This window comes from Heterocephalus glaber, unplaced genomic scaffold, assembly GCF_053883595.1.
Source record: "Heterocephalus glaber isolate CG9 unplaced genomic scaffold, H.glaber_assembly_v1.0 deba00001625, whole genome shotgun sequence".
Taxonomy (NCBI): domain Eukaryota; kingdom Metazoa; phylum Chordata; class Mammalia; order Rodentia; family Bathyergidae; genus Heterocephalus; species Heterocephalus glaber.
Window position 1 is genome coordinate 31,669 of NW_028258392.1, and position 288,358 is coordinate 320,026.

Below are 288,358 nucleotides of genomic sequence, written 5' to 3' on the forward strand. Positions count from 1 at the left end.
AGTGACCCACCGTTTCCACCCTTGAAGAACGCTGGTGTGCAATGCCAAGAAGGGGAGAGGCTGTCCAGGTCTTTCGTGGAAACACTCCTCCATCATCCAGGAGTGGAAGACGAGTCCTTGAGGAGACAGAGGAGGCAGCGAGAAAGGCCGGAGCACCTGCAGCTGCCCCACGGAGGTGGCGCCCAGCAAAGATGCAGACTCCTGGACCACAACTCTCAGGGCTCCTCTCCTGGACTCCCGCTCACACCCCCCGCGCGCCTGCTTGCGCCCTGACCGCGTTAGCGGGGAGCCTTCTGTCCGTGGGAGCACGGGACCTTTTGCCCAGAGTCTCCGAGCTGAGAGCCCTGCTGGCTGAGGGCAGCTGCTTCGTGGGAGGAAACGGATGGGGAGCTGATCCTGGCCGGTGATTAGGAGCCGCACGGGGCGCCAGCTTGTCTGCGAATCAGCGGTGTCGTCTCCTAGGTGGGGCGTGTGAGCGCGGGAGTCCTGGTGCGGGGAGGCGGGACACCCCTCTGGGAAGACGCGCTGTGGTCGCCCCCGCTATTGCCCAGCTGCTCCTTAGCGGCCCGGGTCCTGTCCCTGGTGGGCGGGAGAGCTATCCTGCCCCGCCTGGCCCGGCCTGCGAGCCAAGCAGTCTGTGCTGCAGGTGGCCTGGGCAGGCGGCCGCCCCCTCCTCTAGGGCCCCCGTGGGCGGGGTTGGCGCAGGAGCCCGAGACCGGGGGCCAGGCGTCTGCCTGGGGCTGTGGCCGGGTCTAGGTTGCTAGATTTTTTTTTTTTTCCTCTAAAATCCCGGGACACTTTCAAAGGCACTTTGGGTTAGTTTGATAGTTTCCGTGTGCTACCTGGTTGTTTAGAGCATTGGTATCTGTATTTTAAGTGAGGTAGTATGCGGCTGTGCTGGAAACTAAATGCATTTCCGTTGCACTGTTGGTCCTCTTGCTGTGTACTCCGAATTTACAAGTTTCTGAATGTTCCTATGTAAATGTTTGAGCCATTTTCTGAAACTATACTTTTGTTAATGATTTAGAATTGCTGGTTGTCATCGCAGTAATGAGTAAGAGTGACTAACAAATTCCCACATATCCAGTCTAAAGACAAATCACTAAGTGTCAAAAATTATTTGTAACATAATACAAGGAAAAGTCACTGCAGGAGTAATTAACTTTAATAACAACGACAATAATGAGAACATTTGTGGAGCATTTTCTTTGTGCTAGTTACTGCGCAACCGTTATTTAATTAATTTCCGCAGCAGTCAATGAAGTGGGTATAATAGGATACACTAAGGCAACCGATTATGAAGCCAGCCGGTGCTAGAACTGAAATCAAGCTATGTTGGAATCAAAGCTTATTCTGCAGGGCACCTTGTGAAGAGAATCTTTGTTTCATTTGAACAACAAACAAAGGTTCTATATCTGCTACAGAACCTGAAAATGCAGGAAGTTTTGGCAGATATTTGAAGTGATGTGAATTGAAAGACTAATGAATTTGAGTAGTAACGTCTATGTGAGAGAAGCAAATAGGTGAGAGATCCTAAGCATCTCCGGTTAGAAATGCAAGTTGGATTTTCAGAGACAGTGGTTAAAATCAGGAAATAGCATCTTTGTGGACAGAGGAAAAAAGCAAGTTACTAATTACAGAACCGCATGGAACATGAACCTAAGATGTAGGGGAAGGAAGAAGACCCTAGAGGAGAAAGAGGTGTCAGAAAAGACCAAGGAGAAAGTGTCTTTTTATCAGTTACCAGAAGAAGAAAGTTATCTGTGGGTTTCATGCTAAGATGGCCAACAAGTCCGAAGAGATTTCCAAGTGAACTAGTGAAAACAGCTTGTGGAGAGGGACTTTGAGGGATCTGGGGATGGTGAGCAAACATCTGAGAAAGACTAAAGGCCTCAGTAGCCTGTGGGGTGTGATGTTCAAGTGTGGTCCTCAGATCAGTTCCTGTCCAGTAAGTGTTTGCTGTTGGTATATGGTGGGATAAGATTAGAAACATTTGGAACAATTTGTCTTTGCCGTGATAGCCAAAGGTGTTATCTGTGGACTTGTATTCTCTGTGTGTGTTCTTTTTCTATTTCTTAGTCATCCAATTTATTGTATTTTATGAAAGTGTCACTCTGTACTGGATTAAGGCAAACAAAACAAACAAGCCCTTATCCTTCATGGCGTAAAGTTTTGAGAAGCAGTGTTCCTCGGCCATGAGAGCAAGGAAAGGAGAAACATTGGAGAAAATAGATTGAAGAGGAGTATTTTGGATTTGTTTTTGTTTTGTTGAAAAAAAATACAATGAAGAAAAATAAGGTATAAGAAGGAAATCTATCAAAATGCTGATGATGTGGAAGGTATAAATAAGGTCAGGGACCAGGAAGGATAAATGAGGTTTAAGAAAGGACTTAGAGGGCTGGGGATTTAGCTCAGTGGTTCCGCTGCCTGCCTCACAAGTGCAAGGTCCCAAGTTTGATCCCTGGTACCAAAAAAAAAAAAAGAAAGGACTTAGTGCTGGGCATACGTTTTTCAGCATTGTGATGAAATTTTCTTCTTAAAGAATTCAAAACAATATGGATGTCTACCACCAATTTAAAGATATTTTAACTATAAGGCCACTGGCGTCATGAAAGTGCATCCTTGAGTCTACTGGGTGGTGATGGTAGTGATGGATTGAAGGCCTCTGAAGAAACCAAGCCCTGCGGCCGGGTACCAGAGCGTCTTGGAGAAGCGGCAGACAGTGGCACCTGTGTTCTTTGTAAACTGCATCAATTTCATCAGAAAGCTATACTCTGTGCTCTTCAGGTTCCAGCAGCTAAATATCTGCAGGATTCAAAGAGAAAAAAGTATTTAGAATTAAAATAAGTGGTCTAAATGTGTTGTTTGTTTTTGTGAGTTTGGTACAGGAAAGCAAACACGGACTGGCTTTTATTGTTTGCGTCATGCTCCCTACATGTTTTACATTTTCCCAAGAAAAGTAAAGGGTAATCTCTATCTTTGAATTTCTTTTCATTTATTTCTAAACCTTTTCCTGGAGTGTAAATTAATTGTATATATTGAACCTCAAGAATTTAGTATTTTACATAGGTATTTTTTTATATTGCCCTGAAAATTGCCTAGAGAAATCTGTATCGAGAGGAGTTTACAAGGTGTTTAATGTAAACTAAAGAAAATTTGATTATTCTTCAATGATAACTGCTAACCAAATGGGGTAAAAAAAAATTGCTGTTGGCCTAGTGTTGGAAATTCATGTATGTGATTAGATTTGAAATGTGGATTTTGCTCAACTTCGGGCACAAGAATCCATTTCTGATTCAAGGAGAGAAATTGCCTTAGTGTTTAACAATGTATTGAATTCTGTAAAATCCTGTGTTTATATTTTTCCTAAAGCCCTTGGGGAGGTGCCAAGTGGTAAATATTACCTTTTATCAAATATAATGAACAGAATTTAGAACTGTGGGGCAGTGGATTTTACTGCAGTTGCAAACTGTGTATAAATGTGTTCTTTATAAATTTGTGTTGGCTATTTCACTCAGTCACACTGTTCCACAGCATCACGATCAACATGTCTTGTTCAATGGATTTAAATTTTTTTTCTTTTCTTAGGGACAGCATGAATCTTTTTAACCCAAAGATTTGAATAAGAAATGTAATTTGAAAACCTAGGTATATAGGACTGCTCTCTTAGAAAGTCAGTTTTGGCCGGGGATTTAGCTCAGTGGTTCCGGTGCCTGCCTCGCAAGCACAAGGACCCGAGTTCGATCCCCTGTACCAAAATAATAATAATAATCATCATAAAATAAAGTCGGTTTTTTCTTTCTCACTTTGACAGTCTGTGCTTGAAATTATTCATATTCCTGTACACTTTAGATGCATTTTCTTTTTCTTGTAGAAGCACTTAATTTGGATGACACTAGTACTGTATACCATGAATACATTTATTGATTAAAATATTTTGTGTATTTGGGGTTTCTATTATTTTTATATAATTGTAGTTGAGATTTATTTTATAAAAAGTTCTGGTATGGGGAAAAATCGATGAAATAGTGTTACTGAAATGCATTTTTTGTTCGTATTGTTTATTGGCATGGGACTTGGTCTGGACCGTATTTGATGGATTTTCCGCCTTAGGTTTAAAATGCGTCACCCACTTTAGGTGGGCCGAGTTGACTTCATGTGCAAATGATTTCCCATAGTGTGGTAATGTGTCAGACTCTGGTAGCTGAGCGTGCTCCTCAGGCTTTCATCCTTGGCAAAAAGACAAGAAAGCCATTTGGTGCCTGGTAAAATATTTATTTTTAGAGTGCATCCATGTTCCCTAGGACTTTCCTCCTGTCCTTTGGCTTAGATTTGGAAAACCAACCCCTTGTTTCTAAGTTTTTCTTTTTCCTATGCCTGTCACTTGACTCCTCTCCCTGGTTAAAGGTAGCTTTCTGGCATTTCCAGTTGTTTGTCCTGGAAAGAATTTTAAATGGATCTGGCATCTGGGAGCCTGCCTTACAGAGGAGAAATCAATTCTTCCCATTTGATGATTTCTTAGAGAAAATTCTCATGCTCTTCTTGTGGTTGGCATGATCAATTTGCAATAGGCCTGCAAGATTATGTGTCTTAAGAGAGTTGAATTAAGAAATACGTTTATGTATGTGTGTGTGTTGTGTGTATTTTATGCTTCAAATTGTGTTTCTTACAATATTTTCTTGGAAATTGTTTCTGTGATAACTTGTTAAATTTCCAGAAGTGATATTTACTAAGTAGTATAAAACTTTAAGGCTACTTGAACGTAGTAAATTGGTGGAAAGATTTTTTTCTCCCCTCAGCATTTCATTTTTATTTTCACCTCATAATGGTGCATTTATTTCTAAATATTTTCTACACCTTTACAACCACATTTTTAATCATTAGGATTCTAGGTTCTCCTTCAACATGGATCTTTAATGACCTTCATTTTGTTGTCTTGCCGCATGTGTTCTCTTTGTGCTTTTATTATGTGATCAAATATTGTAATCTTCATTTGAACTATTCTAAGGTTTTTGTGATTTTATTTTGTTTGTTTGTTTTGGTACCGGGGATCAAACTTGGGACCTTGCGCTTGCGAGGCAGGCGACAGAACCACAGAGCTAAATCCCCGGCCCATGTGATTTTAAAAAAATAGAAAACTCCGATGTTAGAAGCCTTTAGATTTGTGTCACCAGGCAACACTGTAGGTGAGACATTTTAGTAACTCCAAGGATCTGCCTGTGCTTTTCAGTAATAAGGACTTAGTTTTTGATACAAACTTGCTATATTTGAGTTCTAGATGTTGTAAAATAGAGAGAATCTAGAATTTAATAGTAGGGGCTGTATTTTATTTATATTAAACAAATATAAAAATGTAAATGGTCTACTGGCAATTATGGCTGTTTGTAGACTTTCTTCAGTTACACCTAAACAGTTGAAGAATTTGGTTCCTGTCATACACACTTAAAATAATCCAAGACATAGTCTACTAGCACATGGGTACTAGGTATTTTTCATATTGAAACACTTAAAAATATATTAAAATATTTCTGATGCTTTCATTTTCTTGTGTATTCAGCATCCTTCCAAAACAATTCATTGTACTAGAGCTCTGTATTTAAACTTAGCATTAGAAATGGACTTTGTTTTTTAGTATGTAATATAAAGATAGTCTCTAATCCATGATATTTTTGTTTGATAAACTCATATTATGTGTCTAGGTTTATTATCTTCAGAAATAAAAAATTATAGTAGTTTCAAAAATTATTAGAAAAAAGATTTATATTTTGTTTTATCTCTATTCCCTTTGTTTAAAAAGTATTGAAAGATTTTCCTTATCTACACAAAAATTATTTTGTAACTCCATGAAAATGACATTTTTAGTGAATATTCATGGATTTCAACTGTATGGCTATACTTACAATGAGAGTAAAGATGTGTTTCTACCAAAGTGTTTTAAACACTGTTCTATCTTTTCATAAGAATTTTAGTGAGACTGTTTGTTAATATAGCTTGTACTCCTCATCATATAAAACTAGTGAATGAGCGTATTTTCAGCAAGCCACAAAGTCCATCATAACTCCTAGCCGCTTTCTTCTCATGGTTTGCAATTTGAAAGAAATAGCTCTCATGATTTGTTTAGTTTTCTAAAATATTACATGAGGATAAAAGCCAGGAATAGAAAATGCCTAAAGTACTCAGTAATCTGAGAAGGGTAACTGTAACTTGGGTGAAGTTACAGATATTGATGTATAGATTTGACACCTTTCCTTTGGATTTCTTTTGATAAATCAAAACCATCGATGGTATATGTAAGTTACAATCTAAAGAAATGTGATTTTCAGGTATTTGCAAGCATTTTTATGCATGCATTGTGTAAAATCACATTGCATACCAGTGTAAGGAATTTGTTTCCTTTTGAGAAATGAAGGAATATTTACTTGTGCTCTTACTAGTTCTGACCAGGAGGACTTTATTGTTTTCTTTAACTTACAGAACATTCGTGTTCTGGTGCATGTTTTGGAGTGTATACAAGTTTGTGTTTCCCATTTTAGCATGTGCTTTTATAACTTTTATACCCTGAATTTCCAGAAGTTTTCCTAAATGGGGAAGTACTTAGAAATGAAATCCCTATGTTAATCAACAATAAGCATGTATAATGGTTCTAGAAAATTCAAGCCAGAATGGCCTAATACAGTAGTAATGCCATAATACAGTAGTTGCATGCTTGGGATTTGAGTTTTGTTGAGCTCAAATGTTTAGTTCATTTTCTATAAGCATTTATCCATTTATCCATTTTGATTTTAGGAGGAATTTTGCAGTTCCATGTGATAAGAACACCTCCTGGTCGAGGAAATGTTACTGTTGACTGGAACATTATTGGGCAAAATTGTGAACTCAATTTTTCTAACCTTACTGGACAACTCTTCTTTCATGAGGTAATACCACAAAGAAAAGCTTCATGACAAATTTCCAGAAAAGAAACCATTGTATTTTCAGGAAAAGGGAATAGAAAATCAACACCACTTGTAGTTATCATCATTCTCTCTTCTTCATACCTACTTGGTAGTAATTTGGATAAGATTTTCATTGATTAGCTAGCTCAGCATTCAAAATCTTTACAATTAGGGCCGGGGATTTAGCTCAGTGGTTCCGCCACCTGCCTCACAAGTGCAAGGTCCCGAGTTTGATTCCCGGTACCAAAAAAAAAAAAAAAAATTGGGTAACAAAATCTTCACAATTAGTTCCTCTCTACTTGCTTTAAATCTGGCTTCTCATGAGCCGGTGGTTCTTATTTAATTAATTTTTTAAGCCACAGAATTCTTGTTTAAATGAAAACATGTTTGGATGCAGTTTATAAGGGCGATAAAAGCAGTAGGTAATTTATGTTCAGTAGCAACACAGGTATGGATTTCCTTCTGTTTGACACAGGGAACAGTGAACACAACGATACTTGTACATCTATTGGATGACAACGTTCCGGAAGAGAAAGAAGTATACCAAGTCATTCTGTATGACGTCAGGACACAAGGTAGTTCAGAATTCAAGTTTGAGTTGTCTTTGTTATTGTCTTTTTAGAAAAAACAAAGAAGAAATAGTTGCTATCTCTGTATTTACCAATTGATACATACCAACTTAAAAATACAACTTTAAATATTGTCTGTCCCATAGAAATATTAGATCAAATTTTAGTATATGTGCTGCCAAAGAGAGCACAGGTCCAAAAAGCACTAGCAAAATATGGGAATGCTTATCTTTATGGACTAAGAGAAAAGTGCTAAAAATTTTCCTAGTTATTTATGGAATTAAAATATACTTTTGAAGGTAGAAATTTCTGAAAATAATTTTATGCTAACAAATCAGTTTGGATTCTGGACAATTATAATACAGTATATGGACAATTCAAAATTTAGTTATTTTCAGAAAATTATCTGGATACTCTCTTCAGTTTCTATTCAGTTTCTAGAATTCTGATAAGCCATGTAGCTAATAAGGGCAATAATCTATCAAGTGAAAGAAATCATGACTTTTAAAAATGCAATATAGATTGTCAGCCTGAAGATTTCTGTTAGGGATGTGAACAAAGTAAACCCTTTTTGGTTCCTTTAATATGCTTTGGAGACCAGGGTTCTATTTTAAGTATGTAGAACTTAGTGCCAAATCACGGTTAGATTTCCTAATGGAGTCCCTGCTATTTCTAGGGGTTCCACCAGCAGGAATTGCTCTGCTGGACACTCAAGGATATGCCGCTGTCCTGACGGTTGAAGCCAGTGGTGAACCGCGTGGAGTTTTAAATTTTGCTCTTTCATCAAGATTTGTTTTACTACAGGAGGCTAATGTGACAATTCAGCTTTTCATCAACCGAGAATTTGGATCTCTAGGTTTGTGTTATGCTAGAATAAATTGGGTTTCTGGGCAAAGGGATTTTTACTATCCTACTTGTATGGGTGAAAGGCATTATGAAAATAAGCAAAGAAAGGAAAAATTAATATTTATTAATTCAGAGCAGTACTTTATAATAGCTTCACTTCTGAAAAATTTGAAGGAGTTATTTATTTTCACAGAAATGCTGTGGAATGGACAATCATGAATTATCCGTACCATATGGTAGCGGACCGGCTGTGGATCCATTATGAGGCTGGCCTTGTATATTTTTCTCTGTATATTTTTAATTTTCTCTGAAGTAGAGGCCGGAGAAGGAAATGAAAACATGCAAGCCCTAGGAAGTCTAGGCTTAGAAGTAGCACATCCTCACTTTTACTTTGTACTATTGGCCAAAGCAAGCCACAGGGCCACCCACACTCAAAGTCCAGGCAGGGAAGCAGGCCTCACCCCCTTTGGGGTGTCACTGAGCCATGACATGGGCACAGGAGAAGGGATGAATTTGGGGCAATAATGAAAGGTACTGGAGGTGTTACAAGAAAGGCAGGGTTCACAGTGAAACATAATTTTCAAAATTTAAATAATTCCAAAATCTTTTTTGCATCCAATTCAGTTAGGGACTATCAATGTCACATACACCACGGTGCCTGGAATATTGAGTCTGAAGAATCAAATGGAAGGACACCTAGCTGAGCCAGAAGTTGATTTCATCCCTGTTGTTGGCTTTCTGATTCTAGAAGAAGGACAAACGGCAGCAGCCATCAACATTACTATACTTGAGGTAAAGCTCTGATGATGATTTTCTGTGTTAAACCTGAAGTCACCGCATGGGAAGTAGGAATCGATGGAATGTTCTGACATCAGCAGTCACATTTAGTAAGAGGCTTCCCATTTCAAGGTATAAAATTTCACGCGAGGCAAGATTGTATAACTTTCAGTTTTCTCTGTATTAAAAAAATGTTGCTCTGTTCTGTGGATATGGCTCAGCAGTTGAGCACTTGCCTCGCATTTGTGAAACCCTGGGTTTGATCCATCCCCAGCGCATGTACAAGTATATGTGTGTATATGTATGTATGTAATTTTTCCTTTAATATAAACTTTGTATATTTTATAACCATAATCTCTAGAAATTTAGTGAATTCAGTTCCGATAGGGTTCTTTAAGTCTGATTGGTTCCACTCTGCTGGTGCCTTTAAATCAGCTGATTTCTTTTCGTGACTTTTTTTTCAAACCACACAGGAGTTCCTATTCTTGATTAGATAGGCTGGCCTGGTGTTATATATTTGATTACAGAAACATCTCGTGATAAACAGAATTTCCTTAGTGCAGTTCCCTCTACAATGGCACTGGCCTGAGAGGTTCCAGAGGAGCCCTTTGATTCCTCCAAAAGACTCACTGGACCAGCAGATCTGGGGCGGTCGGAATCTTTGTGTGGAAGACCCGCTAAAACAGAGATAGCAGGAAACTCATTAGAGGCTGAGGGCAAAGAATATGATTACAGTCAAGCCTAAGGAAATCACAGGGGACTGAAATTGCATTTTAAATGATTTCTCATGGGAAATTTCGTGCTGTTTTTGGACTTAGTGTTTCAACTTCTTAAATACATTTAAATACATTCTTAAATACATTACTGTTTCAGCTTCTTAAATACATTTATAGGAGGTTTAGAAAAATAGTGCTATGGAAGGGGTAAGGGATGGATGTGAAGGGAAAGAGAAAATGAATATTACATTTGAAAAAAATGTTAGTTACTACAGTATGTATTTGGAGGGGTTTCATTTTTAAAGGGTTTTACTCTCTCAAAGTCTTTTACTTTTACTTAATTATAAATAGCATAAACCATGCACCATCTAAAGTCAGTCACTCTTATTTTGTTGATTACCCTGGCATTGGAACCTAATGTAACATCATGAAAACTCTAAATCCACAAAATAAAAGATAATGTCAGTAGGTAGCCGGTAACACAGGATTTGAAAAAAATTGTAGGGCAGTCATCTTTCAAATGTCTCGTGTATGTTACCGAATACAATTATATGGATTATTCCTTAGTTACATTAATTTTTAACCAGAAAATATTTAGCACTTTCTTTTACCTAGAGTTTACCTTTTTGAACCTAGGATTTCAGTTCCACTTTTCTTTCTCCTAGCTCTCTGCAACTTTTCTGCTCCCTGAGTAGCACTAGAGTAAAACACTGTAGCTCTGACATAAAAGTAAGCCGTGTCTTAGTCACTTTCCTTGTCTCTGGGACATGATCCCTGACACCTACAACTGAAAGGAGAAGTTTATTTTGCTCGATGGCTACAGGCCCTGGCTGGCTGGCTCCAGGGCAGGATAGCAGGGCAGAGGGGCATGGCAGAGGAAAGTTGCTCGCATCATGGCAGCCAGGAACTGTTGCTCAAAGGGAGGAGACAGGGAGGGGATGTGCTCTTCCAGATCGTGACTCAGTGGCACAGCTCTCTTGACTGGACCCCCTTCCTAACAGTAAGTCAGCCCTGTCACCCCCATAGTTCAGTCATCTTCCAAAAGCCCCTTGGGGGCCATTCTCCATCTCAGGCATAGCAGATGGCAAGCAGGGAGCTGTGGCATGGGCTGGGGCAATGGGAGTAGGTGGAAGACAGTCCTTTGATATCACTGATTCTCTAACTTATGTTTTTCCATATATTACAGGAGATAATCTAAAGACTAATTTTTCACTTTTTATGTTTTCACTTGAAATAAATCTTTATTAAAATGCAAAGCATATATTGGTGTGTGTGTGTGCTGATCTTTTATGTACACACATGCATGCACGTGCACACGCACACACACACACACACACGAGTTTTTACTGCTCCATTTCTACATTTTTTGTGTGTGTGTTGGGGGTCGAACTCGGGTCCTGGTGCTTGCGCAGCAGGCGGCAAAACCACTGAGCTAAATCCTCAGCCCTACTGTGAGTTTTTGTATCACTCCTGACATGGATTGTGCTAATGCTTATGTTCTAGGCATCTGCCTGATTTCATTACTATTATGTGGATTAGTGATTAATAATGATAGCTGTAGTTCTAAAGGCCAGTCACTGTACATACATTATTTTTCTTTATTATTACAACCCTACGCCAAAGTAGCCATTCTTTCCCCTAATAAAAAGATGAAAGAATTTAGGCCCTAAAATGTGAGTAAATTTGGTACTAAAATTACAGAATTTGGTACTAGATCTCCTTGATTGCAAAGCCTATATTTTTTTTTGTGGTACAATGGTATTCTTCATTTTAAATATTGGCTATTATAGACAGTTAAAATATTTTATTGTTATATTTAAAATAATTATGTTTGTATATTTGCATAATTGGTTTACCTATTATATGGATCTAGGTTAAAACTATTAAATTTAAATAGTTTCATATTATTCAATCTAACAACTTCCTCTAACCAAGTATAAGTTTAATACTTTTATGTTTGTTTTTCTAATTTAAATAATTTCTTCTATTTGCTTACAATTTAATATTTTCTGTATACTGTTTATGCAAATGTATATGTAAGAAAAAAATTTAAAACAGCTCACGGAGTTAATTCCTTTTGAGAACATCCTTAAGGCATGTAATGGGGTTAATTTTTCAGGATGACATACCAGAGCTGAAAGAGTACTTCCTGGTGAATCTAACTTCTGTCGAACTCATCATGGCTCCTGTAACTTCACTTCCTCCCAGACTAGGTAGGATGGACTTTTTGTTTGTTTCTTTTATTCACTTCAAATGACATAACTTCATTTTGTGTGTGTGTGTGTGTGTGTGTGTGTGTGTGTGTGCTGGGGATCAAACTCAGGTCCTTCCACTTTGGAGGCAGGCAGCGGAACCACTGAGCTAAATCCCTGGCCCATAACTTCATTTTTCAATCAGAAGTGACTCTTGTGATGTTTGTTAATTTCAGCTCTGTGTGAAGAGATGATGGGTTTTTATATTTATTTTAATAGAACATATTATTACAGTTCTGTACATTCAACACTACAAAGATATTAAATATTATTATGTCATACTCTTTACATTTTCCAACTATTTTATAACAATTCATTTAATCCTCAAAATAGTATTAGTGGTTTGGAAGGACTTTTCCTTTCATTTTATTTTAAAATTTAATTACCTATTTTATTAAATCTCCAAACTCTGAGGTGTTATTTTCTTTTAAGTTAAGCAGATCTTTTATTTGTTGTGTTTCCTGGTCCTTTTTTGACCTTTGATCTTTTCCTTTTCATGCTTTTAGAAAAGACTGAGTTAATTCATTCCAGACTGAAAGGTGAAACTTGGACCTTGTTACAAATTTACGTAAATTTCTTTAAAAGTAATGTATTCTTCGGACACAAACTCCTATTTGCAGTTTGGATTGTCTGTAGGTGCGATTGCCCAGTAGGGGGCGATAGTGAGCAGCACTGAGGGTCGCCGGTAGAAGGTGGGCTGGACATGGGGAAGATCAACATGGGTTAGAAGAGAAGCTGGACAAATGCAGTGACCTGAGGAACAGCATTCCTCATTCCCTTCCATCTCTCAGAGTGACAACTTTGCAAACGTTGAAATAATCGTTTTCCTAGATAGTAGTATTTGGCTGGTTTTGGTTCTTTTGTAAAAGAAACTAGAAAGCTCCAAGGACTAGATGGTTTACATCAAGGATTATTGCAAGATGATTATTGTTCACACTAAGAAACTAATGACAGCCTTCCTAATTCCCATGCTCACACTGAGTGTAGCTGGAGTTGCTGACTTCTGCCGAGCTCCTGTTGGTTTGCATCTTCTTCCCATTTTATAGATATGGGAGCAGAGGCTGAGAGAATCGGAGCAATATGCTCCAAATCATGCCACTAGGAAGTGGTAGAGCGATGCTCTTAACAGCGTGGTCTGGTTTTAGAATCTCTGTTTTTTAGCCTCTTGTTCGATGGGCGCAGGTCCCGATTTTCTGTTCTCTCCAGACACTTGCGGCTCGTGTTATCACTGAAAGGTCTGAAAGGTTTGCCAGCACTGGTCTAGAGAAAATTACACTCTCCCTCCTTCTTCCCCACGGTGGCAGAGTGGGGAGTACCCTGAACTAAGATAAAGGACAAACAGTTTTTTGAAAAAATTAACATGCACCAGCAACAAGATGAGTTACTATTTCAAGATTGAGTAATAGGTACTGTATGAATAACATACTACACTTAATTCACAGAATACAGGATAAAAAGGTTCAGAGAAGTTTGTGTCATTTGTCCCTTTTTACTCTCCCTTTCCCTTCTTTCCTCCTGTCTAGTTTGTATTCCTGTCCCTCTTGGTTCTGTCTCACACCTGTTCTTTCTGCATCACCCCCCACCTTCCTTTTCCCATTTCTCTTTCCTCTTTTCTTGCCCTTCTCCTTCCAACGGTGCCCATTTTCCCTCCCTCCCAAAGTGGTGATATTATAAAGGTGTCAATTTTTTAAAAAATTAAAATAATAGAAATAAAGCCATGTGCTCCACTGCTTATTATTTCTTGCTGTTTTTAGTTGGTTGAATTTTTATATCTCAGTGGCTCTTACAAGCAAGAGTGTCCTTTTATGGACACTATAAGCGTTTGTGCCTTTGCTTTCTAGAAACATCTTCTGAGTCACATCAACAATAGCTGTATATTAGGAATTATATAATCTCAAAGAGACTGTCTAAATTCTGTATCAAACCGTGCTTTTAAAGGGAATTTTAAGTAAGATTGATATTAATAAATTTATATTCATTTTAAAGTATGTGTCTGTGTTTTTTCAGATGCAGAAGGCTTGACTGCACAAATTATTATTGATGCCAATGATGGTGCCCAAGGTGTAATCGAGTGGCAGCGTAGCAGGTAAGCACCAGGCTGTGTGAAGGGCATTTCCTGGGCTTACTATCTCCCATGGAGAAGTTTGTAGGAGAAACAGGATGCGCATTCTCTTTGTTCTTTGATAGATATGAAGTAAGCGAATTGCATGGAAGTGTGACCTTGGCTGCCGAGAGGAGAAGAGAGGCTCTGGGCCAGGTGTCCTTGTTCATGTACGCCCAGAATTTGGAAGCCCAGCTGGGGCTGGATTACATCTTCTCCCCAGTGGTAGGTGCCAGTGGTGATCGGGGGTGACTTTTATGAATTACTTTATCATTGTTCTTTCTTCTGAATTATCATGACTTAGGTCTTGCATAAATAAATTAACCTTAATGAGCTGTTATATAAACTGTTCCACAGTAAGTCGGGAAAAAATATTTCCATAGGGTAGATTCACTTATTGCACTATTTTAGCAAATAATGTAATTTGAATTTTTAGTACTATTCGAAAGATTCATGAACTATTTTATCACAGTATTTGATACTGGAGGACACAGTATTTTGTATTAAAGAATTTATATCATAAAATGACCTCACAGTTTTTCTTATGCTTCTTGAACATTTTAACTTGTTTTTCTTTGAACTTACGAAACACCCTTAGTAGTTTTCAGTAGGTTTTACTTTGTCTCTTCCTCCATAATCTTTTTTCTTTTCCTCTCTAATCTTTGATTTTTAAAATAAAATATTGTCCATTTAAATTAAAAAGGTATCATGCAAAAACTTTTAAAAAGGATTTCATGTAAAGTAGCTTATTCTTTACATTTACAACTATATTGTATTTCTTTTCAAACATTTTATAAAGCCTCAGGGTATATTTAAATATAAAACTGTTTCCTTTTACCTTTTTGGCCAGATTCTTCATTTTGCTGATGAAGAAAGGTATAAGACATTGTGATTCTGGACGATGATGTTCCAGAAGGAGATGAAAACTTTCAGCTCATATTAACAAATCCTTCTCCTGGAGTGGAGCTGGGGAAAAATACAATAGGTAATCAATGGTCTCTTTATCTGTAACCCTCTCCATCATGCTGGCTTCCCCAGTACGGGGACAAGAGATTTCTGTACTCAAAATAGAAGATGTTTTAATAAGCATTTCAGAATGTGTGTGTGGCAGTGAAATGGTGCTTTATCCTGTGTGTGTTTATGCTAATAAACAAAAGTAGGTTGATACTAAAGGGAATATTAAAGTATTTCCTCAAATATCACAGTTGTATTTAATTTGCAGGCATCTCCCCTTCAGAATACAGTTCTGCTCTCGTTTCCTCCTTAGCTGCAGGAGAGACAAAGGTGTTTCTCTCAGTCTCCCCTGACACCACAGTATTCTGCGTAGAGCGGTGGGTGGGGTATTGATCTCTGGGACCACTGCAGCCCTCATTCTTCATTTGGAATGGGGTGACATTGTTACTAAAACCTACCCTATCCTATTTCACTGCTTATTAGGTGCTACTTAGAGAAGGTAAAGGAAGAATAAAGGAGGAACCCGTGTGAACATACAGAACATCGGGTTAGAAGGGCTCTTAAAAACTCGCTTCTTGGGGATTTTAAGTTAATTAACCTTTGAATTCCTAGCATTAATGCCCTTTCTGTGGAAAGAAGTTTGATTTTTATATTTGAAAAATATGAAAGAATTTTGAGTAACCAAAGATTGATCTTTACCTTTTTTACTGTATTCTATTTATTGGTGTATTGATAAAATAAATTGATTATTTCTAACTGCAGAAACCTGTTTTCAAGGGTGTGGCTGTTGTTTCATGTTCAGAGAGCATATGTTTGAGATGAAATGATTTTCTTGTAGAACATAGAGAGTTACAGGTACAGGATTTTGGGAAGGGACACCATGTGCTGGTTAAGAATTGTCTATGTGTGAGCAATTCAAAATTCAATTCAAATGGATTTAATCAGCGTTCAGAGATATATGGCCTTAGATGAGGTAGGACCAGGACTTAATCCTTCCAGACTCCGAGGTCTTCTCTCATCTCCTGGCCCTTTTGGAAATAGCTTCATCCCAAAGCCAAGATTACTCACTGTTACAAGACAGATGGTGTTCAGCATCTTTTTTCTGTGTTCCACATAACAGGAAAGAGAGGACACTTAAATTCAAGTATTCCTAAAGAAGTCTAGAGATAATTCTGATTGGGATCATATAGGTTACTGCCCACCACAGTGAGGGAGGTCATTGCACTCTGTTGAGCTTACATTAGGCTTGTAATTTTCTATTTTTAAAACTTTTATGGAAACAATAATTGCTTTGTGTGGTGTTTTGTTTTTTTTTTTTGTACCAGGGATCAAACTCGGGACCTTGCGCTTGCGAGGCAGGCACCGGAACCACTGAGCTAAATCCCCGGCCCTGCTTTGAAAGTAGATATGTCTTAAACCATGCCTGATTAATGGACCTTTTGGTCATTTCCAAAAGCTTTACTAAATGCGCCTGTGCCTGCGTCTTTGTAAGCGGGGACAGTCAGGACTCCGGGTCAAGTGCAGTGGGTGCTGAGTGAGGGACAGGGTCACCGCCTCTGTCGTGTCCGCGGTCCTGGGCACTGGGGCTATTGCCCCATGTCCTCACTAGCAACTGCTTTTGTCTTAAAATATTTATACTGATTCCAACAAATGAAAGATACGTGGTCATATTGTACATTTTTATGCATTTTTCTTCATTTTCCTTTCATTAGTGGGTTTGGCTCTGTTCTTTTTCCTTTGTGTGACCCTGGTTTTTAGGATCTTTGTGGACTTTCCCGTGGCTTGTGTTTGTATTGGTTTATAGGAAAATTGTTAGTATCTAAATTCAGTCTTTCACTGCATACATATATCACAGATATTTCTCCTGCACTGGCATACGTCTTTTAAGTTTATTATGAAGCCTTTTATTAAAAGGGTTTTTTTTAAAACGTAAAGTATCAAATATTTTCTAATAATTTGTTAAATGCTACTTATTTCTTTCCATCCACTCTAAAATATTTTACATTATAATATTAGAAAATACAATAGTTATGAAAAATATACTTTATCGTAGTTTTCCTTTACATTTACTATTTAACATGGAAAGAATTTATTCATTAGTAGCGTGTGAGACAAGGATACAACCTTATTTTTGTCCTAAATGGTATAAAGCAGTGCCCTGCCATCATGGAGAGAATGAAACACCATTAGGCATTGGGTTTCAGTGTGAAGTTCTTTTGCATCGATCCAAAGCTGATGAAAGATGAGGTAGAGCCCGGCAGCTCTCGGTCCTGCCGATGTCCTGTGACACAGCTGGACGAAGCTCGGGCATCCCCTTACCAAGGAGGAGGCCGCTGCCTCCTGCCCCTCGGAGTCTGAGGGCCACTCTTGGGAGTTCGGGGCCCAGCATCTGCAGCAGGGCTGGCCTCACTCTCACAGGTCAGCGTTGTCCTCGGGTGCAGAGAGCGAGCACTGGGCAGGTAGGGACTGCTGCGTGTGCCCGAGAAGGGGTCGGGACAGGGACATTGGAGTGTGCACCAGCATCCGCCACAGCTGCACATTGCAGTGCTGGGGTTTTCTCCTGTGGCTCTTAGCGTTTTCGTGATGCCATCCGGGTGTGTTCCTGCACGAACGAGGCCCCTTCTCTTCCTGTTTAGACCCTCATAGCCAGTGCGCAGATATGTAGTGAGTCTGTACCTGTGTTTTCCTCTACGTGTGCAATCCTGGCCTTGCACACTGGCTCTGCCGCTTCCTAGCTTTTGAACCTCAGACAGCTTTAGCTATAGGTTCTGTGAGATGGGAATAATCATACAATCTACCTTGTAGAGTTACTGTGAAAATTAAATATATGGATGAGAAAGTTAGTAAGTTGTTGATAGTATTGGTTGTTGCAGTTACTAATATTTTTATTAATGATTGTAAAAATAGAAAGCTCTTGATATTTGGGGATTTCTAAGCCTCTGTTTTTGACTCATAATAATTTTTTTCTTGTACATTTTCTTAGTAGACAAACATTTCATTTAGAAAATAGTGACAGTTTGGCCCTTCCTTTCCGTTCTTTGTGCCAGTTTCCTGGGCGATAGCCCTAGGACTCTGCTGCCTGAGCAGGGAGGAGAGATGCCGCTGCGTGTGTTGTTTCTGTTTCTAACGGCAATGGTTTTGCTCTTTGAGCATTAAATGGGGTATTGCTAGTGACTCCTGGGAGATGCCATTCCACTAGCTTGACAAACATGCCTTCTCTTCCAAGATTACAGACTGTTTTATATCACGAGGGAATATGGAATTTTATTAAATGCTTTAGACAATTTTGCTCTTTTGTTTTGTTTTGTTTTGTTTTGTTTTGTTTTGTTTTTTTGGCACCGGGGATCCAACTCGGGTCCTTGCGCCTGTGAGGCAGGCAGCAGAACCACTGAGCCCCCAATTTTCCTCTTTTTAAAGAGAAAAACTTACGTAAAATAATGGCTTTAGGTAACGAATAGGCCTCATTTCCAATGACACAACCACGTTCCTCTGGCATTCAGAGCTCGCTGTTTCCGCTCATCTCCGCTCCTCGCCCTCGCAGACCTGGTCACTGTACTCGCTAACGACGATGGCCCCGGAGTCCTGTCCTTCAACAACAGCGAGCGCCTCTTCCTGAGAGAGCCAGTGGCCGCCTCGGTCTCCCTCTCCACGCAGCAGAGCGAGGCAGTGCTGTCCGTGGTCTGGGAGCCCGCGCAGGGGCTGTTCGGGACCGTGACCGTGCAGTTCCCGGTGACCGAGGCCAACTCCTCTGCGGAGTCCCAGGACCTGACCCCTTCCCGAGGCTACATTGTTTTAGAGGAAGGAGTTCGATTCAAGGTGCGGTGTGGCTCTTTTATCTTTAATGTTGCAGAGGGCTTCTCTAAAGGTGCAACCTACCTATCCTCAAAGGGAAAGGAAGCATTCCCAACTGAGGATTTCCTACAGACCCGGAGAGGAGTGTGTGGTCCCAATGAGGTGCAGCTGGAGAAGTCGCTCTTCATGGAGCAAGGGAGGGAGAAATAATAAAACGTCATAGAGCTAGTTTGAATTTCAAGCCCATGTCAATGGCAAAATTCTCTTTATATTGTGTATTAAGCATAAACCAAAAAAAAAAAAATCCCAGCCTCACTCAGACACTTCTTTTTGCCACAGTTTAAATGTAACTGCTTATCTTAGATTGCTTGTTTGGGCGTAGGAATAGTATATTAGAGGAAAAATGCTGAGTTTGAGTTGAATTATGACTGTGATCTCATGGAAGTTTACCCTCTAAATTTTTTTATATTTTTTATTTTCTATACTTGTTACTAAACTTTATTTTTAAAAACAGTTTAATTTTAAGATAGTTATACTACCTTTAGACATTTTTCTCTAGCTGGCTATATAAAATATAACTCCAAACTAATATACATAATTCTTTCATCTAAAATAGTTCATCCCGTTAAATAATTTTCCTCATGATAATTTTGTGTAAACTTCAGCATACTTTTATGCTGGGCTGTTGTTATGTTCTTGGAAATGTAAACCTTTAATTGTTCAGAGACACTTAAATCCTGAAATGATATAAAAATTCAGATTTGAAGTTTATTATGATTTTGCCCTTCTTTTGCTGTGTTCACATTTTTTCATTTTTAAATTTTAAATTATTTGTATTGTTTTTTTCCTGTTACTTTTTCATAGGGTGAAGAAAAGCCCTTTCTGTTCATTAGGCAAATTAAATGTTAGGGCAAATTGGAATAAATTTTAATGCACATAACTGCTTTTTTCCCCACATTTTTAATCATGAAATATAATATACAACTCTTAAATGTGTGCATGAATGACTTAAAAGACATATGCACACGTGTAACCACTCAGATTAAGATACTTAACAAGTCTCTCACCCAGAAGCGTTCCCTTTGCCCTTTCCCTCTTCCAGAAGAAATTGCTTTCTAATGTTTATAATTACAGACTCATTTTGCTGGTTCTTGGGCTGTGTCAATCGACTCATGGGGTATCTACTCTTTTGTGTTTGACTCCTTTCACTCAACATAATTGTTGAAATCTGCATGATTGCACAAAGCAGTAATTTCTTCCTCTTGTGTTACGGAGTAGTGTTCCAGTAAAGAGATCCCACTTTGTTGATCCAGTCTCCTGCTGGTAGAGATTCAGATTGTTTCTGATTGGTGCCTGATCCCTCACTACACTTGAGCAGTGACTCCTAGTTTACAATGGGATCAATAAAGTTATAAAGTCAGGGCAGCATAAGAAGTTAGCAAAAATGAAGATGTGAATTTAATCTTTTAATGAGTGTTATTTTAAAATGCTTAAAATATTTATGTTTTAGATACTTTCTTTCAATATATGCCTGTTTTGAAAATCCACATACTAGTACCATGAAACAGTTCTAGCTATCACATTACGGGGATCATTATTATAAAGAAAAAAGGTGGTATTTCTCAAAACATATTATTTTCTTGTCAGAATGTGTAATAAAGTTCTGTGTGTGTGTGTGTGTGTGTTGCAAACTGTATTCTAGTAACTGTATCTTTTGATTTTGTTTTCAGGCCCTACACATATCTGCCATATTAGACACGGAACCAGAAATGGCTGAGCATTTTGTTTGCACCTTGTTTAACCCAACTGGAGGTGCCAGACTGGGGTCACGCGTTGAAACCTTGATAACGGTTTTGCAAAACCAGGCCCCTCTGGGGCTATTCAGTATCTCTGCCGTTGACAATAGGTATAATTTATAAGGAGATTATCACTTCAAAAACTAAGTAGGGAATGTTTTTTGACATAAAAAATGTTTGATTATTTGAGAAAGGGCCTTTTAGAATGACCTCTGGAAGATAGATTCCGAGAGGTTGTGCATTCTCTCCCGTAATAGGGAACATCCAAAGGCTAAACGTGTCTGATGTGGTGATGTTATTAGAATTTTTCTGTTCTCAGGTTTTCAAGTAAAGGCCTGCATTATTTTGTGTGTGTGTGTGTGTGTGTTTTGTTTTCTTTTGTTTTTTGTACCAGGGATCAAACTCGGGATCAAATCCCCGGCCTAGGCCAGGGATTTAGCTCAGTGGTTTTGCTGCCTGCTGCGCAAGCACAAGGACCTGAGTTCGATCCCAGGTACCAATAAATAAATAAATAAATAAATCCCCGGCCTATTTTGTGTTTTGAAAAATAATAAAATCAATATATATGGCATGTACTTAATTGCTCAGACCAAATGAATGACTCTTCAAACATATATTAACATGGCTGTAGTTCTAAAGTTTCCTCTGGGAGCTACAAATGTTTATATTTTATGTCTTAAAAATACTTTAAGTGATAAATGTTTATTAAAATACAAAGAATTTCCTGACTCAGGACTGGGAATTTAGCTTAGTGGTTCTGGCGCCTGCCTTGCAAATGCAAGGACCCGAGTTCGATCCCTGGTACCAAAAAAAAAAGAAAAAAAAAGAATTTCCTGACTCATTTTCCCCTAGTTAGAAGTTTTTGATTTCCATGTGAAGAAATTTAGAAATAGGGTTTTTTTTTTTAGAATGTATAATGTGAAGTTACTGATTCTTAATATTTTCTTAGGATTATAGTATAAGGGTACTGCATTGGGCTTTTTGGAAAAACTCCATAATTGAATGATTTTTTTAGTTCTAGAATCTAGTCTCCCTGGTATATAAAATTTGTGGATGTTACTTGAGTTGCATAAATGTAGTAACGTATCAAGTATGTGCTGGCAATGTGGTACATATTTTAAAATGTATAAATTATTCCTTTTTCTGCTTTCCACAATCCATTTTTTTCTCTTTTTAGGGCCACCTCTATTAACACAGAAGAAGCCAACAGGACTGTATACTTAAATGTATCGCGTACTAATGGCACTGAATTAGCTGTGAGTGTGCAGTGGGAAACGGTATCCGAAACAGCCTTTGGCATGAGTATGTTTCATTTCTTGTATGAGCAAAATATCCCTGCTGGGGCTTCTCCCAGGGCTGGGAGGTGGCTCCTGGGGCCCAGTGACTGAGAGCCCTGCAGAACCCAGGGCTGGGCCATGTTGCTGCAGGGCCAGAGCCACCCAGAGCCCACCCCTGTGGTGACACCCCCACTTGAGGAGAAAAGGAAGTCACTGAGGCCTGTGCTGGGGGCTGAGCACTGGAGGCCCTGCCAGTCCTCTTACAGACACGGGGTTTCCCTGAGGCCCCATCCTGCCTGCAGTGACCGGGACTGCTTCTTCCTGGAGTTGGGTGGAGGCAGGATCTGAGGGCCACTCACTTGTTCAGGATGAAGTAGATGTCGGAGACGCCTGGGCATGGCGGCTGATCTGCATTCCTCTTATGCCAGCTGTGCACTGAGACCTGGGGTTGGAAACTTCCGGAGCCCAGGCCGAGTCGCTGGACATTTCTCGAGCTGGCAACTACATCTGGGGGCTCCCTGTGCTAAACAGGGCTGAAAGGAGCAGCAGCAGAAGCAGGAGGAAGAGCACAGAACTAGGGCCATGACTCCCCATTTTCTTGGCTGTCTCTGTGACCGCTTTGCTTATGAACCCTGCCCCAGGGCCTCCTGGTTGACAACCTCCCCTGTGCCCAGGGGCCTTGGCTGGCCCCTGGAGCCCTGTCACCAATGCCCAATGTGCCCACACAAGTTCCCTCTCGGAGCACAGAGACTGGGAATCCTGCTGCCCCAGGTGTCCTGCTGCCAGCTGTGCCCAAGGCCCTTGCCTCCTCCTCTAGGCAAAACACTGGGATTATGATGGACAGAATGGTTGACATGGTGACTTTGTGAGCTACAGCTCCGCCCAAGGACCTGCATGTGGTCATGATGCTGACCATGATCCTGATGCTGTCAACAAGCAGGTCCCTGGGCAGAGCTGCGGGTCACAAAGTCACCATGCCAACCATTCCATCCATCATAACCACAGGGTATTCTGCCCTGGGGTGGGGGGAGGGCCTTGGGGACAGTCCGTGGCTGGACACTGAGGGAAGCAGTGTCCTCAGTCACTGTGCTCTCAGAGGGAACTGGTGTGGGCCCACTGCGCATTGGTGACAGGGCTCCAGGGGCCTTGGTCCCTGGGCACAGAGGAGGTGGCCACACAGGAGGCCCGAGGTGGCTGGTGTTCGGCCTCCCTGGGCTCTGGACAGGGTCCCATGAGCAAGGAGGTCACAGAGACGGGCAGCAAAATGGGGAGGCACAGCCCCTGTGTGCCCTGCTCTGTGCTCTTCCTCCTGCTCCTCCTGCTGCTACCTATGTGGCTTTCCAGAGCCCAGAGCTTCCAGGACCCTGGCTCAGGCTGGAGAGCTTCCCACTCCTATTACCCGAACTCTACCCATTTCTGCAGCTACGGAGACCCACAGGCCAGGCAGAGTGGGAACCAAGATGAGGACGTTCTGCAGTACTGTGATGGCGCTTTTGATGTCTACTACCTCCTTGACTCGTGAGTGCTCTTCTTACCTCGGCCTGGGTGGGCCCAGCTGTCTGTCCCCTAGGTCACTGTAGGAGGATGTGGTATGAGGGGTTATGAGCCTTTGCCAGAAGAGAAGCAGGGCCAGTGTGCTGTAAGAGAGGAGAATCCAGCCTCTGTGGCTTCCTGATTCCTGGAGGGGGACTAAGGACCCAGCAAGGTGGTAGTCTTTTGCATCCAGCTGAACATCCAAGCCTTTATTGGTCAGCTTCTCTTTGGAGTGAGTTAAAGAAAATAAGTGAGTCCCCTGTGTGCCAGAATTCTGTCCAGGTGATCTCTGAGAGCCATTACGGGAGCCATCGGTGCAATGCCCTATGATTCCAACCTGGGAGTCCAAGCAGGACCAGAGTATGAGGAGAGGGTCGGGCAAGAGGGGGAAGCCAAATAGGGGTCCCTGAGACAAAGGCTTCTGTCAGAGGAGGGATGGGTCACATCTGTGATTCCTAAAAGACTGGCAGCCTTGGGGAGGATCAGTTGGAAGGGGAAGGATGAGACTGGGTGGCAGTACAAAGAGGAAGGGTCCTAGGCGGCCTGGGGAAGGCAGGAGGGAGCCTGGGACAGGTGTGTGCAGAGCAGAGGTGGCACCCACAGGCTGGAGCTGGCAGAGGAAGGAGGGAGAGTGAGGGGGGAGCAGAGGAGCTGATGTCCATCCTCCTGACCCCAGCTCTGGGCAGTGTCACCTTGCTGCAGGGGACAGGGGCTGCAGCCCTCCCCGGGCATCAGGACTGTGGTAGCTGCTGGAACACACAAACCAGGGTCGCTGTACTCTGGAAACAGAGAAGCCTGCGTGCCTCTGCCCTGAAGGGGTGTCAGCAGAGTTTAGATGGGAAGCGGGCAAATCTGCCTCTGACTGTCTCCTGAAAAGCAAAGAAAGGGCTGGATTGAGAGGCTGCAGTTCGGATCTTTCCTGCATCCCCTCCCCTATCCTCTGCTGTCTACAAGGGTCTGTGGAAATAGTTGTTCACTGTATTTAGGGAATGACGATAAGAAAAATGTCTATACATGTACAGGGCCCATGCAATTTTAAAAATATTTTCAGTCCATCTTTAGGTGAATGGGTAGATGGAAAAGCTGGAGATATGGAAGGCAATGGTACTGTGTCCTGGGCACCAAGGTTTCCATGAGGACGGCTCACATCCACCAGGTCTACTCTCTTGGTTTGCAGACTTCCTCCTTGTCTCTACCTTTCAACTATTTCATTATGACGTGTCTTGGTGTAGGCTTCTTCGCGTTATCCTACGTGGATGGATTGGATTTGCAGATGAGTATCATTCGTGAAATTTGGGATGTGTTTGGCCAGTATTTCTTCAAGAAATGTCTCTACTCCTTTCTCTCTATTTCTGAGACTCTTACATTGTCTATAGTGGTCTGCCTGGTGGTACCCCACAGATCCCTTAAATATCCATCACTTTTCTTCTCTCTTTCTTTTTTTTTTTTGTATTAAATTCTTTTATTGGTACATTGTAGGTATCCAACACAATTACATTTCTCATTGGGAATTGTACCTTTATATAATGCATCTTGGTTCTTATTTTTTCCCCATTCCTAGCCCTCCACCCTTCCCTATTTACAAAGACTTTATTTCCATTTTTTCCATTTCTCATCAGTTTTTCCTTTCCCTTCTTTCCTTTCCCCTGTGCCTCCCACTACCCCTACCCCTTTGGACCTTTTCTTCCTATTTTACATTATCGATTATTCATTCTAATAATCGGTACATTTTAGGTATACAATATAATGGCATTCATCATTGGAAATTTGCACCTTTACATAGTCTCTCTTGGTTCTTGTTTTTCACCTTTGCCCAGCCCTCCCTTCAACCCCTCCAGCCCTCCCTATTTACAAAGATTTTGTTCCTATTTTTCCATTTTCTCATATTAATCCCATTCCCTTCTATCCTTTCCCTTAGCCCTCCCACTTCCTTCCCCTTTGGGACAACGGCTCAGAAGCCCCTACCTCTGGGCCGGGAACAGTGGGACTCAGTACCTTGGTCTGGTGGTCTGGTGTCCTCTGCGCCTTGGTAATGTGGAATCGGGTGGCTGCCTGTCTGCAGTGGGGTGATCCGGTGTCTTCCGCGTGACTCAGGACCTCGGTAGGGTGTGCACAGACCTGCCTGTCTGCAGCGGGCTGATTCGGCGTCTTCCGCATGACTCTTCTCTCTTTCATTTTCATTTCCTTGAAATACGTGCTTTAAATTATACTGTACTATAATTCAATTGGCTTATTCTTTCTTCTGCTGTTCAACTGTTCAGATTTAGAGCTGAACAGCTCCACAAAATAAATGAATATTTATACTGAAAAAAATTATATCATCCATCTATGAGGCACTTCATCACCAGCATTTCTGTTTGGTTCCTTCTTAATGTTCTCACTCTTTGTTGTTATCCTGACTTCCTTTAATTTTTTTGTCTTTGTTTTCCTTCAGTCTTTAAGCATAATTAAGACAGTTGTTTTGAATCAATATGTAGTAAATCTAAAGATTTGACATCCTTTGGAGTGGTTTTTGTTGATTAATATAGTTCCTTTGAGTGAGGTGTGCATTCCCATTACCTTGTATGCCTTGTGGAGTTTTTATTTATTTATCCCGGGTATGGACATTGTGACAAATAGCCTGAAAAGAGCTCATTTTCCTCAATCATGAACTGGGACTAAGCAGACATCACGGGGTGGATCTGGAGGGAAAATGACCTCTACGTGCCTGGGACACGTGTGCTCCCTGTCTGTTACCAGGAGATTGTTAGGATGATTTAGTTCTTCATTTCCTCCTGGTGTCTACACTGATTTAGACCCAGCCTAGCAGAGTAGATGGAACAGGAGGAGGTGGCTCTTGGAGTGTGACAGTCAGCACACATGTGTGTGACCTTCGGGGGTCCCACTTGTGGGCATGATCATCTCTGGAGGGGAGAAGGTGGCCTCCTGGTGGGTGCCTCTCACCCACTCACCATGGAGCCCCGAGTATCACACGTCCCTCCGCACCAGGCGCAGTTCTCTTCTGCCCCCTGATGCTTGACCGGAAGAGCTGTGGGGACCCAGAGACCTTTGCCAGGGACATAGGGCAGATGGGACTGGTTCCCACTGGACAGGAGTCACGAGGCCCCAGGCTCCTCCTGCTCCTCACTCTCCATCTGGGGACAGAGTGGGACACAATGGAGCAGGATGCTGGAGTGGGGATGGGAAGAGCCTGCAGCCATCCCTGCTGGTCCACAGTGTGGGCACCAGGGCAGCAGTGGCCAGCCTGTTCCCTTTCCCTGGCAGTGTCTGCTAGAAAAGGCCTCTTGGGCCTGCAGGGGCTGGACTACAGGCTGGTGACAAAACCAATGTCGCACAGTCTGGGGTGCTGGTCCCCCATGCTGAGGCCCAGGTTCCCATGGGAACATGTCCCCCAGCCTCCATGCTGCTGGGGAATGTGGAAAGGAAGAGGAATCTGGGGTGTGATGAGGAGATATGCAAGGCAGATACAGTCTACAAAAGGTTCCCGTTCCAAGGGCAGGTCTGACATCTGGAACCCAGGAGTCCAGCAGGGAAGCCACAGGCCACATCTGGTCACCTCTGGACCTGGTGATGGCTCTAAAAGGCTTCCAATGGCCATGGTGCCAAGGTCACTACCCACAGGGACCTGGGAAGGTCACATCATGGGCAAGTGATGGCAGAGAACCCACAAGTCAGAGGTGACCAGAGACTTCTTCCAGCATGTCCCCTTCTTCCAGTTGGTGTCACAGCCATCACCTAGTGTGACCAGCTGCACTGGTCGGCCACCAAGAGTCCCTTGTGCTGGGAGGCCCCTCAATCCCAGCAGATGGCCTGGTTGGCCAGCCTCTTCCCACTGGTGGCCCTGAGGACAGTCACCTCCAGGATCCCCTACTGTGGTCAGAGGCATTGGGGTGGGAGCCAGTGTTAAGGATCCTGAAGAGAAGGGGAAAAGACAGAGGCCAGGTGTTCCTTGAAAGGGCACCTCATCCCTTAACTCCTGTATCTTCATTGCAGATCCCAACCCATGTTGACCTGGGCTACCTTGTCCTCATGTTTGGAAGATTTGGCGGAGAAATATGTAAAGTATGCTTCTCTGTGATGCAGGCTGCTTGAACATCCATTAGACTTGGTGGGGTCCCTTGGGTGGGGGCACAGAGCCCAGCATGACCAGGCAGGAAAGGGGACAGGGTGCACTGGTCCTCTGGGTCTCAGCTGTGTGCCTGCCCTGCCTGGGAACCTGGGCACCTGCAGGGACACCGTCTGCCCTCCAGACCCCCAGGTTGGGAAGGAAGTCAGGAGAGCAACTCAGTAGCTGACACCTGGACACAGGGTGCTCAGGGCCAAAGGAAAGGGACAGAGAGTGTGCCAGGAAGGTTAGAGGGGAAAACAAGGATTCCTAGAGGGAAGTGGTCCTGGGCAGCTTCCCAGAGGAGATGGGAAGTAAACTTGACCTTGAAGGCTGGAGAAAAGTCAGGGTCACAGTAACCCTCAGGGTGCCCTCTAGTGGGTGGTCTGTTTAGGCTGAGGAGTGTGGGTAACTCAGGGGAGGGCTGGAGACAAATCCTCACAAGTTGCTTGGGGCCAATGTCACAAGGATTTATTGTTCCAGGCCAAGGAGGGCCTTGAATTCTTCCTCTGTGTCACAAGGAGCCATGGAAGATTCACAGGCAGGGGAGTGATATAGTGCTCCAGGAAAAAACCTGTCAACTGTAGGTGAACAGAGCCAGGAAGAAGAGCAGGAGCAGTGGTCAGCTCAGCCAAGAAGGCTGCAGCCACTTTGCCGAGGGTCAGAGGTCCTGGGCCAAGGGCAGTTGGTCAGTGGCAGGAAGGGGAGGCATTGTGAGGGAGTGGGATTTCCTGAGCTGGAAGGAGGGAGGAGGAAATGGAGGGAAAGAGGGATGGGGTTAGGATAGAAAGAAGGTGACTGTAGAAGACAGGCCAGGTGGGAGGGAGGCCCCATGAGGAATGAGGAGGCTCTGTCTCCTTTAGTGTGTGTGTGTGTGTGTATGTGGTTATAGCCTTGATATGAGTGTGCCTATGTACAACTGTATGTGTGCATGACGATATGTGTGACTATGTACATGTATGACGGTATGTGTGACTGTATGTGTGCTGTGAATGTATCAGTCTATGTGCATGTGAGTGTGAGTGGTAGCGTGAAAGTATGACTTTGAGTGTTGTACATATGTGTGTACTGTATCTGTGTGTGAGTGTTGAGTGTGTGTGAATTTGCATTATTGTGTTTTAGAATGTGTAGATCAGTGTGTGATTGAGTGAGTATAAGTGTGTGTTGGGGTGCTGGCCCAGAGGCTTGGTCATGAGGTCACCCTGACTCTCCCTGGGTCCCTGGGTCCCCACAGGGGACTGCAGCATTGCCTACTGAGGCTCTTTGCCCGTATCTGAAATGACCCTGGGCACAGAGCTGTGAGCAGCAGGGTCCGTGCTTCCCCTGGGGATGTGTCCTGGCGTCAAGTTCCCTGGCTTCTCACAGCCATGCTTCTCCCCAGCCCCAACCTGCGCATGTCCTTCATTGTGTTTAACACAAGGTCAAGAGTTGAAATGATGCTCACCTCAAATAGGTAGGTGTTGGTGGGACCCGGGAGGTGGGCCCCAGGGGAAGAGCTGGAGGTTTGTGCTGGGCAGCAAGGTCCTCTGGTGGGTCCCAGACAGGCAGCCCCAGGGGGCCCTGTGTCCTGGGCTCCTAAGGGTGCCACAGGGAGGGCTGTGGGGAAGGTGGCCTACATGTACACACAGGCTGAACACCAGAGGGGTGCTTGGGAGCTGCTGATGGGCTAGGCGGTGAGGGACCTAGCCCCTTAATGCAGTGAGGGACCTGACAGAGTGAAGAACGGAGGAGAGGAGGAGTGCTGTCTGGGGGCAGGGGAACTGCTGCCAAGAGCCTGGGATAAGGCAAGGGACAGAGAGGGGAGCGAGCGGGACAAGCCAGCAGCCAGAGAGGAGAGGGCGGGGGCTGGGCTGGGCAGGACCTGGCTGGGCCTCCCCTGGGCAGGGCTGGCTGTGTCTCCTCCTAGGCAGGGCCCAGGCAGAGACGCATCCAAGGCCCTCAGAGCTTGGCCCACAGCAGGTCTCTGCCCCAGGAGGAAGCCGCCCTCAGCGTCTTCACTCTAGGTGGCCTTGCTGTGCGGGCTCAGCCCTGTCACAGCCAATCAGCCTGAACACAGTCTTCCTTTTCTGTCCCAGTGCTGCCACCAGAGCTGGTGCTGCCTGCCCCGATCAATCCTGTCTCTAACAGCCCCTGACAGCTCTGTCCTGGCAGCCTGAGGACAGGGCTCGGCCGCCTCAGCAGCCTGCGGCCACGTCCCCACCTCAAGCCTTTAGGGTCAGGAACACTGAGGTTCTCAGCCCCGCTGCTCACGAAGCAGCCTGGCTCCTTCCTTTGGTGGCTAAGGGAGGGGCAGGTCAGGGTCTGTGCAGTGGAGACAGCACAGGACAGGCTGAGCTTGGGACCTGTGAACCAGCCTTCATTGCTGGAGGACAGAGCCTCAGCAGGGTGTCCTTGGCTTCCAGTCAGCATCAGGCATGGGGGTCTCCCTGAAACCTCAGACTCAAACTGCATGTCCCTGGGTCCCACTCCACCCTTGCTGTAGCACCCCTGGGGAGGGGTCCCTGAGGGTGGGGTGCTTGAGACAGGATGAGCTCAGAGAAAGTCAGGTTCCTGAGGGACCTGCTCTCAGCCTCCCCACCACCCAGAGGGCTCAGAGGTCAGGGACAGAAAAGGACACAAACCTGGCAATGATCCAGCACACAACTGGGTTGGGAGAGTTGCTCATGTTTCCCGTCCATGGCATTTCCACAGTTCACCCAGCCATAGGATGGCTTGAGGGCTGTTTCTTTCTGTCCACTTTCCTCACCTCCATCTTTTTGCCATGAATTTTTCAGAACGACAATCTTCCATCATCTTGTCCAGTTGGAGACCATTCCCACTGGTGGGAAAATCTACCTGCAGAAGGCACTCAGACAGGTGGGGAGCCCACTTCCTGGAGTCCATGCTGGCCCTCACCTTAGAGCACTATCCCAGTCTACTGCTCTCTCTATGGTGTTTCTCTTTCCTTGCAGGCGAATGATCAGATTGCAAGAGCCAATTCCAGAGGTGAGCCCCTGCCTTCCTCCTCAGGTGGCTGCACCGAGCTGGCCGCCCTCCAGGGAGCTCTATGTGCAGACCCCATGGTTCCCCAGCCTGGCTCTGGGAGCCCATTGCTCCCCTTCCCATCCCAGTACTTTTCAGTGGGCAGAGCACCTGCCCCAGCATGGCTCTCACAGGACAGGAGGTCCCATGGGTCCACACAGGGCACTTGGTCACTCTGAGCTCCTGGACTTTCACTGGGCCCTGTGTGCAGAAGGAGAAGGCCGAGATCCCAAGCTGCCTGAGAACCACCATAAGGAGCCCACTCTCTCCCCAGGGCCAGACCTTCCTCCCCTTCTCCGTTCCTGTCTTCCATGGCCCACTTGCACCTGGACCTGCATCTCCTACCACGAAAATGGCTGGCAGCTCTGGGCCAGAGTGGTGGGGCCCAGTGGGGACTGTGCTGGGGAAGAATGGGGTCCCCTGTCCAGGACCCCGCATGAGAGTGCTGAGCAGCTGGGCCGCTGTCCCAAGCAGAAACCTGCAGGTTGTAGCCAAAGCAGGCACTGGCACCACCCCTTCCTGGGCTGCTCTGCAGGACAGGCTGCTGCTTCCTGTGCCCAGAGATGGGCTGGGGCTGGTGGACACATGGCTGGGCTGTCCTCAGGGCAGAGGGTGTGCCTTCTGGGACCAGTAAGGGTTCAGGCTATCTGGTAGGGAGATGGCCCTGGGCAAGAGCCCCTTCTCATTCTGGGGTCTCTGGGTGGTGGGTGCTGGGGTAAGGGTTAAGGTGTGAGGAGCACCCACCTGCCTTCCGTGGGCAGTGCTGAGGCCTAGCAGTCTACGGTGGTCCTGGGTCCCCTGCTGGTCACTCTTGGACCTTACTCACCACCCCTCTTGTTTCTTGACAGGCAACAGGGTGTCTAGCATGATCATCGCTCTACTTACTGGACAACTGAAGCCAGATGTACTTAACAAATCTGTGGTGGAGGTGAGTGGGCTTGTCCTCAGCGTTCTCTGTTCCATTCTGTGCCAAAAGCTCACCCAGTTCTTTCCCTCAGGCTCACAAGGCTCGGACCATGGGAGCGTACATTTACTGCATTGGTGTCAGCGAATACAACGTAGAACAGGTATTTTGGATCGGGTGACTGGGGGCCCTCTGCAGTCCCGCTGGTGACAGATCTCCAAGACAGCTCCTCAGGGCACCAGGAAATGCGGGCAGCAGGTGTGCCAGGCAGAAGGACAAAAATGGGTTTCAGTACACCGCACCACACTGAGTGGTGCAGAGCTTCCTATGTCCTGAGCCTGGGGTGCGTGCAGGTGCCCCCACGGCCCAAGGGCATGACACTGTGCCCTGGCTCTGGGGCCCTGGTGCATCGAGGAGTCCCTGCCTTGGGGGCCAAGCCAGTTCCTCTCTCTTATAGTTGACAGCAATTGCAGACAGCCCAGAACACGTCTTTGGCATACATGGGGTACCCAGGAACCTGCATGGAAGAGTTAACTACGTGCGTGAGTGGGCAGGGTGCGAGCAGGGGGACAGCGGCATCTCTTCAGGGCCTGAGGCTCACATTCCTGTCCCTTCTCCTGCTCTCCATCTCAGATTGGAACAAGGGCCTGTCTTGAACTCAGATCAGTGGAGCCTTCCCCTCTGTGCACAGGTGAGAGCTGAGGGGTGACAGCTATGGGCAGGGCGGTGCAGGGAGGTGTGTGCACAAGTAATGTGTGGTGTGTGTGGTCTGTGGGATGTGTGGTATATGTGATGTGTAATATATGGTGTGAGTACTGGGGTATGTTGGTGCTGTGTGGCTATGTTCCGTGTGTCCTTGATTGATGTATGGGTATGCATGATGTATGTGTGATATTTGATTTATATGTGTGTTTTATGTTATGTGTATGTGTTTTATGGTATGTTTCTGATGAGTGTGATGGTGTTTTCATTTTGACATGTGTTGTTTGTTGTTCTTGGTGGATGAACTATGTGTAGTACATGTAAAAGATACATGTTGTGTGTGGTAGGGTATATGCTTTGTATATTTGTGAGTGTATGTGGTGTATATTAGGAGTATGGCAGATGGCTGTTATATATGATATATGTATTGGTGGTGCGGTGTGTATGTGTCCATTGTGTGTTTGGAAAGTGTGTACATTATGTGTTGTGTTGGTTTATGAGGGGTGTTTTTGTGTGTTTATATGGTGTGTGTTCGGGGTACAATTTGTGTATGTTTGGTAAGTTTGTGGTGTGTGTGTTTGTAGTGTGTCTTTGATGATTGTGGGGCAGGGTGTGTTGTGATGTTGTTGTATGATATGTGTGGTATGTGGATTTGTGGAAATACGTTAAGCTGGTATCTAGATGGTCCCCCAAAGCTTCATGCACTCATAAGTGGGGCTTTGAGGAGTGACTGGATCATGGGTATGTGGTACTGGATTAGTCCACCAATTGTTTTAGCATAGTTCTAGGTATGGATGATGGATTTATTGAAGAAGGAAGCCCCTCCCTGGATGTGGGTGGCACCAACCAATAGTCTTGCAACTTGGATGAAATAAAAAGGGAAAGAAGGAAGTGCTGCTGCTTCCTGCTTGCCATGCCATGAGTTCTTTCTCCTCTGCCATGCCCCTCTTCCGTGCCACCCTGCCTTGTAGCCAGCTAACTATGGACTGAAACCTCTACAAACTGTGAGCTAACATAAACCTTTCCTCCCATAAGTTACAGATGCCAGATATTTTGTTCCAGCAACAAGAACCTAACTAAGACAGGATATATAGTGTGTTTTTCAGTATGACATGTATAAGGAGTGGGTATATATGTCTGTGGTACAGGCTATGTGTATCTTTGAGAAATGTGGTGTGTGATGTGTTTACATTTGCCATGAGGGGACAGTGTCATGTGGAGTAGGCAAAGCAGGTTGTGCTCTGTGATTTGTGGTGTGTGTATTTGGAATATATAAGATGTTTTTGGTGGAGTGTGGGGGTGGGTATAGTCCACATGACTCTGCATTGTGTATACATATATAATGTATATTCAATGGGGATGAAAGTCAAGAGTGACTGTGAGTATCTGTGAAATTACTTATTCTATCTCATAACAAAAAAGGTTCATGTAAAATTATTAAAAACACATAGTATTTAAAAATTCTGAAGAAAACCCCAGAATTCCACAACAGATAAATAGGTCAAAACATGTTGAGTATTCCTTTCCTTAATGCTTAGTTTTAGAAGGTGTTTCACTTAATCTTGACTGAATGAAGAGACTCCTGGAGCGGTAATTGGATGGTGAGAGCACAACCTCACCAACAGGTTAACCCACTAATGAGCTCATAGACAAGCAGGTTTAGAGGAAGTGGGAATAGTTTAAAGAAGTGGGTTATGGGGCATGACCTTGGGCACTATTAACTGGTCTCCAGCTCCTTCCTCTGTGGCCTTTCCAATCTGCTCTGTTTCCTGGCTGCCATGAGTTGAGCTTTCTTCCACTACACCCTTCCTCTATGATGTCTCTGCTTTGGAAACAGCAAGCAGCGAACCTGAACCCTCTGAAACCATAAACCAAAAGAAACCTTTCCTTGTTTGAGTTGTGATGTGAGATATTTTGTCCCAGTGACAGTAAGCTGACTAATACAGGAAATTGGTACCAGAAATGAATTATTGCTGTGACTGAACCTGATCCAAATAGTTCAGAAGCCTTTAAAATTGGTTTGCAGAGGGAGTTTGGAAAATTTTAGTGATGTGGGCTACATAAGCCCTACAATGCTGTAAGCAGAGGTTGATGGATGAGTGATTCTGGTAGAAACTTAGAAGATTAGAATGGTGACAGGAAGAGATGGTAAAGACTGCTCATGAGGTTTTAGATGGGAATGGGAATTGCTCTGGAAATGTGCATTTTACAACTGGCAAAAAATATGCCTATATTAGGTCTGTGCACTAAAACTTTGTGATGCCAACTTTAAAGGCAATGATCTAATTGACTCGATGGAAGAAATTTAAAAGCGGCCCAAAGTTCAGGCTGTAGCATGGGTACTACTGGAAAATTTTAGCAAGACTTACGGTGAGGATCAGGAGGAAAAAGCAGAGAAGAAAGATTTCTAAAACTTTCATTTGGCCAGAAAAGAATAATGTGTAAAGTTGGAGCCAAAGGAGGGATGATTGCTGAAGAGATTAGCACCATTACAAAGAAACCAAATAGTTTTTATTGAAACATCTTAAAAGGAAGGTGCCTTGAAGATATCTCAGAAATCATCAAGATGCCAACCCTTACAAAGTATCACAGTGTAAATATTTCATTTGAGGAGAGAGCTCCAGGAACACCTGTTTGAGAAGGGTCCCAGTGGAATTTGTTCTTCAGCACTCATTTCATCATTCTCAGCCACTCAGACATGCAGACACCACTGCAGCCATGGTCCAGGTGGACACAACTCAAGTTAGCAGAAGATTTTAGCACCATCCACGTGATGCTGGTTTTGCAGGCATGCAAAATTCAAGAGTCATGGGATCATAGAGGTTTCCACTCAGATTTCAAAGAAGGTCTTGGAGAGCTTGGAATATGTCACAAGGCTCTAGTTTCTGGCTGTAGACCCTGAGAGTGTAGTGCACGAACCTGAAAGAGTGAAATCAAAGCTGCAGTGGAGATCCCAGGAAGTTGGAAATGCCAGGAGCATGGAATGCCCACAAAGCCAGCACAAGAGAGAGACCATGTGTACTGCAACCAGTAAGGCTATTGGGATGGGGCTATCAGTGCCTTTTGAAGTTCATATCATACCACCACATACCTCGATGTCAGACATGGAGATATAGCACTTAATTTGCATTGCTGTGGATTTTTCTTACTGTGGTCCAATTGGTTTCTATCCCCCCATTCTTTCCATTGTTTGCCTTGCATCACTGTACCTTGGGATTATGTGACTTGTTTTTGATTCTTACAGGGGTTCACAGCTAGCTAAGAATATTTCTGCTGAGCCTCAGGGGAGTCTTTAGACTTTTGAGTAATGCTGAAACTTTTGAGTCTTTGGGGGAGGAATTGGTGTACTTTCACTTGTATGCAACTAAAAATTTTTAGTATTGAGTAGTTAGTAGTTTTATTTGTATGCAGCATTGTTGCATCATGTCAGGCAGAATTATGGCCTGGTTATCGTATTGTGTAGAAATGAGGTTTTAAGAAGGTGTACTTAGGCATCAACTTGACAAGGTGGGTACTTGTGCAAGTTAATCTTGATTGTCAACCAGACTGGATCAAGAAACTCGTGAGAGGTCTTGGATTGTGAAGGTGCCAATGTCACAGTGGCTTAGCACACCAGTGAATTCATAGCTGAGAGGGCTATCAGTAGATGGTATCGCTAGATGATATTACTCCTGCTTGGAGTAAGTTGGACATGGGGGCATGACCTTGGGAACTATATCTGATCCCTGTCCCTTCTTCCCTGGCTCTTTCACACTTGTTCTGCTTTCCCTTTGCCATGACTATAGCAGCTTTCCTTCACCATACCCTCTGCCATGACCTTTCTGCCTTGGAACCAGGTGACCATAGTCTGAAACTTCTCTTTGGATCTGTATAGATGTCTTTGGCTTTGGATTTTTTGAGGATTTGGAATTTTGCCTAGACACACTAGGATATCCTGGAGATGAGATACAAGTCTCATCAGTTATGCTTCATGTACGCTCAGTTATGTTTCATGCACACTGTGCATATGTAGCCTGAAGGTGATTCTATATATGTTAGTGCATTTGTATTTTAATCATGATTTGTCACAAAAAGTAAATTGTGGGATTTTCCACATTTGCTCTCATATTTAAGCTTAAAAAGTTACGGATTTTGGAGCATTTCAGATTTCATTTGTACAGATAAGTGATCCTCAAAATGTTAAGAGGAATTTAGAGCTCACCCCAGAAAGGCCATGCTGATGTGGAATTTGAAATATCAAAGGAATTCTAAATCCAAATCATGGGGAAAACAAGGCAATCACATCGCTGAATAAAACAAAAGTGTTGCACAAATTCAGCACCGGTATTGTACAAGACAGAAAGTAAACCTCCATGCCTGACCCGGCACCACAGGAGCAGCCGTTTGTTCCACCCCACCCCTCTGTGGAAATGACAGCACTTATCCCAAGGCTGGAAGTGATAAGGATGCCCCCAGTCCATCCCAGGTCCCTGCCTTGGTGCACTGAGGATGCTCCTAAGTGGTCCAGAGGGAGGCCACCTGTCTTTGTCATGGGCACTATGTATGCAGCCATCATCCCCATGTGGCTGGCTTCTGACACCCAGGTGGAGGGGACAGGGAGGGTCAGGCTCTTCCTCCCACAAGTGACACCTTGGCTGCTACAGCTGCTGGGTCCTGGCTTCTGTGTCCCTTGTGGGAGGCGCCATGACTGCAGGCTGTGGGAAGACAGAACTGTGCCCACTTTGAGCTCTGCCACCCACGGCCCAGGGGAGGGATAAGGTGCCAACCACCTGGGCTGCAGTGTGGTCTTCGATGGATAGAAATAGCACTGTGGGGACATTGGGGGACAGACGGACAATGATGGCATAGCATCAGGACGTGGATAGGAGCTGAGGATGGCTGGACCTGACCTCTCCACCCTGGACCTCTGCTCTGCACCCGAGCCCCTCTGATGCTGGGCAGGGTGGGGGCTGCAGTGCTGGGTGGAGGTGGGTCAGGGACCTCACCCCAGGGTCTCTCCTCCTTCTGGTGTGAAGCACCTCAGCAGATCGGCTGCCCTGACACACAGGCCCTGACATCTGGGCAGCCAGAGAAACCCCAGATGAGGACAGGAGCTGCCACTGCTTCCTCCCAGCCACAGAGCTGAGGTGACAGGTGCCTCCAGACACCAGCTCCACTGCTGACCTGTTACACTCCTGGGTGTCCCGAGCAGAGCTGCCATACACATAGTGACTCGGGGAAGCTGAGGCAGGAGCCTGGGCCCCAGGTGACACAGAATGGGCTGGGTACTCAGGCCGGCATGGAGAGCCAGTCCATGTGCAGGGACTGGGGGGCAGGGCTGTTGCAGCCCAGGGTCCTGGGCTGGGTGACCTGGGGCCACACCAGGGCCATGGTGACAGGAAGGATACAGGCCTGGGCCAGGAGCTGCTGTCAGGCCAAGGAGCTGGGAAGTGCAACTGGAAGACCCACAGGAACCCAGCCTGGGTGCTGCAGAGCTGCCCAGCTGCCCTCTCTCGTCCCTTGTGGCTTGGCCTGAGGGGCATGGAGGCCCACGCTGGTGGAGTGAGGGACTTTTGGGTCCACGGGGAGATGGGCTGTGTTCCTTGTGGTTCAGGGAGAGGCTGGGTTTGGAAGGAGGTGTCAACCCCCATTAGTCCCCCTCCTGGTAGGACAGGGGCCTCTGGTGCCCCCATCCTGGCCCTGCTCCTGGGGTCTCCAGTGGGGACCATGGGAATTCAGGATGGGAGGCCTCAGCTGAGATGGCCCCTGGCAGTTGGGTGTCTGTCATGCTGCTGTAGTCGGGGATGGTGGGAGGAGGACTCCCATGTGTGTAAGGCTGGTTCTGCTGCATCCACATGGACCCTTGGTGACAGCAGATGTGAATTTGGCCTGGGGGACACAGATAGTCAGATGCAGCTGCTGCCTCTTGGGGCCCCTTTGGATTTGTCCTACAGGTGATCACAGTGAACAATGGTCTGAGAGAGGCCACAGAGTACAGCTCCCTCACTCATGCCTTTGAATGTGCCCTTACAGCAGCCAAGCAGGTGATTCTGAAAGGCTACGGCTTCCATAATGCAAGGAACAGAGACCAGGTCATTTGCAGATTCAAGTTCAGTAACAATGTTACCTTCGGTAAGGAGCCCCTTTGTTTTCTGAGCCACTACCATCCTACACAGTTGTACCCCCTCCTGTCTGTCACCTGAGTCCCTGGCCCTTTGCTGACCTTCTTGGAGACTGTCACGGGGTTCCGGGCACTGAATGTTGACAGGTGAAGAGGGGCCTGGCTGGGGTGCAGCCACCTCTCTGTTCATCTGGAAAGCAGGGAGGTAGGAAGTGTCCATCTCTCCACAAGCAGGCCAGAGCAGGCCTCCCCTCAGCAGGTTTGTGTGGTGGGCGCTGTCTCACAGCAGCATCTGGCCCATCCTATCCCCACCCTTTTCTGAGAGCCTAAGACTTGCACCAGACCCTGATGGCAGGACAGGCAACAGAACTTACAGTGCTTACAGTGTCAGGTTTGTGTAACTTTAGGTGAGGTTCTTTACTATGACAACCAAAGTATTCAGTGCAGTCCGTTCATGACTGGAAAACTATTCTCCCTTCAGCCAGGTTGTGCTGGGCTCTCTGCTTCCCCTGACTGGGGGACCAGGTCTCCGTGGGCCAGGTAACCTGCCCTGCAATACCTCTCTACCCTGGGTCAGTGGCAGCAAGGTAGGGATAGCTTTCCACAATGAAAACCAAGTATCCCACCCCCAGAAGCAAACCCTTTCCCTGGCCAAGTGTCCTCCAGCCATTCTCATGATCAGCAGCAGAGAAGGCATAAAATGCTTCAGCAGGTCACAGGTAATATGATCAATGACACAGGGCCAGACAGCACTAAACCATTTTGTGACCAAATGTAGAAAAGACCTAAAAATACTACTATGTACAAAATAATTGTTAATTTTCTATCTTAAGTTACAAATGTTTATGATTATTTTAACATTTATTATAAATTTTTCTAATAAAAATGATACATAATATAAAATAAAAAGTAGAAATAGAGAATGCAGACATTGCCCCTAAACCATAAAGTGAAGTTCTGTTAGCACTCTCAAATACACCACAAACATTTTACTTTCCCATGAGTGTGATTTTTAAAGACCCTTCAGTGGGATGTGCACACACTGAGCAGCACACAAATGCTGCTTTAGGACATTTCAGTGTCTGCAGGGGCCAGGTGTATGGAGGGACAGAGACCCTGAGCACTCAGGGACAGGACTGCAGTTTCCCGTGCTGGGTTTGATCCGTGTGCTCTACAGTGCAGTGTGCCGTGCCGACCCCACCCGCCGGCCCTGTAAAACCGCAGGCTATTTCTCCACAGACGACAAGCCTGTTTTTATAAAAGTTAAAACACAACTCTAAACCTGATCCCGCTACCCAGGAGCCCTCTCCTCTCAGTGTCCCTGGAACATGGCCCTGTGCTGGGCAGGGTGCTGTGGAGCTGGCAGAGCATCCTCCCTGCTGGCTGCTCCACCATCGGGCTGAGGTCAGGAGGGACCTTGTCTGTCCCCACCTGTGCCTGGGGAAGCCAGAGTCAGGAGAAGGGACAGGGCGGGACTAGCCTCCCAGAAGCACAGATGGCAGGACCTGAGAGTCCTTCTGACTCCATCATTCCAGCCAGCAGAAGGGACACTGGGGACCTGGCAAGCTGGAGCCTGAGGCAGAGGGCTGCATGCAGGGGCCCAAGGATGTGGCTCGGCACTCACCTGGACCAGGGCTCAGGAGGTATAGGGAAGGTTCTATTGCTGCATGATAAGGAACTCTTCTGAGTTTCCAAGCTCTTACAGAAACAGAGAAAGATAGATGAGGAGAAGACGGAAGGAAGGAAAAAGGAAGGAAGGAAGAGAAGGGGAGAAACAGAAATCACCAAACATCCCCGTTTCCTCCGCGGGCTGCCCCAGCTCAGTAATGAACCCACCTGGTCCCTATGGTCAAATCCCAGGGTCGCCCTTGGTCATCTCAGCCCACCCCACACCCAGTCCCCCAGCTAGTCCCACATGACTGCTGTCCACACGGTGCCCAGGATCTGCGCACCCACAAAGATCCACTGCACCAGGAGCAAAACCCTGTTCTCTGCTCAGTGTCCACCTCTGGGCTCCTGTCCTTCCCTCCTCAGTGATCTCTGAATTTCCTGCCTCAGGGCCTTGGCATGTGACAGCCCCACAGCTTAGAACACACTTTACTCCCAACATTCCCTGGCTGCTGCTTGCCTGGTTACTCTGAGCTCGAACATCAGATGCTCAGGAAGAAGTGATGTTAGTGGACGTGGCTCACAGCACAAGAATGTATCAGAACCATCAAATACCTGTCCCCTTCTATCAGTCTAAGCCAGCACCTCTGCTTTCCAGAAGACAGTGGTAGCAGGGTAGGTGACTTGTGTAGTGATGTCCGCTTGTGTCCTTTTCTTTTAGATGAACATCCAATCAGGATGAACATGACAACCATAATTTGTCCCAAACCACAGGCAGTGCAACCTGGACAGTAAGTCACCATGGTTCTGGGTCCTAGGGGCAAGGACAGTGTGGCCTCTGTTTGCCACTGTCTCCTGTCCTGAGGTCGGCCTGCTCTGCACTGAGGCGCCCTCCCCACCTGCCCTTGTGGGTGACCTTCAAGGTGCCCAGGGAAGCACAGAAGCCCAGGCACTGCAGAGGGCAGGTGCACGAGAGGCTGGGCCAGACATGGCTGCCTTTCCTCCGGGTCACCTTTCCCGGCCAGGACCACACAGCGCGTGATAGAAGTGTGACGGTGATGCTGTTCAGACCTCCCTGGTCCCTCAGCCACGGCCAGGATGGCACCATCTGCCGTGAGGGCCACTCACTGCCTGAGCTGCAGCCCTTGCTGAGGCTGACCTCACAGTGACTTGGGGAACCAGCTCTCATGACCCACGTGACTTCCCTCTGGTCACCCTGAATGTGTGACTTTCAGAGTCATTGTCCTGAGCAGAGCTATGAGGTCCTGGTCCCCATAGGTCGGGTCCCTTGTCTGTCCCTCCTGTGCATTAGGAACATCACAGTGGAAGTCAGCCTGAACAGTGGGAGGGACTTCCTTGCCCGCAGCATCAGGGTGAAGGCCACCGCCGACTGTGTGAGTATTGGAGGCTGTGTCCTGGGCTGTGCCGAGCACTGCCCTGGGCGCACATACACCTGGGGAGGCAGAGGCAGGGGGTCCCATGTAGGCCAGAGGGCAGCTGTGCAGACAGTGAGAACTGATTGCATGGACAGGGTAGGGTTCACAGCACACAGAACCACCAGTAACCTCAGCGGCCTCCTCTGAGCCAGCGCGTGACTCGGGAAGGCTGGGCAGACAGCCCGTGGGCCTCATTGTGAGTGACAATTAGGGCCAGCCCTGTCCCTTTTCTCACAGGCAGGAGGGAACACCCTAAGCCTTCTAAGCCAATTCCCCAGGCAGGAGGGGCTCCCACCCCTCTGCACAGGGGCCCACTGAGGCTCAGAGAGGGTGAGGTGAGCCCAGGATACAGAGCCAGGAGATGGGCGGCGCGGCCTGGGGTCTCCTGTCTTCCCCTGAGTCCCCAGCAGCCCGGCCTCCCCAACATGGCACCTGTAGCTCTCTGTGTCCTCAGGACGAGCTGTACTGGCCCCGAGGTGAGCAGGGAGGCTGGGGTCACGCAGGGTCTCCTAGGCCTCCTTGTCCGGGCTGAGTGCAAAGCCCTGAGCAAAGCAGAAGTGCATCCTGCAGCCTGGGGACCAGGGCCGGCCCCTCACCACTCTGGGGACGCGGAAATCTGTCCGAGCTGTGTCAGCAAAGATGAGTAGAGGGTAGCCATGAGCAGATGCTCCAGTTGCTCTCCTGCCACCTGCAATTCATGCTGTCTGTGTGCTGGCCATGGTCACATGACAATCTCCTCCTGCAGAATCGGCCCCCCACAACCACCACTAGGCGCCCCAGGCTGCGTCCACCATCACCAACGGTATCGACCACAAAAACAACGACTCCAGCCCCAGTCACTCCTCGACCCCTGGACATCGCTGTCTCCCAGACCAGCCCACCCCAGCTCACGAAACCACCCAAAAAAAGGCCAAGCAAAGCGCTTCTGCTGCTCACAGCAGTGCTGGGGCTGCTGCTGATCCCCATGGTGCTCTGGTGGGTCTGGTGGTTGTGCTGCAGGAAGGTGAGTCCCTCTGCAGCCAGGGACCAGGACATGGGACAGCCCCCTGCTCCAGCCTGTGGGCCATTTCCCATCTGCCCTGAGCCAGCAGAGCCTAGCATGTGCCATGAGAAACCCAGACCCCAACCCAGCCAGAATCCCATGGGTGAGGGTGCCCCAGGATCCTGGAACAGGGAAGACTACCTCCCAAAAATGCTTGTGTCGCTTTATGTTCTCCTTGGGATCCAGTGCTCAGGGCTTTGGGAAAGGAGAGCTGGCCCTGTGTCCACCCTGGCTGCGCTGGGCTCCTTTGCATTTGTCTTCATCTCTATGTCCTCCGGGGCCAGGGCTGGGCTGGGCTGGGCGCAGCCTTGGGGGTACAGGGCTGAGGATGGAGGGCATCTGGGGGCTGAGCTGGGAGGCTGTCCCCAAAGGAGCACAGGGATGGGGCAGGGGCAGTCTGGGGCTCAGCTGAATGGGACCAGAAGTGTTAAGTGGCTGGGCCAGGGGACTTGGCTAGGCGTGTCAGGAGACAGGGTGCTGCCTGGGACCTGTGCTTGCTGCACCGTGGTCTGGGGAGGTGGCAACTGCAAAGCCAGGCCCAGGGGGAGGGGACAGTCACCTGCCAGTGCCCTGATCCTTGCACAGCCCCCTGCCAGGCTTCTGCCAGCCAGGGTGACCTCAGGAGACCAAGGTTCCACCATGGGGCTGTGGGCAGGTGGGGCAGAGGCAGACTTTGGAACAAAGGAGTTTGGCTGTCACTCCACACAGGGCCCTCCCCAGTGAGTGATGCTCACTGTCATTTATATCATCCCAAATCCTTAGCTGACCCCACATGCGGATAGCCACTCCCCAAGGGCTGCAGATAGGGATGTGAACAGGTGAATTTCTCTTGTAGAAGCCGAGAGCTAAGAAACCTGCTCGTCCTCGTCCTCGTCCTCGTCCTCGTCCTCGTCCTCGTCCTCCTCCTCCTCTGGCTTCTCCTCCACCTCTGGCCCCAGCGCCAGACCCGCCACCTGACACCGCGTGCCTCACCATTGCCGTGTGCTGCTGTGCATGCGTTGGCGTGTGTGAGAACACGGGCCCGGAGGTGAGGGGCTGGGGACCACGACCCCAGCTGGGGCTCTGGGGAAGAGGAGCTCTGGAGCCCTCTGAGGGGACATGGCTGCGTGGACTTTGCAGGGATCCTGTGGTACCAGAGGACAGCTCAAGACCTCCCCCCCCAACCTTGGCCAGGCAGGGCAGCACCCAGGGGAGCTCGCCCTCTCACCCCACCCCAGCCTAGCCCAGCCCCAGGATCTGTGGCTTCCACCTGGGAGCTTCTTGCCTCTGTCTCCCCATAGCACTGCTAAGAAGCCAGCCCTTGCTAGAGACACTGAGAAGCCACTAACTGCCCTGTAAAGAGGGAGGACACCATGACCAGTGGCCGGTTCTAACTGTGGGGCCATCCTTGCCCACCCACAGGACCCAGAGGCCAGCACTTGGTCATGGAGCCAGTGTGCCCCCACCCTGGGCCAGGCTACTCCTGTCCCATCTCTGCCTTCCGCTCCTCTGCCTTGGTTTCAAGCACACACCCTTGAGCTCAACATGGGCCTCCTTACCCTCTCTGTGCCCACGTGCTACCCTACCCTATCCTGGGACTCTTGCCCAGCCACATGCCCACACCCATGCCCCTTGACACCCTCTATGTCCTGCTCACATGCCTCCAACCTCTGACCTCCAACACCTGCTGTTAGCTAACTTGTGGCCCAAACATTCTGACCTCCCAGACACCCAAGAGTGCCAGCCTCCCCAGGGCATCCAGAATAGGGCCTCAGCATGGCCCTGGGGACAGAGCTGTCAGGAGCTCTGGTCCTGACGCTACTGGAGGCCGAGTCCTGGCCCTGCCCTTCCTTTTTGCCCCTGTGTCTTAGTTACTTTTCTTGTTGCTGAGGCAAAACATCCCACACCCGAAGTTAAAGGAGGAAAGGTTTATTTAGCTCACACTTTGTAGAAGTTTCAGTCCATGGTCAGCTGGCTCCAAGGCAGGGTGGCATGGCCAAGAGGAATCACAGACAAGACACAGTTCATGGTGGGCAGATGTCAGCAGAAACAGCAAGCAGCAAGAGACAAGGAAGGACCCTCTTTCTGTCCCTTATAGTCCACCCAAGCTACACAGCCTTGGGGCAGGCAGCACTCACACCCAGAACTATGCCAAACCAATCAGTGGACTGACTTAGTAATCACACGCCCTTAATCCCAGTATCACACACTCTAGATCCAGCTACCTCTGAAAGAGACCCTCCTCTAGGACCACATGAGGCTTTGGGGGGACACCTAGACACAAGCCATAACTCCCAATCTGCTTTTTAGGGCACCATGACCTTGTGTAACTTCGGTCACCCCAGCTGCCACCAGGTGCCACTGATAAGGTCTCAGCCCAGTGACCAGATAAGGAGAACACAGGGACCCTCCTGGTGGACACAGTGGGCACTGCTCTTCCCTGACCCCTGTCCTGTGGGACTGTGGCTCAGGGTTGCGTTGGGGCAAGTGCTGGGGGGACACACTGGTTGGGGGACACACCAGGTTGTAAAGATCCATTTCAGTCCTTTCCTGGGACACGGGGAAATCCACATGGTTATGAGCGTCCTCCGTGGAGGTGTGACGCTCAGGGCTGGGGGTCGCCAAAGGTTCCTGTGGCTCAAATCTATGCCCGGGTGTTCTGGTGTCCCCAATGAATCATCCCAGCAACTGTGGGAAAGTTGTGTGCACTTTCCCAGTTCACACCAGAGACAGAAACCTGCAGAGTTTATGTGACCTGTCCCTGGTCACAAAGCCCAGGCCTGGCTCCCACCTCCCCTCCAAGGATGCAGACTGGCACCCCTTTCAGATCCACTGCTCAGCCCCCAGCCTGCCTGCTGTCAGATGCCTGGACTGAGCCTGGAGGCAGTGGAGGCTGGAGGGCAGCACCAGGGAAGGTGCCTCATCCAGGCCCACCCTCCAGCCAGGTGCTTGCATCCTCTGGCCCAGTTCCAGGGGCACTCAGCCATCTCCCCTCTCTCTGCTCTTCCCACCAGGGCAGCTGTACCAACTTCAACCTCCTGGAGGCGCTCTGTGCCCAGGGCCCCTTGGCTCCCCTGATCGGTCTTCAGCCCAGCCAGGACAGCCTCTCCGTGGAGTACTGCTCCCGGTGCCATCCACCCCGCAGCCCAAAGTGCGAGACCCCCTTCTAGAATACTCCCCCTGCTGCCTCCCCCTTCCCGGACAGCCTGTAGGCCTGCACTGTCACTCCCACCTCCATAGACCACCTCTCAGGCCCCGCTTACCCAGATGAGAGGTCTTCTTGCTGAATTGGACATGCCATGGAGTCTTGGATTCTAATAAACTAGAGTTGTAATTTGTTGCTGCACAGTGAGGGTTTGTCACTGGGGAGATGCTCCCCCGTCTGAGTGGTGCCCAAATATGCACTCTGTTATCCTTTGGATGCCAGGTATGCGTGACCCCACTGCTACCACTTTGTCTTCATCTGTCACCAAGGGACGGGAAACATGGATGTAATGTTAAGACCTCACTGAACAAACAATCCATAATTATTCAACAGTGAATGAAGCAGCTGAATTTATGCTTTTCACTTGACTTTTTCTAGGCACAAATAGGTTGAATATGCCCAGTATGGTTTGTGATCTTTATGGACTGAATGGGTGGATAGTGATGACCCTATTTTCCCCCTGTTGGCAAAAGAAATATTTTGGTGGAATGGCCCTAAGTAGATGTGTAGAGGTGGTTTTTTGCATTTCACTAGATCAGTAACTTTGAACTTGTTACTGTTTAGTAGTGTGACAGCCTTGGGAACCAGCTCTGTTCACCTGTGCCTCAGTTTCCTAACAGTGGATGAGGATACTATTTGTGTTACAGACTTGTGGGGCCCCGGGGAGATGTAGAGCGAGTAGAGCCTGGGTAGATGTCCCCACCCAGTTGGGTCTGTGTACTCCATTGTCATCCTGCAGTTTGAAGCCATCCCTACAAAGATGGTCCCTCGTTCCTGCCCCTCCAGGGCCACCTGCTCTCTGAGCTGGACTTTCCTTCGTGGGGTGCCCCTGTTATACGTGCAGAGCAGGGAAACAGGACTGGATTCAGGACCTCCAGGGCCACAGTGTCCCTGGTTGGAGAGTTGCACCCAAATATTGGGATTCCCTGGTCCCTTGAGGCTCAGAACCTGGGCTGCCGGGACTGTGGCTTGGATGTCTTGGACCCAGAATCTGTCTGTGGGGTCTGTTTCTTGGGCCAGAGTGACCAAGGCTTTAAGTCATCCTAATGATCTAGGGTTGACATAAGGACTTCTAGATTATATAAGGGAAATACTATAACTCCCAACCTGTTAGATGTCTGATATGCAGAGTTCCTATTCTCTAAAATGGAAGAATGAATTCTAGGAACAACAGAGGTTAAGAGTAGGAAATATTTATTGAGAAAAGGATACTTTCTGTCTGGGACAGAAGGGGACCCAGAAAGTGGGTTGTCTATGAGCCCACTTTTCAAAGAAGTTTTAGACACCAAAATCATGAGTTGGCATAAGGTGGGACAAAACTATGGTCAACCAATGCAATTGCAAGTAGAGTCACTTAGGTAATGTTGATCCAATAGGGAAGCAAGTCACCTACCAAGTGTGCATGGAAAGAACAAGGACCTTTGCTGGAAAGGATGGGTTAAGGTGTTGGTCCCCTGCCCAAGTGATATGCCTATTTAGAATATCAATCCTTGTTGTTTATCCCCGGGGAACTACATGTAGTCATTTCATCGTTGTCATGAGGCCTGGCTTTCAATGAATGAACCTCCACCCACAGTTGTAATGTGTTCTCATCCTCTGCACTGACTTCGAGGGCCTAGTCCTGTCTGACTGTCTAGAATATCTCTACTTAACTTAGCTGTCTGTAATAATAAGAGTCTCAGAGGATACAGGTGGGCAGTTCAGGTGTTCACATCTGCCCAAGCCATCCTGATATAGTGCACCAAGTAATAGGAGGAACACATGACATAGAGGGAACAGATGCTAACTCCCAACATGGTAGATGTCAGATAGTCTGAGTGTGTGTTCCCCAAAATCAAAGAATGAATTCTAAGGAACAACGGAGCTTAAGAATAGGAAAAATATACTGGGGTATAGGAATGCAGAATAAGAATAGCTTCTGAGAGATAGGAGGGATCTCAAATGGGTTGCCAATGAGCCCACTTCTCAAGGTAGTTTTATAGCGCAAAGTCATGACCCACCTTCCCAGTTTGTTGTTGTTGTTTGCTTGTTTGTTTTGGTACTGGCAATGGAACTCAGGACCTTCTGCTTGTGAGGTAAGCAGCCGAACCACTGAGGTAGATCCCTGGCCCCCTTCAGAGCTTTGAATACGGTCAAACCAAGTAGACCTAGAGGTGTAGCTCAGTGGTACAGTTCTGACCTAGCAAATGTGAGGTCCTGGGTTCCTTTCCCAGTGCCACCAAAAGAAAGAGACAACAAAGCAAAAACAAAATAGCCTTGGTAGGTAGGAGAACGTGCAGTTTTATCAAGTTCCTACGTGATGCTGAAGCTACTGGTCCCAGTACCTCACTTTGAAATAATTGTTTTTCAATATTTGGAATGGAACCCAGGGTCTCTGCACCGAGCTCCATCCCCAGCCTATGTGTATATGGAGAGAGAGAGAGAGAGAGAGAGAGAGAGAGAGAGAGAGAGAGAGAGAGAGAGAGAGAGAGACCTTGTGTCCAAATGTATATATGCATGTCCATATATATACATAGTATATATACATGCATATATATGCAGATGTATCGCAAGCCGGGGTGTTACGCAGTCACTGAGTTGCCCCAGCTGAGCTGAAGTGGAGATCCTCCTGCCTCAGCTTCCCCAAGCACTGAGATGACAGGAGTGACCCACCGTTTCCACCCTTGAAGAACGCTGGTGTGCAATGCCAAGAAGGGGAGAGGCTGTCCAGGTCTTTCGTGGAAACACTCCTCCATCATCCAGGAGTGGAAGACGAGTCCTTGAGGAGACAGAGGAGGCAGCGAGAGAGGCCGGAGCACCTGCAGCTGGCCCATGGAGGTGGCGCCCAGCAAAGATGCAGACTGCTGGACCACAACTCCCAGGGCTCCTCTCCTGGACTCCCGGGCCCCCCCCCCCGCGGATGCGTGCGCCCTGACCGCGTTAGCGGGGAGCCGTCTGTCCGTGGGAGCACGGGACCTTTTGCCCAGCGTCTCCGAGCTGAGAGCCGCGCTGGCTGCGGGCAGCTGCGACGTGGGCGGAAACGGAGGGGGAGCTGAGCCTGGCGGGTGAGTAGGAGCCACACGGGGCGCCAGCTTGCTTCTCTGTGCCTCAGCGGTGTCATCTCCTAGGTCGGTGGTGCGAGCGTGGGAGTCCCGGTGCGGGGAGGCGGGCCGCCCCTCTGGGAAGCCGCACTGCGGTCGCCCCCGCTGTTGCCCAGCTGCTCCATAGCGGCCCGGGTCCTGTCCCCGTTGGGCGGGAGAGATATCCTACCCGGCCTGGCCCGGCCTGCGAGCCCAGCGGTCTGTGCTGCAGGTGGCCCGGGCAGGCGGCCGCCCCCTCCTCTCGGGCCCCCGCGGGCGGGGGTGGCGCAGGAGCCCGAGACCCAGGGCCAGGCGCCTGCCGGGGCCTGTGGCCGGGGCCTGGGCCGGGGGTGACCGGGGCCGGGGGCGGGGTGGGGGGGTCACTCGGGCTTCCGCCGCCGCCGCGACTGCGTTGCTAGATTTTTTTTTTTCTCTGATATCCCGGGACACTTCCAAAGGCACTTTGGGTTAGTTTGATAGTTTCCGTGTGCTGCCTGATTGTTTAGAGCATTGGTGTCCATATTTGTAAATGAGATTGTACAGTTCTTTTTCCTCCCGTCTTTTTTGTGAGCTCCTAATTAGAATTATGCTCTCCTTGGTGATTACATCGGGAAACTTGTCATCATTTTCTGCGCTGTGGAACAGAAGAATAATGTGCTTCTGGAAGTTTGGCAGAACCTGAGTGCAGACTGCTGGTGTTTTGTCTCGTTTCTGTCTTGCAGTGCCGAGGATTGAGTCCAGAGCCTAGGCCAAGTTAGGCAAGTTTTCTAGCACTGAGTTGCACCTCCTGCCCTGCTGCTGTTTTTGGAAAGTTAAGTGCCGTGTAGCTTTTTTCTATGACCATTGATGATTTTCAGATTTTCTCTCTTCAAAGTCAGTTTGGTACTTTTGGTTGTCCTAGAAAGCCATTCGTGTCATTGAATTTTAACCTAGGGTAGCACAGTGCTCTGTATAGTTCGTTGGAGGAAAAGAAACTCATACATCTGTGATGTTACCTTTTTCAACACTAGTGTTTATTGGCCAGACGTGCTTAGTGATGGCTTATTTTATTAATGTTTTGGAAGAACCAGCTTTGGGAGTTGTTGGTGAGTGCTGCTGATTTTTATCCTTCTACATCAGTCATTTCTGTTCTTACTATTTATCTTTCTGCTTCATTTAAATGTACTTTGTTCAAGCTCTAGCCTCCCGAAAATCAAAAACTTGAATCATTTGTTTAACCAGCTGATCCTCCCCCTGAAACAGGCAAGGTGTTGGAATTCATTTTGTTGGCCTCACATGTTTTTTTGCCCTCCAGTAGCGGGGATTGAACTCAGGACCTTGTGCTTGCGAGGGAGGCAGCTGCACCACTGAGCTAATTCCCTGGCCCGAGTTGGTTTTGTTTCATCCTTGCTCCATCAAATCTGACTCAAGGTCCTGCCGTGGTATCTCTCCCTGGGGTCCATGTGTATAACTCCAGAGAATGTCCTTCAGAATCGTGACCGTAAAGCCCATTGGAGGAGAACCAGCTTGAGGGAAGTAGAGAGTCCTGGGGTGTTTTGTTGGTTGGTTGGTTGGTTTGTATTTGGTACCGGCGATCGAACTCGGGGCCTTGAGCTTGCAAGGCAAGCGACGGAGCCACTGAGCTAAATCCCCAGTCCTGGAGAATCTTTACACCAACTTAATATACTGAAATTCTAAAAAAAGTTAAGACTAAAAAATGTGCTCTTCATGGGGCTTCTGAACATCACCTCATTTACCACATAAAATTGAAAAGTAGTAGTCATGACTGGAAAAGTAGTAGTGTATGGAGCGACAGAGACCCTGAGCACTCAGGGACAGGACTGCAGTTTCCCGTGCTGGGTTTGATCTGTGTGCTCTACAGTGCAGTGTGCAGTGCTGACCCCACCCGCCGGCCCTGTAAAACCGCAGGCTATTTCTCCACAGACGACAAGCCTGTTTTTATAAAAGTTAAAACACAACTCTAAACCTGATCCCGCTACCCAGGAGCCCTCTCCTCTCAGTGTCCCTGGAACATGGCCCTGTGCTGGGCAGGGTGCTGTGGAGCTGGCAGTCATGAACGGACTGCACTGAATACTTTGGTTGTCATAGTAAAGAACCTCACCTAAAGTTACACTAACCTGACACTGTAAGCACTGTAAGTTCTGTTGCCTGTCCTGCCATCAGGGTCTGGTGCAAGTCTTAGGCTCTCAGAAAAGGGTGGGGATAGGATGGGCCAGATGCTGCTGTGAGACAGCGCCCACCACACAAACCTGCTGAGGGGAGGCCTGCTCTGGCCTGCTTGTGGAGAGATGGACACTTCCTACCTCCCTGCTTTCCAGATGAACAGAGAGGTGGCTGCACCCCAGCCAGGCCCCTCTTCACCTGTCAACATTCAGTGCCCGGAACCCCGTGACAGTCTCCAAGAAGGTCAGCAAAGGGCCAGGGACTCAGGTGACAGACAGGAGGGGGTACAACTGTGTAGGATGGTAGTGGCTCAGAAAACAAAGGGGCTCCTTACCGAAGGTAACATTGTTACTGAACTTGAATCTGCAAATGACCTGGTCTCTGTTCCTTGCATTATGGAAGCCGTAGCCTTTCAGAATCACCTGCTTGGCTGCTGTAAGGGCACATTCAAAGGCATGAGTGAGGGAGCTGTACTCTGTGGCCTCTCTCAGACCATTGTTCACTGTGATCACCTGTAGGACAAATCCAAAGGGGCCCCAAGAGGCAGCAGCTGCATCTGACTATCTGTGTCCCCCAGGCCAAATTCACATCTGCTGTCACCAAGGGTCCATGTGGATGCAGCAGAACCAGCCTTACACACATGGGAGTCCTCCTCCCACCATCCCCGACTACAGCAGCATGACAGACACCCAACTGCCAGGGGCCATCTCAGCTGAGGCCTCCCATCCTGAATTCCCATGGTCCCCACTGGAGACCCCAGGAGCAGGGCCAGGATGGGGGCACCAGAGGCCCCTGTCCTACCAGGAGGGGGACTAATGGGGGTTGACACCTCCTTCCAAACCCAGCCTCTCCCTGAACCACAAGGAACACAGCCCATCTCCCCGTGGACCCAAAAGTCCCTCACTCCACCAGCGTGGGCCTCCATGCCCCTCAGGCCAAGCCACAAGGGACGAGAGAGGGCAGCTGGGCAGCTCTGCAGCACCCAGGCTGGGTTCCTGTGGGTCTTCCAGTTGCACTTCCCAGCTCCTTGGCCTGACAGCAGCTCCTGGCCCAGGCCTGTATCCTTCCTGTCACCATGGCCCTGGTGTGGCCCCAGGTCACCCAGCCCAGGACCCTGGGCTGCAACAGCCCTGCCCCCCAGTCCCTGCACATGGACTGGCTCTCCATGCCGGCCTGAGTACCCAGCCCATTCTGTGTCACCTGGGGCCCAGGCTCCTGCCTCAGCTTCCCCGAGTCACTATGTGTATGGCAGCTCTGCTCGGGACACCCAGGAGTGTAACAGGTCAGCAGTGGAGCTGGTGTCTGGAGGCACCTGTCACCTCAGCTCTGTGGCTGGGAGGAAGCAGTGGCAGCTCCTGTCCTCATCTGGGGTTTCTCTGGCTGCCCAGATGTCAGGGCCTGTGTGTCAGGGCAGCCGATCTGCTGAGGTGCTTCACACCAGAAGGAGGAGAGACCCTGGGGTGAGGTCCCTGACCCACCTCCACCCAGCACTGCAGCCCCCACCCTGCCCAGCATCAGAGGGGCTCGGGTGCAGAGCAGAGGTCCAGGGTGGAGAGGTCAGGTCCAGCCATCCTCAGCTCCTATCCACGTCCTGATGCTATGCCATCATTGTCCGTCTGTCCCCCAATGTCCCCACAGTGCTATTTCTATCCATCGAAGACCACACTGCAGCCCAGGTGGTTGGCACCTTATCCCTCCCCTGGGCCGTGGGTGGCAGAGCTCAAAGTGGGCACAGTTCTGTCTTCCCACAGCCTGCAGTCATGGCGCCTCCCACAAGGGACACAGAAGCCAGGACCCAGCAGCTGTAGCAGCCAAGGTGTCACTTGTGGGAGGAAGAGCCTGACCCTCCCTGTCCCCTCCACCTGGGTGTCAGAAGCCAGCCACATGGGGATGATGGCTGCATACATAGTGCCCATGACAAAGACAGGTGGCCTCCCTCTGGACCACTTAGGAGCATCCTCAGTGCACCAAGGCAGGGACCTGGGATGGACTGGGGGCATCCTTATCACTTCCAGCCTTGGGATAAGTGCTGTCATTTCCACAGAGGGGTGGGGTGGAACAAACGGCTGCTCCTGTGGTGCCGGGTCAGGCATGGAGGTTTACTTTCTGTCTTGTACAATACCGGTGCTGAATTTGTGCAACACTTTTGTTTTATTCAGCGATGTGATTGCCTTGTTTTCCCCATGATTTGGATTTAGAATTCCTTTGATATTTCAAATTCCACATCAGCATGGCCTTTCTGGGGTGAGCTCTAAATTCCTCTTAACATTTTGAGGATCACTTATCTGTACAAATGAAATCTGAAATGCTCCAAAATCCGTAACTTTTTAAGCTTAAATATGAGAGCAAATGTGGAAAATCCCACAATTTACTTTTTGTGACAAATCATGATTAAAATACAAATGCACTAACATATATAGAATCACCTTCAGGCTACATATGCACAGTGTGCATGAAACATAACTGAGCGTACATGAAGCATAACTGATGAGACTTGTATCTCATCTCCAGGATATCCTAGTGTGTCTAGGCAAAATTCCAAATCCTCAAAAAATCCAAAGCCAAAGACATCTATACAGATCCAAAGAGAAGTTTCAGACTATGGTCACCTGGTTCCAAGGCAGAAAGGTCATGGCAGAGGGTATGGTGAAGGAAAGCTGCTATAGTCATGGCAAAGGGAAAGCAGAACAAGTGTGAAAGAGCCAGGGAAGAAGGGACAGGGATCAGATATAGTTCCCAAGGTCATGCCCCCATGTCCAACTTACTCCAAGCAGGAGTAATATCATCTAGCGATACCATCTACTGATAGCCCTCTCAGCTATGAATTCACTGGTGTGCTAAGCCACTGTGACATTGGCACCTTCACAATCCAAGACCTCTCACGAGTTTCTTGATCCAGTCTGGTTGACAATCAAGATTAACTTGCACAAGTACCCACCTTGTCAAGTTGATGCCTAAGTACACCTTCTTAAAACCTCATTTCTACACAATACGATAACCAGGCCATAATTCTGCCTGACATGATGCAACAATGCTGCATACAAATAAAACTACTAACTACTCAATACTAAAAATTTTTAGTTGCATACAAGTGAAAGTACACCAATTCCTCCCCCAAAGACTCAAAAGTTTCAGCATTACTCAAAAGTCTAAAGACTCCCCTGAGGCTCAGCAGAAATATTCTTAGCTAGCTGTGAACCCCTGTAAGAATCAAAAACAAGTCACATAATCCCAAGGTACAGTGATGCAAGGCAAACAATGGAAAGAATGGGGGGATAGAAACCAATTGGACCACAGTAAGAAAAATCCACAGCAATGCAAATTAAGTGCTATATCTCCATGTCTGACATCGAGGTATGTGGTGGTATGATATGAACTTCAAAAGGCACTGATAGCCCCATCCCAATAGCCTTACTGGTTGCAGTACACATGGTCTCTCTCTTGTGCTGGCTTTGTGGGCATTCCATGCTCCTGGCATTTCCAACTTCCTGGGATCTCCACTGCAGCTTTGATTTCACTCTTTCAGGTTCGTGCACTACACTCTCAGGGTCTACAGCCAGAAACTAGAGCCTTGTGACATATTCCAAGCTCTCCAAGACCTTCTTTGAAATCTGAGTGGAAACCTCTATGATCCCATGACTCTTGAATTTTGCATGCCTGCAAAACCAGCATCACGTGGATGGTGCTAAAATCTTCTGCTAACTTGAGTTGTGTCCACCTGGACCATGGCTGCAGTGGTGTCTGCATGTCTGAGTGGCTGAGAATGATGAAATGAGTGCTGAAGAACAAATTCCACTGGGACCCTTCTCAAACAGGTGTTCCTGGAGCTCTCTCCTCAAATGAAATATTTACACTGTGATACTTTGTAAGGGTTGGCATCTTGATGATTTCTGAGATATCTTCAAGGCACCTTCCTTTTAAGATGTTTCAATAAAAACTATTTGGTTTCTTTGTAATGGTGCTAATCTCTTCAGCAATCATCCCTCCTTTGGCTCCAACTTTACACATTATTCTTTTCTGGCCAAATGAAAGTTTTAGAAATCTTTCTTCTCTGCTTTTTCCTCCTGATCCTCACCGTAAGTCTTGCTAAAATTTTCCAGTAGTACCCATGCTACAGCCTGAACTTTGGGCCGCTTTTAAATTTCTTCCATCGAGTCAATTAGATCATTGCCTTTAAAGTTGGCATCACAAAGTTTTAGTGCACAGACCTAATATAGGCATATTTTTTGCCAGTTGTAAAATGCACATTTCCAGAGCAATTCCCATTCCCATCTAAAACCTCATGAGCAGTCTTTACCATCTCTTCCTGTCACCATTCTAATCTTCTAAGTTTCTACCAGAATCACTCATCCATCAACCTCTGCTTACAGCATTGTAGGGCTTATGTAGCCCACATCACTAAAATTTTCAAAACTCCCTCTGCAAACCAATTTTAAAGGCTTCTGAACTATTTGGATCAGGTTCAGTCACAGCAATAATTCATTTCTGGTACCAATTTCCTGTATTAGTCAGCTTACTGTCACTGGGACAAAATATCTCACATCACAACTCAAACAAGGAAAGGTTTCTTTTGGTTTATGGTTTCAGAGGGTTCAGGTTCGCTGCTTGCTGTTTCCAAAGCAGAGACATCATAGAGGAAGGGTGTAGTGGAAGAAAGCTCAACTCATGGCAGCCAGGAAACAGAGCAGATTGGAAAGGCCACAGAGGAAGGAGCTGGAGACCAGTTAATAGTGCCCAAGGTCATGCCCCATAACCCACTTCTTTAAACTATTCCCACTTCCTCTAAACCTGCTTGTCTATGAGCTCATTAGTGGGTTAACCTGTTGGTGAGGTTGTGCTCTCACCATCCAATTACCGCTCCAGGAGTCTCTTCATTCAGTCAAGATTAAGTGAAACACCTTCTAAAACTAAGCATTAAGGAAAGGAATACTCAACATGTTTTGACCTATTTATCTGTTGTGGAATTCTGGGGTTTTCTTCAGAATTTTTAAATACTATGTGTTTTTAATAATTTTACATGAACCTTTTTTGTTATGAGATAGAATAAGTAATTTCACAGATACTCACAGTCACTCTTGACTTTCATCCCCATTGAATATACATTATATATGTATACACAATGCAGAGTCATGTGGACTATACCCACCCCCACACTCCACCAAAAACATCTTATATATTCCAAATACACACACCACAAATCACAGAGCACAACCTGCTTTGCCTACTCCACATGACACTGTCCCCTCATGGCAAATGTAAACACATCACACACCACATTTCTCAAAGATACACATAGCCTGTACCACAGACATATATACCCACTCCTTATACATGTCATACTGAAAAACACACTATATATCCTGTCTTAGTTAGGTTCTTGTTGCTGGAACAAAATATCTGGCATCTGTAACTTATGGGAGGAAAGGTTTATGTTAGCTCACAGTTTGTAGAGGTTTCAGTCCATAGTTAGCTGGCTACAAGGCAGGGTGGCACGGAAGAGGGGCATGGCAGAGGAGAAAGAACTCATGGCATGGCAAGCAGGAAGCAGCAGCACTTCCTTCTTTCCCTTTTTATTTCATCCAAGTTGCAAGACTATTGGTTGGTGCCACCCACATCCAGGGAGGGGCTTCCTTCTTCAATAAATCCATCATCCATACCTAGAACTATGCTAAAACAATTGGTGGACTAATCCAGTACCACATACCCATGATCCAGTCACTCCTCAAAGCCCCACTTATGAGTGCATGAAGCTTTGGGGGACCATCTAGATACCAGCTTAACGTATTTCCACAAATCCACATACCACACATATCATACAACAACATCACAACACACCCTGCCCCACAATCATCAAAGACACACTACAAACACACACACCACAAACTTACCAAACATACACAAATTGTACCCCGAACACACACCATATAAACACACAAAAACACCCCTCATAAACCAACACAACACATAATGTACACACTTTCCAAACACACAATGGACACATACACACCGCACCACCAATACATATATCATATATAACAGCCATCTGCCATACTCCTAATATACACCACATACACTCACAAATATACAAAGCATATACCCTACCACACACAACATGTATCTTTTACATGTACTACACACAGTTCATCCACCAAGAACAACAAACAACACATGTCAAAATGAAAACACCATCACACTCATCAGAAACATACCATAAAACACATACACATAACATAAAACACACATATAAATCAAATATCACACATACATCATGCATACCCATACATCAATCAAGGACCCACGGAACATAGTCACACAGCACCAACATACCCCAGTACTCACAGCATATATTACACATCACATATACCACACATCCCACAGACCACACACACCACACATTACTTGTGCACACACCTCCCTGCACCGCCCTGCCCATAGCTGTCACCCCTCAGCTCTCACCTGTGCACAGAGGGGAAGGCTCCACTGATCTGAGTTCAAGACAGGCCCTTGTTCCAATCTGAGATGGAGAGCAGGAGAAGGGACAGGAATGTGAGCCTCAGGCCCTGAAGAGATGCCGCTGTCCCCCTGCTCGCACCCTGCCCACTCACGCACGTAGTTAACTCTTCCATGCAGGTTCCTGGGTACCCCATGTATGCCAAAGACGTGTTCTGGGCTGTCTGCAATTGCTGTCAACTATAAGAGAGAGGAACTGGCTTGGCCCCCAAGGCAGGGACTCCTCGATGCACCAGGGCCCCAGAGCCAGGGCACAGTGTCATGCCCTTGGGCCGTGGGGGCACCTGCACGCACTCCAGGCTCAGGACATAGGAAGCTCTGCACCACTCAGTGTGGTGCGGTGTACTGAAACCCATTTTTGTCCTTCTGCCTGGCACACCTGCTGCCCGCATTTCCTGGTGCCCTGAGGAGCTGTCTTGGAGATCTGTCACCAGCGGGACTGCAGAGGGCCCCCAGTCACCCGATCCAAAATACCTGTTCTACGTTGTATTCGCTGACACCAATGCAGTAAATGTACGCTCCCATGGTCCGAGCCTTGTGAGCCTGAGGGAAAGAACTGGGTGAGCTTTTGTCACAGAATGGAACAGAGAACGCTGAGGACAAGCCCACTCACCTCCACCACAGATTTGTTAAGTACATCTGGCTTCAGTTGTCCAGTAAGTAGAGCGATGATCATGCTAGACACCCTGTTGCCTGTCAAGAAACAAGAGGGGTGGTGAGTAAGGTCCAAGAGTGACCAGCAGGGGACCCAGGACCACCGTAGACTGCTAGGCCTCAGCACTGCCCACGGAAGGCAGGTGGGTGCTCCTCACACCTTAACCCTTACCCCAGCACCCACCACCCAGAGACCCCAGAATGAGAAGGGGCTCTTGCCCAGGGCCATCTCCCTACCAGATAGCCTGAACCCTTACTGGTCCCAGAAGGCACACCCTCTGCCCTGAGGACAGCCCAGCCATGTGTCCACCAGCCCCAGCCCATCTCTGGGCACAGGAAGCAGCAGCCTGTCCTGCAGAGCAGCCCAGGAAGGGGTGGTGCCAGTGCCTGCTTTGGCTACAACCTGCAGGTTTCTGCTTGGGACAGCGGCCCAGCTGCTCAGCACTCTCATGCGGGGTCCTGGACAGGGGACCCCATTCTTCCCCAGCACAGTCCCCACTGGGCCCCACCACTCTGGCCCAGAGCTGCCAGCCATTTTCGTGGTAGGAGATGCAGGTCCAGGTGCAAGTGGGCCATGGAAGACAGGAACGGAGAAGGGGAGGAAGGTCTGGCCCTGGGGAGAGAGTGGGCTCCTTATGGTGGTTCTCAGGCAGCTTGGGATCTCGGCCTTCTCCTTCTGCACACAGGGCCCAGTGAAAGTCCAGGAGCTCAGAGTGACCAAGTGCCCTGTGTGGACCCATGGGACCTCCTGTCCTGTGAGAGCCATGCTGGGGCAGGTGCTCTGCCCACTGAAAAGTACTGGGATGGGAAGGGGAGCAATGGGCTCCCAGAGCCAGGCTGGGGAACCATGGGGTCTGCACATAGAGCTCCCTGGAGGGCGGCCAGCTCGGTGCAGCCACCTGAGGAGGAAGGCAGGGGCTCACCTCTGGAATTGGCTCTTGCAATCTGATCATTCGCCTGCAAGGAAAGAGAAACACCATAGAGAGAGCAGTAGACTGGGATAGTGCTCTAAGGTGAGGGCCAGCATGGACTCCAGGAAGTGGGCTCCCCACCTGTCTGAGTGCCTTCTGCAGGTAGATTTTCCCACCAGTGGGAATGGTCTCCAACTGGACAAGATGATGGAAGATTGTCGTTCTGAAAAATTCATGGCAAAAAGATGGAGGTGAGGAAAGTGGACAGAAAGAAACAGCCCTCAAGCCATCCTATGGCTGGGTGAACTGTGGAAATGCCATGGACGGGAAACATGAGCAACTCTCCCAACCCAGTTGTGTGCTGGATCATTGCCAGGTTTGTGTCCTTTTCTGTCCCTGACCTCTGAGCCCTCTGGGTGGTGGGGAGGCTGAGAGCAGGTCCCTCAGGAACCTGACTTTCTCTGAGCTCATCCTGTCTCAAGCACCCCACCCTCAGGGACCCCTCCCCAGGGGTGCTACAGCAAGGGTGGAGTGGGACCCAGGGACATGCAGTTTGAGTCTGAGGTTTCAGGGAGACCCCCATGCCTGATGCTGAGTGGAAGCCAAGGACACCCTGCTGAGGCTCTGTCCTCCAGCAATGAAGGCTGGTTCACAGGTCCCAAGCTCAGCCTGTCCTGTGCTGTCTCCACTGCACAGACCCTGACCTGCCCCTCCCTTAGCCACCAAAGGAAGGAGCCAGGCTGCTTCGTGAGCAGCGGGGCTGAGAACCTCAGTGTTCCTGACCCTAAAGGCTTGAGGTGGGGACGTGGCCGCAGGCTGCTGAGGCGGCCGAGCCCTGTCCTCAGGCTGCCAGGACAGAGCTGTCAGGGGCTGTTAGAGACAGGATTGATCGGGGCAGGCAGCACCAGCTCTGGTGGCAGCACTGGGACAGAAAAGGAAGACTGTGTTCAGGCTGATTGGCTGTGACAGGGCTGAGCCCGCACAGCAAGGCCACCTAGAGTGAAGACGCTGAGGGCGGCTTCCTCCTGGGGCACAGACCTGCTGTGGGCCAAGCTCTGAGGGCCTTGGATGCGTCTCTGCCTGGGCCCTGCGTAGGAGGAGACACAGCCAGCCCTGCCCAGGGGAGGCCCAGCCAGGTCCTGCCCAGCCCCGCCCCCGCCCTCTCCTCTCTGGCTGCTGGCTTGTCCCGCTCGCTCCCCTCTCTGTCCCTTGCCTTATCCCAGGCTCTTGGCAGCAGTTCCCCTGCCCCCAGACAGCACTCCTCCTCTCCTCCGTTCTTCACTCTGTCAGGTCCCTCACTGCATTAAGGGGCTAGGTCCCTCACCGCCTAGCCCATCAGCAGCTCCCAAGCACCCCTCTGGTGTTCAGCCTGTGTGTACATGTAGGCCGCCTTCCCCACAGCCCTCCCTGTGGCACCCTTAGGAGCCCAGGACACAGGGCCCCCTGGGGCTGCCTGTCTGGGACCCACCAGAGGACCTTGCTGCCCAGCACAAACCTCCAGCTCTTCCCCTGGGGCCCACCTCCCGGGTCCCACCAACACCTACCTATTTGAGGTGAGCATCATTTCAACTCTTGACCTTGTGTTAAACACAATGAAGGACATGCGCAGGTTGGGGCTGGGGAGAAGCATGGCTGTGAGAAGCCAGGGAACTTGACGCCAGGACACATCCCCAGGGGAAGCACGGACCCTGCTGCTCACAGCTCTGTGCCCAGGGTCATTTCAGATACGGGCAAAGAGCCTCAGTAGGCAATGCTGCAGTCCCCTGTGGGGACCCAGGGACCCAGGGAGAGTCAGGGTGACCTCATGACCAAGCCTCTGGGCCAGCACCCCAACACACACTTATACTCACTCAATCACACACTGATCTACACATTCTAAAACACAATAATGCAAATTCACACACACTCAACACTCACACACAGATACAGTACACACATATGTACAACACTCAAAGTCATACTTTCACGCTACCACTCACACTCACATGCACATAGACTGATACATTCACAGCACACATACAGTCACACATACCGTCATACATGTACATAGTCACACATATCGTCATGCACACATACAGTTGTACATAGGCACACTCATATCAAGGCTATAACCACATACACACACACACACACACTAAAGGAGACAGAGCCTCCTCATTCCTCATGGGGCCTCCCTCCCACCTGGCCTGTCTTCTACAGTCACCTTCTTTCTATCCTAACCCCATCCCTCTTTCCCTCCATTTCCTCCTCCCTCCTTCCAGCTCAGGAAATCCCACTCCCTCACAATGCCTCCCCTTCCTGCCACTGACCAACTGCCCTTGGCCCAGGACCTCTGACCCTCGGCAAAGTGGCTGCAGCCTTCTTGGCTGAGCTGACCACTGCTCCTGCTCTTCTTCCTGGCTCTGTTCACCTACAGTTGACAGGTTTTTTCCTGGAGCACTATATCACTCCCCTGCCTGTGAATCTTCCATGGCTCCTTGTGACACAGAGGAAGAATTCAAGGCCCTCCTTGGCCTGGAACAATAAATCCTTGTGACATTGGCCCCAAGCAACTTGTGAGGATTTGTCTCCAGCCCTCCCCTGAGTTACCCACACTCCTCAGCCTAAACAGACCACCCACTAGAGGGCACCCTGAGGGTTACTGTGACCCTGACTTTTCTCCAGCCTTCAAGGTCAAGTTTACTTCCCATCTCCTCTGGGAAGCTGCCCAGGACCACTTCCCTCTAGGAATCCTTGTTTTCCCCTCTAACCTTCCTGGCACACTCTCTGTCCCTTTCCTTTGGCCCTGAGCACCCTGTGTCCAGGTGTCAGCTACTGAGTTGCTCTCCTGACTTCCTTCCCAACCTGGGGGTCTGGAGGGCAGACGGTGTCCCTGCAGGTGCCCAGGTTCCCAGGCAGGGCAGGCACACAGCTGAGACCCAGAGGACCAGTGCACCCTGTCCCCTTTCCTGCCTGGTCATGCTGGGCTCTGTGCCCCCACCCAAGGGACCCCACCAAGTCTAATGGATGTTCAAGCAGCCTGCATCACAGAGAAGCATACTTTACATATTTCTCCGCCAAATCTTCCAAACATGAGGACAAGGTAGCCCAGGTCAACATGGGTTGGGATCTGCAATGAAGATACAGGAGTTAAGGGATGAGGTGCCCTTTCAAGGAACACCTGGCCTCTGTCTTTTCCCCTTCTCTTCAGGATCCTTAACACTGGCTCCCACCCCAATGCCTCTGACCACAGTAGGGGATCCTGGAGGTGACTGTCCTCAGGGCCACCAGTGGGAAGAGGCTGGCCAACCAGGCCATCTGCTGGGATTGAGGGGCCTCCCAGCACAAGGGACTCTTGGTGGCCGACCAGTGCAGCTGGTCACACTAGGTGATGGCTGTGACACCAACTGGAAGAAGGGGACATGCTGGAAGAAGTCTCTGGTCACCTCTGACTTGTGGGTTCTCTGCCATCACTTGCCCATGATGTGACCTTCCCAGGTCCCTGTGGGTAGTGACCTTGGCACCATGGCCATTGGAAGCCTTTTAGAGCCATCACCAGGTCCAGAGGTGACCAGATGTGGCCTGTGGCTTCCCTGCTGGACTCCTGGGTTCCAGATGTCAGACCTGCCCTTGGAACGGGAACCTTTTGTAGACTGTATCTGCCTTGCATATCTCCTCATCACACCCCAGAGTCCTCTTCCTTTCCACATTCCCCAGCAGCATGGAGGCTGGGGGACATGTTCCCATGGGAACCTGGGCCTCAGCATGGGGGACCAGCACCCCAGACTGTGCGACATTGGTTTTGTCACCAGCCTGTAGTCCAGCCCCTGCAGGCCCAAGAGGCCTTTTCTAGCAGACACTGCCAGGGAAAGGGAACAGGCTGGCCACTGCTGCCCTGGTGCCCACACTGTGGACCAGCAGGGATGGCTGCAGGCTCTTCCCATCCCCACTCCAGCATCCTGCTCCATTGTGTCCCACTCTGTCCCCAGATGGAGAGTGAGGAGCAGGAGGAGCCTGGGGCCTCGTGACTCCTGTCCAGTGGGAACCAGTCCCATCTGCCCTATGTCCCTGGCAAAGGTCTCTGGGTCCCCACAGCTCTTCCGGTCAAGCATCAGGGGGCAGAAGAGAACTGCGCCTGGTGCGGAGGGACGTGTGATACTCGGGGCTCCATGGTGAGTGGGTGAGAGGCACCCACCAGGAGGCCACCTTCTCCCCTCCAGAGATGATCATGCCCACAAGTGGGACCCCCGAAGGTCACACACATGTGTGCTGACTGTCACACTCCAAGAGCCACCTCCTCCTGTTCCATCTACTCTGCTAGGCTGGGTCTAAATCAGTGTAGACACCAGGAGGAAATGAAGAACTAAATCATCCTAACAATCTCCTGGTAACAGACAGGGAGCACACGTGTCCCAGGCACGTAGAGGTCATTTTCCCTCCAGATCCACCCCGTGATGTCTGCTTAGTCCCAGTTCATGATTGAGGAAAATGAGCTCTTTTCAGGCTATTTGTCACAATGTCCATACCCGGGATAAATAAATAAAAACTCCACAAGGCATACAAGGTAATGGGAATGCACACCTCACTCAAAGGAACTATATTAATCAACAAAAACCACTCCAAAGGATGTCAAATCTTTAGATTTACTACATATTGATTCAAAACAACTGTCTTAATTATGCTTAAAGACTGAAGGAAAACAAAGACAAAAAAATTAAAGGAAGTCAGGATAACAACAAAGAGTGAGAACATTAAGAAGGAACCAAACAGAAATGCTGGTGATGAAGTGCCTCATAGATGGATGATATAATTTTTTTCAGTATAAATATTCATTTATTTTGTGGAGCTGTTCAGCTCTAAATCTGAACAGTTGAACAGCAGAAGAAAGAATAAGCCAATTGAATTATAGTACAGTATAATTTAAAGCACGTATTTCAAGGAAATGAAAATGAAAGAGAGAAGAGTCATGCGGAAGACGCCGAATCAGCCCGCTGCAGACAGGCAGGTCTGTGCACACCCTACCGAGGTCCTGAGTCACGCGGAAGACACCGGATCACCCCACTGCAGACAGGCAGCCACCCGATTCCACATTACCAAGGCGCAGAGGACACCAGACCACCAGACCAAGGTACTGAGTCCCACTGTTCCCGGCCCAGAGGTAGGGGCTTCTGAGCCGTTGTCCCAAAGGGGAAGGAAGTGGGAGGGCTAAGGGAAAGGATAGAAGGGAATGGGATTAATATGAGAAAATGGAAAAATAGGAACAAAATCTTTGTAAATAGGGAGGGCTGGAGGGGTTGAAGGGAGGGCTGGGCAAAGGTGAAAAACAAGAACCAAGAGAGACTATGTAAAGGTGCAAATTTCCAATGATGAATGCCATTATATTGTATACCTACAATGTACCGATTATTAGAATGAATAATCGATAATGTAAAATAGGAAGAAAAGGTCCAAAGGGGTAGGGGTAGTGGGAGGCACAGGGGAAAGGAAAGAAGGGAAAGGAAAAACTGATGAGAAATGGAAAAAATGGAAATAAAGTCTTTGTAAATAGGGAAGGGTGGAGGGCTAGGAATGGGGAAAAAATAAGAACCAAGATGCATTATATAAAGGTACAATTCCCAAAGAGAAATGTAATTGTGTTGGATACCTACAATGTACCAATAAAAGAATTTAATACAAAAAAAAAAGAAAGAGAGAAGAAAAGTGATGGATATTTAAGGGATCTGTGGGGTACCACCAGGCAGACCACTATAGACAATATAAGAGTCTCAGAAATAGAGAGAAAGGAGTAGAGACATTTCTTGAAGAAATACTGGCCAAACACATCCCAAATTTCACGAATGATACTCATCTGCAAATCCAATCCATCCACGTAGGATAACGCGAAGAAGCCTACACCAAGACACGTCATAATGAAATAGTTGAAAGGTAGAGACAAGGAGGAAGTCTGCAAACCAAGAGAGTAGACCTGGTGGATGTGAGCCGTCCTCATGGAAACCTTGGTGCCCAGGACACAGTACCATTGCCTTCCATATCTCCAGCTTTTCCATCTACCCATTCACCTAAAGATGGACTGAAAATATTTTTAAAATTGCATGGGCCCTGTACATGTATAGACATTTTTCTTATCGTCATTCCCTAAATACAGTGAACAACTATTTCCACAGACCCTTGTAGACAGCAGAGGATAGGGGAGGGGATGCAGGAAAGATCCGAACTGCAGCCTCTCAATCCAGCCCTTTCTTTGCTTTTCAGGAGACAGTCAGAGGCAGATTTGCCCGCTTCCCATCTAAACTCTGCTGACACCCCTTCAGGGCAGAGGCACGCAGGCTTCTCTGTTTCCAGAGTACAGCGACCCTGGTTTGTGTGTTCCAGCAGCTACCACAGTCCTGATGCCCGGGGAGGGCTGCAGCCCCTGTCCCCTGCAGCAAGGTGACACTGCCCAGAGCTGGGGTCAGGAGGATGGACATCAGCTCCTCTGCTCCCCCCTCACTCTCCCTCCTTCCTCTGCCAGCTCCAGCCTGTGGGTGCCACCTCTGCTCTGCACACACCTGTCCCAGGCTCCCTCCTGCCTTCCCCAGGCCGCCTAGGACCCTTCCTCTTTGTACTGCCACCCAGTCTCATCCTTCCCCTTCCAACTGATCCTCCCCAAGGCTGCCAGTCTTTTAGGAATCACAGATGTGACCCATCCCTCCTCTGACAGAAGCCTTTGTCTCAGGGACCCCTATTTGGCTTCCCCCTCTTGCCCGACCCTCTCCTCATACTCTGGTCCTGCTTGGACTCCCAGGTTGGAATCATAGGGCATTGCACCGATGGCTCCCGTAATGGCTCTCAGAGATCACCTGGACAGAATTCTGGCACACAGGGGACTCACTTATTTTCTTTAACTCACTCCAAAGAGAAGCTGACCAATAAAGGCTTGGATGTTCAGCTGGATGCAAAAGACTACCACCTTGCTGGGTCCTTAGTCCCCCTCCAGGAATCAGGAAGTCACAGAGGCTGGATTCTCCTCTCTTACAGCACACTGGCCCTGCTTCTCTTCTGGCAAAGGCTCATAACCCCTCATACCACATCCTCCTACAGTGACCTAGGGGACAGACAGCTGGGCCCACCCAGGCCGAGGTAAGAAGAGCACTCACGAGTCAAGGAGGTAGTAGACATCAAAAGCGCCATCACAGTACTGCAGAACGTCCTCATCTTGGTTCCCACTCTGCCTGGCCTGTGGGTCTCCGTAGCTGCAGAAATGGGTAGAGTTCGGGTAATAGGAGTGGGAAGCTCTCCAGCCTGAGCCAGGGTCCTGGAAGCTCTGGGCTCTGGAAAGCCACGTAGGTAGCAGCAGGAGGAAGAGCACAGAGCAGGGCACACAGGGGCTGTGCCTCCCCATTTTGCTGCCCGTCTCTGTGACCTCCTTGCTCATGGGACCCTGTCCAGAGCCCAGGGAGGCCGAACACCAGCCACCTCGGGCCTCCTGTGTGGCCACCTCCTCTGTGCCCAGGGACCAAGGCCCCTGGAGCCCTGTCACCAATGCGCAGTGGGCCCACACCAGTTCCCTCTGAGAGCACAGTGACTGAGGACACTGCTCCCCTCAGTGTCCAGCCACAGACTGTCCCCAAGGCCCTCCCCCCACCCCAGGGCAGAATACCCTGTGGTTATGATGGACGGAATGGTTGGCATGGTGACTTTGTGACCCGCAGCTCTGCCCAGGGACCTGCTTGTTGACAGCATCAGGATCATGGTCAGCATCATGACCACATGCAGGTCCCTGGGCGGAGCTGTAGCTCACAAAGTCACCATGTCAACCATTCTGTCCATCATAATCCCAGTGTTTTGCCTAGAGGAGGACGCAAGGGCCTTGGGCACAGCTGGCAGCAGGACACCGGGGGCAGCAGGATTCCCAGTCTCTGTGCTCCGAGAGGGAACTTGTGTGGGCACATTGGGCATTGGTGACAGGGCTCCAGGGGCCAGCCAAGGCCCCTGGGCACAGGGGAGGTTGTCAACCAGGAGGCCCTGGGGCAGGGTTCATGAGCAAAGAGGTCACAGAGACAGCCAAGAAAATGGGAAGTCATAGCCCTAGTTCTGTGCTCTTCCTCCTGCTTCTGCTGCTGCTCCTTTCAGCCCTGTTTAGCACAGGGAGCCCCCAGATGTAGTTGCCAGCTCGAGAAATGTCCAGGGACTCGGCCTGGGCTCCGGAAGTTTCCAACCCCAGGTCTCAGTGCACAGCTGGCATAAGAGGAATGCAGATCAGCCGCCATGCCCAGGCGTCTCCGACATCTACTTCATCCTGAACAAGTGAGTGGCCCTCAGATCCTGCCTCCACCCAACTCCAGGAAGAAGCAGTCCCGGTCACTGCAGGCAGGATGGGGCCTCAGGGAAACCCCGTGTCTGTAAGAGGACTGGCAGGGCCTCCAGTGCTCAGCCCCCAGCACAGGCCTCAGTGACTTCCTTTTCTCCTCAAGTGGGGGTGTCACCACAGGGGTGGGCTCTGGGTGGCTCTGGCCCTGCAGCAACATGGCCCAGCCCTGGGTTCTGCAGGGCTCTCAGTCACTGGGCCCCAGGAGCCACCTCCCAGCCCTGGGAGAAGCCCCAGCAGGGATATTTTGCTCATACAAGAAATGAAACATACTCATGCCAAAGGCTGTTTCGGATACCGTTTCCCACTGCACACTCACAGCTAATTCAGTGCCATTAGTACGCGATACATTTAAGTATACAGTCCTGTTGGCTTCTTCTGTGTTAATAGAGGTGGCCCTAAAAAGAGAAAAAAATGGATTGTGGAAAGCAGAAAAAGGAATAATTTATACATTTTAAAATATGTACCACATTGCCAGCACATACTTGATACGTTACTACATTTATGCAACTCAAGTAACATCCACAAATTTTATATACCAGGGAGACTAGATTCTAGAACTAAAAAAAATCATTCAATTATGGAGTTTTTCCAAAAAGCCCAATGCAGTACCCTTATACTATAATCCTAAGAAAATATTAAGAATCAGTAACTTCACATTATACATTCTAAAAAAAAAAACCCTATTTCTAAATTTCTTCACATGTAAATCAAAAACTTCTAACTAGGGGAAAATGAGTCAGGAAATTCTTTTTCTTTTTTTTTTGGTACCAGGGATCGAACTCGGGTCCTTGCATTTGCAAGGCAGGCGCCAGAACCACTAAGCTAAATTCCCAGTCCTGAGTCAGGAAATTCTTTGTATTTTAATAAACATTTATCACTTAAAGTATTTTTAAGACATAAAATATAAACATTTGTAGCTCCCAGAGGAAACTTTAGAACTACAGCCATGTTAATATATGTTTGAAGAGTCATTCATTTGGTCTGAGCAATTAAGTACATGCCATATATATTGATTTTATTATTTTTAAAAACACAAAATAGGCCGGGGATTTATTTATTTATTTATTTATTGGTACCTGGGATCGAACTCAGGCCCTTGTGCTTGTGCAGCAGGCAGCAAAACCACTGAGCTAAATCCCTGGCCTAGGCCAGGGATTTGATCCCGAGTTTGATCCCTGGTACAAAAAACAAAAGAAAACAAAACACACACACACACACACACACAAAATAATGCAGGCCTTTACTTGAAAACCTGAGAACAGAAAAATTCTAATAACATCACCACATCAGACACGTTTAGCCTTTGGATGTTCCCTATTACGGGAGAGAATGCACAACCTCTCGGAATCTATCTTCCAGAGGTCATTCTAAAAGGCCCTTTCTCAAATAATCAAACATTTTTTATGTCAAAAAACATTCCCTACTTAGTTTTTGAAGTGATAATCTCCTTATAAATTATACCTATTGTCAACGGCAGAGATACTGAATAGCCCCAGAGGGGCCTGGTTTTGCAAAACCGTTATCAAGGTTTCAACGCGTGACCCCAGTCTGGCACCTCCAGTTGGGTTAAACAAGGTGCAAACAAAATGCTCAGCCATTTCTGGTTCCGTGTCTAATATGGCAGATATGTGTAGGGCCTGAAAACAAAATCAAAAGATACAGTTACTAGAATACAGTTTGCAACACACACACACACACACACAGAACTTTATTACACATTCTGACAAGAAAATAATATGTTTTGAGAAATACCACCTTTTTTCTTTATAATAATGATCCCCGTAATGTGATAGCTAGAACTGTTTCAAGGTACTAGTATGTGGATTTTCAAAACAGGCATATATTGAAAGAAAGTATCTAAAACATAAATATTTTAAGCATTTTAAAATAACACTCATTAAAAGATTAAATTCACATCTTCATTTTTGCTAACTTCTTATGCTGCCCTGACTTTATACCTTTATTGATCCCATTCTAAACTAGGAGTCACTGCTCAAGTGTAGTGAGGGATCAGGCACCAATCAGAAACAATCTGAATCTCTACCAGCAGGAGACTGGATCAACAAAGTGGGATCTCTTTACTGGAACACTACTCCGTAACACAAGAGGAAGAAATTACTGCTTTGTGCAATCATGCAGATTTCAACAATTATGTTGAGTGAAAGGAGTCAAACACAAAAGAGTAGATACCCCATGAGTCGATTGACACAGCCCAAGAACCAGCAAAATGAGTCTGTAATTATAAACATTAGAAAGCAATTTCTTCTGGAAGAGGGAAAGGGCAAAGGGAACGCTTCTGGGTGAGAGACTTGTTAAGTATCTTAATCTGAGTGGTTACACGTGTGCATATGTCTTTTAAGTCATTCATGCACACATTTAAGATTTGTATATTATATTTCATGATTAAAAATGTGGGGAAAAAAGCAGTTATGTGCATTAAAATTTATTCCAATTTGCCCTAACATTTAATTTGCCTAATGAACAGAAAGGGCTTTTCTTCACCCTATGAAAAAGTAACAGGAAAAAAACAATACAAATAATTTAAAATTTAAAAATGAAAAAATGTGAACACAGCCAAAGAAGGGCAAAATCATAATAAACTTCAAATCTGAATTTTTATATCATTTCAGGATTTAAGTGTCTCTGAACAATTAAAGGTTTACATTTCCAAGAACATAACAACAGCCCAGCATAAAAGTATGCTGAAGTTTACACAAAATTATCATGAGGAAAATTATTTAACGGGATGAACTATTTTAGATGAAAGAATTATGTATATTAGTTTGGAGTTATATTTTATATAGCCAGCTAGAGAAAAATGTCTAAAGGTAGTATAACTATCTTAAAATTAAACTGTTTTTAAAAATAAAGTTTAGTAACAAGTATAGAAAATAAAAAATATAAAAAAATTTAGAGGGTAAACTTCCATGAGATCACAGTCATAATTCAACTCAAACTCAGCATTTTTCCTCTAATATACTATTCCTACGCCCAAACAAGCAATCTAAGATAAGCAGTTACATTTAAACTGTGGCAAAAAGAAGTGTCTGAGTGAGGCTGGGATTTTTTTTTTTTTTAGTTTATGCTTAATACACAATATAAAGAGAATTTTGCCATTGACATGGGCTTGAAATTCAAACTAGCTCTATGTCGTTTTATTATTTCTCCCTCCCTTGCTCCATGAAGAGCGACTTCTCCAGCTGCACCTCATTGGGACCACACACTCCTCTCCGGGTCTGTAGGAAATCCTCAGTTGGGAATGCTTCCTTTCCCTTTGAGGATAGGTAGGTTGCACCTTTAGAGAAGCCCTCTGCAACATTAAAGATAAAAGAGCCACACCGCACCTTGAATCGAACTCCTTCCTCTAAAACAATGTAGCCTCGGGAAGGGGTCAGGTCCTGGGACTCCGCAGAGGAGTTGGCCTCGGTCACCGGGAACTGCACGGTCACGGTCCTGAAGAGCCCCTGCGCGGGCTCCCAGACCACGGACAGCACTGCCTCGCTCTGCTGCGTGGAGAGGGAGACCGAGGCGGCCACTGGCTCTCTCAGGAAGAGGCGCTCGCTGTTGTTGAAGGACAGGACTCCGGGGCCATCGTCGTTAGCGAGTACAGTGACCAGGTCTGCGAGGGCGAGGAGCGGAGGTGAGCGGAAACAGCGAGCTCTGAATGCCAGAGGAGCGTGGTTGTGTCATTGGAAATGAGGCCTATTCGTTACCTAAAGCCATTATTTTACATAAGTTTTTCTCTTTAAAAAGAGGAAAATTGGGGGCTCAGTGGTTCTGCTGCCTGCCTCGCAAGCGCAAGGACCCGAGTTGGATCCCCGGTGCCAAAAAAAAAACAAAACAAAACAAAACAAAACAAAACAAAACAAAAGAGGAAAATTGTCTAAAGCATTTAATAAAATTCCATATTCCCTCATGATATAAAAAGTCTGTAATCTTGGAAGAGAAGGCATGTTTGTCAAGCTAGTGGAATGGCATCACCCAGGAGTCACTAGCAATACCCCATTTAATGCTCAAAGAGCAAAAACATTGCCATTAGAAACAGAAACAACACACGCAGTGGCATCTCTCCTCCCTGCTCAGGCAGCAGAGTCCTAGGGCTATCGCCCAGGAAACTGGCACAAAGAACGGAAAGGAAGGGCCAAACTGTCACTATTTTCTAAATGAAATGTTTGTCTACTAAGAAAATGTACAAGAAAAAAATTATTATGAGTCAAAAACAGAGGCTTAGAAATCCCCAAATATCAAGAGCTTTCTATTTTTACAATCATTAATAAAAATATTAGTAACTGCAACAACCAATACTATCAACAACTTACTAACTTTCTCATCCATATATTTAATTTTCACAGTAACTCTACAAGGTAGATTGTATGATTATTCCCATCTCACAGAACCTATAGCTAAAGCTGTCTGAGGTTCAAAAGCTAGGAAGCGGCAGAGCCAGTGTGCAAGGCCAGGATTGCACACGTAGAGGAAAACACAGGTACAGACTCACTACATATCTGCGCACTGGCTATGAGGGTCTAAACAGGAAGAGAAGGGGCCTCGTTCGTGCAGGAACACACCCGGATGGCATCACGAAAACGCTAAGAGCCACAGGAGAAAACCCCAGCACTGCAATGTGCAGCTGTGGCGGATGCTGGTGCACACTCCAATGTCCCTGTCCCGACCCCTTCTCGGGCACACGCAGCAGTCCCTACCTGCCCAGTGCTCGCTCTCTGCACCCGAGGACAACGCTGACCTGTGAGAGTGAGGCCAGCCCTGCTGATGCTGGGCCCCGAACTCCCAAGAGTGGCCCTCAGACTCCGAGGGGCAGGAGGCAGCGGCCTCCTCCTTGGTAAGGGGATGCCCGAGCTTCGTCCAGCTGTGTCACAGGACATCGGCAGGACCGAGAGCTGCCGGGCTCTACCTCATCTTTCATCAGCTTTGGATCGATGCAAAAGAACTTCACACTGAAACCCAATGCCTAATGGTGTTTCATTCTCTCCATGATGGCAGGGCACTGCTTTATACCATTTAGGACAAAAATAAGGTTGTATCCTTGTCTCACACGCTACTAATGAATAAATTCTTTCCATGTTAAATAGTAAATGTAAAGGAAAACTACGATAAAGTATATTTTTCATAACTATTGTATTTTCTAATATTATAATGTAAAATATTTTCGAGTGGATGGAAAGAAATAAGTAGCATTTAACAAATTATTAGAAAATATTTGATACTTTACATTTAAAAAAAAACCCTTTTAATAAAAGGCTTCATAATAAACTTAAAAGACGTATGCCAGTGCAGGAGAAATATCTGTGATATATGTATGCAGTGAAAGACTGAATTTAGATACTAAAAATTTTCCTATAAACCAATACAAACACAAGCCACGGGAAAGTCCACAAAGATCCTAAAAACCAGGGTCACACAAAGGAAAAAGAACAGAGCCAAACCCACTAATGAAAGGAAAATGAAGAAAAATGCATAAAAATGTACACTATGACCACGTATCTTTCATTTGTTGGAATCAGTATAAAAATTTTAAGACAAAAGCAGTTGCTAGTGAGGACATGGGGCAATAGCCCCAGTGCCCAGGACCGCGGACACGACAGAGGCGGTGACCCTGTCCCTCACTCAGCACCCACTGCACTTGACCCGGAGTCCTGACTGTCCCCGCTTACAAAGACGCAGGCACAGGTGCATTTAGTAAAGCTTTTGGAAATGACCAAAACGTCCATTAATCAGGCATGGTTTAAGACATATCTACTTTCAAAGCAGGGCCGGGGATTTAGCTCAGTGGTTCCGGTGCCTGCCTCGCAAGCGCAAGGTCCCGAGTTTGATCCCTGGTAGAAAAAAAAAAAACAAAACACCACACAAAGCAATTATTGTTTCCATAAAAGTTTTAAAAATAGAAAATTACAAGCCTAATGTAAGCTCAACAGAGTGCAATGACCTCCCTCACTGTGGTGGGCAGTAACCTATATGATCCCAATCAGAATTATCTCAAGACTTCTTTAGGAATACTTGAATTTAAGTGTCCTCTCTTTCCTGTTATGTGGAACACAGAAAAAAGATGCTGAACACCATCTGTCTTGTAACAGTGAGTAATCTTGGCTTTGGGATGAAGCTATTTCCAAAAGGGCCAGGAGATGAGAGAAGACCTCGGAGTCTGGAAGGATTAAGTCCTGGTCCTACCTCATCTAAGGCCATATATCTCTGAACGCTGATTAAATCCATTTGAATTGAATTTTGAATTGCTCACACATAGACAATTCTTAACCAGCACATGGTGTCCCTTCCCAAAATCCTGTACCTGTAACTCTCTATGTTCTACAAGAAAATCATTTCATCTCAAACATATGCTCTCTGAACATGAAACAACAGCCACACCCTTGAAAACAGGTTTCTGCAGTTAGAAATAATCAATTTATTTTATCAATACACCAATAAATAGAATACAGTAAAAAAGGTAAAGATCAATCTTTGGTTACTCAAAATTCTTTCATATTTTTCAAATATAAAAATCAAACTTCTTTCCACAGAAAGGGCATTAATGCTAGGAATTCAAAGGTTAATTAACTTAAAATCCCCAAGAAGCGAGTTTTTAAGAGCCCTTCTAACCCGATGTTCTGTATGTTCACACGGGTTCCTCCTTTATTCTTCCTTTACCTTCTCTAAGTAGCACCTAATAAGCAGTGAAATAGGATAGGGTAGGTTTTAGTAACAATGTCACCCCATTCCAAATGAAGAATTAGGGCTGCAGTGGTCCCAGAGATCAATACCCCACCCACCGCTCTACGCAGAATACTGTGGTGTCAGGGGAGACTGAGAGAAACACCTTTGTCACTCCTGCAGCTAAGGAGGAAACGAGAGCAGAACTGTATTCTGAAGGGGAGATGCCTGCAAATTAAATACAACTGTGATATTTGAGGAAATACTTTAATATTCCCTTTAGTATCAACCTACTTTTGTTTATTAGCATAAACACACACAGGATAAAGCACCATTTCACTGCCACACACACATTCTGAAATGCTTATTAAAACATCTTCTATTTTGAGTACAGAAATCTCTTGTCCCCGTACTGGGGAAGCCAGCATGATGGAGAGGGTTAAAGATAAAGAGACCATTGATTACCTATTGTATTTTTCCCCAGCTCCACTCCAGGAGAAGGATTTGTTAATATGAGCTGCAATTTTTCATCTCCTTCTGGAACATCATCGTCCAGAATCACAATGTCTTATACCTTTCTTCATCAGCAAAATGAAGAGTCTGGCCAAAAAGGTAAAAGGAAACAGTCTTATATTTAAATATACCCTGAGGCTTTATAAAATGTTTGAAAAGAAATACAATATAGTTGTAAATGTAAAGAATAAGCTACTTTACATGAAATCCTTTTTAAAAGTTTTTGCATGATACCTTTTTAATTTAAATGGACAATATTTTATTTTAAAAATCAAAGATTAGAGAGGAAAAGAAAAAAGATTATGGAGGAAGAGACAAAGTAAAACCTACTTAAAACTACTAAGGGTGTTTCGTAAGTTCAAAGAAAAACAAGTTAAAATGTTCAAGAAGCATACGAAAAACTGTGAGGTCATTTTATGATATAAATTCTTTAATACAAAATACTGTGTCCTCCAGTATCAAATACTGTGATAAAATAGTTCATGAATCTTTCGAATAGTACTAAAAATTCAAATTACATTATTTGCTAAAATAGTGCAATAAGTGAATCTACCCTATGGAAATATTTTTTCCCGACTTACTGTGGAACAGTTTATATAACAGCTCATTAAGGTTAATTTATTTATGCAAGACCTAAGTCATGATAATTCAGAAGAAAGAACAATGATAAAGTAATTCATAAAAGTCACCCCCGATCACCACTGGCACCTACCACTGGGGAGAAGATGTAATCCAGCCCCAGCTGGGCTTCCAAATTCTGGGCGTACACGAACAAGGACACCTGGCCCAGAGCCTCTCTTCTCCTCTCGGCAGCCAAGGTCACACTTCCATGTGATTCGCTTACTTCATATCTATCAAAGAACAAAGAGAATGCGCATCCTGTTTCTCCTACAAACTTCTCCATGGGAGATAGTAAGCCCAGGAAATGCCCTTCACACAGCCTGGTGCTTACCTGCTATGCTGCCACTCGATTACACCTTGGGCACCATCATTGGCATCAATAATAATTTGTGCAGTCAAGCCTTCTGCATCTGAAAAAACACAGACACATACTTTAAAATGAATATAAATTTATTAATATCAATCTTACTTAAAATTCCCTTTAAAAGCACGGTTTGATACAGAATTTAGACAGTCTCTTTGAGATTATATAATTCCTAATATACAGCTATTGTTGATGTGACTCAGAAGATGTTTCTAGAAAGCAAAGGCACAAACGCTTATAGTGTCCATAAAAGGACACTCTTGCTTGTAAGAGCCACTGAGATATAAAAATTCAACCAACTAAAAACAGCAAGAAATAATAAGCAGTGGAGCACATGGCTTTATTTCTATTATTTTAATTTTTAAAAAAATTGACACCTTTATAATATCACCACTTTGGGAGGGAGGGAAAATGGGCACCGTTGGAAGGAGAAGGGCAAGAAAAGAGGAAAGAGAAATGGGAAAAGGAAGGTGGGGGGTGATGCAGAAAGAACAGGTGTGAGACAGAACCAAGAGGGACAGGAATACAAACTAGACAGGAGGAAAGAAGGGAAAGGGAGAGGAAAAAGGGACAAATGACACAAACTTCTCTGAACCTTTTTATCCTGTATTCTGTGAATTAAGTGTAGTATGTTATTCATACAGTACCTATTACTCAATCTTGAAATAGTAACTCATCTTGTTGCTGGTGCATGTTAATTTTTTCAAAAAACTTTTTGTCCTTTATCTTAGTTCAGGGTACTCCCCACTCTGCCACCGTGGGGAAGAAGGAGGGAGAGTGTAATTTTCTCTAGACCAGTGCTGGCAAACCTTTCAGACCTTTCAGTGATAACACGAGCCGCAAGTGTCTGGAGAGAACAGAAAATCGGGACCTGCGCCCATCGAACAAGAGGCTAAAAAACAGAGATTCTAAAACCAGACCACGCTGTTAAGAGCATCGCTCTACCACTTCCTAGTGGCATGATTTGGAGCATATTGCTCCGATTCTCTCAGCCTCTGCTCCCATATCTATAAAATGGGAAGAAGATGCAAACCAACAGGAGCTCGGCAGAAGTCAACAACTCCAGCTACACTCAGTGTGAGCATGGGAATTAGGAAGGCTGTCATTAGTTTCTTAGTGTGAACAATAATCATCTTGCAATAATCCTTGATGCAAACCATCTAGTCCTTGGAGCTTTCTAGTTTCTTTTACAAAAGAACCAAAACCAGCCAAATACTACTATCTAGGAAAACGATTATTTCAACGTTTGCAAAGTTGTCACTCTGAGAGATGGAAGGGAATGAGGAATGCTGTTCCTCAGGTCACTGCATTTGTCCAGCTTCTCTTCTAACCCATGTTGATCTTCCCCATGTCCAGCCCACCTTCTACCGGCGACCCTCAGTGCTGCTCACTATCGCCCCCTACTGGGCAATCGCACCTACAGACAATCCAAACTGCAAATAGGAGTTTGTGTCCGAAGAATACATTACTTTTAAAGAAATTTACGTAAATTTGTAACAAGGTCCAAGTTTCACCTTTCAGTCTGGAATGAATTAACTCAGTCTTTTCTAAAAGCATGAAAAGGAAAAGATCAAAGGTCAAAAAAGGACCAGGAAACACAACAAATAAAAGATCTGCTTAACTTAAAAGAAAATAACACCTCAGAGTTTGGAGATTTAATAAAATAGGTAATTAAATTTTAAAATAAAATGAAAGGAAAAGTCCTTCCAAACCACTAATACTATTTTGAGGATTAAATGAATTGTTATAAAATAGTTGGAAAATGTAAAGAGTATGACATAATAATATTTAATATCTTTGTAGTGTTGAATGTACAGAACTGTAATAATATGTTCTATTAAAATAAATATAAAAACCCATCATCTCTTCACACAGAGCTGAAATTAACAAACATCACAAGAGTCACTTCTGATTGAAAAATGAAGTTATGGGCCAGGGATTTAGCTCAGTGGTTCCGCTGCCTGCCTCCAAAGTGGAAGGACCTGAGTTTGATCCCCAGCACACACACACACACACACACACACACACACACACACAAAATGAAGTTATGTCATTTGAAGTGAATAAAAGAAACAAACAAAAGGTCCATCCTACCTAGTCTGGGAGGAAGTGAAGTTACAGGAGCCATGATGAGTTCGACAGAAGTTAGATTCACCAGGAAGTACTCTTTCAGCTCTGGTATGTCATCCTGAAAAATTAACCCCATTACATGCCTTAAGGATGTTCTCAAAAGGAATTAACTCTCGTGAGCTGTTTTAAATGTTTTTCTTACATATACATTTGCATAAACAGTATACAGAAAATATTAAATTGTAAGCAAATAGAAGAAATTATTTAAATTAGAAAAACAAACATAAAAGCATTAAACTTATACTTGGTTATAGGAAGTTGTTAGATTGAATAATATGAAACTATTTAAATTTAATAGTTTTAACCTAGATCCATATAATAGGTAAACCAATTATGCAAATATACAAACATAATTATTTTAAATATAACAATAAAATATTTTAACTGTCTATAATAGCCAATATTTAAAATGAAGAATACCATTGTACCACAAAAAAAAATATAGGCTTTGCAATCAAGGAGATCTAGTACCAAATTCTGTAATTTTAGTACCAAATTTACTCACATTTTAGGGCCTAAATTCTTTCATCTTTTTATTAGGGGAAAGAATGGCTACTTTGGCGTAGGGTTGTAATAATAAAGAAAAATAATGTATGTACAGTGACTGGCCTTTAGAACTACAGCTATCATTATTAATCACTAATCCACATAATAGTAATGAAATCAGGTAGATGCCTAGAACATAAGCATTAGCACAATCCATGTCAGGAGTGATACAAAAACTCAAAGTAGGGCTGAGGATTTAGCTCAGTGGTTTTGCCGCCTGCTGCACAAGCACAAGGATCCGAGTTCCACCCCCAACACACACACAAAAAATGCAGAAATGGAGCAGTAAAAACTCGTGTGTGTGTGTGTGTGTGTGTGTGCATGCATGTGTGTACATAAAAGATCAGCACACACACACACCAATATATGCTTTGCATTTTAATAAAGATTTATTTCAAGTGAAAACATAAAAAGTGAAAAATTAGTCTTTAGATTATCTCCTGTAATATATGGAAAAACATAAGTTAGAGAATCAGTGATATCAAAGGACTGTCTTCCACCTACTCCCATTGCCCCAGCCCATGCCACAGCTCCCTGCTTGCCATCTGCTATGCCTGAGATGGAGAATGGCCCCCAAGGGGCTTTTGGAAGATGACTGAACTATGGGGGTGACAGGGCTGACTTACTGTTAGGAAGGGGGTCCAGTCAAGAGAGCTGTGCCACTGAGTCACGATCTGGAAGAGCACATCCCCTCCCTGTCTCCTCCCTTCGAGCAACAGTTCCTGGCTGCCATGATGCGAGCAACTTTCCTCTGCCATGCCCCTCTGCCCTGCTATCCTGCCCTGGAGCCAGCCAGCCAGGGCCTGTAGCCATCGAGCAAAATAAACTTCTCCTTTCAGTTGTAGGTGTCAGAGATCATGTCCCGGAGACAAGGAAAGTGACTAAGACACGGCTTACTTTTATGTCAGGGCTACGGTGTTTTAATCTAGTGCTACTCAGGGAGCAGAAAAGTTGCAGAGAGCTAGGAGAAAGAAAAGTGGAACTGAAATCCTAGGTTCAAAAAGGTAAACTCTAGGTAAAAGAAAGTGCTGATATTTTCTGGTTAAAAATTAATGTAACTAAGGAATAATCCATATAATTGTATTCGGTAACATACACGAGACATTTGAAAGATGACTGCCCTACAATTTTTTTCAAATCCTGTGTTACCGGCTACCTACTGACATTATCTTTTATTTTGTGGATTTAGAGTTTTCATGATGTTACATTAGGTTACAATGCCAGGGTAATCAACAAAATAAGAGTGACTGACTTTAGATGGTGCATGGTTTATGCTATTTATAATTAAGTAAAAGTAAAAGACTTTGAGAGAGTAAAACCCTTTAAAAATGAAACCCCTCCAAATACATACTGTAGTAACTAACATTTTTTTCAAATGTAATATTCATTTTCTCTTTCCCTTCACATCCATCCCTTACCCCTTCCATAGTACTATATTTCTAAACCTCCTATAAATGTATTTAAGAAGCTGAAACAGTAATGTATTTAAGAATGTATTTAAATGTATTTAAGAAGTTGAAACACTAAGTCCAAAAACAGCACGAAATTTCACATGAGAAATCATTTAAAATGCAATTTCAGTCCCCTGTGATTTCCTTAGGCTTGACTGTAATCATGTTCTTTGCCCTCAGCCTCTAATGAGTTTCCTGCTATCTCTGTTTTAGCGGGTCTTCCACACAAAGATTCCGACTGCCCCAGATCTGCTGGTCCAGTGAGTCTTTTGGAGGAATCAAAGGGCTCCTCTGGAACCTCTCAGGCCAGTGCCATTGTAGAGGGAACTGCACTAAGGAAATTCTGTTTATCACGAGATGTTTCTGTAATCAAATATATAACACCAGGCCAGCCTATCTAATCAAGAATAGGAACTCCTGTGTGGTTTGAAAAAAAAGTCACGAAAAGAAATCAGCTGATTTAAAGGCACCAGCAGAGTGGAACCAATCAGACTTAAAGAACCCTATCGGAACTGAATTCACTAAATTTCTAGAGATTATGGTTATAAAATATACAAAGTTTATATTAAAGGAAAAATTACATACATACATATACACACATATACATGTACATGCGCTGGGGATGGATCAAACCCAGGGTTTCACAAATGCGAGGCAAGTGCTCAACTGCTGAGCCACATCCACAGAACAGAGCAACATTTTTTTAATACAGAGAAAACTGAAAGTTATACAATCTTGCCTCGCGTGAAATTTTATACCTTGAAATGGGAAGCCTCTTACTAAATGTGACTGCTGATGTCAGAGCATTCCATCGATTCCTACTTCCCATGCGGTGACTTCAGGTTTAACACAGAAAATCATCATCAGAGCTTTACCTCAAGTATAGTAATGTTGATGGCTGCTGCCGTTTGTCCTTCTTCTAGAATCAGAAAGCCAACAACAGGGATGAAATCAACTTCTGGCTCAGCTAGGTGTCCTTCCATTTGATTCTTCAGACTCAATATTCCAGGCACCGTGGTGTATGTGACATTGATAGTCCCTAACTGAATTGGATGCAAAAAAGATTTTGGAATTATTTAAATTTTGAAAATTATGTTTCACTGTGAACCCTGCCTTTCTTGTAACACCTCCAGTACCTTTCATTATTGCCCCAAATTCATCCCTTCTCCTGTGCCCATGTCATGGCTCAGTGACACCCCAAAGGGGGTGAGGCCTGCTTCCCTGCCTGGACTTTGAGTGTGGGTGGCCCTGTGGTTTGCTTTGGCCAATAGTACAAAGTAAAAGTGAGGATGTACTACTTCTAAGCCTAGACTTCCTAGGGCTTGCATGTTTTCATTTCCTTCTCCGGCCTCTACTTCAGAGAAAATTAAAAATATACAGAGAAAAATATACAAGGCCAGCCTCATAATGGATCCACAGCCGGTCCGCTACCATATGGTACGGATAATTCATGATTGTCCATTACACAGCATTTCTGTGAAAATAAATAACTCCTTCAAATTTTTCAGAAGTGAAGCTATTATAAAGTACTGCTCTGAATTAATAAATATTAATTTTTCCTTTCTTTGCTTATTTTCATAATGGCTTTCACCCATACAAGTAGGATAGTCAAAATCCCTTTGCCCAGAAACCCAATTTATTCTAGCATAACACAAACCTAGAGATCCAAATTCTCGGTTGATGAAAAGCTGAATTGTCACATTAGCCTCCTGTAGTAAAACAAATCTTGATGAAAGAGCAAAATTTAAAACTCCATGCGGTTCACCACTGGCTTCAACCGTCAGGACAGCGGCATATCCTTGAGTGTCCAGCAGAGCAATTCCTGCTGGTGGAACCCCTAGAAATAGCAGGGACTCCATTAGGAAATCTAACTGTGATTTGGCACTAAGTTCTACATACTTAAAATAGAACCCTGGTCTCCAAAGCATATTAAAGGAACCAAAAAGGGTTTACTTTGTTCACATCCCTAACAGAAATCTTCAGGCTGACAATCTATATTGCATTTTTAAAAGTCATGATTTCTTTCACTTGATAGATTATTGCCCTTATTAGCTACATGGCTTATCAGAATTCTAGAAACTGAATAGAAACTGAAGAGAGTATCCAGATAATTTTCTGAAAATAGTTAAATTTTGAATTGTCCATATACTGTATTATAATTGTCCAGAATCCAAACTGATTTGTTAGCATAAAATTATTTTCAGAAATTTCTACCTTCGAAAGTATATTTTAATTCCATAAATAACTAGGAAAATTTTTAGCACTTTTCTCTTAGTCCATAAAGATAAGCATTCCCATATTTTGCTAGTGCTTTTTGGACCTGTGCTCTCTTTGGCAGCACATATACTAAAATTTGATCTAATATTTCTATGGGACAGACAATATTTAAAGTTGTATTTTTAAGTTGGTATGTATCAATTGGTAAATACAGAGATAGCAACTATTTCTTCTTTGTTTTTTCTAAAACGACAATAACAAAGACAACTCAAACTTGAATTCTGAACTACCTTGTGTCCTGACGTCATACAGAATGACTTGGTATACTTCTTTCTCTTCCGGAACGTTGTCATCCAATAGATGTACAAGTATCGTTGTGTTCACTGTTCCCTGTGTCAAACAGAAGGAAATCCATACCTGTGTTGCTACTGAACATAAATTACCTACTGCTTTTATCGCCCTTATAAACTGCATCCAAACATGTTTTCATTTAAACAAGAATTCTGTGGCTTAAAAAATTAATTAAATAAGAACCACCGGCTCATGAGAAGCCAGATTTAAAGCAAGTAGAGAGGAACTAATTGTGAAGATTTTGTTACCCAATTTTTTTTTTTTTTTTTTTGGTACCAGGAATCAAACTCGGGACCTTGCACTTGTGAGGCAGGTGGCGGAACCACTGAGCTAAATCCCCGGCCCTAATTGTAAAGATTTTGAATGCTGAGCTAGCTAATCAATGAAAATCTTATCCAAATTACTACCAAGTAGGTATGAAGAAGAGAGAATGATGATAACTACAAGTGGTGTTGATTTTCTATTCCCTTTTCCTGAAAATACAATGGTTTCTTTTCTGGAAATTTGTCATGAAGCTTTTCTTTGTGGTATTACCTCATGAAAGAAGAGTTGTCCAGTAAGGTTAGAAAAATTGAGTTCACAATTTTGCCCAATAATGTTCCAGTCAACAGTAACATTTCCTCGACCAGGAGATGTTCTTATCACATGGAACTGCAAAATTCCTCCTAAAATCAAAATGGATAAATGGATAAATGCTTATAGAAAATGAACTAAACATTTGAGCTCAACAAAACTCAAATCCCAAGCATGCAACTACTGTATTATGGCATTACTACTGTATTAGGCCATTCTGGCTTGAATTTTCTAGAACCATTATACATGCTTATTGTTGATTAACATAGGGATTTCATTTCTAAGTACTTCCCCATTTAGGAAAACTTCTGGAAATTCAGGGTATAAAAGTTATAAAAGCACATGCTAAAATGGAAAACACAAACTTGTATACACTCCAAAACATGCACCAGAACACGAATGTTCTGTAAGTTAAAGAAAACAATAAAGTCCTCCTGGTCAGAACTAGTAAGAGCACAAGTAAATATTCCTTCATTTCTCAAAAGGAAACAAATTCCTTACACTGGTATGCAATGTGATTTTACACAATGCATGCATAAAAATGCTTGCAAATACCTGAAAATCACATTTCTTTAGATTGTAACTTACATATACCATCGATGGTTTTGATTTATCAAAAGAAATCCAAAGGAAAGGTGTCAAATCTATACATCAATATCTGTAACTTCACCCAAGTTACAGTTACCCTTCTCAGATTACTGAGTAGTTTAGGCATTTTCTATTCCTGGCTTTTATCCTCATGTAATATTTTAGAAAACTAAACAAATCATGAGAGCTATTTCTTTCAAATTGCAAACCATGAGAAGAAAGCGGCTAGGAGTTATGATGGACTTTGTGGCTTGCTGAAAATATGCTCATTCACTAGTTTTATATGATGAGGAGTACAAGCTATATTAACAAACAGTCTCACTAAAATTCTTATGAAAAGATAGAACAGTGTTTAAAACACTTTGGTAGAAACACATCTTTACTCTCATTGTAAGTATAGCCATACAGTTGAAATCCATGAATATTCACTAAAAATGTCATTTTTATGTAGTTACAAAATAATCTTTGTGTAGATAAGGAAAATCTTTCAATACTTTTTAAACAAAGGGAATAGAGATAAAACAAAATATAAATCTTTTTTCTAATAATTTTTGAAACTACTATAATTTTTTATTTCTGAAGATAATAAACCTAGACACATAATATGAGTTTATCAAACAAAAATATCATGGATTAGAGACTATCTTTATATTACATACTAAAAAACAAAGTCCATTTCTAATGCTAAGTTTAAATACAGAGCTCTAGTACAATGAATTGTTTTGGAAGGATGCTGAATACACAAGAAAATGAAAGCATCAGAAATATTTTAATATATTTTTAAGTGTTTCAATATGAAAAATACCTAGTACCCATGTGCTAGTAGACTATGTCTTGGATTATTTTAAGTGTGTATGACAGGAACCAAATTCTTCAACTGTTTAGGTGTAACTGAAGAAAGTCTACAAACAGCCATAATTGCCAGTAGACCATTTACATTTTTATATTTGTTTAATATAAATAAAATACAGCCCCTACTATTAAATTCTAGATTCTCTCTATTTTACAACATCTAGAACTCAAATATAGCAAGTTTGTATCGAAAACTAAGTCCTTATTACTGAAAAGCACAGGCAGATCCTTGGAGTTACTAAAATGTCTCACCTACAGTGTTGCCTGGTGACACAAATCTAAAGGCTTCTAACATCAGAGTTTTCTATTTTTTTAAAATCACATGGGCCGGGGATTTAGCTCTGTGGTTCTGTCGCCTGCCTCGCAAGCGCAAGGTCCCAAGTTTGATCCCCGGTACCAAAACAAACAAACAAAATAAAATCACAAAAACCTTAGAATAGTTCAAATGAAGATTACAATATTTGATCACATAATAAAAGCACAAAGAGAACACATGCGGCAAGACAACAAAATGAAGGTCATTAAAGATCCATGTTGAAGGAGAACCTAGAATCCTAATGATTAAAAATGTGGTTGTAAAGGTGTACAAAATATTTAGAAATAAATGCACCATTATGAGGTGAAAATAAAAATGAAATGCTGAGGGGAGAAAAAAATCTTTCCACCAATTTACTACGTTCAAGTAGCCTTAAAGTTTTATACTACTTAGTAAATATCACTTCTGGAAATTTAACAAGTTATCACAGAAACAATTTCCAAGAAAATATTGTAAGAAACACAATTTGAAGCATAAAATACACACAACACACACACATACATAAACGTATTTCTTAATTCAACTCTCTTAAGACACATAATCTTGCAGGCCTATTGCAAATTGATCATGCCAACCACAAGAAGAGCATGAGAATTTTCTCTAAGAAATCATCAAATGGGAAGAATTGATTTCTCCTCTGTAAGGCAGGCTCCCAGATGCCAGATCCATTTAAAATTCTTTCCAGGACAAACAACTGGAAATGCCAGAAAGCTACCTTTAACCAGGGAGAGGAGTCAAGTGACAGGCATAGGAAAAAGAAAAACTTAGAAACAAGGGGTTGGTTTTCCAAATCTAAGCCAAAGGACAGGAGGAAAGTCCTAGGGAACATGGATGCACTCTAAAAATAAATATTTTACCAGGCACCAAATGGCTTTCTTGTCTTTTTGCCAAGGATGAAAGCCTGAGGAGCACGCTCAGCTACCAGAGTTTGACACATTACCACACTATGGGAAATCATTTGCACATGAAGTCAACTCGGCCCACCTAAAGTGGGTGACGCATTTTAAACCTAAGGCGGAAAATCCATCAAATACTGTCCAGACCAAGTCCCATGCCAATAAACAATACGAACAAAAAATGCACTTCAGTAACACTATTTCATCGATTTTTCCCCAAACCAGAACTTTTTATAAAATAAATCTCAACTACAATTATATAAAAATAATAGAAACCCCAAATACACAAAACATTTTAATCAATAAATGTATTCATGGTATACAGTACTAGTGTCATCCAAATTAAGTGCTTCTACAAGAAAAAGAAAATGCATCTAAAGTGTACAGGAATATGAATAATTTCAAGCACAGACTGTCAAAGTGAGAAAGAAAAAACCGACTTTATTTTATGATTATTATTATTATTATGATTTTGGTACAGGGGATCGAACTCGGGTCCTTGTGCTTGCGAGGCAGGCACCGGAACCACTGAGCTAAATCCCCGGCCAAAACTGACTTTCTAAGAGAGCAGTCCTATATACCTAGGTTTTCAAATTACATTTCTTATTCAAATCTTTGGGTTAAAAAGATTCATGCTGTCCCTAAGAAAAGAAAAAAAATTTAAATCCATTGAACAAGACATGATGATCGTGATGCTGTGGAACAGTGTGACTGAGTGAAATAGCCAACACAAATTTATAAAGAACACGTTTATACACAGTTTGCAACTGCAGTCAAATCCACTGCCCCACAGTTCTAAATTCTGTTCATTATATTTGATAAAAGGTAATATTTACCACTTGGCACCTCCCCAAGGGCTTTAGGAAAACTATAAACACAGGATTTTACAGAATTCAATACATTGTTAAACACTAAGGCAATTTCTCTCCTTGAATCAGAAATGGATTCTTGTGCCCGAAGTTGAGCAAAATCCACATTTCAAATCTAATCCCATACATGAATTTCCAACACTAGGCCAACAGCAATTTTTTTTTTACCCCATTTGGTTAGCAGTTATCGTTGAAGAATAATCAAATTTTCTTTAGTTTACATTAAACACCTTGTAAACTCCTCTCGATACAGATTTCTCTAGGCAATTTTCAGGGCAATATAAAAAAATACCTATGTAAAGTACTAAATTCTTGAGGTTCAATATATACAATTAATTTACACTCCAGGAAAAGGTTTAGAAATAAATGAAAAGAAATTCAAAGATAGAAATTACCCTTTACTTTTCTTGGGAAAATGTAAAACATGTAGGGAGCATGACGCAAACAATAAAAGCCAGTCCGTGTTTGCTTTCCTGTACCAAACTCACAAAAACAAACAACACATTTAGACCACTTATTTTAATTCTAAATACTTTTTTCTCTTTGAATCCTGCAGATATTTAGCTGCTGGAACCTGAAGAGCACACAGTATAGCTTTCTGATGAAATTGATGCAGTTTACAAAGAACACAGGTGCCACTGTCTGCCGCTTCTCCAAGACGCTCTGGTACCCGGCCGCAGGGCTTGGTTTCTTCAGAGGCCTTCAATCCATCACTACCATCACCACCCAGTAGACTCAAGGATGCACTTTCATGACGCCAGTGGCCTTATAGTTAAAATATCTTTAAATTGGTGGTAGACATCCATATTGTTTTGAATTCTTTAAGAAGAAAATTTCATCACAATGCTGAAAAACGTATGCCTAGCACTAAGTCCTTTCTTTTTTTTTTTTTTTTGGTACCAGGGATCAAACTTGGGACCTTGCACTTGTGAGGCAGGCAGCGGAACCACTGAGCTAAATCCCCAGCCCTCTAAGTCCTTTCTTAAACCTCATTTATCCTTCCTGGTCCCTGACCTTATTTATACCTTCCACATCATCAGCATTTTGATAGATTTCCTTCTTATACCTTATTTTTCTTCATTGTATTTTTTTTCAACAAAACAAAAACAAATCCAAAATACTCCTCTTCAATCTATTTTCTCCAATGTTTCTCCTTTCCTTGCTCTCATGGCCGAGGAACACTGCTTCTCAAAACTTTACGCCGTGAAGGATAAGGGCTTGTTTGTTTTGTTTGCCTTAATCCAGTACAGAGTGACACTTTCATCAAATACAATAAATTGGATGACTAAGAAATAGAAAAAGAACACACACAGAGAATACAAGTCCACAGATAACACCTTTGGCTATCACGGCAAAGACAAATTGTTCCAAATGTTTCTAATCTTATCCCACCATATACCAACAGCAAACACTTACTGGACAGGAACTGATCTGAGGACCACACTTGAACATCACACCCCACAGGCTACTGAGGCCTTTAGTCTTTCTCAGATGTTTGCTCACCATCCCCAGATCCCTCAAAGTCCCTCTCCAGAAGCTGTTTTCACTAGTTCACTTGGAAATCTCTTCGGACTTGTTGGCCATCTTAGCATGAAACCCACAGATAACTTTCTTCTTCTGGTAACTGATAAAAAGACACTTTCTCCTTGGTCTTTTCTGACACCTCTTTCTCCTCTAGGGTCTTCTTCCTTCCCCTACATCTTAGGTTCATGTTCCATGCGGTTCTGTAATTAGTAACTTGCTTTTTTCCTCTGTCCACAAAGATGGTATTTCCTGATTTTAACCACTGTCTCTGAAAATCCAACTTGCATTTCTAACCGGAGATGCTTAGGATCTCTCACCTATTTGCTTCTCTCACATAGACGTTACTACTCAAATTCATTAGTCTTTCAATTCACATCACTTCAAATATCTGCCAAAACTTCCTGCATTTTCAGGTTCTGTAGCAGATATAGAACCTTTGTTTGTTGTTCAAATGAAACAAAGATTCTCTTCACAAGGTGCCCTGCAGAATAAGCTTTGATTCCAACATAGCTTGATTTCAGTTCTAGCACCGGCTGGCTTCATAATCGGTTGCCTTAGTGTATCCTATTATACCCACTTCATTGACTGCTGCGGAAATTAATGAAATAACGGTTGCGCAGTAACTAGCACAAAGAAAATGCTCCACAAATGTTCTCATTATTGTCATTGTTATTAAAGTTAATTACTCCTGCAGTGACTTTTACTTGTATTATGTTACAAATAATTTTTGACACTTAGTGATTTGTCTTTAGACTGGATTTGTGGGAATTTGTTAGTCACTCTTACTCATTATTGCGATGACAACCAGCAATTCTAAATCATTAACAAAAGTATAGTTTCAGAAAATGGCTCAAACATTTACATAGGAACATTCAGAAACTTGTAAATTGGTAGTACACAGCAAGAGGACCAACAGTGCCACTGAAATGCATTTAGTTTCCAGCACAGCCGCTCACTGACTGCTTGCTTTGTCAAGTCATCTAATGTCTTTGTCTCAGTTTTGTTTTCTCATCATTAGAGATCCAGATACATAATCTATATTCTTCCCATTCCTTAAGTCTTTAAGGTAAAATTACTTTTTAAATTCCAAATACAAACTATGTGGTGAAATGCAATCTGTAAGTACATTTTTAATAAAACAGGCTTATTCAAAAACAAAAAAACACTATTACAATGTTTGAAACAAACAAAACTTAGCCTATACATGATACAAAATATTAAATAAGAGTTCAAGAAAATTATTTTTTTAAGAAAGAGATGGACATTGTATAGTTTTCCAGTTTGGCACTCTGTTCATAAACATATAGATACAATATAAAATGTATTAAACCTGTAAATGTATAAAATCTATTCATTTTTTTTTTTGGTACTGGTGATCAAACTCTCAGGACCTTGTGCTTGTGAGGCAGGCAGCAGAACCACTGAGCTAAATCCCCTGCCCTATTACTTATTGTTAATAGGGAGCCAACGTTTCACTGTTGAATAACAATAGCTACCAATGAAGACATACTTTACTGCCAAGAAATACGCTTAGCACTTTACATTTATTGGCTCACTTAATCCTCATAATGAAACCTATAGAGTGAGTAATATTCTGTCACTTAACACATGAGAAAGCTGAGCCTTCTCCTGGCCTTGATTTAAAATCACCCTGGGAGTGGCAGGTCAGACCACAGACATTTTGCAAGCCTGCCTCATCTAGTTAAGCCATTCACTCCCAAGTAATTCTACACACACGAAAGCAAACAGCTCAACAAAATAATGAAAGAAAAAGAAAGCAGAGGCTTTAAAAGAATAGACAAAAAATAACATCCACAGAAAAGAGAATGCATGTGCTCAAGAAGAAAAGGAACCCACCTTCATGACCTATGACAGACCTGGAAGCCATCTGAAAGTTAACAATTCCTGCCATGTTGTCACTGGCTAAAATGTTCACTCTAACAGTATCGGAGCTGGGCAAAATCCTACTTCCACCTTCGGTGTTCACCAAACTAACCATGATGCTCTCATCACCTTCTGGCTCGGCATCATCCAAAATGGTTACAATGGCTGTCTTTTTGGTTTCTCCTATAAAAGACATTAATGAAATTAAAAGTCAAAGAAACAAAATCATCAACATACAGAACTCAGAAAGCCCAAAATAACTTCTATTTTAAAAAGGTAAGTAGAAATACAGTATTTCCCCAAAATCATTTACTAGGAAATGACTATTATACAAATATTTTCTACTATTTTTAAAACTTATTCTAAAACATCATGGATATTCAATATTTTCAAAAGTAACCCCAACTATACCATGATACTGAATTAGTTTCCTTAAAAAATATGTGCATTAAAAAGTGAAAGAACTTGGCAAGCACAAGGTCCTGAGTTCGATTCCCAGTACCAAAATAAAATAAAAAGTTAAAGAACAGATACAATAGATAGCTCTATGATATGGAATTGTGAATAATGTCTATTTCCTCCATTTTACTGTATATTCTGGTGTTCTTTTAAGTATGCACTACTTTCCAGTCAGAAAAACATCATGTTAATCAGAATTTATTATTGCCTAAATCAGGATTTAAACAATGATTTCAGTGAAGATAACTTTCCCACATACAGTTGAGCTATTTTAAAAATTTAAACTTTCTCCATATATCACATGATTCAACTAGTCCTGAAAAACAATCAGTGAATCTGACCCTAATTCTAGTTTATAGGCCATATAATACACAATTATATTGTCTATGAACATTTTCATAGACAATATAATTATGAGCCTACACAAGAAGACTACTGTCTTCAAAAGAAGTCCAAGAAGACTACTGTATTATCAGTTAGGCACTAAGATAAACTTTCTATGAATACAATCACCAAAGTTTATAGTATTTTACTTATAAATCATTTCCACTGAAGATTTATCCTGACATATCCAGGGCTTAGGAAAATGCCTCCAGGTGATACTCTCCTTGTTACTCACAGATACTACCGATTCTCACCCACATGCTGATTGTGGGTGCACTGTTCAATCCCATAACTGCCTTTACAAATTAGAACCTGAATTATATTTGCCTCTGTGTTTCCTTAAAGGCATTGTTCACATGAATAAAAAATAAAATTCACATATTCCCTGAAAATCTTTTCTTTTTAATGAACAAAAAAGATGCATATGTAGTCACGTGAGCCTATGTATGTTAGTCATCAATAGGCCAACTACTACTTTCTCTAAAGCTGTGGTACACCTCTACACACAAGCAAAAATACACTGTCAGTAAGACTTCTTATGAGCACCAACATAAAAATTGACTATGATGACTGTTGGGGAAAACTAAAATCCACTTAGAACCAAGGCTCACCTTCAGCAAAAGTCAGAATGTCTCCAGCACCTATAAAATGCAAACCCTCAGTGGCTGTTCCACCAGCAACTCGCCATTCCACAGTCACCTGACCTAAGCTGCCTCCTGTCCTGTGGATCATCAGCTCCACCAGGGTTTGTGGCTGTTCCTGAACTTCCACGAATGAGCCGTCTTCTGAGGTGTTGCGGCCAATGCTGTAGATCACAAACACACCAAAGGCATCGCCATTGAGTGCTATGACAACTGTAGAAGTGTTTGGCTGGCCTATGGTTGGCTGATTTTTAAAACTGGCAGTGATGTTCATGAGGTGAACTTCGAGGAGAGAAATGAGGAAACTCTCATCCATTTCTGGCAAATCATCAGGAAGAACAGAAACTGTGAGATTTGCAACCTCATCACCTTCCAGCATCATGGCCCACTGTCTTGTCACGGGCTCATAGTCGCTGCCGGCTACAGCCTGACCACTAAACAGAGACATCACCCCGGTCATGTTTTTCCTGTAGGTCCAGAAGTCTGAACTGTTGACAGTTGTGCTGATCCATGATGTCATCCAAAAGCACTGTGGACCCTCGGCAGTGCTGAAAAAGGAAAAGGCCGAGCAGGCCTCCTGTCAGAGGCACAAAGTGGCACAGGTATACTGGGGCTCCCCGACAGCCGAGACGTTCACCCAAGTCCTCCAAAGTGGGTCAGGAAGCCCTCGAACTGGCAACTCATAGTAGGACAGTACATCCTGACCTTCCTCCACTGTGAGGCTCACTGCGTCAATGTCAGAAGTACTGTAGAGCAACAGCAGCTGGCCAAAGTGCCCTCCGCTAAAGGTGGAGGGAATTAAAACACAGTTAAGCACTCAAAGCCATGCGTGGATTGCGTGCAGAGCAGAGTAGTGCTGACTGCGGTTGAAGTACTAGTAAACCACAACCATGTTGCTTAATTACCTCTGGTTCTTAACATTGTATCTTTTTCTCATGTAAAGGAATCTTGTCAGTTTTCAATCAAATAATGCTTATTTTTAATCAAGCTAAGAAAACATCCTGCAAGGTATGTAAATGGCATCCATTCCAGAACTTCCAAACAGAATTTCAAAAATAATTTTATTGCTAAATTTCATGGAAACAAAGCAGTATTGACCATATCATGAGTACATTTATAGGAAGCGTAGTTACTTGCCACAAGATCCCTCAACCTCTGTATTTTCTGTTTCTGAAGGAGCTCAGTGAGTGCTATGGTGGCTCACAAGATAAAGCGAACCTGGAAAATGAACCTTGTCATGTGACAAGTGAGTGTTCCTTAACTTAGATGCCAGAGGTATTTAGATTCTAACAGACTGCAGATCGAAGCAGTAAACTTTTGGAGTGAGGAAGCCTAATGATGTGTAACCTGGTAGTCATTTCAGTAGCAATGGGCCTGGCACACGTGATTGGCTTTTCCATGAATAAATGTAACTCAATACACTGTACTAACACACAAAATAAGTTATGATATAGAAAAACCACCAAATCTAAATCATGTAGTAGTAGAAGGATTCTTGCTACCACCCACAATTCCCCCCACTCCCACAGGTACGCACAGCTGTCTCATGTACCTTCGCCTGACAGTTATGTTAGCACAGGAACTTCTCTCCAAGGGCTCTTGGACACGATAAACCGACTGGACAAAGGCTACCATACCGTAAGGCTAGTCATTGGCAGGGATAATAATACTTGCCACTCGATCTAACCCAACAGTACCTCCACCTGAGGCATCAGTTAGCTGCACTTGAATAACCTAAAAATACAGTGAAAACTTCCTTAACAGCATCCCAGTTCTGAAATCAGAGTAAGAATCATGCAGGAAACTAATCAAACATATCCATACATGAACAAGAACAAAATGGAACAAAATATAAATAGACTCAAAAATCTCCCCCAATTACATTTACAAACCCAGCATGTAACAGAATAATCCACCATCAGCGTTTCATAATAGAGCATGGCTTATGCATGAGAAATACAGGCTGTTTAAATTCCTTAATGTCCAATTATATAATCATATAAATCAATTTTAAGATCCCTGTTTATGTTCATCATTTCAATAATATGAATTTTATATCCTATACCTTTTAAATCTAAGGTAAACACTGCATATACATTTTGATGGAAAGTTAATCCACTGTGCTTTATTTCCTACCTGGCCTTAAGTAGAAATTATCTAGCAAAGCTTAAAAGATAAAGCACCATATTTTAATGTCATCTAAACTTAGAGTTTATCATATTGCTTCATCTTCGTGAAAAATATGTATCAGGAGAACATGTATCTAGTATATTTGTCATTCAGTAAATTCTCAATAATAGTTGAGATGAATAAATTAGTAGAAAATCAAGAAAATAATTAAGACTGGCTCACACTCAAGCCAAAAGAGAACATGGACACAAATTAAGAGTTTATACAAAGCAAATATAGCAAGAATTATTACAGATACATATATACATTTAATCATGTAACCAAAATGTTGAAAAATGAAATGTAACTGCACACACACAAAATTCTTGTTCTGGTAAATTGGCATGCATATATAATCTATTTCTAGAATATTCCTGTTTTTGTTATAGATAAAGATCACTTTCAAACTACCACATTTTGGACATTTTTTTTGCAGGTATAACTTATTTGATACACATATATCTTATTTGATGTAACATTCTTCCTAAAATGTCACAGCAACAGCCACCTGTTCTAGTTACTGCAATACAAAGCATAATTTACAGTGTCATTCTATACTAGCGATGCCTCTCACCTCTTCGAGCTCCGGAACGTCATCAGCCAGGACCTCTAACAACAAGGTTTGAATGGTTTCCCCAGGGGCAAAGGTCACATTACCTGAGACAACTCGCAGGTCGCCAGTAGCAAGCTGTCCATTAATGGTGGCTACCCACTGAACAGTAACGTTGCCGAGTGTCCCAGAATTTCGAATTATTGGCAGGTTTACCTTCACTGAGTTAAACTCAGGTTCCTCTACAGTAAGTTTATTAATCTGAAAACCTGAAGGACAGAGAAAAGTTGATTTCAAGTACAAGGAAAATGGAATCAACATAAAACTAACATAGTGGATCCTTTCTCCCCTTAAGTCTTTGTAACTATACCCCACAGAATCTCAGTAACATGCTGAGATAACACTCGGTCAGCTCTGCCAAACTAGTTTTCATTGTGATAAAAGCAGAAATCATGAACTCAGATGTCCACAGGGCTCACAGAACACCAGACACGTGTGAAATAAAACCCCTGAGGGCTGCAGCTGGGCACACAGGGAGAGTGTGGTCTATAGAAGTAGGTGCTATTTTGCTTCACCAGTGAATCTACACAGGAAAAGGGACTTGATGTTTCTAGATTTTTCTATTTAGCAAGAAAGCTCAGAAATCTAAATATGAATGGGAATTTCTTTAAATAAGTTTTCTAAAGAATTAGCTAAGATTCAGAAGACACTTGTAGGACACAGATCTGATCTAAAAGCCAATAAGCTGCAGTTTCCATCTCTGTGTTAAGAAGTGATTTTCTTTCCTTGTTTCTTTTTTCTTTAAATAACTACTAACCAGTGCCAGTTACTCTACATGGGGATCCAATATACCAGTATTCACAGGTTAAAAAAGAACTCTTAAATAAATCAATATGAGTCTCTAAAAATAAAGGAGAGGCCATTATCTATATCTCATATGGGCAAGTAAAAGACACAAGGCAACCTGATTACCAAATAATCCATAGGGGTCATCAGAAGACTCAATAATAATGATCGCCTCTGTTAACGCCCCGACCGCAGCTCCTCCTGTTGTTTCATTCAGCAGTTGTAGGAGAAAAGGTTCCTCCAGCTCAGGGTAGATGTCATTAATGATATATACTGGCACAGCTTTACTGGTTTCCCCTTCCAGCAAGACCACATCTGACGAAGCTACACTATAATCTTCACCTACAAAAGACAAAAGGCTTACTCCAAAATAGGACAAACATTCCATACTGGGGAAACAAAAACAAAATTTATGGATGTACCTGAGCAGACTGTTTGAAGATATTAACTACATTTTTCTAAACAAGAATATGTTTCTTTTTCAATATCACCAAACAACAGAAAGGACTTCCTAAGGCTGTTCATGTACATTCCTTCACTTTCAGAAATATGTGTACTTAGTTGGGTGTGCATTTGTGTGCATGTGCATTTGTGTGTGTATTAGAGAGACAGAGTCATTCATTACCATGAAATGTCTCCTATCTATGGAAAAAGAGATGTATATTACTTTTTTGTAGAACAAAGAACAGAACTGAAATTCTAGGCAGGCGGCAGAACCACTGAGCTAAATCCCCGGCCCTCAGAACTGGAATTCTAGTCTCATGAGGAGATAAATTATTTTCTTGCACAGATGTGGCACATTACCATTGTTAATGGTATGGCCCAAAATGACAGACTTTCCTGTGAAGTTGCATTCAAAGCTACTGCTCAGTATCATGCAGGTTGCTTTGAGCTTTGTTTCTGATCCCACAGTGGGTAGAGCACATCCCACTGGAACCTCCAAGCTAAGGTCTCAGGACACAGACTCATCACACCCACCACCTGTCCCACTGTGAGTCCGCCTGGAGGCCCCCGGGCACTCTGAGGAGCTGCCCACCTGAAAATATGCATGCATACCACGCAGTACTGGGGGCACCTGATTTAGTATCTTCTCAAGCAAGGATCATGTCCACATGATTTCCTTCTACAAATCAGGCACAATATGTCATTCATTTGCACTCATTTCCTTGAGTGAACCCTGGAAAGATTCTAATCTAATTGCTCTTAGACAAATCTCTCTAAATGCTGGAACTTGACTGCAGAGAATGCCTGCATTTGACAACTAAATCATTTTGCCTACTTAAAGTGGTTAATGCTAGCCACTGCCTCTTTGGTATTCCTCATCAATAAACAAGCAGGATAAAGGGGTCACAGACAGGGCTGGTTGAAGGACCGAAAGCAACAGCTACTTGTTTTTTTCTGTGGTCTTCAGTATCCATTTACATATGAATCCTTTTCAAAAAGTGAAAATGTACACAAAGAGAAAGAAAGCCAAGGACTTCTGTAGCTTACTTTTCATTAGGTTGTGCGTATTTTGATAACCATAGCTTTTGAATGTATGTGCAATTTGCAATCGGTTTTCACAAACTGAGGTCAGAGATATATTAAAGCTCTAAATTTGTGTCTAAAAAGATGCAAGAATAATACTGCTTTCTAGCTGAGCTTTGCAATTATATCTTTGGGTAGCTTTGTTAATCAAGGATATGAGTCCTTCTAAGAGTTCACTCTTCTTAGATGTCTCTTCTTACCAGCAATCACAGTTATTGGTACTGCTTTAAACTTCACAGAAACATCTGCAAAGGCTCCTCCTGTTCTAGTCACATTGATGATGGGTCCGACATGATTTTCTGCCATTCGAACAACTGGTGTCGAGAGCTGAAGAGTTCCAAAGGGATCATCATTGGCCAGGATAGTTAGATGGGCTACAGTTTCTACCTGAACACCAAGGCGAGGTCAGTTTGGAACTGAAAGGTAGAAAAAAAGCTAATATATCAGGATTCTAAGAACTGCCTGAAAATCAAGAGGCCTCAGTAAGATTCCATCAGCCAAATGAGATCCTCATTTGATGTTCCTCTCTGCTCTTTATATTTTAAAAGATTCAAATTCATACAGCTGGGGATTTAGCTCAGTGGCGTAGTGCCTGCCTAGCAAGCACAAGGTCCTGAGTTTGATCCCCGGTACTAAAAAAAAAAAAAGAAAGGAAAAGAAAAAAAGAAAACATATATGTACTAGAATTAATCTACGCACTGGAGATACAAAAATAAATCACAAGTCCCTGCTTTCCTGAAGCTTATAGTCTATGGATAATTTTATTTTAAAATTGCAGCAAAGAAACAGTTACCCTGCAGGAATAGTTTCATAAGTTGGAAATTTATCAAAGAGGAAAATCATTCAAGTATAATTAATTGTCAATTTACATAATGTTGCAATAGATAATAATGAAGCTACAGAATTATGATCTTCTAATTAGTTCACCACCATGCCAATTAAAATAAAAAAGCATTCCATTTACAAAACTGAGTAGAAAAGTAATTTAGTTCCTTGAGCTCCAAGGCCAGCTACAAACTACAGTCAACCTACTATGAACACTAGAACTTGTTCCTCCTATCTAATAGTATTTGTAACCAAGGATCCTGTCCTTCTTCCTGTCTTTCCTACTCTTTAATAATCACTGTTCTATTCTCTTTCTTAAGAGCAACCATTTTAGCTTCCACATACGCATAATAACATGCAATATTTATCTTTCTGTGCCTGGCTTAAATCACATACAGTAATGTCCTCTAGTCCCATCCATTTTGCCACAAATAACAGGATTTCATTCTTTGCTAAAGCTGAATAATATTCAATTGTGCATGGATGCACATTTGTTACCAACACTGTACAAAGAACACTGGGTGGTTAGGGAATCTTCAGAAATAAATCTAGCAATACCCCTGGACTCTGTAGATTGGTTCCAGAATATCTAAAACTATAGCATATAGTACAATAGTGCTAGAGGATCAGTTACACATGGATTCCACAGAAGCTTCTGAAATTTACTCTGAGAACATAACTGACATTAAAAATATGATTTTGAAGGAGAAAATATGTTCATTTCCCACTGTCTTACAGATAAGCTTGTGTGAGATGATGCTTTCAGTTATACCTTAGTATTTTTATAGAAGTTTTTCTTTTACTGAAGTCTACATTTGATGTTTTAAGATTCTTATTTCTCATAATAACACATTAATGGATACTTACTTGGGCAATTCTGTACTTTCTCCACTAAAACTGGACTGAGTAGCTCAATAAACACAGACTCCAACCTTTCTGGTTCATCATCATCCAAAACTGAGATAGTTATTGTTGCTTCACTCTGATTAGCCACGAAAAGAGCAAATCCAGAAGCTGATACATAGTCTCTTCCTTGAGTTGCTCTGGCTAAATTAGGTGGAAAATAAGGTGGTTTTTCCATATTATCTGCTGTTGCATAGGAGACTCTGACTTTCCCCAGGAGGCCTCTCAACCTGACTATTGATAATGTAACATTCTGGGTCGCTTCCTCAACTGTTAATAGGTCCATTTTCCTCAGAAAAAATGAATACCCCATAAGGATCATCACTGGCCAAAACTATTAACGTGGCATTGGTGTGAACTGCCAAGGAACTGCTGGAGACACTGAGGATCAACACCGAGAACGCCTTGTCTAGCTCCAGGTTTTCGTCCGGCAGGATTTCCAACACGATGTGGGCGCGTGTCTGGCCGACCTCGAAGGTGACATTGCCGGAGGTGAAAGCAAGATCGCCATCAGGATCTGAGGCTGTGCTCCAATGCAAAGTCACCCAGGACAGAGCTCCGTGACTCCTCATCACCTACAAAATAGCCAAGAGTAAACTGTTTCAAAGAGGTTGAACCCACTGACTCACAGGCTGTGAGCACATAATGATAGCAGAGTTGTAAATTTAATTTTACTATATCAGTTCTCAAGATTGTAAGATTACTGAAGGCAGGGGAAATATACCACCCACCCCTGAGACCCTCGGGGATTGTATAAATGGAGAGTGGTTAAACACATATTGATGAAAAATTTTAGTTTCTAAATTATAGGTGTACCTTATAAGTAATTATAATATACATTAAAAATGAATCAAATGTGACTAACAATTTATTACTCTTACGCACATTTATAAAAAATTTGCATTTACTACAAAAATGGTATTTACTTGATTGTAAGGAATAGATATGTTGCACTTTTCTGACACTAGCCATAAAACTCATTTTTGAAACATATATATAATATTTCCTTTTATCCTTGATATAATACAACCAACCATCCAAAAACAACTCCATATTTGGCCCAAGGTATAATAAAATGCATTTAAAAAGGAAGAAATTTTTTTAATACATTAAGAAGAGTGAACAGCTTAGACATATTCAAAAATAACTCCCAATTTCTTATCCTCAAAAATAATTTTTATTTGTACTTCAAATGATTGCTAGTTCAAAATAAAATTATAGATAATAATTTTATTAAAATGTGATCTTTCTCCCTAATTCTTTGTTCTCTTTTCTAAGTAGCTATTCTTTCTAAAGTTGGTCAATTAGTTCCACAACAGTTTATTGAAGATCTGCCCTAGTAATACAGAAGAACATGTCTGGGAGATTTTCTTCATTATCTGTATAAAAGCACTAAGAAAACTTCTATCTTGCCTGGGTCACTAAACAATAGAATCCTTATGAATTTCTGCTGGCACCAAGCAGAATGAACACACAGACACACACACACGCACACATGTGCACACACACAGAGATACACAACCACACACACAACCATATAGAGTTATTCTTAACACTTCTGTTCACAAATGTTTTGGAATTCTTTTCCCTTCTGGGAAATAGCAGAACAGGACTGTACTTCACCCTCCACATTAGGCATGGCCATGTGACTTGCTGTGACCATGGAAATCCAAGTATAAAGAATGAAAATCAGGTTCAGAAAGAACTGGGGGAAACAGGTACGGAGGAGTACACCTGTAGTCCCAGCAGCTACTGGGCAATTCAGCGAGACTTGGTCTCAAAATCAGATAAGCTGGGAGCACTGGGCAACTTAGCGAGACCCTGTCTCAAAATAAGGCAGAAAGGGACTAGGGATGCAGCTGAGGGAACAGTACTTGCTGAGCTTACAGGAGGCCCTAGGCTCAATCCTCAGTGCCACAAAAAGAAGAAGGGAGAACAAAAGGAAGAAGAAGGAAAGAAGTTAAGATAGAAACTCCTGCTGAGCAGCAGGCTCCGTAATTCCTGGTCTCTAAAGTGAACAGATGACCAGTGATCAGTTAGGTTGGATGAATACCATGAGTGAAAAACAAATTTCTGTTGTGCTTAGACACTGGTATTTTAGAGATGTCTGTTTCCACAGTCTGTCTGATCTCAAAGAAAAATCTACATAACATAAATACTCATAGTACAGCTTCATTGTATTTCTCCTTAAAGGGTCAGAAATCTAGACTTCAGAATAATAAAATGAATTTATATGCACAATTAAACTCAGACAAATGCCAAATCACTATTCAATTATCAATTTGTAATGTCTGTGCCAATGGGCTCATTCCTTTCCACCTACAGGAAAAAAACCCCAGAAAACAAATCTTCATAATACAATAAAACATTTATTTTAAAGAACACAGAGTAGGAACACAGGGAAAAAGTACTCACATTTAGCAACACAGTGCTGTGCCCATCTTCTGGTTCAGTTCCACTCACAAGGAGCGACTCTGGGCTAAACTCGAACACGCCATGCACGTGGTCAGGGGCTGCCACGGTCACCAGGATCTGGGAAGCCACTCCTAGGCTGGCTGAGGGACAAGTTCCAACAAGTAGCAGGAAAATGTTAATCAGTAATTTACAAACCACAGAAAAAGCCAAGAGCAACTTTTGAAAAGAGCCATTCCATTCACAGAGTACATTCTCATTTGTTTTAGAAAGAAAGGCAGACACAAATGGTTGCCACATATACTCATGTTTTTATGACCTCTCTCTACACTGGCACCAACTTGGTACACACATGCTGCAGAAGTACTTGGAGATGAATGAAGAAAACTTGTTTTTCTTTTTCTTCTCTGTGAAAAAGAACATTCTTCAGAGAATACAGGAGGAAGGTCTCCCACGACCCCCACTGACCTCAACAGAACTTGAGCCAGACTGACGTTTACTTTAATGAAACAGTAGTTTCCCCATGATTTTAGTCAATCTAGCTGAATAAATTCCTGGCCTCCAATGTGCATCAATTCAAGGCCTACTTTCACATTCTCTTACTATCAATTTGATCCCAAACAGTCCAATCCTATAACTAAAAAGATGCTAAGATCTAAAGAAGCTTCTATTTTCCTAACAAGTACATTCAGTTTTTATTTTGTATTACTGAGACCAAAAAAAGAAAAGAAAAAGAAAAACTCTCTAGGTAGCAATTAAAGAGAGAGAAACCAATGAGGCACTGATGGAAGTTAGGAATGCAGGGGTGGAAACGTGAGTTCTGACACTCCAATTAGCAACCTGGCATTGGGAAAGGAACCTCTGAGAAGTAAAAGTGCTCTCTTTCAGCCATCAAGTATTCTAAATATTCTCTTCACATATGAAAAAATACGCAAAGCAAAAAGCAGAGTCACATTTGTGAATCCATTTCGGAAGCCATCTTCTTTTCAATATTCCCCCTACCAACTGGCAATTGAAATCTCCCCATCTATTTTATTCCTCATTTCTTTTCCCATTTGTTTTGAGTCAATGCTACACATAGAAACTCACGGTTCTTTTTGTACAGTAAATAAGTATGGTGCATTTAACATGAAAATATAAATGTTCCATTTATCTCCTTTTCGATACTCAAAGCTATATAAAATATTTTTCAACAACTACTTTTACAAACGCCATGCAAGCACAATTCCTGTCTGGTCAGACTCAAGGAGCTGCATTAGAGGCCCAGAGAGACCAGAGCCTCGGCTTAGGACAGACAGGGAAGTGACTCAGACTCCGCCACTTTCTAGCAGGTGACAAACGTGGAGCAAACGGCACTTTACCAAGTTGCAGAGATGGTTAGCGAGATAAAATATGTAAAGGACCAACACATTCTAGGCGTCAGTAGGGGTTAGTACTGCTGCCTCTGCAAAGAGACATTAAAATAAAAACGCACTAGGAAAGGACCGAGGGGCAGCTGCTTACCACGTCTGTGGAGAGTCGGGAGGAAGCGTTCCATGTCCCCATCACCATGACCACTGCCATCAACCCTAAAGATCTCAGCCACTGCACCAGGGACAGGCGGAGACACAGCCCACACAACACGCACTGACACAATGAGAAAGCTAAGAGCTCTTCAAACACAGCAAGAGGAGAACGCAATCATATTCACCAGTGACACACATTCTTCCATAGAAAGCAGACCACTGCAGAACATTACTGCATCATAACACCAGTCAAGCTACTAAGTAACAACGTCATTCATTGTTTCAGGAAAGAGTCCATGTCAATTGTGGTTGGTAGTTCACATTTCCAACTATTTCATCATTTTATCTTTAAGCCTTCTTCTATTTACGGCAGTGTAAATTGTTTTCTGACATTTAAAAAATACCCACGTGGTATATAATATCAGTAATACACTTAGGCCTATATATCTGCTACAGTGACCTTAGTGCTAAAAAAAATTTCAAAATTAGAGAAATCCACAGAACATTTCCCCCCTCCACATAGTCAAACCCCAACAGCATTTACCATTCTCAACCTTGCCATCAACACTGGGATAAGCAAGACTAGGCCTGATTGGGAGACACACCAGCTGGAAAACCTGCAGTAAGACACTTCTGCTACCTCATCTTTCTCACCTACATGGTGTTGCCTTTCATAGAAATGTTGTAAAGAAAAAATAAAACAATGGAAAATAATATGGTGAAAATATAAAATGCCTTGGTAATACATAAAGACTACAATACAGGCAAAGTAGTAACACCCTCAATCCTTATACTCCAACCATTATTTGGCCAAATGTTTGCAAACAAGAAAGGAGGGCAGTAATAAGAATTATGAAAAGCAGGTAAAAAAAGCAAAGCCAACCCGTACATATGCACTTTTACCCATTTCCCTCCCTGATTAAGGCACTGGCTTAACACCTGTCCTGCTGTTTTTCCCCCTCCATAGGACCAGATATTCCAGATATCCCCAACTGAGTCACCCAGGACCTAAAATCACGTGAAAGACCTAACAGACGAGCAGATTTCCAGTGACTCTGCAGTACTGCTCCCAAACTACCTAGAAGTCATGGGGAGGAGATGTGATGTTTACCACTATCCATACTTTGGCTAGCACAAAACCTCTCCTCAGGCTGTGGCCAGCAGCAGATCAGAACAGCTTTGAGGACAAGACAGTATGGGGTAGGGAATGTTCCCTGGATCGTCAGGAGATTGTAGCTCTCCAAGTTGTCCCACAATGAGGCAGAGTCTAGGTACGAGTGTGGGAGTGGAGACCACTGGCAACATTTCCTTTCTTCCAATGCCCACTTACCGAGAAAAACTGACTCTGTCACTACTGCTTAAAAAGAAACACCAGAATTCACTTGCAAATGTGTATTTATGCTCATTTAGTAGACAGCAATGCATTTTCTATAGATGGGGGAAAGTTTCTCCATAAAATCACAAGTATCACTTTGTTCACACATATCATCTCAGGAATATTCGATGCTCAGAGTCTGTGCGCAGTCGAGTGGTAAAGTGCCACGTAGCATGAGCAAGGCCCTGGGTACAAGCTCCAGTGGGAGAGAAAGGGGCAACACGGATATTTGGGGCTCCGTAATAAGTCGGTGTTAACATTTCGGCTTTCTATTAAATAAGAAATTTTGGCTGTGATACAAAGGGCAGCTTTGCAAATATTTTACAGTAGCTTTTTGACTAATGCAAGTCCTGTCATGGGATGATGATTTCAAGGTGTGGGGCTCCTCTCCAGGGGACAAGCAGAGCCGGGGTCTTTGCACGCCACCAGCTGGTGAGGTCACCCAGCACATATCTCCTGTGCCGAGCGCTCACCAAACCGTGACACCGCTTGTTTAATCAAACCCCCGCTCCCAAGCACGAGCTTGGTCTGCTTTGCCTTCTCCCAGGTGGGCACACAGGAAAGGGAAATCTGCAGACTTCACCCAAAGGACCACTTCATACACAAAGACAATTTTAATATATGTGTCCTACTGAACCTCTCTTTATCTGGCTTATATACTATGACTGTTTGTGAATCAAAATAACATAGATAGTAATATATAATAATTTTATAGCAAAAGGGACTGTCCTGAAGAATACCATGCCAACTTTCCATTTCCTATAATTACAAAAGTAACACAGGGCATGGCACTTGGATTCTGAAACACTCCCAGTAAACACTTGGTAATCAAACACATCAGTACTTCTGCAAAGAGGCATCTATAAATAGCTCATCTATACAAGGTAAATATAAATAACTTCATTCAATACAGATGCCATGTCATGAGTTTTACCTCCAAACATCTTTGATAATTAGAGCTTTCTAAATATTAAAATTGAGGATAAGGTATTATTGAACTCTTTTAGTGATAATAATTTCACACAGACTACCTAAAAGGATTGGTTTTTACTTGTGTTACCTTGATGTATCTTTAAAGGATCTACAGTGAAAATTCAGATGAATGGATAAAGAAAATGTGTTTACACATAATGGAGTACTACTCTGCCATAAAGAAGGATAAACCTTAGTCATCTGTAGGAAAATGGATGCACCTTGAGGCCATAATGTTAAGTGAAATAAATCAGACACACAAGCTTCAATATCGCATGGTTTCTCTTACATGAGAAACCCAAATCATGATTAAAGAGCAAAGTAAAAGACAGACAACAGGACGTAGGAAGATGGGTCTTTCTCAAATGGGAAGGGGACCACAGAATGGAGGGGTGGTGGAGGGAGGGAGGAAAAAGGGATTAAGATGGGTCATGGATATGCACCAACTGCACACAGCAGATGCAAAACAAACATGCACTGCAAACATGGGCAAATAAACAGCTGAAAGAAAAAAAGGAGGTACACACAGAGGTGGTTTTAGGAATACCTGGTATAAATGACAATTGTAATTCAGTGATTGCGGATAATTGTATCATTTCCTTCTGAAAGCACATTTACTTTGGGAAAATAGCAATGGGTAATAAAAGGGAAATAACCCAATAGGCAATATTCATATAATAAAAGGAGATATTCCTGAAAATTCACCAAACCTCACAGAAAATTGAGTTGAATATAAATTTGTAAAACTAATACTCAAAATTTATGTAGAGAGATAGGAATATTCCTTTTACCAAGAAAGCATGTTTACCATAACCCTGAAGGAAATACTAGCTTTCAGGCTAAACTCTCCAAAATCTAGTAATACACTCACTAAATATGTAAGCCAGGATTGCTACTATAAAAATAGTATTAATAAGTGCTGGAGAGGTAATAGAGAAAAAGAAGAATTACACACTGTGGGTGGGAATGTAAATTAGAACAGCCACTATGGAAAACAATATGAAGGTTTCCCAAAATACTAAAGATAGAACCATCATATGACCTAACTATATCACTCCTGGGTATTTATCTGAAGGACAGGAAGTTAGTATAAAGAGAGACACCTGCACACCCATGTTTACTATGGCACTATGCTCGAACTTGACTTCTAGTCAAGATAGGGAGCCAGCCTCGGTGCCCAACAATAGATGAATGGATGAAGGAAATACGATCTATATGGAATGGAATATTACACAACAATAAAGGATGGAATCATGTCATTTGAAATGATGGACCTGGAGAACATTGTGTTAAACAAAATAAGCCAGGCATAGACAAGCATCACATATTATCTCTCATATGTGGAAACAAAAAACAAACAATGAAAAGGATGACCTGAAAGTGGAAGAGGTCCTATGAGGGCAGGGAAAAGGGACTGGGAGAGAGAGAGGAAGAAGGGGGAAAGAGAGGGTAAAAGGGAGGCTGGACATGATCAAAGCACTATGTATGCATGTAAGGAAGTGTCCACTGAATCCCACAAATTTGTATAATTACTGTGTTAACAGTACTTTTTTCTAATTAAAAGGACTCTTTAATGAACAGAATCTACCGTCATCATGGTAGGCAGACAGGTAAATACTGCGTATTTCTGAATCACCAGTCTTACTTACCTCCTCCCTCCAAGTTTAACAACTCAACTTTAAAAGATTTTTCCAGTTCAGGGATAGAATTATCAGTGATGTTGACAAAAACATATTTATATCTTTCTCCTGGTTGAAACTCTAATGTGCCAGCAACACTCTGAAATACAAATGAAAGGTTTATTCATTAGATTATAATTATTCAGTATCTGAAATTGCAAAATGAGAATGTTTGTGATCTACCAAATTGTTATAAATACTGAAACAGAAGAACTTAAGTAAAATATTGTACAAAATTAAAACCACTTCAGTGGATATGAATAGTGCTCACTATTCTAGTTACACAGCCTTAAACTAAATAAAGGAGATAGATGGATTTGAACTTTATTTGCCTATTCATCAGAACAGTAGTCAAGGCAAAAGAAAAATCTTAATAAGTGACAACCACAAATGCCTGAAGAGCTATTTCAGTACAATACACGGAATTCTCCAACCAACCACATTTAGGGCTATTAAAATTATATAATGGAGAAGTTTGTTTTGTTTTTTGTTTTGGTACAGGGGATTGAACTCGGGACCTTGAGCTTGCAAGGCAGGCACCGGAACCGCTGAGCTAAATCTCCAGCCCCAATATAATTGAGACATTTAAATACTCAGGGCATAATAATGATGGCATTTTCATTCTGAGGGTCTAAGCAATAACACCTATCATTCCATTTGGCAGTAATCTTTCCTTTATTATACTTGAGGTTAGAATTCATAATATAGATCTCCCTTCAGAAAAGTTCACATACTTAAGAAAAACAAAGAGTTACTCCAAATCAGTCTGAAGGTTCCTTTTCCTCCACTATTTCATATAAGCATTTTCCTCTGAAGGTATGAGAATGCTTTCAAGTTGTTTAAAATTTTCTAGTGTCAAGTTTGGGTGAGCTGCTCTACTTCACCTCATGGAGCTACTAATGATTCCAAATCTAAGTGGAGGAACCCAAGTGCCAATTCACTTTCCCTCATTTATTCGCCTTTTCAGTGGTGTCAAACATGTTGTATGTGCAGGGAAACATTTTTGATGCTTGCAATACAAAAGCAGCCAAGACAAAATTTTGACTCTGTGAAGAACATTCCAGAAAAAAATGTTAACCATTGATTAAAATGATTGAAATAATTTTTATAAAAGGTACACAGCTCAGTGAGAAGTAATTAACTTTACCCAGATTTTAGTAGCCAATGGAGTAATCCTACAAGTTTTAACAACAGAAGTGACATTTAACTTTCACAGGAAACTTTCTTATTTGAACTCAGCCATCTTGTACACAATTGCTATCTGTTCTTCTGGAACATGTTCTTTGGTATTCCATGGTATCATACACTCTCACTTTTTCTTTCTACCATGCTACCTCATCCTTTTCACTATGCATTGCCAATTTTAACACTTTCCTTCCAATCTCTAAAAACTGCTCATCAGATTCTTTCTAGACACTGTATCCACCACCTTGTAGGGACAGGGGTCTGCAGACAAGAAAATAAAATAGGGGCCTCCTTAGGTCTTTTAGCTAATCCTAACCAGAAGGAGTTAAAAACAAATTTTACTAGAGAAGCTCCCCTGGGAAACAAGTCAAGGATGGGGGGTGGGGCGGGGAGGGAGACAGGGAGGGGGAGGGGAAGAGAAAGGAGATAAAGAAAGGTACCAACAGATCAGAAAAACAGCTGACAGGCAGGACACAGAGAGAAAGCCAAGAGCACAAACAATCAGCTGCACCTCCCAATAAAACACAGGGGAAGCCAGGAGGCAGTGTGTACACACACTATGCACTAATACACACTTATACACGTGTGTACTCACCCTAGAGTCACTTTTTTGTTCACTCTGGGGTCATTATAGAGTACAACAGATACCATCCACCCCTTACTAACTCTGAGCTAACCATGAATAAGAATAAGGCACTACCTTGCCAATCAGCACCCACTGCAAAGACAAGGCCTTAAAAGGTAGGCCAAGCAAACAGTCGGGAAGAAGCTGCACATAGACCACCAGAAGAAATGACACTAGGCAGAGGTGCCCGGAACCCAGTCCAGTTCCAGCGAGTTCCAGCTGGAGGGGAAGGGCCGTTCAACCCCCTATAAAAGTAGCTGGGAACAAAGGGCCCTGGGTCCCCCATCTTTCCAGACCCCCTGCCCTGATTCCTTGTCAGGGCAGCTATCTCTCTGTCTTCTGCTTTCCACTTTTCATCTTTCCATGTAGAGAGTCTCCCTTCGTTAAACTTCGTCCTTCTAACTTTTGGCTGGGGCTGAGTTTACCGGCCCGGGGGTCTGCCTGGACGGCCGATCAGCGGTGCTTGTCCCCTCGGTGTGGCATCTTTGGTTCCCTGAGCAGGAGCTGGGAGCCTTTCATACTATGCGTGTGTTCTCACCTCAAATTTGCATCTCCAGCCTCTGATAGACTTAAATCTTAATACTTATTTGAAATTTTACCTATAAGTTCCACCACAATGTCAAATTTATGATCTTTCCTTACAAACTATATCTTATCAAATCCTTCCCACATAGTTAACTTGTGGATCAGTGAGGTGCCAGGCCCTGGGGACACATTCTAGTAGCCCTTTTCTGCCTTATCCTTCACACCAAATAACCCTCAAATCCCGCCGTCTAATTCAAAAATATTTGAGCCCACAGAGCCCTTTTCACCTCCACTGTCACCAGCCTGGCTCAAGACACCACCACGTCTTGCCTTGCACCACTGTCTGTCTGCTTACTTGTCTTTGCGTATCAGATTCGAATCTGTTCTCACAATTCAGCCTCGTGACCTTTTGTGAATACGCAACCCCTTTCAATCACTTCTCCTTGTTAAAAGATCCAAACGTGCAGCAAGATCTCTAAGGCCTTGAGTGATCCAGTCCACGCAGAGCTTCTCTCTTGCCACACTTTGCTTTCCACACTGTGGAAACCCTCGCCACCTGCAGGCCTCCTACAGCCGGTGCCCTTCCTTCACTGACTCCTCTCCAGCCATTTACCAGTCTCAAGCAGTTCTCTTCCCCCCTTTATGCACTGTTCCCCTCCTTCCACTTCAGAGCTCAGCCTGAAGCCAGGAAGCTTTCCCTGAGTACCCAGCCTAGGGCTCCAACACCCACCTCTCTCAGATCACAGGCCCTGAGCACTCCCCACCCCAAAGTCTCACTGAGTAACTAACTAGCTATTCAATGTCATCCACCCAGCTGGGATGGAAGCAACCTGAGGCTGCGGATCACTGAGAACTTCTATGAGAATAAGGTTAAGAACAGTGACATCTGCAATTCAATTACTTCCGCTTCTTTACACACTCCTCCTCACTCCTCTCCTTCTTCCCCTTAACACATTCTCACATATGGCACCTAAGAAATCTTGCTTTTATGCTAATGCAGGCAAGGAGAGGTGAAGCATCAAAGGAAGGCTGATGGCAAAAGCCATCAGGCTGTCAGAGATAAGCAAAGGCATCAGTTCAAGGTGGTGACATACAACAACCAGGATGTGTCAGTACCGGTGAAGGGAGGCCAGGAGGATCTTCTGTTTTGTTTTACTTAGTAAAGAAAATGATAATACAACTGGAAGCTTGAGATACTTGGTTTAATTAGAAATTGAAGATTATCAATGGGAAGACTAAAGTATTGCTTTAAGAGAATACAGAGAACACAACATTAAACCAAACTGATGTCTTATGGAATATGTTATATATCATCTTAAAGAGAATAAATGTCAAGGTCAAAAATATATAACTTGTCTATGAAAAAGGTTGCAAAAGGAGAGATCCAAGACAATTTAGCAAAGACAGTTAAGATTAATTGAATTTGGCCATCCAAGGTTTCTGGGGGTTCAGAGGGAAAGTGAGTATAAATTATTTAATGTTACACTATTGTGTGATTGTGTGGGTCTTTCTAGAAAGAAAGTGAAAAACAGGAAGAATAAAATTAAATTCAAAGAAAAAGATTATTTAGGAAAACAAAAATATTGAAGGATATAAAATTCTTCCTGGGAAGGACTGTCTAGAAAAAATCAGGAGCACTCACAAACAAAGAGTACCAGAGCCAATGAGAAGAGGGAGTGGCCCTTGGTGTTGCTACATTCAGGCATGTATGGAACAGGTCACATTCTGAGGTCCAGGCAAACCCCAGTTCTGTCCAGTTCTAAATCCCCTGCTTTTGGATGCCACATTCAATATCCATGCTACTTATCACTTAAAGAAGAAATAATTGAAATGGGAAAGACATGGATCACCTCTTTGCAATTTTGGCTTTGTCTGATGGATCTAGGTAAAAGAATTTGAGTTAGTTGAGAAACTCAACTTTAAATATAGGCAATCCAAATCTGTAGCATTAATATAAAACCTGTAACAACATAAGAGAAGCCTGTGGCAAGTATAAAGTATAAGAAAAAAGCAAAATGGTAGCCATTTAAGCGTCAGATTTCAATGCAATCAGGCACCTTAATTCACATAAATGTAAAAGCCAAAAAACCATCAGTGCTTATTTTCCCTGAATAGTGGGTCTAGATTCAGTGCGAGACTCTTCCAATCCTCCATAAGAAGCGCTGCACCCACTTTACCAGCTCAAATGCAGCTCCCAAGGGCACAGGGACCCACCTGGTAGTCCTCGGGACTGGACGCTGTCAAGGACATGGTTCTGAATTGCGCAGTCACCCTCCCAAGGAGGCCCTGTGCACGGATGACCAGTAATTTGACTTCTCCATCCTCCTCCTGCATGGTGACGTGCGGCACGCTGCTGGCGGGCAAGCTCATGGCGTCCTCCGGCTGGGGAGGCCGCTCTGTGGAGAACTGCAGCAAGGCTGGGGCACGGGAGACAGGGCACCTTGGGTCACCTACAGGAATCTGCTTGCTTGTGTTTTTTGATACAGGCCCTTGAACTTGGGATCCTCTGGCCTGAGGCTCTGTGCAGGATTCCTTACTCATCTCAAGCAGACTTGCACCAGTTTTCATCACCAGGCTAAAGCCCTGAAGGCTTTCGTGTAAAAAGATTTTAGTAAAGATTTGCTTAACATGCTCTTGATATGGAATATGTGTATACGCTTTCATATTAGAAGTAAAAATGTTGCTGGGGATTTAGCTCAGTGGTTCCGCCACCTGCCCCACTAGCACAAGGACCCGAGTTCAAGCCTTAGTACCAAAAAAAAAAAAAAGGAGGAAAAGTAAAAATGTTATTTTCCTTGTCTTTTCTCAAAGAAAGCCTTTTTTTCCCCTAAAGAGGTATCAATTAAAGGAACACTGCATTTTAAAAATATTTATTTTCAAACACTTACTCAGACTTAAGTGGGATCTTTGGAATTAATCCTTTAGAATCAATCCTTATTGTAGAACAGGATTAATGATACCCTAAAGGATCTGCAACACTTTCAAAAAAATTTAACTATAAAAACCAGAATGGAGAGCTTTTCAGATTTCCTATCCATACATTTTTTTAACAGTGTTCTTGCTTTATTCCTTCACAAGAAACATGCTTTTCAATTTAAAAAATCTGAATTTACTCAAGCAGACATCTATGATTTTAGTTCCCCAATTGAGAAAATTATCACTTTCAAGAATAAAGCACAAATTAATGTAAATGACAGGGATCACATCTTTAAGCCCAATAAAATATAAATTACAAAGTACTTCAATTACTTAGATATTAGTACGCCAGCATAAGGTAATTCATTTTAGCTTTTTAGTATACATTTGTGCTACATAATAACATTCATCTTGCCTTGTATGCATAAAGGAATCTTCAAGTGAAGGAATTCTGATAGCCATAAGTGGAAGTACTTTTTTCATTTTAAATAATCCTGCAAAAAACTTGCCAAATTATATATGTTCAGAAATTGATCTTTGTATCTTTTTTCAGAAGCAATCTTCCCCAAAATGGAGGCTTAGAAGTGAGACGGTCTCCATTCTACTTCAATCATTTGCAAAAAGTCCCTTCTTAGGAAGGTCTAAAACCAAGTGCACCGAGGAGAGGGACCCGTCCTCACAACAGGTGGCTTACCGTAGGGATGATCGCTAGCTTTGATGGTGATATCTGTGGTTTCCTTCTCAGGATCTATGCTTGCGCCACTGGTGGGAGTTGAACCCAGTTTCCCATCTCCCGGAACTGTAGAAACCAGGGTCACCCGAAAATATTCATTAAGCTCAGGAATATCATCATCGAGAACATATATATTCAGGACCTATAGATGTAAAAATCCAGAGGCATTATGCTATGAGGCATACAGAAATTACCAGAGGAAAATAAAAAGCTAATTGATTGCGTTTAGTTGAAATTACTATTTAATATGACTTTGCCACACAAATTTACACATTAAAGAATATATATGTGCGTGCACATATACATACATAAAGAGAGAAAAAGTGATCTAAGGAAATTAACTCCTTAAACTATTATGGGTACTGCTATTATGTGAATGTTTGTGTTCTCTAAAAATTCATCTGCTAATACCTAACCTCCAAGGTGACAATATTATCAGCTGGAGCCTTTGAGAGATAATGACATATTAAAGGTGGAGCCCTGGGGAATGGGAATAGCATACTGACAGAGGAGCCCTGGGGGAGCTTGTGTGCCAGTTCCACCCAGGAGAACACAGTGAAAAGATGCCATAGCTATGCAGCAGAGGGTGAGCCTGCACTGGACCCTTAATCTTCAGCATCTTCATCTTGGACTTCCCAGGCTCTATAGCAGGTAGAGGCAGTGCATTCTGTTGTTTATACAGTCCTCAGCCTAAGGTATTTTGTTATGGCAATCTGAACAGACTAAGCCAGGTGCTGAGAAACAAGATTTTCTTGTAAAACAAATTAATATAATTTATAATATCATATATTGTAGGGAACAGGGAAAGGGGACGTTACTAGAACTTCTGCAGTGAGTCCTAGTCTCCTGCGAGCCACAGCAGCACAAGGCGAATTAATTTATTATGCAGGAAAGGTAGAAAAATGAGCCTTTGAGAAGAAGCTGAGCTTTGGGCCTGATCAGTGCTGCTCTCGGCCACAAAGAAGAAACCCCCATCAGGAGAAGTAACAAATGACTTGCAGAGAGTTTAGTACATCCAGATAAACAGAGTGTAACAATCCAAGAACAATGAGGAACTGAGTAGGTGAAGATTTTGTTCCTCCCAGGATGTCTTCAGCTGGTGTAATCTTGTCCTGGAGCATCACAGCATCACCGGATCATTGAGGTCTCAGTTGTGACCGGGGGCCAAAATGGAATTATGTCTCAAAATGCCATAGCTGGCCCGTAGGCAGGAGAACTAGGCCTAATCAAATGGTTTTTCCCTAAAATTATGTAGCATTGCTCTCAACAATATATGACATATTGATATCCTATATGAGTATCATGTATATTCTGTGTACCAAAGATACCAGTATTACTGACCTCGGGATAGAGAGCTCCCAATTAAGGAATTGCACATTCAGGTGGTAAGAAAAAAGCAACATATGTGTGTCCATTGCCTCTTTAAGAAAAATATGACTTACTAACAATATTAGAGAAAGTGGATTCTATAATGGGCTTTAGAAGTCTGGCTGAAGCAATTAGTCCAAAAAGTTATGAAAAGAAGTAGACATGACTCACAGCAATGCTTTATAAAATTTAAAGTGAAAAAACAATTTCTCTTTCCTTTATTAATCAAACACGTGTGTCACACACAGTGTCCAGGAGTTAGACATGGCCCCAGTCCCTGAGACGCTTACAATTTATGTAGAAGACATATATACAGGCAAATATTCAAAAAATTAATGTTAAAATGTCATAAGAAAGTTGTGTACAAAGTACATCAAGGAAGAAACAACTTTCTCTACTTGGCAAAGGTTTTAGAATAGACATGTTTGGAATAAGTCCTAAGGGGTTCTGTTTTTGTTTTTGTTTTTGGTACCAGGGATCAAACTCGGGAACTTGTGCTTTCAAGGCTGGTGGTGGAACCACTGAGCTAAATCCCCGGCCTGCTAAGGGATCTATTACAGGTGTACATAATAATGGGGAATGGTACTCCGAGCAAAACACAAGATAGGCCAAAGGCAGAAGTACATGAAGGAATATGGCATGGAGGGAACTGTAATCAGGCCACAAAGGCTGGAGCAGAGGAAAGTGCAAGGGAATAATCAGGAGTCAGGTTACAGGGATCTTTTATGTTCTCATAAAGAATTAGGACTTCATTCCACAGAAAGTGGGGAGGGACAACCTGAAGAATCACAAGCAGGAGACAGACAAAATGAGAACTGTTTTAGGGTACCATGGCAGAATGCAAACAGAGGGGACAGAGCAAGAAAGCATGCAAGAGGATCACTCACTACATCTGATGGAATTCTGAGCCAACAACCAAAGAGATAAGGGAAAATGAATGGATTTGAGATCCAAGCGGAGGTAGAAGATGAAGGCGAGTGAGGGGTGGGCGGAAAGAAGGGTGACTTCCTGATTCTTCCCAGAAAGAAGAGTAGCAACTGGAAACAAACTAAACCTACACACAGTCTCCAAAATACTGACCACTGGACCTCAGCCCGAAGACTTACTCTTAAAAAATGTTCCTAGAGATTTTGACTTTGTAGATCTGATGAAGAATATGAATTTTATTTGTAACGTTCATTTTAGTCCTATTATGATTTTAAGTACTATATAGCATGACCAATGTGCTCAAAAAAGAAGTATTAAAAGCACACATAATAACCAAATAATATCATTATTTTTGAATTAGAGGGAAAAAGACATTCAAAACTTATAGAAGCTAATATTTTAAATAATTATCAACTGAAATGTTTATAACCATTTTACCAACCAAATTTGATTTACTATTATCTCTTCCAAACTGTATATTAATGTAAGTTATAAAGCAAGGGTTCTCAGTTATATTTCTAGTTCATAGTTTGGTCAAGCAGGCACATTAAAAATATACCACATACTATCATATTTAATAAAGAGCACTTTAAATTCAAGGACAAACAAGAAAAGACAAAGCACTAGAATAAAATATACTTGTGCAAACTGAGTCATTTTTTTTTTTTTTTTTTTTTTTTGGTATCGGGGATCAAACTCGGGTCCTTGCACTTGCAAGGCAGACAGCAGAACCACTGAGCTAAATCACTGGCCCACAAACTGAGTAATTTTAGCGTTTTAGAAACTTACTAGGTGTCCTTTTTTTACCAAAGATTAGTAAAACCTTTATCATGGATTTATTTACAGAATGCTGCTGGAGAGCTTTTCGCTATAAACTATATAATTCATTCCTTTCTTCTCCCAAATTGATCACTCTTCACCAGCTTTATTTCTTGAAGTTTTAAGCATAGTTAAAACTGCCCCTCAGCTTTATTTTTTCATTCAATTCACTTGTAAGACCCTCAAAATTTTCCTTAGATCATTTATTATTTGCCAGTTTTTAGTAAATGTGCTATGTATTCCTGATAAGCTATTGTAAGGTATTTACATTTTAATATAAAAAATTATGGATAGGAATATTCCAGCATGGTGAACTAAAATATTTTATACCATTATGTGTACTTGGTCTCCTTAATATTTCAAATTGCTTAAATGGCAAAAAGCTGCAGAGACATTAAAGAACAAACACACCACAGAAACCCTTCCTGGAGGCGTTCAAAGCAACAAAGAAAGTAGGGTTCACCTCAGATCTCTGCCAAGGAAGGAAGGTGATAGTGCCACTGCCATTAGCAAAATCATCTACAAGGTAATTAATGCCATCAGATTCTATCTGTGAGATGGTGTAAAACACATGCACGTAGTCCAGGGCTCCTCTCGTGCGCTCTACCACACACGAAATGGTAGATCCCTCCTCTGCAATCTGAAATTGAACATAAATTAATTATAAGTAAATACCTATTGAAGTCAGTGGTAAAATCACAATGCTTTCATGAAATTCTTCTATTATTTATAAACTTAATTCTATAACTTTCTACCTCTTGAAAAGGGGGTAGGAGGCCTCTATAAATGGAATCAAAAAATACAATGAATGCTTAAAGTTTTTTTAAAGATTTCAATGAAGTCCATTTATATAAAAGAAACATTCTTGGGGAAAGGTTTCAAGAGGTATGTACGTGTATAAGGAGTAGAGGGGATTCAAAGGGTGACACCTTTTCCTGCCTCACTTTATCACTAATAATAACAATAATATTAACAATAAGTTTAAGGAGCTTGGGTTGTTCTCCACATCCCCATCCGAGTCTCCCATAGGTGAATGTTTAAAGTTTTTAAAAAATGCATTACAGTTAGAGTCACACTGCCAGTGATTCCCTCCTAACACTCCTCCTCACTTTGAACACATTTAACCCATCATTCTTGCCAGTTTCGGAAGCAGTTCTGGAAGTCTACATTCTCAATAGATTCAAAAACATTTCCCTTACATGCTCATTTTGAATTTAGGGCAGAACCAGAAGTCACATGGTGCCAGATCCAGTGGATAATGTGGGTAAGGACACACCATAATATTTTTATGTGACAGAAGTTGCTCTATGTTTTGAGATGATTCAGGATATTAATCAGCCACAAACACACTCTCATATTTTGACTGCTAAGAAACCAAATTTACAATCAATTGTCTTCTTTCTCTAATTGTTCACAGGGATAAATAAAGCAAAAAGAATCATAATCTTTTAATTGTACATATAGTTCATTCATTATACTTCCTGTGTGCCAGCTAAAGTGCTAAATTTGATAGTTACAAATGTTGTTGCTTCTTTTTCTCAAAATAATGCATAATCCTTTCTCTGGATAAGTGAAAGTTGGAAGAGGATGACAAACTTGCAACTTAATGATGATTTCAGCACAGACAGACCAAATAGGAATGGTGGTAATGGGTAGAGAATGAAATGACATCAGGAAGAACATTCCAGGCATGGACATAGAACCAATACGGCGTAGTTGGTGTGGTATTGTTGGGGGTATAAAAAGTACCAAGTGGAAAGCCTTGAGAATGTCAACACGAGGACAGTGTCAGCTCAAAAAAAGGTATTTTATGTCATGCTTAATATATTCTTAATATTTTTCATATACACATACAGGTATACAAACATTAATATGTGTATTTTTTCAAAAGAGTAATATTTTGATCTAAACAATTTAAGATAATGATTTAAAATTATATGGAGCAAAAAAGTAGCAATCTTTTAAAAGGGAGCTTTAAGCTATCAAATTCTCAGGCTCTCAATTTTATATTTATATTAGCAACTACGTAAGTTAGAGAAAAAAGGACTAAAACTGGACAGAGCTAAAAACAAAATGTTACTATACAGAATGTCATTGTCTCTTTTCCATATGAATCATAAACATCTTCAGTTCTATAAAGCCTGTTTGGTACAGATATTAGGGCTGGAGAAAACAGATTGGAACTTCATCTACCAACAGGTCACAGTCAAAATCTGTTGTCAAAGAGTGGGAATCCTAGTTGTAACTCCCTGGGTTTCCGTGAGCACCAGTAACCCTGGTGCCTCTATGGCAAACAGGATCAAGCTGTCCTTGGCAACACTGTAACTTCTTCACCTGCCTGCTGGTCTCTTGATGTGACAAGTCCAAAACAACCAGGTAATAATTCATTGGAGCCTCGAGTGTGTCTCCTGGCACATGTTCCATTCCCAGCCCCACAGCCAGAAGCCAAACTTCTAAGTCACTGGAGTCTAAAGCACCGAAGCAGGACACCAGTTCAGAGGGGGCAGTCTCACTTCCACTGCTTGCTACTTGAGCCTGGAGTGCCAGTTGTCAGAGACACAGAGAGAGAAACCAGCCCCTGAATGCACATCCACAACACAGCAGCCCTACAAGAAGCTGGCTGAGCTGGCAACTTGGCTGGGCCTCAAACAGGCCACTCAGTTGCATCAGACAAGCTGCTTCAGGCAAGATGGCATACGGTGAGGCCAGGAAACCCAAGACTGCACCCACTGTCATGCCTCCTTTGCGTAATATGAGTCCTTTGAAGCCTGATGTTACAGGTTCCCAAGTGGTTAAAGCAGGCATTCTGTAAGCTTTCAGATAACGGTGCAGGCAGAAGTACTAGGAAGACAAGTCCAGTAGCTAAAGTCTGTACTAAATCCAGTAGGAATGAATTGCTGCCTCCTCTGGAATGAAAAATGGGGTAGGGATCAACCTACTACTAAATGTTCACTGGAAAGTGCTCAGCTTTGGTCTCTGTGGCCTACTGTTTGGACAAGCAGCAGCAACAGTTCACGATCTCACTCGGGAGCATAACCCCCATCCCTGCCATCACACTGTCAATGGCGTGGAGAATCTGGCCAGTAGGCAAAGAAGCCTCATCATGACTTCCTGGCGGCCGACAAGCTCTTGAGAAAGACCTCCTCAAACTTAGTGCTTACTCCTAGGGCCTTTTCACATGACTCTTCCCCAAACATCCTTGGTTCTAGTCTGGTTTTGACTCTCCCAAGCCTGGTCCAATCCTGGGCCAACAGGCTACACAACTGCACTGTTGAGAAATGCGTGTGCCTTTCAACTTTGGGCCATTTCTCCCTCCATACTTGATGAAAAGCTGAGTGCGCTGGTTCTGGCTCTTCTCTCTGTCCTTTAGAGACACCCTGAATGGGGTGGGAGCGAGGCAGCAACGTTCTTTCAAAAGCACCAGCATATCAAGCCGAGTCATCTGTGAGGCAGGCTTGAGAGATTCCTCCTCTATCACAGGTTTGCCACAGGTTTTGGGTAAAGATTGAAAAGTTTAGTTTCAAATACATCCAGTTTGAAATATCTATTAAAATAGCCATAAAGAGCTATGTCAAGGTGACAGCTGAAAAATGAGGGCAGAGTTTTAGAAAAGAGGACAGGACAACATAAATGTGGAAGTCAGTATGTAATATAAATTCTGGCATCTGAAGCCATATACAAAGGGTATTTAAATATGTAGTCATGCAAATGATACTCAAAGCTTGTTGAGACAATGAAGGACAGTATTACAGATGGAGAGAAAAGCACCAGGTACATTCAGTTCTGCTGTAACACTTGTTTCAAAGAAAGCTACACAGAAATACTGACACACCTCCACTATCTACCAGCTTCCTCAGATGAACACGTGTTACTACCACAGCCACACTTCTCCATTCCTAGTGTGACAGTTCTTTCTCCGTGTTTAGATAACCTTCCTTCCATCACTTCACGGTCATGCACAAACCGAAACACTCCTGACGCTCACTTTTACAAGTAAACTTCATACCGTTTTCAAGGTAATATGCCACACATAGTATGTAAGCATTAAACATTTAACGAGTAGGATCCTATTTTTATTTCATTAGGTCTCTTTCCTTTTGAGCATCACTGTTTTTGAGGAGTGTTGTCCTTGCTCGTCTTTTCTATAACTGCAGTGTTTCCTGCCACATAATCTGGCACAGCACAGTGGCAGCTTCTTAGGACTCATCCCTCGGGTCCTGCAGAAATCACCATTCTGTATGTGAGATCCTGCAATCTTAAGACATAAGAGAGAAAAGGAGGAAGCAGCAAAAGGACCAAGGGGCTCAACAACCTCCAATTTCATTTCTACTTAGGGTTCTGCACTGGCTCTTTCCTACTGGCAGGATGGTACTGAGCAAATGCATGGTGCAGAGTATGGCTTGGAGCTCATGGAGTCCTCCCACCATTCACTGCGAGCTTACAGCCTCTTCTTAAAGGCATGAGCCTAAGGTCTCCTGGCTGTGGGTGGACCTTAAACAAGCAGTGATGCACATGGTGGCTACTAATATAGTAAGTGCTAAAAATAGTGCTATTTCTTCTCTAACAATATCCATAACAATCTACAAAAAATTCTCTCAGTCTTCCACTAGAGTCAATATTAATTCTGTTCCCTCTTTTGAATCAGGAATTTGCCAAATCTTTTGATCAGCAGAAGGGTAATAAAGGTAAGCAGTAAGAATCGTTTTAAAAATCTATTTACCCAGAAAAACAATTGAGTATTCTGAGCCATAAATTAGCCCTCACTGTTGAAATAGAAGATGAAAGCTAAACAATTACAAAGCCAATTAATTTTTAATTTCATGTCATGCTTGGGTGATGATGTGATATCAGATTATATCAGCATCACTTATATGTAAAGAAATCTATTCAAATAACATATGGCAGGCACTTAAAATCAGACACAGTCTAAATTAAAGTAATAATCTTATCTTCACTCAAAGATCTTCCCAAACTGTCTCTAAATTGACTTTTAAATCATGAGTTTTTAAATATAACTTTATTGTTAGTTATAAAAAGCAAAATAAGAATTTCTAGAATCACTGAGAAAAGCAATCTCATTAATTTATAAGTATATACACAGAATAATAAAATATGGGGAGGCAACATGAAAATACAGTGAGTTCTATCCCATCTGAAATCCAAAGCACTATGTGACATGTCTTCTCAGGGCTCAAAAGTACACAGACTTTGTTCACCCTTTCCATTTTAATTTATTAAGTACCTGCCTTGTAACTGGTAAGGACCAAACATATCAAAAAATAAACATCTCTCTCAATACACCAAGTAGGAAACTACCTCATATTCTACATATGTTCATTACTGACTTAAGATGTAACTATGCTATCATTTTAACTTTAATGTTACGCTATTTCATAAAAATTTATAGAAAATGTAAAAGCATAACATAACTCAGGGAGGAATACTTAAAAGATCTTTCTTGCCTTCAGAAATTTTGAGAGGGTCAGAACAAAAATGTTGAGTTTCCAATGCCACTTCAACAACAAAATGGAAAAGAAGGAAATGACAGTAGTTTTTATTTCTTAACATAAAGCAAATATAAATGTCCATAAAATGTAACCTCTGAAGATAATTCCAGACATACAGTCAACCATCTGTTCTCAGATCTTCTCATTTCAAGTACACTGAGCACTCATAAAATTGCTGAGTTCCCAAAGAGGCTTTTTCCCTATGTAAGTGAATATTTACCAGATTACAAATGAAAACTGAAAAAAGTTAAATATCAGTAATTCATTTTAAATACCAATAAAAACCCTTAAGTTACATGCTAACATAAGGGACATATTTTTGTGAGAAATATCTGATTTTTCAAAGTAAAATATAGTGATAGAGGATACTTTTGTATTTTTACAAGTCTCTTTAATGTTTCACTTAAAAGAAAACAGATTCTTATATCCCTTTTTTGCAATCAGTTTGTTTTTTCTCTGTTATTTTCAAGTATAAAGAAAATTGACCTTATATAAATATGTAAACTGGAAAAGGTAGACTTTTAATAGTTTTTTCAGATCAATGTGAATATTTTTTTGCTATATTATACCAAAATTTTTCAAGCACCAATTTCCGAATTACATTGTAATGTATAAGGATATTTTCTTACATTAAAATCTAGTGGGGGGGCGGGGATTTAGCTCAGTGGTTCTGCTGCGTGCCTCACAAGCAGAAGGTCCAGAGTTTGATCCCTGGTACCAAAAAATAAAAAAATGTACTGGGTCGCCGCTGGGAGCCGTGATCCAGCCTGTGCCAAGTACACCTGTGGGGACCAGCCAGAAGGTGAGGACCCCTCACCACTGGGCATGCCCACGGCAGCAATCTGCTTAGCACAGGTGCCTACAGGACACCTGCCCCCACCACCTCTGGCCTCCTGGCTATACCGCTACCTGGTTCCACACTACAAAGACACAGGGGACACCAGACCACCATACTGGGTAAGTTGGAGGGATCATCACCTGCCATCGGAACCTGGACTATGTTCAGGGGAAGGGCAGCTGGAACCTGCAGTACAACCTTACAGAGTTCAACCCTATAGGAGGACAGGGAGCTTAACCTGGGACTTGCCACCAGAAATCTGCCTGAATCTCATGGGTCTGCAACTGGCTTGCTGAGACTCACTGACTTGTATCTGCACACTGCTGCCCAAGTTGTTTATTGTGACAGCAGAGACACCCTGAAGGAGGCAATTCATTTTCATTTTCATTTTTCATTTTCAAAATTATCATTACTGGGGGGGTTTTTGCTCTTATTTTTAATTTTTTTGCTACTCTTTTTAAATTTTTATTATTCTCTTTTTTTCTCTTTCTTTTCTCTTTCCTTTCTCTCTCTCTCACACACTCTTGCTGTCCCACACTGTGCTTCATCTCACTTTGTGTTCCTGTTATGGCTCTAATTCGGATTTCTTTTTTATTTTTCTTTTATTCTCTTTTTCCTTCTCTCACCTGTGTCCTCTGGCCTCACTGCTAACCTTCCCCTATCCTTGTACCTATCTATCCCTCCCTCCCCAACTCCTAACTCCCCATCCCAAAGGGTAAAGTTGCTATACTGAAGAGTTTATCCACTATAAACATATGTTGGGTTGGTCCTTGATTCTGATTTAATTCACACAGTTAAAGGTGACCGATTCATAACTTTCACAAATTGTCATTTTCTAAGATGTATTTGATGCTATGGTGTTGCTGACTGTATCACTTGGGCTAAGGTCTTGTGATTGATCTAGTCAGTGATCCTTCCTGATATAATGAAAATGAGATAGCCTCAGAGTCATTAGAGACTCAAAGCTTAACGACAAGCTGTATCTGGAAAATTCCTATGAGAAGATATCATTCCATAGGGGTTCTAATTACAAGCAACAAAGATACTTACAATAAGCAATTTCGAAGTATCAACCCAGGAATTAAACCAAGGACAGTACCAAAAACAAAAATGAGAAGACATTTAAGCAAGGCACAAACTCAGACTTCCATCCCACCAAGGGTAAATTCTGGGGGAAACAAGGTGGAAAAGTCTAATGAACCACCTGGACACCCTGAACTGATAGCACAGGAAGTAACAAAACAGATGAATGAGGCTCCAGAAAAATTCAAAGCAGAAATAATCTCCCAGATAACTACAGAGATGGTGAGCAGAGTGAAAGACATGATTAGAGGCTCTAGAACAGAAACAGGTAAAAAATAGATGAGCTCAGAAACATGCTGGAAGCTATGAATGACCAGCATAAGAAAGAAATGGAAACCATGATTGCCCAACATAAGAAAGAAATGGAATCCATGAAACATATTCAGATATTCAGGAGATTAAAAACTCCATTGAAACCATGTACAGCAAATTAAGGGAATCTGAAGATAGAATATCAGATATAGAAGACAAGATTGCAGTTAAGGACCATGAAAACACAGACTTCTTCAAAATAGTAATGGAGGCCGGGGATTTAGCTCAGTGGTTTCACCACCTGCTGCACAGGTGCAAGGACCTGAGCTCGATCCCCCATACCAAAAAAATAGTGATGGACCATGAGAAATCAATCCAGCAGCTGCTAGATGATGCAAAGAAGAATAACATAAGATTGATAAGAGTCCACAAAAAAACAGGAGAAACTACAATTGACATAAAAAAACTGTCCACAGAAGTAATAGTTGAAAACTTCCCAGACAGACGTAGAGAAATAGACATACAGATAAGTGAGGCATGCAGAACTCCAACAAGCCACGATCAAAAGCAATCTACACCTAGACATACAATAGTCAAGATCCCAGAAACCCAACAGAAGAACAAAATCTTATAAGCAGTTAGAGAAAAGAAACAAATCACCTACAAAGGAAAACCCATTAGAATAACAGCAGACTTCTCAACACAAACTCTCAAGTCAAGGAGAGCCTGGAGTAAAGTATTTCAAGACTTAAAAGAAAATAACGTCCAACCTAGACTGTTGTATCCTGCAAAATTATCTTTCAAAATTGATGGGGAAATTAGATACTTTCACAACAAAGAACACTTAAGAAATTCCATGAACACCAAACCAAGACTCCAAGAAATTCTAAACAATATCCTAGAAAAAATCAATGAAGGTCACAACTCCATGTGGCCCAGCAGAGGGAAGCCACCAGGTAAGAAATTAAAGGGAAAGGGGGAAAAATAAGAAAAGAGCGAACAAAAGTAAAACACCATGACAAGGATGAGTTAATATCTGTCAATTATAACCATCAATGTCAATGGCCTCAATTCACCAATCAAAAGAAATAGACTGGCAGAATGGATTAAGAAGCAAAATCCAACAATATGCTGTATAGAAGAAACACACCTAACTCAAAAAGAAATCTATAGACTGAAAGTAAAAGGATGGAAAACAGTTCTCAACGAGACAGGAACCCAGAAAAAAGCAGGGGCAGCGATCTTATTTGCAGACAAAGTAGATTTCAAACCAAAACTAATTAAGAGAGGCAAAGATGGTCACCACATACTTGTGAAGGGAACAATCCAAGAGGAAGAGATGACAATCATAAATATGTATGCACCAAATACAAATGCACTCAACTATACAAAACAAATGTTAATGGACATGAAAAACCAAATAAGCACTAATACAATTGAAGTGGGAAACTTCAATACCCCACTGTCACAAATAGACAGATCATCTAGACAAAAAATTAACAACAAAATTCTAGAAATGAACCAAACTCATGAACAAATGGTCTTAACAGATGTTTACAGAGTGTTCGACCCCAGAAAATCAGAATACACATTCTTTTTGGCTGCACACGGGTCATTCTCCAAAATAGACCATGTGCTAGCTCACAGGACATGTCTAACTAAATGTAAAAGAACTGAAGTTACCCCCGTATATTATCAGACCATAGTGCAATAAAATTGGAGATCAATAACATAAGAAACCGCAAAACCCCCACAAACACATGGAAACTGAATAACACCCTCCTGAATAACCAATGGGTCTCAGAGGAAATTAAAGAAGAAATTAGACAGTTTCTACAAGTAAATGATAATGCCAGTACAACATACAGGAATCTATGGGACACAATAAAAGCAGTTCTACATAGGAAATTCATAGCAGTGAATGACCATATTAGGAAAAGAGAGAACTCAAATAAATAACCTAATGCAGAACTTCAAGCTCCTAGAAAAAGAAGAGCATAGCAAACCCAAAGCTCATACAAGAGAGGAAATTATAAAGATCAGAGCAGAAATCAATGCAATGGAGACTAAGAGAACGATACACAAAATCAATGAATCAAAGAGTTGGTTTCTCAAAAGAATAAATAAAATTGATAAACCTTTAGCCAACCTTATCAAAAAAAGGCAAGAGAAGGCTCAAATCCTGCAATTACGAATGAAAAAGGGGAAGTCACAACAGACCCAACAGAAATCCAGAGGATCATCAATACTTCAAGAACCTATACTCTAATAAAATGGAAAACACAGAAGAAATGGACAGATTCCTACATACATAAAAATTGCCAAAGTTAAATGAATAAGATATAGAAATTCTAAACACCCCAATTACAATGAGTGAAATTGAGACTGTAATAAAAAATTTACCAACAAAGAAAAGATCAGGTTCTGATGGCTTTACTGCCGAATTCTACAAGACATTTAAAGAAGAACTAATGCCAGTACTCTTTAAACTCATCAAGGAAATTGAAAGGGAAGCAAAGCTTCCAAATTCATTCCTGGAAGCAAGTGTTACTTTGATTCCAAAGCCAGGAAAAGACCCAACCCAAAAAGAGAACTATAGGCCAATCTCCCTAATGAACATAAATGCAAAAATCCTCAACAAGATACTGGCAAACAGAATACAGAGGGTCATCAAGAAGATCATACACCCTGACCAAGTCAAATTTATCCCAGGGATGCAAGGATGGTTCAACATTCATAAATCAATAAATGTAATACACTATATTAATAGAGTCAAGGACAGAAAACATATGATCATCTCAATAGATGCAGAAAAGGCATTTGACAAAATCCATCACCCATTCATGATTAAAACCCTACAGAAATTTGCAATAACAGGTCTTTATCTCAACCTGATTGATGCTATCTATGAAAAACCAACAGCCAACATCATACTAAATGGTCAAAAGCTGAAAACTTTCATGCTAAAATCAGGAACAAGACAAGGATGCCCACTATCACCACTCCTGTTCAATATAGTTCTGGAAACATTAGCCACAGCAATTAGAAAAGAGAAAGAAATAAAAGGAAGAAGTTAAACTGTCACTATTTGCTGATGATATGATACTTTACATAGAAGACCCAAAAAACTTGGCCAAAAGGCATCTAGACTTAATTGACAGATTTAGTACAGTAGCTGGATATAAGGTCAACACTCAAAAAACAATAGCCTTCTTATACACAAATAGGAGACTCACCAAGAGAGAAATTAGGGAGAAAATCCTTTTTACAATAGCATCCCCAAAAATGAAACATCTAGGAATCAACCTAACAAAGGAAGCAAAAGACCTCTACGCTGAAAACTACAGCACTCTGAAAAAGGAGATCAAGGGGGATATAGGAAAATGGAAAGACATCCCTTGTTCCTGGGTAGGAAGAATCAATACAGTGAAAATGGCCATACTTCCAAAACTACTATAGATTTAATGCAATGTCGATTGAAATTCCAACAATATACTTCACAGAACTAGAGAAAACAATCCAAAATTCATTTGGATCCAGAAGAGAACTAGAATAGCAAAAGCAATTCTAGGCAACAGAGACATGGCTGGGGATATCACAATCCCCAACTTGAAACTATACTACAAAGCTACTGTGATAAAAACAGCATGGTACTGGCAAAGAAACAGACCCGAGGTTTAGTGGAATAGATTAGAAGATGCAGAAACAACTCCAGACACACTCAGCCACCTCATCTTCGACAAAGGACCCAACTACCCTCATTGGAGGAAAGATAGCCTGTTTAGTAAATGGTGCTGGGAAAACTGGATTTCAACCTGCCAAAGATTAAAACTACACCCATACCTATCACCATGCACTAAACTAAGATCAAAGTGGATTAATGATCTAAATATAAGACTGAAACACTAAACTTGCTGGAAGGTAAGCTAGGTAGAACTCTGGAAGACATTGGCATAGGAAAAGACTTTATGAACAAAACCTCAGTAGCACAGGAACTAGAACAAAGAATCAACAACTGGGATCTCATCTTATTAAAAAGTTTCTGCACTGCAAGAGAAACCACCAACAGAGCTAAGAGACAACATACAATCTGGGAAAAACATTTTTTCAGCTGTACCTTAGATAAAGGACTACTATCTACAATATATAAAGAACTTAAAAAAATCAGACCCTCTAAATTCAAAGACCCAATTCAAAAATGGGCATCTGAAATGAACAGACATTTCTCAGACAAAGAAGTAAAAGCAGCAAATAAATACATGAAAAAATGTTCAACATCGCTGGTCATTTGAGAGATGCAGATGAAAACAACACTGAGATTCCACCTCACCCCAGAAAGAATGGCTGCTATCAAGAAATCAACCAATAAGAAATGCTGGCAGGGGTGTAGGGAGAAAGGAACCCTTCTCCATTGTTGGTGGGAGTGCAGACTGGTGCAACCACTGTGGAAATCAGTATGGCGATACCTCAAAGAACTAGGACTAGAGGTCCCATTTGACCCAGCTATTCCCCTGCTGGGTATCTTCTCAAAAGAATTAAAAGAATCATGCCGAATCAGCCCGCTGCAGACAGCCAGGTCTGTGCACACCCTACCGAGGTCCTGAGTAGCGCAGAAGACACCGAATCACCCCACTGCACACAGGAAGGTCTGTGCATGCCCTACCGAGGTCCTGAGTCATGCGGAAGAGACCGAATCCCCTCGCTGCAGACAGGCAGCCATCTGGTTCCACACTACAAAGACGCAGAGGACACCACACCACCAGAACAAGGTACTGAGTCCCGCTGTTCCCGGCCCAGAGGTAGGGGCTTCTGAGCCATCATCCCACTGCTCCTGGTCCAGAGGATGGGGCTTCCCGGTCACCATCCCTCCCGCTGCTCCCAGCCCAGAGGAAAGGGCTTTTGGGAAACCTTCTGTCCCGCTGCTCCTGGCCCAGAGGAAGGTGCTTCCAGGCCACCATCCCTCCTGCTGCTCCCAGCCCACAGGAAAGGGCTTTTGGGTCACCATCCCTACCACTGCTCCCGGCCCCTGTCCCACCTCACCCAGCTCAGAGGAGGTAACCCGTGCAGGCGCTAACAGCCCCGTGGCCCAGTCGAAATGAGAAAACACGTAAATAAGTCTCAAAACCAGACTTCCAGATCACCTACAGCAACCCCAAAGGGAATTGAGATGGAACACTCTGATACTCAACCACCTGGACCCACTGAACTGGCAACAAAAGGGGATCTGGAAAAAATGAAATCAGAAATAATTTCTCAGATAACAGGAGAAATTGTGCCCCTAGTGCAAGACATGATTAATAAATCTAGAGAGGAGCTGAGGAACATGATGGAATCCCAAGATAAGAAACAAATGGAATCCATAAAACAGATGCAAATAGATTTCCAGGAGATGAAAAACTCCATTGAAAGATTACACAGCAGAATGAGCCAATGTGAGGACAGAATTTCAGATATAGAAGATAAGATTGCAATTAGTGACCAGGAAAAGAAAAATTCTTCAAAATTATAAGGGAACATGAGAAATCAATCCAGCAGCTCCTAGATGATGCAAAGAACAATAACATAAGACTGATTGGGCTCAATGAAGAAACAGGAGAGAGTGCAGATGACATAAAAAAACCTCTTCACAGAAATAATGGCAGAAAACTTCCCAAGCAGGGGAAAAGAGCTTGACATATAGATAAGTGAGGCATACAGGACTCCAAATAGCCTTGATCAAAAAAATTTACACATAGGCATATAACTGTTAAGATTCCAGAAACACAACAGAAGAACAAAGTTCTCCAAGCAGTGAGAGAAAAGAAACAAATCACATACAAAAGAAAGCCCATCAGAATCACAGCAGACTTCTCAACACAAACCATCATGGCAAGAAGAGCTTGGAGTGACATATTCCAAGCCCTAAAAGAAAACAGCCTCCAACCCAGATTGATGTACCCTGCAAAACTATCTTTCAAAATGGATGGAGAAATAGGATACTTTCATGACAAAGAGCACCTTAGGAACTTCGTGAATACCAAACCAGCACTCCAAAGAATTTTACACAATAGCCTAGGAACAGACAATGAGGAACACAACCCCAGGAAACAAAGCAGAATGAACCCATCTGGCATGACAAGAAATTAAATGTAAAGGGGGAGAACCCAACAAAAAGAAAAAGACATGGCAATGACAAGTCAATATGTTTCACTTATAACCATCAACGTTAATGGTCTCAATTCAACAATCAAAAGAAACAGACTGGCAGAATGGGTCAAGAAGCAAAATCTAACAGTATGCTGCATACAAGAAACACACTTAATTCAAAAGGAAACTCACAGACTGAAAGTTAAAGGGTGGAAAACAATACTCCATGTGACAGGAACCTGAAAAAAAGCAGGAGTAGCTATTCTCTTTGCAGATCAAGTAGATTTCAAAGCAACACTGATTAAGAGAGATGAAGAAGGACACTACATCCTTGTAAAGGGAAGAATCCAAGAGGAAGCGATGACAATCATAAATATCTATGCACCAAACACTAGTGCACCCAACTATATAAAACAAATACTAACGGACATGAAAAGTCATATATGCACTAGTACAATTGTAGTGGGGGACCTCAACACCCCACTGTCACAAATAGATAGATCAACTAGACTAAAAATAAGTAATGAAGTACTAGAACTCAATCGAACTCTTGAACAAATGAACTTAAGAGATGTTTACAGAGTCTTCCACCCCACAAAATCAGAATACACATTCTTCTCAGCTGCACATGGGTCATTCTCCAAAATAGACCACATACTCACACATAGAACATGTTTAAGTGCAAAGAAATTGAAGTTATCCTCTGTACATTATCAAACCATAGCGCAATGAAATTGGAGATCCATAACAAAAGAAACTCAAAAAATTTCATAAACACGTGGAAATTGAACAACACACTTCTGAATAACCAATGGGTCATAGAGGAAATTAAAGAAGAAATCAGACAGTTCCTTCAATTAAATGACAACGACAATACAACATATCGGAATCTATGGGACACAATGAAAGCTGTCTTACAAGGGAAATTCATAGCAGTGAATATGCATATTAGGAAAACAGAACGAGCGAGCCCAATTAAACAACCTGATGCTGAACCTCAAGCTTCTAGAAAAAGAAGAGAAGGACAACCCCAAAGCTCATACAAGGGAGGAAATTATAAGATCAGAGGAGAAATCAATGCAATGGAGACTAAGAGAACAATACAAAAAAATCAATGAAGCCAAGAGTTGGTTCTTTGAAAGAATCAACAAAATTGACAAACCCTTAGCCAATCTTATCAGAAAAAGGAAAGAAAAGGCCCAAATCCATGCAATTAGGAATGAACAGGGTGAAATGACAACAGACCCAGCAGAAATCCAGAGGATCATCAATACCTACTTCCAGAACCTATACGCCAATAAGACAGACAACACAGAAGAAATGGACAGATTCCTAGATACATATGAATTACCAAAGTTGAGTGAAGAAGACCTAAAAATTCTGAACAACCCAATATCAACCAAAGAAATTGAAAATGTAATTAAAAACTTATCAACTAAGAAAATCCTGGGCCCTGATGGCTTCACTGCTGAATTCTACAAGACATTTAGAGAGGAACTGCTGCCACCTCTGTTAAAACTCTTCAGTGAAATTGAAGGGGAAGCAATACTCCCAAATTCATTCCTGGAAGCAAGCATCACCTTGATCCCCAAAGCAGAGAAAGACCCAACTGAAAAAAAGACCTATAGGCCAATCTCACTAATGAACACAGATTCAAAAATCCTTAATAAGATAATGGCAAACAGAATGCAGAAGATCATCAAGAAGATCATACACCCTGATCAAGTGGGATTCATCCCAGGGATGCAGGGATGGTTCAATATATGAAAATCAATCAATGTAATACACTATATCAATAGAGCCAAGGACAAAAACCATAGGATTATCTCCATAGACGCAGAAAAGCATTTGACAAAATCCAACATGCATTTATGATAAAAACCCTACAAAAAATTGGAATAGATGGTCTCTACCTCAAACTGATAGAAGCCATCTATGAAAAACCAACAGCCAATATCATACTAAATGGTCAAAAACTGAAATCCTTCACACTCAAATCAGGAACAAGACAAGGATGTCCACTATCACCACTCTTGTTCAATATAGTTCTGGAAACATTGGCCACGGCAATCAGACAAGAGAAAGAAATAAAAGGAATAAAGATAGGAAAGGAAGAAGTCAAATTGTCATTATTTGCAGATGACATGATACTCTATATAAAAGACCCCAAGAACTCCACCAAAAGTCTTCTAGACTTAATAACCAAATTCAGTCAAGTAGCTGGTTACAAGGTCAACACACAAAACTCAATAGCTTTCCTCTACACCAATGACAGACTCACTGAGAGAGAAATAGGGCAAATAATTCCTTTCACAATAGCATCCAAAAAACTGAGATACCTAGGAATCATCCTAATGAACAAAATCAAAGACCTCTTCTTTGAAAACTGTGGCACTCTGAAAGAGAGATTGAAGATGATATCAGAAAATGGACAGACATCCCCTGCTCCTGGGTAGGAAGGATTAATATAGTGAAAATGGCCATACTTCCAAAACTGCTATATAGATTTAATGCAATTCCAATTGAGATCCCAGTAGCATACTTCATAGACCTCGAGAAAACAATCCAAATATTCATTTGGAGCAAGAAGAGACCCAGAATAGCAAAAGCAATTCTAGGTAACAGAGACAATCACAATCCCCAACCTGCAACTATACTACAAAGCTACTGTAATAAAAACAGCATGGTACTGGCAAAGAAACAGACTCACAGACCAGTGGAACAGATTAGAAGATGCAGAAACAATGCCAGACACACTAAGCCATCTCATCTTTGACAAAGGAGCCAAACACCCTCACTGGAGGAAAGATAGCCTCTTTAATAAATGGTGCTTTAAAAATTGGGCTTCAACTTGCCAAAGATTAAAACTAGACCTGTATCTCTCACCATGCACTAAACTAAAATCAAAATGGATTAAAGATCTAAATATTAAAATAGAAACTCTGAACCAGGTGGAACAGAGGTTAGGTAGAGCCCTTGAAGACACTGGTGTAGGAAAAGATTTTATGAACAAAACCTCAGTTGCCCGTGAACTAGCACAAACAATCAACAAATGGGATGTCTTCTTATTAAAAAGCTTCTGCAGAGCAAGAGAAACCACCAGCAGTGTGAAGAGACAATCCACAATGTGGGAAAAAATCTTCACCGGCTCTTCCTCAGACAAAGGTCTACTATCTCGAATCTATAAAGAACATAAAAAGATCAGACCTCCCAAATTTCAAGACTCAATCCAAAAATGGGCAGCTGAAATTAAAAGACATTTCTCAGATAAAGAAGTAGAAATAGCAAATAAAGACATGAAAAAATGTTCAACATCACTGGTCATTCGAGAGATGCAAATGAAAACAACACTGAGATTTCACCTCACCCCAGAAAGAATGGCTGCTATCATGAAATCAACCAATAACAAATGCTGGTGGGGCTGTGGGGAAAGAGGAACCCTGCTCCAGTGCTGGTGGGAGTGTCGACTGGTGCAACCACTGTGGAAATCTGTATGGAGATACCTCAGAGAACTAGGACTGGAAGTCCCATTTGACCCCGCTATTCCACTGCTGGGGATCTTCCCCAAAGAATTAAAAGAATCATACCACAGTGATATATGTGCACCCATGTTCATAGCAGCACAGTTTGTAATAGCTAAAACTTGGAAACAGCCCAAATGCCCATCAACTGGAAACTGGGATAAAGAAGATGTGGGGTTTTTTATAAAATGGAGTGCTTACTCAGCCATAAAGAATGGGAAATTAGAGACATTTATAGCTAAATGGATGCACACTGAGGCCATACTCTTAAGTGAAATAAATTGGACACACGTGTAAATACCGAATAGTTTCTCTGGTATGAGAAACTGAAAGTGCAAATAAGAGTTAAAATGATGAAAATGAATAATTGATAATTTGAAACAGGAAGAAAAGGTCCAAAGGGGTAGGGGTGGTGGAAGGGGAAGGGGAAAGGAGAGAAGGGAAAGGAAAAATTATGAGAAAAGAAAAAAAATGGAAATGAAGTCTATGTAAATAGGGAAGGGTGGAGGGGGTGAAGGGTGCACAGGTAATGTGGAAAAAAGAAGAAGATACATCATATACACAGGTACAAGCACCCAATGATAAATGTAAACATACTGTATACCTAAAGTGTATCAATAAAAGAATTTAAGAAAAAAAAGTCTACTGGCCTACCTTGTACTTTGAATCAATCTTTTCCCAAGCATGACATAATAATATGCAAAGATTATTTGGAAAATATTGTTTTACTGAGTTATACAGTTTTTCTAAATGTTGACACATGTCATCATACAAAATAATCACTGTCCATCTTATCTGAAGTCTTTTAAGTATTGAGAAACAGACAAGCTCACTTTGGCAGATTACAAAATGCAAATTTTCATTTGAAAGATAAAAATTTTTATTTTCCATAAGTTCTCTCAGTTGTTTTTCAATTAATGAATGGCTTACTCCATTCATTTTCATGAAAATGTCTGCCATATACTCTAGTCTGAAAAAACAAAATTTGTCATTTCTTTCAAGTAAATGTGGCATTCCATGGAAACAGCAACTACTTTAACTCATGACTCAAAATCTGTACAAAGTACTTGCCTTAAGATACCCATGATGGCTGAGTGTGGTGGTGCATGCCTGTAATGCCCAGCACTAGGGAGGCTAAGGCAGGAGGATTGCCGCAAGTTCAAAGCCACCCTGGACTACATAGTGAGTTCAGGGCCAGCCTGAACTACAAAGGGTGACCCTGCCTCAAAAAAATCAAAGAAAAAAAAAAAAAGATACCTATGATGTTCGGAGAACAGAGCAGAAGTACTTTATTTGTGTCTCTCATTCCATGACAGGGAATAATCAAGAGAGAAATTTGTGGGTCAATATTTTTTAAAAACTAATATTTTTATTGCTCCATGAAATACATTTGCAAGTGAAATTAGCACTTCCTAAGCAATGGGTGTGTGGTGGTGAATAATGTGCACCTAGACCTTGTGTCCTGCAAAGGCAACAGAAGCCAGCAGGCTTGACCACCATTTCTTAGCAATACAAAATGTCAATAAAATGAGAAAAGAAAACATCTTAATATCATTAACGAGGGCTGGGGATTTAGCTCAGTGGTTTCGCCACCTGCTGCGCAAGCAAGTGCAATGACCAGAGTTCAATCCCCAGTAGGGAAAAAAAAAAAAAAAATATATATATATATATATATATATATAGGGTTTGACTTTGTGGCCCCTGTGAAAGAATCTTGGCAAATGCCAGGGATCCTCAGGCCCCTGAGAATGACTTCAGTAAGCAATCAATAAATACTGGTTGAGAATGACTTCAGTAAGCAATCAAATACTGGTGGTAATAATGATAATAAAAATATTAAAGACTCTTGTCTTCAAATCACATCAAGATAAAAGTAGGAGTTATATGTTTCTATTCTCAACATTTTCAAGAATGAAAATCCTGTAATCTTCTTGGTAATCAAAGCTCAAAGATAAAGCCTCATGTATCTGGGAGGTGACTGGATTACAGGGGCATCCAACTGACTTGCTGTGAGAAAGTGGGGTCAGGTTGAGGACAGGTCACTGGGGGCATGGCCTAGAAGAGTATACCCCGCCCCTGACTTGCTGCTTTCTGGCTGCCATGGCATGAGCAGCTTTTCCTCCACTGCCTCTCTGTCATGCCCTCCTGCCTTGCAACTGGGAGACTATGGACTAAACACATGAGTCCAAGTAAACCACCCCTCCCTTACATTACTGGTGGCAGGCACTTTGTCCTAGCCATGAGGAAAGTGACTAAGACAAGCAATGAAAGGGTTGACAGGTCTGGTTCCAGTTCAGGAATGGACCAACAGGGACAGACAAGTTTGCATAACTAATGACTAGACCAGCATCACCAACTTTCTACCAATGGAATGTGCAAGGCGAGCCACCATTGAAAACTTAACTATATTGCTCCAGAAAACCAGAGAAATACTAAAAAACCATTCCTTATTTTAGGAAGGTTTAAAAAGTTTTCTAGGTACTTTTTTTTTCAGTTTGGTTGTTTATGTAGTTTAACTAAATCTAAATGTGTCTAGTATCTGAACTGTTATATGCCTTTTCATGATTTAATATTAAAATACATATTCCACTTTGTCTTGGTACTAAATATACAATAATGGACAAATAAAAGCTCAGTACATGCATTGCTCTTACATTTTTATGACAGAGGGGTAGCCAGTAAATAAGTAGACTTACAAATAACAAAGAATTTGAGAATGTGATCAATGCTACAGAAAAATTAAAACTATGGATGGATGAAGTGTAACAAGCTGGGAAAAGATGATTCTTTACTTTAAATAAAATTTTCACTGCAGCAATGTCTTTGAAGCTGAGACTCCAAATATGATGTAGAGAAAATATGAGACTCCAAATATGATGTAGGTGGAGAGGCTACTGAAGGCTGCTGCCTTGAGACTGGAACTTCGACAAGACAAGTCAGACTGACATACACTGACCAAGAGACAGAACAACCCCAGATGGGTCAGAGCCACAGGTAGGGACTAGGTTTGAAGGGAATCTCACCTGACATGACACTATGGTGGTTCTTGCACCAGACAAAAGCTATCTGTCTTTTCAAGAATAGAGATAATAACATTGAACATACAGACAAAAAGACAACAGGTTAGGAGTCACAAGACATGAGTTCAAATTCTAATCCTTCCCTTTGTATCTTAGAAGCAAATAGAAAATTAAGATTCATTACCACTAATAACCATCAAGATCTGAACCAGGCATCTGGCTCGATCTTGTTTCATTTAACACAGTTTAGATTAGTTATTTCCTGGGCTTCCAAACCTCAGATATGGAGAGTAACAGTATGTTTTGCACTTATACTATGGATTATCTGGAAGGCAAATAAAATTAATCTGTAAAAGGTTTCTGATGGCTGAATATCCATTTCAAAGCATTATCACCACAGGCAAGCATACTTCCTTTCTAAGCTGTAGGTTTACATAACATTTTTGTCCCTGGTGTAGAATACTTTACTTCTGATGTAAAAAAGACTACCCTTTGAGGATCTGTCATGATTGTTGCCAGGGGTAAAGGGGCAACGTGACATTCCACAAAGCCAGGTGTGCCAGTGTAAGTGATCTATATATTTTTGGGGGGCCAGGGATTTAGCTCAGTGGTTCTGCCGCCTGCCTCGCAAGTGCAAGGACCTGAGTTCAATCCCCAGTACCAAAAAATTTTAAAAAATAAAAATATATAAATAAATAAAAAGTGATCTACATATTTTTTTTCCAAGTTCTACTCATCCCTGTTTTTTTTTCCATTTTTATTAATGCATATAAACTGCATAAAATATTGGATTTCATTGTGATATTTTCATATTTATACTATGTAACATTACAATCACATCCATTCCCCCTTAATCATTTCAACTTACATATACACCCTTCTAAACATACCAGAGTCAACTTGCAAAGGAAAAGGCTCTCTTGTTTCTTGGCAGCCTTTTATGAACATCAACCTGTCGCTGTCACACACAACACCTGTGAAGTAGTTTCATGAGATCTCAAGTTACCATATAGGAAATCAAGATGATTATGAATCTTTGAAAACTTACAAAGAATTGATAACCATGGTAAAACAATCTAATGAATTACACTGGCCAAGAAGTCTGATAAGAAAGGCATTTACACCCAGCATGGAAGAATGCTGTAACTCTTTGTTTCACAAATGAAAAATCACATTGGAAGAAAGTTGCTTTTATAATTATTTATAGAAGCTATCAGACATACTATTTCACTTACTTATATGGTATCCAAAACAGTAGCCAAAACTAAATTGCCTGTAGCATATAATTATGCATTCTTTTAACGTGCATTAACTTTAACGCTGTTAAGATTTATTTGCTGACTTGTTATTAATTCTTGTCAATGCATTAAGCTTATTTAAACTGTGACCTCATAAGAGCAGGGACTGTAATTCATATTTGCAAACACTGGCTCTAGCACACTTCTGGATTTAGTGTAGTTGCCTGAGCAATCTTACCAAATGAAAGAAAGCTCAGTCTCAAACAGATCCACTTGAAATGAATTCCTAACCCTAAATCTCTAAGCTTACTACTTACCTCTGGTATACAAGCTCTTGTGAAACCGAACAGGCCATTGGCATTGTCACTCTTTTGTATTACTAATCTTGCTGTACTATTGTCTTCAGAAATGTGAGCTCCTCCATACACAGAGACTAGTTTAAGAATGAATAATTCTTCTCCTTCCTCTTCATTGTCATCTCTTGCAGAAACAATAAATGATTTGTTGGTTTCTCCCTGCCTGAACTCCAGATATCCAGAAATGGGGTGTAAATCATCCTTCGCAGGCATAGCATGAAACTCATAAATTTCTTCCAGGGTCAGTTTCCGTTCATAGGCCCTCACGTCCTGCAGCACACCTGTAAATCTGTCATGGCCATTCATGCCTGCCCCAATTCTCAGTATTCCAGGACCTGAAATTAGACATGGGTTTAAATGCCACAATATCCACAACTATCCTGTCCTAAATATCAACTGTGATTCAGAAAATGGGACTGATTTAATGAAATATATTTGTGATGTGTAACATTTGCATACCTGCTATATAGTCAAATAAAGGTTACGTTCTATTATGGTCCAAATGACTAAAGTAACCACTAGGATTTATGATATTTTATACTAAAAAAATTGGTAATCTGCAAATTAAATGATGTCCTTAAAAGGACCGTCTATCAGTCTGTCAAAAGCATTTGACAGAAAAATAACTAACACACATTATCTATGCATGTATGTGGCATGATAGACATTTGGATAAATATTTCTTCTATAATATTTTTAATCAACTTGCCCATTGAAAAATAGAATGATTGGCTGGGGATTTAGCTCAGTGGTTTCGCCGCCTGCTGCGCAACCGCAAAGACCCGAGTTCGATCCCCGGTCCCCCAAAAAAAAGAAAAAAAAAGGAAGAAAAATAGAATGATTTAGCTCAGTCATAATTTAAATGTCAGTATTATTATTATTTGAGAACTTCAAAGCTTAATGTGTTAGAAACTCACCCTGAGTTGGAGAATTCAGCAAAAAAAGTTTCTGTGGATCAAACATATCTTTACCATATAATAAATAGAATAAATATAGAATTGGAAATATTTCTTTCCAGAAATATTATATGCAAGTATTAGAGACTTTTTATAATAATAACATGCAGCCCAACTCTATCACTGTAACTCAATATAATCATTTGCAGCATTTTACCAGCTCTTATATCTTTCCTGTTCCATCTGTAATAACTCACATAAGACAAAAGCTTGGTAGTGATTTTGGAAAAAAAAAAAGTCCAAGTAATGCTTCCTGTTGATGGTCTCAGTGAAAGCAGCTTACAAGTCCCTACGCAGATGGCTTTTAGGGCAGTCATGCGTACTGCACATTCAACAGCCCACTGCAGTTCACCACCTTCACCACCACTGCAATATACACTCAGGGTACAGAAGCGATCATGTCTCTTTTAGTTTTATTTCCACGATACACTAAAAAGAACACTGACATAGGAGTTAAAAGCTTAAATTCAAGTCTTGGCTGTGAATGCTGCCTATTTACCAATTTTGACTTCTATTTCCTTATCTATTAAATATGCAAGGAACTATAGCAAAGTCCAATTTTGGCAATATATGTAGAAACACCTTATAAATGTAAAATACTCTACAAATTAGAGGCACTGGGGCTGGGAATTTAGCTCAGTGTCATTGCACCTGCCTTGTAAGTGCAAGGTCTTAAGTTTGATACCAGGTACTGCAAATTAGAGGCATTCTAAATGCTTTCCTTCTATCACTAATCCTCTGGAACAAACACAATCAGTATTTCTCTAATTGTAACTACTTAAGTTACAAGCTAAATAATCCAAAATACAAAAGCTATAAAGATATCAGTACATACATAATTTTCTTATCCATTCAGCTGTTAAACAAATAGATTGACTCCATATCTTGGCATCTTGCTTCCTTTCCTCACTGCTAGGACAAAATACCCAACACCCAAAACTGAAAGTAGTAGTTTATTTTAGCTCACAGTTTAAGGTTTTAGTCCATATTTGGGAGGGTCCAAAGCAGAACAGCATGGTGAAAGGGCTTCGGCAGAGGAGAGCTGATTATTAGTGATGTTTAGCACTTTTTCATATACTTGCTGGTCATTTATGTAGCCTCTTTTGAGAAACATGAGTTCAGATAATTTGTGTATTTTTTAGTCAGGTTTTTTTTCTGTATAGTTGAGTCCTTTATATATTTTGGAAATTAATCCCTTGTTGGATGAATAGTTTGCACATAGTTTCTCTCATTCTGTAGGTTGTCTCTTCACATGTTGATTGTTTCCTTTGCTACACAGAAATGTTTTGTTTCAAGTAATCCCATTTGTCAATTTTGCTTATGTTGCCTGGACTTTTGAAGCTATCAAAATTTTTTTTATCCAGACCACTGTCCTGAACATTTTGCTCTATATTTTTTTCAGTACATTGAAAGTCTCAGAACTTACACATTTAAGTCTTTTTTTTTTAAATTTTGAATGTGGTGAGAGGAATTTAGTTTCTTTCTTCTGCATATGGATATCCAGCATTCTCAGCACCATTTTTTGAAGAGATTTTCCATTGTCCAATATATGATCTTGCTGACTTTGTCAAAAGCCATTTGGCTGTGAATATATGGACTAATTTCTGGTTTCTCTATTCTGCTCCATTGGCATATGCATCATGTTTTTATGCATCATGCTGTTTTGATTACTATCATCTTGTAGTATTCTTGGGGTCAGGAATTATAATGACTCTAGCTTTGTTCTTTTGGCTCAGGATTCCTTAAGCTACTCAAGGTCTTTTGGTGTTCAAATTTTACAAAGTTTTTCTTTTCTGTGATGAATGTCATGGGTATTTTAATAAGAACTGCATTCAATCTGTAGATTCCTTTGGGTGGTATGCATATTTTAACAACATTAATTCTTCCAATCCATGACCTTGAGATGTCTATTTTTTTCTGTTTTAAATTTCTTCATCAGTGTTTTATAATCCACATTGCAGAAATCATTTACTTCCTAAGTTAAATTTATTCTCAAGGTTTTTATTACTATAGTTCTTTGAATGGGATTGCTTTATTGTCTTTTTTCTCAGCAATTTCATTATTGTGTATCCCCAGTGCCACAGGGAAAAAGCTACTAATTTTGGTATGTTGACTTTATTCATCACTTTCAACAGGGTTTTTTTGTTGTTCTTATGTTGTTTCTTGTTTTTTGTTTCTGGTGAAGTCTCAGATTTTTCTGCATATAAAATCATGCTATCTGTAATCAAGAATAATTTGACCTCCTTTCCTACTTGGATCTCCTATTTCTTATTTTATTACTCGAGCTAAGACTTTCAATACTATATTAAATAAGAATGTTATATGTGGACATTCTTGACTTGGTTCTGGTCTTAGAAAAAAATGAGTTCAGCTTTTTCCTATTCAGAATGACATAAGCTACAGGTCGTCATTATTTTTTGCTTTAGTCTTCTTATCAGTAGATTCTTTCTCTATGTAATTGTTGATTGTTTTTAATCATGAAGGGATATTGGTCTTTGCTGAATAGTTTTTCTATTAAGATTATCCTATAGGTTTTAATATTTTATTCTGTAGATTTAATATGCTTATCAATTTGCATATTTTGAATCACCCTTACAATTCTGGGATAAATCCCACATGAGTATGGTATACAATCATTTTATATGCAGTTAGATTCAATTTTCGAGAGGATTTCGAATGTCTTCATTTCAGGCTGCTGTACCACACCCAGCGCAGAGGAGTAGAGCCCTGTCCAGAGCTGAGGAGGTGAGCCTTTTGGCCTACCGTACTGCTGCCCCCAGTGCAAAGGAGAAGAGGTCCCCAGAGCCGAGCAGCTGAGCTTTTTGGGCTGCCATACCACCGGACCCAGGGCAAAGGAGCAGAGCCCCACCCAGCACCAAGGAGGTGAGCAGCAACCCGTTTCCCCACTGAAATGAGAAGACACATAAACAAGTCTCAAAAACAGACTTACAGATCACGTAAAACGAGATGGAACAATGCGATACTCAACCACATGGCCTCCCTGAACTGGCAACAGAAGAGGATCTGGAAAAAATTAAATCAGAAATAATTTCTCAGATAACAGCAGAGATTGTGGCCATAGTGCAAGACATGATTAAGAAATCTAGAGTAGACACAGACTAAGAAAATAGAGGAGCTCAGGAACATGATGGAATGCCAACATAGGAAACAAATGAACTCCATAAAACAGATGCAAACAGATTCCCAGGGGATGAAAAACTCCACCAAAAGTCTACGCAGCAGAATGAGCCAATGTGAGGACAGAATTTTAGATACAGAAGATAACATTGCAATTAGTGACCGGGAAAAGAAAAATTTTCTTAAAATAGTAAGGGACCACAAGAAATCAATCCAGCAGCTGCTAGACCATACAAAGAAGAATAACATAAGACTGATCAGAGTCAATCCAGAAACATGGAGAGAGTGCAGATGACATAAAAAAACTGTTCACAAAAGGGATGGCAAAAAACTTCCCAAGAAGGGGAAAAGAACTTGACATACAGATAAGTGAGGCATATAGGACTCCAAATACCCTTGATCAAAAAAATCTACACATAAGCAAATAATAGTTAAGATTTTAGAAACTCAACAGAACAAAATTCTACAAGCAGTTAGAGAAGAGAAACAAATCACGTATAACGGAAAGCCCATCAGAATGACAGCAGAATTCTCAATGCAAACCCTCAAGGCAAGAAGAGCTTGGAGTGACATATTCCAAGCCCTAAAGGAAAACAGCTTCCAACCCAGATTGATGTACCCTGCAAAACTATCTTTCAAAATGGATGGAGAAATAAGATACTTTCATGACAAAGAGCACCTTAGGAACTTCATGAACCCCAAACCAGCACTTCCAAAAGTTTTAGACAATATGCTAGGAAAAGACAATGAGGATCACAACCCCAAGAAGCCCAGCAGAATGAATCCATCAGGCACAACAAGAAATTAAACACAAAGGGGGAGAATCCAACAAAAAGAAAAACTCATGGCAATGATGTCACTACGTATCAGTTATAACCATCAATGTAAATGATCTCAATTCATCAATCAAAATATATAGACTGGCAGAATGAGTCAAGAAGCAAGATCCAACAATATGCTGCATACAAGAAACACACTTAATTCAAAAAGAAATTCACAGACTGAAAGTTAAAGGGTGGAAAACAATACTCCATGAGACAGGAACCTGAAAAAAAGCAGGTGTAGTTATCCTCTCTGCAGATCAAGTGGATTTCAAACCAATACTGATTAAGAGAGACAAAGAAGGACACTACATCCTTGTAAAGGTAACAATCCAAGGGGAAGAGATGACAATCATTAATATCTATGCACCAAACACTACTGCGCCCAACTATATAAAACAAATATTAACGGACATGAAAAATCACATAAGCACTAATACAAGAGTAGTGGGGAACCTCAGTACCCCACCCTCACAAATAGATAGATCAACTAGACAAAAAATAAACACCAAAATACTAGAACTCAATCGAACTCTTCAACAAATGAACTTAGCAGATGTTTACAGAGTGTTCCACCCTACAAAATCTGCACATTCTTTTCAGCTGCACATGGGACATTCTCCAAAATAGACCACATACTTGCGCACAGTACATGTTTAAGTCCAAAGGAACTGAAGTTATCCCCTGTATAATATCAGACCAAAGTGTGATGAAATTGGAGATCAATAGCAAAAGAAACCGAAAGAATTTCATAAACACATGGAAACTGAACAACACACTTCTGAATAACCAATAGGTCACAGAGGAAATTAAAGAAGAAATCAGACAGTGCCTACAATTAAATGACAATGCCAATCCAACATATAGCAATCTATGGGACACAATGAAAGCAATCTTATAAGGGAAATTCATAGGAGTGAATACTCACATGAAGAAAACAGAGCGAACCCAGTGAAACCACCTTATGCTGAACCTCAAGTTTCTAGAAAAAGAGCAGGACAAACCCTCCCTCATACAAGGGAGGAAATTATAAAGATCAGAGCAGAAATCAGTGGAATGGAGACTAAGAGAATGATACAAAAAAAATCAATGAAGCCAAGAGTTGGTTCTTCAAAAGAATAAACAAAATTGACAAACCTTTAGCCAACCTTGTCAGAAAATGGAAAGGCCCAAATCCATGCAAGTAGGAATGAAAGGGGTGAAATGACAACAGACCCAGCAGAAATCCAGAGGATCATCAATACCTACTTCCAGAACCTATACGCCAATAAAATGGAAAACACAGAAGAAATGGACAGATTCTTAGACATGTATGAATTACCAAAATTAAACGATGACCTAAAAATTCTAAAAAACTCAATATTAACCAATGAAATTGAAAATGTAATTAAAAACTTATCAACTAAGAAAAGCCCAGGTCCTGATGGCTTCAATGTTGAATTCTACAAGACATTTAGAGAGGGACTACTGCCACTACTGTTTAAACTCTTCAATGAAATTGAAAGGGAATCAATACTCCCAAATTCATTCCTGGAAGCAAGCATCACCTTGAGTCCCAAAGCAGAGAAAGACCCAACCTAAAAAGAGAACTATAGGCCAATCTCACTAATGAATGTAGATGCAAAAACCCTTAATAAGATACTGGCAAATAGAATACAGAAGATCATCAAGAAGATCATACACCCTGATCAAGTGGGATTCATCCCAGGGATGCAAGGATGGTTCAACATACACAAATCAATCAATGTAATACACTATATCAATAGAGCCAAGGACAAAAACCATATGATTATCTCCATAGACACAGAAAAAGCATTTGACAAAATCCAACATGCATTTATGATAAAAACCCTACAAAAAATTGGAATAGATGGTCTCCACCTCAATCTGATAAAAGTCATCTATGAAAAACCAACAGCCAATATCATACTAAACAGTCAAAAACTGAAATCCTTCACACTAAAATCAGGAACAAGACAAGGATGTCTACTATCACCACTCCTGTTCAATATAGTTTTGGAAACATTAGCCACAGCAATTAGACAAGAGAAAGAAATGAAAAGAATAAAGATAGGAAATGTAGAAGTCAAACTGTCATTATTTGCAGATGACATGATACTCTATACAGAAGAGCCCAAGAATTCCACCCAAAGTCTTCTAGACTTAAGAACGAAATTCAGTAGTGTAGCTGGATACAAGGTCAACACCCAAAAAACAATAGCTTCCCTCTATATGAACAACAAACTCACTGAGACAGAAATAGGGCAAACAATTCCTTTCACAATAGCATCCAAAAAACTGAAATGCCTAGGAATCAACCTAACAAAAGAAATCAAAGACCTCTTCTCTGAAAACTATAGCACTCTGAAAAGAGAGATTGAAGACGATAACAGAAAATGGAAAGACATCGTTTGCTCCTGAGTAGGAAGACTCAACATAGTGAAAATGTCCATACTTCCAAAACTGCTATATAGATTCAATGCAATCCCAATGGAAATTCCAGCAGCATACTTCAGGGACCTTGAGAAAACAATCCAAAAATTCATTTGGAACAAGAAGAGACCTAGAATAGCAAAAGCAATTCTAGACAACAGAGACATGGCAGGGGATATCACAACCCCCAACTTGAAACTATACTACAAAGCCACCGTGATAAAATCAGCATGGCACTGGCAAAGAAACAGAGCTGAGGACCAGTGGAACAGTTATGAAGATGCAGAAACAACTCCAGACACACTCAGCCACTTCATCTTCAACAAAGGAGCCAAACACCCTCACTGGAGGAAAGATAGCCTCTTTAACAAATGGTGCTGGAAAAACTGGGTTTCAACTTGCCAAAGATTAAAACTAGACCTATATCTCTCACCATGCACTAAACTGAAATCCAAATAGATTAAAGGTCTAAATATTAAAACAGAAATGCTGAACCAGCTGGAACAGAGGTTAGGTAGAACCCTTGAAGACACTGGTGTAGGAAAAGATTTTATGAACAAAACCTCAGTCACCCGTGAACTAACACCAACAATCAACATGTGGTATCTTTTCCTACTGAAAAGCTTCTGCACAGCAAGAGAAACCACCAGCAGGGTGAAGAGACAACCCACAATGTGGGAAAAAATTTTCACCTGCTGTTCCTCAGACAAATGTCTACTATCTTGAATCTATAAAGAACTTTAAAAAATCAGACCTCCCGAATTTAAAGACCCAATCCAAACATGGGCATCTGAAATGAACAGATATTTCTCAGAAAAAGAAGTAGAAATAACAAATAAACATATGAAATAATGTTCAACATCACTGGTCATTCGAGAGATGCAAATGAAAACAACGCTGAGATTCCACCTCACCCCAGAAAGAATGGCTGCTATCATGAAATCAACCAATAACAAATGCTGGCGAGGGTGTGGAAAGGAACCCTTCTCCAATGTTTCTGGGAGGGAAGACTGGTGCAACCACTGTGGAAATCAGTATGGAGATACCTCAAAGAACTAGGGCTAGAGGTCCCATTTGACCCAGCTATTCACCTGCTGGGGATCTTCCCCAAAGAATTAAAAGAATCATACCACAGCGATGTATGTGCACCCATGTTTATAGCGGCACAGTTTGTAATAGCTAAACCTTGGAAACAGCCCAAATGAACATCAACTGGAAATTGGATAAAGATGTGGTTGTTTTTATAAAATGGAGTACTACTCAGCCATGAAGAAAGAGAAACTAGAGACATTTATAGCTAAATGGATACATCTTGGGCCATACGCTTAAGTGAAATAAATAGGACACATATGTGTAAATATCAAATAATTTCTCTAGTGTGAGAAACTGAAAGTATAAACAAAGATTAAAATGAATAATTGATAATTTGAAATAGAAAAAGGTCCAAAGGTGTAGGGGTGGTGGGAGGGGAAGGAGAAAGGGAAGAAGGGAAAGGAAAAAGTATGAGAAAAGAAAAAAAATGGAAACAAAATTTATGTAAATATGGAAGGGTGGAGGGGATGAAGAGTGCACAGGCAATGGGGAAAAAATCAGAAGGAAGATGCATCATATACGGGTACAAGCACCTGATGATAAATGTAAACACATTGGATACCTAAAATGCACCAATCAAAGAACAAAAAAAACCACCACTGTTCTTATGGAGGTTCTGTTTCTTTTCTTCAATTAATGTTCACTGGGTTGTTGTAAGCTTTGGGTTTATTTCTAGTTTTGAAAGTATTGATTTCGATAATTTTCCAAGTATCCTCTCCTCACTGTCATGCAGAAATGAATTATTTAACTATTCAAGAAATTCTGCCTCCTCCCAAGACTTTGTAACAGTATTTCTTCAGGTTGTCCCAAGTCATTTTAAAACCATCAACTTTAATCTTAAAAATTTCAAACATTATTTCCCTTCACTAACAAAATCAATTCAAATTCAATTAAAAATTGCAATGCTGAAATTCCCAGACAGGCATCTCCAAATCTATCCCCATATAACTTTTGACCCTGGGCGCCTTTCAAACACTTCTCAAAAGATATACTCATTTCATATTAGGATGGGCAAACCATAGTACACAGACCGTTATTTCACTGGCTGGAAACTAAAAAAGATCTCTACTGTTCTTAAAGATTGTGAAAATAAATTTTAAAAAGATGAAGAGTGAGCATGTGGCTTGCAAACTTAAACGGTTTACTCACTGGATCTTCAAAGAAAAACATATTTTATTTGTGGTGGTGCTGGGACCTCAGGGCTTGCTGCCTGCCAGGCAAGTGTTCTCAGCCCCAGGATGACACTTTCTATCTACTACACTTGGAACCACTCTGAAATTGAAGTTAAAACTTCACTGAACTCCAAAAAGATGTGTCTCTGCTAAGGCTTCATTAACTGTAACAAATACAGTACCAGAAACTGTGTTGCTCAACCACGCTAGTACACAGTATTGTTTGAAAATTATATATACTGGCAAACTTCTTACATATGGTACTTAAATGGAAAAGATCAACATGCTAACAAATCCATCCAGCTTCTCAATGATCCTCAAAATTGTTCTGACTCTCACAACCACTCATGAGAGAGAGAGAGAGAGAGAGAGAGAGAGAGAGAGAGAGAGAGAGAGAGATTATGCTAATATTCCAAATGCATAAAGTAATTATCACAAGAACGTCTGTGCTGAAGCAACTGCTCTGGATTCCTTTTTCCCACTCTGAGCTCCACACTCTCCACCCTTTCCCCCATCTCAGGCTCCTCACCCTGAATCCCTGCTCCCACCTCCAGCTCCTCACCAGCTAACCTGCTCCCATTTCCAGCAGCTCACCAAAGAAGGTGAACCAGTTTCTTACCTTACTAAAACAAAACCAGTGAGAACAAGCTCTCTTAACTTCTTTTAGAGCTACTTTTACATTCCCCCTAACACTTCTCTATATAATTCTTGCTCTTGTATTCACCACCTCAGAAGAGAGAGCAGCTCTCCTCCTTCCACAGTTAGCTTCACAAGTTGTGCCCTTCATTTTCCCATGCCAAATATTCCAGACTTTGCTCCTTCAAGTCTTCCCTTTCTTGGATCCTCCATCTCACTCCCTCCCCTGAACCTTTCCCTTCAGTCTTTCCTTCTCCTAGAAGCTAAAACTCTTCCCATGAGCCAACGGCCCTTCCCCCTCTTCCCATTCAGTGACAAGGTTCTTGGCCTACTTCCATTTTTTTATCCTTTTATTGGTACATTTTAGGCGTACAATATAATGACATTCATCATTGCAGATATGCACCTTTACATACTCTCTTGGTTCTTATTTTTTCCCCTTCCCTGCCCTCCCTTCAACCCCTCCATCCCTCCCTATTTACAAAGACTTTGTTTCTATTTGTTCATTTTCTCATATTAATTCCATTCCCTTCTTTCCTTTCCCCTACCCCTCCTATTTCCACCTACTTTTCTTATAAGCTTCCATAATTCTCTTACTTGACCAATGTTTCCATTATCAAAATCAATGGCCTCCCTCAATTTTTAAGCTTTTCTATCTTTTTGCAGTATTTGATCAGATACTTGTATTTTTCTAATCTTCTGTCATACCAACTCTCCTGGTTTTATTTTTCTAAATACTCACATATTACACCGTTAACCTGATTTTTAATTCCTTTTATCTCTTCAAGTTTAAAAGTTTTCCCAAAGTACATTTACCTACGGCCCTTTTCTCTCCATGATGATATCCCTTGAAAATCTCACCACATCTTCAAGTTCCACTTCCACTTTTACAAAGATAATTTTCCAATCCATAATCTTTATTCCTGGATGACCTTTCTCTTCCTTTCTCTCCCCTTCCCATCTTTTGGATCTTGCCATCTATCTAGTCTTTGCAATCTTTCTCCATCAACTCTCACCTCTGTCCTCTCCTATCCATCCCTACCGTTGCAACCCTCCTTTACACCACCGCAGCCCGGAGTCTAGTAGTGCTTTGACAACCATGCTTCTCCTTTCTCGGTCAATGTCCAATCCATCTAGGCCCTGCTGTCGTGTTCACTGTGAACTACACTTCTGATCAAGTCGCTCTCCTACTTAAAAATCACTCAGTGTACTAAATGCTACTGTACTTAAAGTGGCTCATATGATTTTTAAAAGAGAAGAACCAACTCGTGCCTTCCTACAGAATGAATGCCCTGCTCCCAACCATAATCAGGCTCTCCAGGACTGGTGCCAAACAATCTTCCAACCTGCTTCCCACTTCCTCCTCTTTCAGAAACTCTCTTCCAGCCAGACTGTTCTCTTGCTGAGGGACCCTGGTGACTACCACCCTGCAGTTCCAGCACCAGCCGCACACATCCAAAGCTTAGCACTACTTGTTACAATTCTAATCCTACCTTTTCCTGAAAGTCTTTGCCGATCTCCTTTCCCATTTCCAACCTGAAGTACGATTTCCCTCTTCTGAGCTCCAGAAACACTGCCACGGTCAGTCATCACTGCAACTCTCATCAGGTGTCTTCTGGGGGACAGACCCCAGCGGGTTGGAGCTTGGATTTGGGGAAATAGTTTCCAAGTCCTGATGATTCTGGCTGCGGATGTGTCTGTGGTCATTTTAACACAGCTGTTAAAATCTCCATACCACGTTTCAGACAGGTTCTCACACCAAACCCCCCAGCCAGACAACAAAGGGTGGAAAGTAGTGGCAATAACTTGCACGGAGAGACATCCAACCACATCCCCATTCCTATCAGGAGCCGCCTGAACAAGGGCTTCACTCACCGTTGGTGTCACTAAGACAGCAGCATTTCAGTTTTCTGTCAAGCTACAGAAAACAAGGGCTATAAATGGAGAAGGAAAAACCTTCCAGTGCTTACATTTTTAAAAGCCTACAATTTTAGATATTAAAACTCTCCAGCAAGATGGAAGTAAACCGGTATCAATCCCCAGGAGCATACTGTCTGTTCTAAACGCAGGGCAACCTAACGTCAGTCCACGAGAGGCAGCCAGTCATTTTTACAAAGTCTGAAGCTGGCTGTTAGCACTAAGGTAACTTTTGCAGGCACAGGGCTGAGCGCTGAGCCCCGGATCCTGGACACAGCCTAAGCCCCTTCAGCGTGGGTCCCCATCTGCCCCATCTCTGTCCAGGCTGCAACCCCTGCAGGCCTGGCGCCCTCTCGCCCCCTTGAGAGGCCCAGCCTGACGCCCTGGTGGGTCCCAGGCTGCTGCAGGGTGCGCGCCTTCTCGGGGGCCCCCGCCAGGACGTCGGGCGGGAGCTCCCCCGCGAGGCCGGCCAGGTTCCCGGAGGCCGCGTCCATGCGCGCGCGGCTGCTTCTCTAGCTCGGGCTACCCAGGCGCGGAGGTCAAGAGTGGCTCCGGACTCCGCCTCTCTGCACTTCTTACTCCTGCCCTTTACCATGTCCTCCCAGACCCTGTTTGGAGGCTGTGGGTCATTTTCTGGTGCAGCCTCAAGCCTTGCCTGCCTGCTCATCGCCACCGTTATGGGCCACCGTTAGGGGGGAGGGGACTCCAACGGCAGAGTGCGTCCCCTCCCACACGCAAGTTCCCACCTCCTCCTTCCCTGGCATGTGCCCCCTCTCTGGCCTGAGCTCCTCAACGCTGTCTCCCAAGTCCCTTGTCAGTTCAATTTCATCAAATTGAACTGCAGGTGACCCAAACAATCGGGCTGATTTTCTTTTTTTACTAGAAATAAATGTTTTTAATATATTCCCACTAGTCACTTGTCCATCTTTCCTTCCAAAGTATTCAAACAGTCCCACTTTTCTACCCATTCCTTATAACTATATAACAAACTGAAAGTTCTGCATACAAATGTAACTATCACACACACAAAAAATCTACAATGAAGTAACATAGTGCTCTCTACCCCGCAGATGCAACAAAAATGTTTATTAAAACTTTTCTTTGGGCTGGCGATTTAGCTCAGTGGTTCTGGCACCTGCCTCGCAAGCGCAAGGTCCCGAGTTCGATACCCGGTACCAAAAAAACACTTTTCTTCAAATAAGGCATGAATTATTACTACAGCCAATATTTCAAGATAGGATAACTATATTTAAATCCAACGAGACGACCATGGTACTCTAGGGATACTGCTACTTGGGAGACGATAAAGATAATATTTACTTCCCTCCCATTTTGACATCAATCATCAACATTGTTTTCAAAGAGTCAGTTACTACAATTAATATGTACCTGACATATGCAAAAGAAGGGGAGCAGGGAAGAACCCGTGGAAAGACACTTCAAGATCATAAACTATATTTCCATCCACTATTCTATCCCGATGAATAATGATTTATCTTAAGAGAAAAACGTTGTTGTTTTTGTTTGTTTTGTTTTTGTTTTGTTTTTTGGTACCGGGGATCGAACTTGGGACCTTGCACTTGCAAAGCAGGCAGCAGAACCACCGAGCTAAATCCTTGCCCCAAGAGAAAAACTTTGAAAATAGTAGACTGGATAAATATATATCAAAACACTATAATCTACCACACATCAAAGTAAATATTGAGCTTTAAAGTTCAAAATATTTATTTAAAATTGTCCCTAGAATGAAGAATAGTAGCTTAATGCTTCCAAACAATTCCTGCTTTTCCAACTTGATATCTAACTAAGCTTCTCTTTTCAAACTTGAATATATCAAATGTATAAAAAATGATGGAAAAATTCTGTAAGATTTTCCTTAAATGCATGACATAAATGAGATACAAACAGTAACAAATCCAAAGTATACCTTTTACTTTTATAAGGAAAGTAAAATAAATTCTATTAGAAAATGTGATTTCTCTTTGAATGGGGGAATAAAATGTATACTCTTATTTTAGCATACCCAACGTTAGACATTAACTACAATAGCCCCCTTAACTGAGCTATCTCCATTTACCTGTCCTACCGTAGCCAATATAGTTTTAGCCCTTTACTAAATATAAATGTGGATACGGCATTCTAGCCACTCTCAACTCACTATTTTTGTTACAATTAAGAACTTTTAATTTTTTCAGTGCTGGGAACTGAACCCAGCACCTCAGCACTGAGCTACATTCCAAATCTTTTAAAAATTGTTTATTTTGAGATAAGGTCATGCCAAGTCATTCAGTTATTCAGGCTGGGTCTGAACCTGGAATCTTCCTGCCTCAGCCTCCCAAAAGGCTGGAATTACAGGCATAAGCCACTCCATCCAGCCATAATCAAACACTCCTGATCCCAGTATAACTGAATTACATGCTAAACAAGTCAGTTGTTATTCCCAAACCTGTTTAGGCCAGTCCACTTTTTATTCTTACACAAATGAATTACATTAAGTCTATGGACTGCAGTCCAGAGTTGAATGTAAACTAAGTAGAATGACTCAAAAGTGAGTTATTCCTTTCAAAGGTGTTACACTAGGGCCGGGGATTTAGCTCAGTGGTTTCGCTGCCTGCTGCCCAAGCGGCAAGCACAAGGACCCGATTTTGATCCCCGGTACCAAAAAAAAAAAAAAAAAAAAAAAAAAATGATGTTACATTAGATAAAGGTGACACAATTGCAAGATGTTAGGGAACGTCACAGAAAGAGCCCAGAATCAGTTTTTCAAAAGTACCTTTCAACTCTCACTCCACTTTAGGGGAAGCAAAACTGGAAACTAGATTGTACATAATTATGGATACAGTTAACACAGTAACAATTCTCAGCATCACAAAAGATGACATTTGCTCAACATGAAAAACCTGGCAAATGAATATATATTTATATATTTTAAGCTGAAAATAAGATGTAAATTTTATATGATTTTCCTGATTTAACTCTTTCCATAATTTATGAAGTAAATGTCCCAATTTCACTGGATATGAAATATTACATACCTATACAAAACAACACTACATAGTGATAAGCACGCCAAAATAACTGATGAAAAAAGTGTAAGAGGGCTGGGGATTTAGCTCAGCAGTCCCGGGGCCTGCCTCTCAAGCGCAAGGTCCTGAGTTTGATCCCCGGTACCAAAAAGAAAAAAAAAAGTATTAGAAAATATGCTCCACCAAAGCATGGATGTTCATTTTGTTCACAGATGTATATGGTTCCTGACTATAGGTGATGCTCAGTGAATCCTTGTTGAAGAGAAATAGGAACTCACCATGATCACAGCCTTGCTAATGCGGATGGATCCCCTTCAGCCATACTCTGTCTCATCTTCAGATCTGTAGTAACTCAGAGTATTATTCTTCAAAACTACCCAACGATCCTGCCACCCATGAATGTAGTTTGCCCACTGGGGGTGGAAAAGGGAAGGCACAGGAGGAAAAAAAATATCAAAGTCAGAAATCCAAACTTTTAAAACCAAAACATGAGTTCTAATTTAGTTATGAGCATAAGCAATAAAATGGTAACATGAAAAGTTGAGATTTTTGAGACTATATGATTTTTAGTCATTTTTACAATAGTTTAATAGGCAGGAAATAAAATACAACACTTTCTTATCTCTAACATCTAAAGAATCAAGCCAAAGCAAGATTCTGATGCAAAGTTCTGCTTTGTTCTTTGCATGCTTTTATCCTCCCCCTCCTCACACCTTCATGACATTTAGAAACGGTTCTTGGCCCTGTCACAATGAACTCAGTCAACAGAAAAGTAAGTCCAGTTATAGTCTCTCTCTCACACCAGGTACTGCGCCAAGGCTTCTAAATCAACAGAAGTGTGGGGCCAAGCACTGCCAAAATTCTCCTTTTATTATAAGTTAACCTCGTATGAAAACTGATGACAGTCATAACGACATCAAAGTAAAAATACTAGATGAGATCTTCAGTCCACATCAACTTTAATTCTTCCCCTATAGAACTCAATACTACGTATTTAAAATGCTCAGTTCATTTTCCAAGTTTCTCTAAGGATATATTTTCTAATTAATTGGTATGGGGGGGGAACCGGAAATCAAACTCAGGACCTTGCACTTGGCAGGCAATCATGGCACCAAAGAGATAAATCCCTAGCCCTGGTTTATTTTCTAATAAATTGGTTTTTGAAAAAATACTTGGTATATTCTCCTTGGTATATTCTAATTCTGTACCTAAAAGTGATTTCTATGTCACTCAAACACTGATGCACAGAAATCACCATCAATAAAATGGCAAAGAAAAAAATGGAACTTCTATGAGAAAACTTAATTTTGCTTGTTTTTCTTTATGCTCTGGGGTTTTAAGTATAAACAATTCCAAAAAATATGTACTAGTTCCAAAAACTACTTCCAAATTGATTGTTTCCATGTAACGAACTGGCTCAGGTTCTTCACCTGTGGAGAAATCTTTCTTTTCCTATTCCCTAATTGAGCATGTTTGAGATAGGTTCAACTTTTAAATCTTTAAAGCCCATTTTTACAACCCTCTGTAAGAACTCACCTATACTAACAATCTCTAGGGGCTCCCTAGTCACTATTCCTTATTTGTAACTGCTTTCAACTTACCACCATTTAGATACCAACTTCAAGTAAATGACTGTTACAAACAAAACTGAACTCTCCTTCTTCTGCAAGGTGTTCTTCCCTCTGTTCCTATTTTCTTGGCTGTACACAATTCTGTAGTCAGGCAGACTCAAACCTCGTGTAGGCTTACAGTACATTACATGAACAGAATAGCAGATACAAGATTAAATAGACTCAACTACTTCACTACTTCCTGTGAAAAGAGCTTTGAGAGGTTCATTTCTTGGAGCTTGTGTTTCTCTACCTATTGTTTGAATGGCTGAATAAAATAATGAAAATGCTTAGTCACAGAAGATAATCTGTCCCTTCTCATTCCTTATAGCTCATCACCGAATTCTATTAATTTTTCCTTCACATTAAACCCTTAAGATATGCACGCATAGCCATATTTATAGTAGCACAATACATAATAGTTGAATCTTGGAAGCAGCCTAAATGTCTGTCAAAAGATGAATATATAAAGTATGGTATTTATACATAATGGGTGCTACTCAGCCATAAAGATGGGTAAACTTGTAGGAAAACGGAGGCACCTTGAAACCATAATGTTAAGTGAAATAAATCAAACACAGAAGAAGGTTAAATATTACATGGTTCCTCTTCTATGAGAAGCTCAAAATACAAATACTGTAAAGAGAAAATAAAAGACAGTAGAAGCGTCGGGAGCAACGCTACATAATTTCAGGGTAAAATCATTTGGTTAGCCTAGTTCTCTTGCCTACAGCCCACCCATGGAATTCTGAGACTTAACTCCATTTTGGCCTCTGGTCACAACTGAGACCTCAATGATCCCGTGAGGCTGTGATTCTCCAGGACAAGAAACATCCTGGGAGCTGAAAACATCCTGGGAAGAACAAACATCTACTCCGTTCCTCATTGTTCTTGGACTGTTACATCTTGTTTAGGCAGGATGTGCTGAACTCCCTGCAAGTCTTTTGTTACATTTGTTTCTCCTGATGTGGTGCAGTAAGCTGGGGGCTTTCCTCTTCGCCTCCCAGAGCAGCACTGATCAGACCCAAAGCTCAGCTTCTTCTCAAAGTCTCAGGTTTCTACCTTTCCTGTAATTAATTCCCCTCGTGCTGCCTTGGCTCGCAGGAGATTAGAAATTACTGCAGAGATTCTAGTAATGTCCCCTTGCCCTGGTTCCCTACAAGGAAGTAGGGAGATGAGGGACTGAGATGTGTCATCTACAGGTACCAACACCCTCCCCCAAGAAATGTAACTATTACCTACAGCAAACATGTACTAATTTAAAAAAGGGAAAAAATTCAATCCTTACATTAGCCTTGTCTTTCACATATTCAATTATTCAATAAAATTATCAAGTTTCTTGATTCCTGAGGCCTAATAACTTTGTCTAGTATCTTCTGCTTCTTCATAAATTACATAAACTTATTTACACAAAAGGCATATTGCCCACACGTGCCTACATATTAATTTTATTGTGACTCCAGCTCCTCAATTTACATGGGCAGCTTCCCACTGCCTATTTTAACAATGGATGGATTGGTATTTAAGACTCTCCATATATTTACCCTTAAATTTAGTGTCTAGCACACAGTATTTGCACGCCTAGCTTATGAAACTGTCAATGTCTCTTGTTAGACCATTTCCCAAGGGACCAGAGAGTCCCAAGCAATTATGTACCTATGATGTGTATTATTTCAGAATAGAGAAATCCACAAATTATAGAAGCTCCAGGACTCTACTCAGTAAATTCGAGCTGCTATTTGGGTTTTTTTTTTAACCAGGGATTGAATTCGGGACCTTGCACCTGCAAGGGAGGTGCGGTGCCACTGAGCTAAACCCCCGGCCCTGAGCTGCTATTATTGTACCTGGAAGGCAAGTTTTCACCTTCGCTCTCAGGTTCATTCCCTTACTTCCCCATTTAACAATTCAGACAAGGCAATATTCTAGACATGACAAGAGAATCCAAACTCCTGTAGCCTACAGTCCAGCAAGCACAAATTTAAGAACAAAAAAAGATATACTTAGAACGAGAGTCAGAAGCAAATCGAAAAAAAAAAAACACTATGGGAAATCAAGGGAAGGCTGTCTTCAATGACCAGCAAAGAAAAAGCTCTATGAAAAGGGCAGCACTGACAGGGACTCACAGAATTTTAGGCAACAGGTAGGGGCGAGGATTCAGAAAACCATGGGGGAGATTGAGATAAACTTTATTTTACCAGGCTAAGCTGCTTTCAAGACCTACTAAGGTGTAAGTCTTTTCCCAACAATGTTTCACCCTGACATGTGTGATGAGCACCTAAAATCACAATCTATCCACTATTCTGGGAAACTTTCATAAGGATTTCAGATTATTATATAGAAGAAAAAGACTTTGGACTGGCATATTTTTAATACAAATTCAAACACTCTCCTGTTTCAGATCCATTCTATCCTAGGGGAGAAGAAATTAGTGTTGGGACTTATTGACATTACTCCACAGAAGGAAAAGAACAGAAGCTGAGTGGTAACTGTTGTTTCAGTATCAGGTACTGTATTCCTCATATGGTTCATAACTGTGAGGAGCCCAACTGCTTCCCCATATCTACAATATACACAATATTTGACCATGATGAAAAACGAAACCTTTGTTGTGTCAAGCACTATAGATAAGTAAATGATCAAGTAAAGAACTTGAAATATGTAACGTGTTCTTTAAACTTAAAAACAGGTACCATCCCCAGTGTGTGCATTTAATATAAAGTACTCTTGCTACAACTAGGGCTATGTAGCTCAGTTGTAGAATACTCAGCTAGCATTCGACAGCCCCTAGCTTTGACACCCAGCACCTTCAAAAAACAAAACACCCTTAACTAAAAGCTTCCAAAAAACAGATATAACCATAAATTTTTGAATTTCAGGGAAATGTCCTTCACAGTTATTAAGAATAATACCAAAGGGCTGGATTTAGCTCAGTGGTTCCGCCACCTGCCTCACAGGCACAAGGTCCAGAGTTCGATCCCCAGTACCAAAAAAAAAAAAAAAAAAAAAGAATAATACCAAAAGCTTTATTCCTGTTGATTCTACATACAGAGCAACAGCCAAAATTGAACCTATTACCCTTGATAGTGGTCAAATACTGCATTTGTACACACTTAAATACCAAGGAGATAGTCTTCCCATTTTTTAATCTCTGGTATATCTACTATTCTACTCTGCATACAGTTAATACTGTACTCAGAGCAGGAGACCTTTATTCACCAGTTACACCCCTCCTCGGCACCTTCAAAAAAGTGATAACAGGTCAAAAGTACAGCATGTTTTATAAAACAATATTACAATGATACTAATATGACAATCTGCTTCTCATCTAATGAGAAAAGTGATGAAACTCTCAATAAATCATTGAAAACAACACACTTCACACTTCCCCATCTGAAAATGTTTATCTATTACACGGTATGGTCAATGCAGAGTTCTAAATTGTAAGATACATTTAATCGAAAGAAACCCTGGGGAGATTCTATCAACACACAACACAATTTGTCAGCTATATAACGAAAAGCCTTGAGTTTGACATACTCATGCCTTTCCTACACCGCTTCTCATACATAAAAGCCTAATATGAAACAATCCCACAAATGATGTCCGAATGACTCAAAGATGGAAGCAGAGTGATTTCTTAATAGCCAGTGGTTGCACATGACCTGGTATCTGATGACCAGCTTGTTGAGGGACTGGCCTCAGCTCCCCCTCTCCAAGTTAACAGCTGGCTCCAGCCATTTCTGAAAGTTTCACAGGAAGGGAGAGAAGTAGAAAACGCTATGAGTCTACTCATAGCAAAAACTTTTTAAAAAAGCATTATCAAGAGATCACTCAATTTCAGTCCTGTACATGACTGTTTACTTTGCTAAGATTTTGGAAAGGAGTTTTTAAAAACACAGAAAAAAAAATAGAATGTTTTTGCCTTATTCTGTGCCCCTTACTACAAAAAGACATTTTTTTAAATGCTACTCTTCTTCCTGGACTAAAGGTTGGTCTCCAATCTGACAAGCTCCAAGTTACTATTAATAGTTTTGTACCCAAGGCACCACGTGTCAATTAAACAGTTCTTTTCTGAAACGGGGTAAGGAGTGACGGGGAAAGTACACAAGCGCTCCACACGGATACCTCGCACTACACCGAAAATGACTACCGCCTCAGATTGCGGGTCCAAACCGAGTCAACTGGCTTGTCTATACAGCCTGGGCAGCAGAGTCCCCCGAACCTATTCCGAGAAGCACCTCCAGACTCACCTAGTTAGAAAGGTCAGATTTGAACCGCCACCAGGACCACCACCCCACCCCTCCCCGCGGCCCTGTACTACTTGGGATGCCGCCTTAGCCCAACGCAAATTCCCACGCCCGGGACAGCTGGGACTCGAGTGGCGGTCTGCAGCGCATCTCCCGAACTGGATCCCACTTTCCCGGTCCTCAGCGGCTCACAAGCCGCAGGGAAGGCGAGTAGGGCAGTTCCCCGCTTCCCCAGCCCACCCTGACCTAGGCGCTCCAGCGGCGCCGTCAGCCCCGCACCCCGGCACCTTCCGCAGCCCCCGCCCCGGGACGGTCTGCGGGCCCGCGGAGGCTCACCTTGCTCAGGGCCGCCGCAGCGCTCCACAGGCGGCCCGGGCTCCGTCTCCGGGTCCCCCTCGGAGTCCGACGAGTTCCAGCGCTGGTTATCCGACGTGGAGGCGCGACAGGCGAGCAGGAGACCGGCCCCCGCTCCGCGAGCTGCGCCGGCGGAGGCGCCCAGTCCCGGGGCTGAAGGGTCGGCGGATGGCAAAGCCAAGAGCGCCCACTGCTACGCGGGGCGACCGGGAGGAGGGGCGAGGTCCGCCCGCCGCGCTGCCTCTGCCGCCGCCGCAGCCTCCAAGGTCAACGCCGCCTCCCCCGTCAACGCCGCTCCCGCCCCCGCCGCCGCCTCCACCGTGCCTGACGCGGAGCGGCCCCGGGAAGGACGCGCGAGGAAGGAAGCCTGCTCTTCCAGCCCTCAGCCGCCGTCGCCGTGACCCCTGCGCTGCGCCCGGCGCCGCCGCCACCTGAACGCCGCCCCCTGGTGCCAACCTCAAGTCGAGGAAGGAAAGAGGGAGAAGGGAACAGAAAATCCACCTGCGGGGATCCGGATCCACTCACACCTCCGCTACCGCCGCCTTCTCCCTGCCCGGCCCACTATTTACCCTCCCCTCCGCCCTCCCCTCCCACCCCTACTCCCCTCCCTCGCCCGGCCAGTCCCCCGCCCCCCGCCCGCCTGCCTGCCTGGCATCGGACGCCACATGCCCACATTTCTAAAAGTTGTACATATATTAAATTACTTGATTCTCGTCTAATCTTGTGAGACAGGCATTGTTGCTGTCCTCATTTTACAGTTCAAGAAGGTAGAACTCAATGTGTTTAAGTAACTTGCTCAAAATCAGCAAGAAACATAGTGGCATAGTGTGGTGGTGCAGGCCTATAATCCAAGCCCTCAGGAGACTGAGGCAGGAGGATCTATGAGTTCGAGGCCAGCCTGGGATACACAGTGTCTTCAAGGCTAGACTGAACTACACAACAAGACCCTGTCTCAAAAAGATTAAATTGAATTAAAAAATAAAACTAATTCTTTATAATGCTTGCAAAGTACAACGTCCTAAGACAGTGCATAGTTTAACTCACTTAGAATTCATAGCAAATATGGTATAGACAATATTATTACCACCATTATTTATGTGGAAGTCTGAAGAAGAGAGGGGAAGTGTAATTTTTTGAAAACATCAAAGTGCAATGTGAAAAAGCTAAGTTCAAAATACAGATCATACTTTTAAATTTTATTACATATTACTAGAAAAAGAATATGTTGACAGTCATACAACTATTTTTTAAAAAGACAACTACATCATCTTATAAATGAAATTTTAAAATTAACATGAGTAACAAAAATTCTACCTTTGGATGATGAGAAATTGAACTACTTTCAATTTTATGTGGTAAATGAGGTGATGTTCAGAAGCCCCATGAAGAGCACATTTTTTACTCTTAACTTTTTTTAAGAATTAGAATTTCAGTATATTAAGTTGGTGTAAAGATGGAATATTTTCACAGGGAAAAAGATTTCACCCTCAACTATGCTTACCTTAGTAATTTGCTTTTAAGCTATAAAAATTTTTATTAAAATAAATTTAAGCCTACTTTTCAATAAAAAAATTTATTTGGCTCACATTAAACTATTTATTCACTTGAAATTTAGTTTGAACATTTGGCCCATGGGTAACTTGTCACAAAAACTATCATTAGCATTGTCATACCTTGTTATAAATAGTGTTTCTCTAAGGGGTGCATGAACCATTTTAAATAAGAGCAATCTTTGCTGTGTGAAACTGTCCGATGCATTGTGGGCTATTTCTATTTATGAAAAAACAAGTTTTGCAAGTCATTGCTGTAACTTCTAAATAAATATTCAATCAAAGATAGAGGGAAAATAACAACATGTTCATATTGCTGAAATGAGTAATGGTTTCATGGCTTAATTATGGTATTCTCACTTCTAGTAAATATTTTTACATTTTCATAATTAAAAGTATAAAAATGTCATTGTGTAGTTCTCAGTGCCAGCTTAAGAAGCAGTAACATCTCTATTTAAATACTGAACTCAAATTGTAGTGAATTTTTGTGATAGTATATAATTTATGAGAGTAATGTAGCATTCTTTCACATAGATATATAATTTATTAAATTGTGCTGCAAAAGTAATGATCTAGTTCCTTTCTGACTCATTTAATCCATACTGAATCTGCACAGCACTGATAAAATTGATTTAACTTTGCTTTAGCATCAATATCTTGATCAAAGTATCTGACAAAATGTTACATAGAATTTAGTTATCATTGAATGATTATAAAACAAACACAAGCATAGCTTTAGTAAATTTTAAATAACCAAGACTTAAGCAATTAATCCTTCAAAACTCAAACCCTTTATCTTCTAATCATCCTTAATCTATATTTTCATGTTTAATATGAGTTAAATGGTTAATACCATTTTGTTAATACCATTTTGTTCACATAGATAATTAAAAAGCAATTCTATATTTCTCTCAGGATTCCAAAACTGATTTGTTAAATCTGTACCCTGTCCTAATGACATCACAACTCTTACAGAGCTTTGAGTGAATTTGAGTTTGAACTGCCTTATTATTTAATTTTAAAGTTTGGCTTTTACTAAAGAAAACTACAAATTAGCTGAAGTACAAATGAAGGAAAACGCATGATTTTGTATCATAAGTGAAATAAAATATAATGAGGAACCATGGTAAATATTTCTATAGTAAAAATAGTCAACTAAATGGATAAATTCTTATAAATATACAGATTAGAAAAATAAGAAATATTTTATCTGAAACATGGAAGAAAATTTAGATATAATGAAAAACCCCACAACAAGAAAAGCAACATCCCAATGATTTCACTGGAGAATTTCATCAAACATTTAAATGGCAAACAATATTAATTTTTCACAACCAATTTTTAAAAATAGGTGAAGAACTTATCGTTACATTTTGTCTCTTGGTTACAAAGTCAATCAAAAATTTCACAAGAAAGCTAGAGTATAAACAAGTATCTTTTATAAATATGGACACAAAAATTATGTACAATATTAATACAATTCTATCAGCAAATTGCAAAGATAGTACACAAGGACCAAAGGGGAGATAGCCTACATATGCAAAATTCATTTAACAACCAAGAACAATCTGTATTAGCAAAAGAAAGAGAAAATCTTGTATGACCATTTTAGTAGATTCAGAATCAGCATTTGGCAACATCTTACATCCATTGATGATGAAATCTCTCAAAGCACAATAAAGAGAAGACAACTTGTTTGACTCAGAAAAGTGCATCTATAAGAAACTAAAAACAAACATCATGGTGAAAAGTAAAATATTTTCTCTTTAATGTTGAACATAGGACAAGAATGTTTGGATATTTAACCCTTCAGTGTTTCTCCAGTACAATCCAACCAAAAACAATTTTTCTGAAATAAGATATCTAGATAGAAAGCCATCCCTTTCAGATGAACCCTTTTGGTATTCCTGACCTACCTTCTGTGGTAATTTGTTTACAGTAAGAAGTAAATAAATCTGGAGATGAGAAATATTAAAAGTATACTTAAGAAACCTAGCCTTGCCCCTTGGAGTCATTTTCTTTTGCTGTAAGTACATGACATTTTATTTATTCACAATTCTGGTGCATAATGTTGAAATTTGCCAGGGAGGTACTTGGAGAAGTGGACAAGAGGACTCACTCATGGATTCTGGATGTCCCCCAGGCTTATCCAAAACATCGTGGCTATAACTCAAGGGAACGCATGCAAAGAAAGGGAAATCAAAAGAGAAACTAATGCTTTTATGACCTATGTGAATTACAAGACAATATTTCTCCTATATGTTATTCGGGGTACTCATGAGCTCCATCTCAATTTCAAGGGGAGGGAAAGAAGAATAAAATTCTTGAGGAAAGGAATGTCAGCTTCTCCAATGCGCCCATCACTGGAACTTCAAATGAATCTCTTTTATAAACTGATTCACTAGTAAATACACTTATAAATTTGATAAGTCCTAGAAAAGTGCAATTTTATATTCAAAAGAGAATTTACCTAAACAAATAGTTTCCATGCTATTCTTCTTATTGATGAGTGGTTTTGCAGTAGAAAAGGCAATAGTTTACCTACATTCGTGTTTATATAGTATACTGGAAATCCACATGAAATTAATTTGATGAAGTATCCTAGTGAGGTACAAAATTTTCAAATTATACATCTTTAAACACCTGCCTATAGGTGAGAAAAGTCTCACCATCTTCCCTGTGATTGTGAATCTAAACCTCCTCAGTATGCTCCTCACTGTCCTAAGACACCTACTAAGTCAGTCCTTCAAAGACAAGAAGGCGCAAGATACAACCTCAGCTCTGCCCCCAGAAGTAAGGAAGCCTTACTTCAGTGAGTCAAAATATAATGCAACCTCGTCACCATGCTGAAAGGACTGCCATCTACATTTGAAGATGAAGGTTGTGTTTCTTTTAAAATATTTTACAGACTAGACACTCAGTAAATACTAGTCAAATAAGTACAGAAATGCAACTGAAAACGTTATGAAACTGTAAAGTCCTAACAAAAGCAACATTCCTATAATATTAAAAGATAGTGATGCTGCTTTGCTGCTTTTTAAAAAGTGACATTTACTTTTAATATCTGTAAGAGTTAAAATTCAATTTGTGCTTGTACACTAAATTGCAGCTACAATACATTCAAGAATAGAATCATAGCATTTTATACCAAGGTATTAAACTGTAACAGTGCAAACTAAGATATAATGAATGAATAATACTTTCCTTGGCTTTTATCTTTAAATCAATTCACTTTTAAATTACGAATTAAGTTAAACCATGTCTAATAAAAGCTCTGCTCAAATTACAGTAGTATGATCTGTAGCTAGACTGAGCAAGCTATAAAAAGAATTTAAATTATTCATCTACACTCACACTGAAGTCAAATATTACCCTCTGTGCTGTTGGTGACAAAACCTGATCTCCAAAGAAAAGGGAATCTTTAACAATTGCTTTAATCACTCTTTTTAGAGAAAACTGTGGGAAAAACGCATCATGGATTTTCCATATTTGCAATAACAGAAAGCTTTTGATACATTGTGTTTCCTAAGGAAAATAACTGTTGCTTATTCCTCATTAAAACCTGGGAGCACAATACAATCCCTAGTTCTTGCTAGGAGATTAAGTATCTGCATGAATAAATATACTCTACCAAACAGACTGAACTGAGACTCTACAATGAGCTAGATGTGGATGATTCGACAGGAAAGCTCTACAGATCATGACCCACTACTACTGTAATAACAACATATTTTCTCTGAATTGACCCATGAAGAATAAAACCTACAGAATGCTAGGTGCCATTTCACCTTATGTAGAACTATTTCTCATTTTAAAAATTCTTCTCAAATGCTTTGCTTTAATATAACCACAACAATATTAAATTATTATTTTGTGGCCAAAAGTTATATGAAGAATCCTAAATATAAGTGATCCTTGGGGAAATGTATGTTAAAATCACAATGATCAAGTATGTCACCTCAGCAAGGATGACTTATTAAAACCACTGATGATAACAAGTGCCGGCAAGAATGCAGAGGAAAGGGAACTCTTGGACATTTACACTGGTAGGAATCCAAACTAGTACGGTCATTGTAGAAAACAGTAATTATAGTCCTCAAAAATTTAATAAGTCAAGTAGCATATGATTTAGAATTCCCACTCCTGGGTATATATTAGAGGAGATGAAATCATGCTTATTGCAGCTCCTTTCTCAAAAGCCACAAAATGGACACAACTAAACTGTCCACCACCTCATGAATAGATGAGGTAAACATGGTCCATTTAAACAATGGAATGATATTTAGCCCGAAGAAATTCTGTTACACAGATGGAACTGGAGATGATTATGTTAAGTGAAATTAGCCAGGAAAAGAAGACCAGTACTGCATGATCTCACTTACATGCAGAATCTGAAGAAACTGATGTCAAAGAAGTTGAGAGTAAATAGTGGATCTCAGATGCTGGCCAGTGCAGGAAGGACGGGAAATGGGACAGAAGATCACTGCCATCTAGAGTTGAGTAAGAAGTTCTTGTGTATGCGAAATAATTAATAGTTTCTGGCTCTATATTATTGTATTTTCATTTTATTCAGCTAAGTCACAGAATATATCACTCAATATTTCAATATCATTGACATTGATATAGTCACTCAATATTTTTGCTCACCTCTTCCCACACAATCCTGTCTGCTCCTCTTTCTTCTAGTCCTTTTACCTAGGGGCACATAATTGGACCTCTGCAGTTCTCATTTTTCACACGCACATACTTATTGTCATCTATATGTAATGAGTCCCACTTACATTTTTCAACACAAAGTTGTATTGTGGATTTTTGGACTAGTGGCCACGACTGATTGTGACTATGTTTAAGATCAGCAAGCATACTAAACTCAACCTGTTCAAAATCAAACTCAAGGCCTTTGTGGAACACCACTGTTTACATGCATCTCTCCTATTCTCTTACCAGACTCCCAGCCTCCTTCCTCCTATACACCCATACTGACTGCCCGTACTGATATCCAGCTCACCTCCCCTCAATTTTATATTTCATCATTTTTACTTCTTCACTTTCTCCTAAATCTTTTCTATATACCAATCTTCCCTACTATTATTCAATAAAATATCAAAAATTCTTTCCTAAAATATTAGGAATTTCTCTAGTTTTCTAACATTTTCTACACCTTCAATCCGTTTACTATTCCACAATCAGCATGCATTTTGAAAAATACCAGTCATATCATGTTCTCTCTTCTGCTGAAACTTTTCAGTTTTTACCTTTTGAAAAATTTTTAAAATTTAAATACCAGAGATCAAATTCGGGACCTTGCACTTGCAAGGCAGGAGCCAGAACCATTGAGGTGAATCCCTGGCCCTCAGTTTTTACCTCTTTACTTCAAGATCTTATTAAATCATCATGAGAAGCTAAGAAAAATCCAAACATTCACATTTCTGACTTGATCTCTCTGTATTACTGGAAGGAGCAAAGTATGGAGAGGGAAAGGGAAAGAGAGGGAGACTGAAGGGAGAAGGAGGAGAAGGAGGAAGAGCAGGAAATGAGCCTAGAGGCATAAAGAGCAGAGATCTGACTTTCACTAGGCCTCATTTTCCCATTTTTATGTTTAGATGTGCACTTTAACGTGTCATTCTCAACACAGTTCACCAGTTTGGTAGTCATTATATCATAAGCACATCTGATGAGGATATCTTTTGGCTTGCAATCTTTGTGTCCTAAATACTAAGGATGGTGGGTGTATTAAAATATAGAGAAAAATAAACAAATGAACCAGCATAAAATGTCATTTATATTCATATGTATGTATTTATATTTACAATAAATATTCTCTTGAAAATTAATAAGTAGCAAGTATAACATTGTTTTTTAACATATAATATGCTTCAAACAATTCTGAAGCATTTGCAATCGAATATATATGTAGAGAAAGACTATATATATATATATATATATGTGTGTGTGTACGTTACATTGTTCCATAAAGAGTTATAGACCATGGAAAAAGAAAATGTATATATAAACTCTTTGGAACAAAGAAGTCCATAATTTAGAGTTCTACAATAAAAATCGATTATGATAGTATAATACATGATGTCCATAAAATAATATTTTCATATAAAATACATCCTATTTTTAAATTTATTCAGTATAGGACATGAAAAAGAACTTTTTGAACCTGTACAAATACATTTTTATGGTAAATTTCAACCTTTAGCAAGAAAGTTCATCAGGTAATTTAAACTTCCTGAGAAAAATCAAATGCTAGTTAAGAAAAAAATAAAGCAGGCTCTAATGTTTTACATGGGATAATGTTGGAGCAATTATACTGATTTATAGAACTTCTAACCAGTTTGATTATGGTACCGCACGCATAAGCAGTTGAAATTTTAAAATAAAATATAAGTTATCACAACATATATTTGGATTCATTACACTCACATGGCATATAATGGTGAGAAAAATGATGTCATTTTGAAATTAAGTTGATGCTCATGGTAATGTTCATGATTATTATTTCCTTGTATATGATACATTGCAATGTTTTATGAAATAGCATGAAATTTTTAAACGTAATTTTTCTTCAAGTATTCCTACAACTGCTATTGAAATGTTGTCAATGTTAGTATAAATCAAACCTATCTTTCAGTGAGAATATAAAATACTTTCATATAATTACTTGTGGAAAGAAAAAGAAAATTAGAAAACAGTAGACACTACCTAGCCTCTTAAATGTAAAACCAGACATCCATGGAAAGTTAGAGAAAGACAATTATTTAAGCAACTGCAAGAAGGAAAAACAGTATCAGTTTGGAGTCAAAATTATTTAATTCTCAAAGTCAATTATCTTATAAAATTACACTCTTCAAGTAAGATATCTATCCATTTTAGATATCTTTATATAGATGATAGATAAAGATATAGATAGATAAATGATAGGTAGATGGTAGATAGATATTTATTGTGACTGTCTCTGCTGTTTTTCTTTGCCAAATCCATGCTTATCTTTAGGAAACTAGAGAGCCAGTGTCCATTGGAATGTGCATTTCTTGGCAACATTCCCAGATATCACTATTAACATGTCTTGAATGAGGTCCAAGCACCTGTCCTTTAAAAAGTGTCTCAGGTGACTTTGATGCAGGTGATTATGGTTATAACATTGAGGAACACAGGTAAAAAAGAAAAGGCCTCAAGGTGCATCCAAAATGTACCTTTAGTCCATAAGATTAAGTGAAATGAGTCAGACACACAAACTTAAATATTCCATGTTTTCTTATGTGAAAAACTCAAAGTATAAATAAAGAGAAAATAAAAGATAGATGATAAGGAAGAAATAGGGAAATAGATATTCTGGAAAAGAGAAGGAGGCCAAGAAATAGCAAGAGGAGGGAAGGAAGGGAGAGGCACGAGAAGTAAAAATAATTCATACGTGTCATGTACCTGTACCAACTACCTGGGAGGAAGGTAATAATTATATACTACAAAAATATATCAATGAAAATAAAAGTTTGAAAAAAAAAAGATAAGGTTGCCCTAAGTATATCTATTCCCAATGAATGAGCATGGAATTATTACAACTTTTTGGAAAAGGTCAAACCATATTAGGTAGGAAAGCACTACATTTAAGACAGAACAGATAATCCACACTCACTCTTACAGCTCAATCCCTGGTCAATCACAGCAAAGCAGTTGACACACTGTGTTGCAGTTGGTATTGGAGTATAGGAATGAAAGTCCAGGGACAATGGACTGCCCTGCAAACTCACAGATGGGAAAACCTGGAGAAGTGAGATCACTCTTCAGACACATGCCAAGCTGAGAAAGCACAGCTATAAACAACGGAATGAAGACTGACTCAAATCCCCCGCGAAAACTGCATATTCTCAGTGCAGGTTCTTGACTGTTGGATGAGGCCTCAGACTATTTCTTTCCAGACTGCAGTGCCCCTGCTTCCCACTGTGAAGCCAACTGTCCTGCACTGCTTGCAATATCTGATTTCAAAATGAACTTTGATAACCTATAATCTACAATGTACCTTAACAAAGACGTTTCCTCAATCCAACGTACTCTTTTCTTCCATGACAATATATTTTCACCTTTTAAAGACTCAATTCAAATGACAATTTCTATCTGATGTATTATGCTTATGACTGCAAAAATTATTTTTTCTCTCAGACGACTTTATATTTTGAGTGTTAATTTAGTGTATGCTATCAGACTGTGAATCACTACCAGCATTTATAGGACCTAGAAGCCAGGTAATACGGTCACTAAGCTTCCTTCTTTTGAAAAGTAACATAGATATGATGCTGTTAATTATTTCAGGAAGATACCAAGAAAGGGAATAGCTAGGTAAAATGGGACCTCTGGTTTTATTTTTTTGAGGAATCTCCACACTGATTTCCACAGTGGTTGCATCAGTCTACACTACCACTAACAATGGAAAAGGGTTCCCTTTTCCACACAGCCCCGTCAGCATTTATTATTGATTTCTTGATACTAGCCATTCTTTCTGGAGTGAGCTAGAATCACAGTGTTATTTTGCATCTCTCGAATGACCAGTGATGTTGAACAATTTTTCATATATTTATTTGCCATTTCTACTTCCTCATCTGAGAAGTGTCTTCATTTCAGATGTCCATTTTTGGTTTGAGTCTTTAAATTTGGGAAGTCTGATATTTTTAGTTCTTTACATATTCCACATTAGTCCTTTGTCTGAGGAACAGCTGGTAATTTTTTTTCTACTCTGTTGGTTGCCTCTTCACTCTGTTGGTAGTTCCTTTTGCTATGCAAAATCTCTTTAATAATATGAGATACAATTTGTTGATTCTTTGTAATATTTCCTGTGCAATTGGGGTTTTGTTAGTAAAGTCTTTGCCTACATCTATGTCTTCAAAGCTTCTAGGTATTCTATCTTTCAACAGATTTAGTGTTTGTGTTTTACTATTTAGACTGGTGAGAGACATGGGTTTCTAGGTGCAATCTGTGGCAGGTGGACAGCCAGATTTTCCAGCACCATTTATTAAAGAGGTTTTCTTCTTGTGAAGGTGTTTGGCCTTTGTCAAAGATAAAGTGACTGAGTGTCTTTGGAGTTGTTTCTGTACCTTTAATTTGTACCCCCATGTTTATTTCAGCACAATTTGCAATACTTAAATCTTGGAAATATCCTAAGTTTCCATCAACATATGAATGGATAAAGATGTGGGTTTTTTTTTTTTAGATAATAGAGTACTACTGTGCCATAAAGAAGGATAAACTTGAGACATTTCTAGGTAAACGAAGGCACCTTGAGACTGTGCTCTTTGGTGAAATAAATTGAAAACACATGTTTACATAACACATGGTTTCTCTGGTGTGAGGAAACAAAAATGTAAATAAAGACTAAAATGTATAATGGATATTGAGAAATGGGAAAAAAATGTTCAAATAGGAAGGGGCATAATGTTGGGGGGAAGGGGAAGGGAAGGAAGGAAAAAATAGAAGGAAAATTGGAAATAAAGCCTCCGTAAATAAAGAAAGGAAGAGGGGTTGAAGGGAGGGGAGGGGGTTGGGGATAAAAGAAGAATCAAGATATATCATGTATAGGTAAAAACTTCCTAGGGCAAATGTGATCACTATGTATATCTAAAATGTACCAATAAAATCTACTAAAGGAAAGTAACATTTAGTTGCCAAGAACCCAGTAGGCAAACAAACTTTTAAACTGTTTCTCAGTGATTCATAACTTCCTGTCCTTACATGTTTCTGGAATTAGGGGTTTACTTCAGCTGAACAGAACTGCAGTGGCAAAAATGATGAGAGAAAATTTCTGAGGTTAGGGTATTAAAAGACTGACTTCCACCACGCTGGCACTCTCGGTGGATTTGCTCCTTTCCATCACAGTGATTTCCATGTTGTGAACTGCCAGTTGGAGAGAGCTTTATGCCCCAAGAAGATGTAATCTGCTCCAGACTAATAAATATTAGAGTCAAAAGCTCAAGTCCAGCAACCCACAGGAAACTGAGTCTTTGCCTGATGAGTCCACTAAATTCCAGCCTCATTGAGAGAACCCTCTAGACTCAGCTTAACCATAAATCAATGCCTAAAAACTTAGATATGTATGATAATAAATGTTGTCTTAAGCCAGGAACTTCTTATGTAACTTGCAATCTATCATATGTGTCCCATAAGCACAATTTCTTCCTACATCTTGGCCCTGATTAGAAGGTCTACAGTCAGACATTAGTTCATCCATCTCCTCTGGATTTATTTTCATGATCGAATCATCTTTAAAAGGGATCTTTGATTATACTAATGTCATGGAAGATGAAAAATCACAGAACCTATATATTATGATCAGAAACTGAGTTCACATTCATTATTTTCCAATTGAAAAGTATTAGCATTAATTTCCCAACTGAAGACTAGTAATAATGACTATATTTTAAAAAAACACTTAAGGAAAGCTGACTTACTATGTGTTTATATTCACTTAGCTATAATAACAACTAAAAGATTTTTGTAATAATAAACTGATACATACTGTGTTGCTCAAATAATCTGTTACTGTAAATATAAACATATTTAATAAACATTATTTAATGAGAGTGTGATATAGGGAAAACATTTAAATTTGTAAGGAAATTATCAAAAATTCTTCACAATGAAAAACTTAGGAACTCTTACTGTAGTTTGAGAGTGATTTAGCAATCACCGCTCACTGCACTGCTAGAAATCGACCTAACTATCCCCCTGTTAAGAACATATTCATTTGATTTTTCTTATTATTTTATTTTGAGTATACACCTTCTCTTTTAAAATGCAAATTCATGATGGAATTTTAATAATTAATTTAATAAGCTTGAATACAGAAAGAGATTACAGATATATAGATATCAAGGATTCAGTAATAACGAGAATTCACTACGTTATGATATATTTATCTATGGATATGAAAATCACCTTGACTATAGTTAGCAGCACTTAGTTAAAGAAATGAAACATAGGCTACGAGTATGTGTCCTTGTAAACTGCTGGGCTCCGACCCACAGAAATATGTTTGAAGTGGGATTCCTGGGTTTCAGTTCTACTTGGAGATTATTACTTCTGTGACACTAGTGTACAAAGATGCCTCATAGCATCTGTTCTTCAGTTTTAAAGTATGGACAGTGATCCACACCCTGCAGAATTAATTGTTGAACGGATCCATAAGTTAAGGTACTTACAGCTATTAGAATAGCTATGCCTTTCATTCTATTATGACTTAGTATCCTATAAAACATTAGTTTTCTTTTCTCATCTGGTCCCAGTACATCATTTCATGGCTGTTTGTCATAAAGACAAAGCAACCACTTCAAAAAATAATTTCTTTCTGTAAATTTGTCATCATTTAATAACCACATTGTTGTGAGTTATAACTTTTGGAACTTCTCCCTAAAGTTCATTTAAATCTGAATTTCAGCATAATTTTAGTTATAACTTACTTAAATTCATTACTTTGATTAAATTCTACCTACATAAACTGAAACGTCCTTAAGAACACTAGTCTTTGTTTTCTCATAACCTACAGCTAATGCTTTACACAGAGATGGCCTTCTGTGTAGTTAATAAAACTAAATTACTTATTAATTTTGAGCCTGAGTATTAGGCACCAATCTCACAGTTTTACTTTTCTGTATACATGAAAATGATACCACTTATTTGATGTTAAGAAAAAGTTCCAACATGTAATATCTCTATTATAGAAGGCAACCTTAGACTATCTCACAATGAAATACCAACTAATAAAGTGATGCTTCATGTAAACATTTCTTAAGTATACCAGTTAGTAAGGCAAGTCAATTATTTTCTGCTTATTCTAGAAAGAATGAAACAATCAACTGTCATTTGGATAATTAACATAAGCAAGAAAAGAACTGTTTCTGGAGTGATCTCTTTATAATGTAAATATACAGTGCAAGGCTTTATCAACATAAATATCCACTATCTTTTACTAATGACATATGTTACAGTAAGACCAACAAAAACATAAATAGAAACATCACCCTGTTTAAACTTTCCGATAATTTGAAAAAAGTGCTTTTGGAGCTTTCCTTTCTTTTAAAATTTTCAAAGTTAATATCATAAAATACCAAAGCAGTAATGCATAAAAGAATTATTAAAAATCTAATGAAATTATTTGAACCTCCAACTACAGCAGCACTGATTAATGACTGCTTTTTAATTAATTGAAAGTTGTTTAATCATTGTATCATTTCGTTTCACCTGAGACATCTTATAGAGGGGTCAGGGCAAAACATGTGCTAGTGCAGTCTGCAGGGTGGTATACTTACACAATTTTGTTCTTCTTGGCAGAGCAAGTCTGGGCTATTCATTTCTCATTCATTCACTATGATGCTATTCCCTGTTCAGCTGGCTAGTTTGATCAATGAAGACAGTCTTAGGCTTTAGAATGTGAATAAAATTTACTTCTAAACTAGTCATTCAAACAAAGTAAAACCCACAATTATCTTGTATTATAGAATCTTTCATTATCTCACACATTTAGCACCCTTAGTTTGCATACAGATACAGTATATAGTCTGCATTTCATCAAACTGTCTCCTGGCTCTCAAATCCATTTACTGGTCTGTGAGAAGATGCTGGCATTCCCTATGGGTCAGTTTTACAAATATTAGTTTGACAACTCTATTAAATTGTTTACACATTATGTGCTTGATTCTGATAATGAGGGCCAAGATACTTTACTAGCATTCATGACTAGGGTTTCCTAAGTTGCATTAATATAAAAATTACAGGCAGCAGGGTGGCATACTATGTGTACTAATAATATTGATAAGTAATAAATTAGGGTTCCATAAATTTAACAAAGGTAATGTTTCAAAGATCAAATCACGTTAAGTTCCACTGTAAGGGTTCACACTTTCTTCCATTCTCAAAATATCTGAAGCTCAAAGCTCTGAAAGAAGGCACCATATCTTATTCTTACTACTTTCCTCATACCATCACGATGGTTTTGAAATGTGGTAGCCACTGGGGAAAACAGGACTTCCATAGCTACAATAGAGGCTATCAATGAACGACTCACAGACATTCAGTTGCAGTTAGGGTAGGGAACCTGCCATTCCTACACCAAAAATATGCACTGTGTGTGTGCTTGGCATGTATTACAAAGATTTATATTAGATTAGTTTTCCATTGAATATTCTTCTGATACAGATAAATTATCTATAATAAGTAAAAATGATTCTAGACTGCCTTTGATCACTTGTCACTTATTATGTTTAAACTACTGAAGTGAAAATAACATGGTTCATAGAAGACACATTCCATAACTTAGACAACTCATTTTTACTCCATTTATCAAAAAAATCTTGGAGGAACAAAGTTTATCTTCCAAGTACAATAGAGTTAAGCTGCTCTTAAAATTCTATATAAACCAAGCATTAAAAGTTATCATGAAACGGGGCTGGGGATTTAGCTCAGTGGTTTCACCCCCTGCTGCACAAGCACAAGGACCTGAGTTTGATCCCCCGGTACCAAAATAACAAAACAAAACAAAAACCACTCAGTAGAGGAAGTGCCTGTAATGCACCCGATTTAACTTGGCAAGGGTTTGTCAGTGTCCTCTGGGTCAGACGGATGCAGCAACAAAGATCTGAATTTGAGAAATTTTGCCACCAACTTACCCACGAAGGCCACTTGCTCAGCAAAATGCTCTGGGGATAAAGAAGCTGAAAGATAAATCACTGGGTGCTTTCATCTGATTTCTGTTCAGTTTGGATGCCCAGAACCTCCCAAACTAAAATTTACAAAAATCATACAAGAATTTACAAAAACCACATAAGAAGACTGTTAGCTTTGGGAAACTGTCTTCACTCTTAGTGTGTTTCAATCCCAAAATGTGTCAACACATGGAGTACTATACGGTGCAGAGAGGAGAGATGTATGTGTTTTTATTGCCCTCCTGCATTCTAACAGGAAGGAAATTTTTATCCCCATACCCAGGGAATCAAAGTTCCAATTCATGTTGTTTTTATTTTCACTGGATATCTATTGCTGCATAAAAATAAACAATTCTGAAATGCATTTGCTTAATAACTTTTTCACATTTCTCAAGGTTTTGTGGGTATGACTCCAAACAAATTAGTCTGAGTTATATTCCTTTCAGATGGTAAATATAACATTGTGATATTCAGGTAACAAATGAGCTGGACTTGACTTCCCAAGAGATAGGCACGTAAGCAGCTGAAGGGCAGATATAGTGGGGAGATCAAAGGAATTAAGTCAGAGCTGTCGTCTAAGTAGCGACCTGTGACATCTCTAGTATGGCAGAATTCTCATGTGACAGGTCAGAAACCCAAGAGTAAGCCTCCCGACAAACAAGGTGGAAGCTACACAGTTTTTATGTTAGACCTACTGATAAGAATCAGAGTATCCTGCTGGAAATTTAGCTCAGCGGCATCAAGCCTGACTTGCAAGCCCAAGGTCCTGAGTTCGATCCCTGGTACAAAAAAAAAAAAAAAAAAAAAAAAAGAATCAGAGTAACCTTAAAGGGATAAAAAGGTATCTGACTATATGTGTTTAGAAGCAGCTGTTTTAGGTAAACAAAGCCATCTCATGGTAACACTCCCACCAAATTGAGGCTGAACAAAACCCCTCAACAGTAATGTCAAAAGCTCTTTCTAGTTTTAAAAGTTTAAATCGCCAACTGAAGTGTTGTAAATGTGTGTCAGATGCACAAAAGGAAGAAAGGAGAAAAGGTGAAATCTACTCACAAAGTATTTCTCAAGCCTTTCAAAAGTCCACAAGCAGCAAGACTGAGGCAATGCACTTCTGTTACAAACAACTATGTGGAGGGCCAAATGTTACCACTCCCACCCTAATTATTGCTTGAGGAACCTATAACAATGTCTTTGAGTATTGAACCAAATAAATACAATCTACAGTCACTCTCAGTTGGATTTGCTTCTTGACCAAAGTGAAACCAACTCAAAGGATAATTCCTGGCAATCTTATAGATTTCAAGTAACTACTTGAAATACAGTTAAAATGTCGATATTTTCCACAGTTATACTCATTAGAAATACTTGCTAATAAAAGGAGAGAGAAAAAGGATGCTGTAAAAATACTCTTTTCCATTTCAGAAAATATTTCAGAATGAGTGATTTTATATGATAATTACTTCTCCCTGCCATGCTCATAAAACTCCCAATGATAAAGATACAAGGATTGTGTATAGGAGGAGTTGGCACTTCTCTGAATTTTTGAAAGTTCTGAGTGGAAAAGGATGAAGTAAGTCATACCAGACATTCCCGCAATCTGGAAAAACAGAGCTCACTGGCAGCTGTCACTATTTCTCTGGACTTATGCTATGAGGGAAAGGAACAGGTTTCTGAGTTTTCCCGGGAGACTACTCAGCTGTCAGTCCAAAAATGAAAAACACATCAGCAGGGACTCATTTAAAAGCGTTAAATCCAAAGTAGTGCAATGTAACATTGATTGTGTCCATGCCATACTTACTAACTTTACTCGCAAGAATGGTGAAATTATACTGTGCAGTGCTTTCTCTGTCTAGTAATTCATTGGTGGCGATGGTTCCTCCGGTTCCATCTACTGTAAAGTAGCGGTCCCCATCACTCTTCCAATCTATGAAGTACCTGCACATGAAAAGAGGAGATGCAAATGTGCAATGATTCCGCATTCATCATAATGGCAGTTAGGCTAACTTGACAGAGTCCCTTAGTTCGCTCCCTCTAGCTACTACCTACATTGCAGTAAGGAAGAGTGTAAATGACAGCTTCTTTATTGCAAAGTCACTATCCTCAAGGGGAAACTGGAAACAATGAAAGATTTAGTACTCCTACTGTTCACATTATTTTAGGGTCTTGATACCTTGAAAGCTCAGCAGAGACAAAAATTTTAAAGCTGACCATGGATTTCCTTAACCTGCTGAATATTAAAACATCTTTGAGCAGTAAAAAGTTCCTTTGCAGTAGCTGTGCAAAGTGTTAGGGGTTGGGGAGACACCTGGAAGAAGCTATGAAACCTTATGCCAGGAGAGAGTTAGCATCTTGTGTTTCCATGGTTGGAAAAAAAAAATCACATTATGGAAAATAAAAGATTTTACCTGATAATTTGGTGCTTGTGAAAACATATTTTCCCTCAAACACATCAAAGAGAGTCATTTTTGTTTTATTATATTATATATCAGAACAATTTTCCTTAAAAAAAACCAGTGACCTTGGCTAATGATGTTATTTTATCTTTTTTATTATCTGACACATTCGGTAATAAAGGGTGCTGACTTATTCCAGCAACTGGGCTAGAAAATACAAGAAAATGAATAACAAAGCAAATGGCATTTATTTAAGGCTTTAGGCAATGACAAATACTTTGACAGAGAGAAATATTTTCAACCACAACAAGAATAGCATTTTTAAAGCTTACTGTGTAATAGATACTATTCTCAATGATTTTCTATATCCACATATTAATCCTCACAAGAGCCTTAAAATGAGTATTGTGAATTTGTGGAAATGTGTGAGGAAAGCAAAGCAAAGAAACATAAAAGAACGTCCCCAAACTGACACAGCTTGAAAATTTTTGGCTGATACTTGGACCAGATCATTATGAATTTGAAATAGAAATTTTTATGGGAAAGACTCTCTAATCATAAGGTACAATACACAACAGACTTATCAACATTATTATTCTGGCCTGGTGACCAAGAAGAAGTTCTTCAAACAGTGCCTCAGAACAGATGACCTTCTTGAATTCTTGTAGCCTCCTACTGAAATCCCCAGGTTAAAAAAAGTGAATCCCTTGTTCACCATGAAATAACATTTAAGGGCTGTGTATCTTCAAACTGCAAGTTATTATTTTGAAAAAATTCTATTATTTGAAACTGTGGTAGTTTGCATTTCATTGCAGTGGGAGATCAAAAATAGTTTGCCTTTATAAATGAGATTTCTGAGCTTAACTTGTCAATATTTGTTAGTCACTGATTTCCCAACCAGAAGTTGCTGAGTATTATTGGGAGAGCACAGGAACCATGCTGTTAATCTGCTTTTCATATCTCAGATGTTGATTTGAAGTGTGAGAATGTACTGAAGGCTTCAGATTTTAATGTAATAGCTGTCTCATAGGAATGCTCTCAAAAATATAAATCAAATTAACACATCTTTAAAGTTAGGAAGCACAGGGATGTAATGAGCTTCATTCTCCCTATTGTACATCCTTTTCTGAAAAAGAAAGCATTTTCCCACAGAAGCCTTTTTTAGTACCTCTAGTCAACTAAGCACATGCCTAACTGAAGAAGAAATTTGCTACTGGAAACATTTATTAGTGAGTATTTCTGTAAGAACAGTTTATGCAAACTGTTTTTAATTGTATAATTCATTAAATATTTTCTGAGCATCACCTTTGCCCCAGACACTGAAGCATATGTGAAATGAAGTCTGATGCCTAGCATTGAAGGTATGGGGAGAAAAGTGTCAGCAGATGACCTCTACAGAGAGAGAGAAGGTCCTACAGGACTGCCAAGGAAGGATTCTGTGGTAAAATCCACGCTTCAGGTAAACCTTCCAGCACATCATGTTTGGCTGAAGCTAGAAAAGTAGTTGGAAATAACATAGAAAAAGTCTGAGGCTCCCAAAGAGAGGGAAGAAAAACATAGGTACTTCAAGAGTCTGCAGCAACAGTAGTGGAGAACTATACCATGCCAGCAATTGCTGGAAAAAATATTAAGATTATCATGTTAAGAATCTGGGTTGAGATGCAACGTGTGATCTATACCACTGAGGAGGACTATTAGGGGATGACTAAAGATCAATCTCTTTCAAAGTAATGGGTTGGATAAATTTGGAGGGAAAGAACAAAAGCACTTTCTGTAATTCAGAATCTCACCAAAAGATTTAGAGGAAGAACAAAGGAAATTCAGTGATTCAAGTAAAGAGGCATCTAATTCAGTAGCAAAGCACATCACTTGCCTAGAATGCTGCTGAACTCAGGTTCAGTATGGGGGTGGGGGGCAGAGAGAGAGAGAGAGAGAGAGAGAGAGAGAGAGTCTTACAGTAAATAAGAATACTAGGCTGAAAGGAAGAAGATACAAGAACATATTAGATATCGTATCTTGGTAAAGATGCTTATGAGCAGAGGGTACTTCACTTGCATCAGTGGAAGAGAGACAGGACAGGACTGAACAGGGTTTCAGACTAAACACAGTTTTCAGATAAATAGAAAAGGACTTTTATGTCAGGACCGCTCAAATTTAGAATGGGTTTCCTCAGGAAACAACACCAGGGCTAAATTTCCAACCACTCCCATAACTTCTATTGTGCAAAATATACTTCAGTGTAGTAACACTCTCCTGAAAAACCAATGGATCACAGATGATATTAAAGAAGAAATTAGACAGTTTCTACAAGCAAATGATAATGATGATATAACACAGAGGAACTTATGGGATGCAATAAAGGCGGTCATATGAGGGAAATTTTTAGTGATGAATACTCCCATCAGGAAAACACAGAAAATCCAAATAAACAACCTAATATTGAACCTCAAATGTCTAGAAAAAGAAGAACAAGTCAAGCACAAAACTTGTATGGAGGGGGGGATTTTTAAAGATTAGAGCAGAAATTAATGCAATTGAGACTAAGAAAACAATACAAAGAATCAGTAAGTCGAACAGTTGGTTCTTTGAAAGATCAAATAAAATTGATAAACCCTTAGCTAAACTTATCAAAAAAAGGAAGGAAAAGACTCAAATCCATGCAATTACAAAAGCATGAAATCACAATGGGTCATTCAGAAATCTAGAATATCATCAACAGTTCTTTTGAGGATCTTTATTCTAATAAGAGATAATACAGAAGAAATGGACAGATTCCTAGATACATGTGAATTACCATCGCTGAATCAAGAAAATATAAAAATTCTAAATAACACAATAACTAACAATCAATGAAATTGAAGATATAAGTAAAAACCGACCAACAAGGAAAACCCAAGGTCCTGATGGATTCACTGCAGAATTTTGGAAGAAATTTAGAAATTAAGTGCCACTAGTCCTCAAACTCTTTAATGAAATTGAAGGGGAAGCAATACTCCCAAAGTCATTCCTAGAAGCAAGTATTACCTTGATACTCAAACAAGAGAAAGATCCAGTCAAAACAGTGAATTACAGGCCAATCTCCCTAATGAACATAGACCCAAAAATCCTCAGTAAAATACTGGCAAACAGAATGCAGCAAATTATTAAGAATAACACCACAACCAAGTAGGATTCATCCTAGGCATGCAGGGATGTTTTAACACACACAAATCAGTAAATGTAATGAACCATATTAACAGACTCAAAGACAAAAATCACACGATCATCTCAATAGACACAAGAAAAGCATTTGACAAAGTCAAATGTCCAACACCCATTCACAATAAAAATGCTACAGAAAATTGAATACATGGTCTTTATCTCAATCTGATAAAAGCCATCTATGACAAACCAACAGCCAACATCATACTAACTGGTCAAAAACGGAAAGCTTTCATTTTAAAATCAGGAACAAGACAACCATGCCCATTATCACCATTCCTATTCAATATAGTTCTGGTAACATCAGCCAGAACAATCAGACAAGAGAAAGAAACAAAAGGAATAAAAATAGGAAAGGAAGTAGTCAAATTAACATTATTTGTAGATGACATGATACCCTACAAAGAAAACCCCCAAACTCCACCAAAAGACCTCTAGATTTAATAGCCAAATTCAATCATGTAGCTAAACACAAAATCAACACTCAAAAATCAATAGCATTCCTGTACACAAATGTGTACACACTTACTGAGAGAGAAATTAGTGAAAACATTCCTTTCAAAATAGCATCCAAAAAAACCTGAAATAATTAGGACTCAATCTAACAATGGAAGTAAGTTATGTATATTGAAAACTACAGTACTCTGAAAAAGAAGATTGAAGAGGACATCAGAAAATGAAAAGCTATCCCTTGCTTATGGATAGAAAGAATGAACATAGTGAAAATGGTCATGCTTCCAAAATTGTCATACAAATTTAATTCAGTCCCAATAAAAATACTAGCACAACTCACAGAACTAGAGAAAACAGCCCTAAAATTCATTTGGAACCAGAGGAGACCTAGAATACCAAAAACAATGCTGGGAAAGAATTTCAAGGCAAGGGACAAGACACTCCCTGATTTGAAATTATACTACAGAGCTATGTGATAAAACAGCACGCTACTGGCAAAAAACAGAACTGAGGATTTAATGGAACAGAAAAGAAGATGCAGAAACAAGTCTAAACACACTCAGTCACCTCATCTTCAATATAGGGGCCAAATACCTCCACTGAGAGAAAGAGAGCTGCTTTAATAAATGGTGCCGGAAAACTGGCTTTCTATATGATGAAGACTAAAACTAGACCCGTGTCTCTCACCATGCACTAAACTAAAATCAAAATGGAACAAAACCAATGTTAGTTTAAAAAATAACTTCATCTGCCCCCAAAGCTTTATATTTGGCCTTTAGTTTATTGTGCTAAGAACTTGAAACAGCTTAATCTACTAAAAAGGAAATAAAGCTTACCAAATATTTAAGCTCCATATTAATAGCTTTAGTATGAAACATAGAGTCTTGGATTTTTTTAAGATATAAAAATATGGAGAGTAATATTGGACTATACAATATAAATTAAGAATGTGGTCAATAAATATTGAACATTTCTTGCTAGAACAGTCTGACCTGAAATTTTAATAATCTTTTATTTGGATCTAGCTGTCAGTTCAATTTTTTTCTTCCTTTTATGTCACAGTATCTCCCTAATTTCCTCAAATGCCAACTAGGCTTTTTGCCTCCATATGTGTTCTCCCAGTGAAGCCTGAAAGAATCCTTCCAGGCAGCATCTTTTGCTTCTTTCTTATAAAATCCTACTCTCTTATCCCTTTTATCTCACCTATTTAAATTGATGTTGAGTTTCTTTCAAAGGAGAACAGTAAAACAAGTAAATTTTGTTTTGTTGAATGAACAGTGCATTTCTTGCAATGAGAAAGTGTTCCTCACTGAAATTATTGTTTTATCCATAATAACTTGTACTTGTATCTGTGAATTGAATTATTTCATAAGAACACGTGGCTGACATCCTGATTAAAGTTTAGAAAACATAAGTCTTCATGTGTATCGCTGAGTGTTCACCATATTTATTCCGAAGTCTTTTTCATCATAATTCACTTTCCTAAAGAAAATCAAATGCTTACTATTTCCTATCTTCATTGGTTTTATTTCCTCTGGCAGCCATGGCCAAATGCTCTGAAGAAAGACACCATTTTATCTAGAGCAGTTTACCACTTGAAATTCAAATAGTTTAGTTCTCTTTTATCTAAAAACGCTTGTATTCCTACATGAGATTTTTCTCCTTAGTTTGCACTCTGAAAATTATACACTTTGATTAACTCATTGAATGCTCTGCTGCAGGAATGAAATGGATTCACTTCTTTAATTTTCTACTGAAGATTGAACATTATAGTATTTTCCAGCAAAAGAATTTCACATATATATTATTATGCCTTTAAAGTAATTAAACTTTAAAAATGGAAATGTCCAACATTTTAAGTAAATGTAACGAAAGGACTGATATCTGAAGGCAATTAAAGAAATTATGGAGAGAAAGAAAAGAGCTATAAAATGCTTGCTCCCTTAGCACACAGTAATGGAAATGATTTGAACCTTTAGCAAGCAAAAGGTAAACACAACCAGTTGACCTGGATAGTAGTTTATTTCAGAAATTCTGGTGAAGCATAACAGGAAAACCTCAAAAATAAATCATCATTCTAATATCTGGACAATCATTGAAAACATCACTATAATAATGTAAAATTTCTTTGAAAGGGAAGTTTATCGGTGACTTTCTAGTTCCATATCTCATAAAAATTAAAGATATAGGTCTGAATCATAAATCCATTGAATTTGGTCAATATAACCTTCAATATATGTAAATCATATAAAAACTTTATAATTCTGTAGTTTTTTTTTAAATTCACATTTATAAATCAACCATACATGTTTGTTTTTAATCTATCTTTATCAATGTCAGTATTTTCTTATCACTTTTATGTCTTAGTTCGATTTCTGTAATTTTTAAATCACCTGGATGCATGCAAATAATTTAGATTATTTTCAGGTGTACAATAGGGTCTATAACTATCCCATGTAAAGCATCAAACATACAATTTTATTGCCTTCTGTTGATATTCTAGGGATTTTATTTAATGTTTTGAAAATTATGAAATTTTAAATTTTATTTTCAACCAGGCTAACATTAAAAAGCAACTGAAAATTCAGATAAGTTTTTCAATTTAAATGAATAGCAAAGCAATTAGCAGTGTGACCTGTGGAACCTGGCTACGTTTGTTCAAATATTTTCCATCTTTCCTGCAACCATAACCTGATCTTCTCGAGCCTCAATTTCTCTCTCTCTAAACTAATATTAGCTGTCATGTTTAACAAAATCTGACTGAGGTGAGCACCGCCACACCAGCCCAGATTAGCTACTATAGTGTCATATTTTGATAGTCAATTATCATCAATATACATTCTTAATCATTCACTTGGTATAAATTTGGAAAGATGGTCATTTTTTTCCACCTGTCCAAACAAAATAATCAGAGTGAAATTGTAAGCATGCAATTGTTCTTTAATAGGGTCAAGTAAAAATAGGATTCCATTGTATGTAGAAGATTCAGATAGATCTATAGCTTGGTAAGAGCATATGTAAAATGAGTAAACCCAATTGTCTCAATGCAGGTAGCTACTGCTGAGTTTGTTAGTAATGTTATGCATTTGAGACCAGGAGAGGTTACAGATATGTAACTGAAGTCACTGATAAACTTTAAACCTCACACTAATATGAAGAAATATGAGACATGGTTTACCAAAACTCAATGTTCTCTTTACTTTGCTCACAAAATGTCATTGACTCTTACAAAAAATAAATCTCTCTCCATTTCCTCACCTTCATCCTAAACATGTATCCATTTCATTGTTTAATCCAAATCACTTCACACTGTCCCACATTTCAGTATCTTTTTTTTTTTGGTACCAGGGATCAAATTCAGGACCTTTTGCTTGCAAGGAAGGTGGTGGAACCACTAAGCTAAATCCTCAGCCCCTACATTTCAGTATCTTATCCTTCATACTTGTCATACCCACAACAACCACCATATGGAGGGCTATCATGGCTCTTAACATACTTTTTACTTTTAGCACAAATACACATATACCTGGTATCATTTGAATTTGGAGCATCCCACAAAGATTTGTATGTTAAAGTCTTGGTCACTGAATTGTGCCAGAATTGGGAGGTAGTGGCAATTTTAGTAGATTAAACCTGGTGGAAGGAAGCTAGGTCACATGGGCTATGCCCTTGAGGGAGATATCAGGATCCCAGCTCATTTTCTTTTTCTGAGATTCCTGGCCACCATAATGTGAACAGTCCTCCTTTGCCATTCACTGCCACCATCATGATTTGCTGAAGTTCCCCAAGCCAAAAGCAACTGAGCCAAACAAGCATGGACTGAAATCCTCGAAACCATGAGACAAAACCAAGAAAGAAAGAACAACAACAAAAAACTATCCTAATTTTAAATTGATTTTCTCAGGTATTTTGTCACAACAGTGAATAGCTTACTAATAGTACTTTTAAAATATGAGCACCAAAAGGCACAGACACTTGACCATCAGGACTGTACTGAATAAGGTATCACACTGTATGTGCAAAATTATGTAATATTTAATAAAATTATCTGGATGCAAAATATGCATCCTAATATGTAATGCAATGTTATTACTGAAATGTAGTTAAGCACATTTGTGTATAATTGCAAGTGTATTTTTCCAACTCTATCATAAGCAGATTAATATGTGCAGGGATATGGATATCTAATCCATAGTGATACATAAATATGATGTGACCTTTTTTTCTTAAAATCTTCCTTATCTAGTATTCTCATGTGACGTTATGGGGCTTATACTCCTTTTTTTTTTTTGGTAAAATTATTTCTGTGTTACTTGGCTTCTACAAATGCAGTTAATTGAAGCTAAATGTCATAGGTACATTTGGAAGTAGACTTCATGCAAAACCAGCTACAGAAAACAATTCTCATGAGGGTCCTAAACATTAACTATAGCATACTTGTGACAAAGTTGAATAGGACAAATTTCCCAGAGATTCACACATTCAGGTGTTTCTGAAGTTTCTAAATTATAAATTACATATGTCTTTTTGTTTTGCTTTTCTGTGAGTATTTTTTTTTCAGTTCCATATCAAGTCTTGTCTGGTTTTTTTCACCATGTAGACAAATTCATAGACACTATCTTTATGTTTTTCATTTAACAGTTTTGTATTATTTCTGTATATTTGTTTCATGCATACTTTGAAATGATGTAAGAATTTATAGTATATTGTTTAGTGATACTGAGTGTTAACTTTTTAAAGGCATGATTATCTATAATCATAATTAATAAAATAATCCATTAAGAATAGTGTCTGTAGTATAAAACTGACATACTATTTTTTTCAGTGTTAACTTTAAAAATACTTTCTTTGTATAGTTCACAGCATTTTTTCTTCTTTTATATAATACTATTATTTAATATATTACATTGTATTACTTAGATGATTAAAGTAACTTATTTTATGGCCTATATGTTAAAATATAATACAGATTTGGGCAGCTGCTGGAAGGAAAATTAATGCCCATAAGTCTTTTGAAAATATCACTTAGGACTATACTGTCTTTGGGGGTATCCTTTACCATATCTCTTTCTCATAGTATTTACAATGTGAATTTGACTATAATGTGTAAATTCTTAGAATCACTAAAAAGACATATAAGCAATAAATGCCTGATTATGTACAAAGCTACAGGGTCATGATCCATATAAAAATAAATGTGAAATTTCTTTGGAACTAGTTTCTATGAATTAACTTTTCAGGATGATTCTGGGATAATATTTTGGAAGAAGTCTAAGAGTTGAAACATTGAAATCTGAATATTTTCTTATATATTTTTCACTACTAACAAATTATTTAGCTGTCTTGATTTTTCTTAGACGAAATAGGTACAAATGAATTTTATGCTATTTTATTATACCACTGAAGTTAATAATATGCAAATAAAGTCATTCATACAATATATACTCATTGAATACCTACTATGTGCTGGGCAATGTCTGCAGTATGTGGTGCAGGGATAGAGACCCTTAGGCAGGGAAAGATGAGGGATGCCCCCACACCCAAGGAGTTTTAGATAGCTGGCAGAACAGGCTTAACCACCTGTGAGAAGCTGACAGCCTGCAGTCCCATCTCCTCTGTAAGCTGTACCCTGCAAAGCTTGGTTTGCTAAGATCAAACTGGAGAAAAAGGAAATTTGACCCTAAAGGTGCCAAAGCCCCCAGGACCCTTCCCTAGTAAGGAGCCATAACAACCAATTAGCCAGTCAAGTAGGGGCACCCTCACCCAGAGACAGGGTGGGCCCTCAGCCACTATAAATGGACCCCTTGAGCCCCCCTTCCACTGTGGCTCCATTTTGGGCTCCATTTCCTGCCTGTCTCCCTGAGAGAACAAGCTGTACTCTTGCATGCTTGCTGAATAAAAGTACAACATTGCTTCTACGCTTTTGGTCTCATCTGATTCTTCCACAACCTTCTGCGTCATCAGGAGAGTCAGGCCCTGGACTGCGGGGACCCTCCACCCATCTGCGACAGAGGCACCTAGGAAAAGCAATATAGAAAAATTTCTCCCTTATGGGTTTTATTTAAATGGGAAACCAAACAAACAAATCACATATTGCAACTCTTAGAAGATGTCAGGCACAGTCACAGAAATATTTTATACCAATACATCTTTTAATCTTCTGAAAACTTACTAAGTGAAAAATAGAAAATGGGTAATTTTCCAAACACTTAATATTTCCCACGATTTACTCAACAATTAAGGTAAATCACATTCATCGGTTTAGAATCTCATGTATTAAGATATGTGTTCTCTTTCTTCCCTCACTCAGATTGTGTGTTGTGATTGAGTGTGGACTCACATATATGGTACAATTTTGGTGCACTGTGAAGACCCTTCGAAAGAAAACCAGGTGCGGTGGGTAAACTTATTCCAATCTTACCTGACTCACCAAAAATAATTTCTATGAACTGTAATGAACTGTGTATAGTAACAAGTCCACCTCAAAGCACATCCAACACCAGACCCAGGAAATTATTTATCAGATGGCAAGGAGTAGAAGAGTAAAGGAAAGAATAACTGGAGATTGAGCTGAGGCTGCAGGGGAGGAAGAAGAAAGAACCTGATGTGGGATATTTGCCAGCCAATAAACCAAGGTTAACCTTTCTTCCAAGTGCTTTAGTTCTTGGCAATGCCACTGATCTCTGGCTATTTGCTGTATTCAATGATAATGATGACGATTATAACAGTAATAAAACACCCAGAGACAGGAAATAACAGTCCCAAATTAATACCTTGCACAATGACTCTGTGAGAAGAAAGTTATGCAAAGCCAAACAATACAGAGCTTAGTAAGCAGGTCCAATAGTTTTACATTTGGTACTCCCACAAAGTATTGTTGCTATCATTCTTAAGTGCCTAAATATATATATAGACCAAAGAAAGATGAGTCAGATCTCACAGTTCCTCCACTGACATGATTGAAGCTTGTTGTTTACTCCAAGGATGCAGAATGAAGACAAGTTTGATGTTGTTCAAAAACAACTCATCTTTTGACAACACCTTGAGGGGATCAATTAGATCCATCTGTGTGGACAGCTTTGATGAGGTGGGAGCTGCTCATTAGAAGTAAGACTAGGGTATGACTTTATTTCCTCTGACATAAAAAACAATCAAACACTTTCACCACAGAAGGATTTCTCTAAAATGTAGCTTGCTTTTGCTCCTCATACCAGGATCTGACTCAACAGTTTTCTTGGAACTGAAACTGTGTTCCTTTACCTACTGGTATTTTCTACCTAGAAACTTTCCTATTTGTATATGTGTCCAGGCAGGGATGTTCTGAAATACTGCATTAAAATAGTATTTCTGTTCATATTTTGGCCTCATTATGCTTTTGTCTTGAAAAGAGAACAGATCATTAGATAACTTAGTGAGGTCTTTAAATACGAAGTTCTGCTAATATATAATTTTTCATTTGTCTAATTGAGGAATTTTAATCAGTGTTTATCATTTTATTATAACCATCAATATTTTCTGACTGTTTAAATTCATAAAGAAATACTATAAATCCATTTAGTAGGCATTTCCCACCTTCTAGAAAAACAACCTCTGTCCATTGAATAAACTGGCTGCCTTTGGCTGGAAATACATGGGATGCTCTGTAATCGCTACTTTTTTTTCTTTTTTGTAAGAGAGACATTCTTTTTTAGGGTTTCTTTTCTCATCATAGACATGACCTAAGAAGGAAAATTTTGGTTATGAATGGAATGTTTCTACCCTCAGCTCGCACTGGACCCACTGTCACTTTGATCAGGGACTTCCTAGTCTTTAGAACTGAAAGATACAGTAAATGTGTACTGCTTAATCCAGTCTTTGGGGGAACTTTGTTATAGCAGCCTAAACTGGACAAAACAGGAAGTGGTACCAAGCAGTAGAGGTGCTGCTTCAGTGATTATTTAAGAAAACTGCTTTGGAACTGGATAATGAGGTAGGGGCCGGAAGACCGCTGAATTTTGATAAATCACAAGCATCCAGTGTGATTCTGGCTAAGGATCACATAGAACAAAAGAAATGAAGAAAAGGATTCTTTGTTCTTAGAGAATATTTAAATTCCCATGAAGAGAATATTCAGAATACAGAAGATAAAAGCCATTCTGAGGAATGAGGGACATATTATTGGAAGCTGAAAGAAAACTAATACTAAAACTAAAACTAATACTACTAACGAACCTTGGACTGTTTTGCATTTACACATCCTCATAACCAGAACGTGTATATATTCCTGTGAAAAAAATGACTTTCATTGGAAAAAGAAGAGAATTGAAATGTGTTATGTATATATACCAGTTCCCTACAGTGAATGTGATCAATTTGTACTGCGAGCATGTAGTACACTAATAAAAGTAAAAAAAAAAAAAAAAAAAAAAAAAGGCATTCAAGTTGCAAATGATAAAATCATTTTTTTCCCTAACACAAATTTTGGATAAAAGGGAAGGTATTTTAAAGTAATTGTAAAATTTATTAAAGTTTATTATGTTCTAGGCACTCTGAAAGTAGCTTAACATCACAGATCTTGAGAATCATTCTTCAAGACTGTATTATTAAATCTCTCCTATGATGAAAAGTTGAGATTTCTCACCTTAAGTGACATGTCCAGCATCTCCCCCATGGCGACACAGGTGCAAAGATTGATATTTGATGTTTTTGTTCAAATTCTATGGAATTTCCTCTAGTCTCACAGTCATATATGTTTTAACATCATTGCAACTAAATCACTGTGCACCTCTGGGCAGAGAATTGCTTATCGTTTGCTTGTCTGTGTTGCTTTTTCTCACACAGAAACCCTTCGTGTTTCTCACCTGATGGCACTGCTGCCCACGTCCAGGTCCTGCGCAGTGACCGCTCCGATGATGGTCCCCACCGGGGTGTCCTCGAACACCTCCATGGTGTAGAGTGGCTTGCTGAACACCAGCGGCTCTTCCACGTCCAGCACGCTGATCTTCACTCTCGCCGTGTCCTTGAAGGGGCCCGCAGAGTGGAAGGTTGGAGGCCTCGACTTTGAAAGTATATGCCTTCTTTGTTTCAAAGTCTAAAGGCTGTGATGAGAACAAACGCAAGTGAGAAAGTGCATCTGCACGGCTTTGTGTGGAGGGTGCCAGTTTGCAATTTAGTACTAATTATAATGGTTTCTTATTTCCTTCTTTCTTTTTTCTTCTCTTCCTGTGATACTGGGGATTGAACTCAGGGTCTCTGCACGGAGCTACAGCCCACTAAGTCTCTAAATTGCACAGAATGACCTGGGACTTTCTATCTCTCCACCTCAGCCTCTCAACTTTTTCTTTTGTAATGAGTGGGTAAAGAAAGCACAAAGTAAATATTTTAACATAAGAACCACTCACATGTAGAAGTTTCTGGGTAGCTTGTGGGATAATCTGCTGTGTATATTAAAGTGAATGAATATACATGCAGAGGTACATACTGGATAGGGCTTATTCATCTTATATAAGCAATAGGAAAGCAATAAGAGAACATGGGTAAGGGAACTGCTTCTCTGCTCTTATCCAATACACAAGAAATGATAACCAACAACAACAACAACAACAACAAAATTGGATAATTGAAAAGCTCTTTTCTAGCTGCAAATTCGATATAACAAACTATGGATTTTTTTTTTACAGCCAGGTTTCCTTATTCTGACATTAATACCATGTCCTGGTAAATACTTTTAAATGTCTAGTTATTTTATTAGAGAAGTTCAGTATAATATTTATGAACATACAGTGGTAATTATGAAAAGAATTAGTTTTCTGTATTCTTGGAACTGATCATGAAATTAGTGGCACTGAAATGCGTTTGCAGGGTGTATCAACAAGACTTGTGGATTTAAACATAAATAATCAAATTAAAGCAGCCTATGGAATATTTCACAGGGAGTCCTATCCCTTGTAGTCACTGATGCTCAGTTTTAGCTTGCCATTACTGTAAATACTGGTTATTTCTTCCAATAATATATTCCACAAATATATTACAGTTGTGGTTTTTAAGTTATAAATTGAATGCCAATGGCTCTGATTTGTAATCCTCAAAGAAAAACTAAGGCATTATACTACATAACTGTAGCATTAACATGATGATTTTGTTACTGTTAAATGTTTTTGTTTCTAAAATAATTTTCTCCAGTGTGGCTCTAGTGATTTCCTAAGTTTTGTGTCAACATCTGTTTTTTAAATAGCACACACAAACTAAAGGAGTTTTTTTTTTCTCTTTTAAAGATATGAATACTGATATATGTATTTCTTCTGAGGAAGTCAAAATATAGGAAAACAATCACGTGAGATCCTGAACTGTCACAGTTCAGCAGCGTATACAGCCAAAATAGTAATATATATTTATAAATGACATCAAGTCTCTTTCATGACATTTTTTAGTCAGAAGGACTTATGTTTATTTTCCCTTTAATTATTCTTTTTATATCTAGTTTAGTATATTTTTTTCATGTTTTTTCTGCTTTGTACACAATCATTTTGTGACTTTATTTTTATTTACTTATCATGTACTGTTGATATATAACATTGATTTTTTTCAATTTCTTGTTGAAACTGATTTCTCTTAAAACCTATACGAATAAAAAATGGGAAGCACAGTATGCCATGGTTGGTAATATGGCTACTGGTGACATTAATAGAAAGTCCATATCTAACAAACAGAGAGGGTGGAGTCCAATGACCCTCTTTTGACTGTCTACAGCTTCACTCCTGTAGTTTGTTGAAAAGAATCACACTCAAGAAAAGACAACATCTTGAATATATTCCTGAAAGAATTACAAACATCACAGTGCAGTGATATGCACATACCCATGTTTATAACACAAGCACAATAGATAAGCTCTGGAAACAGCCTCCATGCCTGTGCACAGACAAATGGAGTTTTTAAATGTGGTACACACATAAAATGGAATATTATTTAGCCAAAAGGAAGAGTGAAATCACCATGGGTGGAACTTGAGAGCAAACTTTTAAATGAAATAACTCAGATATAGATAGTTAAATTTCACATAATTTTTCTCATATTGGAAACTGAAAATATAAATATATCAATAAATAAAATAGAGGATAAATGGTAGAAAAAAGAGGGCAGGCTTTTGGAGATGGGAGGGGTCAGGGAGGGACAGGTAAGGGGAAAGACTGCAGGGACTGAACATGATCAAGCTGTTGTATGTGTGTACAACTCCCCAAAATGAACATCTATATTTCAAACATATTCTAACAAAAAAAGAAAGAAAAGGCAACCGATTGCCAGAAGAAGATTTAAAAACATCATTAAAAAGAAGAGACTGATACAATAAGTATTGTAGCTTGGAATAAAGAAGACCAGGGCAAATTATGACAAATATTTTCATAAGTTAGACTTAGTCTATATGCCTGAGAGTAGTGAATTCATAATAATTTAATATTTGCAAGCAGTAACTAGAAAAAGAAACCACTAAGAAAGGAAGTACTTCATCCTTGAATTAATTAAAATATAAAAGTTTTATTTTTATATATCATATGTGGAGGCAAGTCCAGAGGTACATCCTAGAAGAACAGAAGAGATACAAAGATGAATAAGGTTGCTTTCCTTTGACATCCAGCAAGTTAGAGAATAATGGCATCCTGTCTAATAATGAATTTGCAGAAATAATACATTTCTAATATAATATCTTAGGAGATGTCTCAGAAAGAAAAATATGTGACAGTGGGTGCACTGGCTAATTCAAATTAAAGAGCATGTGAAACTGTATTGAGTGAAATAAACAAGATAAACAAGCTTCGATACTGCATGCTTTCTCTTATATGAGAAGTTCAGAATATAAAAGACTTAAACAGCAAAATAAAAAAATAATAGGAAACAAGGGAAGAGGACCAAGGGATGGAGGGAGGAAAAAGGGAGAGAAGGGAAGAAAACAGAAGATGTGTTATGTACATATACCAAGTCCCCATGATAAATTTATAAACAACATAATGTTTCCATGTTAGTCTTTCCAAACACTAAGAATCATCTGATTTTATCAACTTGGCTATCCTTCTGCCCGGAAGCAAACTTGTTGGGCTGGGAATCATCTGTTATCTTAGAATGTAGCCCTTAGTCCCAGTTGTTCCTCTTTTCTTTCTCTACTTTCTCCTTGAAATTGAAAGGTCTCTAATTATTTGTATGAATATGCAAATGGTGTTAATCTATGCCCTTACTTGATACTACTGATATCTGAATAAAGTGGACTCCCTATGGTTAAGTCCATTTCAGGCCCAAGATGACAGAATTCTCAAACTGTTTTATATATATATATAATATTTTTTAGAAAAACAGGAACAATCTATACCTTTTAAGAACCACTGACCTACCACAGCAGGCAAAAATGTGATAATCAGGGAAAGAGAGTGAGATGAAAGTACCTTTTTGTACATATAGATTTTTTTTTTTTGCAGCTGAAAGCTTATATCCCACAGTGATCGAAGAACTGCAATATCCTAGGTATACTTACTTACTTTCTCCTGGCCCTGACCTTAAGCAACCTCTTTTCACAAAATAGAGAAGCTCAGAAAAATCAAAGGGAATTAAGAGTCATCTCTCTCTACTTGACATTACCAATCCATCTGACTGACTGCTCTTCATTTTTTGGAGGAAGGAACTTTGATTTCTCAAATCACAAACGTACTTAAAATAAGTACAGAATAAGCAACATTTGTTTGTAATTGTAAGAAAATGAATTAAATTCTTTGCTAATGTACTTATGAGATTGAAATAATTTATTTAATTTAATTTTAGTAAATTAGAAAATTCTGCAACATTATTTGGGGCTCACACAAATTTATGAACCTTTCTGGAAGGGCCAAAAAGATATGCCTAATGAAAGTTTAGTTCAGCAGCTCCTTGTTCTTTTGACTATTTGAATAATGGAAGATTAGTAAGATCCGAATTTTCAGGAACCAATGGACACTCTAAGGAATTGTGCACCAAGAGACCACAACTATGGCAAAATAGAATAGATTTAATTACTACCCAGAGTGTAAAGGGAGCAACTGGGCAACGTATAACCTTTTTCACTTTTTCATTTTAGTAATCTGCTAATACTTTTCTCAAGTCCAAATCACAAAAGATATATAAACTTGCATATAGTGGCACATGACTGTAATCCCAGCACTCTAGGAGGGGAAGCTGCCACAAGAGGATCCTAAATTGAAGCCCAGCCTGGGCAACTTAGTAACTTAGCAAAACCCATTCTCAAAAACAAAAACAAACAGCAGCAATAACAAAAGTGTCCAGGACATAGCTTAGTAGGAAGGACCTAGGTGTGAGCCCCAATACTGTAAATCAAACAAACAAATAACATCAAAACGTCTACAGAATGTTTTATGCCCAATGCCTTTCTCATTTCAAGGGAGGATAAGACATTGTTTTAGCATTGGATGTAGGAGAATAACTCTTCCAGAATTCAAGGGATCCCACAGAGTGCAGAGTGGAAATGCATAGCTACAGTTTTAATTATGTGGAGGAATTTGAAAAATGGTGGCTATGACAGAAAGATTTCTGAGCTCACTCCATTTTTTGCCCCAATGATCCTCCAACCCTTGTGAGGTATTTCTAATAACTCTGCCCTTAACTGTGGGAGAGACTTGGAAATTCAATAGCGTATCACTTTCTTCAACTTGCTCAGCTCCATGGAAATAAAAATTATGCAGATATGACTAGAGCCTTAATGACTTGACAGTGAGTTAAGAGAGATTTTGCTTAGTGTTCTGACCTAATCATATTAGCCTTTAGAAGAACAAAGTGATGCAGAGGAAGTTTGAGTTCGGGTTGAAGTTACTTGAAGAAGTAACCTTGTGAACCCAGGAGCCCATGTGCCAGGTGCCTAAAGCACAACTATAGGAACTAAGACACCTCTTGGTCATGAACTAACAAAAGAGTAGGGAGATCCGTCATAAACTGACAAAGGAGTCAGTTCTACTGTCAACCAGTGAGCTTAGAAAAGGACTTTCAGCCTCTATCTCAGCCCCAAGCCACACCTCAATTTCAGTCTGAAAGGGGCCCCACAAAGTACCCAGGTAGATCACAACCTGTGAGGCGGTGCCTGCGAATTTGCCCCTCTCTACATTCTACAGCTCTATTGCTTCAGCTTATATGATGGACTTTTATAATTGTTTCTACCAACATGACACAGCCATCATTCTACAAAGCTTTCCTTCAGTAATAAGATTCCATAGAAAGGAAAATTATCAATGAACTCAAATGATGAGAAAAAGTAAGATTCTCTGAAGTCTGAAGTGGGCTAGATTATTTTAAAGATAAGCAGTTACAAAACACATTTATATCTGACAGAACTAGGATGAAAAACAGAAAGAACTTTATTCATATAAAGTAAGGTTTTTATACCAGGCTGAACAATAAAGATAAGATGTTCAGAGCAAGTATTAGTTCAAAGGAAAATAGAGTTTTCCAAGACTTAGTTTTATGACCAATAAAGTTAGTTCTTGCCTTCCAGACAATGTAGGACAGTTTGTGGTATCTCATCATCACTGAGGAGAGAACTGGAGTCAATATTCACTAAAAAAGTCAATCATTTGATGAATAAAAGACTGTCCCTGTAACAAACAGGAAAACACAATGAAATAGGAATATTTTTAAAGTTTAGGATTCAATTTTGACAAAATTATTATGAAATTTAGAATTATATTAAAGAAAAACAGAATATATAGGCAAAAGTATTTTGTGAATAAAATTTTTTTTAAATATACATTTCATATAATTTACTGCTAAAATTTTTAACAGGACTAATTATTAAAAATGTACTTTTTTGTGGCAAGTGATTAATATATTTCAGTTAGTTGTACTGCTACACTATTTTAATGATTTTGAAAACTTAATAATCATGAGCATTATTTAATGTCCACATTTTAGTGACAATGATTCTGCAAATAAATCCAGCAGCTAAGACAAAACAGAAAGAGCTTCCAGTGCTCCTTGTTACAAATGTCTAATGATATTTCCCTAAAAAACACAAAATATACCACCAAATATTATCAATGGTTAAGTAAAATATAGAGAGTCTGCCAAGAAAATGCACACACAATTCAAGAAAAGAAAAACAGCATGATGTTTTCTCAACAGATGGTGTTAACCTCATATGGGGAACCCTAGAGGATGTTGTCTATCACCAAAAATCTACTGCACTGCTGGCTCTTAGAGAAGAAATTGAAAATGCATGTGCAGCCATCTCAATGACCAAGGCCACCCAACCAGCATTTTGATGTATTAATAAATGCCTGGAAGCTAACGGCCACCACTTTGAGCACCACTTGTAATCACAGAGTTAAAAGTTAACTTGTATTAATCTCATGATGTCTCAATAAACATAGCATTAGAATTTTATAGGAGTTTTTCTCTTCCTGAAGCGTAATACATGTTTTTGGCAGATTCTGTATATGTCAGACGCAATCAGTATAAATGATCACCTTTTATGGAGACTGTTAAACTTTTCTAATGTGAATCATCTACAAAATAGTTGGAAATATTGGCTTTTCATATCCAGCAAGCTGTGTGATTTTGAAAAAGTTATTTTTCTTCTCCGAGCTTCAAATCTCACACTTGTGAAATTAGTGAAACACTATTTTGCCAAATATTTTGCAAAATATTTTGAACATCACATTTTGAGTTGAGTAAAAAGAAAATCAGTTCATCAGAAATGAAAAAAAGAAACCCAACATAAGATAAATATCTTCCTTTAGCTAAAAAAATTTAAATATCCTCTATTTTCAAGAATTTTCTTCATAAGAATGAAAATATAGAAAGAAATGCGCTTTAAACAAGCATAAAACATAAGTATTACAGGTGCTTTGAGAAACATTAACATTTTGGGAAGAAAGTAAGATGATCAGAGCTTTATCTGAGGGACTTGAGAAAGGGAGATGAATATTAAACAGGAAAGAAATAAGACTCCATTCATGTTGGGCAGGGGCCTTCTATGCAGAATGAGGGGAGGCTAACAACTTTACCAAACACATTGCCATGAATTTGGTGAAATTTAGCTCGAGCACGTGTGCGAAGAAGATAGTAGTAGAAAAATGTGTTGTATGATCTTTACTTTACCATCAGTGGAAACCGGGAAAAGCTTTAAGGAAAATGAACGGAGGTAGTTTCTTCCATTCACTCACGGAGAAAATGATAAATTGAAGGTAGATTAAGGGTGATATTGGAAAAAAACCCACTGCGTCTGTGGAACTTTAAAGGCCATAAGCCAACTATAGAAGGAGAAAGGGAAGTTTTAACCCCTGCACAGAAGGAATGGCTGGCCAACCCTCATAAGGAGGTTCATGGAATTTGGATGCAATATAAGCAGGCCAGAGAGCCCCACCAACTGGAAAGGAGAAACTAGGAATAAACACATTTCTACTGTGGTAGAAATAAATACAGCTTTAGACTTTGGTGTGTGAAAAAAAACCAGACTATGTACTTAGAAAAATTTACAAGGCAGCACAGAAATCTGTGTTGATTCTATTAATTTGGGGTTAACTTAGATTTGAGACTGTTCAGCAAAATTAAGCAAGGTGTTTAAAAAAGGTCAAAACAAATGGAAAAATAGAAGCCTAATATTTACAGAAGCAAATAAAGAAGACCATTTTTCTTTGGGATTAGATATGTCAGAGTGGCTAAAAATAGAAGTAACTTATATTTAATAAACGGCGGTATATGCTTGGCTATGTAAATATTCCAATTTTTAAAAAATTTTGTTCCTAGAAGCTATTTAAAAATTAACCACATGATGGTGCTATGTTACCAAATTATGTGATGTAGAATAACTTTTTAGACATTTGTCAGGATGGTTAAAGAGAAAATGAGTTCTACTGATTAATGAGTAAATATAAAATACAAATCCCCACTGGAACCAATTAAGGCTTTAACCTATTAAAGGGTTCACATGAAAAGAAAAGCATTTTATCTCCTATGCTTAAAATCATTCAGCTCTGGTTTTGATGTGATTTACACCTATGTAAGTTTAAAATGAAATAGTATGCCAAATAACATCAAAATGTTAAATACTTTAACTTTTAAATTTTAAAATTATTTTTTATTTATAATAAAATGCAACCCATCCACTATTCCTCATTTTAAACAAATGTTATCATTACTTGTTAGTTTCTAAGTGACATTTTTATGGAAATATTATAGACTATTTGAGAAATTATGCAGGATAATAAATGGTTCTTCTATAAAACTTTAAAACATTGTTACTTTTTGTAGGGGACAGGGGAAGGGGACGTTACCAGAACCTCTGCAGTGAGTCCTGGTCTCCTGCGAGCCACGGCAGCACACGGCGAATTACAGGAAAGGTAGAAAAATGAGACTGAGGAGAAGCTGAACTTCGGGTCTGATCCGTGCTGCTCTGGGCGGCAAAGACAAAAGCCCCCAGCTTACCACACCTTTTATTCAGTACATTGGGAGAAACAAATGTAGCAAATGACTTGCAGAGAGTTCAGTACATCGGGAGAAGCAAATGTAACAAATGACTTGCAGAGAGTTCAATAGTTCACATTGGGATAAACAAGGTGTAACAAAAGGCTTGCAGAGAGTTCAGTACATCTCCGGCAAACAAGATGTTAATCAGTCCAAGAACAATGAGGAACTGAGCAGATGTTTGTTCTCCCAGGATGTTTCTTGTCCTGGAGAATCACAGCATCACTGGATCACTGAAGTCTCAGTTGTGACCGGAGGCCACACTGGAGTTAGTCTGTAGCTGGGCTGTAGGCAAGAGAACTAGGCAACCAAATGATTTTTCCCTAGAATTATGTAGCATTGCTCCCAACAACTTTTAAATACATAAATTGTTAAATCAATAACAAGACAAGCAAAATGTTTCTGGATTTTATTTGTGTTTTCATTCTTGGAGGTTTTCACTCATGAAACTTTCTATTTCTATTTACATCCAATGACTATACATTTTAATACTTTTTAATTTACTAGAAAATAATTGACAAAACTGTATTTCATTCATCTTTCCAAGAAAAAAATATTGTTAAATTTAAAAGACTTTATTTTCTGATTTTAAATGTAGCCTACTAATTTTTAGAGATTGAAATTGCAAGAAGCTTTATTCTGGTTTTTGCCAGTGTTCATATTGCTACATTATTCAACAATACATAAAGTGATTTTCATTTTTGTATACTTTGGTCAGTGTAATATGGTGTGAGTATAGACTAAGAGTAATTTTTATTTCATTTCATTTTTTAACCAATATTTTTGGCCTTGGAGAGATTTATGGAGTTTCATAATTTTACTCTGAATTCAAAGTGACACGATTAAATAACATTCTGGCACAATCCTCATAAAGTGAAACAAAGTTGAGGTTAAAATATAAAATAAATAAAAATGCTTTTCTTCATTCTTCTCAGCTCATATAAACCTATTATTTTTATCCTCTTACATCCTAACTGTATAGAGGAGAAAAGAGAGGCTATAGTAAAAGTAAAGCAAATAAAGTACTCTGAAGATGAAATAATGAAATAAATGCTTCCAAACAGTGATCATATTAACTTATTTTATGTGAGTTAAGAAAAAAAATAGTGAAATCAAAGAATTTCATGATTCATTTCTCTGCTGCAGTTTAAAATCTGTTATTTAAAAATTAAAATAACCAATCTTTTAAAAGCTATATATTCATATGCAGAATATATATTTTGGGGCTTTCTGGAAGAATTCAGTATACTAAACATGTGGTACCAGTATAAGCTTGATTTTTACATCCAAATTCTTATACTACAAGTCTATGCTGAGATATTGAAAGAAATTTACAGAAAATAATTTGAAGATTACTATGAAGCTGAAATGCTATTGTAGATTTTTCCAAACACATTTATTTCAATATACCTCTTTCTTCAAGAACTTCTAATAAGGATCAGCTAAAATTTTCTGAGAATTTACTTGTGGGACCAAATTGACTCCATTTTGGAGCCGTCTCCTTTGTTCTCTCAAATTTGTGCTTAAACTAAAAATTCACCACTTGAAATTCCTGAGTTTATTACCCAACCACCTGTGTACCCGGGGAGAGAGCGTTCCAGGCACACTATCTGTAGGATAAGCAGTTAATGAGCTGACTGTCCACACAAGATAGATGCGGCCATTAGTGGGTCTGCTAACGATCAGTATGTAACAACCGGCCGTTAATCTTTGCCCCTTTTCTCCCTCACAAAAACCAATACGTAATCCCCTTCGACCCCCAAAGCCTAGCCAACCAAAACCCTACACTTCATATGTATTGAGTATTAACCAATCACCTGGCTACTAATAACCAAAGCTTGTTGTATTCTCAATAAAAACCCTGCTAGTTAGGGACTCAGGGCTCTCAATCTCGATCCGCTGTGTCGGTGACAGTTGAGAGTCCCTGCTTAAGCTTGAAAAAACGACCCTTGTGTGCTTACATCGGAAACGGCCTCCTGGTGGTCTCTGGGACTTCACAATCTGGGCACAACATACTAGGTACATGTTTGAATAGTCTTATCACAGAATTTTCACCCCAAAAGATACTGTATTTAAATAAATACTGCCACTTTAATTGATTTTCACTTTTTCACGGGCTTTATTCACCTGGATATCTTCCTTTTATTTTTATGCAATCATATTGTCATATTAAATCAAGACCTACCTATTTTTGCATGTCTACAATCCACAAAATAAAATATATATTAAAGATAGATGATAGATAATTTTAAAATTTTGTTACAAAACCTCAGTTATTTTTTAGTCTGTAGGTTGCAAATGTCTTTTCTGGTAGAACAATAGGGTCCTAGTTAGGGATTACCTCTAATGCAGCCTTCTATAGAAGTTAAAGTAAACTGTAGCACTGCAAGCACACCCCCTGTTCTGTTTGGCAGTGTAAGTGCTCAGTTGCTTGCAGTAATTTGCCAAATCACCAGAATATTTATAAAGCTATTTCTTCATCTAGTGCCTTCTAGCCAGCATCTCTCAACTTCTCACCATTTTCACTGCTATAAGCATCACGCTTTCCATCGCTGTTTCCAGGACTCTCTAGTCTCTTCACTGCTCTATTTCTATTCTTCCTTCCTGCCAATGATTGTCTGCAAAACACACAGAGCAACCTGGCTCTCAAGAGTAAAGGTGACTTAGATCTCAGCTCACCAGAATTTCTCAAATCCTTTTCAAATTCAGAGTCCTTGGCCTGGCTTCAAGACTCCCCATGGTGGCATCTTCTTCCTCTGTCTGAGCTCGTCCCCAGCCCACGACTTCTTCCATCAGGGCCCTCCAGCGCCCCAGCCTCCTCATCTGCTGCACGCCCTCCTCAGAGATTTATTTTGCAACTGCTGCTCCATTTTTCACAGCATACATCAATTAGACCCTGCGTTGTGTCTCTTCCTTGTTTCCTCCTCACCAAAAGGTCTTTTCTGATCAACTCACTGTAAGACTCTGCCTTCCACTCTCTTGTTTGTCTTTTTACCTGACTTTATGTCTTTGAAGTTATCAATGCCCACATTGATTTTTTAGTTTCCCTGTTTATTTTCTGGCTTTCCTAGTTAAATGGAAGCTGCTGGAGAAGAGACACCGTGTCTCTTTAGCTCACTTCTGAGTCCATAGTGCATCTAGGAAATGATGGCCACTCCATACATATTTATTGAATGATGGAGTGAAAGTTATAGATAGTATTTGCAAATAAATTATAAAATGACATTATTTATAATGACAATATCAATATAAATCCGTACATAAATATGTATTTTATACATACTGTATTGCTTATTCTGAATTTGTTTTCCTGTGTAAAAGAACTTAACTTTTACTTGTTTTCTGATCTACTGATGTGAAATAGCTTCTATTATTTTTTCATATTACTTAGAGGATTTATTTGTTCCATTGAAATTGTTGTTTGCAAAATATTTAAGTATTACTCTTTCAGGGAATCTTTTTAGTGAAAAAAATTAAGTGATACGTCTGATTTGGTACTGAAGGGGAAAGAGAAATAAACTAACAAAAAATGAAGGATGACTACCCTAAGAATTTAATATAATTTCTTAAGGCTCTGCCTTCCTCTAGCTTATCTTTTTGTCTTGTTTTGTGTTTTTCAAGTTTTGAAATTATCACTGCCAAGGATGATGTTTAGTTTATTTGTTTAGCTTCTTTGTTTACTTTCTCTGTTTGTAATTTTCAAAGTCAGCCTAAATATATACTTTCGGTGACTAGACTTGAATTATATACACTGCAATCCGTAATTTCTTTCCAGTAGACCAACTAACTCTGTCCTCCCTCCGCCAACCTTCCCGCTGTCGATTTCTCTCATTCTCCCTCTCTGTTTCTATCTTTGTCCCTTTCTCCCCTGCCTGGTAACCTTCTTTATACTTTCTTCCTTAGTGCTTCCTCAATCCCTTTATTTCTCTTCCTTATTGTTTTCACTCCTTTGGTGATTAAAGGTCGCTTATATTCATGATGTTCCTCCACTGTGATATCAAAACCCACAAACAGGATATTTCATCTCAGAAAAATCAAAAAATGTTCAAGACCAACCCTGGTACAATAAGATTTGATTTCTGTATCTCGTTTTTCAATTAATATTTCATCTACATTTATAGCAATACAATGAATTTAAACTGTATGAATGTTAAAATAATGTACTCAAACTAATATGGATGATTGTTGAGCATAAACAAAACTGCCCTCTAATTCACAAAATAACTATGATCATAGAAGTGAAAATTTCACAGTTACTAGATTTTATTTAAAATATTGGCCAATGAGGAGAAATTAAAATTATTTCCTATTTTCCATTCTTATTTTTTCAGTTCTTTAATTACTCTTATGTAATCAACTTTCCAAAAACGTATCTAAATACCTTTTTGAGTTTGATGACTCCTTCTTGGGTATCCTCATCTGTGATGATGTCAAACAAATTTCCACCATCTCCTGGAACAATGTTGTACTCGATTTCTGCATTTTTTCCAAAATCAGGATCCACAGCTCTTATTCTTCTGATAGCTGAGCCAATAGGAGATGACTCAGGAACTTTCAGATGGAACATGCCTGATTAAAAAATATATATGTAGATACATTTGTATTGACACTGCATTTAGTTAAATATCCAGTAAAAATTTCAAGTTGAAGAGTATAATCCATAGAAAGTAAATCAAATTTGCAACATGATGGAGTGAAAAGTAGAAAAGATGCTTTTTATAAAGCGAAGGATTATGAATACAAGAAATAACTTCACTTTTCACTTCAGTGGGTCCAGCTGTGGAATTTTAATTTGGCAATAAAAGTGGGCTAAATTAAAATTACTACACAGAAATATTTTACATAGTAATGGTATTAAAGTATACTCTATATCAAATAGGAGGGTGAGAGTCCTCATACTTGGTATCAAGATAATTGATACTTATACAGAAGAATCCAAGATGAAAGATACATATTAAAGATGTAGAAAGAAAAATAAGATAGATCTAAAAAGATAGAAGTTGGACAATAGTAGATATAAGATACTTATCTATTAATAGAAAGTTAAAATTTTATATCATAAAAATACCTTAATACTACTAATCAACAATGACTTGAAATACTGAGCTATAGAACTACTATCTTAATTGAGCATTTAAATATAATATATTAGAAACTAAGATGTTACATATTAACTTTTCACTCTGTAAATACTTTGTACGTATTTTAAATCGGTATGTAAAGTTTGATTCCCCATTTTAGCATTAAAAGAGAAAAAAGTAAAATGATTATTTTAACCACCAGGTGGAGCACTTATATAACTGTGAAGTTGATATTAACAAAAACTAAAGAAAAATACTGTAAGATTATGAAAAATTGTAAATCCTACAGGAGTAAAATTATATATATAAATAGTTAAAATTTTACATATTATTTTAAAGTATGACAATAAAAATGCACATACTACTACTGATATCTCATCAAAGAAAAAATATGAGAATAAACATCATACACAAATCAAAGTAAGGAAAATAAAATAGAAAGAACTAAAAATAAGAAGCAAAATTAAACATAGAAATTCAGAGTTCTAATTTTGATACTGAAATTCCATTTCACATTGTATTAATGTATTTTGAATGGTAATTTTACATTGCTAAAACAAACACTGATTACATTTACAGAAATAAAGACTTATAGAAATTAATTTAAGAAAGTAAAGTTCATTCAACAAATCACATTACAATATTATATTTATTTGCCTCAATAATATTTGAAAAGCATAATTCCTTGTGTAGACAGTCACTTTTTTATTCATTCACTATTATTTTTAAATGTTTCATAGTTTTTTGTTCACAGTCAAATGCAAAATTAGGCAAATTCATCAGCCCTCACATCAGTTAAATCTTTCCATCTACCTCTTCTATCAACATAAATATTTTCATTAGTTTTTGTAAATTATGTTCAAATTAGCTTCATTTATATCCAGTAGACCATCACCTTAATCAATTGTATAGTTGTTCTCAGATATTCACCAAAAGTTTGTTTATTTAAGTTACACGGCAGAAGACATATCTTATATAGTGCTCTACAATATTATGACTGTTAATTGAATTACTATTATATCTATCTTCAAGGGGAAAACAATAAACTTTAAGTAAATAAATAACCAACAAAGACCAAAAAAAGAGCAAAAGTTCCTAGTGGCAATGCTGAAATGTTATGCAGACTTTTAGAGGAAATCTAACTGAAGGAAAATCAGATTTCTTCATCCCATTTGTAAGTATTCCTACACTAGGATTATCATTTTTAAATTTCTGAATACTTAACATAGCGATTGCCAGCTGTTGAATGTTTGTCGAACTCAAAATAGGATCTGAAATTGAAACAATCAGATCAAAGAGAAAAACAGTGAAAATATAGGTTATATTTTTTATTATCTCCAGAAAGAATAATGGAAGACATTTAAGGACAATCTGTCTGATTTCAGATAGCCACAAGAACATAGAGTCTAACGCGGTTTTTACCACCTACATTCTTCAGGGCATAAATGTTGTATAGGTGACTTAACAGGTAAATCATAGCTGGATTCTATTGAAGGACTCCAGAGATATTAGCAAATATGAGGACTGTTGAGTTTCTGTTGAGTGTAACAAGAAGCCAAGAGACATAGTTATTCAAGTTGTAGTAAAAGCTACAGGAACAAATCCCCTCCCTCAAAAGGACAAAATGCAGGAGTTATTTTTCATTTCCTTTTTTTTTTTTTTCATTTTCAATGTCTATTAAGTAGAATAGAGTTTATTAGAAGCTGTATCAGCATCCTATGCCTGCCATTGTGTGACTGGTTTAAGGATCTGGAAGAAAGAGAGAGTCTTGAATTGATAGTATGAATATATACTCCAATGTCGTGGCCCCTCATTGTTAGGAAATATAAGAAAGATGGAGGTTTTTGTTGAACAGTGCACTATAAACCCTCCTCTGTCAGGATATTTAGTTTTGAAACTTAATGTTAAAAATTAACAAGGAAATGGATGAAAAATATTTGGAGGTGATAAGAAGCTATTGAATGTAGTGAATTTCAATGGTTGCAGTAAGGGTGCATCCATGTACTGTGTAGGACAGAAGTTGGAAAATATCTTTAGGAAAATAGGTTGGCCAAAAGGGTTGGGGATATTTCATCTTGTGCTGTCTAAGTCATCCAGTGAGAACAACTTCAAGCTCATGGTAGATTCATAAGTGAGCTTTTCATTTGAAAAGTTGTTAAAAGCAAAAATGAAAGAATTAAATAGAATAATCTCTAAGGGATTGTGTGAGTAAATGTGAAGAGTATAGTCAGAATCAAATATTCCAGTAAAAAAGAAAAAAATTAAACAGTGAAAGGTAATCTAGAGGACATCCAATAATCTCAGCTATAGATGAGACAGCTTCCATATTAAGATAATCTGCTGAGATATGAATTTCATATTTTTAGAAGAACATTCATGAGGCCAAAAAGAATAAATGTGAAGACAGTCATTCTTTGTAGTGCTCTATCAATATGTTATGTGTCCAGTTATTTTGAATAAATTGTGATCTTAGAGCTTGTCCACACATTTTGTTATTATCTGATGGCTTTGGAAGACTTGTGAAAAATTGAAAAAGTCGCATTGTATAAAAATGACTGAGTTTAGCATTCCACTAACAAACCATCCCTCAAAATTATGATATGATCAAAGTAAAACATGGATTCACCACTTACATTGCCTTTGTGCACTGAGGTTTCAGTGCATATAAAACTGAAATAAACAGAGCAGTGGGTTTTGGGTTCTTTATATAAAAGACATACATTATAGTAAGGCAGATGACATACACGTTCATTAAGACAAGCATTTCTCAAGGAAATATTGCACCTGGTAATAAAGTCTACAGCATATGGAATAAATCTGAGAAACTATGCAATAGTCATGTCAGATTGTTTAGGCTATTTCCAGTGATTTGACATTTTATCATTTCTAGAACCCCAACAGTAGTAAAGCGGGGGTCATTTAGATTAATTTGAAACTTTAAACTATTCTGCAGCTATGCCAAAGTCAGATCATTTATGATGTACTGTGTAATTACACTGCTATCAACTTCTAGACATCTTACTTCTGACGCATATGAAACATCGTAGTGGCACTACCTGTACAAAGCAGATTAAGAAATAAAATAGATGACAAGAGGTTATCCACAAAGTCCATAAAAATGTATACTTCCATATGCATCAGATATACACACTATGCTTAACAAAATCACCATTTCCTGTGGAAAATGAGAAAATTGTTTGTAAAGAACTAATGTGGAATTAGAGTGATTGAATTCTCTAAGTTTTTACACTTAAAGTTCCTGGTTAATTACAAAGAAAAACAATAACTATTAGTAGTGATAGGTTAAGCATGCATTCACTAGTAACTGTCATTTGAAAAAATGCTTGCATTGTACTTTAATTATTAGTACTTGCATTGTGGGGGGGGGAGTAGTAGAGAGTATTTCATTGCCACTAAGGATAAAGGATATAAAATATATTTTCCTGCCAGGTGTGGTGCCCCACAGCTGTAATACCACCAACACTAGGCAGGTTGAGGCACTAAGAGGTTAAGGCCAGCTTGGGCCGCATGGTGAGTTAAAAGCCAGCCTGAACTACAGAGTGAGACCCTGTCTCAAAAAACCCAAACAAAACAAAACCCAAAACACATTTCTCTTTTATATTTTTTTCTTGGAGAAAATTCTCAAATATGAACATAAACATCAAAAGATATGTTTCCTTAACAAAATAAAAATTAAAGTCAAAATTCACTCAGATATATAAGACAAGGATAAAGATATTAAGCCAATGAATGCATTTTAAAAATCTATAACATTCAAAAATATGAATAGAAAGCAGGAAAGAAGACAGAATAATCCAACACAGATTCACTTTTGACACACGTTTATGTTTACCTCGATAAGTGTATAGTCACTAACATTATACACTGGTACCTCAGTTCATGAGCTTAATTTGTGCTATGATTTTGGGAAGGATGGCCACGCTTGCATTTATGTGGGAGAGAAGGCCAAGGTTGTACTTCTCACCCAATACAGATCTTGCAAACACAAAATGTTTTGCCAATTGGTTCTGTTTGCAAACCAAATTGTTTGCAAAGCATTTGTGAACCAAGGCACCACTGTGTATAACAAGTCAATGTTGACCTGTATATAATAGTGACCTAAATATGAGAAGAAAGTAATGTGGATATAATTAGCATTTAAAATATTAGAATGCTGGGAATATTGGAAGGTTGAGGAATCATTAGTTCAAATTAATAAGAAAATTAAACATCTCTAAATGCTTAAAAATATATACTTGAGACCACCTAGACTATTAAATAATGACACACATTTACATTGAAAATTAAGAAAATAAATATATAGCTAACAAACTGTTAACTATGTGTGAAACCGAATAAGCATTATTGATCATTTTCAATCACCTTTCTATGTATACAATAGTGTTTTCCTAAAGGAATGGCAATATGTAGTAGGAACCTTCCTGTTGTAAAGGTGAGGAGATGAAACAAAGGTAGTTATCAATCGAGTTGTGAAAGGTTATTTTAATTTTAAAGAATTTTTTCATATCTTAATTGGATGATTCAGTAATAAAAATATTTTATTGATTGGAAGACATTTCTAGTCACTTATTTCCTCAAAGCCTAAAGCCATGTTTTCCAACTGAGTGATAGAGATATCCTCCACAAGGAAAGATCCATCCTCATAACTAGGTTGGATTCAAGCTGATTTTTTAAATTCAAACACAGTAAACATACTGTGAATAAAATCATTCAGCAATGACATGGAAATCCACTCTGTGCTTTGTAGGATGAGGAAGGCACATGCTTCTGGAAGGTTCAAGTATTCGGCATCATAGCTTTACTGTCTGAGATTACTTAATTTTTAAAGGCTACAATAGAAACCAAACAAAAAGAAAGTAAAAGAAGTTTGGAGAACTCCAAGGTAAAGAGGATAGGAAAATATTGGTGAAATGCAGTGGAAAGCAAATTTAAGGAATCATGGAAGTTTACAAATGTTTTTATCTGAGTACAATAACTTTAAAGGTGTTGTAATTACCCATTCTAATATTGTAACTAGCCTTATACATGGATGTGAATTGCCATGCACACAGTATTCAACTTATTAATTGATAAAATTTTATAATTCTCTGTAACAGTAGCAATACTTTTTCTTAAACAATAAGAAACTCAGTCTTCTAAAATTTCTATTTCTGAGCAGCTAAATACAACACTGCGATATAGGTATATATATTTACATTTTTCTTTAAAATTATCTTTTGATAGTGAATTAATTACTAAGTGTTCCAGTATTCAGATTTTGGTATTAAGTTCAACTAAAACCTTTAGTAGACTCCTTTATAGAATTAATAAAGAAGGGAAGACACTCATAAATGAATAAAAGGAGTATGTAATCTTTTTTAAACATTACAGTTTGATCACATCAATAATCTAGTGGTGTAAAAGCCATCAATTAAAAACCAAGTAAAACAGCAAAGTGTCATCAATACTTAAAGCAAAATTCCATGATTCTATCAATGTTTGTTTTATTTAGGCTGAAAATATGAGATGAATCACCTTGATACTGGGTTTGTAAAATCAACTGATCAAAACCAGTCCCAACAGAAGTAATCATATGACAGAGTTGGTATGATCATAATTTTCTGCCCTGTGGGGTTTATTTTCTCAGTTACTTCCACTGTCACTTATTAACTCTAATATCAAAGGACCTTCACTATATTAATTTCTCTCTACTCATCTTGTCCCCATTTTCACTCATCCAAATGAAACACACTGTTAATGATTTCAATATCATAATAACATTTGGCCTACAACTATTTCCCACATCATTTTTTTCCTGAAATCCGAAAAGTCAACTCTTAATAATAATAATCCTCCGAAACAGGGCGTGTAGTTGACAGAGGAGACCAAGCAGAGACAGCTGGATGTCTCCAAAAATTATGAGCATTAGCTTCAAATGCACCCTCTATGTTGCCTGTAGAGCAGGCAGATTTGCAGGCGTAACTGGCTGTCCTTAGTTAAAACTTCTGTTTTAAGCAATTAATCTAAATCTGCTTCTCCTCTGTTAACTTTACTAGTTTTTTTCTCCATTATTGGCTTTTGCCTTGAATTTCACAGACAAAATAAAATGAATGATGCCACATAAGAGGCTTTTTCACTTTCCAAACCTTCATTCACACCATCCTGTGTCAGTTTTCCTGTTAGTCTGAACACACACCTGTGATGTAGAGTACAATAAAACATGTTTCCTTTTTGTCTTCAAATGTTATATTTCCTCTGTGAAATTTTTAATTAGATTAGTAAATTTTAACTTAGATTAATACATGTGTGCAGTGCAGAATGATTACATCCCTCATGGGGAGTTGGCACATGTGTAGAAAACAATTCTTTTCTCATCCTTCCCTGCTCTTCTCCATTCCCCTCCCTCCATTTCTTGGTCCTCTTCCATTTTGCAAAGGTAAATTTCCCTACTCCCTGTTCCCTACCTTTTTTTTTGCTCTTCATTTATATTTTGATTTCCTCGTAGAATAGAAAGCATATGATATTCAATCTTGTGTCTGGTTTATTTCACTTAACATTATGATCTCAAAATGCATTGATTTTCCTACAAATGACCGAATTTAGGCTTCATTAAATATTAGAATGTCTAATGTTCTCTTCATTTCCCAAAGTCTACCTTTGTAAATTAGAAACTGCCTATGTATCTTCTAATTAGTACCATGGTATGTTCACTAATTAAGGTTTTTCCTCCTTGCCATCCCACATCAAAAAAAGTCAATTGGGCCAGCAGCAGATGGACTGCACATTGGAAACTGCATGGTTTGTCAGGTGTTTCTGTCCTAGTGTTTCTTCATCATCGCCTTGCCTGGGGTATTCCTAACCACACACAAGAGGTGCCAGATGTAGGGGTTTAGGATACTCTTACTAAGATCTATGGTTTCTGTTTCTCTGGGGCTGACCGCCAAGTGGTACTTTGGAACAGCGCTTGAAGAATTTCCTCCTGTGGCCCCAAAACAGCAGCCCTGGCCCTGCTGTGATGGAACATGACTTTCAGTCTCCAGGTCTCCAAGCAGCCCAGTGCACATACAGAATCTAACTTAGAGGGAGATCTCTCTTGAAGGACTTAACATGACTCCAACTTGGTTTCTCCTTTTGATCACAGAATTTTTACCTTTCTGTTTGTTATCATGCATTTATTTTTCCAAACTAAAGATTCTTTTCCCTCTCTTTGCACTTTCCCAAGGCATGTTAGCTTTCTTAAGCATAAAGCAAGCTTTATTCTAGGGATTCCCTTTTTGTCTGGGATAATATATCAGATATTATTATTATACATGGTTTAACAGAAGGCTCCACATTCTAAACCTGAGAGGAGGGAAAAAAGACAAACACACCACTTACTTTTAAGGGATTAAAAAGTCTACATCACTCACTCCAAGAACATTTTCTGCAAAACATTTTCTTTTCACTACATTCCCTATGAAAAATTATTTTTAAAAGACCACAAAATACCTTGCTCTGACTGATGGCTCCAAGGGTCCTAAATGCATCCTGAAATTGATTATAATTTCTGAAATTTGATCTGGGACCATATTTTGCTATGCAGTATCTGTTGCATCTTAGTATCACGGTGAAAATGTTCACCTCTAATGTTCAGCTCTAGTTCTACTGATGACCATTTCCCCCTTCATCTCTGATTTTTATTTAACTACAGCAACTTGTAAATGTATTAAAGAATCCGTCTGCACAGTTTATACGGTTTTCTATTTGAGATATTCCTAAGAAGACCGAGTTTTTTCTTACTTGACTGTCTTAAAAAAAATATCTATTGTCCCAAATCTTAACTCAAGTACTCCTTTTATAACTTTACCATTCCCAACAGAATTTTTCATAGATTGCCCCTATTACCATTGCTATCTAACAATATCACACGTGTATGCTTTCTCTGCCTTCTGAATGCACCACTCAATCAAAACTTTCCTCCGGGTTTGCCAGACTCCTACATGTCACTGAATCCAGTGACGACAACCCTGCAGCATCCTTTTGTTTTTTTTAAGTATCTTTCTTCCTAACATCTCTACACTTCACAGTTCCGATTTCTCTCAACTCACAGCTTTCTCCTTTCCACCTTCCTTTGTTAGGTTGCAGAAGTGGATTCTCACTGCATATTAGCATTGCATGGAAAGATTTGAAAAACATACTGCAGCTGCTTAATTGTTCTGTGTTTAGACTTGAGAAACAGAATTTGTTAAATTCCCTTTGGCTCTGCTTTGCTATCCAGATGCGTTGTCTTAGGCTCATTTAAGTTTTCCTTTTCCTATGTATTTCATGTATTCCTTGGACTCCGTTTACTATCTTTACATTAATTTTACCCTCCCAACATACAAATTTTAGTTTCACACTTGATAAAATATCGTCTTGTTTAAAAACATCACTTTTACATGACTAAGACATTCCAGGCTTGAGATATTCAAAGATCCCAGGCTTGCCACAGCCCCCAAAAGACCTGTCTGATATCCACTGTCTCAGCAAGTAGTATCACCAACTCTCCAGTTCAGTAAAGTAGAATCCAGTCTCCACCACAAATCACTGATTTTGTTACTTTTTCAACACTTAAAAATCACTCAAGTCCTTTCAAATATTCCTGTTTTTCACAACTGCTCTAGCCCTCACCATCACAGATTCAGCAGCTCACACTTCTTCTTTGTGCTACTGACTGGCTTTCTTGTGTTGCCCTCTTCTCTGCAGCTAAAATCTCTTTCCCATGATGCACTGCAAGGATAGAAGGGCTCATTTTTATCACTCCAAGTAAAAACTGTTTTGATGACTGGTAAGGAAATGTATAAATCCGTGTGTGTCAACGTGAAGGAATGGAAGATATTTTTAAACAACGACTACCCTTGAAGTATAACAGACACTTATTAGTACTACTTACATACTGCTTTCTACCTTCTAGACACTTTTTGAAACACGGCCACAATTAACTGTTATCCTCATATTAAGACACATGCACAATGATTCGTTACCTCTCAGGTCCTAGTTAATGTTTAACAATCATATTAGAGAAGAGAGAGAATATTTATTAATAGGTCCTCATTTTAGCAATAGTATTATTAATTGGGTTAGGCACACTTAGGGAAATTTCAAAATATTTTTTTCTTATCAAAGCTTGAAGAACAAAGTCAGTGAAAATATGGAATAAAGAATATTAGGAGATGTGAGGATATTCTAGAAGAGACTAGAGCTCTAAAGATGAAATAATAGCTGCTTCTATCTCCAACAAAAAAAATTGTATTTTTACTTTTTCCTAATTATCCCTTATATATCTTGCGTAATTTTCAAAAATAAATTATAAATTATTGTTGAATGTTATAGTTGTGATAATTTGTACATTCAATGAACATATACTTGTATTGCCCAGTAAAATGAATTGTTTTATAAGATTTTTTTCAAAAAGAAAAAACAACACTGCATTAAAAATCTCAAACAGACCAATTCCAAGTGAAATATGCAACACTGCCCACTTACATTACTTAATGATACCCAGAATAAAAAGTGTTTCGGAGTGTTTTTGTATACATTTAATACATGTGAATTACGTGACCATGGTTCCTGTTACATAGTATTAAATATGATGGAAATCTTGGCAGGAGCTCACAGCATTTCAAGTGCATCAATAACTTTCCATCGTTCATCCATTTTACAGGGTATATTTAATATTCCCTTAAAGCCGCTATTAAATATGTAAACATTCCTTTTAGTTGCTTTTATCTTTGCAATTTCTGATCCAAGAAAATATGGCACATGGGTAATTCTCAGCAGTATAGCTTTATAACTTCATCAGAATATGACAAAGATAAAAATTTTCTTATAAACTGTAAGTTGAATACCTCATAAACTGTGCTCCTGACAAATATTAGGAATTAAAATTCAGCTGGGAATATCTACTGAATCAAAAGTTTGACTTCTCCCAAATTTTCTTTTGAAATACTAGGAAGATAGTCCAAAAAAATTGAAATTTTGGTTTATTTTATCCAAAACTGATTTTTAAATAACAGCCCATTCATTGATCTGCAATTTCTAAAATGCAATCATATATTTATGTACCATGTATGTACACAATGATTTTAATTTTGCGCAGGTGCCTGTATTTTAGTTCTTGAATACTCCCTAGTTTTACCTGTTCTTTTTTAAAATTAATTTTATTGGTACATTTTAGGTATACAATATAATGAATGACATTCATCATTGGAAATTTGCACTTTTACATAATCCATCTTGGTGCTTATTTTTTCCCGTTTCCCTGCCCTCCCTTCAATCCCCCACCCTTCACTATCTACAAAGACTTTGTTTCCATTTTTTCTTTTTCTCGTATTAATTCCATTCCCTTCTTTCTTTTCTCCTATCCCTCCCACTTCCCTGTTCTTTTTATTTATATAGCCAGTGTTTCACTTGTGTATAACTCTAAATCTTTCTCAGTATAAAATCTATTCATTGTTTTTTCATAGACAGCTGAAACCACTATTCAATTATTTTATTTTTTTATCTTTCACTCACCTTCACATTTTCAGAATTATGTATACATAACCTTTTAAATGATGCAATGTTTTCCAGTTGTCAAAATATTTAAGTATATTCTCCCACTGGCTAACTGACATTACAGATTTCAAGAATCAATGTGGACAGGGCCAGGGATGTAGCTCAGTGGCACCATACCTGCCTGGCAAGTGCAAGGTCCTGAGTTTGATCACTGGTACCAGAAAAAAAAAAAAAAACAGAATCAATGTGGACATTATCTCTTCAGACATCCTGACAGAAGTGCTCTGTAGTGATATGGATATCATTCCTCTATGTTTATGTATCATTCTGTGCATAAATTTATCACTATTTTTATTCCAAATTTTGTAATTGTCAGTTAACTGAACAATCTCCCCACTATACTTCAGCTGTTTGAAAGAAGAGATTAAACCTTTTGTGTTTTTATGCAGTACAAAGTAAAAATGATATAGTATTTTCACATTTAGACTTCAATTAAACTTGTGATTGGTAAGATATTTTCACGAAGATATATTTTATCCAATCTTTAATAAGACATTTCTTATATATCAGGATTTTTGTTTTGATATATCCCCATTTCTGGGTAGCATTCATAAAGATATGCTTGAGAGGTCCAATTTACATGTCTACCTAATTTAGGACCATTAGTCAGGCAAAAATAAAACAAAGAAACATGAATCATATAAAATAAGTCATGGCTCTTAGGATGTTTTATATTTATGGCTAAACACTGCCACAATTTTTGTTAGTCTACGTATTAAATGTTTGAAGTAGTTATATTTAATAGTCTCTTCTGACCATCATTCTCCATTCAAGATTTTCTAATACTCAAATTTAAACAGGGTGTGTTTTGTTTAATCTAATTTCATTTGGCCTTTGACCTCATATATCACTTCTGTTCATGTATCTTAGAAGTCATTTGACTCTGGCTTCTCCTTTGAGACTATATTTTCAGTAACTTCCTGCTCACCTCCACTCAAATTCTTTATATTAATAGAAAATTACATTCCTACTCAAATTATTTCTTAATGTATTCTTTATGTTACTTAATATATCCTATGAATGAAACAGATCCCCAAGCCATTTCCATGTTGTGCATGAAATGCTCCATATTTGCATTTACTTTTGCAAACAATTATCCTAGGTTTGCTCCACACTTATCATTTCTACTTCAGTCTTCACCACATAATCAAAGCAATTTTTTAACATACTGGTATGTAATATTCCCCTTTTACTCAAAGGCAAATACATAAAATTCTCTCATCATCGATTGCTATGCCTTATAGAGAAATGACGCAGATATAGATGAAGGTATAGCTAGATGTAGACATAGACATAGATGTCAGCATTGCAGACTTCTGCTTCATGATCAACTGTAGAGCAATTTTCCCAAAGATGCAGCATCATTCACCTTAGTAAATCATTCTTGGGGTAAGATTTAATCATGTGTTTGCTTCATTGTCTCTCTCTGACTCATGTTTACCCCACTGGGTATTTCAAGTATATTCCTATTTTTAGAATTAGATATACACATCTATAGATTTGTCTTCAAAGTGTGTTTTTGGCTATTTGACAAGTGTGAAGATATGTATTTCCATTCATATATTTTCACCATTAAGAACTATATATATATATTTTTATGTGTAGAGGTATGTATAATTACATGAAATTACAGAAAACTTTAACTTAGATATTAGTATGATTTTTATGCATTACAAAATTTTAAAAACCAGATATTTAACAAAACTAAGGAAATAATAACAACCAGAAAATACTTTCTTCCTGTGGAAAAAACCCCAAACTTAAATTGTACTATTGCCCACCAGTTCCATCTGTGTTGTGGATGGCAAGATTTCTCTCTTCCTATGCATGAGATTTCTCTCTTTCTATGCATTGTGTTTTCTTTATCCATTCGTCTGTTGGTCAATGAAGGGCTTTCATTATGGACATTAGGCTAAGAGAACTAGGTCATGCATAGGTCATGTACAGGTCATGTACAGGTCATGTGTAGGTCATGTATAGGTCATGTGTAGGTCGTGTGTAGGTCGTGTGTAGGTCATGTGTAGATACCACATGATTTCACTCATTTCTGAGACCTAAAACTGTAGATCTCCCAGAACTTGAGAGGACAGTGGCCAGGAAGAACAGCACAGAGGAAGGAATGGGGAAAAGTTAGGGGATAATTACTACATTCCAGTTTGATAGGAAAAATAAGTACTTTTCTATTGTGTATTTGAGTGACAATATATCAAGATAATATACTTCATAGTCAAAAAATGCAGGAAGATTTTGTTTTTAGCACACAGAAACACAAACTATTTGATGAAATAGGTATGCTTTGAGTGATTTAAATGTAAAATTATCATGTTAAATAACATCACAGTGTACCCCATAAATATGTACAGTTTAATGTGTCAACAAAATATTAAAATTGTTGTATATTCATCATGTACATACAAAAGAAGTGTCTTCAGTGAAACATTATATGGGATAAAGTCAGTAGGTATCAGATCAAAGAAGATGGGACTGAATTCTGGTTACTGTGTTAAGGCAGCCTGTAGTCTTGCTAATATTTGGGCAGAATAGAGAGACAACAAAACTTCATAGGAAAAAGGATTTCACCTTGACTTGTCTTCAAAGTTTTAATGGTAACAAGTTGGTGATCATGAAACAGAGACTTCACAGACAAGATTAACCTGACAATGTGTTTTATCATGCATTAGCAAAATGAAACCAGAATATTGTTCAAAGCAGTACAGTCAGGATAGAGGCACTGGGTTAGAAATGAGACTATTTGGAACAATGGAACAGGTAATAATATTTTGGTGATAGAATTATTTGATGTCACTTCCCAAATATATCTATAGAGTTAGAAAATTTTAAATAGATTTTCCCTTATCTATCCCAAGATTTAAAATATTTCTTTCTATTGACAAGACCAGCTTGAAATGTAGACGTGTGCTATTTTTTAAACTATCTTAAACTCATACTGGTTACTAAATTAATTGGAAAATATTATAAACCAAAAGCAAAATAATAGTGAACTAATGTAAGAAAGATGTAAAACATTTTATTCATAGAGCTATAAAGGAGGTAGGAGTACAATACTGAAGAGAGGGAGAACAAAGAAGGAAGGAGGGGAGAAAAAATGAAACTAAAAACTTCATTATTAATTTAATCCTATTATTTTATTTAATAGTTGCAGAAATACAGAATATTAAGATAACTATTTAATATGTAACTCAAACAAAAACAGTTTTGAGTGTAAAAAGAATCAGTAATTACTTTGGAGCCACAAATACAAACTGGAATTACTTTATGCAAACTAGGATATTTGGTAATTCTATTAATTACCTTAATTTGATGTTATAGAAACAGACAATGAGTTTATTTGGCTTACTTTGCCCCCAGCTGAGTTATCCATCAAGACTTTTCCATACCTTAAATTCTCTACTTCATAAATTACTTTATAAATATGAAAAACATTTGCTATGACTTTAAGAAAATGACTTCTCTCTGCTTTGATTAATGGAACAATAGACTCCAAGCCTCATGTCCATATTCCAGGCTCTAACTCCAGGTTCAACTTTGGTATTAGCAGCCCTAGATCTAGTTTATATTTTGATAAATCCAAATAGTCGACAACTCTAGAGTTAATATATTATCCAGTTAAGATGTATATCGCAGATATGACTACACAATTCCTGGTTCTATCTCTTACTATTTTTTTATTCTTCTGTTTCCTCTTCTAAAAAGTGTGTAAATAAGCAGAGCCTACTTGTTAGGATTAAATATGCAATTTTAAGGGTGCCTTTACAGAGTAGGAGTACACATGTAGTAAATGCTAGCTGCTGTTCTAACATGGTCATCATGTTCTGAAAAATAAAGTGAGAGTATACTGCTTGGGGAAAACTCTAGCAACTGGTTACGCAATTCCAGCAGCCTAATGCAGAAAGGGAGGCTGAGGATTAGTGAACTTGAGAATTTAATAAGTAAAGTGGTACTTGTAGGTTGTGCTAGCACTCTGGAGATTTTATAAGAACTTGTTGCTGGTATCCATTTACATGCTGTACTTCTCAGCGTACTGTCAAAAGAGACACTTTTAACTTTCCAGGAAGGATGGAAGGGAACTTTTCAAATGAGATATCTTATTTGTTAATTTGTTTGCTTGTATAAAAAGATCTGAGTAAAGTCTCATATATGAATTGTGGATTATATACAGTAATGCTAAAACACTTAAGACATCCGTCTGACATTTTAATTTTAGAAATTTCAATATCATATACTTTAGCTTGAATGCACACAATTTTTAAATACTTTAAATATTCAATAGACCTGTAGTCCTCAAAATTATTATTATTGTTGCTATTATTATTGAAAACATTGGTAAGATTTGGGACAGTATCTTCAACATCATCTAAAATTTAAACTACTTAATAATGTTCAGGAAAAACTCAAACCTGCAGGTCAGAGTTCCAAAAGATGCATGGTGTGGCACATATGTTTGCTTCTTCTGAGATCCTGCTGATGAAGTCATGAAATAAGCATGTTCCACTCTCTTGTCCTCGTCTGCATGGTGCACAGGAACAAGTAAGTAACCAAACTCTTTCAGTGCCACTTAAAAAAGATTCATGTGTTGTGGGAAATTGTAGAATTTAGTTATCTAGTTGTAAGAATAGATCACAAGAAGTTTGTTAACTGAGAAAATTAAGTCATTTCTGGGAAATTCTGTTTGTTAAAAGAATGCCAGAAAACTTTAAGTGACATTGTAAAAGTTTCACGGGGGGGGGGGGGCGCAGATTTTTCTAGTTTTCTTATTTACCATTGCCCAGGATCAGAGGACCACGACCCAATGACTCTACGAGTGGTGAGAGAGATAGGATCCACTATGTACATCTGTGATGTTTGTGTTGGGCCGGTGGGCTTGATTTCGGCTGAAGTCGCCCTGCTTTCTTGGTACCATCTGATAAGAAGAGGGCTGCAGTGTGCTCTTTGGTGTATGGGATTGGTGAATGGAAACGAGGGACTTGTGAATTCGCCTGTAGCTTTTATGAGTCACTTGAAGTCACTTGCCACCAGAGGTTAGAATCAGAAAGATGATAGCCAGAATAACTAAGCTGCTTTCCTACATGTATAAAACCCTTACTTCTTCCCTTTGTGATTGTCGAACAGTGTCAGAGGAATAAACTGCTGTTCATCCCCCAGGCTGTCTCCTTTTCTTTCTTTAAAGGTCAGTGCTCCCTGGGGTCTCAGGTCTCCCTTTAGAGAGACCGCCAACAATGTGTGTGTGGGTCTGTGTGTGTATAAACCTCACCACTTAACTGATTTCATTCCATAATGCATGATTTAGGTCAGCTTATTCGATGGTTTTGTCATTTAAAATTCAAGTAATGGGAACCATCGATGTCTTTCTGTAGCTTAGTAACAGGTGGAGAGTCTCTGCAAATATCTTTTACTGAGGTTAGAAGAGTTACATAACTTTTATCGAAATCATTTTTCAGATAAAATGCTTTATTGTTACAGGATTTCAGATAGAACACTTTCATAATTCTGCGCATTATTCCGTGTTTGAAATTATGTTCCTGGTGTTATTTTGGAACAGTTTTCTGTGAGACAAACACAGGTATCAAAGGCATGTTCACATTTAAGAGAGTGATAGAAAGTTAAGGTTCTTATTTTCTGGCATGGGGGACTGAACCCAGGGCCTTCACTGTGAGCCACATCCCAAGACCTTATGATTTTCTATTTCTCATTGTGAGCTAGGGGTTCCCTGAGTGGCCAACTGCGGTGTTGCCATGCTTTTACCTGAGCCTCCCAGAGTGCTGAGATTACAGGCATGGGCTTCTAGGCCCAGTAAAATTTAAAGTTCATAGTCACCTTTTTTGAACTTTTAAAAATAATTGCTTTGTTATTTTGTTTCCTAAACTGATAAGATAATACACCATCAGTATAAGAGTTAAATGAGAATTTGTATACAAATCGCTTTGTACAGTGTGTGACACATGGTGGCTTATTAGCACTAGCATGCTTGTTGTAGTCATCATCATATAAACTGGAGGAAGTAATGATATTCTAGGAAGCATCTATTTTAAAGCAACAATTAAACAGCAAACTATCTGCACATGCATATTACAAATGCAAATTCTTTTAATTTTTTATTAAGAAGAAATGCTTCTTACAGATGTCCATGTATCCATTAAGCACATAGCCATATCAACACACAAGAAGCCAAACCACTTTATGATCAGTCAATTTTAAGAAATCATTTTGAATATGTTTAAGCACTAAAAGAGTATGTCTTAAAGTACATCTGAAGCAAGTTTTATTTTTTTTAGCGTAAATACTACAGTCACAAGCAAATACAGCTAACCTTGGGAAATTCTCTTTTGAGTTATTTATGTATGAGATACATGTTTTCTTGACATTAACTTTCAAATGAATATTATATCAGTTTGTAATTTTGTCACATTTGCTGTTTAATTGCTTCATATGACAAATATTCCTGCTAAAAGAGCCCTGGCTTCTAATGAAATGGATCTTTTGTTTACAAATACAGTCTGTCTTTTTCTTTGAAGGATGTAATTCAGAATGATGGTATAGTAAAATGGGCTTCACACAAAGCCATGTAAAATTTCAGGGGAATTAAATTTATCTCTGTGAAACAAGAAAACTTTGTTTTCATTTCATATGATTTCAAAACATTTCTGTAGTTCAAATGTGGATGTAATATAAAAAGAAAATAATTTAATTACAGTAATTTACTTGATAACCCCTTCTGCCCTCTCATTTCTCTATGAGTGGTAGCAGTTCAGTACATGTCAGGATTATAGATTTGTTCAGCATGATATGGTATCACAGTAGCAGATGAAGGAGAATACTATCTTTTTATTTAAATATTATGTTAAATTATAAAGAAATTGGACTTCAGAGTTTAAAAACCTGAAACTTACATTCATTGATCTTAATCAAATATTTATTATCTATGCGGTTCAGTCATCTTAAAAATAAAATGTAAAAAAATCATAGGAGCAGGCAAGGACTTTTTGAACAGAATCTTGGTTGAACAGGAAATAATACCAAGAATCAACAAATGGGATCATGTCAAATTAAAAACTTCTGCACAGAAAAAGAAACAGAAAACAGAGTTAAAAGTCAACCTATAGAATGGGAAAAAGTTTTCCAGCTTTTCTTCAGACAGAAGACGAATGTCTAGAATATAGGAAGAACTAACAAAAATTAGATCCTCAAAAAGAAAAAACTCCAAATCAAAAATGAAAAACTGAAATGAATGAATGCTTCACATAAAAAGTACAAATGACTAATAAGTACATGAATTAATGCTCAAAATCTCAGGCCTTTAGAGAAATTCACATTAAAACAACACTGAGATTCCATCTTATCCCAGTTAGAATGGCCATCATCAAGAAATCAGATAAAAACAAATGGTGACAAGGACTGCAGAGAGAAAAAGAACGCTTCTGCACTTTTGGTGAGAATGTCAACTGCTATAATGGAAATCAGTGTGGAGATTCCCTCAAAAAACTGAATCTGGAAATTCCACTTGACCTAGCTATTCCTCTTCAGGGTATCTTCCTGAAAGAGTTAAAGACACCATATTACAGTAATAGATGTACACCCATGTTTACAGCAGCACTGTTCATGATAGCTCAATCTTGGAAGCAGCCTGTAGGTCCATCAACAGATGAACGGATAAAGATGGAAATCAGTGTGGAGATTCCCTCAAAAAAACTGAATCTGGAAATTCCACTTGACCTAGCTATTCCTCTTCAGGGTATCTTCCTGAAAGAGTTAAAGACACCATATTACAGTAATAGATGTACACCCATGTTTACAGCAGCACTGTTCATGATAGCTCAATCTTGGAAGCAGCCTGTATGTCCATCAACAGATGAATGGATAAAGAAAATCTGGTGTTTGCACAAGATAATACTACTCTTCCATAAAGAAAAGTAAACTTGAGTCATTTGTAGAAAACCTGATGTGTCTTGAGACCGTAATATCAAGTGAATTAAATCAGGCACATAAGTTTCACTATCACATGGTTTATCTTATATGAGAAAACCTAATGAAGATTAAAATAAAAGAGAACTCGCAGGAAGTAGGGAGATAGATGTTTCTCAAAGGGGAAGAGGATCAAGAAATGTAGGGATGGGAGGAGGGAAAGAGATGCAAAAAGGAATGAAGAAGTGTAATATACCAATTCCACACAAGTATGCAAAACTTATGTACTGCAAACATCGACCAAAAAAGGGGGGAGGATCAAAAGGTAGGTGAAGGGGGGAGGGAGAGAAGGGAAAGGGGACAAAAAAGGAATTAAGATGTGTTGTGTTCATGTAACAATTCTCTGCAAGGAAAGTAAATATTGTGTACTATAAACATGAACTAATAAAGAGTATGATCTGAAAAATACTGATCTCACTGTTGTGAAAAGGAAAAAAGTAGTAATAGCAGAGTTTCTGCAACTGGTTTAGATGCTTTAAAAGTTGACTTTTTTATTCTTTATATATTTTCCTAATCTATCTCATCTAGTAATGCTTACACCTTCAAATTAAAACTGAAAGAAATAGCAAGCAAGCCTACTGAAGTGCTTCATCCAGATTCTCTTTTTACTAGGTAACAACTGAAAGAGGCACACCACGTTGTTTGCTCACATATGTGTGGCTTCTCTTCCATCTAGACCTCATCATGTCACTGTGTCATGCTATCTGAGTTGTCCCCTGCTCATCTACAAAGTACCCTTCACTCTTATGCACTAGGATCATAGCTTCCCATCCGTAGTGGTTTTGTAGCCTGCTATGAAAACCTATACTAACACATCAAATCATGTAAACAAGAATATTTTTATCTAGGAATATATTTGATATTTTATAAACGACAATTTCAATATGTTTTATATGTACAAAACCCAGATCCAGGCCCAACATCATAGTGCCACCTTTATATACAAGTAAAGTATTCTCCTAATCTATCCTGCTCAACTTAACTTCCTATGCTTAAGTGAAAAGAAAAAAAGAGGGTAGGAGGCAAAAGGAGAAGGAAGGAAAGGAGAAAAACTGAAGTTGAAAGGTGTTGGAGTTGGAATCATAGTCTTTAGTAAGTCCATGTGCCTCAGAATTAAATGAATGATTTATTCTGCTTTTAATTTATTCCTTAGTGGCAAACTGTGCTATTAATCAAATATAACAGGCATTTGTGATATATATTCCATATTATAATGTATGACTTTTTTTCTTTAATGAACTTGTTTTTAATCAACAAAGATAAATTTTATACCTTTTCACTATACAAGATGACATCTTATAATTTGTATACTTAAGAGAATGGGTTAATCGAGCTAATTAACATGCATTAAACTATGACAATTTCTAGTTGCCTCCCATATCTTTCTGATGACCATAGAAAAAATTCTCATAAAATATCCAATGATGATATTTTAAAAATTGACAAAGCAGTTTAACATGGATAAACATATAGTCAAAGGAATAAAATGCCCATTTAGTTAAATATTCTCAATGTTATATATTTTACTGCATGGATTCATAAACTCTCTTTTTGCAGTGGGAGGGGAAATATTTTTTTAACTGTTCAGGCAAATAACTACCTAGTAATTTAATCACGTTCCTTATGAAACCAGTACTGAAACAATTCAGCTTCAGCATTATAAATGTTAGAAACTCGGAAATAATCCTTGAAAGTGCACCAGGAAGTGAATAAGTACTGATTGGTGTTAAATGTAATACTGAAAAAGAAAACTAGATGAAACTGAAGTGAGAAGTACTCATTTTCAATAGGAAACACAGAGTTATAGAGAAGACACAGGTGTGAATCATTCTATTATCAAATAAACTATAACAATTTTCATCTATTGCAAAACTAAAATGAAACTAGTCAGAATTAAAATAATGGAAATAAAATCAATATTACCTGACATATGGAAATGGTTCACCACATATAATTGCTAAAAATGTACAGAATTCTTACTCAGATCATATGATATGAAATATGATGATGGCATATGTATCATAAATATCATTCCTTACATCAGACTTTGTATGTTTAAATCCAAATTTTTCTGTTAAGAATTTATCAGAGTAAGATTCCACATATTGTGAATATTTTAGTTTAGTAGAAATTAATAACACACAACTATTTGTCAACAATTACTATTTTATATACAAGTAATATTAAATATGCTTTTCCTTGAAAATTTAAATTTTGAAGACACGCAATTTTATCTATTACCTTTTGCTTTCTAAAGACCAGAAATATCTGGGAGGTTATTTCAATTTATACAGCATTCAACAACAGATAATGATGACAAGTTTCCCGATTTAATCACCAAGGAGAGCATAATTCTAATTAGGAGCTCACAAAAAAGACGGGAGGAAAAAGAACTATACAATCTCATTTACAAATATGGACACCAATGCTCTAAACAATCAGGTAGCACAGGGAAACTATCAAACTAACCCAAAGTGCCTTTGGAAGTGTCCCGGGATATCAGAAAAAAAAAAAAAAATCTAGCAACGTAGTCAGGGCATGGGCGGAAGCCCGAGTGATCCCCCACCCCGCCCCCGGCCCCGGTCACCCCCGGCCCCGGCTCTGGCCACAGGCCCCTGCAGGCGCCTGGCCCCGGATCTCGGGCTCCTGCGCCACCCCCGCCCGCGGGGGCCCGAGAGGAGGGGGCGGCCGCCTGCCCAGGCCACCTGCAGCACAGACCGCTGGGCTCGCAGGCCGGGCCAGGCCGGGTAGGATATCTCTCCCGCCCAACGGGGACAGGACCCGGGCCGCTATGGAGCAGCTGGGCAACAGCGGGGGCAACCGCAGTGCGGCTTCCCAGAGGGGCGGCCCGCCTCCCCGCACCGGGACTCCCGCGCTCACACCACCGACCTAGGAGAGGACACCGCTGAGGCACAGAGAAGCAAGCTGGCACCCCGTGCGGCTCCTACTCACCTGCCAGGCTCAGCTCCCCCTCCGTTTCCGCCCACTTCGCAGCTGCCCGCAGCCAGCGCGGCTCTCAGCTCGGAGACGCTGGGCAAAAGGTCCCGTGTTCCCACGGACAGACGGCTCCCCGCTAACGCGGTCAGGGCGCACGCAGGCGCGCGGGGGGCGGGGGCCCGGGAGTCCAGGAGAGGAGCCCTGGGAGTTGTGGTGCAGCAGTCTGCATCTTTGCTGGGCGCCACCTCCATGGGCCAGCTGCAGGTGCTCCGGCCTTTCTCGCTGCCTCCTCTGTCTCCTCAAGGACTCGTCTTGAAATTCTACATTACACCAAACCCTCACCACGAACTTACGCTAATACTCACTTTCAAACCCACACTTGAAGACACAGGCATTGCAATTTCAATGCTACCTATCACCCCAACCCAAACCCTAACCCTAGCTAAAACTGGAACACAACACTACCCATCATAGCCACACTGCAATGGCCAGAAACATGGAAAAAAAACACTACCCCTTACTTAACACTGAGGCTAGCTCTAACAATACTACTCACACTCCAATAACCAAGTACTTGATCCACGTGAGATCCCGAATCCTAAACCGAATTCTGACACAAACCGTAATGCCCAGAAGTCATGTTCAGGTGCCGCTATTTCAGCACTATCCATGACACTTACCAAAAGAAGAACCCTTTCTCTAAACATCACAGACACACTCCAAACCTCAGGAACATATCTTCGAACCCTAAACCGGAACCTAGGCCTAAACATAACCCTAAGGAGCAGGACCAAATTCCAACACCGAGGTACTTGAATTCTACATTTTCCCAAATCCTCACCATGTACTTACACATTAATGACTTGCTACCCCACACTTGAAGACACAGGCATTTCAATTTCAAGCTATCTATCACCCCGACCCTACCCCTAAACCCTAGCTGGAATGGTAGCCCTAACACTAACCCTCACAGACACACTGAAATGTTCAGGGACAGGTAACAGAACACTATCTTTTACCTAACAATGATCCTAACTCCAACAATCCTACTCACATTCCAACGACCGGTCCTTGATCCACGTGCCATCACCAACCCGAAACCGAACTGCTGTGACACAAACCCTACTGCCCAGAAATCATTTTCGGGTACCCCTACTTCAGCACACTCTCCGTGACACTTACCAAAAGAAGAACCCTAACCCTAAACACCAGAGACACACTCCAAACGTCAGGAACATGAATTGGAACCCTAAACCGGAACCTAAGCTTCAACCTAACCCTAAGGAGCAGGAACAAATTCCAATACCAAGCTACTAGAAATTCTACATTATCCCAAACCCTCACCATGTACTTACATAATACGTACTAACTTTCTACTCCACACTTGAAGACACAGGCATTTCAACTGCAAAGCTATCTATCACCCCCAACCCTACCCCTAACCCTAGCTACAACGGGAACCCTACCACTACCCATCACAGACACACTGCAAGGTTCAGGCACTTGCAAGAAAACACTACACTTTACCGAACACTAATCCTACATCTCACAATCCTACGCACACTCCAAACGGCAGGTACATGTATTGGAACCCTAAAGCTAAACTTAATCCTAACCTTCACCCGAAGCAGCAGGATGAAATTCCACTGTTCAGGCACTGGAAATTCTACATTATCCCTAACCCTCACCGTGAAATTACGCGAATACTAACTTTCCTACCCACACTGGAAGACACAGACATCGCACTGTCCACGCTGTTTATGACCACGACCCTAACCCTAACCGTAGCTACAACGTTAACCCTGCTACTGCCCAGCGGAGACACAATGCAATGTTCAGGAATATGCAACAATACACTATACTGTCCCTAACAATAATCCTAACTCTAACCATCTTACACGACAATAACCAGGTGCTTCATCCAAGTGCCTTCCCTAACTGGAAGGTGAATTGTGACACAAACCCTAATGCCCAGAAGTCATTGACAGGTAACTCTAGTTCAGCACTATCCATCACACTTACCAGACGAAGACCCCTAACCCTAAAGCTCATACCCGCACTCCAAACGTCAGGTCCATGAATTTCAACCCGGAAACTACTCCTAATCTTGACCCTCAACCGAAGCAGCAGGATGAAATCCCAATACCCAGGAAACTGAAATTCTACATTATCCCTAACCCCCAGCACGGACTTATGCTGGTACTAACACGCAAGCCACACTGGAAGACACAGGCATTTCAGTGTCAACGCCGTTTAGGACCCCAAACCTAAGCCTATCCCGAGCTACATCGCTAACCCTACAACTACCCATCAGAGACACACTGCAAAGTCCAGGAACACATAAAATTACACTATATCTTACCTAACAATAATCCTAACACGAACAATCTTACTCACACTACAATAACCAGGTACTTGATCCACGTGCCATCCCTAACTGTAAGCTGAATTCGGACACAAACCGTATTGTCCAGAAGTGATTTTCAGGGACCTGGGCTTCTGCACTATCTGACATTTCCCAACAGAGGATCCCTAAACCTAAAACTCATACCCACACTCCAAACCTCAGCTACATGCATTGGAACCCTAAACCTAAAAGGAATCCTAACCCGAAATCTATGCAGCAGGACCACATTCCAATACCCAGGGACTTGAAATTCTACATTACACCAAACCCTCACCACGAACTTACGCTAATACTCACTTTCAAACCCACACTTGAAGACACAGGCATTGCAATTTCAATGCTACCTATCACCCCAACCCAAACCCTAACCCTAGCTAAAACGGGAACACAACACTCCCCATCAGAGCCACACTGCGATGGCCAGAAACATGGAAAAAAAACACTACCCCTTACTTAACACTGAGGCTAACTCTAACAATACTACTCACACTCCAATAACCAAGTACTTGATCCACGTGAGATCCCGAATCCTAAACCGAATTCTGACACAAACCGTAATGCCCAGAAGTCATGTTCAGGTGCCGCTATTTCAGCACTATCCATGACACTTACCAAAAGAAGAACCCTTTCTCTAAACATCACAGACACACTCCAAACCTCAGGAACATATCTTCGAACCCTAAACCGGAACCTAGGCCTAAACATAACCCTAAGGAGCAGGACCAAATTCCAACACCGAGGTACTTGAATTCTACATTTTCCCAAATCCTCACCATGTACTTACACATTAATGACTTGCTACCCCACACTTGAAGACACAGGCATTTCAATTTCAAGCTATCTATCACCCCGACCCTACCCCTAAACCCTAGCTGGAATGGTAGCCCTAACACTAACCCTCACAGACACACTGAAATGTTCAGGGACAGGTAACAGAACACTATCTTTTACCTAACAATGATCCTAACTCCAACAATCCTACTCACATTCCAACGACCGGTCCTTGATCCACGTGCCATCACCAACCCGAAACCGAACTGCTGTGACACAAACCCTACTGCCCAGAAATCATTTTCGGGTACCCCTACTTCAGCACACTCTCCGTGACACTTACCAAAAGAAGAACCCTAACCCTAAACACCAGAGACACACTCCAAACGTCAGGAACATGAATTGGAACCCTAAACCGGAACCTAAGCTTCAACCTAACCCTAAGGAGCAGGAACAAATTCCAATACCAAGCTACTAGAAATTCTACATTATCCCAAACCCTCACCATGTACTTACATAATACGTACTAACTTTCTACTCCACACTTGAAGACACAGGCATTTCAACTGCAAAGCTATCTATCACCCCCAACCCTACCCCTAACCCTAGCTACAACGGGAACCCTACCACTACCCATCACAGACACACTGCAAGGTTCAGGCACTTGCAAGAAAACACTACACTTTACCGAACACTAATCCTACATCTCACAATCCTACGCACACTCCAAACGGCAGGTACATGTATTGGAACCCTAAAGCTAAACTTAATCCTAACCTTCACCCGAAGCAGCAGGATGAAATTCCACTGTTCAGGCACTGGAAATTCTACATTATCCCTAACCCTCACCGTGAAATTACGCGAATACTAACTTTCCTACCCACACTGGAAGACACAGACATCGCACTGTCCACGCTGTTTATGACCACGACCCTAACCCTAACCGTAGCTACAACGTTAACCCTGCTACTGCCCAGCGGAGACACAATGCAATGTTCAGGAATATGCAACAATACACTATACTGTCCCTAACAATAATCCTAACTCTAACCATCTTACACGACAATAACCAGGTGCTTCATCCAAGTGCCTTCCCTAACTGGAAGGTGAATTGTGACACAAACCCTAATGCCCAGAAGTCATTGACAGGTAACTCTAGTTCAGCACTATCCATCACACTTACCAGACGAAGACCCCTAACCCTAAAGCTCATACCCGCACTCCAAACGTCAGGTCCATGAATTTCAACCCGGAAACTACTCCTAATCTTGACCCTCAACCGAAGCAGCAGGATGAAATCCCAATACCCAGGAAACTGAAATTCTACATTATCCCTAACCCCCAGCACGGACTTATGCTGGTACTAACACGCAAGCCACACTGGAAGACACAGGCATTTCAGTGTCAACGCCGTTTAGGACCCCAAACCTAAGCCTATCCCGAGCTACATCGCTAACCCTACAACTACCCATCAGAGACACACTGCAAAGTCCAGGAACACATAAAATTACACTATATCTTACCTAACAATAATCCTAACACGAACAATCTTACTCACACTACAATAACCAGGTACTTGATCCACGTGCCATCCCTAACTGTAAGCTGAATTCGGACACAAACCGTATTGTCCAGAAGTGATTTTCAGGGACCTGGGCTTCTGCACTATCTGACATTTCCCAACAGAGGATCCCTAAACCTAAAACTCATACCCACACTCCAAACCTCAGCTACATGCATTGGAACCCTAAACCTAAAAGGAATCCTAACCCGAAATCTATGCAGCAGGACCACATTCCAATACCCAGGGACTTGAAATTCTACATTACACCAAACCCTCACCACGAACTTACGCTAATACTCACTTTCAAACCCACACTTGAAGACACAGGCATTGCAATTTCAATGCTACCTATCACCCCAACCCAAACCCTAACCCTAGCTAAAACGGGAACACAACACTGCCCATCAGAGCCACACTGCGATGGCCAGAAACATGGAAAAAAAACACTACCCCTTACTTAACACTGAGGCTAACTCTAACAATACTACTCACACTCCAATAACCAAGTACTTGATCCACGTGAGATCCCGAATCCTAAACCGAATTCTGACACAAACCGTAATGCCCAGAAGTCATGTTCAGGTGCCGCTATTTCAGCACTATCCATGACACTTACCAAAAGAAGAACCCTTTCTCTAAACATCACAGACACACTCCAAACCTCAGGAACATATCTTCGAACCCTAAACCGGAACCTAGGCCTAAACATAACCCTAAGGAGCAGGACCAAATTCCAACACCGAGGTACTTGAATTCTACATTTTCCCAAATCCTCACCATGTACTTACACATTAATGACTTGCTACCCCACACTTGAAGACACAGGCATTTCAATTTCAAGCTATCTATCACCCCGACCCTACCCCTAAACCCTAGCTGGAATGGTAGCCCTAACACTAACCCTCACAGACACACTGAAATGTTCAGGGACAGGTAACAGAACACTATCTTTTACCTAACAATGATCCTAACTCCAACAATCCTACTCACATTCCAACAACCGGTCCTTGATCCACGTGCCATCACCAACCCGAAACCGAACTGCTGTGACACAAACCCTACTGCCCAGAAATCATTTTCGGGTACCCCTACTTCAGCACACTCTCCATGACACTTACCAAAAGAAGAACCCTAACCCTGAACACCAGAGACACACTCCAAACGTCAGGAACATGAATTGGAACCCTAAACCGGAACCTAAGCTTCAACCTAACCCTAAGGAGCAGGAACAAATTCCAATACCAAGCTACTAGAAATTCTACATTATCCCAAACCCTCACCATGTACTTACATAATACGTACTAACTTTCTACTCCACACTTGAAGACACAGGCATTTCAACTGCAAAGCTATCTATCACCCCCAACCCTACCCCTAACCCTAGCTACAACGGGAACCCTACCACTACCCATCACAGACACACTGCAAGGTTCAGGCACTTGCAAGAAAACACTACACTTTACCGAACACTAATCCTACATCTCACAATCCTACGCACACTCCAAACGGCAGGTACATGTATTGGAACCCTAAAGCTAAACTTAATCCTAACCTTCACCCGAAGCAGCAGGATGAAATTCCACTGTTCAGGCACTGGAAATTCTACATTATCCCTAACCCTCACCGTGAAATTACGCGAATACTAACTTTCCTACCCACACTGGAAGACACAGACATCGCACTGTCCACGCTGTTTATGACCACGACCCTAACCCTAACCGTAGCTACAACGTTAACCCTGCTACTGCCCAGCGGAGACACAATGCAATGTTCAGGAATATGCAACAATACACTATACTGTCCCTAACAATAATCCTAACTCTAACCATCTTACACGACAATAACCAGGTGCTTCATCCAAGTGCCTTCCCTAACTGGAAGGTGAATTGTGACACAAACCCTAATGCCCAGAAGTCATTGACAGGTAACTCTAGTTCAGCACTATCCATCACACTTACCAGACGAAGACCCCTAACCCTAAAGCTCATACCCGCACTCCAAACGTCAGGTCCATGAATTTCAACCCGGAAACTACTCCTAATCTTGACCCTCAACCGAAGCAGCAGGATGAAATCCCAATACCCAGGAAACTGAAATTCTACATTATCCCTAACCCCCAGCACGGACTTATGCTGGTACTAACACGCAAGCCACACTGGAAGACACAGGCATTTCAGTGTCAACGCCGTTTAGGACCCCAAACCTAAGCCTATCCCGAGCTACATCGCTAACCCTACAACTACCCATCAGAGACACACTGCAAAGTCCAGGAACACATAAAATTACACTATATCTTACCTAACAATAATCCTAACACGAACAATCTTACTCACACTACAATAACCAGGTACTTGATCCACGTGCCATCCCTAACTGTAAGCTGAATTCGGACACAAACCGTATTGTCCAGAAGTGATTTTCAGGGACCTGGGCTTCTGCACTATCTGACATTTCCCAACAGAGGATCCCTAAACCTAAAACTCATACCCACACTCCAAACCTCAGCTACATGCATTGGAACCCTAAACCTAAAAGGAATCCTAACCCGAAATCTATGCAGCAGGACCACATTCCAATACCCAGGGACTTGAAATTCTACATTACACCAAACCCTCACCACGAACTTACGCTAATACTCACTTTCAAACCCACACTTGAAGACACAGGCATTGCAATTTCAATGCTACCTATCACCCCAACCCAAACCCTAACCCTAGCTAAAACGGGAACACAACACTCCCCATCAGAGCCACACTGCGATGGCCAGAAACATGGAAAAAAAACACTACCCCTTACTTAACACTGAGGCTAACTCTAACAATACTACTCACACTCCAATAACCAAGTACTTGATCCACGTGAGATCCCGAATCCTAAACCGAATTCTGACACAAACCGTAATGCCCAGAAGTCATGTTCAGGTGCCGCTATTTCAGCACTATCCATGACACTTACCAAAAGAAGAACCCTTTCTCTAAACATCACAGACACACTCCAAACCTCAGGAACATATCTTCGAACCCTAAACCGGAACCTAGGCCTAAACATAACCCTAAGGAGCAGGACCAAATTCCAACACCGAGGTACTTGAATTCTACATTTTCCCCAATCCTCACCATGTACTTACACATTAATGACTTGCTACCCCACACTTGAAGACACAGGCATTTCAATTTCAAGCTATCTATCACCCCGACCCTACCCCTAAACCCTAGCTGGAATGGTAGCCCTAACACTAACCCTCACAGACACACTGAAATGTTCAGGGACAGGTAACAGAACACTATCTTTTACCTAACAATGATCCTAACTCCAACAATCCTACTCACATTCCAACGACCGGTCCTTGATCCACGTGCCATCACCAACCCGAAACCGAACTGCTGTGACACAAACCCTACTGCCCAGAAATCATTTTCGGGTACCTCTACTTCAGCACACTCTCCATGACACTTACCAAAAGAAGAACCCTAACCCTAAACACCAGAGACACACTCCAAACGTCAGGAACATGAATTGGAGCCTAGGATGGAGGCGGCGAGCTTCCTTGCCGATGCTGGGACCAGTGAGGCTTCACTGCCCTAGGAGCCTGGGGTGGAGACTAGGAGCTTCACTCGCTTGCTGGGACCTGCTCACCTTCTTGGCCCTAGGAGCCTGGGATGGAGTGGGGGAGCGTCCTTCCTGTTCCTTGGACAAGCTGGGCTTCACTGCCCTAGGAGCCTGGAATGGAGGCTGGGGAGCTTCCCTCCCGGTGCTAGGACCTGCTTACTTTCTTGGACCTAGGAGCTTGGGACGGCATCGCAGGAGCTTCCCTTCTGGGGCTGGGACCGGCTCACCTTCTTGGCCCTAGGAGCCTGGGTTGGCAGTGGGGTAGCTTCCTTCCGGGTGCTGGGGCCAGCTGAGTTTCACTGCCCTAGGAGCCTGGGATAGAGGTGGGGAGCTTTCTACCGGGTGCTGGGACCGGCTCACTTTCTTGGCCCTAGGAGCCTGGGATGGCAGTTGGGGAGCTTCCTTCCTGGTGGTGGGACTGGGTGAGCTTCACTACCCCAGCAGCCTGGCATGGAGGCTAGGCAGCTTCCTTCTGGGTGCGGGAAACGGCTGAGCTTCACTGCCCTAGGAGTCTGGGATGCAGGCGGGGAGCTTCCTTTCTCATGCTGGGACCAGCTGGGCTTCACTGTCCTAGGATCCTGGGATGGAGGAGAGGAGCTTCCCTTCTGGTGCTGGGACCAGCTCACCTTCTTGACCCTAGGAGCCAGGGATGGCAGCCGCGGAACTTCCTTCCAGGTGCTACGACCAGCTGTGCTTCACTGCCCTAGGAGCCTAGGATGGAGGTGGGGAGCTTCCTTCCCGATGCTGGGACCAGCTGAGCTTCACTGCCCTAGGAGCCTGGGATGGAGGCTGGGGAGCTTCCCTCCAGGTGCTGAGACCATCTCACATTCTTGGGCCTAGGAGCTTGGGATGGTAGCAGGGAAGCTTCATTCCGGGTGCTTGCACTGGCTGAGCTTCACTGCCCTAGGAGCCTGGGATGGAGGCTGGGGGCTTCCGCTGGGGGCTGGGACCTGCTCACCTTTTTAATCAACTAGACCATAAAAAATCAACAAAAAAAGTCAAAGAGTTGAATCAAACCTTCGAACAAATAGACTTAATAGATGTCTACAGGGTATTCCTTCCAAAACCAACAAAATGCACATTCTTCTCAGCAGCACATGGGACTTTCTCCAAAACAGCCCACATACTAACCCATAAAGCATGCAGAAATAAATGCAAAAGAATCAAAATTACCCCATCTATATTATTAGATCATAATGAAACTAGAAAGCAATGGCAAAAGACAACAGAAATTATGCACACATATGGAAACTGAATAATGATCTTGAGTGATCAAAGGGTCACAGATGAAATTAATGAAGCAAGTAGTTACTATAATCAAACAATAATGACAGTATGACATATTGGAACCTATGGAACATAATGAAAGCAGTCTGAAGAGGGAAGTGTATAGAGGTGAATTTCCACATCAGGAAAACAGAGGGAACTCAAATAAATAAGCTAATGATGCTCCCCAAGGTCTGAGAAAAGCAATCCAAACCCAAAGGTAGGAAATTATAAATATCAGAGCAGAAATTAATGAAATTGTGACTAAAAAAATACAAAGAATCCATGAATCAAAGAGTTGGTTCTTTGAAGGATAAAACAAAATATACAAACCCTTAGCCAACCTTATAAAAGAAAAGGAAAAAAAGACTCAAATCCATGCAATTAGGAATGATAAGGTTGAAATCACAACAAATCCCGCAGAAATCCAGAGGATCATCAGTACCTACTTCGAGAACCTGTACTCTAATAAGATGGAAAATTGAGAAAAAATGGACATAATCCTAGATTTGTATGAATTGCAAAGATGATATAAAAATTTTAAACAATCCAATATCAGCCAATGAAATTGAAGATATAATTTAAAATCTACCAACAGTGCTCACTTCGGCAGCACATATACTAAAATCTACCCACAAAGAAAAGTCTAGGTCCTGAAAGATTCACTGCTGAATTCTTCAAGAAATGTAGAGAAGACCTAATGCTGCTACTTCCGAAACTCTTTAATGAAATTGAGAAGGAAGCAATGCTTCCAATTCATTCCTGGAAGCAAGCATTTCCTTAACTCCAAAACCAGAGAAGGATTCAACCAAAAAAAAAGACAACTACCGGCCAATCTCCCTAAGGAACGTAGACACAAAAATCCTTAATAAGATACAGGCAAACAGAATGCTGCAAATCATCAAGAAAATTATACAACATGACCAAGCAGGATTCATCTCAAAGATGCAGGGATGGTTCAACATGCACAACTCAATAACTGTAATACCCCATATAAAACACAGCCAAGAAAAACCAATAGATGCAGAAAAAGCATTTGACAAAGTCCAACACCCTACAGAAAACTGGAATAGATAGTCTTTATCTCAATCTGATAAAAGCCATCTATGACAAACCAACAGCCAACATCATACTAAATGGACAAAAACGGAAAACTTTCACTCTAAAATCAGGAACAAGACAAGGATGTCCACTGTCACCACTCTTTTTTCTTTTCTTTTCTTTTCTTTTGTTTTTTGTGGTACTGGTGATCAAACTTGGGTCCTTGTGCCTGCAAGGCAGGCAGCAGAACCACTGAGCTAAATCCCCGGCATGTCACCACTCTTATTCAATATAGTTCTGGAAACATGAGCCAGAGCAATTAGACAAGGGAAATAAAAGGAATAAAGAAAGGAAAGGAAGAACTTAAACTGTCATTGTTTGCAGATGACATGATACTCTACATAGAAGACCCCAAAAATGCCACCAAAAGACTTCTAGATTTAATAACCAAATACAGTAACATAGCTGGATAGAAGGTCAACACTTAAAAATCAATAGCATTCCTTACACAAATAACAAACTCACTGAGAGAGAAATTGTGGAAATCACACCTTTCACAATACATCCAAAAAAGTGAAATACGTAAGAATCAATCTAACAAAGGAAGTGAAAGACCTTTATATTGAAAACTACAGCACTCTGAAAAAGGAGATCAAAGAGGATATCAGAAAATGGAAAGATATCCCTTGTTCTTGGGTAGGAAGAACCAATATAGTGAAAACAGCCATACTTCCACAACTGTCATACAGATATAATGCAATCCCAATCAAAATACCAATATCTGGCCAGGGATTTAGCTCAGTGGCACAGCACCTGCCTTGCAAGCACAAGGTCCTGCATTCGATCCCCTGTACCAAAAGTAAAATAAAATACCAATAGCATATTTCAAAGAATTAGAGGAACAATCCTAAAATTTGCTTGGAACCGGAAGATACCTAGAGTAGCAAAAGTATTTCTGGGCAATTAAGGCAAGGCAGGGGCATCACAATCCCTGACTTGAAATTATACTACAAAGCTACTGTGATAAAAACAGCACGGTACTGGCCCAAAAAAGCAGGCTAAAGGATCAATGGAACAGATTAGACGATCCAGAAACAACTCCAAACACACTCAGCCACCCTGTCTTTGACAAAGGAGTCATACACTTTCACTGGAAGAATGATAACCTCTTTAATAAATGGTGCAGAAAAACTGCCTTTCCACATGCCAAAGATTAAAACTAGACCTGTATCTTTCACCATCGCTAAACTAAAATCTAATTGGATCAAACACCTTAATATTAAAATAGAAACACTAAATCTACTGGAAGACAGAGTAGGTAGAACTCTTGAAGACACTGGTGTAGGCAAAGACTTTATGAACAAAACCCTGATTGCACAGGAAATACGACAAAGAATCAACAACCCAGATCTCATATTATTAAAAAGTTTTTGCATAGCAAAAGAAACCACCAACAGCATGAAGAGACAACTCACACTGTGATAAAAAATTTTGCCAGCTGTTCCTCAAAGGACTAATATCTAGAATATATAAAGAACTTAAAAAAATCAGACCCCCTAAATGTAAAGACCCAATCCAAAAAAGACCATCTAAAATGAATAGACACTTCTCAGATGAACAAGTAGAAATGGTAAATAAATATATGGAAACATGCTCAACATCACTGTTCATTCAAGAGATGCAAATTAAAACAACACTGAGATTCCATCTCACTCCAGAAAAAATGGCTGTTATCAAGAAATCAACCAATAACAAATGCTGGTGGAGCTGTGGGGAAAAAGGAACCCTGCTCCACTGTTGGTGGGAGTGCAGACTGGTACAACCACTATGGAAATCAGTGTGGAGATTCCTCAAAAAATAAAACTAGAGGTTCCATTTAACCACCTAGCCCCCTTCTTGGTATCTTCCTTAAAGAATTAAAAGCATCATACCACAGTGATATAGGCACACATGTTTATAGCAGAACAGTTCGTAATAGCTAAATCTTGGGAACAGCCCACATGCCCATCAACTGATAAGTGGATAAAAAAAGATGTGGGGGTTTTTTTATACAATGGGATGATACTGTGCAATAAAGAAGGATGAGCTTGAGACATTTCTAGATAAAAGGATGTATCTTGAAACCATACTCAAGTGAAATCCATCAGACACACATGTTTAAACATTCCATTCTTTCTCTGGCATGAGAAACCAAAACTGTAAAGAAATCTGTAATAGATATAGGGAAATGGGAAGAAAGTGTTCAAGTGAGAAGAGGAACAAGGGACCGGGAAGAGAAAAGGAAAAAAAGGAACAAGAAAAAAAGAATAGAAAGAAAGAATGGAAACAAAAGCTTTTGTAAATAAGGAGGGGAAGGGCCAGGGATTTAGTTCAGTGTTTCCCCTGCCTGCCTCACAACTGCAAGGACCAGAGTTTGATCCCTGGTACCACAAAAAAAAAAAAAAAAAAAAAAAAAAAAAAAAAAATGAGGGAAGAGGGGAGGAAGGGAGGGGAAAGGAATGGGAAAAAAAGAAGAAAGCTATATCATGTACAGGTACAAATTCCCTATGTTGAATGTCATCATTACACATATGTAAAATGTACCAATCAAAATTTTTTTTTTGGTACCGGGGATCAAACTCAGGACCTTGAGCTTTCGAGGCAGGCGGCAGAACCACTGAGCTAAATGCCTGGCCCAATAAAAAATTTTTAAAAAGAAAAACAAATCACAAACACAGCAAATGACCAATACAGAAACAAAGGAACTATAAATCAGCAAATAAATAAATAAATAAATAACACAATTAAGAGAATAACCATAATAAACCCACACATATCCATAATTAACTGGAATGTAAATTTATTAAATCCTTCAATTCTAAGACACACAAAGGCTGAGTGCAAAACAAAACAAAACAAAAAAAACTGCTGCTACCTTCAAGATACAAAAGCTTTAAGGGGCCTGGGATTTAGCACAGTGGTTTCATTGCCTGCTGCACAAGCACAAGGACCCGAGTTTGATCCCTGGTATCAAAAAAAAAAAAAAAAAAAAAGATTGCAAACGCTTTAAGGACACTCAGAGATGGGAAGTCAATGGATGGAAGTAGCTATTTTATGCAAATAGAAACCAAAAAACAGCACACCTAGGTATACAGTAAGTCCCCAAATTACAAACATTCAAGTTGCAAACTTTTGCAGGTGTATTGTATAAGACTCACTTTGTCAGACTTAGGAATGAATCTGATTTACAAACATTCTCTGAGAATGAACTTGTTTGTAAGTCAGCAACTTCATCTACTTCTATCCGGCAAAAGGAACTTTAAAGTTTTTTCTGCTCTGAGTCAAATTCATTGGATAATGGTAAATGAGTCAATTTATTAAGAGAACATAAAAAATGCAAATACATATATACACTCAAGATTGGAACACCTAAATACATGAAAAAATATTAATAGATCTGAAGAGAGACATAAACAGCAATACAAAAACATTAACTTTTAATCGCCTACTTTTTTTTTTGGTACCGGGAATCAAACTCAGGTCCCTGTGCTTGCGCAGCAGGTGACAAAACCACTAAGCTAAATCCCTGGCCCTAATCCCCTACTTTTAACAACAGATAGATCATCCTGATAGTAATCAATAAAGACTTGAATTTATACTGCAAAAGATATGTCCAGAACATGCCATTGAAAAGTACAAGAGGAAACGTGCACACAAAACACTCTTCTGGATGGAGGACATATTAGGTCACAAAACAATTCTTAGTAAATTTGAGAAGACTGAAATCACTGTAAGAATATTTTCTGACTACAGTGGTATTACCCAAGAAATCAGCTGTAGGAGAAAAACTAAAATGTGCACGAATATGTAGATATTAAACACCATTTCCTAAGCCGAAAATGGGTCAAAGAAAGAAATCCGAAAGATATTAAAAAAAACAACTGTTACAGCAAAGTGCGACAGCTCAGCCTCACATCCAAGTTTTATAGCTCTGTGTTACAACCAATGTTAGCTATCTGAACGTCTCTGGTGGCGAAGAAGTCAAGCAGTGCTCAGAAAGATGGAGGGATTTTTTATTATGCTAGAGGACTCAGAGGAGTTCATACTCTGAAGGCTAAAGCCCTGAATGGTAATGCAAGCAACCTTACATAGAGATCTCTGGGGTAGGGGGTGGGCCCACCTACTGGGTGAACATGCTCATTGAGGCAGATGGGCAGAGTTAACAGAACATTCTTGAAACCTTAGGTATAAGCATCCTGAAGTACAAACAGTTACACTGCTTGAACAGAACATCCTATGGAAAAACATTGGGGGGGGGGGCAACAGACAAAGGCCTGCCCTGTTGTGCATTATTTCTTTATCACAACAACTTAGGACAAACAAAAATGGAAACACAACAAACCAAGACTAATGGAATACTACAATGTACTACTAAGAAAAGGAAGTTTATATCAGTAAAAGCTTACCATAAGAAACAAGACCTCAAACCACCTAAATTTACATCTCAAAAAAATAGGAAGAGAACAACAAACTAAGCCCAAAGTTAGTAGGAGGAAGGAAATAAAGAATCAGAGAAGAAAATAAATGACAGAATAGAAAAACAGGAAAGATCAACAAAGCTGAGTTATTTTTTAAAAGATGAAACTGACAAAACATTAGCTGGGCTCACTAGGAATAAAACAGTTTTTGAATCTCATCAGAAAAGAAAGGTCACATTACAACTGATACCACAAAAATACCTAGGATCATAACCCTAAGTTCAACCACCTCACGGACGAGTTGTTCGTGACCACCCCACGCACCACCTGTAACACAAGAAACATTTTCTGGAACTGTACTCCTGCATCGGAAATTGCTGGACTTGACCCCCCCACCCAGCAAATCCATAAAAGCTTACTATTCTCTTAGTTCTGTGAGCACCCAGTCCCCCCCCTTTTCATAGTCAATTCTAGATCCCTTCCGTTGAAGCCCCAATCAAGAGTCTGGCTGCCCTGTGTGTCTGTGAAGACTCTGTCTTTTTTCAGTGACTTCCAGGTCTTAAGATCCAGTCCTGGAATGTTACCTTCTAATACCTGCTACATGACACTCTTCCCCCCTCTGTCTGTCTGTCTGGGTTTGTCAGCTTTGCTACTCCCCTTCCAACGTGAACGCCATCAGGGTCAGAATAGAGATGGCCCTGACCAGAGGAACTGACTTCCCAGTGTGGAACTGGGGAGCAAACATGCAGGCAGATGCAGTCGGTGGGTGGAATTTGGAAAACATACATGCATTGTGCACAGAGCTCGTGCTCGGGGCTCAGGAGATGACTGAGGCTGTGACAGAAACGGACAAGCAGGGCATAGGGGAGGACTGGGATCTGAAAAACCCGTGGCTGCCCTGTGTACCAAAGGGGGGTGAGTGTGGAAGAGCATGAATGCAGGAGGCCGGTGCGAACTGAAGGGTTGGGCTGAAGAGACCCAGAGCAGAAGGGCCCGGGGGTGGGGGGGTGGGGGGAACGGGAGAGCGTAACTGGAAGGAGCACATCCAGGAAGAAGCAGGAGCCATGCAGAGGACAGGGATCCCACAGGCATGAGGGTGGGAGTGCAGGCGGCGGCACTGGGGCACAGAGACCCATGCACACCCACCTCAGTGACCTGGCTCACAGAATCCATGGGGAGGTTTTTGGGAAACTGCGGCAGGTGGGAGCAAGGCCAAAGTGGTGGCCACAGACTGCTGTTCAGCCCACCTTCCACAAAGAATACGGGGATGCTTCACTGGTGGAGGCAAAGCTCTGAACAGACAACTGGAAAAAAAAAAGGTAGGATTTGTTGACCTACAGTAGCTGGTCATGAAAAGGGAGTTGATGCAGCGTGGGAAAGGGCAAAGAGTGCTGTGAGCACACAGGGATCAGACTGTTGCTGCACAGCCAAGGGAAGGAGATCACAAAGCCTGATGTTATGAACCCTCTCCTGGGAAGAGCTGTGGTTCTGCTGACAGTCGCCTCACCGAATGTGGGACCTGAAACCGGACAACTGAGAAAATGACCTGATTCCTCTAGGAATGTCACAGGACTCCCTCCACCCTCGCACATGAACACAGAAACAGGCGCTTCACACATCACAATCAGGAAGGAAACAAGCTCTATGCACGGGTGAGGTTCCCCAACATTCCGACTAGAGCACCTTTCATCAGAAGCGTGCAAGCTAACACCTGTGGCGGCCCGTGTAGGAAACAGTGTGGTACTTTCTCAACAAGAAGGAAAGACGTTTCACTTACTAGTAATGCCTAGGTAGATAAGCCAAAGAACTGAAAATGGATAATCAAGCAAAAAATGTGTGTCCTCTGTATCTGCCAAGGATGTGCCAAGACGAAACAGTCCCAGGGGCCAGGGATTTAGCTCAGTGGTGCCACCGCCTGCCTCCCAAGCACAATGTCCCCAGCAGTTCCATCCCCGGTACAAAAAAAAACAAACAAACAAACGGCAAAGAAACGGTCCCAGAATGAGTTGAAGATACCAAAAACTGCATTTAAATAGACAGTGACTATTTCTCCCAGGCAGGGTAAGTGGTGAAAGGGAAAATGGTCTGAGGACTGCAGTATCTCTTTGAAAAGCCAATGGCTTTCTTGACACAACACTATCAATCACCTAACCGTTCCGAACCGGATGCCAAACAGTAACACAAACCTCAACATCCACAATTTCAACAATGACACTATATATATCCGACCCTGGTTTTCTGGTGCATTGGGTAACCTCTGCCCAGCCGGCCCTCCCCTTTCCCCCAGTCGATGGTGATGCTTCTCCTCACTTCTGTAGACCTCCTTACCTGCTGGGCCCCGTTAGTTCTGCCGGTCAAGCTGCAGGAAGGCCTTGGGCATGGTCAGCTGGGCATCCTGGGTGGACGTGCGGAGTCCTAGGCAGCAGCCTCGTGTCACGGAGTGTGGCAGCCGGATGTCCCAGGTAGGAGCCTCTGGTGCTAAGTGTCTGGCATCCCAGAAGGTGGTGGTCTGGAGTGGTGAGGGCAGTGGGTGAGTCCTCGGGCCCCAAACCACCGAGGACAAAGGCAGGGCTGCAACCTGATGCTCTGGAGGTTTAGCAGGAGGAAAAGATTACACTTCATTATGGTTTGCACACTACAGAAACACACACAGCCTCCACCCAACACCGGTCCCAAGGGAAAGAAGGTTGGGCGGGCAGAACAGATCTTAGGAGATGGAGAGGCAGCGGGCGGGGTGGGGAGGAAGAGGAGGGAGAAGAGGGGACAGGAAGAGAGGAAGGGAGGGGTAGGGGAGAAGAGACCTGTAGAAGGATGTGGGGGGTGGGGGGGCAGTGGGGAGGAGGGGAGGGGCCAGGCTGGGTCACGGGAGAGAGGGGAAGGCCCCACCGGACCAAGGGAGTTCGAGAGTGGGGCAGCGGCGGGGTCATTGGGGCGGAGAGGAGGCCGAACATGGCCCGTCCTCAGGCCTCAGGCCCCAGAGAACCATCTCTCAGGGCCCGAGCCCGAAGGCCGCTCCTTACCTTCGTCACAGCTGGAACATGGACTGAGGCACGCACGGGGTGGGAAGCGTACACTACGTGACTGCTTGCGCCTGTGTGCAGATGTGGCGCGGGGGAGGGGGCAATTTGGCGGAAGGGGCGGGGCCTAGCCGGGCCAGGTGGAACTTCGCCACACCTCCAGCCCAGGGCCCCTCTGCAGATGCAGCCCTTCCACTCCTAAAACCCAGTTCAGTTCAGCTCCCCTCTGTCCCAGTGCCTCAGCCCTGCACTCCTCCACAGTGACTAACCCCCCATCCATGTCTGGTAACTGGACCTTGGGCCGATCAAGGCCAGACTCCAACTGACAGGCCCGACTCCAACTGACAGGCCCACTGCCTGCAGGCCCCGCCCTCTCTGCCAATGGCGACACCCACTTTCTGGGGCAGGTGCCTGTGCAGTCGTGGGCCTCACACTACCCACAGAGCTGACCAGGAGGAAAGCGTACAGTCCAGTGTTCCAGCTCCTCAGGTAAGGGAGCCTGCGGGCCTCGGGCCTCGGCCCTCCCCTTGGGAGATTGTCCAAGACCCGCATGGAGTCCAGGAGGGGACGGAGGTCGCCTTGCTGGCCCCCCTGGAGAGCCAGCCCATCACCTTCAAGCCTGAGGAGATGGAGAAGTCCAGCAAGCTCCAGCAGGCCGCGCCGCAGCACATCCAACAACAGCTGCTGGCCAAGCAAGTGAAGGCCTTCTCTGCCTCGGCTGCTCTTGCCCCCCGCCACTTCTGCCCTGCAGCCCATCCACCTGCAGCATCTGCCCACTACCTAAACCACCTCCATTACCAGGGTACAGCACGCCATCCTGCAGCACCACCTGGCTGCCACCGCCACCATTGGCATCCACCCCTATGCCCACCCGCAGCCCCACCTGACGCCCATCTCCCTGTCGCACCTCACTCCATCGTCCCTGGCCACCCGGCCACCTTCCTTGCCAGTCACCCCATCCACATCATCCCCGCCTCTGCCATCCACCCCAGGCCCTTCACCTTCCATACTGTCCTGCACGCTGCCCTCTGCCCCACCCTGCTCGCTCCTGGGCCTGCAGTGGCAGCTGCCACCGCCCTGCACCTCCACCAGCAGCACCAGCAACACCGCCCCCCCAGTCAAGCCACAGAAATCAGGGCGTGGGAGTCTCCCTAGCTAGGGCAGGCGCCCCGCGGTTCCTCCCTCGGGGTTTGCAGCCAAGAGTGCCAGCCTGTGCACACTGGGCGGGCAGGGCCCAGTGTCTGGGAGCCAAAGAGTCGAGATTTGGCTCACAGGGATGGGCTGGGAGTGAGGCTGGCTTTGGGTTTACTATCAGGGATCCCCTTCCTCCTTTTGCTGTCCTCTCCTGTGTCCCTGGGCCAGGGAGCTCCTGTCAGTGCTGCCTGCACCTCCAGGTCGTCACCTCCACATGGTCCCCTCTTACCTCTATTTTCTATCCCGCGCTCCTCCCCTCTTCTGGTCTCAAGACACTCTCCTTGTCTCTGGCCCCCGAAAGGTCCCACACCATCCACTCCTGCGTTCCCGATGCCCTGCTGCTCCCACCCCGCAGCCTGTGGGTAGTGTCTTCCCTGTCCTCAGTGACACATTGCCCAGGTGAGATGGGAAGGAAATCTGACCTGGAACCAGATGTGACCCAGTCCCGCGCCCAGAAGAGGCCTCCGCGTGGCCCCGGGGGACAGTCCTCCTGCCCAGTCGGTGACCACTGCCTGTGCGCTTCCCAGGGCGGGCGCCTGTGATGGGCATATCTTCTGTTGTGTTGGTGTTCCCTTCTTCATTTATAGAATTTTTTAATGTAAAAATTGCTCTCAACTCTATAAAGGCAAATGCTGCTTTTTGTAGCTCATATAAAAAGGTTCCATATTTGTAGTATACTGCAATAACATTTTCTACATCCAGCTCTTTAAATGATCCTTCTGGTGGCTTTGTGTAAGTATTGTTTGCCCTAGTTGAATTAAGGAACTTTAAGGGTTATAAAATGAAGGCAAAAAAATAAAGTACTTGTTTTCTGCTAGATAGAAAAAAAAAGTACTATGGCTGAATTTGAGTCTAATCTGAATGTATATATATTTTATTGAATATTGTTATCACTTACATTTTGTTTTCTGTTTATATTTTTTTCACTTTTCTACTTTTTCCAGCTTCTTTTTAGCATTCTGAATCTTTCCTCATTCCTTTTATTTTTCTTCTAATGGGTTAAAAGTGAGTACTTTAGTGGTTCATTAGTTACTAATAGTTTAGTAGTTGCCTCTAGAGCTTCAACGTGTATTTGATATAATGTTTAATAAAGTTCCTATCTATGTTCTTCTCCCAAGCAGACTAAAGACTGTATTTTGAGGATCATTATATTTAAATATCCTCTAATTGATCGATTATTAGTGGTCCTAGTGATTGGTTTTTTTAGTTTAGTTTTGTTTTTTGTTTTTGTTTTTTGTTTTGTTTTGTTTTGTAGTACTGGTTTATAAGCTCATAAAAAGGAAAATGAAAATCTTTCTTTTGAAATACTAGTTGGCTCCAAGGCTCTTGGGGTGAGAAAATCTGCTGAGAATGGGTCCAAGTGACAGCATCGTGAAGAACACAATTTTACCTCACCAAGTTAAACCGCCCTGGAGTTCCTAGAAACAGTCTTTTGGCAGGAATGCCTGCAGCCACTCCATTTTTTGGCAGGGATTTCTCCATCATTGTTTACAAAAAATTATCAAGTTCATTGATACCAGTTCATGGCCTTTTTCTGCAAATTCACTATGAGGTTCTGTGTGCTTGCGTTAATATCCTTGATTGGCACGCCTCATGTAACAAACACCTCTGAGATGATTCTCAAACTGCAGTCAGGGTTAATGTGCAAAGACTTCTTGCCCTCTATCTAGGTTTGGCTTTTCTGCTGTCCACATTAAGATAATTTGTCACTCAAGACTGCATGGAGGCTGTCACTCCAGGCAGTCCTGGCTGAAGTGCAGCTAGGCCCTGCACTCATTTGAGACTAGAGAAAAGGAAAACAGAGACGCAGGGGAAATGTGTGGAAACCAAGCTGCTGGGTGAACTGTTTTGGGTGACTCTCATTGGTGTCACATTGTCATGAATATAATTTGGATCAGACTTGCCTTTTATAAGCTGGTACATTTATGCTATTATGTTACTCTGTCTCCTGACTAAAACTTGACCATGAAAGCTACATGATTTTGGTTTGTGCATGTGTGTGCATGTGTGCGCTGCCTTAGAGTGCATGTCACATGATGTGTCCAGATGAAAAAACTCCCCAAGGAATTCCATTCAGATTGCCTGATAAATGAGAGCTCCCATATTACATTGTCAAATTAACCCAGGTGACATTTAGTTCACATGCTTTAGATAAATGTTTGATAGATAAGTTAATTTAAATTCATTACTTAAATAAAAGTAGAAATGTGTTCAGAACTATTAGCATACATTTTTTCCTGGATTGCAGGACAATCAAGATTGTATTTATCCACCTCCTGCCTCCCAAGCCCAAGGTCCCAGATTTGATCCACAGTACCAAAAAAAAAAAAAAAAAGATTGTATTTATCTCTGTTACATGTTTAGATGCAATGTCCAAGGCTTTGTATGCATCAAGTAGAGCAACTTTTAGGGGTTTGACAAAGAAATAACAAAGAAATGATCACAGTTGTCTGGTGTCTCAATTTTCATGGATTGTAACTGCTAGGAATAAATAAGTAAATATAGGTGGGATAAATTTCTACAAAGGTACGTAATAAAGATAAAACATTGAGAATTTTCTAAATAAATTGGAATACTGAGATATCAGTTAGTGACTATAAATTCAAATACTCTTTGCTTCTTAAAGTCTACAAAAGACAATATACCTGGGCCTTGTAAATGTGCTTTCATAAATTGATGACACTTGGAAAAATAATTTAACTTTGCCTTCTTGGGTTTTCATAAGAAGTGGGATCATTTAAGAGTGAAAATTCTAATTAGCATGTGCAATTCCATGTGCAAAGGGTGCAAAAGGAAATTAAGCTGTGCCTTGCTGAAAAACTATTAAAAGCATAGAATTATATTATGCTACTGTTATGGCTTATATTTAGATGTCTCCCCAAAGCCTCCTGTGGTTTTAGGTGGGGCTTTTTCAGAGGTGATTAAATCTAGAGTGATTGATTCACAGTGCACTGCTAGGTCAGAGGGCACTAGGATTAAGGGTGTGAGTGTTACCTGTCCTAAGTAGTTTGAATAAGACAAAAGGAGAAGACTTCCCTTGTTGTTTTGCGATAGTTTGCCCACCAAGAACTAATTCTCTGCCAAACCACCCTGCCTTGGGGCCAGCGGATTATGGACCGAAGCTTCTACAAACTGTGAGCTCAATGAATCTTTCCCCTTTTAACTTTAAGTGTCTGGTATTTTGTCTCAGCAACAGGAGAAAGTAATTAAGACAGTTACTAAGAAAAAGAGTAATTTTGACTAAATGCAGAGATCCTGCACAGATTGTTTTGAAATGTCAAGTTAATGAAGTAAGCAAGGCTGAGAGGAGCCAGCAAGTAGAAAAACAAGGGATATGAAAGGTTATGAGAATGTTTTTAAATGAGAAAGAATTTTGCATAAGGAAATAACATTTCTCCTAAAGAAAAAAGAAGAAAGATAAGGGCAAAACCAAGAGATGTAAGCAAGTTGCAGAGTGAGCAAGTCACAAGAGATTTGTGAAGGGTGAGTCTTTATGGAAGGAAATTTTAATGTGTGGTTAAGTTGGCTATAATTAAGAAAATTACCTAACGGGATTTCTAAGAATCAAAATTTGATGCGGTAATGTAAAATCAGAATGAAATTCTCTGTGCTTAAAACAATATAGTTTTCTTAAAATATTGATCTGCTTTCAGTAAAAACAACAAGACTAGAAAACAGAGTATTATGTTTTATAGAGATAATTTCTTGTGTTTTCTGCAGCCTTTACTAGGATTTTGATTACTTAGGAAAACAGAGTCTTAAAGGAATTCTGGTTTATTTAAGCATCTATTTATTTTAATTCCTAAAATGATCACTTTATAATTCTAGTGAAATCTGATCTATAACTCTAGTTAAATGAACAACTATTAATTTTATAATAATAAATGATATCTGGTATTGATATAAATGACATAAAGATTTTATAAAATTTTTAAAGTTGATGGTCCTGGTAGGGTTCTGTCAGTCAGGTTTATTATCTTAAAATTCTGTATTCAATAAAAATAACTATTTCCTGCTCAATTGTAGAACTCTTGTTAAAATTAGCCTATTGTGGCTGCTCTAATCCTTTTGTCATCCACAGTTTTGCCTCTTTCCTAAAGTATTTGTAATCAGACTCATAGAAAATCCTCTAACAATTACTCTTAAATACAGTTGTCTGATAAAACTACACTCATTCTATAAAAATTGTTTTTCTTTGAGTATCGTTGGCTAGAATTTGTATGACTAGTCAAAAAACATGTTTCTTGGTTCAAAACTACTATACAAGCTGAATTTGTTTTGGTCTTATTTGTTTTGTTTTATATTTCCCTTTTTAAACTTTATAACTATTGCCTTTTAAAATTCTGCAGAAGTGCAACTCCTAACAAAATGGTTTGGTCCAATATTTTATGATGCCTTCACCTACAGAACAGGTTAGATTAAACTGAGTAATGGATCCCAATCATTATGGTTTAGATCTAGGATGTCTCCCAAAGGTCTCATGTGCTAATGTGTGAGGCTTTTGGAAAGTGACTGAGTCATGGGAACCCTATAGCTGGCATGCTATTAGGGGATGGAGCCTGGTGTCACTGGGGGGCGTGACCTGGAAGGGTGTAGCTTCCTTTCACACTCCTTCCTTCTCCCTCTCCTTCCTGGCCACCATGATGTGAGCGGCTTTTCCTCTGTGATGCCCCTCTGCTGTGCCATTCTGTCTTGGAAGCAGCTGACCATGGGCTGTAACTGTGAGCCAAAATAAACCTCTCCTCCATTAAGTTGCAAATGTGTCTCAGTGATGAGAAAGTGACTAAGACAATAGGCAACCTTGGCCTAGGAGCAGCAACTTCTAAATCTCTCTGTTGCTCAAATGTGGCTAAAAGGGTTTGGAGCTGACTTTCACCCATCAAATACTTACCTTCTAATGTGGGACTGGATCAGACCAACAGCCAAGACAGGTCCATCCCAGCAATGAGGACAATATCAGTCAGTGCTTACTAGAGAAACAGATTTAATGCAAGATATACAAATATGCAAAATATATAAGATTGGCTCTTGCAATGGCCACCCACAGAGTCAGTTATGGAAGAGTGCAAAAGGTCTGTGAGCTCACTGGACATCTGAAGGACCCAGTCAAAGGCCTGGAGCTCAGTGTAGTATGCCATGCAAGTCTATATCAGGAGGCCAAAGGGGCTGTGATAGAAGGCTGAAGGGTCTGCCCTAGAAGCCAGAAGATGATGTCCAAGATGAAGGCGGAGGCTGGAACTCCTCCAAAGAAACAGAAGCAGCAGCTGTCCTTCTTCTTTTCTCTTTTATACCATTCTGGTGACAATCTTCCCTAGGATAGGTCTTCTGTCTTCAGTAAACCCCCTCAGTCACACTCAGAACTATGCTGAACTAGTTGGGCATTTCTTACTCAAATTGACACAATCAGTTAACTGTCACAAGGACAATCAAAACCAAACTACAGGATCCTTGATTACTGATGTCTTCAGAAAAGCTCTCACAAAGACAAGAGGGTAATATGAAAAATATAAAAGTAATTAAGATGGGACCACTTATGTCAGCCCTACCAAAAAGCAAACAATACCAGGAGGTTATGAAGGAAGAGGAAATGCTTGATAATAACTGTCTTAGTTACTTTTTGTGTTACTGAGACAAAAATCCCCAACACTCAAAGTTAAAGGAAGTTAGCTCACAGTTTGTAGAGGTTTCAGTCTATAGTGGGCTGGCTCCAAGGCAGGGCAGCATGGCAAAGGGGCATGGCCGAGGAGAAACAGTCCATGGCATGGCAGGCAGGCAATGCCAAGCAGCAGCAGCAAGCCTCCCTTTTCCTTTTATCCCATTCAGACTGCAAGCTTTTGGGTGATGCCACTGACACCCAGAGTGGGCCTTCCCATATCCACATCCAGAACTATGCTAAACAGATCTGTACACTAATTTAGTTAACACATCTGGGCAAGGGATTTAGCTCAGTGGTTCCACCGCCTGCCTCGCAAGCGGAGGGACCTGAGTTTGATCCCTGGTACCAAAAAACAATGACAACAGCAACTCCCCCCCCCCAAATAAACAAAAAAAATGGGCATCTGAAATGAACAGACATTTCTTAAAGAAGTAAAAGCAGCAAATAAACATATGAAAAAATGTTCAACATCACTCATCATTTGAGAGATGAAGATGAAAACAACACTGAGATTCCACTTCACTCCAGGAAGAATGGCTGGTGTCAAGAAATCAATCAATCACAAATGCTGGCGGGGTTGTGGGGAGAAAGAAACACTTCTCCAATATTGGTGGGAGTGCAGACTGGTCAAGAACTGTGGAAATCAATATGGAAATACCTCAAAAAACTAGGATTAGAGGTCCCATTTGACCCAGCTATTCCCCTGCTGGGTATCTTCCCAAAAGAATTAAAAGAATAATACCTCAGCAATATATGCACACCCATGCTTATAGTGGCACAGTTTGTAATAGCTAAAACTTGGAAGCAGCCCAATTGTCCATCAACTGGAGACTGGATAAAGAGGATGTGGGGTTTTTTTGTAAAATGGAGTACTACTCAACCATAAAGAATGAGAAATTATAGTCATTTACAGCTAAATGGATGCACATTGAGGTCATACTCTTAAGTGAAAAAATAGGACATGTGTAAATACGAAATAGTTTTTCTGGTGTGAGAAACTGAAAATTAAATAAAAATCAAAATGTATAATAGATAATGTAAAACAGGAAGAAAAGGTCTAAAGGGGAAGAGGAAGTGAGAGGAGTAGGGGAAAGAGAAGAAAAAGGAAAAATATGAGAAAAGGAAAAAATGGAAAAAGTCTTTGTAAATAGGGAGGGATGGAGGGGATGAAGAGAGTGTAGGGGAATGGGGAAAAATAAAAACCAAGATATGTCATGTAAAGGTACAAATTTTCAATGATGAATGTCATCATATTGTATTATTGTATCATATTGGTACCTGAAATGTACCAATAAACTTAATGGAAAAAACCCCCCAGAGTATATAGCCAAAAAAAGATATAGGCAAATGGAGACAAATTTTCTGTCACCTCATAATACACATGGCCTCTAGTTTAATGGCCAGTGGAGTTCTCTCTCATCCCCAACTGAAACCTTCTGAGTCTGGCATTTATTGTCTGCATTCCATCAGCTTTCTGGCCTTCTAAGCTCAGCTTACAACACTCTAGGGCTTTTCTAGCCAGTGTCTCCAAACTTTTTCAAATTCCTCCTCCCACAAAGCAGTTCCAAAGACTTATAAACCATGTAATCAGATACAGTCACAGCAATACAATAGCACAGAGAGAGAATCAGAGACAGACAAACAGAACCCAGAGACAGAATATACCCTTCCAGGTCACACCCCCAGTGACTCACCTCCAACCAGGCCACACTGCTTAATAGCATGCCAGCTATAGCATCCTCATGATTCATTTACCTTCCAAACCCATAAGACATTTGGGGGGCATTTTAGATTGACATTATAATGGGAAGATAAGAGCTCCTGTGGCCAAATGTGAGGGCTGTGTGCTTGCAATTGCCATGAAGAAGAGCTTATCAGTCTGCATGGAGAAGTCCTTTCCAGCCACACTGACACAGATGCAGGGAGAGGAGGAGACTGAGGCCAGCAGGACCAGTTAGGAGACTCTGTCAGCCTATTTCAGGACAGGTATGAGTCCACAGGCTACCTCCCAAATTCCTGCTGAAATTTTAAGAGGCTTTTTAAAGTTTTTAAAAGAAAACACAAGCTACATGATGATAAAATGAAAGAGTGGCACCTGAGGCCAAAATGAAGGAAATTTCTTCAGGTACCTCTAGAGATGAAGGTGCTGTCTGCCTGCCCTTGATGTGCCATCCATGATCTCCTCTACCCATGAGTGCACAGCAGAGGCTAGGAAGGTGGGGGGGCATGGGGCATATGAAAGGCCTCCAGTGACAGCCACTGCCTCCCCTGGCTCTGCCGTCCACAGCACCCAAGGTCTCCCTCAGTACAGGCATGAGCTCAGCAATGTGGAGATGCTGCTGATTTGAGATGTCCCACCCACCTGTCAGGAACTCCCACATCTATGATGGAGCAACTACCCAGCCTCCAAGAAACTCACTGCCACGTGACTCTAAGTTTCTGCCCTGCTCCTGCCCCAGACCTCCAAGCAGCAGTATAAGAACAACCAGTTTCCCTTCCCTTTTGCATCAAGTGGGTCCCATATGCAGGTTTTGTTCATCCTGGGCAAGTGAAACAGGAAACAACCCAAGATTTCCTTATACTGATCAAATATTGATGTAGTGATACTGAACCTCAGGACTGTGCTACAGGTTAAGTGAGTATGAAACTCATCTAAATGCCACAACAGCTTTATGGTAATGAGCTGTCGTACCCATTTGCCAGATTAGTAGCTGAGACTCAGAGCAATGAGGTCACTTGCCCAAGCCCACATAGCTCACAGTGGCCAAGTTGGTCGTGAGCCCCAGCAGCCTGGCCCCAGGTCCCAAACTGTGTACCTCTGCTCTAGTGGCTTCCTGAGCAGGGACCAACCTGAGGCGCAGAGCATCATCATCTCTTCATGAAACACATGCAGGCTAAGACATGGGAGGACTCATCCAAAAATCTCTAATTTCCCTTTTTAATGATATGCATGAAGAAATATAGAAACATGGGGAGAAAATAATGGAACAATAAGAAAGGTTGCTTTCAGATGCAAAATCCCAGGGTCACATTTTACAATTCAGAGGTGAAGAAAAGTAAAGGAAACATTCAGTGGAGACTGAGAACAGACCAGATTTTGCAGAAACAGGATCATAGAATAAGATGAGTTTAGCCACTTTTCCTGGAACACAGGAGAAAAGACCCAGTGGATGAGCATGCAGACAAAGCCACAAGAGGGAGTGTTCATACCTGAGCAGCAGCAAATGAACAAAGGTAATAGAGGAGAGGAGGCAGGAACAAGATTCAAAGGAAAAAATAATCTGACTTGAGGGAAAATAAATCAAAACTGAAAGGGCAAAGACAGTCAATCAGTTCCCAGTCACATCTTGAAGGAAAAATAAATTTTCAAGCATCCAATTTGAGGGGCATCAAGGGAGTTGGGATAGAATGAGTTATCAGGTCAAAAGGTGAAATCTTGTTGCTTCTCCACAATGGTAAGAGTCAGAGGAAGACAACAGAGAGCAGATGTTCCTAAGGTGAAAGAGCTTGAAGACAAATAGTTTCATCTTTCTGAGAAAAAAAAAATTACTTGAAGAATTCCTATGTATTTGTCACTTATTATTTCATAACAAATTACCCCAAACCAGTGTATTAGTCAGGGTTCTCCAGAGCAACAGGACCAATGGAAGAGATGGATGGACAGATGGATGGACACTTGAATGGATACATACAGAGATGCAGATATATATAGACATAGATGAGAGAGAGGGACAGAGTGAGGGGGAAGGGGAGGGGGGAGAAGGAGTGGGAGAGGGAGGAGAGGGCGACAGAGCTGGAGAGGGAGACTGAGATGGAGATAGAGACTTATTATGGAGGCTACTTCCATCACCTGACACCTGCAAGTGGAAGACAAGGAAAACCAATGATGTGATTTAGTCCATATCCAAAGGCCTGAGAGCCAGGGGAGCCGATGTGTAAATTCCAGTTCAAGGGCAGAAGAGTAAGGAATGGGATGCCCTAGCTCAAGCAGTGAGGCAGGAAAACAAGGGCAAATTCTTCCTTCTGCCTTTGTTCATTCCAGGCCCTGGACGGGTCAGGCGGTGCCCCCCACACTGTGAGAGCCACCTTCTTTATCCAGTCCACACCCAGAAACACCTCAATGATACCCCGGCAGCTGTGTCTAACCTGGCCTCCTGAGACCCCTCAGGTTGACAAAGTTACCATCGCAGAGAGTCCGGGCTTGGCAGGTCTGGGGGCCGCAGGGGACATGCTGCCTCTCCCCAAGGGTCTACCGGGCATCCAGAGGCTCTGTGTGTACATCTCCTACCCTTGGCCTGGGGTCTCTGGGTGAAGCGGAAGGCCATGAGACAGGGCAGAAGAGGCAAGTGCAGACTCAGCCTGGTGTCTGTCCACCTCAGCCAGCAGACTGCTGCCTGGCGTGGTCACATGGCCAAGGCCACTGTGGAAGGAAGTGGGGAGGGACTGTGGGAGGTGTGGATGGGGTGGGAGCCCTGACCCATCTCTGCACACACCACCCCCAGAAAGGAACTGATGGAATTAAGACTGCTGAACAACAGAGGCAAATTACAAAAATTAACCTGCAGAATTCAGTGTTGCAACAGTTTCTATTAGCATATATGTTAACATGAAGATTATATCTTTAAAAATTATAAATAAACAGGGCCGGGGATTTAGCTCAGTGGTTTCACTGCCTGCCGCGCAAGCGCAAGGACCTGAGTTCGATCCCCAGTACCAAAAAAAAAAAAATTATAAATAAACAATAATAATCTGGATGTAAAAACCTAAATAATTTCAACAGATTATAGTGTTAAGTGGAGGTGGGCAGTAAAAGATTAAAGCATATTACATTTCTTATTTTATTTTTCATTTTTTATTTTACTAAAAATAAAGCAAAATTTCCTAACAAAATAATATGAGAATAACAGTAATTAATACACCATGTATCATTATCTTCAAAGTAGTTACTCAGAGTACAGGACATAGAAACAAAACTCTCTCTTACATAAAAGGAACAAACAGATACCAGCACAAATCTTTCTTTACAGTGAACTAAGAGAAACAATCAGTATAAATAAAACAAATTTATATGTATTAAATAGTTTTTGAAACAATGGGATAGGTAATTTGAGAAATTATTTAAACTCCTCCCAACTTCCTATTTATCTGTCATATATATATGTGTGTGTGTGTGTGTGTGTGTGTGTGTGTGTGTGTAATTTTAGTTTCTCCTATGAGAAAAACCATGTGATATTTAATCTTGTGTGTCTGACTTATTTCACTTAATATTATGTTCTCAAGTTGCATCCATTTTCCTACAAATGCCTCAACTATATCTTTCTTTATGGCAGAGTAGTATTCCATTGTGTGTAAATACCACATTTTCCTTATCCTTTCATCTACTGATGGACATAATGCTGTTTTCAGGATCTAGTTAATACGAATTGTGTTGCTATAAACAAGGGCGTTCATATATCACTGCGGTGTGATGTCTTCAACTCTGGGGAAAATAACTAGAAGGGGAATAGCTGGATCAAATGGAATTTCTATTTTTAGTTTTTTGAGGAATCTACACACTGATTTCTGTAGTGGTTGCACTCGTTTACATTCCACCAACAGTGTAGAAGGGTTCCTTTTCGCCACATCCTCATTTGTTATTAGTTGATTTCTTGATAGTAGCCATTTTGTCAGGAGTAAGATGGTAGCTCAGTGTAGTTTCAATCTGCATTTCTCTAATGGCCCAAAATGGTGACCACTTTTTCATGTATTTGTTGACTCTTTGTACTTCTTCTTCTGATAAAGTGTCTGTTCATTTTTTTGGTTGCCCATTTTTTGATTGGGCCTTTTATTTTGGGGAGTCTAAATTTCTGAGTTCTTTATATATTCTAGATGGTGGTTCTCTGTCCAAGGAACAGCTGGAAAATTTTTTTTCCCATTCTGTAGTTTGTCCCTTCACTCTATTGCTTGTTGGCTTTGCTGTGCAGAAGCTCTTTAATTTGATATGATCCCATTTGTTGATTGTTTCTTGTGCCGTTGGGGTTCTGTTTTATTTTTCAATTGAGCAGAGAAACACTAGTTCAACCATATATTTTTCCTTAAAGTTAATAACTAGTATAATAAAATAAGATATATAGAGTCTGAAACATGAGGACAAAGCAGTGACAAAATTAGCAATATAACAAAAATAGTTTTGGGGGAAAGACCTAAAAAAGCAAAAACATTGATTAAAGGGCAGATACTATTCACTAGGTGCTGTGTGAACTATGTTAGCCTATTCTGTTTACATAAGAACCTCCTCAGGCCAGGCCTATTCCAATCCTCATTTTATAGATGAAAACACTGAGCTGTTTAAGTAATTTGCCTGAGTTGATGCCACTAGTAAGAAGTAGATACGGGATTTAAACATAGGGACTGAGAATCCAAAGCCCAAGTTCTCAAAATGCAGCTATTCTCATTGCAGACTCACCGGTCATCACCTCAACTTACTCCTCACCACCTCTCGACCAGTTGTCACATTAAGTCCTAACAGCTTCTCCTCCATTAAAAGACAGACTGGGGGACTGGGGATTTAGCTCAGTGGTGCTGCTGCCTGCCCTGCAAGCACAAGGTCCTGAGTTCAATCCCTGGTACCAAAAAAAAAAAAAGGCAGAGACTGAGACGAGATGCTGAGCCTATCTGTCCACTGATATTTGCCTGACACTGAGACACGTGTGTGCAACAGCCACCGTCCCTGCCCTGCAATTGCAAGCCACTTAGATGCAAAAGAGAAAATTGACACTTTTCATAAGAAGAACTCATAGCAGGGATGAGGTTCGATGATCCAGTCGGGAAGGCCACAGAAGCTGCCTGGGAGAGTTGACATTTGAGCAGAGAGGTGACCAGGAGGCACTGAGGACACCACACACAGCAACCCTTTCTGCCCCTCATTCCAACATCTCCATCACCACATCCTATTGGCTTTATGCCTCCAGTCACTTCCTGAGTGCCCTTTATTTATTGGTGTGCCCATAGCCATCTCCAAGGGCCCAGGAGTTCTGAGTTCCAGGACGGTGGATTCTGGTTGTGTCTACTTCCTGCTGTCTCTGCAGCCCCTAAAATGGAGCCAGCACACGGCGGACAGTAGATGCAATGCTATCCCCACAGATGGACAGCAAGGGACAGGGAGTCTCAGAATGCATCTCAGCTGCCTCTACCCCTGCCCTGTGTGGCTGCTGCCGCCAAGCCCAAGCACACCCTGTGCTGTCACCTACAGGCCCTCCAAAGATCACAGGGGGCCAGTTGGTCATGGGATCATACGCAGTCACCTTCTGGTATCAGGCAGGGCAGAACTCATGGGGCAAATGCAGGGAGCTAAGAGGGAAGGTGGTTGAAACTGTAATAGAAGACACTCAGAATCAGAAGAAAACTCCCAACCAGCAAGTGTGCCTTTTACAGGGACACGCTGAGTCCACTCTTGGGAGCAACAAAGACTCAGCTCCATGCTCAGAGGGCTGAAGTTGTGGGTGGTGCCTGCGTCCTTGCTGGAGATGTTCATAAGCACTGGAGCTGGTGCATTTGCAGGCAGGAGGCACCAGGAGGCGGGACCTGAGTCTGAGTCCCCTCCCACCCCTAATCCACAGAGTGACACTGGGACCTGTTCTCAAACAGGAGGAAAGGACTGTCTCCTCATGAAGCCTTCTCTCTCCCTGTCCACAAGGGGAGGCCGCTGCCCCTCTGAGGTGAGGGCGAGGATGCTGGAGGATATGGAGAGGAAATTATTTTTAAAGGACTGAAATGTCTAATTTGCATAACCTGTATTTCTTGTTCATATTTGCATCCAGTGGGTGTCATATGAATATTTGAATACTTGATGATGGATTAATATAATACTGTAATTTGCCAGGACCTGTCATTGCTGAGGAGTGTTCAAACTAACTGTTCTCTTTTCTTTTCTCTCTCTCTCTCTCTTTCTTTCTTTCTTTCTTTTTTTTTTGCAAGCTACCAGTATATGGGAAAAAGTTTAAAAGTGCAATGGTTTGGGGAAAATTGTAGTCTGTCCTAAAAGTTTACTTTTACCAAAATTATACTTCAAACCTTCATAAGAAGACACAAAGCCTCTGTGTTATTTGGAGGTGATGCCCGATGTCACAGTTGGGCCCTGGGTCCCGCAGGCCCAGCCTCCTCTGGGCGGGGCCAGGCAGGACCCATCAGGGACAGTGCACATCCTTCAGCCGGCGGGTCCCCTCCAGGTGCTGGGAGGAGGTCAGTGCTCTGACTGATTGGCTGGTGGAAGAGCAAGACTTGCTCCCCATCCCCATCACTGTCACTGCCACCCACTGTCACTTTGTGCAGCACCCTCCCTGGACCCAGAAAAAGGCAGGATTGCAGAAAAAAGGCTTTGCGTCTGTCCAGCATGACAGAGTCCCCTGGTGACCCCTCGTAGATCAAGAACTGTGACCCACCACACGCCCCGGAGCTGCTTTTACCTGGCCAAACTTCCTTCGTTCCTCTCTTCCTTCTTTCCTTCCTTTCTTCTTTCCTTTTTCCCCTCCTTCCTCCATCCTTCTCCTTCCTTCCTCTTCTCCTTCCTTCACTCACTTTCTCCCTGCCTTTCTCACCTTCCTTCTCCCTCCCTCCCTTCCTTCCTTCTCCCCTCCCTTCCTTCCTGCTTTCCTTCTTTCCTCCCTCCCTCACTGCCTTCTGTCTTTTCCTTCCCTCCTTCCCTTCCTCTCTCCTCCTTATCTCTCGTGCAGTCGCCCTCTCTGAAAGCCAGCAAGGACTCCTGGGAAGAAACCAAGACAAATGTCCCTAATGACTACCTAAGAGTGCCTTCCCCGAAATCCCCCAGGAAAGTGAAATTGCCTCAGAAGTAATGAGAGTTGACGTGTTTGCAGATGTATCAGAGTCACTGAGCTACACAAAGAAAGGCCCTGTCCTTATGTCCTACTGAGATGGATCTTCTTCAGGAGTCTCAAACACCTGGGGGACAGCAGCGACATTTGAGTTTCTTGTGGCTGAAACAACCCCTCTCTCTGTACAGGGCCCTGGCAGGGTGTTCTCAGGTGCACCCTCCCATGTGTGCCATCCTCCCCTGCTGGGTGCAGACAGTGAGTCGTCTCTGGGGTCTTGGCATGGGGAGCCCCCACCCCCACTGGGTTAGAAGAGCAGAGTCATCATGGCCATGCCACCCCCCACAACAGCTCCCACCCTTCGGGCCAGGGTCCTGTGCTCAGGACCCAGTGACACCCACACCTGGTGCCTATGCTCCAGGTGCTGCTGAGCTGGGGTTTGTTTTAGGGACTGCACCATGTGGGCCAGCAGCAGGATGGGAAGAAGGAGTTGGACTTGCTGCAGGCCAGCCTGGCCCACTGAGCAGGTCGCTGGGGCAGGAAGTGCTGCCAGGGCTGCCTTCATCACCACACTCAGGCTCTGCTCTGGAAGGGCTGCCCCGGGGAGGCACACAGGGCCACAACCCCCCATGTGCAGTGTGCCATTCCCGGATAGGACCCAGTGGGCCAGCAAGGCATCTCCACATCCTCTGTGCTGGCTCTGAAATCCTTGCTGTCTGCTGCAGGGTCCTCTCCCTGCAGTGCAGCTGGAAGTGGCCTGTTGCCCTCTAGGGTGATTCTTGGACACAGTCTCCTGTCGGCCTGCAGCAGTTCTGCCCACCCAGGATCCAGCCTTGTCCCATGGCTGGCTACATGTCTCCCTCGTCCTCACAGGCTCCCAAGCCCAGGGACAGCTTCTCCTTTTCCCACCCTGACCCCTCCTCACAGGGCAAGAGAGAAAGAGCCTCAGAATCAGAACACGGGGGCCACCCAGACAACCTGTTTGTCACATGTCCCTTTGCCAAGGGGACAGGTGTCTCCGTGATGGCCTCTGCCCCTGAGACTGGACTTCCTTGGTGATTGAGCTTGTCCCTCAGCCCACATGGGGCTCAGGTGCTCCCACCAGAATCCTGAGAAACCCCTCTAGCTCACAGGGCCCACAGGAGGTATATTGGAGGAAGCAGAGTCACCCACAGCTTCCGGGGACAGCTGGCTACCAGACTTCAGGAAGGGCAGGGCCAGGGCAGCTCCAGAGACCTCAGCACAGACAGCTGAGATTCCTGTCAATGCCACTACCAGGAACAGGGTCAGGCTGTGACTCTGAGAGGTGGTGACCTCAGACCAATCAGCCTGGGGCCAGGGCCAGATCCAGGGGATCAACACCGCTGGGATCCAGCTCCAGGGGGACAGCTGTGAGCCTGGCCACCACCCAGATGGTGTTGATGAGAGAGAGGAGCCGGGAACAGTGAAGCATCTCTAAGACCAGGGTGGGCGGGAGGGGGTGAGTCACTCCAGCCCCCAGTGGGCCTCCAGCTCAAGTAAGACCAGAACACAGACAGAGATTGGGTGGCCTGAGATTCAATTTCAGTCTCTCCCCTTCCTGTCCTAGGCTTAAAGCTTCTAAAGTCTTGTCTCCCAGCTTGTTCTCTCTCCTCTCTGGACTTCCCTTCCTGGGTCATACCTTGTGTGGCTCAGAAATATGTCCTTGGGGCAGAGAATTCTGACACAGGGAGCCTGGAGCCAGAAGATGTGGGAGACACAAGCAGAGTGTGCATTACAGCCCCCAGGAGGAGGATAGACCAGGCACAGTGAGCAGCCTCCGAGAGGCCCCATATGCTTTCTGGGGGCTGTGGGCTCTGTGCAGGCAGAGCCTCCTGGGAAACATCGCTTTGACCCACAAGAGGAGAATCAGAACCATGGACCAGGACCAGGAGGGTGAGGGCTCTGCCTGGTACAAACTGGACTGCTGTCTGCTTGCCCAGAGTGGGGAGAAGTCCTAAAGCACACAGGGAAGGCAGGAGGGAGGGTGAGGATGGGTGGCTCTCCAAGAGAGACAGGGGCCTGGCCCAAGGGTTTGCTGCAGAGTGAGGGGAAGAAGGGTCAGATGGAAAGCAACCTCCACCATGGCCTCAGAGCTTCCTGCCTTCTGCAAGCCAGATTCTCCTCCGAAAAAGAAGCACCCAGCCACCTCACGCCAAGGACAGCTGAGCACTGAAGACAGCTCAGACAAACCTGGACACAGCAGCATGACTCACAGCCAAAAGATGACAACAAGCCTCATGTCCATCAGTTGTGATGAACAAATGTGGACCACCTAGGACATTACTCAGACACAGAAAGGAAGGAGACTAACCCACGCCACAACATGGATGAACCTTGAAAACATTACGGTGAGTGAGGGAAGTCAGGCACAAAAGGCTCATGTCACATGATTCCATTTATGGGAACTGTGCAGAACAGGCAGCTGCATAGAAACAATGGGAAGATCAGTGGCTCACAGGTCGGGGAGAGGAGAGTAAGGTGTCAACAGGCACAGGTGTCCTCTGGGGGTGGTAAAAATGTTCTCCAATTAGATGGCAGCGATGGTTGCACAGCATTGTGGATGGACTAAATGTCACTGAACTGTACACTTTAAAATACTTTAGATGGTGAATTTCGTGCCAATTTTCCCTCAATAAAAACAAATGCTTAAGTATCTGCTTACACTTTCTGTCTCCTTCCATCCTGTTCAGGTGGGCTGAGCTTGTGTCCAGGACTGGCTGGGGAGCATTCCCACAGGGAAGGGCAGACACTGAGCAGAACCCTGCCTTTGGTCTCATGGTTTGGTGGCTCCTGTGACAGCAGAAACCAGAGGAGGACTGTGTCCACCCCCACAACTCAGCTCCTGCTCCACAGAAGGTGCAAACCCCTTGCCTTTCACCTTGTGAGTCAGGAGCAAACAACCTTATAGCCAGCACACATTCTCCTAGGGACTGAGAAGGCCCATATGGGAACTGTGCTGTGTGGAGGACGCCCAGCTGGCCACTAGCACAGATGAACCTGCAACCTGGTGCAGGCACCACTTGCCACATCCCAGCCCCTCACCCACCCACTCATTCATGCAGCATCCTCTGTGTGTTGGACACTGATCTAGGCCCTCAACCAGCCATGAACAGGACAGGGTCCCTGTCTGTATAGGGTCTCCTGTCCCCCTCACTACCCCCCTCCACCAGACAGCCTGTCTCCCAGATAAGTCGCTCACCTATTCCTATGATGATCTGCTGTCATTCACTCTGTCTCTTTCTTTACCTAAATACGAAAGTGCTTTGTGTCCTGCTAAATACTATGACATTTATCTAAATTTATAATGTAGTATAATGTATAACAGTCCTTGAGTTCTCTAAAATATGACTTTTAAAGTCATTCTAAACAATCTTTAAACATTTTTTCTGCTTTTATTTCTCCAAATGATTGATCATTTTATGAAACTTCTAACTAAGATGAGCAAGCCTGCTTTGATAACATAAAATTGGCAGGAACTTATGCTTGAAATTTTAATAGAGCTCTACTGAATATCTGCACAAATTTGAAGAGGCACAGATGATTTTATGCACATTGTTTGTTTATGGAATGCTTCCTTGGGCACATCTGCTAGATCCCATGGGATGAAAATGGATGAGGAGACAGAAGTACTTTAGTTAAAGTAACTATTGTCTTTTTGTTTGCTTTCCCCCATTAATTATGAATAAAAATATTAGTAACAAAAAAATCTAACACTTACAGTATGCAATTATTGAGATAAGACCTAAGCCATATTACTTAAAGCTAATACTGTTTTCCCATTTTGCTGATGAAGAAAGTGAAGCTCAGGCAGGTAAAAATGTTATCCAGTGGCCTATAGCAGTAAGTGGAAGAACCAGGATTTGAACAGATGGTTTTCTTTTTCTTTCTTATTTTTTTTGGTACTGGGGATCAAACTCAGGACCTTGCACTTACGAGGCAGGCAGGCGGTGGCACCACTGAGCTAAATCCCCAGCTACCAGGATTTGAATTTGAGGACCTGTCCTGGAATCCAGTAGTTCAAATGCCTTGTGCTACAAGGACCATTTCAGATAATAGAGAGTAGTAGGTTACATAACACACAAATAGAATAATTTGATTAAAATAATGACAGAAAACATCACTTTGTCACCCTAAACTCTGCAGAACATTGAGTTCTGGGACAAGATGTCTCGATTCTTTCCCATAGAACTTGAATAGAATGTCCTGCTAATTAACTGGCCTTTAGGTTTGTGGTTATCAAATCAGACCCATTCTTAGCATCATCAGTGAGATTTCTATCTTTCCTAATAAAATTTAATTACTCATGTTATTATAGTTTGTCATAGAGTTGCACTAGGAACTGGTTATGTAATGGGAATTGTGAGCTATTACACAAACCAAAATTGATGGGGAACAGAACTTAAGTCTTTTAAAATTATACAAAAGTAACTTCAGTGTGATAACAGAATATGAATAATTTTATGGAATTTCACTTCACACATGGCAGATTGACAAACAGAAAATAAAACTGAAGTGGTCTCCTAACAATTTGTTGTAATCTTGTTACAAATTTTTTGTAAGTTTCCACAGGCCCTTGCATGATTTGAGTAAAAGATTTTGTGGGTGCACCCTCAACTGGCACAGAAGCCCAAGCCCTCCGCAGGAGGTCCTCTAGCTGGTGAAAGAATAATGCTGGGCAACAGGCTTGCCTGCTTAAATCTGAAAAGTCACCTGGGCCTGATAACATGTCGATAGTAACTTCTCTTGACTGAGCATCTCCCTGAGCATTTTTATGAGCCTGTTCCCTGATTAAAGAACGCAGTTCCACCTCAAAGTGGAGATACTGAGAAGGGGATAGGCACGTTTTTGCAAGGTGAAAAACATCATGAGGAACCAGAGAATAAGTCTGAAGTACATTGTCCAACAAACCCACTATATGGGGGCTTTGGACACCATTGGTTAGCACACTCTGCCTGAGCTCCTTTGGGATGTTAAAATCAAACAAGGCATGAACGTACATGTCCACCTCTGCATTGTCAGGATGAGGCAAAACTGAGACAGGACAGCACAAAATGTCTCCCACTGCCTTGCCTGATGTCACAGCCTTTTGCAGGGTACGGCGATAGGGAGTGGCCCCAGAAGTGGGCTTCACAAGGGGGCAGCTAGAACTTTGCGAGATGGCTGAGGGGCTAGAGAGTTAGGGTCTTCCTCAGCACACTGTGGTGGTGGAGCAGAAGCCACAGTGAGATGAAAGCTAATGGAAGAAGCCAAACAAGGGGAAACCTGGACAGAAGGGTTGGTGGTGGTGGTGGGGCAGCCAAGGTTTCCAGAGCTGACTGAGAGAATTTGAGAGCAGAGTGGACTGAGGCCCAAGTGGGTAGAGTTCGGGGGAAGGGACGATCACCCCTTCACTGGGCCTCGTGGAGAATGGTACCTACATGTTCCCATGCTATTAAGTTAGTTGTCTCTTCCTGGGGAAAAGATGGGACGTACATTTGTATGTCTTTTAACAAATCTATCACAGCATCCTTAGGTACTGGGTACCTAGCTTGCTTTAACAGCGACTTAAGTAATTTGGCAAAGTTATGCTGCTCTGTTGACAGAGACTGACCCATAGTTATAACTCAGCAAAGATAGAAAATTACCCCTGGCTGCACACACTTACCACCAGCATCCCTCGTCCGAGTCCGGAAATCATCCTGGGAGATCCGTGTGTTGTCTCTCTTACTCCAAATTTGTCTCACAGGTGAGTTCACCCCTGGATCCAATTTACATCCACGTTGGGTGCAAAATGTAGGGAACAGGGGAAGGGGACGTTACTAGAACCTCTGCAGTAAGTCCTAGTCTCCTGCGAGCCACAGCAGCACATGGTGAATTACAGGAAAGGTAGGCAAATGAGAAGAAGCTGAGCTTTGGGTCTGATCAGTGCTGCTCTGGGCAGCAAAGACAAAAGCCCCCTAGCTTGCAGCACTTTTTATTCAGTACACGGGGAAACAGATGTAACAAGTGAAAAATGCAGAGTTCAGTACTTTACATTGGGATAAACAAGGTGTAAAAAGACTGGGGGGCAGTGGAAATCTAAGAAGGATGAGGAGCTATGCAGATGAAGATTGGTTCCTCTATGACATCTCCGGCAGGTGTGGTCTTGTCCTGGAGCATTACAGCATCCGGGGATCAGTGAGGTCTCAATTGTGACCTGAGGCCAAAATGCAATTATGTCTGGAATGTGGTAGCTGGTCTGTAGGCAGGAGAACTAGGCCTACTCAAATGATTTTTCCCTAGAATTATGTAGCATTGCTCCCAACAGAATATGTTCCTATTGCTCCATGAAACATGACCTGCCCATCCCAGTTTGTCAGTTGGGTCATCTGTTATGGTGTTTGTAGGCCATTTTGGTGCTCCTTTTTGATTCAATTTTCTCAGAAATTCTTCCAGGAGATCTGATAGCAGATGATGCCTTGTTGTTCAAGAAAGTGGTACTTTTGTAAGACCGAGGGCCTTACCAAATGCTCCAAGGAGCTGACTATAGTGAAGCACACCCAGGGATCCCAGCGGTGCCTCCAGAATGCAAGGCCAAGGGCCTTACCAAATGCTCCAAGGAGCTGAAGTGGAGCACACCCGATGATCCCAGCAGTGCCTTCAGAATGTAAGACCAAGGCCTTACCAAACGCTCCAAGGAGCTAGCTACAGCGAGGACCACCCGGGAAGGAACACACCGGCCATGTTGGAAAACAGACCTTTATTAGTCTGGCCAGACGGCACTCCCGAAGCAAAATAGCTCAGAGAGGCACCTGGCTCAGAGTCCGAGGTTGTTTTACAGGGGGTTAAGGGGGGGGGGTTTAACATGTGGATTCACAGAAAAAAAAAAAGAACAAAGGTTAGTGGCTCATTGTCACATGTTGATGTTCAGCAGACATCCTGACTGACAGTTAAGACCACCCTGTTTACAGATTGTCCTATAGATACTGGCCCCGGGACATTTGGATTTAGGGCAAACAGATGGCTGAGTAACCTCGCCCTATTACTGATTGTCCATTGTCCCGAGGCAAGCACACTCCAACCATCAAATTTACAACAGAATCTAGGGGAATCATTAACTTTTGAATCACACAGTCCCACACTTTTATTGAGTATTTGATCACACTTTCCTGTTGGGGACCAGTTGTCAGCTATTTGTATTATCAGGATAAGATGTATGTCAAGGAAAATGAAAAAGGCATATTTGCTATGTCTGACAGAGGATATGTTGACAATTACATCAAAACTTGAAAGCATGGCTTCAATAGTTAAGTCATATGGAAGGAATATTTTCATTTTGTCAAATCCAAGATTTGACAGTCATGTATGTACTATAATAATATGAAGACAAGAAGTCTGCACATATAGTGACCCTGACTCATGAAGACACTCCCTTATCACTGAAAGGATTTAAATGACTTGATTTCTATAACAGACATTTTGAATATCACTGTATCATCATAAGCTACTATTTTATACAAGTCGGGCATAGTCCCTGCACTAACATGAACCCAGTCTAGAGGGTAAATAAAAGATGAACATAAATAAAGGAAGTGATACAGTGGTCAATACAGTTGTTCTACTCGAAAGAATCATTTTGTACATTTCTTTTCCTTGGTCTCTGCCTTGGAAAGCTGGTATCAATGAACTTCTCCCTTATTGGCTGGCTTCAAGTGAGGTTCAGTAAATGAAGTCATTGACAGGACATCAGAGCGGTCAAAGTTGTATTTTTTGTCCTCTCTCAGTGTCCCTGTTTGAGCATCTAGCTTTTGGTAGTGGCTATGTACCTCCATGACTACTGTTTCTTCTATCCTCTGGTTCTTTAAGACTTTAGCTCTCAATGGGTTCTGGGCAACACTGCTTCCTCCATCCTTGTTCTTTAACTTTTCATTATTGCTACTTCCTGTGTGCCTTAACTCTCATACTTATTCCCTGCACTGTGCAATATTCCAAAATTAGATCCTTCATTTAAACTGTCTTCACTGAAACAACTGACTTGGAGCATATTTCCTTCCATAACTCTAACAGATGTGAGGACTATAAGAAACATATTAACTCATTCAGTATCTATTTAGTTGTAGGCTATTCAGTGCCTATTACATGACAATGTATTCAATAGAAGATATAAGCCAATACTTTCCAATAAAAATTGATATAGCCAGGGCTTTAGCTCAGTGGTTCCAGCACCTGCTTTGCAAGCTCAAAGTCCCGAGTTCGATCCCTGGTACAAAAAAAAAAAAAAAAAGCTACAGAAACAATCAGTTTCCTTGGCAGCAGTAGGCAACAGCACCCGGAGCAGGGCGAGCGCAGGACCCCCTGAGACGGCAGCGGCGGCCGCGGCGGCGGCATCTTGGGCAGAGCAAGGGCGCGGCAGATGGCGTTCACACAGCAGCCGGCGCACTCGGTGCCCCACGCAAGGGTAGCAATGCTGCCCAGCTTGGCACTGCTCCTACTGACCACCTGGACGGCTCGGGCGCTGGAGGTGGGTGCCGCGCCTCGGAAGTGGGGGAGTCGGGCACGATGGGGGAGCTGATCCCTCCAGTGTTTAATCTCTGGGACTCTGCGCCCCTCCGACCATGTCTGCGGGCGCCCTGCGCATCCCGGCCACCGGCCCAGCCCTGCCCTGGGGGCGTGCGCCTCGGCTGCCGAGAGGCAGTGGGTGAGGCCCGGGGATCCCGGCCCCGCCGGCCCCGCCATCCCGGGGCAAGGAGACAGATGGCGAGCCTGTGCGCAGACCCCGACTCAGCCCCTACTTCGGGAGCGGGGCCCGGGGAGGAGAGAGACATCCAGATTGGGGGCGGTCGGGGATCAGAGGGAGAAGGGAAGGGAGCACGTGTAGAAAACCAAAAGCGCAGCGTCCCCGGTTCCAGTCCCGGGCCTTAAACCGCTGCCCTTCCCCGGGGGGGGGGGGGAAGAGTCCGGATGGCTCTAGGAGCTGGGGGGAGGGGGATCTCCTCACTTCTGCTCACCTTCTCCACCCTGCTTCACCTTCCCGCTCACCCCCTTCCCCTCTTGCCCGAACCTCAGCTCTACTCCCCGCGGCCGTGGTAGCGGCAGCCGGCGTGCAGCCCTCACTGGAGCCTGCGCCGGGGTGGCCCACCGCCTTCCTCAGGCAAACTTTGTACATTTCCGCATCTCCCTTTTGTGTAAGTGGAGAGAGATGGGAGGGGTCGGAGACTCGCGGCCACCTAGCGCCTTCCCGCAGCCTGGATGTCCCCGGGCATTTGTTCGCACCTTGAGCTGCTCCGGGAGGCGGGGGTGGGGGGAGTCCCCGAACGAAAGCCGAGACACCCCGCCCTGGCCCTCGCAGTCCAGGGTGCGGTGGCTGAGCCGCCCGGGCCTGTACCCCACCGCCACCGAGGCTCCCAGCCTGTCTGCTGGGGAGGGGGCTAGGGCACTGCCCGGGCTCTGTGGCACGGCCTCGGGGCCCCTCCCTCTGAGCCCTACCCTCAGGCCACCACCTGGGCCAGCTAATTCTGTGCTGGCTGAGAAGACCTTGGGGAGGAAAACGCGGACTGGGGTGTGCGCCTGGAAAGGGCAGAGACAGTGGGGGGAGGCGCAGGCTGTCCCCTCCAGGGTATCAAAGGAGATGGTTGCCTGATAAAGGCCCGGCCTCCTCCCTGGTAGCGCTGGGAACTCTGGTTTAGTACCCCAGGGGACGAAGGATGTTGGGGAGGGTGCGCAAAGTCCTTTTTTTTAGGGTGCAGATAAAAGGATTGAGTAGGGTGAAGATTAAGCCTGAGAAGATGGCGCCTCTGCAGTGCAGCAAAGAAAAGCTATGTGGAGGCTGCAGCCTGGTGAAATCCACCCACCACAAGGTGTACAGAACAAGGCTTCCCATTCATCCAACTCTGGAACGTTGATCTGGCACCAATGCAAAGCGACAGTTGGGGCAGAGGAGATTGTATTTTGCCTTGGCTGGGTCCTGTTCACTGTCTTGTCATTTGCATCCTTCCCTCCTTATCCTCCCTCCTCTCCCCCTACATCCTGGTAGTTTTCCAATCCCCTTTCCCCCTCAAAAAAAAACAATTTCCAGACAAGTGTTTTCCTGTAATTCCATTGAGGCTGTGTGGTCTGTCACCATTACAGTTCTTTTAGTCCCTAATTTACAAGGTCATCGAACTTTTCTCCCTTCTGATTGTTAGCCACAAGTGGCTCAGGAATTTCCGGAGTTCTAGTTAAGACAGGTAGTTTTAAGAGGAAGAATTTGCTTTTCCATGTTTTCAAAAAAAAAGGCATTTAGTTGAGATTCTTATTTCTCTTATCACTTAAAATTTTATATATGTAATTTCCATTTTCCTAAACTTTTGCTACAAAAGAAAAAATAAAAGTGTATCAAAACCTTTATTTTTTTTTTTAAATTGATATAAAAGCTTCTTCATTGCCTGATATAGTAGCCACTAGTCACATGTGATTATTGACCGTTTCTAATGTGGATATTCTGATTCAGCAATTAAAACTTAATGTTAATTTAAATTCATACAGCCACATATGGCTATTGTTTAGTGGCAATTGTTTTGGAGAATACAATTATGGACTAATTTTAACAAGAGACTGAATAAAGGTAGATAAGAGGGAGTAAGATTTTCTCTGAGATATGGCTAGGTAAGAGCCATTTGAGCTGATCTTTAGACGAGTAGTTTATCAGGCAAAGAAATGTCCAGAGTACCTTTTGGGCAAAAAACCAATTAGCCAAATACTGAGCTGCTTTGACACATGAAGCTCAGGTTTCCTCAGAATATCAACCCCACAATCAGAGATTCCATCCTAGTGATCAAGTGGGAGCCTGGTAGAAAAGTGGCTTGGAACACTGGGCTTGTACTGCTTTACTGATCAGATTTGTTTCATATCAATACTACGCTCATACTGTAACACGATTCAGTAGATTATTTTAAAACACGAATATTGAATATGCTATTATTGACAGCTACATACTTCTTTTTAAAATACTCAAGTGATCATTCAATTTCATTTTTTTTCCAAATAAATTCTTATAGTTATTTATAATCTACTCTATTCTTTTGCCCCACTGGGAGGTTTGTTGAGTTTTGCTGGAAAAGTAAAGTTATTATTTTTATGGTAGACAATATGGCAGTGATGTAACTACTCACAGTGTGCCACAGAGCACATGTGAAGGTCCATGTAGCCAGGGCTTGAAAGGATCAGAGATTTCCTGGGTAGGCTGTGAAGTCTAAGATTGGCCCGAGGAACAGGTAAGAAGGGTTCAGATGAATGCATGTACCTGTGTGGGGTAGGCGTTGGGAGGAGTGGATTGAATGTGTTCCTGTTATGAAACATTAAATGTGTCACAGTGGTGGGAGTGAGAGGATTCTGGAGGAGTCTAAAGGAAGAAATTAAATAGATCTGAACTATAAAGGATCACTCGGGCTTAATGTCCGTGTAGAATGTTTTCAAGTGGTAAGACTAGAATACTAGCTAGAAGCTATAGTAATAATGTAGGGAAAACATAATGAGGTTTGAATACAGGTGATAGGGGTCTCAGGTTCTGAAAAATAGTGCTTCATTTGTGATTTTTCCCACCTTTAAAGGCTTAATTATGTTTCTTTGTAAATTAAAGTAGCAACTCTGCTTTTGCTCAGGGACACAATAAAAATAGCTATTATTTAGCAAGCAATTACTGTGAGCCAGTTACTCTTCTAAACCTTTCTACACTGTGGATTAACTCACTTAATCTTTACAATAGCCATAGGGAGGGAGTATCATTATTTTCCCCCTATTTTACAGAAAAAGAAACAATGAATCTCAACTTAAGTAATTTTTTACAAGGTTATTTTAGCAAGTGTCAGAGCAAGTTTTCCATCTTGGTCATCTGCTTCTAGAACAAACTCATGAAGTGCTGTCCTCGTCTTTAAAATTCTGATAATTGGACTAGTGATGTAGCTCAGTGGCACAGCACCTTCCTGGCAAGTGTAAAGCCTTGAATTTGATTCTGGGTACAAAAAAAAAAATTCTGATAATCACTCTATGCTGATAGCATTTGTTGGTGTAGTTATCTTTTTTTTTTTCTTAAATTCTTTTATTGGTACATTGTAGGTACACAATACATTTACATTTTTCATTGGGAATTGTACCTTTACATGATGCATCTTGGTTCTTATTTTTTCCCCATTCCTAGCCCTCCCTTCACCCTCTCCACCCTTCCCTATTTACAAAGACTTTATTTCCATTTTATCCATTTCTCAGCATTTTTCCTTTCCCTTCTTTCCTTTCCGCTGCCCCTCCCACTACCCCTACCCCTTTGGACCTTTTCTTCCTATTTTGCATTCTCGATTATTCATTCTTATCATTGGTACATTTTAGGTATACAATATAATGACATTCATCATTGGAAATTTACACCTTTACATAATCTCTCTTCATTCTTATTTTTCACCCTTGCCCAGCCCTCCCTTCAACCCCTCCATTCCTCCCTATTTACAAAGATTTTGTTTCCATTTTTTCATTTTCTCATATTAATTCCACTCCCTTCTTTCCTTTCACCTACCCCTCCCACTTCCCCTTCCCCTTTGCCCCTTTTCTTCCTATTTCACATTATATATTATACATTTTAGTCATTATTTATACTTTCAGTTTCTCACACTAGAGAAACTATTCAGTATTTATACATGTGTGTCCTATTTATTTCACTTAAGAGAATCACCTCAATGTGCATCCGTTTAGCTATAAATGTCTCTAATTTCTCATTTTTTATGGCTGAGTAGTACTCTTATTTTATAAAGAAATGACATTTTTTTAAATCCAGTTTCCAGCTGATGGGCATTTGGGTTGCTTCCAAGTTTTAGCTATTACGAATTGTGGTGCTATGAACATGGGTGCACATATATCACGGTGGTATGATTCTTTTAATTCTTTGGGGAAGATCCCCAGCAAGGGAATAGCTGGGTCAAATGGGACTTCCAGTCCTAGTTCTTTGAGGTATCTCCATACTGATTTCCACAGTGGTTGCACCAGTCTACACTCCCACCAGCAGTGGAGCAGGGTTCCTCTTTTCCCACAGCCCCACCAGCATTTGTTATTCGTTGATTTCATGATAGCAGCCGTTCTTTCTGCAGTGAGGTGAAATCTCAGCCTTGTTTTCATTTGCATCTCTCGAATGACCAATGATGTTGAACATTTTTTCATGTAATTATTTGCTATTTCTACTTCTTTGTCTGAGAAATGTCTGTTCATTTCAGATGCCCATTTTTGGATTGGGTCTTCAAATTTGGGAGGTCTGATCTTTTTAAGTTCTTTATAGTTTTGAGATAGTAGACCTTTGTCTGAGGAAGAGCAGGTGAAGATTTTTTCCCACATTGTGGGTTGTCTCTTCACACTGCTGGTGGATTCTCTTGCTGTGCAGAAGCTTTTTAATAAGAAGAGATCCCACTTGTTGATTGTTTGTGCTAGTTCACAGGCAACTGAAGTTTTGTTCATAAGATCTTTTCCTACACCAATGTCTTCAAGGGTTCTACCTAACTTCTGTTCCAACTGGTTCAGGATTTCTCTTTTAATATTTAGATCTTTAATCCATTTTGATTTTAGTTTAGTGCATGGTGAGAGATACAGGTCTAGTTTTAATCTTTGGCAAGTTGAAGCCCAATTTTTAAAGCACCATTTATTAAAGAGGCTATCTTTCCTCCAGTGAGGGTGTTTGGCTCCTTTATCGAAGATGAGATGGCTGAGTGTGTCTGGCGTTGTTTCTGCATCTTCTAATCTGTTCCCCTGGTCCTCAAGGCTGTTTCTTTGTCAGTACCATGCTGTTTTTATCACAGTAGCTTTGTACTATAGTTTCAAGTTGGGGATAGTGATATCCCCTGCCATGTCTCTGTCACGTAGAATTGCTTTTGCTATTCTGGGGCTCTTCTTGTTCCAAATGAATTTTTGGATTGTTTTCTCAAGGTCTGTGAAGTATGCTGCTGGGATCTCAATTGGAATTGCATTGAATCTATATAGCAGTTTTGGAAGTATGGCCTTTTTCACTCTATTAATCCTTCCTACCCAGGAGCAGGGGATGTCTGTCCGTTTTCTGATATCATCTTCAATCTCTCTTTTCAGAGTGCTATAGTTTTCAGAGAAGAGGTCTTTGATTTCTTTCATTAGAATGATTCATTTGTATTTCAGTTTTTTGGATGCTATTGTGAAAGGAATTATTTGCCCTATTTCTCTCTCAGTGAGTCTGTCATTGGTGTAGAGGAAAGCTATTGATTTTTGTGTGTTGACCTTGTAACCAGCTACTTGACTGAATTTGGTTTTTAAGTCTAGAAGACTTTTGGTGGAGTTCTTGGGGTCTTCTATAGAGAGTATCATGTCATCTGCAAATAATGACAATTTGACTTCTTCATTTCCTATCTTTATTCCTTTTATTTCTTTCTTTTGTCTAATTGCTGTGGCTAATTTTCCAAAACTACATTGAACAAGAGTGGTGATACTGGACATCCTTGTCTTGTTCCTGTTCCTGATTTTAGTGTGAAGGATTTCAGTTTCTGACCATTTAGTATGACAATGGCTGTTGGTTTTTCATGGATGGCTTTTATCAGTTTGAGGTAGAGACCATCTATTCCAATTTTTTTGTAGGGTTTTTATCATAAATGCATGTTGGATTTTGTCAAATGCTTTTTCTGCATCTATGGAGATAATCACATGGTTTTTGTCCTTGGCTGTATTGATATAGTGTATTACATGGGTTGATTTGCATGTGATGAATCATTCCTGCATCCCTGGGATGAATCCCACTTGGTCAGGGTGTATGATCTTCTTGATGATCTTCTGCATTCTATTTGGCAGTATCTTATGAAGCATTTTTGCATCTATGTTCATTAGTGAGATTGGCCTATAATTCTTTTCAGTTGGGTCTTTGCTTTGTGGACCAAGGTGATGCTTGCATCCAGGAATGAATTGGGGAGTATTGCTTCCCTTTCAATTTCACTAAAGAGTTTAAACAGTAGTGGCAGTAGTTCCTCTCAAAATGTCTTGTAGAATTCAGCAGTGAAGCCATCAGGACCCGGGCTTTTCTTAGTTGATAAGTTTTTAATTACATTTCCAATTTTATTGGTTGATATTGGGTTGTTTAGAATTTTTAGGTCTTCTTCGTTCAACTTTGGTAATTCATGTGTATCTAGGAATCTGTCCATTTCTTCTGTGTTTTCCATCTTATTGGCATATAGGTTCTAGAAGTAGGTATTGATGATCCACTGGATTTCTTCTGGGTCTGTAGTAATTTCACCCTTCTCATTCCTAACTGCATGGATTTGGGCCTTTTCTTTCCTTTATCCGATAAGGTTGGCTAAGAGTTTGTCAATTTTGTTGATTCTTTCAAAGAACCAACTCTTGGCTTCATTAATTTTTTGTATCATTTCTTAGTCTCCATTGCATTGATTTCTCCTCTGATCTTTATAATTTCTTCCCTTGTATGAGCTTTGGGGTTGTCTTGCTCTTCTTTTTCTAGAAGCTTGAGGTTCAGCATCAGGTTGTTTAATTGGGCTTATTCTGTTTTCCTAATATGCATATACACTGCTATGAATTTCCCTAGTAAGACTGCTTTCATTGTGTCCCATAGATTCTGATATGTGGTACTGTCATTGTCATTTAATTGAAGGAACTGTCTGATTTCTTCTTTAATTTCCTCTGTGACCCATTGGTTATTCAGAAGTGTGTTGTTCAATTTCCATATGTTTATGAAATTTTTCTTTTGCTATGGATCTCCAATTTCTTCATGCTATAGTCTGATAATATACAGAGGATAACTTCAATTCCTTTGCACTTACTTAAACATGTTCTATGTGTGAGTATGTGGTCTATTTTGGAGAATGACCCATGTGCAGCTGAGAAGAATGTGTATTCTGATTTTGTGGGGTGGAAGACTCTGTAAACATCTGTTAAGTTCATTTGTTCAAGAGTTCAATTGAGTTCTAGTATTTCATTACTTATTTTTTGTCTAGTTGATCTGTTTGTGACAGTGGGGTGTTGAAGTCCCCCACTACAATTGTATTAGTGCACATATGACTTTTCATGTCAGTTAGTATTTTTTTTGTATAGTTGGGTGCACTAGAGTTTGGTGCATAGATATTTATGATTGTCATCTCTTCCTCTTAGATTCTTCCCTTTACAAGGAGGTAGTGTCCTTGTTTGTCTCTCTTAATCAGCATTGGTTTGAAATCTACTTGCAAAGAGGATAGCTACTTCTGCTTTTCTTCAGGTTCCCGTCACATGGAGTGTTGTTTTCCACCCTTTAACTTTCAGTCTATGAGTTTAATTTTGAATTGAGTGTGTTTCTTGTATGCAGCATATTGTTGGATTTTGCTTCTTGACTCATTCTGCCAGTCTATTTCTTTTGATTGGTGAATTGAGACCATTAAGGTTGATGGTTATAACTGAAACGTACTGAATTGTCATTGCCATGACTTTTTCCTTTTGTTGGGGTCTCCCCCTTTACATTTAATTTATTGTCATGCCAGATAGGTTCATTCTGCTTTGCTTCCTGGGGTTGTGATCCTCAATGTCTGTTCCTAGTACATTGTGGAAAATTTTTTGAAGTTCTAGCTTCTTTTTGATCAAGGCTATTTGGAGTCCTATATGCCTCACTTATCTGTCTGTCAAGTTCTTTTCCCCTGCTTGGGAAGTTCTTCCCAAGGAAAAAATCTACACATAGGCATATAATTGTTAAGATTCCAGAAACTCAATGGAAGAACGAAGTTCTACAAGTAGTTAGAGAAAAGAAACAAATCACATACAAAGGAAAGCCCATCAGAATCACAGCAGACTTCTTAACACAAACCATCCAGGCAAGAAGAGCTTGGAGTGACATATTCCAAGCCCTAAAAGAAAACAGCCTCCACCCAGATTGATGTACCCTGCAAAACTATCCTTCAAAATTGAAGGAGAAATAAGATATTTTCATGACAAAGAGAATTGATCTGAACAGTTTATGCTATGCTTTTCCTATGTGGGTGGAACTTACTGAAGAGGGACACCCCTCGCTGAGGTGTAGGCCTGTAGACTGGATGGAATAAGAAGGTAAAGAAGAGGGAAGTCTCCTTTTTGCTCATTTGCATGAGCTCCAGTCCTGGGCATTACTTTTGGATGTCACTCTACAACTTCATATTCTTCTTCCTTCTAGTAGGTTCTGAATATGGACTCACCCAGGATTTTGTAGTGCCATCATGCCTAGCATTCGTTGTTGATTTTTGTCTGGGTGACCTACCTGTTGGTTAGAGTGGAATACTGACATCACCCAATATTATTGCATTGGAACCTATGTATCCCTTTATGTTGAATAGTATTTGTTTCATGAAATTGTGTGCACTGATGTTTACTATATGTATTTTGACAATTATTATATCTTCTTAGTACTTTGAGGGGGACTAATGGCAACATGTTTTTACTAATACGTAGCCGCCTTCTTTATTTCTTCTGACTAATTCTATCTTGAAGTCTGTTTTGTTATTTAGGAGTAGAGCTGTTCCTCTTTGCTTTGGAGCCCCATTTGCAAGGACTATCATTCTCCATTCTTTCATTTTCAGTCTGTGTATGTCTTTGCTAGTAAGGTATAATTCTTGCAAACAGCAAAGAGTTGAATCTTGTTTTTAATCCAATCTGCCACTCTATGTCATTTAATTGGATAGTCAGACTATTTATATTCAGAGTTATTACAGAAAAGTATGTATTAATTCCTGTCATTTTGTTGTTTTCTAGTGTTTGACTCTTTCCTAATTTTCTTTCTTTTTTTTTTTTTGTACCGAGGATTGAACTTGGGTCCTTGCACTTGCGGGGCAGGTGGCAGAACCACTGAGCTAAATCTCTGGCCCAAAGGTCTTTCCTAATTTTCAATAGCTTATCTCCCCTCCCTCTTCTCTGTGTAGGATTCCTCTAAGTATCTTCTGTAGTGCTGGTTTAGTCATCAGTCATCATTAATTTCTTTGGTTTATGCTCATCTTGGACAGTAGTTCTCCTTAGTTTTGAAGAATAGCTTTGCTGGACATAGAAATCTAGTCAGCAGTTTTCTTTCTTGAAATATAACATTCCATGCCTTCTGGCCTTCAGGGTTTCTGCCAAGAAATCTGAAGCTGTTCTCATGAGTTTGCCTCACTACATGATGTGGTATTTCCCCTTTGCAGGTTTTAATATTCTTTTCTTGTTCTATATTGCTGCCATTTTTCATATTATGTGAAATGGAAAGCTCTTTTCTGGTGGGATTCTAAATGCCTCCTTTACACAGATGTACATGTCTTTCTCATGATTTGGAAAGTTTCATGTTATTATTTCATTAAATAGATTTTTATGTCATTAGTCTGAAAGTTAGTACCCTCTTTCCCAAATATTGCTAAGTTGGATTTTTAATCATATACCAGGAATTTTTGATGTTTTGTTTATAATTTATTGGCTTTTTTTCTTTACTAGTGTCTGTGTGTAAGTGTGAGACCTAAATGACTCCATTTTAAAATTTGGCCCCATCTTAAAATAAGGTGGCCTAGACATAAATTCTAGTTCCAAAAAACCCCACAAGATGTACTTTGGCCACCTGCCTGTGATAATGTTCAACAGTCCCCTAACAACTAGCCTAACAACAGCTAATCAATAGCTGCCTCAATGTCCCAGATGCTCTTCTCAATGGCCTTCAACAGCTAATCAATAGTTACCCCAATATCCCAATATCCCAGATGTTCTTTTCAATGACTTAAACAGCCGTTTACAGTTCAACACACAAGGCTCAACCAATTAAGTTTAAACTTTCAAAACTTGCTAAATGCTAGCCAGTCGTGTGATTTAAAACCCCACACCTTTTAAAAACCCTGCGCCTTGCTGTAACCTCTATAAAAACCCCTGGTGTTTTAGAGTCGAGGCTCTCAATCCTGACCCGCTGCGTGGGTGTTGGATGAGAGTCCCTGCTCAAGTTTAAATAAATGACCCTTGTGTGTTTACATCAAAATCAGCTCCTTGATAGTCTTTAGAGACCTCACAATCTAGACACAACATAAGAATTCTTCAACCTTATCTTCAAGCCCTGAAATTCTATCTTCTGTTTGGTCCTGTCTACTGATAAGGTTTTCCACTAAGTGTTTTATTTGATTTGTTGTGCTTTTCATTTCCAGAATTTCTATTTCATTCTTCAGAATCACAAACACTTTCTTGAATTTTTCTTTTATATGCTGCACTGTTTTCCTCAGTTCATTCATAGTTTATATCCTCTTTAAAGTCATTAATAATCTTCTAAATCCATCTTTTGAATTCTTTGACATTTCATTTCATATCTTTGTTTTCATTACCGATAAATTATGTGCATCTGCAGGAGTCATGTTTTCTTGTATTTTCATACTTCTTATGTGTCTATGCTGAGACCTGTTCATCTATTGGGACTGACATCTTCTCCACTTTTGTTTGCTGATCTTCTTAGTTTCAACCCTTCTTTTTAGAGCTTGATAACCAGGACCACTGAGAAGAAAATGAACTTCAGTAATCTCAAGAACACAAAGACAAACCAGATGCAAGTGTTGACATACACTAAAAAATAAATAAATAACGAAAAATTCCAACAATACCATAGAAATTAGCAAGAATAAAATGTAAATTAAAATGTTAAAAATCAATAAATGTTAATACTAATAAAAATGGAGGGGTGAGGAATGAGATAAATGGAAGAAATAAAATTTTTAAAAAGAAAGAAAAGGGAAGATGAGGAGGAAAGTGAGATTAAAAGTTAAAGAACAGAAAATAAATAAATTATTAAAGAACAGAAAATAAATAAATTATGTAAAAGTAACAGATAAAAATTTTTTAAAAAGTAGAAAAGAAGAAAATGAAACAAAACACCCCCACACACACACACAAACACACACACACAGCCTCAGATAAAATAGACCCAATAAAAGAAAAATAAATGAGTCCAAAAAATACCTGTCATGTTGGAATCCCCCAGATAAAGAGGAAGGACAATGAGTAGCCACTGAGGTCTGTTGTGTTTCCACATCCACTTAACAAGATTTTGCTGTGTAAATGCTGAGTCCCACCCCTTTCCCCCATTGGTTAAGATCGTTCAGTGGTCTTCAAGATCATTCTGCTTCAGGGCTGTATTTCCTCCAGAGGCTTTTACTGTTCGTTTGTGTCATTTTGTGTGCCTGGAGCCATTACTATCCCCAACTAGCTTTGAGGCCCATGGGGTTGTGAGGTACTCCACTCACTCCAGAAACCCCTCTGTCCATATGCCCCAGGATATGGCAAACAGCCAAGCAGAGGCATACGCCTGATCACCTTGGCAGGTGTGGAAAACAAACAGACCACTGAGTCCTGTATTGGGAGGAGGCAGAAAAGGGGTCAAATAGTCCAATGGACTCAATTCCAACACTTTCAGGCCCCGCTTCTCAGAAAACCCCACACTGTGGACCTGGCTCTTCACCAAAGAGTGGTGCTGTCAAACACTATGCATTCCTCTACTTGGGGGCCTTCTCCTTAATCTTCTCCGGGGGTCTATGACTAGCCCTCCCCCATTCCATGACTCTTTCTCTGGCCTTCTTCCAACCAGTCACTGAGGCCATAACATGATCCAAGAGACCTTGAAGTGTGCTTGTTCTGTGACTTCCATTTACTAGAGTAGCTCAATCTTAATTTAACCCTTTCTCAAATTAGCTCCTGACTATATACCTGCTAACTACAGCAGGTGTGCTGCGGTGGATTTCCTCTCCAACATTAGCTGCCATACCGAAAGAGTCAGTTTCACAGTAAAACCCCTAATTGTATTTGCAGCTTAAAATAACCATGAGTTTTTCCTGGGGCCATTTGCTTTTTAATCACTGTGCTGCTGCTGCTGGCTGTCTCTGAGCTTACCTTGTTCCTGCAGAAGCAAGTTCCCCTCCCTGCTCCAAGAACCAGGGTTAGCATTCCATACTGATTTGTTCTTTTATATGCATTGTCTTCTATTTTGCTGTGATTTTCTAGGTTTCCTATCTACCCTTTACACATTGCTAGATTTCTTCCCTTTTTTTTCATTAAGTAGCTATTTTCCAGGTGTCTAAGTTTTAGTAAGGAGGTTGTGATTTGCTGTCAACCTCTACACTATTTTGAAGTCTCAAAGTCTTTGATTTCTCTCAGTATTTTATAGTTTTATCTGTAGAGGTGTTGCATTATATCTTATTCTTAGATATCTGATACTTTATAAACTTTTCAGGGATATTATTAATTCAATCCCATTTTCTAGTTTATTAGCAGTGATAAGAAATGCAGATGTATTTTCATATTGATTTTGTATCCAGTGAAATTGTTAAATTCACTCATTTATTTGAATTGTTATTTGTAGCTTAATTTGAACTTTATCGACAATCATGGCTTCTGTGAATACTTGAGAATTTTACTTCTTTCCAAACTTCATCATTTATTTGTTTTTTACCTTTTTTAAATGGCTTGTGTTCCAAGTTGATGTTGAATAAAAGTGGTGATAGTAGACATCTTCATCTTATTATTAACATAAAAGAAATTTTGATACTGTGCTACAGCATTATTATAAATTATAGGTTAAAGATAATCATGTATATTTTAATTGCTAATGATTTGCTTTTGAATTTATCAAGTGTTTTTTATCTACTGATCTTTTTTTTTTTTTTGCTCCTTTATTTTGCTTATATGGTGAATTACATTGAATTCCACTCAAACTATCATTATTTCCTTTACTTCCATACATTGAGAAGATTTTGTTACTTTTTTTGTACTTCTTTGGGATGAATTCTTGTAATATTAATTTTCAAATTTCTTCCTAAGTTATGGCTTTATATCTGAACATTACTTTTTAGCTGCTCCCCACATAGCTGCTCCCCACATTTTGATTAGTAGCAATTTGAAAATTTATTTAAAATAAATTTTCATTTTCAAATAACTCATGGGTTATTTATAAGTATATGACTTAACTTTGAAGTATTTGGGAATTTTTCTGGATAACTTTTATCATTCAGGACTAGTTTAAATTCTCTGTAGTTAGCAAATTCTCTGATTTATCATGAAGCTTGCTTTGTGGCATAATAGTCATGTTTTTGCTAAATGTTCCATGGATTCTTGGATGTAATTTTTTCTGCATTTGTTGATGATGTCTTTGAAACATGTAAATTAGGATAGTTTGTTAATCAGCTGTCTAAATTTTCTATCCCTTACTAAATGTTTTTAATCTGTTTTTTCTCTGGTATTGACAGAAAGATGATAAAAGCTATAATTACAGATTTATATATTATATAATTTGTTTGATTTATATATTATATTAATTTATGTGTTATATAATTTATATAGTTGACTCATATATTATATAAATTTATATATTATATAATTTATCTATTTGCCTCATAATTCCTCTAGCTTTTTCTATGGATATTTTTGAAATAGATTGCTAATTGCACACAATTTATGTATTTTTAATTAAATTAACTTTCATTTTGTCCCTAGTAATAATTTCTTCCTTATAACCCTAGTTGTCTGCTGGATTTCTCTTGGTTGTAGATTTTACTGTGCACCTTTCTAAATCTTGATCTGTCTATATTTTTCATTCCAGTATTAAAATATCACTTTGTACATGAACATTAAGTTTGCACTCACAATGAAAATATTGTTAGTTAGCTTGTAATTTACCATATTATTTTTGTTGTTTGTTCCATCTCTTCTTTTGCTTTTTGTGTTCCCTTTCCTATCCCTCATTTGTTGGGTCAAGTATGTTTCATTATTTGTTTCTGTACTGGAATTCTTTTACTATCCTGGTAATGATTTCTTCAAAAATAACTATAAATATCTTTGGCCTGGTACATTCTGCCTTATTACATTTCCCATTTTATAGATAAACAAAGACTTTAGAACAGTAACTTATTTACCTCACTCCTAAATTTTATGTTATTTAAACATGCATTGCAGATACACCTCTTAAACTGTCCATGACATATTCTCACTGAGCCAATTGTCATATTGTTTTCACAGTCCCAAATTCACCCTTTGGTGAAATGAATTGTTCCCTTTCTAACTTGTCTGATTTCTTACTTGTGACTAGATCCAAAATACCATATTCAAAATTCAAGTAGTATTTTCCATTAGTTTCCATCTCTTATGGTTTCTTTTCTTTCAAGATTTTTGTAATTCCAACTGAGACTATTTTCTTATTGACTGAAGAGCACATTTTACTATTTTTGATGTGTGTGTGTGTCTGCTGTTTAAAGATGACTCTTACATTATTTACTAATGGATAGCTTTGCTTTGTGTAGAAGCTGATGTTGTCAATTCCCTGTCTTTGCACTATGAGGATGCAATTGTCCTGGATTATCATTTCTATTGATAAGTCAGATGTCAGTCTCCTTGATGTTTCCTTGAAAGTAATGTGCATTTTCTCTATTTGCTCTTAAGATTTTCAAGTTTTTATATGTGCTTTAAAGCAGATTTTATTATTATATGCTCAGGAATCATCTTTCTCACACTTCCAGTTTGAGTACATAGAAACCTGCGATTCACACTGACTTTACGTATTTCATCAGTTTTAGGAAAACGCGTCTCAATTTTTTCAAATATTAATCTGCTCCATTTCCTTTTTGTCCTCCTTCAGTGATCACAATTTCATTTATATTAACTCTTTTCACCATGACCCTTCCATTCTTTCCATCTTTTTTTTTCTGTGTGCATGGATTTGCAAACTTTTTAATGATCATCCTTCTAATTTACTATTCTCTTCTGTGGGGTCTAATTTGTTGTTATAACAAATTTATCAAGTTGTTATTTCCATTATCACATTCCTCAATGTGGTATTTCTGATTCATTTTTTAAAAATTAACAAGTTTTTTTCTCTTCGTGTTTTCTGCATTTCTAGGAATATATTAATAATATAATGTTCTGTTATCTAGAACTCCAATATCTGTATCTTTTGAGGGTCTATTTCTATTGCAAAATTTCTTGACCAGTTGGTCCTACTCCTTGAAAGTAAATTTCTGGTTACACATCAGAAATTTTATGAAGTATGCAATACCTGCCTTTTTTTGTTTTTTAAATTTTTTCATTACTTTCGAAATAAAGTCCAAATTTTGTAGCTAAAGTAACATTTACTCTGTGGTTTTCTGCATATGTATCTCCTAGGAGATCATTCTAGAATTACAATGTAGGAAGTTGCTATTATGAATCACCACATGTTTGTTACTGTTTTTGTTTTTGTTTTTCACTAATTTGGACATATTCTAATACCTGCCTATGTAAAAGGAATGCAGTGTATTTTGGCAAGACTCTACAAAAGAACCTCAAAGAATATCACCTTCATTAAGAGAGTAGTTTGCATTTGGAAGAGATTTACTCCCTCCGCCCCCCCCCCGTATTCATGATAGAAATATAGAACAGGTATTTATTTTTTAAATCTAACAACTCTTATCAAAATAAAGAAAAAATCACCAAGAATTTGAATCTTTTACATAGCTTGTTAAGCCAGTAATGGGGCATGGATATTTAGTGTTTGGATAGTTGTCATCATCACTTGAATTATATACTGAAAACATATTTCAACAACTGTGTAGCTATATGACAGTGGGAAACGACAGAAAGAAAGGAAGGGAGAAAAGGATATATACCAAAAAGTAATATTTCCAATGAATTCTATATTTCACCATTGTGGAGGAGTTATATTTATATCAGCCATATCTAAATATAACAGAGCAAGTCACTGTGCTGAAGAAAGAGAATTAAAATAGAAGTGCCTGAGCCTAGATGTTAGCAGCAACAGAGGCAGGCTCAAGTTTTAGCCCGAAGAAAGCATATTTTTCATACTTTCTAGTTCTATATTTACACATTCCATGGCCATTGATAAACAATAGCTTGCTTAGGAAATACTGTCTGCCTGTACTAATTCACTTTAGGATAACTGCTATAATTTTGATGCATACTTTATCATGGGGTCCGATAATTTCACAGTCCTATTTTCCAAATAACCTTATGTGTAGAACTGCCCCAAGTGCCCCAGTCTTCAAACACAGGATCTAGATCCTATGGCTTTAGGGACAGTGGGCTGAGTGAGATAGAGGGACCCCGTGTTTTTAGATGCAGCACTGTTGATTTTGCAATGAGATACGCTGTATAAGTAATATCAATGTTTTATCACTTTCTATGTCCCACAAAATTGCTTAACAACTTTCACAAAAAATCTGAGCTTATGTCTATGATGGTTTGAATTAACAGGATTGAGTGTCAGGGCATTGATTGCTCTCTCTAGGATCTACAAAATATTGAACCTTAAGGAGAGAAAAGAAGAGACTGGATAATTGCACAGTACTATTCACTCCATCAGCTTGTTACACAAATCTTTGGTGTTGTTTACGAAGATTTAATGTAAAGCATTGTGCACCATGGGCTGAAGTTCTTGGATGTCAACAGTCATCAAAATTATGTCACCATGATTAGAGAGTTTTTCAATTTTTTAAATAATTACATTTAATAGGAATTACTTTGTAACTGTAGAAAAACAGGAACATGAGAAATCTAAAGCACTTCATTTTAAATACTTCTTTTTAGAATTTCAGTTGTTTTACACCTACCAAACAACATGATAATTTCTGTATTTGGTCAACAATTGCATTTTTGTTGGATTTAAGGACTGTATATGTTGCGTTACAAAAGCATTGTAATATTTTCAGCAAAAACATCTTGGTATCACTCTTGGTATATAGCACTAGGTGAACTTTTTCTTGGATAGACTCACATATCGGACTCATTCTATCCAGACTTATTCTGGGCCAGGAAATCTGCGAGACACAAAGGATACAAAGGAAATGATTACCAGTTACTCGGGGGCTGAAGCAGGAGGCACTGGAGTTTGAGTTCAGTCTGGGAAGCTTTGTGACACCCTATCTCAAAATAAAAAATGGCTACGGATGTAGTTCAGTGGTAGGGTGCTTGTCTAGCATGTGCCAGGCCTCGGGTTTAATTCCCAGAAACCCCTGCCAACCTCGAGAAAAAGATGAGGAATAGAAATTTCCTGTCATTAACAGATGAAACAGGGCCAGGGATTTAGCTCAGTGGTTTTGCCGCCTGCTGGGCAAGCGCAAGAACCCGAGTTCGATCCTTGGTACCAAAAAAAAAAAAAAAAAGAGATGAAACACAAACTTGCAGAAAGACTACATTAATTTAAATATAGATTTATAATATAATATTTATAATATAATTTAAATATAGATTTATAATATATTTATAGTATAATTTAAATACAAATTATAGACTATGTTAATTTAAATATAGATTTTTTTTCTTGGCTGCTGTAATCTATCTTCTTAAGAAATGTTCTAAATACTATAAGAGATTATGGTTCAAAACAGTAATGTATTAAAGTGAATATAAATAAAGCTAGTTTCTTATTTTTCATAATTGGTGAATTTTTGTCTAAGTCAAATCCTAAGAAATAACCTCTTATTTGTGTATATGTCATATTAAAATTTTTGAAGCATCTGCTCATTTAAAAATTTATTTGAGTTTGTTTGGTTTAATCAGCTTTTCCCCAACTTGCTTAACCTCAGAGCCTTCCTTGTGACATACATAAAATATATAAAAAATACATGATGAAAAATGATAGAATAAGTAAGAGAAGCAGGACCAAAAGTTTTGTTCTCTAACCTGGGTGTTTTCCACTAACTACATGTGGCTGGCCAAGTAGTGACATGTGAGTGAAGTAAATGTCTTCACCTGGAGGTTGAGCTCATGGCCAGAGTCTTCTATTCAGGTCTGAGGCCAAAAGATAAAAGATGAAAATTGATCAGAATGCAAAAATAGGTGCATTGGTGAGAGCACCAAAAGTTTCTAGAAAAATCCAAGACAAGTTTCTAGAAACAAATAATGGCCAAGACTTTGGGCCCAACTCCTTGGGTACAAATTACCTTCAAATATATTAGCAACGTGAACTTCAAATATATTGGCTCACGTGTGTCTTAGTTTTTTAACATGTCACGTGGAAATACTATTAGAGGCCTGTACAATTTACAGTCACTAAACTGACTAATACTGTTGAGGCTCTTAGAACAATGGATAGCACATAGAAAACACCACTGAATTGTACCAATAAGTAATCTTGTAGTTTTTTGTCTTTATCATGTCTCTTAATTGACGAATTACCTTCCAGATACAAAATTCCATTTTTTTATACAAATGCAAGTTCACTAGGCTGACACTCATCAAATATCATGCCTGAGGAGTTTTACAAAACATGTTTATGGAATGAACAGAGTGAATGGAAACAATGGAGTGTTTCTTATGCTGGCCAAATCTTCAGTTCATGTTCATATCCAATACCTTGGGGCATATTCTCTGGAGAAAACCAACTAACCACATGTAATGAGAACAACAGATTATTTTCTATATTGGTCTCTGTTGCCTCCAAATGTGTGCTTGTGGACCTTGGTTATGAAATGTTAATCGTAACAGTGTATTTATTGAGCACTTACCATATGCCCTGTGTTCTTCTTAGGGATTTGTATGTAATTTGTTCAATGAGTCCCTTACAACAACCACATGAGTTCAGTGTTATTATTACCCCCATTTTATAGATGAGAAAATAATATGAAATATCTTCTTACCACTAAACAATTTTAAAGTTTTATAATCTTTAAAAATATTGCAACAGTTTTATTCTTTCAGCATAGAAAGAAAGCAGTTAAAGGAGAATCTTTCTAAAGATGGGGTTGTTGGGGAGAATAATTATAGCTTGCAGGTGGTGGATGGTTACAGCTTGTCAGTTACATACCAAGAACAGTATCTCTTTGATACTCACCAAAACCTAGGAGGTTGCTATTATCACTCTGTGTTACAGAGAAGGAAACTGAAGTTCAGGGAGCTTAATTGACTTTGTCTATGTTCACAGTAAAAATGATTCACTTATCTCTTAAAATGAGTTAAAATATGAGCACAAAATATAATATTTTCACTGAGGCTAGAGAGAGAACAGTAAATGCATGGGTAGACATGTAACAGATTGTCAAACACCAAAGGGTATTTCAGATCTTAGCTGAGAAAGCAGAACATAATTCCGAGCAGGGTTTAATGGAAATTGTTTTCCTACTCCTCATTTTCACAGACCAAAGACTAATTGTAGATTCCTTTATCTTGTTAAGAGCAAAGCATAGGAAAGTTACTCTAGTGTGTATTAAACAGGACAAATGGGAAGCAAACCTTTATTTAATTCAGTGTTTCCCATGCAGGTACATGTACAAGTTCATCTCTGAATTGAACACTGACATTTGATCTGTTGCTGCAATTACAGACATGGTCAGGAGGAAATTCACAGTGATGTCTCACTGCATCTATTTGAGTCAAAATGACATAGAGCATTTTCCGAAAGGCATAAATATGTATGTCTTAGCTATGTGCATACTTTGAAGTCACTACAATCCTATTTGAACAATGAATGCATTGTTTTTCTCACTTTGTGCAAAAAGCTTTCCATGAGTCTGTCTCTCCCCAGAGCAAAATAAATGTTTCAAGACTTTGTAATTATCATCTTGAAAACTTTCATGGCTTGGTTTAGTTATTTAAGTAAAAAATCTTTACATTGTAGCAGGTATTATTTATTTATTGAGAAAGTTGAGGGAAAAAAATCAACTAATTGTTAAGAAAAATCCAAGTTTATATTCAAGGTTTTCAGCATCACATATTGTGAAAACACAAAGATCTTGTTGTTCATGTCTCCTTTGTTGTAGTACTTAGATTTACTGCCTAAATATAAAATATTTGATGGCAAATTCCTTTGTATACAAGGTATAAAAACTAAAAAGAAATATGATTTCATTTTCTCTTGTAACATATATAAATAATGCCCAGATTAAAATTAATGACACATTGTGCCAATTTCAAATAGTTCATTGCTATATAATGTAGAGATTAGAATCCTGGGCTCTAGATGTCGGAAAACTTGTATTTCAGTCCCACTCAGTTATGCCACTAACTGGTTGCATGACTATGAGCTAATAACTTTCCTCTTCTTTTTTTTTTATATGTATTAAATCCTTTTATTGGTACATTGTAGGTATACAACACAATTACTTTTCTCATTGGGAATTGTATCTTTACATAATGCATCTTGATTCTTATTTTTTCCCATTCCTAGCCCTCCCTTCATGCCCTCCACCCATCCCTACTTACAAAGACTTTATTTCCATTTTATCCATTTCTCATCATTTTTCCTTTCCCTTCTTTCCTTTCCGCTGCCCCTCCCACTACCCCTACCCCTTTGGACCTTTTCTTCCTATTTTACATTATCGATTATTCATTCTAATCATTGGTACATTTTAGGTATAAAATATAATGACATTCAACATTGGAAATTTGCATCTTTACATAGTATCCCTTGGTTCTTATTTTTCACCCTTACCCAGCCCTCCCTTCAACACCTCCAGTCCTCCCTATTTACAAAGATTTTGTTCCTATTTTTCCATTTTCTCATATTAACCCCATTCCCTTCTGTCCTTTCCCTAGCCCTCCCACTTCCTTCCCCTTTGCCCCCTTTCTTCCTATTTCACATGACCTATTATACACTTAGTCCTTATTTACACTTTCAGTTTCTCACACCAGAGAAACTATTCGGTATTTACACATGTGTGTCCTATTTATTTCACTTAAGAGTATCGCCTCAGTGTGCATCCACTTAGCTATAAATGTCTCTAATTTATCATTATTTATGGCTGAGTAGTACTCCATTTTATAAATCACATTTTCTTGATCCAGTCTCCAGTTGATGGGCATTTGGGCTGTTTCCAAGTTTTAGCTATCACAAACTGTGCTGCTATGAACATGGGTGCACATATATCACTGTGGTATGATTCTTTTAATTCTTTGGGGAAGATTCCCAGCAGTGGAAGAGTGGGGTCAAATGGGACTTCCAGTCCTAGTTCTTTGAGGTATCTCCATACTGATTTCCACACTGGTTGCACCAGTCTACACTCCCACCAGCAGTGGAGGAGGGTTCCTCTTTTCCCACAGCCCCGCCAGCATTTGTTATTGGTTGATTTCATGACAGCAGCCATTCTTTCTGGAGTGAAGTGGAATCTCAGCACTGTTTCCATTTTCATCTCTCAAATGACCAGTGATGTTGAAATTTTTTTCATGTAATTATTTGCTCTTTCCACTTCTTTGTCTGAGAAATGTCTGTTCATGTCAGATGTCCATTTTTGGATTGGGTCTTTAAATTTAGGAGGTCTGATCTTTTTAAGTTCTTTATAGATTCGAGACAATAGACCTTTGTCTGAGGAAGAGCAGGTGAAGATTTTTTTTCCCACATTGTGGGTTGTCTCTTCACACTGCTGGTGGTTTCTCTTGCTGTGCAGAAGCCTTTTAATAAGAAGAGATCCCATTTGTTGATTGTTTGTGCTAGTTCATGGACAACTGAGGTTTTGTTCATAAGATCTTTTCCTACACCAATGTCTTCAAGGGTTCTACCTAACTTCTGTTCCAACTGGTTCAGGGTTTCTCTTTTAATATTTAGATCTTTAATCCATTTTGATTTTAGTTTAGTGCATGGCGAGAGATATAGGTTTAGTTTTAATCTTTAGCAAGTTGAAGCCCAATTTTTAAAGCACCATTTATTAAAGAGGCTATCTTTCCTCCAGTGAGGGTGTTTGGCTCCTTTATCGAAGATGAGATGGCTGAGTGTGTCTGGCCTTGTTTCTGCATCTTCTAATCTGTTCCCCTGGTCCTCAAGTCTGTTTCTTTGTCAGTACCATGCTGTTTTTATCACAGTAGCTTTGTACTATAGTTTCAAGTTGGGGATAGTGATATCCCCTGCCATGTCTCTGTCACGTAGAATTGCTTTTGCTATTCTGGGGCTCTTCTTGTTCCAAATGAATTTTTGGATTGTTTTCTCAAGGTCTGTGAAGTATGCTGCTGGGATCTCAATTGGAATTGCATTAAATCTATATAGCAGTTTTGGAAGT

General features: G+C 40.7%; 5 protein-coding genes and 2 long non-coding RNA genes across 26 annotated transcripts; 3 read left to right on the top strand and 4 right to left on the bottom strand.

Moving 5' to 3' along the window:
• The first annotated feature begins 23,443 nt into the window (after positions 1-23,443).
• LOC147822399 (anthrax toxin receptor 1-like) lies at positions 23,444-45,791 on the top strand. 6 transcript variants are annotated; one of them, XM_087196864.1, is made up of 15 exons: positions 23,444-23,533; positions 27,542-27,610; positions 29,035-29,106; positions 30,428-30,509; positions 30,605-30,638; positions 31,523-31,602; positions 31,673-31,741; positions 32,036-32,116; positions 32,212-32,269; positions 38,293-38,391; positions 40,710-40,779; positions 41,301-41,382; positions 42,170-42,427; positions 43,302-43,493; positions 45,460-45,791. In XM_087196864.1, exons 2-15 carry the CDS (start codon positions 27,552-27,554, stop codon positions 45,613-45,615), a joined length of 1,392 nt encoding a protein of 463 aa, XP_087052990.1. In that variant the 5' UTR covers positions 23,444-23,533; positions 27,542-27,551; the 3' UTR covers positions 45,616-45,791. The 6 variants fall into 6 exon arrangements, with proteins under 6 accessions (XP_087052990.1, XP_087052985.1, XP_087052988.1 ...); XM_087196859.1 differs by lacking the exons at positions 43,302-43,493; positions 45,460-45,791 and having other exon boundaries at positions 42,170-43,189; XM_087196862.1 differs by lacking the exons at positions 38,293-38,391; positions 43,302-43,493; positions 45,460-45,791 and having other exon boundaries at positions 42,170-43,189.
• On the bottom strand, positions 34,770-61,050 carry LOC147822400 (anthrax toxin receptor 1-like). The gene is made up of 9 exons (XM_087196871.1): positions 60,492-61,050; positions 59,089-59,170; positions 58,960-58,993; positions 57,996-58,075; positions 57,857-57,925; positions 57,482-57,562; positions 57,329-57,386; positions 51,207-51,305; positions 34,770-45,908 (listed from the first exon to the last, which is right to left on the bottom strand). The coding sequence occupies exons 1-9, from the start codon at positions 60,575-60,577 to the stop codon at positions 45,805-45,807; spliced, it is 693 nt and encodes a 230-aa protein (XP_087052997.1). The 5' UTR covers positions 60,578-61,050; the 3' UTR covers positions 34,770-45,804.
• LOC147822401 (uncharacterized) lies at positions 45,971-94,107 on the top strand. 7 transcript variants are annotated; one of them, XR_015445718.1, is made up of 3 exons: positions 66,726-67,212; positions 69,260-74,551; positions 82,412-94,107. It is a non-coding gene; the product is annotated as an uncharacterized LOC147822401 (long non-coding RNA). The 7 variants fall into 7 exon arrangements; XR_015445721.1 differs by having other exon boundaries at positions 70,463-74,551; XR_015445719.1 differs by lacking the exon at positions 66,726-67,212 and having other exon boundaries at positions 74,423-74,551; positions 82,412-82,546; positions 86,783-94,107.
• Positions 61,981-65,540, top strand: LOC147822402 (uncharacterized). Its single transcript, XR_015445724.1, has 2 exons — positions 61,981-64,054; positions 65,179-65,540. It is a non-coding gene; the product is annotated as an uncharacterized LOC147822402 (long non-coding RNA).
• On the bottom strand, positions 67,558-92,849 carry LOC147822403 (adhesion G protein-coupled receptor V1-like). Of its 4 annotated transcripts, none has more exons than XM_087196866.1 (13): positions 92,671-92,849; positions 91,089-91,666; positions 89,608-89,817; positions 82,667-82,797; positions 82,072-82,171; positions 81,222-81,401; positions 80,440-80,483; positions 77,532-77,625; positions 75,405-75,483; positions 75,165-75,303; positions 74,405-74,539; positions 70,621-70,895; positions 67,558-67,671 (listed from the first exon to the last, which is right to left on the bottom strand). In XM_087196866.1, the coding sequence occupies exons 1-11, from the start codon at positions 92,751-92,753 to the stop codon at positions 74,498-74,500; spliced, it is 1,680 nt and encodes a 559-aa protein (XP_087052992.1). In that variant the 5' UTR covers positions 92,754-92,849; the 3' UTR covers positions 67,558-67,671; positions 70,621-70,895; positions 74,405-74,497. The 4 variants fall into 4 exon arrangements, with proteins under 4 accessions (XP_087052992.1, XP_087052991.1, XP_087052993.1 ...); XM_087196865.1 differs by having other exon boundaries at positions 80,440-80,603; XM_087196867.1 differs by lacking the exons at positions 67,558-67,671; positions 70,621-70,895; positions 74,405-74,539; ... (1 more) ...; positions 75,405-75,483; positions 77,532-77,625 and adding an exon at positions 79,000-79,074 and having other exon boundaries at positions 80,440-80,603.
• A 10,450-nt stretch (positions 94,108-104,557) lies between the features above and the next one.
• Positions 104,558-152,659, bottom strand: LOC147822404 (adhesion G protein-coupled receptor V1-like). 5 transcript variants are annotated; one of them, XR_015445712.1, is made up of 8 exons: positions 152,390-152,632; positions 149,044-149,086; positions 148,662-148,865; positions 136,882-137,255; positions 136,217-136,300; positions 115,391-115,619; positions 111,827-112,007; positions 110,640-111,626 (listed from the first exon to the last, which is right to left on the bottom strand). XR_015445712.1 is itself a non-coding variant. In XM_087196870.1 (6 exons), exons 2-6 carry the CDS (start codon positions 148,695-148,697, stop codon positions 105,844-105,846), a joined length of 735 nt encoding a protein of 244 aa, XP_087052996.1. In that variant the 5' UTR covers positions 148,698-148,865; positions 152,390-152,659; the 3' UTR covers positions 104,558-105,843. The 5 variants fall into 5 exon arrangements, 1 of the variants encoding a protein (XP_087052996.1); XR_015445713.1 differs by lacking the exon at positions 115,391-115,619 and having other exon boundaries at positions 152,390-152,633; XM_087196870.1 differs by lacking the exons at positions 110,640-111,626; positions 136,217-136,300; positions 136,882-137,255; positions 149,044-149,086 and adding exons at positions 104,558-105,981; positions 110,431-110,633 and having other exon boundaries at positions 115,443-115,619; positions 152,390-152,659.
• Positions 152,660-159,490: 6,831 nt separating this feature from the next.
• On the bottom strand, positions 159,491-241,879 carry LOC147822405 (cadherin-12-like). Of its 2 annotated transcripts, XR_015445716.1 has the most exons (5): positions 241,099-241,879; positions 201,464-201,651; positions 188,454-188,690; positions 175,365-175,501; positions 159,491-161,597 (listed from the first exon to the last, which is right to left on the bottom strand). XR_015445716.1 is itself a non-coding variant. In XM_087196872.1 (4 exons), the coding sequence occupies exons 2-4, from the start codon at positions 201,647-201,649 to the stop codon at positions 175,478-175,480; spliced, it is 447 nt and encodes a 148-aa protein (XP_087052998.1). In that variant the 5' UTR covers positions 201,650-201,651; positions 241,099-241,879; the 3' UTR covers positions 159,491-175,477. The 2 variants fall into 2 exon arrangements, 1 of the variants encoding a protein (XP_087052998.1); XM_087196872.1 differs by having other exon boundaries at positions 159,491-175,501.
• Between the last annotated feature and the right edge of the window lie 46,479 nt (positions 241,880-288,358).

Bases quoted from the DNA above. Each gene is read 5' to 3' on its own strand.
- LOC147822399 (XM_087196859.1), top strand. From the start codon at position 27,552: ATGTTGACCTGGGCTACCTTGTCCTCATGTTTGGAAGATTTGGCGGAG. The intron at 27,611-29,034 runs GTATGCTTCTCT...GCTTCTCCCCAG, and splicing joins TTGGCGGAGAAATATGTAAA to CCCCAACCTGCGCATGTCCT. The intron at 32,117-32,211 runs GTGCGTGAGTGG...TCTCCATCTCAG, and splicing joins TGCATGGAAGAGTTAACTAC to ATTGGAACAAGGGCCTGTCT.
- LOC147822400 (XM_087196871.1), bottom strand. From the start codon at position 60,577: ATGCTTCTCCCCAGCCCCAACCTGCGCATGTCCTTCATTGTGTTTAAC. The intron at 57,926-57,995 runs GTGAGTGGGCTT...TCTTTCCCTCAG, and splicing joins TTAACAAATCTGTGGTGGAG to GCTCACAAGGCTCGGACCAT. The intron at 45,909-51,206 runs GTAAGGAGCCCC...CCTTGGTGACAG, and splicing joins CAGTAACAATGTTACCTTCG to ATGAAGACAAAGTGGTAGCA.
- LOC147822403 (XM_087196865.1), bottom strand. From the start codon at position 92,753: ATGGTAGCCTTTGTCCAGTCGGTTTATCGTGTCCAAGAGCCCTTGGAG. The intron at 89,818-91,088 runs GTGAGCCTTGGT...TGTCTTTTATAG, and splicing joins CATTCTGACTTTTGCTGAAG to GAGAAACCAAAAAGACAGCC. The intron at 80,604-81,221 runs GTTTGTGTTATG...CAATTCAGTTAG, and splicing joins CCGAGAATTTGGATCTCTAG to GGACTATCAATGTCACATAC.
- LOC147822404 (XM_087196870.1), bottom strand. From the start codon at position 148,697: ATGGGAAAGGAGATCGGCAAAGACTTTCAGGAAAAG. The intron at 110,634-111,826 runs GTAAGCCACCTG...CCCGTGCCCCAG, and splicing joins AGCTAGCGATCATCCCTACG to CCTTGCTGCAGTTCTCCACA. The intron at 105,982-110,430 runs GTGGGTCCCTGT...TTTGTATTTCAG, and splicing joins CCAGTCCCGAGGACTACCAG to AGTGTTGCTGGCACATTAGA.
- LOC147822405 (XM_087196872.1), bottom strand. From the start codon at position 201,649: ATGTTCCATCTGAAAGTTCCTGAGTCATCTCCTATTGGCTCAGCTATC. The intron at 188,691-201,463 runs GTATTTAGATAC...TTCTCATCACAG, and splicing joins GAGTCATCAAACTCAAAAAG to CCTTTAGACTTTGAAACAAA. The intron at 175,502-188,453 runs GTGAGAAACACG...TTTCATGTGCAG, and splicing joins GTGGGCAGCAGTGCCATCAG to GTACTTCATAGATTGGAAGA.